This window comes from Neolamprologus multifasciatus, chromosome 13 (genome assembly GCF_963576455.1).
Source record: "Neolamprologus multifasciatus chromosome 13, fNeoMul1.2, whole genome shotgun sequence".
In the NCBI taxonomy this organism is placed as follows: Eukaryota; Metazoa; Chordata; class Actinopteri; order Cichliformes; family Cichlidae; genus Neolamprologus; species Neolamprologus multifasciatus.
In genome coordinates this window covers 1,802,158-2,048,932 of record NC_140451.1, presented here as the reverse complement: position 1 = coordinate 2,048,932, position 246,775 = coordinate 1,802,158, and the positions used below count along the sequence as shown (strand labels likewise).

The following is a 246,775-nucleotide window of genomic DNA, read 5'->3' as shown; positions in this document are numbered from 1 at the left end:
GAGGGTCCTAAAGTGTAAAAGCATCAGTGTTAGTAACACAAAGATCACAGAATGGGATCATCCACACAACACTAACATCTAAATCCACGGCAGGAACTCTTCCAGTGTCCTGAAAAATCTGTGTGCACGATGCTGAGATTAAAATCTGTCTGCTCATCTTAATGCAATATTTACTAAAGTCTGGTAGAAGTTTTACTGATTTCCAGTCACTTAGAAGACGTGTGGATAGGTGGTGGGTTGTAGAGCAGACTGAAAGCTGTAAGTTCATCCTCTGATTAAAAACTCAGACCCACAGATACAGGAAGTATAACCCTGAGAAAGGAAACGGCAACACGGCAGCCATCTTTTTCCTCCCATGATGACCAGTGTCCCAGCAGAAGCTGGGGTTTGTTAGATCCTGTTCGATCCAGAGGAAACAGGCTAAAAGAGTCGATCAGGGGGGATCATGGTTTTATTATGTGCTCGTTATGATTGAAGCTCTGGTTGTGTGTTAGAGACAGAACCTGCAGATTCCTCCACTCTGCCTCCTCCTCTGCAGGAATCAGCCTCTTGGCTGGTTTTATTCACCAACGTGAATAAAATCATCAAACTAATCCAAGTTCATTGTGAAATGCCTGAAAATGGAGGAATAAATCTGTCAGTTACCGTATAAAGTTTGAGTTTGTCAGTGTTTTACACGGAGACGGTCGTCAGATGTTGAATGTTTAGCATGAATGTTCCACATCTGGAGAAACCTTCAAGATTAAAGCCAGTGAAAAGTGAAGAGTTTCTGCAGCAGCCACACTTCCTGCAAATGTGTTCTTTCAAAATAAAGTGAAAAGTCTAAAATTATACTCACGACAGGTTTAAAGGTGAAGGTCGTCACATGGTTTTAGTGGAATGCCTACGTGGGCGCGTCTGAGTGATTTTGATTCAGATTCGTGCAGCGTGGAGCAGTAAACACTTGTTTTTGTTCATCTGGACTCATGAATGATTCCAGTTAGCACATTTCCAGCCAATGAAACATAACTACAGATGAAGACAAACACATTTAAGCTGCCATGAACTCAGCCGTGACCAATGAGGCCGTCCTTGTGTGGTTCTCTGGCGCTGATTCTGACTGTGACCTTCACCTCTGCAGGGTCGCCTCTGCTCGTGGCTGAGCTCGTGTTGTCAGGCTGACAAAATAAAAGCTTGTTAATTTCTGTGGCTGAAGAGGAGTCTGCTCTTCTTCACCAACAGGAAGTGAAACATTTCTCACTGATTCTGAAATCTTCACTTGTCTCACAAATTCACAGTAACACACACACGGTTGTGTTTTCATATCCTTGTGGGGACATCTATTTGACATCATGCTTTCCTCAGCCTTTTACTCTAACCATTAAGACTGAATGCCTAACCCTGACCTGACTGTCCCTGACACTAAAACCACATCCTGAGTCTCAAAAATGTCTTCAAACTTGTGGGGACGGGCATTTTGGTCCCCACAAAGACATGTAAACATGCACACACACACACACACACACACACACACACAGAGGTATTAATGACCTCACAGGTTCATGTTTGGGGCTTTTAGCATCTTTGTGTGTCGGTCAGATTTAATTCAATCTTGTTTTGAGGTTTTGTGCCTTTTTGTTTCCTTCTTTGTGCGTTTATTTTCTCTTTAAGCCTTTCAGGACTCGTGCTGTTGACGATCATTAATGTTACTATTATTATTAATATTATTAATATTATTATTAGAGACTTGCAGAGAGAAGAGGTGGAAACATTTTGATTTTCATAAATTTAACTGACTAAAAACCTACAAACATGTTTGGTGCTGAAGAAAAATGGAAACTATCAGAACATCAGAATAAAAAAGCTCAAACTGAAACTGTGGGGAGGTCTGAGTGAGACACAGCAGAGCCCCACGGTGAGTGTCTGTCCGTGTCTGTGGAACAACAACGTTTGGATCACTTGCAGTCGCAGAGTAGTGCGGCGCCTCGCAGCATCCAGTGCTCGGGCACATCCAGCCCCCCCCCCCCCCCGATTCTTCACCGGGAATTTAAATGCTTGCGAGAATCCCTGGAGTTCAGCCAGCAGCAGGTGGAAACGCTCGCTGCTGAAAATGTCACGCTAAGGGAGTCGGTGAAATCTCTCACAGAAAATGTTAACCAGCTCAATAGAAGAAACAGTTATTGATCAACAAGCTCGTAGCATGCGTGATAATCTGGTATTTTCTGGTATTCCAGAAGCCGCTGGAGAGGACGCGGAGACCACGGTAAAAAGCTTCATCAAAACCCACTGAAGCTGCCGGAGGACACGGTGAAGAACATCGTCTTCGATAAGGTGCATCGCCTCGGCCCCATTCGGGCTATGGCCGGGAGACCACGTCCTATCGTCTCGCCTCACATTTTTTTCTCTCTCTCCCTCTCTTTATTTATGAACACACAGCGACACACACAGAGTACACCCACTTCAAACAAAAGGAACAGGTGAAAAGCCGCGGCAGGGAATTAAAAGGAACGGACTTCAGCGTGAACGACCAGTTCCAAGAGATCCTGGAACGACGCAGGGTCCTCTTCCCAATCCGACGCGGCTTCATCCAGAAAGGCTCCCGCGTTGTCATTGCTGTGGACCGGCTGTACGTGGACGGACAGCTCCACCGCGACCCCAACATCACTCCGTGGCTGTATTAACTTCACACCAGATAAGAATCCGCTACACCCTTTCCCTATCCACTCACACTAACTTGCATTAACATCTGTTTAACTTACTAGTATCAAATCGCATCTTAAGTGTGATTTCATAGCAGAATTAACACCGTCACTCTCCGTCAGTGATTTAATTGGAATGTTTACGTTTTTTTTTCTCTTCTCGTTTTTTCTTCTCTCTTTTCCCCCTCTTGTTTTAATGCTGCTCACTCTTGTCCTTGGTTTCTTTCTTTATTTCTTTCACTGCTTCGATCACTTGCTTCCACACTCATCCACAAACAACATCCTTTATTTCGACACATATGCACAGCACGATCACGCACAGTCATGCGCTCAACGGCAGCACATTTACATCAGTCAGACAGTGCACACAGACCTACAGGATACACACACTTAAGCCAAGCGTACTCATATTAGTAAATATGCAAACACATAGTCAGACTCGGGGAGCATCTCGCCACACATTTTTTCTCTCTCTCTCCCTCTCTTTATTTATGAACAAGTGATGTATTCTCTCCACCTGTGTAAGCGACGCACACAGCGTACACCCCTAGTTATGCACAGACATCTATGTTGTGCACTAAGATTCGTTACATGGAATGTAAATGGAGCTGGCTCCAGCGCAAAGAGGTTAAAAATATTTAACCAACTCAAAAAACTACAGGCAGATGTTGTCCTTTTACAAGAGACCCACAGACCTCTTAGAGGTTCGAATGAACTTAAAACACCTGAGTTTCCTAATGTGTTCTCAGCTTGTTATAATCCTAGACAAAGGGGAGTAGCAATTTTAATCCATAAAAATATTAATTTCACAATACTCGATACAGTTATAGATCTACAGGGCAGATTCTTAATCATTAAACTATCTATACGTGATAAAAAGCTATGTATTGTAAGTGTATCTGGTCCAAATGTTGATGATCATTCTTTCACGGTTTTTTCAGTGCACTCTCTGAACACTTAGATGGCACACTTGTGCTTGGAGGCGACCTCAACCTTGGACTAAATGAAGAAATGGATAGGCTCAATACAGCAGGAACTCAGCGTAATTGGCAGTCCACAAATATAATCAAACAGTATATGAGCGACTTTGGTCTTTGCGATGCATGGCGCTCCCTTCACCCCACCAGTAAGGAATATACCTTTTTTTTTTTTTACATGTCCATCACTCCTACTCTCGTCTGGATTATTTTTTGGTCAGCAGCTCACTGCTGAGTGACGTTTCAGACACTGAGATTCACCCTATAGCTGTCAGCGATCATGCTCCTGTATCTTTAACACTAATACACAAGAATAATACTACGCCAAGTAAAAACTGGAGATTTAATACATCACTGCTTAAAGATGAAGACTTAAGACTTTATTAAATATTTTTAAAAAGAATGGACTTCATATTTAGACTATAACATCAGCATCTGTTCTATGGGAAGCAGGGAAAGCTGTGATGAGAGGTAAAATAATTTCTTTCTCATCACATAAAAAGAAAAAAGAAAACAAAAATATTCAGGAATTAGAAAAAAACATCAAATTACTAGAAGAAGCCTACGTGTCCCACCAAGATCAGGAAACATTGAACAAAATACGCAAAACAAAACTAGAATTAAATGAGATAATTGATATCAATTAGACAGAATTCAGCAATTAAGGGCATAAAATGCAAGAACGTGGAACATAAAATCAGCCTTTATGCGGATGATGTGTTACTCTTTCTCCAAAATTCACAAACCAATATCTCTGGGGTGATTGAATTGATAAACTCTTTTGCAAGAATATCAGATTACTCAATTAACTGGTCAGAATCTACAGTCCTTCCGATTAATTGCTCCTCTCATAATTCTTCTTCTACACCACTGCAGTCGGGAAATATAAAATATTTAGGTATTAATGTTTCTCCCAAGCTTGCAGATCTAACTAAATTAAACCACATCCCACTTTTAAAGAAAGTAGAAGGTGATCTGGCTAGATGGAAATGTCTACCCATGTCACTTATGGGAAGGGTTGCTGCTATAAAAATGATGGTCTTACCAAAAATAAATTATTTATTCTCAATGATCCCAACTAAACCGCCACAAGATTGGTTCAGATCTCTAGATTCATGTATGTTAAAATTCCTTTGGAAAAATAAACCCCCACGTATAAGCTTAAAAACACTACAAAAGACCAAGGATAAAGGAGGATTAGAACTACCTAACTTTCAGCACTACTTCTTAGCCAACAGGCTTCAGTTTATCTCAGGATGGCTAAAACAGACCCTCTTAGATGAACCTTGGCTAGATTTAGAACAAGCACTTTGCAATAATCTAGAGATTTCAGATCTACCATTTATCAGCTCAAACATCCAACGACATGAATGCTTCAAAAGCGTCAGCATCAGCTCTTCTCTGACAGCATGGTGGGAGTTTCTAAAATTGACGGAGTCTTCATTAATCCCATGCAAACGTACACCTATCTGGAACAACCCTGACATATTACAAAACAATAATATGATAAACTTTCCAGATTAGAATGGTAAAGGAATCAAATATGTAGAACATATACTGGAAGGAACAGAATTTATTCCATTTGACAGACTAGTTACACAATATGGGATCAACAAGAAAAGATTTTTAGAATATCAACAAATTAAATCCATGGTAAAAAAGAAATTTAAACCAGGTCAAGCTGAACTACAAACACCACCAAGTGTGGTTCAATTTCTTACTCTTAAAACCCCCAAATTACTTTCAAACTATACAGAATGCTTTCTAAAACAGATGAATCAATATCACTTCCTATTGCAAAATGGGAAGCGGATTTATCAGTTAACTTAGACCAAAACTTCTGGTCTCAGATTTGCTTAAAAACCTTTCATCTAATTAGAAATCCCAGTCTTCAATTAATTCAATACAAAATACTACATAGAGTGCACTATACAGGTCATCGGATGTTCAAGATGGGTTATACGTCTACCAACAACTGCTCACACTGCCAAACCAATTCACCGGACAATTATAGCCACGCGCTTTGGTTCTGTCCACCAGTTCAGAAGTTTTGGTGCGAGATATGTGAAGACTTATCAAAGTGTCTGAAATGTAACATTCCAACTTCCCCTTTAGTGTGTTGGGTAGTGTGTGGGCAGCTTAGATAATGTCACTACAGAAAAGAATATAGCCCATATGGTTTTCACTGCCCTATGCATAGCCAAGAAAACAGTCCTCATGAACTGGAAAAATAATATTAATTCTAACCAATATAGAAATTATCTATTAGATTACATTAGTCTTGATACAGCCTCTGCCACCACATCAGATCAATTGCTCTGGGCTTCTTTGATCAGCTCCATCACCTAGTAAGGGGGGTGGGGGTCATAGTTTGGTCCCGCCTTCACTGTTGTGATTGGTGTGGGGGTAGGGACAGGCTTAGGGCGTCGGGGGGTTCCACAGGAGCATCTTACTTGGAGGGTTCAACCCGGGGTTGTGGTCATGGCCTATTAAGGGCTGTGTTGGCTCTTAGGTGACGGTTTCCTCGTGGCTGCGTGCAGCGGGGCTAGGGGAGGGTCTGTGCTTACGGACGTGGGTTACTGACCTGGTAGCCTGGCTGCCCCTGGGTGGGTCCGGGATGGGCGTGAGGTTCTGGGGGCGCTCCCGCTCTGGGCTGGGGCCCTGGCCGGGCCTCGGGGGCTTGGGTCCTGGTTGGTGTGTTGACGGGGTTGTGGGCGGGTGGGTGTATGGGGGCCCAGCCCTAGCGCAGGGTGCCGCCGGTGCATCGAGCCACCTGTGAGGCTCTTCAACTGGTGGGGGAGGTTGTTACATCTAGCAGGAGCTCTCCTCTCTTCAGGAACTCACTCTGCAGGAGGGGGAGATACAGGAGAGGTGGAGGAAGATCTCAGCCTGGGCGTCTATTGTCTTGTGTAGTCTGGAAGGTGTGTGGATGATGGGGTGGGTGCAGTTTTCTCTGTGGTGGGGTTGGGTGGACTGTCCCGGGCTCTGTGGGGCCGGGCGGTGCTGCTGAACTGGGCCCCGGTCCGGATGGGCCTGGGCCCCCTTTCCCTGGTGGGTCGCGGAATATGGGGCTGCCTACTGGGGTCAGCGGAGGAGCTGGCCCCAGGGAGGGGTCACTTGCCCCTCCCTTCCCTGCCCATCTCCAGCTGCCTCCCTCTTCCCGCTCCACCACAACCACCCACACATGCAGGGCCTTGGAGTAGGGGTGTGTCACCAGGGTGCAGGGGAGGCATCCCCCCCCCCCCCCCCCCGTCCCCTTCTGGCTGCCTCTGCCTCAATTTTATCCCACAACTTAGACATTCACATTACTCACACTCTCATTACACATACATATAGGATTTTGGGGGTGGGCACGCTACACGGAATCCAAATTACCATCAGGGTGTACACCTCACCCCTGGCGTCGTTGCCCACCTCTCAATTTTAAATACACGTAGACAGGAGGGACTATGCGCTTAACTGCTGCTCTCTGGCAGGTAGCTCCATGCCCTCCTGGGTTTTAAATGCACCTTAGAACACACATACATCAACACTACAATGAGCGGGTGGAGGGAGGTTTGGAGTCTTCACACACCCCTGTTCTCTGCGACCTGCTGGAGTGGGGGGGCTGGGAGGAGGAGTTTGCCGTCCGACTGGGGTCTGGAATGTGGGGCCTCCCTGCTGCTGCGGAGTCGGAGCGGTCTGCTTCTCCCCACCGCAGGGAAAAGGGTAACACCACCTGGGTCTGGGTGCAGTTCCCCCCTCCAGGGGCAAGGGTACCAAGACCCGGTTCGTAGAGTACGCTTGGGGAGTGTGATTGTGTGTACAGCGTCTCTTTATGTCTGTCTCCACATTGGTTGAGTGTGAAGTAATTGCCTATGAGAGCATGAGGGTGGGAATGGATGTTTGTATCTGTGTGTGCCTGTATGTCTGTGTCTATATGTCAGGTTGGGTATCAGACGCCACCTCTCTGGGGACATCTCAGGCCTTACAAGGTTCTCCCCCCACCACTTCCCCTGCCGGTGGCGGACTCCCTCAGACATCGGTGCGGTGGTGGTTCTTTGTGTTCGGGGATGGGCGTCCAGGTACACACCGGCTCACTCCTTGGTGGCTGCTTATTGGGGCCTGGAGCCTGGGGCTCGCTCGGGCCACTTCGGGGGTGGGGTGCCCCCGGCATCTCGGCCTGGGACTCGGTCACTCAGGCACAGCTGGCTGCCGGCAAAGCTCACAGGCACGTCACTGCAACCCCCCCTGGCTTCTGCTCCGCAGCTGCTGAGTGACCCCTCATCTGGGACTCTCCTCAGCTCTTTCTGGGAGAGTGGCGCGGCTGCCCCTCTGTTGGTCTTCCTTGGTCTCTTTTGTTCTGGGGGCCTCTGGATGTCTGGAGCCTGGATCTCCTCCATACCTGCTTCATGCCCTTGAGGACGGGGCTGTGGCCCCCCCACACCCTCTAGCAGATCATTACATGAAGGAACCTTTTAAAAAACAAGCGCGTCCATGCTCACAGGTGTACACACGGGTGCTCACACACAAACGACACCCTTTTTGGCTCCTACCTCAAAGCACACTGTGCGCTGTCGATCTTACGTGCTGCACAATAATGTTTAATATTTAGTATTTACTGTTATATTCACATATATCATCGTGATGTTGTTTATTCTATTACTCTCGTTTTCTTCTTCTTGTTTTCTTTTTTCTTTCTCAACAAGTAATCCAGGTGATTGATATATGTATTTTTTTTGTCTGCTTATTCTGTTGGTTTTTGTTTTTTGCCCTTCTCCCCCGTCCCTCTTCTCAGCTGTTTTTCTTTCCCTCTTTCTTTCTCCCCTTTCTCCCCTTCTCCCCAGTCAAGTCTGTCCCGTATTCAGCAAGTGAAAATAAAATAAACAATAAAAGGTGAATCAAATGGACCATCACGGCAAGGCTGGGATGGTCAATTTGGTGCGGAAATAAAAAAAAGGGGGGGACGCTTACTGTCGTCCATGTTGGCTGAGCTGACGGCGAAGATGTGGACCACAGGGAGGGGGTGAAGAGGACCTGAGGGGCCGAGACAAACTTATTATTACTGAGCAAAAACAAAAATACTTTGATTTCATTTAGTTCCTAAATTTTAGTTTAGATTTAGTTTCTAGTTTCTTGTTTCAATTAATAATTCATAATTTTTCATTAGATTAATCTTTTAAAAAATCTTAAAATGTTTTTATGTTAATTTACAAAAAAATACAGAAACAGTAAAACGTTGGACTTTTGAACACTGAAGTTTTTTTAAAGCTTCAGTTTATTATTTTAATTTAAGTAAAAAAAACACTGATTTTAAAAAGAGAAACTTTAGGCGGAGCCTCAGCGAGTCTGTCCCATCCCGCTCCATCCAGAAAGAGGCCATAGATATAGACTCCACCCACATCTTCAGGGGGCGGAGCTGAGACGTCCTCCCTCATCATCTTGGTGACATCGTTGCTACGGGTGACCGTGTCCAAGACCCAGCCCCTGGACAGGTTGGAGCGTGTCGTCTCCTGGCGCATGGCGGTCAGGAAACCCTAAAGAAACAAAAAACATTCGGAAAGAAAACTGAAGAATTCCAAAACTCCAGATTTCTGGAACAATGAACCAACCTGCGGGTTGAAGAAGCCGGTGAGCCAGAACTGGTTGGGCCACCCAGTTCTGATTCACGCACTGAGCTGCTGGTTCCTCTCCAGCAGCTCGCTGAACCAGAAGCCGAGCGTGGCCGACGGCCAGCTGAGCCTCAGCCACAGGTGCGGGATCCGAGAATCGAACATGCTGTCGAGGGCGTCGCGCAGGTCTTCAGACATGATTATGGTCCCTGCAACGGCGGGAACACAAGTCAGATCGAGCCTCAGTGAACGTGTGTGTGTGTGTGTGTGTGACTGGCCATCGATGGCCAGTCTGAGGTCAATGAGCGTGCTCCGTACGCTGCTGATGACACGCTGCATTCGGTCCAACTCCTGTCGGAGGAAGATGTTCATTGGCTGAAGAGGACCCATCTTCTGGAGTTGACCTTTGACCTATAAATCACACAGAGATGGCATGTTTCTCCAGAGCACTCATGAACGTGTTTGTGTTTGATGGTAGTTCATCTAAACAAAAGGCACTTACACACCCCCGTTCTCTACTAGCCATTGGGGCGGGGGGGCTGGGAGGAGATGTTGGCTGTCCGATTGGCCTCCCTGCTGCTGCAGAGCCTGGGACGGTCTGCTTGCCTCCACCCCAGGGGGAAGGGTAACATCTCCTGGGTCTGGGTGCCGTTTCCCCCCTCTGGGGGTGAGGGTACCTGGACCCGGGGTATAGAGTATGTTTGGGGAGTGTGATTGTGTGTACATGTCCATTTATGTCAATCCTTACGTTGGGTGAGTGCTGAGTGTTTGTATATGTGTGCATGAGGGTGGGAATGCATGTCTGTGTCTGTGTGTGCCTGTTTTTCTGTGTCTATATGTCAGGTCAGGTCACCTCTCTGGGAACTCCCAGGCCCTCCAAAGTGTGGAGGCCTATCTCCCCTCACCACACTCCCTGCCAGTGACTGATGCCCTCAGGGGTTGGTGCGTTGGTGGTTCTTGGTGTCAGGTATGTACCAGCTCACTCCCGGTGGCTACTTGGCAGGGCCTGGCGCCCGTTGCTCGGTCAGGCCTCTTCCGGGGCGCGGGGGGCCCTCGGGCCTCCGGCCTCTGGGCCAGTGGCTTGGTTCACTCTGGCACAGCTGGCTGCCGGCGGAGCCGGCGGGCACGCCGGTGCAGCCCCCTCTAGCTTCTGCTCGGTGGCTACTGGGTGACCCCTCGTCTGGGGATCCTCAGCCCTTCCCATGAGGGTGGCATGGATGCCCCTCCGGTGGTCCTCCTTGGGCTCTCGCACTCTTGGCCTCTGGATGTCTGGGGCCTGGATCTCCTCCATGCCTGCTTCATGCCCTGGGGGACGGGGCTATGGCTCTCTACATCCTCTTGCAGACCATTACATGGGGAAACCATTTGAATACAAGCGCGCCGATCCACACAGGTGTGCACACGGGTGTTCACTGTTCGTAGACTTAAATTACACCTTTCTTGGCTTCTACTTCAAAGCACATTGTGCGCTGTCTGTCCTGCGTGCTGCACAACAACATTCAATATTTAGTATTTACTGCTGTTTACACTTAGCTAGATTAATGCGATGGAGTTGTTTAGTATGTTGCTTTGGGTTTTTTTTGCTTGTTTTGTCTTCTTTCTCTCTCACAGGTGATCCAGGAGGGTTTTTTTTCCCCTTTCTCACTGTCCCTCTCCCCTTCTGTTTTTCTTTTCCTTCCTCTTTCTTTCTCCCTTTCCTATCCCTCACTCTTGTCTGTCCCGTCTGTAACAACTGAAAATAAAATAAAATAAAAAATAAAAACAAAGGTTGATCAAATGGACCAATACGGCAATGCCATGATGATCCATTTGGCAAAATAAATCCATTGGGTATCCTTGTTGGTCTTCAGACGACAATTCTGACGGCTAAAGAACCAAATGGGACAGGCAAAAAAAACAAAACAAAAACAAAACCATCCCCCCCCCCCCCCCCCCCACAAAAAAACAAACAAACAAAAAAACCCCAATAAGAACACTCTGGAATGCACACAAAGTCTTTGCAGACTCCTAAGGATCAACCCTCTACCAACATGACATTGATTATAAAACTCTAAGCATATATGAGTAGATATTTCTAAGCATAAATGACAATCAACAATATAACCCTGTCATTTCTGCCCTGTTTGACATTTATGCTAGAAAAGTCCCCAGTTATGAACACCTCATGTCTGACCGTGTCAATGCAAACATTTTTATACTCAGCATGTGTCAATCACCCTAAATTACTGTAAAAGTACACAGTTTGACAAATATATTAGCAGTTATCCTATTCCTCATTGACCTCATTCAATGGTAAACTGCATCCCACAAGTGAACAAATGAATTGTTAACCATCAAAATAAGAAATTAACATTTCAAAATCATCCCAGCTCTGCGGTGATCACACATCTTCTCTGCAGAGTGGTTTGAGTTCGGCAGGGCGTCATGAATGTCTCTTCCAGTTGTTTCCATCACTGTCCGAAGGACCAGAGTCCAAACGTATGTAGAATAGCAATTCAAACATACCAATTGGTTTTGTTGTTTGTTGTTTGTCAATGAGGCTTTCAGCTATCTCCAAAGCTGCAGGCCTCTATCAACCCCCATCATCTCACTTCAGGCCTTTATCCTGTGGGGGACTGTAAGGAAGAGGACTCCCTTACTACATTGATTTATATTATATTATCTGTATAGCACTTTAGAGCACACCTTTCACTTTATTAAAAGCACCTTATCAAGCATTTTATTTAGCATTGCACTGTAAGCATGGATTTGCACAGTAAAACATTTGCACACAAGAAGTTTAAATATTTATTGACTATTTATTGGGAATTTTAAAATCAGTTGGTAGCCTTATTTCAGATCCTGCACAGCTGCTCCTCATCAAGGAATGTGGTGGTTGCCTGTCAGGAGAAAAGAATGGTGATTGAAATTGTGATGAAGGTTTACCAGTAAGGAAAACTAATGCAAATGTGTGTGTGAAATCTAGGGATAAAAGTGGTGCAAATAAGTGTAAGATAATGATTACTCACCTTTCTTGCCTGTGTCCTATTCAAGGTGTTTGGGCAAATGTTTACCCGGGGGTCCAGACACCATTTAAAGGTTCCGGGAGAGACCATTGGTAAAGAGAGTGTGGTGAATCTTTTTGTGCTTGGGTTTCTGGGTTTTTATAATATTGGGTTTGGTGTAACATTAAAGTGTGAAATATTTATTAATATGTAAATGTGAAATGTATTTATGTATTTATTTATTCTTATTGATATATTGTATACTGTGGTGGAAGGTTGGGATTTAATAACTTACCTGAGAGTGGAATAATGGTTAAGTCTGTGACAGCTGAACATATTTAAGGCTGCCAGTTGTCATTAGAGTGTGGATTTTTGTGCTGTGAAGAAGCTCGACAAATTAATTGTTGTAAGGAGAGCTGTATAGAAAATAAATACTTTATTCCACTACACTTGCCTTGGTCCATCTCACTGTGTTTCCAGCCGCTAAGGGCCGCCCTGTTACAGGGATACTTATGACTCCTCTATTGTCCATTCATCTCTGCAAAAAAAAAACCCTTTGGAAAGGGTATTGGATCCAGTTATCTTACTGCTGTTATGATCCCACCTGTTGAGTCACTTCAGCAGTCTCATAGAAGTGGTCATGAAGCAAATGACAACAACAATGACACAGGAATCAAACCTTTATTTGTCACGTGCAAAGTTTGCACCTGCAGTGAAATTAGACCCCCGATGGCATGATATGGCAGCCTCGCTTCAGTCAGTCTGTCCCAGGGCAGCTGTGGCTACAACTGTGGTTTGCCTCCACCAGTGAATGTGAGAGTGAATGAATAGTGGAATTTTAAAGCGCTTTGAGGGTCTCGAAAAGTGCTTTTTAAATGCAATCCATGGCGTACCGGTTTACAGGTGCCAGAAGTTGGTCAACTCCATGCATCACTAATTTGAAGCAGTTCTCAAAAACAGTGGTTATACAATTAATATTAGTTTAGTGATTCACATGCATGCTAAATCTGAACTTTTTTTCAGTTTATTGTGTAAATATTTGAGTTTGTAAAGAAAAATAACCCACTTCCAAACAGTGTTGGGAAGGCTACTTTTAAAATGTATTCCACTACAGAATACATGCCCCAAAATGTATTCTGTAACGTATTCCGTTACGTTACTCAATGACAGTAACGTATTCTGAATACTTTGGATTACTTAATATATTATCATGCTTTTTACAACTACGTGAATGTACTATTGCTGTGATTTATTACTGTTACTGAAGGTCCGCTGCTCCGAACCGTAGTAAAGGGACCTCTGGCTAATACGGTGGGTTCTGTGTCGGCTCGTAGCTGAAAACTAGCTTTACTTTGTTGTCTGGGTCAACTTTGCTAGCAGAGACAGGGAGAGGCGTTGAAAGGCTGCTCCAACAGAACTTATTGTTTCAGAGGAAAACACGAACACGGTGTACAGTCGAGTCTTAATAGCTTACTTACAGCTGGGCTCGTCAGGCTCTCTTCTTGGCTGCAGTGGTTATTATTATATTTACATGCTTCCAGCTCCCGTTTTTGCTCGATGACAGCTCGTACTTTTCCTTTTTCTCCCTCCCTCGCTCACAGACAGATAACGGGTATGGCAGTCCATTCTCCCTGCAGCACGGACTACACTGCCCATGATGCTACATTCTTTAGAGCTATACCTGTAGCATTCTGCCTGTTAGCTTAGCACAACAACAACAGGCGCTCTCTCACCCAGGAAACACACCGAGCGAGAGCATCACCCTGTAACCATGGCAACCTCAACACTGCCGCCTGGAACAACAGAACGTAGCTGACCCGCCACAATATGAAACAGGGAAGTACCGCCGTGTAATCCATTTATTTCAACAAAGTAACTGTATTCTAAATACCACCTTTTTAAACGGTAACTGTAACGGAATACAGTTACTCATATTTTGTATTTTAAATACGTAACGGCGGTACATGTATTCCGTTACTCCCCAACACTGCTTCCAAAGCACTGACCATGCTCTATCCATGAGTGTGCTGTGTTGATGTTTGTATGATCTACAGTGGCCACTATAGGTGCCATGCACTCTTTTGGAACTTGGGAGTTACATCACTCCCAAATTAGCTTATTCCAGAAAAAGTGGGGGGAAACATTGTCACGGCTGTGGCAGCAGACGTGTGGAGTTCGTGAGAGAAGGACACAAACGCAGGCACTGGCTTGGATGTTAGCGAACTTTATTTTCAGAAGGTGAGGATACAGACTGAAGCAGCGATGGCGAAAACAGGAACTGCGAAGAACCTAAACTGGGAAAACCTACAAACAAATCTGAAACGACAACTCACAAAATGACACACAGAGGTTACACAGGGAGATTACACAGACGGACCAGTAGCAAGCAGGAGAAAACACAGGGCTTCTATACACACAGGAGCAATCAGGGAATGAGAAACAGGAGGAAGACACAGCTGGGATAATTATACATAACAACATGAGGGGAAGCAAAACTAGACTCTGCACGTAGGACTGGGACAATTCACAAACACGTGCACTTGACACTGAGAGACAAACTGAAAAAATATGACACATGGAACACAACGAAGACAGAGACTTATACTAGAAACAAGAACAACAAATAACATCAAAAGAACAAAACCATGAACAACCAATAATCTGGAAATAGAACACAAACACAAAAAACTGGGAAACACCAGGATCATGACGAAAACATGTCATATGTGCATACAGCTTGATGTTAATTACATTTATGGCATATAGTTTGATATCACGCATGGTACACAGCTTTATATCATTTATGGCATAAAGCTTGATGTCATATAAGCCTTGTGGTATGATGTCATATATGCATTCAGCTTCATGTCATATTACTACCTGAATTTTGGACTACCTCACCGACCGACCACAGTATGTGAGGACTCAGGGCTGTGTGTCGGACAGGGTCGTCTGCAGTACGGGGGCCCCACAGGGAATGGTTCTGGCTCCGTTCCTCTTCACCATCTACACTGCAGACTTCTCCCACAACTCCACCCAGTGCTTCCTGCAGAAGTTCTCTGATGACTCTGCAATAGTCGGCCTCATCACTGATGGGGACGACAAGGAGTACAGAGGACTGACTCAGGACTTTGTGGACTGGTGCAGCTGAACTACCTCCAGATCAACACCAGTAAAACCAAGGAGCTGGTGGTAGACTTCCACAGGCACAAGCATTCTCCACTGCAACCACTGAACATCCAAGGTATGGACATCGAGGCTGTGGACAGCTACAGGTACCTTGGTGTTCATCTGAACAACAAACTGGACTGGACTCATAATTCAGACGCCCTCTACAGGAAAGGGCAGAGCAGGCTGTACCTGCTGCGGAGACTCAGGTCGTTTGGAGTGGAGGGCCCACTCCTGAAGACCTTCTATGACTCTGTGGTGGCCTCAGCCATCTTTTACGGTGTGGTCTGCTGGGGCGGCAACATCTCTGCTGGGGACAGGAAGAGACTGAACAGGCTGATCTGCAGGGCCAGCTCTGTTCTAGGATGCCCTCTGGACCCAGTGGAGGTGGTGAGTGACAGGAGAATGGCGGCTAAGCTGTCATCCCTGTTGGACAACATCTCCCACCCCATGCAGGAGACTCTGACAGCACTGAGCAGCTCCTTCAGTGGGAGACTGTGGCACCCACGGTGTGGGACGGAGAGATTTCACAGGTCTTTCCTCCCCACTGCTGTCAGACTCCACAACAAAGACTTTAACTGATCAAACACACACATCCACAAATGTGCAATAACACTAATGTGGAATAATCTTTTCTGGCATCGTTGTATTTTTACTCAGTTGTATACAGCATTTGTATTCTATTTTTATCTTATTGTATATTTTATTCTATTTTATTCTGCTGTATATAGTATTTTGTTTTATTCTATTCTGTACAGTTGTGTACTGTATTTATTCTTATTGTATTCTAATTTTTGCTTCATAACTTTTGCACTGTCCACTTCCTGCTCTGACAAAACAAATTTCCCACGTGTGGGACTAATAAAGGTTATCTTATCTTATCTTATATAAGCCTTACAGTATGATGTCATATAGGCATAGAGTATGATGTCATATAGGCATACAGTATGATGTCATATAGGCATACAGTATGATGTCATCCTGTTCCTCTGATGACCTGTTTGCCACTGAAAGGCAGTGTTAGAGGGACACTTGGGCATTTATCGCAGCATATAATGTGTTTTCTGGATACACTGCTGCTTTGTCAGCGCCCAGAGATTGATGGCTGTGATTGTCAGAGCTGCTATGAATTTCAGAAGGATCAGGCCTTAACTTAACAAAAAAGTTATCAGTAGTTCTTTCCACCTTTTTACCCACAGCTACATCCACTTCTGTCGGGCCGAGGCTGCTCACTACGGCTGGTATCATCACTGATTTCTGTAATCCATTCGATTCACGAGGTCCTGATTCCATTCAATTTGATTTTGCCTCAGACAGTCAGAAATATTATAATTCTGATGATTTATCAGCGCTGACACATGTGAGACTTCATCAGAGGTGTGAGCATCACAGCAGAGGCCTTTGTGTCAAAGTAACTGAGGATAAAACAGAAAAACATGAAGGAGATTTTCCTGCCCTGTTTTCTGTAGCAGATACACTTTAAAATATTCTGCAGTAGAACAAAAAGTGAAGAAAACATGAATCAACATCTGACCATTACCTGATGCTGCTGAAGTGAAGCAGAGCAAAGTTACAGAGGTTTGATTAGAGACACAGCAAAAGTTCAGCAATTTGGCATCGTTTTAAAAAGTTTACATTTCTTCAGTATTGAACAGCAGAAATTAGGCTTTCTTGTCCGAGCGGCTGACAGCGCTGTAAACAACGGTAGACTGGTGAGTGATAAGCGAATGAATGATGCAGGAAACAGAGATTTGAGACGGGAAACTGTTCCTGAAGTACAGAGAGAGAGAGAGCTGTGCAGGAAGTGTGATTTTATCTGCTGGTAGCAAAACAGCAAAAGTCAGAGGGCATTAATGACGACATTGATCAAATGTGCAGCGTAGTTTGGATCTTCTGCTGCTGCTTCAGTGAATTTTGGTTAGAGAGATAAAACCTGCAGCTCAGAATCGAGCGCAAAAAAGACGGAAACACAAAGCGCCGACGCATCAGAGTCAGCGAGCTGTCGGCTTTCAGCCCCGACGGCGTGTCCGTGTGAGAAAGCTGATTGTGATGCGTCGGGTCTGTGTTTACGTTTTTGAACAGCTGGTCACACCGGTGCGACCAAAGATCTTTTTTAGTCGCATCATTGAAAAATCTGGTCGCACTCTAGAGCCCTGAATACCATTATATTACAACGTTGTGACTCATTGGGATTTGGCTTTTACACTGATGTTATTTTGACAAACAACACCTAAACATGAGCCAAAGAAAGTAAAGGCAGTCGTACCTCTCTCAGAGCTTCAGCGTAGGAACTCATGTCAGTGAGGATGACCAGCACATGTTTCTCACACTGGTAGGCCAGGTACTCTGCTGTAGTCAGCGCCAGGCGGGGAGTGATGATACGGGAGTGATACGGAGACTTTCAGATCGCAGAGACTTTGTTTTAATGTACTGAACGGCTGGTCGCTGGTGCGATCTAGGATTTTATTAGTCGCACCAGTGAGAAATTTGGCCGCAAATGTGACCAAATTGGTCAGACTCTAGAGCCCAGAGATCAGCTGCTGTCTGAACTGCACACTTACACTTGGGTTTTGTATTTTTTGCCTTTTTCTCTGCTCTTTTTTGAATTATAAATTCAAGAGGATTTGGATTTCTGTCGATTTCCTGCAGGATTACAACTTCCAAGAGTTTCCATTTTATTTTATTTTGTTTTATTTTGAATTATAACTTTGAGAGGATTTGGATTTCAACTGAATCCCTGGAGTGTTGAAGTTGCAGGGATGCAAAACAGAGATAAGGGCCTCTTCAGGCATGGATGTGCCCGTTCTCTCCTCAATCTCTCTCCTCAAAAGATCAACATTAGCTAAGAGTGGGTTAATTAGATGAGTATTAAGTGATTTCATTATGTGATCATAGTATGTGAGCTGGCTTTCCCCCCCTCCTGCTAAATTGCTTTAATAAAATATCCTGCATTCAAAAGGTTTAAATAGTGGATTCATTTTTTAACTCTTTCTAAAACAGCAACAAGGCATAAAGCTGTGGATAAGTTTACACCTATATAAATATCACTTACACATTTAATTTACAGTTACAAGTTACAAAGTCACTTTCATCTACGCAGGACTGTAAGCTGTCGTCTGTGAGGCGTCAGCTGTGTTTGTTTGTAACACAGTTCATGGTGGAGAACAGCTGCTCACATACGTATGTGGATCTGAAGATCGTCAGGACTCCAAATGCATATTTCTTCATGTCTATGTGTCGGGATGGCATTCCATGTTTCAAACAAGGTTCTCAGTATCACCTGAAAATCCAGTCACATTTAACAGGGATGGATCGATGGTCAGGGCAGTGATGGGGAAGGATAATGTGGGTTTTTCCTCTCTGAACTCGTGGAATTATTTCCCAAATAACTGTGGTGATTGCAGACTGCAAATGCTCTGAATTTATTAACTGTCAGTTTGCACTCAAACGCTAACACCTCCTCCAGCATGTGTAACGCTGTGCCTCCTCTCCCCTGAAGACTTGTATTCAGCTTCTTCTGGTTCGCTGTAATGTCCACAAAGTGCAGCTTTTTCAGCCACTCTGGCTGTTCCAGCGCAGAAAAGGCGAGCCCTTTGCTGCTCATGAAAACTTTCACCTCTCCCAGACATTTTCCAATTTCATTGTACTACTGTACTATGTATGACTGTGCAATGACAATAAAGAGTTCTCTTATCTTACATGCAGCAAAGCGTTTCAGCACCTCTCCTCTGGACAGCAGGACTCTGTCATACAGCAGGAGATCAGGGTAAATGCTCTCCACCTCATCCAGTAATGAGGTGGAGAGCATTTAAACTTTTTGCCATTATTTTATTGATGATCTGAATGACAACATTTATGACCTCTGTGCATTCTAGAGGAAAGGTTTGCGCACACAATGCCTCTTGGTGCAGGATGCAGTGAAACGTCAGCAGCTTTCTATCCAGTGACTTCTGCAGCCAGGCCACAAAGCCCCTGTGCAGTCATACTTACCATACTTTTATTTTTATATTTCAATATCACAATAATCTTCTAATTTAGAACTACAAGTTAAAAAAGAACTAACATAAATAAAATACACTTCAGCTAAATCCCAAACCACGTGGAGCCGCACTATAAGTCTAAAGAGCCGCATGTTATCTTGCCACTCGCTGACCTTAACCTCCCTCTCGTGCACAAAGGTTCTTCTGTTTGCCAGGTAGGCTTCCAAGTCTATGTTTTTTTGGCCTTTCAAAGACCATAATGAGTTCGTCTTCCAAGTCATACCAGTCGTTTTAAGCGGGCGTCACATTGCTGCTCGTAGCCTCTGGTCCTGCCCCCACTTTTATTAGCAATGCCACCTCCTTGGGAATCTCGGTCATTTTACCATTAAGAAGCTTGAGAAACAGAACATCAAGGTCAGTGTTCAAACATTAGGCTGTTTGAGGAACACGTTGGGGGAAAACAACAGAAAAAGACAAACATTTCTTACCACTGGTAGGTAGCTGACTAAAAACTGAGCTACATGCTTAATCACCACCTGCATTACAGAGAAAATGTGTTTTAGAAAAAGAGAACAGGAGGAACTAGAAGAATTGTAAAGTGCACACATAAGAAGCCATACTGGGAAATTGTCTTCTCTGCGTTTTCCAAAGAAGACAGTCCCAAAGCCTCCTTCACCCAGCTTATCCTGCTCTTCGTATTTTTCTTCAAAGTCCTCTACAGAGAGACAAAACAAATTGAATTTAACAGGTAAAGGAGACTTTACTCACCTAGATATTTACGCACACCCACAGCACGTGGTGTGGTAAAGGTCGGCCAAGATTTTGACCACATGTCAGAAAGTGGATCAAAATTGGACTAAACTCACTTGAACTCTGACTTTGTCTGCACTTAGAACTATCACAAGACATTAAAACAAAACATCGGGCATTGATGACATCACAGGAATCTAACATTCTAATCTATGCAAACTGTCTCCATGGCTACATAATATCAAATTAAATCATAGCAAAGGAGTAAAAAGCAGGATCAGTCTTAGGGTGTATGTTACATGTTTGCCAGTTTGGATGAGTGAGTGCAATACTTCATCGGCCTGTGTTGTAGCAACCTGTTGAACCTGCTGAGAAACTTTTCTTTGTCCACTCTGCCCCAAACTTCACATGCTCCATAAAAGTCGAGGCCTAGAGACCTCTGCATAGTTATTAGCATTAGGTTATCAGTATCATCTGATATATATGACATTTACAGTACAGTACTCACACATGACATAGGAGGAATAAATATGAACTTTTTGACATAAATTTGATCATATGAAATTGGATATTTTTAAAAATATGAAACTTTTTCCTTCCGTCATACTTCAGAAATATAATATATTAAGATTTGAACATTTTAAAACATTTAAGTTTGCTCGTTGTATTTATAAGATCCTACATGGACGTGCTCCACAATCATTGGTCAGTCATGTTAAAATCCATTATCAGTGGAAAACAAACCTGATCCTCTACTAGAGGCGATTGTGCAATACCTTTTAGACATAACACTCAGCAAACAGTTATTATTAGTTAAAGTCAGTGAGATTTGGAGTGATACATGACACATGACGGAACAAGACACGCAGACTTAGCATGACAAACCGACGAGGAACACGTACACTGTAAATACATACAGAGGGAAAAGAGGACTAGAGATGAGACATGGACATAACTAAGCACAAACAGAACATGATGGCTGGGGGGAAAACACACGTGACAGAAGGAATGGGTCACAAGGGCAAAACATGTAAACGAGAGGAGGAATAACACCTTCTAATTAGTTCTGTCTCCTATTGGTGCTCTTCTACCAGTAATCAGTGCTTGATGGCTTACTAAGCTTAACTTTTTTCACAACATTGATAACAAACACACACAAAACAACAACAACATATATTATCTAAAAAAGCTTGATTGGACCACATTTTGATGTTCATCCTACATGTTTATTGAGATTGTCTGATGTCTGCGACGGTATCTTCTCCCACGTCTGCGGACACCCGAGGCCTTGTGGGCTCTCCTGCGTCTGCGAGCGGGGCGAGAAGCACGTTTGCGTCTATACCTGCGTTGTGGCATCGTCCAAAACGGCGGTACCTGCTCCACGTCACGGGTTCTATTTATGGACTCACCTGGCAACTTTAGTGATGTCACTGCTGATGTTGTCACTGTTGGTGTGACCTCATGACTCATTCATGCCATCTGAACTGTGGTGTAATTATGAGGTCACAGGGGGACGTGAATTTATTCACAAAGTTGAAAGAGAGTTTGGGTCATAACTCAAAGACACAATGATGCAGTCAAATCATTGGAATTAAATATCTGTAAATTACACGATTTAGAGGGGTCTGACATCACATCCAGTCTCTCTGCTGTGATGTCAAATATCAATGCCAAACTCGCTTCTCTGTTGTGATGTCAAATATCAATGCCAGACTCGCTTCTCTGTTGTGATGTCAAATATCAATGCCAGACTCGCTTCTCTGTTGTGATGTCAAATATCAATGTCAGACTCGCTTCTCTGCTGTGATGTCAAATGTCAATGCCAGACTCGCTTCTCTGTTGTGATGTCAAATATCAATGTCAGACTCGCTTCTCTGCTGTGATGTCAAATATCAATGTCAGACTCGCTTCTCTGCTGTGATGTCAAATGTCAATGCCAGTGTAGAATATATTTATACTGGAAGTGCTGGGCATACAAGTCTGGCCTAAGTCTTCGGTCAGAAAGACTGCAGCAGTCCAGGAGTTTAGTTCACCGTCTTTAATGAAGCTTCACAGAAGAACTGGTTACAGCAGGGCTTGCCAGGATAAATCCAACTGTGATGCAGCCAGATATGCACTTATAATTGTAGCAGATGCAGTAAAGGTGACTATAAGCATAGTTGTCTGGAAACAGAAACAGGTAATACTATAATTAGCAGGGTCAAAGATAACTAAGCAACAATCAGAACACATCATCTACTCAAACACAGCAATATTTTACAATGTCCACAAGGGGTCGCTGTAAGACCAGAAGTTGGCTAAATAGCGCATATCTTCCCAGTTGCTAGTACTAAGGCAAGAATGAGGCAAGCTAACAACAGCTAAACTAAACAATAAACAACAGAAAAATCCTTTAACCGCGGGATATAGTCATTGGAGGAGATTCTGGCCACTGGTATTAACTTAGTGCTAATTAATTAAATAGTTAAATAAATCTACTAACGTGATAGCAGTGTACTGAGGCATACCTTTAGCTTGAACATACACAAACAACTATAACTATTATCATACCAGTTAACCTGTCAAAGGTAATAACACTTACAGTCTCATTAACGCACACGGAATCACACAAACTGCGATACAACTGCCATGCTCTGCTGCTTTTCGTCTCTCACTCTCCCTCTGCGTGATGCGCACATGATCACTGATGCGCTCATTTGGGTGCGCTTGATTCTTGCCTCTAGACATCCTGAGGCCGAGTCAGCAGGGAATTTGCACACACACGTACAGCACTGCTATAACAGTGGACGTAAACGAATATGGAAATCTTCCATAACAGGGAGGTTTTGGAGAGTTAGTTATATTAGCCTTGTTGAGACTATCTACCTGCCCAGTGGCTAGCTACAGTGGTACCAGTACACACAGCAGCACTGCCAGTGTTTGTTAGAGTGTTTAAGGTAAGCATTAACTTGCTTTTAATATAGGTGCATGTTGAGGGTCAGTTGGTGAGGTTCAGCTCCTGTGAGTGCCCAATTGGCAAAGATTGGAATGTGTGTGGAAGAGGGTGAAATCATCCAAAGCTGAAGAAATTGCTGCCAAGAGAGTGTCTGAGATGACACCACTAACCCTTGTCATGGTTAGTGGTGCAGGACTCAATCACAGGAGTCGAACTGGTGATTTATTTACAACAAGAACACCAAGTGGAATATGTGTGTATATACACACCGTAGAGAGGAAGGGGACTCCAAGGAATCCAAGGGAAGGTCCAGGCCAGGAAATTGTCCACATTCCTCTTCATGCTGAGAGTGACTCACAAACACACTCAGTCCAGTCCTCAGGAAAACTCACTCAGGCTCATCCTAATGAGATCCACAGGGAAGGGAAACAGGCAAGGGTCCAGGGAGGTGTGTACAGAGAGAGGGGAATGGTCCTTAGAAGAAAGCACTAGGAAACACGAGCTGGGGCTACACTGATGGAGGTTAGTACAGTAATAGTACTGGTAGTAGTACTATTAGCAGAGATGGGCAGTTACTGTAATCCGATTACTTTTTTCAAGTAGCGAGTAAAGTAAGGGATTACTATTGCAAAAACGGTAATTAGATTACCGTTACTTTCCCGTAGGAACGCTGCGTTACTGCGTTACTAAAACCGTGATTTTTGCGAGAATGTCTCATGACAGTGACGTAAGCGAGTGCGACGTTCGTGACAACAGCTGTGTGCAGATCAACAATGGATCATATATCAAGGGGAGAGAGTATGAGCGTGCAGCGTTTAAAGCGTGGAAGTACTGACCTTACTTTGAGTTTGATTCCATAAAAAGTGACAAAAACATTAGTGTCCGTTGTGCGTGGGAAGAAAACTTCTGAGCAAGCACCGAGTAGCTACGACGTAATGGGAAACTCACAGAGAAACTCGCGGATTCTTCCACTGACCGCTGCACACCTGCACCAGGGTAAACTTCCGCCTACCCCACTCCTGCTTTACAGGTGAAAATAGAGCAACAGGACCGCTAGTCTTTGACTTTATTTATTTTCTGCTGTGTTTTACTTGCATCTATTTGAAAGACTGAGTGTAAACACACAAAATATTTTATTTTATGTGCTGGAATGTGCAGAAAATAGGTTTAAATGTTAAACTAATTTCTTCAAGTCAGAGAATGTTGCAGATAATTAAATGTTTGCTTGATGCACAAAGTAAAAAGATTCAAACTAATAAAATAAGTTTTAAAAAGAGACTTTTCCATCTGATTACATTTTGTATGATGGATTATGTAGAAAAAGTAGAATTGGGCTGAAAGATCTATCACTTTATCACCTATTCAGGTTGTAAATTGTGTTTTTAAAAAGTAACTAAGTAACTAAGTAATTAATTACTCTTGAAAATAAGTAATCAGTAAAGTAACGGGATTACTTTTTGGGGGAAGTAATCAGTAATTAGTTACTGATTACTTTTTTCAAGTAACTTGACCAACACTGACTATTAGTACTAATGCTCTGCCGAGGGCTTAAGTAGGGCTGAGTTAGTCACAGGTGATGAGCGTCAGGTGAGTAATGGCACACAGGTGAGGACTGAGGTGGGAACCAGAGCCCAACACAAGGTCAGTTATTATTCAAAAGTCTCTCTTTGTTCTAATTATTCTCTTAACTTTATGTAAAGCATTGTGTTTTATATACACACATGTAGTGTGCATTAAAACATTTTAAAAGTGCTTTAAATAAACGAAGGCTCGATATAGTGTCTGACTTCAAAATTATTACTTATTTAGATTAAAGTGTGAAAGTGTGTTTCGTTTTAGGTTTTTCAGCTGGACTCACAGGACCTGTCACCCAGAAGAGCTCGGGCTGTTAACAACGTGAAATGTTCAACAGGAAATGTTTTTTGCCGAACATTATATCGGAGCGATGAATTCATATCTGCATGAGGAATGCAGTGGTCCAACTGTTTCCAGGTCACATTTGTTGTAATTGTAAAACTGTAAATATATTCAATTTCTTAAAATAAATAATGTTTTGATTTTAACAAGAAAGTGTTTTGGACAAAAACTGTCGACGCATTTCATTGTGGTTTCTACTTGTGTGGCTACACTTGTTCCTGAAAATAAAGAGAAGCGTTTATCTGGTATTCTTTATTTTTAATGAAAATGTTGGAATGGAATGAACTACTGACTGATGAGCCATTGGTAAAAACATTAATTACAGTAAAATTAAGCCTTTTACCAACTACAATCGAGACAATTCTCAACTTTAAACTAAGTTGTGTTTTTCATGATGTAAAATCCTCACTATATACATGAAGCAATCCAGAACACTAAGTTAGAAGTTAAAGCCCCGTCTCTTATTCCCAGTAAATCTTGCTGTCACTCTCTCCATGCTTTCGTGGACTTGTGAACAGAACCTGATGATGCTGAACTAGCTTGTGTTCAACAAGATGGTGCAATGAATCAATTTAATCTTTTTATACCGTTTATATGGTATAAAAAGATTATATATGAATTATAGGATCTGTGCTCTAAAAAAACTTAGAGTTTTAGTTTGAAATTGTAAAAACTGTAAAAGAACATTACCACACATCATCAATACATGGCTCTAAGTGTTGCCACATTATTGACCTGTGTGACAGGCCTCTGTGAAATACAAGAACTTGACAATACATCTGAAAACTGATCAACATACGTTCAAACTGCCAAAGTCTAAGAAAAATGCCAATGATCTTACTGTAAATCACAGCTTTGCAAATCTCTAAATACAAACTTAATCAGTTAGCAGAGCAAGAGGCGCTGGTTTTCAAAATGCAAAACAATGATAAATAATTAATCTCACTCATGTTGCACCTGTTGAAAACTAGGTTGAAGGGGAAAAAAAGAGTTTTGTCAGATTGCAAACAAAGCCTCAAATGAGTCAGGTGAGCTGCAACGATGCAGAGGAAGAGTGAAAGTAAGAGATGGCCTGAGTAACAGAAGACAATTTGTTCAATCTGTCAGTTCAGCTGAACACTTTAGATTAGAGTCACAAATAGTTCAAAATATTTGTGACAACAGCGAGAAACAGACAACAAGGAGACCGTGGTTAGACAACACTCAGGCGAACACTCACAGGTATACACACACACACTCTGGTGGAGAGGCTCAGGGGGGCCATGACAATCTGGTTCTCATGGTACTTGCAGTATGTAAGTAAAATTAGTGTATTTTGATACATAGTATGTACATTTTTCACATTTGTATCAGATCTAAATTTAGTTTTTTGTTTGTTTATAAATGTAGTTTTGTAGCACTTCACCAAAACATGAGGAACTAAACTTATTTCCACACTTTCATTTGAATAATTATGCATTGAAATATGTAACATGGCCTCATGAAACCAAAACATGTTTATTTTGCAGCCAATGAAATGTGTGTTTTTTTAGTGGAAGTAAACAGTTCTGAGAAGAGAGGACGTTTTGAAACTGAGCTGTTTAAACCAAAAATGCTGAGTGAAAAGAAAAAAACATTGCAAGCTCATATAACCTTTTTATTTTTATATGAGGTCAGAAATGCTCTACCTTAAATATCGCTCATGCTGAGCTATAATGCTGAACAGTATAACTACAGAGGTCTAGAGACCCTTCTAGATTCTTACCTTGGCCTCCAGTAACACTGTGAGGAACCTTGGAGTCATGTTTGACCAGGACATGTCCTTCAACGCACATATTAAACAAATATGTAAGACTGCCTTCTTCCATTTGTGCAACATCTCTAAAGTTAGAGATATCCTGTCTCACAGTGACTTGCTGCTGTATAAATAAAATTGACTTGAAAGTTTGTTAAATTTGTTTTATGTATTACAATGATCCTACGAATAGTTTCCCAGTTCGTAGATCTTAGTTTCTGTATTTTATTCTTTTCAGGTTTCAGAGTAACAGCATTAAAGCGTCACCTTTAATTCATTTCATTATTTTGTTGTCCTGCATTTGGGCCCTATTCTGCTTGCCACACAGCACACCCTGACATTAAACGTGTCATTACTTCTCAACACTAAAGTTGTTGTTGTTTTTCACTAGTTTGGCCCACTTCAGATCAAAGCAGGCTGTTTGTGTCCACAGTGTAAAATTAGTTTGACATTTCTTGCTTCTGGAGACTTTGTGTCTTTGTTGAGTTAAAGTAGCCCAACATTTTATTAAAAAAACTTCATTTCATTCATTTTTTTAATTTGCTTGTACTCAAATTTCAAATTAGGAATTAAGATACTGAATTAAGAGTCTTATTGCTTTTCACAGTTTATTTAGTCTGTTGTGCTTTCCCCCCTCTCGCTGCAGCCTCACACAGCTCTGCTGTCCTTATCGAGTATCTGGTCTCGATTGATGTTTGCAGTCTCTCTGGTTTAGATAAGTGTCACATGCCTAGCACAGCTTTGAGCATGTGCCTGTCATCCCGTTTTGGTTATTATTCACTGCATCAGTACATCAGTACTGCATCAGTAGTTTTTATGACTTACGGCCTTTCTGAAGTGTTTTTGTATTTTTCACATACAGAGGCAAACACAGCAGCTTTAATGCTACAAAAATGCTTTTCTCAAGCAATTTAATTGCTAGTGAAATTTGAGAGACTTTGATTTCTTGGTAGATTGTTAGTATTAATCCTCCTAGCATGTCTGATTTTTTAAATAAAAAATGTTCCCATGTCAATTGCTCGCAAAAGCTTTGGTGGAGGGTTTTCCTAGTTTACTAAAAATGTCCTTTTTAGGACCCTTACCTGGGTTGTTATAGTAATGCTGAGACTCTAAACTCAGATACCCAGGAAAGCAATTTACACACACACACGGGGAAGATTTGACCCTGTCCTAAAACAACAGAAGTAATGGCAAAGAAGTCATATCTTGAAAAAGGTAACTTGTTAAATTTCAACATTTCTTTTTTCCAATTATGAAAATGAAGTTTAATGGTTTTATTGATTTTACAAAATATTTGGGTATTTTATTACAGTTTGTGAAACCTAAACAAAGAGCACAGTATCTAACACGTCTACATAATTCAGTTATGAATTAAAATTAATTATTGTGGCTGAGGTTTGTTTGTTTGTTTGTTTTGTTCTTTGTGTGTGTTTGTTCGACTTTGTACAGCACTTTGGTCAAACTGTTGTTTTTAAATGTGCTTATAAATAAATTGATGATCGAAGAAGAGCATTTTGGAAAAGCTAAAAATGAATTTTGGATAAAGTGTTGTATTAGTTATGATAAAGAAGATAAAGTAGTGCAGTCACTGTAAACTGCCTGCATTTTTACAATGAACACACAGGTGGTCTCTCATCCTGCATTCAGCTGCATCCTGCTTAGTCTGCATCGCTTCACGTACTCAGCTCTTCAGGCCTGAAAGCATCTGATTCGTCTGCTCCAGGTTTACTCGCCCAGAGTGTCGTTCCCACAGTCTGGACTCGACTGGAGTTCCTCTGCTGCTGTGTGCAGCCTTCTGTTCTCCGTGTGTCCATAATGTACTCAATAGCGCCATATAAGAACCAGTCCATTTACCATTTAATAGCTGATGTTACCATGTGTGCTAGCCTGGTTAACATTTATGGCAACTGTTTAATACTTCAGTGTTTTTGAAACAGGAGCCTTACTGACCTTTTCAACCTAAAGTTCTGTGTAGTGTTAACTGAAATTGAATGAATGTTAAATACTCAGCAGTTGGTGAGGTGTGAAGTTGTGTGTCAGCTGGAGGAGTCACAGTTGGTCCTGAAAGGGTTGAAAATGAGTTTCTAACCACTGTGGTGATCGTAGTGGTTACCACAGTGAAAAGGTGTGTTTCAGCTAAAACTACAATCCCTTAGCTAACACTGTAGTTTTAGTACCTAACAGTGTGGCAAGCTAAACCTGAAATAAAATAAAATAAAATAAAATAAAATAAAATAAAATAAAATAAAATAAAATAAAATAAAATAAAATAAAATACTAAATGAATTTCCACGTGACATGAAAAAAGTTTCCAGGACGAGTGAAAAATGAATGCAGACTTTATGTCTTCTTCTATATTTGTCTTCTAAAAATGATTTTCATGTAGGACTAATCTGCCAAAAGCAAAAGGTGGTAATGCTGTTCTGGATGTGTGTTGTCCTACAAACAAACCTAACGTGTACTTTTAGTTCTGTTTAAGCACTAAAACAGCATGAAGACTTATGTTGTACTCGAAGAACACTGTTAGGCCTTTGCATGTTTTAAAAAGGACAAAAATTGGCACATATTACCTTCATAATTCTGCAATTCTTTGTCTCAAACCTTATTTCTGCTATTCTAATGTAAGCTAGAGCTTACACCAACATGCAGGTACAAATATTTCAGAGATATCTACAGGTATAGCAGTTAATGAGTGCAGTAGAGTGTGTGTGTGTGCCAGGACGCTGGATTTTAGAACAAAACCAGCCTTTAGAGGTAAAGTCACAGGATTAGAAATGTGTAATGCAAAGCAAGTGATTGTTCACGGTCACAGTAAACACTGCCCCTCTTCTTTCAACTACAACCAAAATTATGAGCACATGATGACTGTGATTACAGGGGGTAGGGCTGAGAGGAAGGTTCACTGAGGGACAAACGCACTGAACAGTCTCACTGTGTGGTGGTTCTTATGAATGCAGAAGAAATACCAATAGTTCTCTTTTACTGACACCATAAGTATGTATGCCGTGCACGGCAGATCACAGAGTTTATTTTGGAAAGCATGTTGTCTTAAACTTTCATCTTCTCGTTCCTCTTTGCCTTCATTCTTGACGTCTCTCTTGTCTCACATGTGTTTGACTTGGTTCCCTTTCTGTTACTCTTATTACAAACACACTCTTCTTTCCCTCTCTCTAGCATCTATTTCTTTCTTAGTGAATTGACTTAGAGCTAATAGCTTCCAGCAGGCTTTTCTCCAACTGTGTCACGCTGCTCTCCGTCATGTGATGGTACTATGTGGGTTTGTTACAGACTGCTCATTGGAGAAACAGCCTGGAATACTTCAGTCTGTGGTTGAGAGCCTGTCTGACCACATCTGCTGTGAAGGAGATGAGCTTCTTTGCAGTGTAGAGAAATCATATTTTTCTTTTTTGGGACCAGCTGACACGTTTCTTAAATGGCTGAGGAGGTTTTAATTCCACCGTCGGGGAAAATCACTTCGGTGAGTACAGACAGATGGGCACTAAACAGGTCAACTGACTGATCCCATCTTGTGCTGGACATTAATTACAGCAGCTAATAGCATTTAATACCGAGAAGAGGCCTCTACTTTATTATTTATAATCTATTTAGTATTATTATTTAAGTAAGGTTGAAAGTTGAAACATTTATTGCGGTAAAAAGAAATCGCTATTACAAGATTTACTCATTTTTGGAAACTGAGTAAACAAAATAATGTTTCCAGTGGGTCGAGCTTAATAACCGAGTGAACAGAAAGCATTCTGAATTTAATCTGTCATGTATGTTTGTAAAAAATCAATGAAAACTCTCAGCTGTAAGAATCTGTTTTTAATTTTATTTGTATATTACACCAAATAAAGCTTTAGAGCAGCGGTGCCCAACCCCCGGGCCTCGGACCGGTACCGGTCCGTGAGTCGTTTGGTACCGGGCCGCGAGAGTTGAGGCTCAGGTGTGAAATGTATAGTTTTCAGGGATTTTATCGGTTTTCAGCGTTATTTTGTTATCGTTTTTATCGTTTACTCGGTTTTCCTGGGTCTTTTCACGTGTGTTATGAATAAATCTTCTTTTTTTCGGTACTGGTTTTATTTTGTTGTATTTATCCGCGACACCTTAAAGGCCGGTCCGTGAAAATATTGTCGGGCATGAACCGGTCCGTGGAGCAAAAAAGGTTGGAGGCCGCTGCTTTAGAGTACCAGTGAGAGGCTCATTTTACATTAAATTCTCCTCTGATGAATCTATTCTTCTCATATTCCTGGTCCATCTTGTGATGTCCAGAGATGTAAATGCTTTCAGTAAAGTATTTCACATGTAGTAACCTAGAAGAGAAAATGTAAATTAGAAAATGTCTTGATGCATTCTCAATCATCCAGGAAAGTAAATGCAGGTTTCTTATCGGGGAAACCTGCAGTCAGCTGAGACTGAAGACGTCACCTGGATGATGACGAAACGTTTCTCCCACAAACGCTACGTCCAGATGAACACAATCAACTTTTGGAGATAAATTAGAAAATGTTCTAAAAGAGACTCAGCGCAAAACTCTGGATGACACTTTCACTTTGATAGAGAGGATAGCAGAAATGTTAACACACTAACACTAAAGTTTGATAAACAACTTGACTTCATGACTGACACAATTTTCTGTCCTCCTGTTCAAATGTATCAAAGAATAATCAATACCTCTGTGACTCGTTGGTGAAGAACAAGCTGAAATAAGCCTCGATGTGCGGCTCGACTCAGGAAAGGTCTTGTGTGCAGCTAATGATGTCGGACACAAACACATCAGGACATGAAAAGTAGCATTTTAATCGAACCAAGAACGCAGACTGTGTGACGATCAGCCATGAGTCAACAATAAACACCAGCCCATCATTGCAACATGTATGATGTTCATTCAAACTTCATGCATGAGTCTCAAAATTTGAGAAGTAAAAATGAATCCTAAAGGCTTTAATACAACAAAGGACTGTACTAATAAACACTTTTTATACAGAAAAGACAGTGTTTTACCCCCTTTCATAAAGGATTGTATAGTGTTTGCTGAAGAAAACAACGCACTGAAGCTCCTTTGCTCAGTATAAATGGAACAGCTCTTATTGTTAGCCCTGCAGATGCTTCCGGGTCACGTCTCTCAGTTAAGAACCGTCCTACACAAAATGCACTAACAGAACGCACCGATGGTTTTAGCTGACCTGTGCGATCCTCTGGTACTTGTAGCTATCCTATCCTATCACTTTCCCTCTTTGCAACCATTCGTCTACATTTATCCAGTCTGAGTGACATGCTGCTGAGGTGGATCATCTATGGGAAGTGGCTGATGGTCACTCGGTTCCTGAATCTCTATCTGCATCCACACCTGGAGATGAGCTGGGTAGGGGGTGGAGCCTTATGCAGGACAGAAGTAGGGAGAGTCCATCACTTCGGTATTTTCTGCTGTTGATGGTTACTTGTGTGATATCATTCAAGCTGGCGTCCAGTGCTCTATGAAGTTTCTGATGAAGGATGTTAGCATCTATTAGCTCTTACTCTGCCAAGTAGTCCAGTATCCATGTCTAGGGCTCTCTCTGGAAGTCAGTCCAGGAGGTACTAAGGTTAGTCTGCCGGCCTCTATCAACCAGGATTCAGTACTTTGGCCCTGTGCTGTTATTTCCAATACCTTTCATATATTTACTCATGTGCCGACTCAGCTTGGTTGTTACGAGGCCTGAGAGGAGATTCCATGTTGTTGGAGGCTATCCCAGCCCTCATAGTCTGGACAGACTGCCAGTGTGTCGCAGGGCTAACATAGAAAGACAACCATTTATGCTCACATTATCACCAATGGGCAATTTAGAGTTTCCCTTCATGTATTTGGACTGTGGGAGGAAGCAGGAGCACCAGGACAGAACGCACTCATATACGAGTAGAACATGCAAACTCACACAGTGAGGCAGCAGTACCCCCATCACACCACCGTGCTGCCCCAATTCAATTCAGCTCAGTTCAACAGAATTTACATAGAGTCAAATCACAACAGCTGTCCCCTCAAGGTGCTATACATGCTGAAGACCCAACAATAACAATCAGACGCCTCCCTATGAGGAAGTACTTGGGACAGTGAGAAGGAACTCCCTTTAAACAGGATAAACACCTCTGGCAGAGGAACCTATCTGCAGTGACAAAGACATGCTGTGAAAGAGCCAAAGATTAATAACTTGTGAATAAATGTATAGTGGTGTAAGCATGCACAGTGAGTTTCACGCTCCTGCAGGTTGCTGGTTGCACTCAGAGAGGAATCCTGCTCACAGCATTCATCGTGTGTGGGTACAGCCTGACTGCTGTCAGGACAAAGGACCTACGCTCAGTCCATGGCTAACAGTCGACTGCTGAAGGAGCCACTCGGGGCCTCCACAGTCTCATGCAGGGTGTGAGGTGTTGTCCACAACGAGCATCAGCTTGGTTAAAATACTCCTGTCACCCACCTACTCCACGGGTGTAGGGGACAGGCCAGGACAGAGCTGAGCCTCTTTACTGGTCTATTAAGCTCCATTTGTTGTTGTCTTATTTTGAAAGAACTATTTACGTGTTACCATAGCGACCAGAGAGCATTAAGGGGCAGAGAGGAGGATGTTACTCTCAATGTTGTTGGCGCATTTCAGGAGGACGCTGCTAATAATGTTACACAATTATACAGTGAATTCGCTTTATTATTATATTTACAAAAATACAGTTTTTGTCTCGGTCGTATCGTTTTATTTTGTTGTATTTATCTGGGACACCTTAAAGGCTGGTCTGTGAAAATATTGTCCTGACATTAAACCGTCCGTGGGCAAAAAAGGTTGGGTCCCCAACCCCCGGGCCTCGGACCGGTACCGGTCCGTGAGTCGTTTGGTACCGGGCCGCGAGAGTTGAGGCTCAGGTGTGAAATGTATAGTTTTCAGGGTTTTTATTGGTTTTCAGCGTTATTTTGTTATCGTTTTTATCGTTTACTCTGTTTTCCTGGGTCTTTTCACGTGTGTTATGAATAAATCTTCTTTTTTTCGGTATCGGTACTAGTTTTATTTTGTTGTATTTATCCGCGACACCTTAAAGGCCGGTCCGTGAAAATATTGTTGGGCATAAACCGGTCCGTGGAGCAAAAAAGGTTGGAGACTGCTGAGCTAAGGGACCCAAACACAGACAAAGGAATGCAAATCAGGATTGTTGACAAAAAGCGAACCATTTATTATGGCTGGTGGTCATAATTAAAACTAACTTTGTCATCGTCCTTACAAATGTGGCTGTATTTAAAGGGAAATAAGAAACATTTGTGTTTTATTGCCAAGAGCTATTGTTACAACAAGATAATTAACTAAACACCAATTCCTTTACGTTTTGTGTTAAGTTTATATACAGTTATACTGTATATAAACTTACAGTATTGTGTATAAGCTACTGTTCATTTCTTAATATTTTGCCAGGAAAATGGGAAAGGTATGGTGGTTGATTGAAGCATGTGTCAGGATACATGGAAATACAATGTACAGGGAAAACAGCTTGAAAGATAATATTTGGAAGGACCACCTTTATTTTTCAACACAGTCTGAACCCTTTTTGTCAGGCAGCACCGTGCAGCAGCAGGCAAGAGCTGGAGCCAGATGCAGGACTCAAAGCTCTTCTTTGTTTCCAGACTATCTTTCTATTTTTTGTTAAGATAACCCTATACTGCTTCAGGAGCGACGGCATCATGTTATAGACATGGTTGTAGACAATCTGTTGTACCTACTTTTGCACCTGATCGCTCCATGAGACCCATCGCACTGATGTTCAGTTCAGTTCTTGTGTAATTTAGCAAGCTAGTGAACAGTCGATGGATCAAATGCATCTCTCTGGTGCTGCATCTGTCGTTTGCAGTATTATGTAAGGCCGTCACTTTCTGTTCATCATGATGTTCATCATCGTTGTTTTAAATGTCCGCCACTTGTGCAATTCCCTATAACCTTTTAAGGTGCACCACACACCGCGCTGATGCACCAAGTTTTCATTCAACTGCTCTTGGTGCAACAGTACAACTGCATGCCTGTCAAACTGACAGTAATACATTATATATATATTTTTACAACATGATTTAGAAACAAAGAGTCTGAAGATACAATTTTAAATGAGTAATGTGGTGAGTTGTCTGTTACATAGAGACATACCAGTTCATTCCCTTGGAAAGGCTCGGTGCCTTATCAGTGCTTGAGCGATTCAAGAGTCAGTGTTAAAGAGTCACACAGTCCTCTAAGAGATAGTCAGGCGCAGTGAGTGCAATGAATCAAAAAGTAGCCAGTGTCCAAAGAAAAGCACTGAAAGACTTCCAGAAATGTAAAAAAAAAAGTAGAGCTAAATATAAAGACGTGTTAAAAACATTACTGTGTGAAAGACTTTCACACAGTAATGTTTTTAATCTGATTGCTTTACACAAACATGGTGACTTTCTTATTTGACAATCACAGATTTGTGAATGTTGGTGAAAAAATGACCGTTTAAAACTTAACTGATTTTTTTATTCACACAGCGTATAAATTTTTGTTTTAACTTTAAGAAGCTACGACCGTCATATTCTGCATGCGTCTCTCTGTCTGCAGCACCTCACGGCCTCTCTGCTGGCAGTGGCATTCCTCACCTCCTTTGGGAGCTCCATGCTTTATGGGTACAATCTGGCTGTGGTAAACTCCCCTGCTGTGGTAAGACACACACACACACACACACACACACACACACACACACACACACACACACACACACACACACACACACACACACATCTGGAAAGTAACTTATTGAAGTGCATTTGTTTATAACACCCGTTATATTCTGCATGGCCAGATATTACATATGAACCTGCATAATCTTCTGGCAAGTGTCAGGAATTTGGTTTCAGTGTGTTTAAGTTTCCATTTGTAGTCCCAATAATATTGATTAATCAGACACTCAAAGTTGCCTCTTTCGGCCAACATAGATATCCAAACATTTCTGGCACAGCTTCCAAGACGGAAAAGGACAAAGATTTTTTTTATTCATTTTTTTATAGCTCCTGTGATTGCTGTGTGTAATTTTAACTTGTTTGCATTTTTCTGAGCACTTTTGAGATTTAACTACGTTTGGGGCCATTTCCCCTTTAAATCTGTGGAGGTTCAGTCCATTGGGTTTAACCAGTCAGCCAGTACAACCCCCTTAATTGCTGATTGGTTAGCTTATTTATGTGTAAATGTGTGATTGGTGCACTTGGAGTTCTTTCTTTATTGAAACACAAAGTATTGTAATTTTGTAAAAATGGTGTTTTCTGTTGAAAACGACAGTTTGTCTGAGGGAGGGGAGCACGTGCCCTCACAGTTACCCCGAGATAAAAATAAGACTCATATTCTGATGTCGGAGTTTTCATGAGTTTTCTCCGACTCAGCGGATCTAAATAAATTGAAGAGGTATGTTCTGACATCTGACTGTTAAGTCATCCTATCAAGTACATGTTTCAGTTACACTCTGTTAAAAATGCAGATGTATTAAGAACAGTTTTAATAACGTACTCTGAACTGCATGATTCTGAAAACAGGATTTTTATTTTATTTTATCAGTGATTATTTTTTATTAAAGGTCAAAACGCATCAGTGGCATTCACTAAGAAAGATTTGCAGACGTGCAGAGATGGGGCTTTGCTGCTTGTCTGTAGAAAGACACCATCATTAATCAGCAACGATCATTTCAATACAATTCAAATTAAACTTGGCAGCTGAACAACAAGCACAAAAATTAGAAAAGCAAAAGTCCCTCATTTTAACATTGTGATAAAGTTTGTTATAAAAACTTCTTCTTTTTATTTTGCCAGTGTTTTGTAAATACTTCATACGTTACAATCACAGCGATAGGAGAGAGAGAAGATTCGGGTCTGGAAGTCGTTGGCTTCTGTGGCTGTTTGGTCTCCTGATGTGTGAAGAAAGAATCTGTTGTCGCTCATTAAGACCAGGTTGAATTTGAAGGTTAATTCTCTCCTACCTGTAAGCACATAGAGTTTTTCTACGTATAACTAGCTAACTAAATCATTGAAGAAAAAGCCTGGACACTTATTTGAGGGATATGTTTGTTGGATTTGGATTTGTGTCTCTTTCACAGTGCAAAGGTTTGGAACCAGAGTATTAAGATAATTCGCAAAGGTGATATACTGAGATTAGCGGCAGATAACTTGAGTAATGTGACTGGGATCATTACCACTATAACTGTTCATTTACTTGGAAAGCGTGAACAGTGAAGATTTCCAATAGTTTCCAGTACAGAGCCTGAGGAGCGATCTCTGTGTGAAATATTTGCATTGCAATAATTGTTGTCACAACATCCAGCAATAAATTAAATGTTTAAATTAATTTTAATTTCAATTTTGTATTGTATATAAGAACATTAGCAGCGCAGTTAAAATGATTTTGTTCAGAAACATGGGCCATAAGAAGATCATTGGTAGCCTTTCATCTGACTGAGACTCTTTAAATAAAGTGATGCCTTTTTAAGTAAAGGTTTAATTACTGCAAGTGTAAAGGCCTGAGGTACAACCCATTAACAGAGAAAGGTTGATCATATTTAAGACTCAAGCATTAATTATTTGAAGACATCTACTCTGATAAAGTCCACTCTCCACTGCTGCGTAATCAATTATTGTAAATGTAAATGTTATCAGGAAATGATCAGACAGGAGAGGGTTTTCAGGAAACACTGTTAAATGTTCAGTTTCTATGCCATATGTTAAAACAAGATCTAGAGTGTGATTAAAGTGGTGGGTGGGTTCTTTTACATTTTGAGAGAAACCAATTGAGTCTAACAACAGATTAAATGCCATGTTGAGGCTGTCATTTTTAGCATCTACATGGATGTTAAAATCACCCACAATAATTATTTTATCTGAGCTCAGAACTAAATTAGATATAAAGTCTGAGAAATCAGAGACTCGGCCTGTGCTTTGAGGAAGCTGACAGTTAGAATGACTCGGGGGTGTTGATTCATTTAAACTAACATAATCATCCTGCTGCAACCAGGTTTCTGGAAGGCAGAGTAAATCAATTTGCAAATAATTGCTAACTAACAGGCACTAACAGGGACTTAGAAGAGAGAGAGCTAATGTTGTGGTTTTTTTAGTGTTTTTTTAGTGTTTAAATTGTTTGGGGGGGGGGGGGTAACAGGAGGCGAGAAGCTGCAGAGAGAAGCTGTTTCCTGGTCTCTGGATAGTCACATTTACAATGTGAAATAAATATAAATATAAATATAAATATAAATATAATAGCAACTGATTGGTTTTGCTAATTCAGCACTGTTCAACTTGATGTAAAGACACAAACTAGATATCCAAAAATGTAGGCATCTGGAAAAAAGAATCTGAGCTAACAGTGGTTAGCTCAGTCAAGAAGATGAAGCTTCAGTCTGTTACCTTGCTTGCTCAAGCTAAAGTTATCTGGGTGTAGTAATGTAAATGTTCACATAAAGGGTAGGTGCTGGCACCTGATAACTGTATATTTCTCACAAAATAAACAAAATAAATAAAATAAAATAAACACAAAATAAACTGCTGCTTTTACTGACTGAAAAATATATCTGATAATAATGATCATCAGGAAACCCAAAGGAGTTCGGTCTGTGAGTGCTCTTGCTAGCCATGAGCAGTGTTGGGTAAGTTACTTTGAATTAGCAACTTAGTTACATTACTAGTTACTTCTATCAAAAGTAACTCAGTTACTTCAAGTTACTCGTTACTTTCAAAGTAACTAGTTACTAGGGAAAGTAACTTTGGTTTTACTCAGAATTCTCTTGCTAAAGTGTTGCTAACTGGATACCCAGCCAGACTGCCAGTCTTCTAGCTTGCTTACTTGCACAAGTGCACTGTGCCACCTAAAGTCAGCATAACGAAAATAAACTCCACCTAAACTTGGTTTATATCTGACCCAGATAGACTGCAGGTCATAACTTCTTACCTGAAGTTCAGTTCACACGTTGACCGGCGGCCGCCTCGTGTCTCTGCTCCTCCTGCCTCCCCTTTCCCTCCTCCACCTGCTGCCTCCCCCACTTGCTAATGTTACTGAATCTGAAGCTCCGCGATGCCACCACACAAAGTAACGAGTAACGAGCCTAAATCTAAATCCCAGTAACGACTAACGCGTTCCTGATTTTGCCATAATAACTAGTTACCGTGCTCGTTACCACAATAATAACGTAGTTACTGTAACGCGTTAGTCCCAGCACTGGTCATGAGAGATCTTTTCGTATCTGTTACAAGTAACAGTTTGAACACATACACATTCGGTTTGAACAATGCTGGTCCATGGCTGGTCTCACACGGGGGTAATGAAAATCTCAAATAAAAATGATCTCTGTTGAGAAACCAGGCATGCTGCTCATGCTTGAGTGACAGCATGTGTCTGTCAGTTTTCAGTTCTCCTGCAGGGGAATCTGAAGTTAGCGCTAACACGTGTTGTCACATGTAAACTGATGATCAGGAGGTTTCGGTCAGACAAGACTTGTGGCTTTAATTCAAAATGTCAGAGTGAAAACTGAAGGTTTGTCCTGCTCTCATGTAACCATGATGTCTAAGCCACATGGTACAAACACAGGGTTGTTTTACTGAATTGTATTTAGGAATCTGATGAATTCACACATATATCGATTCCTCATATTTTGCATGGAAAATGGAAAATTTGTGCATTTATTTATTGAAATGTACAAAAATACACAGAAATGCAGTATCCAAGGCAAAAACTGTTCAGTTCTAATAAGCTTGATTCAATATTTGGTATTACCCCCGTTTGTTTTTAACACAGCCTGAACCCTTTGGGAAGCTTTCTTGTCATTTCTTTTAGACTTCATGAATAGTTCTCAAACATTTGTTGTCAATATGATCCCACAACACCTCAGTATATTGAGGGGACCTTGAAACGTTTTGGGCCACCTTTAGCAAGCTGCTGTAAAATTATCTTTATTTCTGTAACAAAAGCAGATGACTTTGGCACAGGAATGATGGTTGTGGAGAGATAGTGGACTGTGACAGTGAGAGGTTAAACATCCCGGTCAGGACTCCCTCTGGCTGCTCAGCGTAGGCACAAAGTACTTTACCAAGTACTCCGTGCAGCCCAGCAGCTTTCCTGTTCACAGCTTTCAGCACCTGCCTCACCTGGTGTTCCTGGAAGACGAGAGAGCAGTGGCTGGTGGAAGCTGGGCTCTTTGTTTCAAAGTGAAAGAAGAGGTTTTAATTCTTATGCCAACTCTCAGCAGTGGTGGAGAGGCCATTGCCCTCAGCCGGAAAAGGGTAGAGTGCCCACTCCGGGTCAGGGGCAAGTGACTGCCCAACGCAAGGACTTTAAATATCTGTGGGTCTTGTTCACGAGTGAGGGGAGCAGGAGATCAGCAGCTGGAAGGATGCCGACGCTGTATAGGTCATGGATGAATGGATGGCTGGATGCATGTCTTTCTTTTTTGTTTCTATCCTTATTTGATCTTATTTGTATGTCTGTTATCTAAATGCATCCTATTTGTGCTCTTCCTCACACTGTCAGTACATCAAGGACTTCTACAACAAGACCGTGGTGGAACGCAATGGGACAGGACTCAGTGAGGACACCCTGACCCTCATGTACTCTCTGACTGTGTCTGTATTTGCGGTTGGAGGTCTGCTGGGCTCACTCATTGTGGGGATGCTGGTCACACGCTATGGCAGGTAAAACACTCGTCTTCTTTTTTATTTTAACTTAATTACTGAGAAGTATACAACAGTTTCTACTCTACATATGATAAGTAGTGCTGTCAGTGTTAATCTGCGGATCGCCCCGTGCACGGCGTCAACGCATTAGCGTAGTTAGCTAACACATTAGCACCGTCCAGGTATGTGTGGGCTGAAATTTCATATATGCAACATACAATATAATTCCATAAAAAATCCCCCCAAATGATTTCAAAAACACCATAATACCTGGCAGGTGGGTCGCCAGAAAATACCTTAAAATAACAGAAATTTATCATCATGGCAAACATCCTTGGACAAGATACTAACCCCAGGTTGCTCTGCGACGCATGAAAGTCTTTGAATGTGAGGTTGAAAGCACCATAGATGAGATTAAACAGCCCTTTATTTTCATGTACATATACCATGACAATCGTGGCTGCTCCACACCATCTATGCAGGTATAAAATATAAATAGTTAGACAGGAATAAACAAGCAGAAGAAATATATACAAACAAGTGGAAGGCACACAATAGAAAAGGCTGCAAAGTGCTTGGAAGTAGTATATGGACTGAGTAGAGTCAGTGTGGGCGTGGCCTGACCATGGCTCAGATTGGGTGGTCATCGGTGGGGGGATAGTGCTTGTTAAGAGTCCTGGTTTCCCTGGGGAAGAAGCTGTTTGTGAGTCTGGAGGTTTGGGACCTGTTTGGCCTGAGGCACCTTCCAGAGGGCAGCAGGTCAAACAGGGGGGGTGGGGCAGTCCCCTGTAATGGCCCTGGTTTTCCTGAGAAAGGAGGAGCTGGCGATGGCAGAGTGCAGCCAATATTTTTTTGGCCCTTCCTGTTCTTAGTAGTGGCACCTGTGCACCAAACACCCAGGCAGCAGGAGAGCACGCTCTCCACTGAGGTGCAGCAGAAGACCAGCAGCAGCTTCTGGTCCTGGTTATTCTGCCTCAGGACAAGAAGAGTTGGTTCAGTAGTCAATAACAATTAGCTGACAGCCCTGTTAAGTATACGCAGTGTGACTAGTCATAGAGACTTAGTGCTATGCTGGAGTCTTTACTCCAGTCTTTACGCAGTTTTACTGTGTGTTATATTACCAGGCTATTTCTACTGATGCAACATGTAACATGTCTGCAGCAAAAGCCAAGAAATTACAAACTATTTTTAAAGTTATATTCAAAACAATACTAAATAACACTAATTATATTTTTATTATTGCAAACTTGTAATTTCACAGGCATTTATGATTTATTGTTGACAATCATTATATTTATAAATGTATCATAGATTGTGCATTTCTATTTGTATTATTTTTCTTTAATTTGACACCATCTGTAAAATTGTGTCACTTTACACTCAATGCATCACGTTATATGTGTTTACAGCCTAAAACTAGAATTGAACAGGCTTATCTTCTTATCTTTATTTATGTTATTTTACATTAGACGTGTTCAGTGTTGGGGAGTAACGGAATACATGTGAATAGGCTAAGCTAACAGGCAGAATGCTACAGGTATAGCTCTAAAGAATGTAGCATCATAGGCAGTGTAGTCCGTGCTGCAGGGAGAATGGACTGCCATACACGTTATGTGTCTGTGAGCGAGGGAGGGAGAAAAAGGAAAAGTACGAGCTGTCATCGAGCAGAAACGGGAGCTGGAAGCATGTAAATATAATAATAACCACTGCAGCCAAGAAGAGAGCCTGACGAGCCCAGCTGTAAGTAAGCTATTAAGACTCGACTGTACACCGTGTTCGTGTTTTCCTCTGAAACAATAAGTTCTGTTGGAGCAGCCTTTCAACGCCTCTCTCTGTCTCTGCTAACAAAGTTGACCCAGACAACAAAGTAAAGCTAGTTTTCAGCTACGAGCCGACACAGAACCCACCGTATTAGCCAGAGGTCCCTTTACTACGGTTCGGAGCCGCGGACCTTCAGTAACAGTAATAAATCACAGCAATAGTACATTCATGTAGTTGTAAACAGCATGATAATATATTAAGTAATCCAAAGTATTCAGAATACGTTACTCTCATTGAGTAACGTAACGGAATACATTACAGAATACATTTTGGGGCATGTAATCTGTAATCTGTAATGGAATACATTTTAAAAGTAACCTTCCCAACACTGGACGTGTTAATTTACAGACAATGTTTTTGTTTTTTTATTTCATACATTTCATGTAAGATTTATATGAAACATTTTTTACAGTGTAAATAAAAATAATATACTATGTCATATACTGTGAGGAGCCATTAGGAGCAATATCACTACAGTGCTTTCAGACACACACTCATTCACACAATATACCGAAAAATCGAGGTCTCTTCATGCTATTTCTACACAACTGCAGATTCTAAGATTATCGGGTCAGTAACGTTCACCATTTTGTCTGGAAGAACCCAGACTTTCATCCTCAGCTGAGAGAAAATGGGTTTAGATTTTTAGAAACAAATTTATTTATTTTTTTTTAGATACTTCAACTCATCCATGTCACCTAAAAGGTAAACCTGTTTCTCCATCACCTGTTCAGCTCTGATGATTCAGTAAGGACATCTCCTGGTTTCATCTTCATGTTTCCCTCTCACCACATATCCAAACCATCATGACCAGCAGCTTTACAGCTGTGGCTCCAGCGAACATCAGCTGATACTAGAAATTAATATTAAATAAATTCTAACAACAGCTGATCAAGCTTAAACGTGCTGCTGTTGTTGAACGAGACTTCCGCTGGTTTCCTGTTTCTGGCGCAAAGTGGGCGATAAACAAACAAGAGAGAAAAGCCGATCAGCTGATCAGTGATCAGTTTCATGATAACAGGAGAAGGAAGATGATGGCTTGGTCTACTGAATCATGGTTTTTTTTACATCACGTGTATGGCCATGTACATGTGCATCATTTTTCTGGGGAACACCTGGCACCCAGATGCACTATGGGAAGAAGGAAAGCTGTCACGGGCAGTGTGATGCTTTGGGCAATGCACTGCAGTCATTTGGTTAAAGTCCCATGTATGGCCTGCCTGCTAGCATCTTACACCCTGCTGTTATGTGCTGGATTGCCATAGGAGCATCTTTCACAGCCTGGTGTGGTGAACTCTTGTGGTTAGAGTTTGTTACTGTGCTGCCATGATTAGTGCCTCTTTGGTATCTTTCAGTCCACCTTTGTCCAGCCAGGTAGGATTTCTTGATATCAGCCACTTCTTCTTTCTGCTGGTGGTACATGCTGGGGCCTGTCCTTTCATCGTAGCTCCAGTTCGTGCTTCTGTTCTTTCCTGCCTGAGGTATTCACTAAGTAGGTGGTCAGTTGTGGCCGTCTGCCTGATGTACTCATGGATCTTAGTTGTTCCATTCTGGATAGTGGTTCTGACGCTCGCTAGTCTTTGACCAGTAGGGCCTAAGTGTTTCTTTTCCTGCATCTCATTCTTATTCTTCCCATTCAGCTGACTCTTCGGGTTGGGGGATGGGTTTTCTGGAATGCAAAATTAAAACCAATGGAAGATGGACAAGAAAAAGTCAAAGATCAGGTGCAAAAGATACAAGTACGCAGATGTATCGTTGGATAATGGCAAGTCATCCTGAAACAATTATAGTCAGAATACTTTATTAATCCCTAAGGAAATTATGTGAGTTACAGTTGCTCCAAGAAGAAATTCTAAAAATAGAAACAGTAACAGACTAAACTCCAAACAACACATTATGTTACAGATTTTACACATTTAAGAAATAGCACTAATATATACAGATCACTCAATTATAAATATCAAGGATTAACAGAGGGGATTAAAAATAAATAGAAACAAAATTGACGAGAATATTCCAGAGTAGAAAAGAGTGTGTGTAAAAAGGATGTAACTATTGCAGTGTTCACAGTGTGTTAGATGGAGGAGTTGTACAGAGAGATGGCCACAAGCAGGAATGACTTCCTGTGTTGGTCAGTGGTGCATTATGGGTAATCTCAGTCTCTCACTGAACGTGCTCCAGCATGTCATGGAGTGGGTGGGAGGTGTTATCCATGATTGTCCTTATCTTGGACAACATCCGCCTCTCAGACACCACCCTAACAGAGACCAGCTCCATCCCCACAACATGTGGATCAGTTTGTGTAGTCTGTTGGCATCTGTGACCCTCAACCTGCTGCCCCAGCATGCAACAGGACAGAGGATAGCACTGACCACAACAGATACAACAAGAAAACATTAATTAGTAGGGATAGTGGAAACTTCTGTTTACGTTTATTAGCCACTTGGCTGTGATAGTTAACAGTAGCTCAGGTGGCAGAGCGGTCGGTGGTTCGATCCCAGGCTGCTCCAGTCTGCATGCCAAACATACTAACCCCATGTTGCTCTGCGATGCATCCATCGGAGTGTGAATGTGTATGAATGTTAAGCTTAGAAGTGATTGGGTGAATGAATTAGCTGTACAAAGCGCTTTGAGTGCTCGGACAGAGTAGCAAAGCGCTTTATAAGAACCAGTCCATTTACCACACCCTGGGGGTGTTCGCCCAGGGCACCAAACAGGCTAGGCCCGCCCCTTGCGGCCTCTCAATGTTTCCCGTTGCCTGTGTGATTCCCAGGTACTCGTAGCTGTCCTCGGTGTCTGTAGCGTTGCTTTCTGGTGCAGCCCTCTCAGTTCTGACTAACCTCTTTCTTTCATACCATCCAACTGCACATTTCCAAATGATGTTGTTGCTATAGATCCTCGTGGTGTGCCTCATTCATTCCTTGCATACAGCTTAATGTCATCCACATGAAGGTGGCTAATGATTTCTCCTTTCCGTAGTCAGACTCTGTAAGGAGTCTTGTTGATGAGCTGGCTCCGGGGGTTCAGGCTGTTCCTGGGAGCAAATTTTATCATGATAATCTCCAACAAGGCTGCAGCTTTGCTCTCGGCTCCAGAACGTACTGAATCTCATTCTTTGCTTTCCTCCCAGTTTTCCTTAATCAGGTCCAACACCCCCCACGGCCTTCTGCCAAACAGCAACTCAAAATCCCATGGAGGCCTGGGGCACCTCCCGCACTGCGAACAACAGAGGGTCAAACCAGTTGTGTTCATCCTCATTAATGAACTTCCGAATCATGATCGTATTCAGCGGCTCCACCAGCCCATCAGTCTATAGATTTAATGCCCAGTAATTCATGCAGCTCTTTTACTGTGCGGTACATGAACAACGTCTCCTTGGCTCCTCACCGGTACGACTGTCAGGAGGGTGTTGCAGGGCCAGAAACACAGACTACCTGCCCCACCTACATCTGTGAGATTCATACTTAATTCCTAGTTTGCTGTCTTCTCACAGGCAACATATCATCCTCCCTCCACTTTTTCACAAAGATACTTTGACACAAACTTCAAACATCAGATTTCATTAGGACACCCGTTTTAACGTAATCTCTTTCCAATTCAAACACAGAGGAATACTTATATATATACATTCTTTTAATTAAAAACTTTTTTTGCCAACCACAGTTTACTCAGCACAACTTCTCTTCACTGTGTGCCCGTGAGTCATGTTCATTCCTGTCTCCACACAACAAGGTCACAGCCTCTCAGCCGGCCTGTCTCGGAACCATTTCATGGATAATATTTTCTTATTCATTATATTGGTTAAACTTAAACATACATAATAATATATCTGATTATGTTCTGATCGGTATTAAGTGTTAGCAAAATCACATGTGAATTATTATTTCATGTTCAACCATTAATACCAATGCTCTTATTCAAAATCATGTATATGATGGGTTGGTGACACATTTCTCCTTTTTTCCACATTCCTGTCAGTCTACATTTAAATGAAAATAAAATCGTATTTATAAGCTGATCCATTTCTTCACATTCTTCAGATCTATGGTTGATCACAGCGTATGAGCAAAGTGTGTAAGCATTTTGTGGCTATTTGGGACTTAAACAGCTTTGCATGTCTGTCAACCCGATATCAGCGTGAAATAGTCACGCCGGTCCACCGTGTTCATTTCACACTATCCAAACATGAAATGTGTCGGGAGTTTCGTGTGTGGAGGAGAGGAAGAGATGACCCAAATGCAGGACTCGCGGTGAACGCTGGTGTTTATTGCAGACGGAATGAACGAACAGGAAATGACTGGCTGACTGAATGAACTGAGCATATGGAGACAACCCAACAGCAACACTGACACGACGCTGAACCGAGATAAGCTGAGGGTTTAAATACAGCGACTCATGAGGATGATAATGAGAGTACACAGCTGAACATAATGAATCCGGAGATGGAAGATGAGGAAAACAAACAGTGAACATGGACTGAAAATGCAAGTCAACGACCCAGGAACCCTGACAGAGTGGACACACATGCAGGAGCTGCATTTCCAACAGAGAAAGCTACTTAAAACCAAGAAATCAGCACTGAACAAAAATCTGTACAGTCCAGAGTCCTGAATAGCTGAGCAGCTAATATGTATTTACATGAGCACGTGTTAATAATGCCTGTTTACACACATTCCTATATTATTGTCATGTTGGCTTGAAATGTCTCCCTCTGCTATTACTGCAGCTTCTGCATGCATGTGCATTTCATGCTTTTGAGAGGCAAAGTGTGAAACCGACGCAGTGAACCGTCTATTAAAGTCTATTAAACATTCTGCAATGATCCTGGGTTGGTTATGTGTACGACTGTGTATATCAGGGGATGGGGTTTCCATTATTGCCCCTGCTGTTTCTTAACCTCTGCGTCACTCACTTTCTGTGCTTTGTACTTTCAGGAAGGGGACAGTGGTAAACACAACAGTGCTGGTGTTCATTGCTGGTTTACTCATGGGCTTTAGCAGGATATGTGGGTCACCTGAGATGATCATCGTTGGCCGTTTCATCACAGGAATTCACTCAGGTACACACACACACACACACACACTTATATACTTTATTTTCAATTAAATGAATATTTAAAAGTGAATCAGAGTAATATTGTAACAATCTTCTTCGTTGCTCTTATTCTTGCAGGCATCTCTCTCAGTGTGGTACCAATGTACTTGGGTGAGATAGCACCGAAGAGCTTGAGAGGTTTCCTTGGCCTCGTGCCGAGCATCTTTATAGGAACTGGAGTTTTTGTTGCCCAAATCCTCGGTCTGCACGAGCTTCTAGGAAAGGTAGTCAAACAACCTGCGTGTGGACTGTCTGTAGCGTACACTGCTAACAGATACTTTAAATCTAACAGTCAAGATGTGACTGAAGACTTTAGATTTTCAAACGTTCAGAAGGTTTTACAAAATGTGCTCTAAAAACGGTTTAGGAATCAAAGACAATGTTGTACATGGTCCCCCCACATTTAAAGGCTTGTGACTGATTTGTTGCTATTAATGGATTATTGCTGCTCCCCTGGTGTTGGTGAGCATAACTGTTGTGTTACTGTTGCAGGAGGAGCACTGGCCCCTCTTTCTTTCAGTGATTGCTGTACCCACTTTCATCCAGCTGATGTTGTTGCCATGGTTCCCAGAGAGTCCTAGGTACCTGCTGATCGAGAAGCACAACATCCACGCTACCATCAGAGGTCAGTTTTGTTTTAGTTCAACATGATTTAGGTTGGAGGATGAAACAGTGGCACCATTTCTGTAGGAAGGGTTAGACTTAGAGAAATGTTCAGCTGAGACATTGATTTCTTTCCTGTGCTTCAGCAGCTTGTGTGACAGCTTAAAGAAAGCTGTAGAACTGATTGTATTTTATATTCTATTATAGTAATGATCTCCGTCACCTGATTTAAAAATGATGGAGCTGGGACAGGGGTGCTATATTCTGAGAAAATCTGAATATATGAGATTAAAATTATGTATTTAAAACTATTTTTTCCATATGTCAGGAATCGTGTTGTTCATGGGGGTAAGATTATAAATATCAGTTAGTGGCTCAACTATAAAATCTTGAACCAGTTTAAGAAAATAAGGATCAAGTTTATCAAGACCAAAAGCTTTAAAGCTTCGTTACCTCCATGACAGAGAGAGAAGAAAGCCTCCTTTTCATCGGTCAGTTTAATCCTGGATTGAGGTCTCGCAGTTTTAAACAAGTAACATGTGTATTTAAAACTGAGAAAAGAAAACCAGTCTCGATTAAAATCTACAGCCAGGAGATTTTGTTAGTGTGGCCAGGGGGTGTGATGAGGAAAAAGAAACCATTGAGCATGGCACATTTACACACACTGAGATGGTGACTGGGAGCCTAAAGGCTTTACAATCACAAGGACACCACAAAATGCCACCCTGGGAATATCTAGTTCAAACTATGCTAGTAGGCACTCAGGTCTGCTATGCTTTGGACAGAAATGTGGTTCAGGGTGTAAAATAAACAGTTTATTGCCAGCTACATAAAAAACAGACATTTGTTAATTTAATTGCATCTACACTGGTAATTATTCAGAGTTGTAGCTTATTAGTGGGGATGCCAGATGATGATGAAGTCCGAAGAATCATCAACCTTACATGAGCTCTCACTAAGGTGCAGCTTAAACCAGGCGTGCAAAAGTAGCTGCATACCATGCATATTTTTACTAATCGTAAAAGAGGGATTACAGAAACGTAAACATTCTGGGTCACCACAGAGATGCAGTCGGTTGTGCCTGACACAGCCTCCCACCGAGGCCCAAACATCCTGCAACATGTAGTAAAATTTGCATTCAAAGTAAAAATGATAGTGACAGAAGTAATGCTAAGATCAGGACAAGTCAAAAGTATATACCAGTCAAAATGCTCTGCTCGAGTCCCAGATAAAAAAACAATATGCTTCTGCAGCTACGACCTATAAACTCACCTGTTCACTCCCCAGTAAAGTGATTAAATTCATTGCACAAAATAAGAACATACCAGTGATCCATGGAGGAAATGCTTCTGAGAAAATAATCTGCAGCCAATCACAACAGTAGCCTCAATCAACAACCATATTCAGGCTGAAGTAGCAGCGGCATGGATGTGACCTGCAACAGGAAAGTCAGGTGACCGAAGCCCCGGGTACATACGGCAACCGGCGAGAGAGGGATGCTCAGATAGCAGCTGCAATCACATGCTTGTTCTGAGGCTGCTGATTCTGGCTCTATGGATGTTAAAAACTGTTTTCACCCTGCTCGTTCTGAGCCTGGAGTTACTTTCCCTAGAACTGCTAAGTCAACAACTATTCTTTCAAAGAATGCTAGCTGTGGTAGAAAATCTTTGAAGACCGTTTAAAGTCCGTAAAGTCCGTTTTTTCTGCTCCTCTGCCTCTCTGTGTTCCTGTTCCCAAGGCAGCTGCAGTCCAGCCATCCCCTGCACCCATATCAGTTTCCCGGTGAGAGGAGCTAGGGTCCGGTTGGTCCCTGCTCTGGTTCCCAGGCCGGCTGAGGCTCTGCTAGTCCCTGCACCCATACCTGCTCCTTAGGTGGGGATAGCAGCTGCCCAGTCACTGTTCTGGCTCACAGGTTGAGGGCGGCCATGAACCTGAGCTCCAGTGCCTTTCATGGACTAGTCCCACATCCTCTTCATGTAACCTTTTCTGCTGGGGATGTTTGCGCAGTAGCATATCAGAGAAAATGGCAATCCGGCTTCAAAGAAGGCAACAGAACTCAAATATTTACTAATTACAACCCAGGCTTGCAGAAGAGTTTCTCTGAATGTACAATATGTTGAACCTTGAAGCAGACACAGCTTTAGAAGACCACAAAAGGTGCAACTCGTGTAGCTAACAATAGGAAACAAAGGCTATGGTTGGCTGCTCTGATGAGTCTGCTGCAACTTTTGAATGACAAGGTCAGAATTTGGCACAAGCAACATGACAAAAACCTCCCTAATTAAGAGTCCAGTGAGTTGGTTATTTAATTAAGCAGTATTTAGCATGTCAGTGCGCCCCAGGGTGGCTGTGGCTGCATGTAGCTGCCATCACCAGTGTGTGAATGTGTGTGTGAATGGTTGTGTAAAGCGCTTTGGGGTCCTTAGGGACTAGTAAAGCGCTATATAAATACAGGCAATTTACCATTTAGCTTGACCATTATTTTTAATAAAGGGTATTTACTTAGCATACGTTGTGCATGCAGAGGTTGCCTAGCTGGATTTGGGCAACAATTACCATCAGTGCATAATAAGAAGCCTCTCGAAGCATAAGTAACAGAGGATTCAGCATCACCTGATCCAGCCCTAGCTACAGTATCTATTATTTATCAAAAATAAAACCAACCAGTGTTACGTGTCGTAGACTTCTCAACCAAAAATGTCACACAACTGTTAGAACATGTGACTCAGACAACTCTGAAACAGTCATGCAGACATACAGGCAGGTTGAAAGGTGCAGCTGTCATTGTTTTATGAGATTCAGATCACCAATACTCCACGAATAAACAGGAAATGCAACATGCATGTTAATGAGGAAGTCAGAGTCGCAGGGAACAAGATTTTATTTCTAGGTTTAACTGAGGCCAGAGACAGTCCAGTGAGGTGGAAACCCAGAGGAGTTCAACAGCTGTTTGCAATCATTACAGAAACATTGTTATTTATTTATATTTAAATCTCATAAATCCAGGGAGTTTTTCTCAGACCACAGTCCTCCTCCCCAGTTCACTATACATATATATATATATATTGATAAGTATATGTGGTGTGTGTGTATTTTGAAACGATGCACTATAACCACGCTACTCTTTTCTCGTAGCTCTGAAGTGGTACAGAGCTAAATGTAACATCCAGGCTGAGATTGAAGAGATGCAGGAGGAGCAGCGCTCCCTGTCGTCAGTGGAAACACTGTCGGTATGGAAACTGATGCTGGATGACACGGTCCGATGGCAGGTGCTGAGTGTGGTGGTCATCAACATTGGCATGCAGCTGTCTGGCATCGATGCTGTAAGAACAGTAATAGTTACACACACATGTAGATGTTGTAGCAGAAATCAACCTTTTTGCATTTTTACAGCTGCTGAGGTTAAAGTGCGGAGGAGCAAGAGAGTCGTGCACACTGAAGTAAAGCATTTTATGAATGGATCAGCAAGTCTGCAGTTAAATATGAAGATAAAACATGAAATTCATTTACAAATGACTCTTTAATGTCATTTGTGGATTGAGACATTAAATTAATCATGTGAGAATTTAATGAATCATAAATAATATGTGTAATTATAAATAAATATTTTTAAATACATTATTATTCATCCATCATTTAATTCAAACAAAAAAGGGTTTTACACAAAAAACATTAAACACTCGACAAAACTGAATTTAAATCCTTTTTTAAAATGCAGTAAGTGAGCAAGTCAAATGACTCTTTAAGGCTCATGTTAGTTTGTTAGAAGACATCCCAGCAGAACTATCTTACTACCATTGTTATTAAGTTCATGTGCTGTTAGGACCAGCCCCAACATGTGTTTACACTGTTACTCCTGCCTCTCCGTCATTTTCATGTATTATTTATTACTTCTACTGACTTTAACCCTTGCCATTGGGCGGATTCCTGGCAGTGTGTCCACTGAAGTCTGGGACTGCAATGACCCAGATTGAGGAATCTTTGGAATGGGCTGTGGCGCTGAAGCCCGATAGCTCGCACTCACACGCTGACAGCAGAGTCTGCTGGCTGCATGGAGACCTCTGCCCCAGGCTCAGACAGGGATTAGTGGGGCACTCGACTCTGGGAGAAGCAAAAGCCTCCACACAGCTCACACAAAAAATATTTTTTTGAGAGGACTGTTCCAAGAGCACAACTAACAGTCTTTAAGTTGGCAGACTCAGGCACAGGCTCTGTAAACGCCAAGATGTGAATGAGTGAACCTGCACAACACAAAACTCTGAATTTTCAGGCTGGAAAACAGAAAACTCGACATGTCTGTGAAGGTTCTCAGTCATCCAGGTCATCATAGTCTAAGGAGCTTGGAGAGAAAAGCGTCTGGACTTCTTTAAGTTACTTGAAGACGTTTCACCTTCATCCGAGAAGCTTCTTCAGTTCTAAGGTCAAATGGTTGAGAGTCCCAGATATAAACCTAGTGGGAGTTTCCCCCCACAGAGGGACAAAAGGACCCCTGATGATCCTCTAATCGCCTGAGCCAAGGTGTGAAACTGGGTGTGGGTCACAATCAGCCAGAGTTTCAGGTGAGTTCATTGTGAAACCTGGCCCCACCTTATCATGTGAATTCCTGAGGTCAGATGGCCCAGGATGTGAGTGGGCGTTAAGGCGTCTGGGAAGGGATCTCAAAACTGGATTATAGATGGCAGAGAGTTGGTGTCGTAAACCACCGCCTCTGTTCAAAGATGGTCGCTCACAGTGGACATAGATGCTTCTTTCACTCCTCTTTCAAACCATCTGTCCTCTCTGTCCAAAAAACTCAATCTGCAGAGCTGAGTGTCTGTAGGAGATGAAAAGAGAAGTTAACTGTGGCCATGGTGAAACTGGAGACAGTATCTTGCATGATTTACAAAATGTTTCAGAGGGTTTACAGCGAATGGGCAGAAATCAGGAGGAAAGGTGAGTGGTTCAGTGGAAAGTGGGAAAGCAGGTGTGTCCTTGTTTTTAAAGTAGTGGCAGCTGTCAGTTTGACTCAGTTTGACTCTTCAAACCTTACAAGGAATGCATGTTAGTGAGCTTGGAGTTGCTAAGGAACAAGGGAATGAATGAGAACAGAGTACTACGGAGCAAAAAACACAAAAACTGTGAATCACCATGATGGTGACAAGGATCTGGTGGAGAACAGCTGGTTCTTAAACACCAAGAACTAATTAGACATCGCAAAGCAATTGCAGGAGAGAAAGCCCAGGAAAAGCCACTTTGCTGTGAGTGTGTAATTTGTGCTGCTTCGGGGGTTCCCACCACAACAAGCACCAACCAGCTTATAGCCACCGTTCAGTGCAACAGCCTCAGGAATGGAGCTGTCGAACAGGGTCCATTGACACTCAGTGTCCTCATTCTCTGAATCCTGTCACAGCTCTGCGAGAGAGTTGATGATCTCATGGACTCTGCTAGGAGTTCTCAGAACTCCCTCCGTAAATGTTTGGGTGCACCAGGTCTGTCCAGCGTCCTCCACTGGCCACCTAATCCAACTCACCAACAAGTGGTGATCAGCTGACAGCTCAGTCTCTCACTTCACCCGAGCCTCCTGAACATACAGCCATGGCTGATCCTCGACGGCCCGGGGGGGTCTGGTCCCATGTACACTTATGGACCCTTTTCTGTTTGACCATGGTGTACAGTGTGGACAAACTGTGGTTTGCAGAAGAGAACTGTGCAAAGAATCAGGTAAGACTGGTTGGTTCCTCCCAGTCACAACCCCCCAGCTTTCACTGTCATTGCCCACATGAGCGCTGAAGTTTCCCAGTAAGAAGTCCCCAGGTGGAGCACCCTCAACCAGCCATCCCACTCTCCAGGAGACTGGTTCCAGAGCCCAAGCTCTATGTTGAGGTGAGCCCAACTACAGTATATCTAGCCAGTACCTCTCAATCTGTCACCTCTCACACTAGTTCAGGTCCTTCCCCCTCAGGTTCTATGTCCCCATTGCCAACCTCTGAAGCTGGGTTTTGGTCCGCCAGGGTCTCTGCCTTTGTCCGACTCCCAACACACACTGCGCCTGACTCCTACGGTGCCTCCTGCAGGTGATGGACCTACAGGAGTGTGATCCCATGCCCCATCTTTGAGCTGCACTCAGCCAGGCTCCATGGACTAAGGCCTGGCCACTAGGTGCTCACCCTCCCCCAGGCCTGGCTCCATGGCTGTGCCCTGCTCGCGGTAACCCCATCCTGGGCAGTGTGAACTGTTCCCTTAAGGCACTCATAGGTTTCCCATGAGGGTTCTCAAAAGGGTTTTCTGAATCGCTCTTTGTCTGGTCTCTCACCCAAGACCAATTTCCCACGGGATACCTACCAGGGGGCAAAACGCCCACCAGCAACATTCCCCCTGGGATCCCAGGGACACACATACCCCTCTACAACGATAAGGTAAAGATTTACAGAGGGGAGGTATTTTAATTTAGTATTTTAATGTGATTTTAATGAAGGAGTGAAAAAACTGCTGAAAGACTAAAGTTAAAAACAGTCTCTGGATGAATGATCACCAATGCTAAAAAAAAAATGATATCAGAGTGGTAAATGCCTTGTATATCTTGTGTGTGTGTGTGTGTGTGTGTGTGTGTGTGTGTACGTCTTCTAAAAAAAAAGTTTTAAAAAAGAGGTAAATAACTGCACAAATGAGGCAAGTTTATTTGTACAGCACAATTCAACAACAAGGTGATTCAAAGTGCTTTACAGAGACATTAGAAACAAAAACAAATAAAAAGCATGATTTAAAATTGATTAAAACAAACTAACTAACAAACAAAACAGTAGATAAAATCAAAACAGATAAAATCAGTAGTTAAAATGTAAGTTTTGAGTGCAGATTTGGTGTTTTATTCAAATGCAGCTGAGAACAGGTGAGTCTTCAACCTGGATTTAAATAAACTGAGTGTTTCAGCTGATCTGAGGCTTTCTGGGAGTTTGTTCCAGATATAAGGAGCATAAAAGCTGAATGCAGCTTCTCCGTGTCTGGTTCTGACTCTGGGAACTGATAAAAGACCGGATCCAGATGACCTGAGGGATCTGGAAGGTTCATACTGGGTCAGGAGGAGAGTCAATAATTTACATAAAAATTTACATATATAAAAAAAGGTTAATGGTTATATGGTTAATAGTGTTGATTTTTTTGTTGTTGGATTATGTTTATTTTATTTTATTTTTTAAAGAAAGAATTGTTAAAAATTGTCATTATAACCTTAATGGCCTGCTTTGCCTTTTTTCTTTTACAAGCAAATTCCAGTTCTAATAAAAAAGTCATAATCTAGTCTTAAAGGACTTAAATAAAGTAAATACAACTTCAGATGAACAAAAATGTGATATATCACACGATACTTATTTTACAATATTAGCTGAAGAAATTGTGTTATTGCAATTGCAGCTCGATTCTGTTCATTTTCAGCCGTCCTGTTTTAGATTTGGGATTATTGTCCTGTTACTTTGTTTCATTTGGGCCAAGCTTTAGCTGTTGGACAGATGACTTCACCTTTGACTCGACAACACTTTGGTATTCAGACAAACCTATGGATTACTCAGTGACTACAAAGTGCCTGGGTCTTGTGGCTACAAAGCAAAACCTAAATCTATGAGGTGTCTTTGCTGTGTATTGTGCGTTATTGTCACATATCTTCACTTTGGTCTCATCTGTCCAAGCAACATTTTTCCAGAGGTTTTGTGGTTTGTTCAGCAGCTAAAGCTAAAACATACATAATGTTCTTTTTCCTGTTAGTGTTTTTTCTGGTGACACTTTCAAAGCTGAATATTCAGGTTTTTTTATTTTATTTTACATTTATGAACTGAAAACAAGAACTCTGAGATTTAGGAGTTTCTCTGAGCACTGTATGGCAGTTCTGTAGCAGAAGTTATTATTAAGAAATTATTATCATTATTATTATTATTAACCTAATAATATATATAATTTTAATCAAAATGACCAATTTCCTTTCTTTAATAATCCACACAAAAACAATTTGACTGCACGGACGACTTTTGTCATTTGCTTTTCTTCAACAAAATGACTGATATTCTGTAGTGCCTTTACTGTAGGCACTAAAGATGACTTTCTGCCTTAAGTCATGTTTTTTAAGTCACTTAAAAGCATGCTCTGGTTGAGATCAGGTGACCTTTTTACCTGAACAATATCCTGTGTCTTTACTTTCAGGAACTATTGGGTTGCTTCTTCAAAGCAAAGGGACAGTGCCACAAACATTATCCCTGTGCTGTGAAGTGCTGTCCAAACAGATCTGCAACATTTTGCTGAATCTGAGCAGTGTAGCTATCTACACTTCAGAGTTCCCCCTGCTACAACAACAACAATCTTTATTTATAGAGCACATTTAAAAACCAGCGGTATACCAAAGTGCTTAACATAAGAGACAGAGAAGTAACACGAGTATTATGAGGCCTTAGCAAAGTATCAAATATCCTCACAGGTCAATGCCACTAATACACAGGGGTAATATAAAATGCATATCAAAATAAAAACATAATAAAAGCAGGAGCCATAAAAATATGTATAAGAAAAAATAGAATATGTCTAAAAGTCAGGTGCGAGCATTAACAAGCAGGAAAGGCGAGATTAAACAAATAGGTTTTTAACCGTGATTTAAAAGATTGGATGGAATCAGACGCCCGGATCACAATCGGAGGTTATTCCACAACTCCGGTGCAGCCAGGGCAAACGCCCGGTCACCTCTAGACTTCAGCCGAGATCTAGGCTGCACCAAGAGTAACTGAGTAGATGATCTTAATGCTCTGGCAGGAACATACGATTTAAGGAGTTCCTTAAGGCAGCTCGGTGCTGTGTTGCTACTCGCCTCAGCTGTCACACAATCAAAACACACTCACCATGTCCATGCCACCATATTGCCTCCACCATGTTTAAAACATGATGTGGTGTATATCAGGTCATGCGCTGTTCTTTTCTTTCTCCGTTCCCATCATTCTTGTATAATCTTGATTTTATCTGTCTAAAGATTTGTTTTTCAAGAACCGTGCAGGTTATATTTTTTAGTAAAGTATCCTCTTGAGTGTGACCAGTATTTTGCACCTTGTAAACCTTCTGTATTTACATGCATCGTGGTGTTAGTTTGACAATGACATGCCAACCTTCTTAAGAGTGCTCTTGATGTTGTGGAGGGGTTTTACTTAACCAAGGAATGATTACTGTAGTTTTCCATGACACTTATTGCTGCTGAAGTGCATTCATCATCATCATCATTTACATTTTTGGTGATTTGGCCACTTTTAGCATGTTTTCTAAATGAAGAGCTAATAAATAGAACTAAAGAATAAACTCCACATCTCCATCTGTTAATTTTTTGTAAAATAATAAAGACCTAAACTGTTAGGGATTTTACTGAACAAAAATATAATCACAACACTTTTGTTTTTGCTCCCATTTTCCATGAGCTGAACTCAAAGATCTGAAACATTTTCTGCAAACACAAAGGAGCCGTGACTGTCAGATATTGTTCACAAATCTGTCGAAATCTGTGTTAGTGAGAACTTCTCGTTCGCCGAGATCATCCATCCCACCTCACAGGTGTGCTGATTGGACAGCATGAACATTGCACAGGTGTGCCTGAGACTGCCCACAATAAAAGACCACTCTGAAATGTGCAGTTTGATCACAGCACAAAGCTACAGATGTCGCAAAACCAGTCAGTATCTGGTGTGGCCACCATTCTCCTCACACATGCAACACATCCAATGGAGATGTGTTGCACTGTGTGAGGCAAATGGTGTGCATTGGGCATAGAGTTGATCAGGTTGTTGATTGTGGGCTGTCGGATGTTTGTCCACTCCTCTTCAATACTTGTGCAAAGTTGCTGAATATTGGCAGGAACTGGAACACGCTGTCGTACACGCCGAGCCGAGCGTCCCAAACATGTCTGGTGGGCATGCTGGCCATGTAAGAACTGGGATGTTTTCAGCTTCCAAGGAATTGTGTACAGATCCTTGCACTGTGGGGCCGTGCATTATCACACTGTAACATGAGGTGATGGTCATGGATAAATGTGTTCATTGTCCAGAACCCCACCGCCACCATGGGCCACTCAACCCACAACGCTGATGTCAGCAAACTGCTCATCCACACAACGCCACACAAGCTGTCTGCCATCTGCCCTGAACAGTAAAAACATCTGTCGACAGGACACCTCTCCAACGTGGCAGACGCCATCAAATGAGAGCATTCGCAGTGACAAACTGCAGTCAGGTCCAGACCCCGATGAGGACCACGAGCATGCAGATGAGCTTCCCTGAGACGGTTTCTGAGTTTTTGCAGAAATTCTTTGCTTATGCAAACCGATTGTTGCTGCAGCTGTCCGGGTGGATGGTCTCCACCTGTCGACCATCCTGGAGATGAACATGCTGGATATGGAGGTCCTGGGCTGGTGTGGTTACATGTGGTCTGCGATTGTGAGGCCAGTTGATGTACGGCCAAATTCTCTGAAACACCTTTGGAGACGACTTATGGCAGAGAAATGAACATTTATTTCACAGGCAACAGCTCTGGTTGACATTCCTGCAGTCAGCATGACCATGGTACGCTCCCTCAAAGGTTGCAACATCTGTAGCATTGAGCTGTGATCAAACTGCATATTTCAGAGTGGTCTTTTATTGTGGGCAGTCTCAGGCACACCTGTGCAATGTTCATGCTGTCCAATCAGCACACCTGTGAGGTGGGATGGATGATCTCGGCGAACGAGAAGTTCTCACTAACACAGATTTAGACAGATTTGTGAACAATATCTGACAGTCACGGCTCCTTTGTGTTTGTAGAAAATGTTTCAGATCTTTGAGTTCAGCTCATGGAAAATGGGAGCAAAAACAAAAGTGTTGTGATTATATTTTTGTTCAGTGTATGTAGAAATATTCTGTACACTTCATGCAATACTTGTCTTTAACCCACTGTATTAAATATGGAAGTGAGCATTTCAATCACACCTTGACTGTCAGATATTTACCTGCGTTTCTCTTTCACCACAGATCTGGTTCTACACCAACAGCATCTTTGAAAATGCTGGAGTTCCAGCTCCAGAGATCCAGTATACCACAGCAGGAACAGGAATTATAGAGATCATTGCTGGACTCATTGGGGTAAACATACAAATTAGAATTCATGCAATTATGTAGCAGTTGATGTTACCTTTGTATTAGTGTTGTATTGCATTTTATTTCCACAAAAACAGATATTCATCATGTACAGAACTGAAATCAGGAAGTGATTTTGGGGCCAGCTTAGCTTAAAGGAGGGAAGCAGATGCCGAGCTGTTTCCATTGTTGCAAAATATTTTGAGCGCTCGCGTTTATCAGAAAAACACTATATAAGAATCAGTCCATCACAGGTACTAGTTTGCAACAGCACCATCGTCCTCCAGTTGACACACACTGACTCACACTGTCAGTGACAAGGTGGCGCAAAGCTGAACACATGAACAGTAGCTGACAACAACACTGCAAATGCTGCTGCAAGTATTTATCAGACAAATGGTCAAAATCCAGTTGTTGATAGGCCCTTAGGTAATGTGTATGAAACAGAAAATTTGGAAAAACCAATTAACATAACACATCTCTGACCTGTGAAAGGAAGTACCCTGAGAGAACCCAAACAGACACGGGGATGAAGACTCAGAATGGCTCCAAAAAACTGGTGCATGCAATGGTGCTAACCAGTGCTAATGTAGCTGTTGCTGTTCTGTGAGTCTATTGTGCAAGTGGTGTGAGATGCCCATGTAGAAAGGACGGCACTGCAACGCTGGACTTGCCCTTACTCTGGGCTCCCTCTTTATTCTGGCAACTGGTACAAAGAAAACAGCACACAGTCGTCATTAACAGTGTGTAAAGCAACTGCAACCTTCAGTTCACCAGCTTGGGAGTTTTTAACACTTAACAAATGAATAAGATATATTTATACAACACAACATCAACAAAGTCTTTCTTTTAAAAGTTCTAGCTCAAACCAAACCTGTGATCGTATAGTAGCAGTATTATTTATTTATTTTTCTCCTTTTCCCTAAACAACAACAACAATAACATATAAAAACAGCTTTTCTATTATAAAACAATCATCATTGTTCATCTTTTTTTTTTTTTTCCTATACAACAGCATCAATTAAAACTTATACTTAACAGCGCCTACCTGGTACAAAGAAAACAGCACACAGTCTTCATTAACAGTGTGTAAAGCAACTGCAACCTTCAGTTCTGTTAAAAAGAATTAGAACAATTACAGTCTCATAGAGAAACATTAGAGCTGAGTGCAAGTCAAAAAGCACCCGACTAGCTAACGGTATTAGCTTAGCATGCTAACTAAAAATGCTACTCGTGAATAAAGTTACTACCCATGCATCAAAATGCCTGTAACTTTCAGGATACATGCTAGTACTGCTTACAATCAAAATACATGTTGACAATTACCACTATAAGAATGTTTTCATTAATACACATACAAAATTGACAACAGTATCGCTCACAAGCACCTACCACCAGCTTGGGAGTTTTTTTCCTTTGCTGAGGCATGCGCTGTGCAGCAATTTGGAACTTTAACAGTTGCAGTTGCGGTATTTGTCCACCAGGTGGCTCCAACTATTCACAAAGCACATCAATTTTGAGGAAATTCATTAAGCTATTTTCTAACTCTGTTACACTAAGCAAGGAAGCAAGTTTATCAGTACTGCCCATATGTTAATGCGAATACACAGTCATCACATGATTGCATAAAACTAGAAACATCTGAGAAAAGTTTACCAGCAACGTTATTTTTGTGCCACTATTCTGAGCGCACGTAAAAAAATTTGCAGGTGCAAGTGTTGCATTTTGAGGAGAAATTTATTTTGAGTGAAGAAAAGCTGAGTTTGAGTGAATAAACTTCATTGCTGCGTGCAAAACATGTATTTCAGTGTTTGCTATTATCCACAACAGCAGCCCCTCTCGCTCAGTTTTTGCATTTGTGCTCGCTCGCTATGTGTTGCTCTCGCTCTCAACATTTCTGCCCGTGCGCGCTCAACTCTTTCTCTACACCGTTATGTTTGTGCCACAAAACCAGCCAATCACAGACTTGGATGCAAAAAATCTGATTGGCTGTTTTGGTCTCCAATCAGCTCGAAATGACGAAATGCAATATCCCAGAATGCATTTCGTCCAAAACTCAAACGAGGCAGTGGCGGAGGAACACAGAGTGGCGGAGTTTGAAATATTACTCTGTGTGGGTCACAAAATAAACTTTGAAGATATTTTCATGTGAGAATGTTTCTGTGTAAACTTCTAATATCTGCTCGATTCATCAAGACATATTTGCATAAGTGCTCTAACGTTTTCGGAGATGCCTGTTACCCACCAGCTGACCGCACAGCTGGACTGGCCGTTGGCCAATGGAGCAAATTTTTATGTTTGTTTGTTTTTGTAACAGTATAAACAATGAAAGGTGGTGGATTAGCCAGTTGGTCATGATCAACTCCGGGCTGCACCAATTACAACACATCCGTATTGAGGGGAAAAGGAACAGTTTGTCCCGGACTTTAGCTAGAATGAAAAAAAGACACAAAGCTGGAGTTATTCTGCACAGCTGTTTCTTCTTCTCTCATTCTCTCCCCCTCCCTCTCCTGTTGTTACTTTAGTCATGAAACTGATCAAAGATCAGCTGATTGTTATATTCTGGTCTCATTCACGACAGACTCCAGAATATCTATTTCCTACCCAACGGGGTAGTAAGTTTTATTAACAAGTCATGCGACTCAGATTGGTCCTGTGCCATGTACAACAGCAGCATACAGCCTAACAATCCTTACTTGTGTGTGTCAACCATCTTGCAAACAATAATTCACATTATTACATCCCTTCTCTTTTTTTGTTTTTTGGAAAAAACAGAAGTCCTTTTTTGTTTTGATTTGTCCTTCTTCTTACTGAGGAAGAAAACAATATGAAACACTCAAAGAATACAAAAGCATTCCACTACTCAAACATGCACATTTCTGCAAGCTGTAGGGAACATCAATTTTCACAGAATACACAACTCTTCCCCTCAAACAATAAACAATAAATCCTCATTATGTAACTTAGTCCTTGTACCGAAGTGGTGGAACCACTTTGCGGCCTGACCTTGTCCTGACACCCCCTGATACCTCGTCAGTCTTGATCTGCTGCCCACGAGTTTCTGAAGGAGCTGTCACTGAGCTGCTCAGTGCCCCAGTGTCTGTAATTGCATTTTCTTGATCCATCACGCCTGCAAGTCTCAGGTGCCTCCGATTCCTCCTCAGAACACTTCCAGAGTCCAACTGAACCTCATAGGACCTCGGGTCAACAGTCCCAATCACCACTCCCCTACTCCAAGTGGAATGGCGGTCAAAAGGCTGAACTCTGACACTGTCCCCTACCTTCAAAGAGTCCATGTCTCGTGCTGATCGGTCATAGCACAATTTTTGGCGCTTCTGTTTCATCTCCAACTCCCGCAGGGCTGGAATGACTTTTGGCCTTAGCAGGCTCGTCCTGGTTGGCAAAAGCGTCTGTGTCCTCCTGCTGAGCAGCCTTTGCTGTCTTCACTGCTGATTCAGCCTTCCCATTACTCTGAGGGTAACCTGGTGAAGAAGTTTTGTGCTGGAAATCCCACAGTCGACTAAATCTCAGAAACTCACCGGACGTATACTGTGGTCCATTATCTGAAACAACAATGTTCGGGATCCCCTGTCTGGCAAAGTGAGCCTTCAACTTTCTAATCACTGTGGTGGACTTAGTGTCCGGGAGATAGTCAATTTCCCAGAAGTTTGAATAGTAGTCCACTGTGATAAGGTAGTCCTTGTTGTCAAACATAAACAGGTCTGAGCCCACCTTAGCCCATGGTCTAGTCGGGATCTCATGTGGGACCAAGGTCTCTTTCTGCTGTCTGTAGTCAACTGACCTGCAGATGTCACACTTAGTCACATAAGTCTTAACTTGTTCATTCATGCCTGGCCAATACACACACTCTCTGGCTCTCCTTAGACAACCTTCTACACCTAGGTGTGTCGAGTGTAGTCTGGCTATGATCTCCTGTCTCATGGTAGTCGGGACAACAACACGTTCACCTCTAAACACAAGTCCATCCTGACTACTCAGTTCATCCTGGAATGAGAAGAATGGTCTGATGTCACCGTCAGTGTCTCTTTTGTCAGTCGGCCAACCTCTGTGAAATGTATCTATGAGGATCTGTAGTGCTTTGTCCTCTTGTGTAGCAGTCCTTATGCTGTTTAGTCTGTCAGGTGAGATGGGTGCATGAGCGACCATGTTAATGCTCTCTATTTCCTCCTCTATGGAGCCCTGTGGTGAGCACTCTGGTAGATATGCCCTACTCAACGTGTCTGCTAATAACATGTCTTTCCTGGCACATACACCACATCTATGTCATATTTCTGAATGCGCATAAGCATCCTTTGCAACCGTTTGGGTGCGCTCAACAGCGGTTTTCTTACAATGGTCTCTAAGGGTTTGTGATCACTCTGTACCACCACTTTACGACCATATGTGTACTGATGAAACTTCTCCATACTGAAAACTACAGCCAAAAGCTCCTTTTCGATCTGGGCATAACCTTGCTCTGTACGTGTAAGGGCTCTACTCGCAAAGCCACAGGCTTACCCTTCTGCATGAGTGCCGCACCTAACCCTTTGTCAGAAGCGTCACATTGTACTGTCAGCTCTTCCTCCGGGCAGTAGTATTGCAGGACTGGAGCCTCTGCTATAGTCTCTTTCAGTCTCTGGAATGCGTCTTCATGTCGAGTCGTCCAGTTCCACTCACCGTCTTTGTGTGTCAGTTGTCTCAGTATGTCGCAGTGGTCAGACAGATGTGGGCAAAACTTTGCTAAGTAGTTCACCATACCTAATAGTCTCTGTACTGCCTTCACATCTGTAGGGCTGGGCATTTGTTCTATAGCCCTAACCTTCTCTGGGTCTATTTTCAGACCGTTGCATGTCAGCTGATGTCCAATGTACGTAGTCTCCTTCTGTTTAAGTTTAAACTTCTCTGCGTTTAACTTAATGTTTTTCTGCCTGCAACGAGTCAAAAACTGTCTCAGCTTCTCGTCATGGTCACGTACTGCTCCAGCATCTGTGTCCCCCTGACCCGTGATCAGCACATCATCTGCAATGATGTAGATCCCTGCCAGTCCATCCAAAGCTTGTGTGAGCTTCCTCTGGAACACTTCCGGAGCTGGACTTATCCCCATTGGCATCCTCAGCCATCTGTAGCGTCCAAATGGAGTCGAAAATGTTGTCAGGTAGCTCGACTCCTCCTCCAGTTTCACGTGCCAGAACCCACTCTTCACGTCGCAGACAGAGAACACTTTAGCCTTTGACAGATCTGGTAAAATGTCCTCAATGGTGGGCAATGGGAAGTGGCTCCGTTGTAGGGCTTTGTTTAAGGGTTTTGGATCTATGCACACCCTTAAGTCCCCACTCTGCTTTTGGACCACAACCATCCCACTGATCCAGTCTGTGCTGCATTCTACTGGTGTAATGATGCCTCTGCGCTGAAGATCTTGAAGCTCCTTTTTTAACGGCTTTATCATTGCAATAGGGACACGCCGTTTTGGTAACTGCACTGGTTTCACAGTTTCATCCACCTCGAGCCCTAACTCTCCCTCCAAACAGCCATCTCCTGTGAAGACATCGGCATACTCTGCTTTAATCTGATCCATGTTCCACTCATTGGCTGTTGGGTGCTCTGAAGTAACGATGCTGTCCAGTTTCAAGATGTTTTCATAGTGCACTTTTATGAGTTTCATCGCTTCGCTGGCTCTCTTGCCCAGCAGTGGTACTTTACAGTCTTTGTCAACCACTTGAAACTCCAACCGATACAGTTTCTGATTTCTCGGGTTACGTAGCTTAACTTTGCATTTTCCCAACGGCTTTATCTTACTTTTGTTGTACATCATCAACACTGTCTGTGTGTCCTCCAACTGTGTGTTCGGGCTTAGCATGTGGATTGGCATTACATGCTTCCAGTTTGGATTCAGGAGACAGACACTATCTCTACTTTTAAGATTAGGCTTAAAACTTTCCTTTTTGCTAAAGCATATAGTTAGGGCTGGACCAGGTGACCCTGAATCCTCCCTTAGTTATGCTGCAATAGACGTAGGCTGCCGGGGGATTCCCATGATGCATTGAGTTTTTCCTTTCCAGTCACCTTTCTCACTCACTATGTGTTAACAGACCTCTCTGTATTGAATCGTATCTGTTATTAATCTCTGTCTCTCTTCCACAGCATGTCTTTTATCCTGTCTTCCTTCTCTCACCCCAACCGGTCGCAGCAGATGGCCCCGCCCCTCCCTGAGCCTGGTTCTGCCGGAGGTTTCTTCCTGTTAAAAGGGAGTTTTTCCTTCCCACTGTCGCCAAAGTGCTTGCTCATAGGGGGTCATATGATTGTTGGGCTTTTCTCTGTATCTATGAAGCGCCTTGAGGCGACATTTGTTGTGATTTGGCGCTATATAAATAAAATTGAATTGAATTGAATTGAATTACAACTGGCACCACAGTCAATCTGAAAATTTACAATCTCTTTGCCCATCAGCATGCCTGCAAAGAGTTGAGTGCCTCTCACTTTGTCAGTGTTCTTTGTAGTTGAATCATGTGTGTCAGCCTCTGTAACACAGAGAACGTCCTCATACTCATCATTCTCACATGCTGTCACGTTCTGTACATTCGTCCTTCTCTTCTGCTCTGAATGTGCTGTGCATTTAACTGCAAAGTGGTTTTCTCTGCCACACTTTTTACATTTCTTCCTGTATGCTGGACATTTTTCTTTCTTTTTTTCATGTGTTCTGCCACAAAACTTACAGTCCACTGCGTCGCCGATCCGTTTCTGGCGCGCAGTTCCACGCACAGCATGCACCTCCTCCACTGCAGCTCCCGAAATGGTTTTGCTGTTTTCCCACGACAGCTCCGTGGCTCTGCAGTGCTGTATGCACAGCAAATCCAGCATGTCCAAATTAACACTGTCAGATTTGATTTCAACACTATTAAAGTGTCTATATGGGTCCACACCAGAGAGTGTTAATTTAACTCTTTTTGGAGAGTTGGTACGTTAACTCTGATTTAGTGTTAAACACCAAATCTCTCTGGAGTTGATAATTTAACACTTGGTGTTAAGAGTTTATATATTAACTCTCAAAGAGTATTTTAGTTTAACTACATAAGAGTTATCTTCTAATCAATTCTAAAAAGCGGGAATTTTACTGTTCTGAACTTCTAGAAATTTCTTTTGGAAATAAACATTTACTAAAAAGACGCACTGGTTTTTGAAAAACATTTATTCTGAACTGTGCACCACAATTTCAAAACATTTTCTGAAAGATGTAACAGTGTACATGTTCTCACTTTCATTAGAATTTCGTTTATCAAAAGGTCTGACATAGGTGAGCTGGTAAATGCAAATAACAGCATTCTCATCACTTATTTCAATAAATACAAAATATAATATGCATGTCCTTCATTCATCACTTTGTGGAACTTCAACGCACTTCTGCTCTCCCCCATATTCCATCTTCACAAGCATATCCTATGTGGAGATTGAATAAAAATTAGTTGACACTAATTAATGGCACAAATCAATTGCAGCACAGTAAAAAAAAATGTCTCCTTTTTGAGACATTACTTGTGTAAAGTATTTTCCCAAAAGACAAGGACACAGACAACAGGTAATACTGAACTAAATGTAAAACCTCAACCTTTTTCATTTTTACCTAAACCGTGTGCACAAAACTCTGGAGGGATCTAAATGCTAACGTAGAACCCAGTCAGGACGTCTGCTACTGCTGTTTGCTCGTTTTTTATGGGAGATCGTTTTCAGGCTTCAAGTAGCACCATTATACCAACATTTCACATTCTAGACATTGTTTTAAGTGTATTTGACCAAAAAATTTAACCGAAAATTCACATGCAAGCTTTTTTTCAAGGCTGTGGTATTTGCCGAAAACAATACCTTTCAGCTAGCTAAAACAGCGAGCGGTGCTATCAGCGAGCAACATGGCTAATGCCTTTCACACAGCTTTGTCTCAACTCCAAAGAGCCACAGAAGTAAAAGCTAATAATAATAATTGAAACAATCTTTGAAAAAATGACTTACCAAGCATGGCAAACAACTCAAATATGTAGAGCAAAATGTTCTGAAACGGCTTCACTTCAGCTTCGATTGGAGCCGTGCTGGGGGCGGAGTCTGTGAATTTACTCTATTAGTGTCATAGCCCCTGTAGGAGTTCAGAGTTAAGAGGTCAAGAGTTAATGTTTCCATTCTAACACCTCCAGATTTGAAATAGAAACACTCATTTTTAACACTCGATTTTAACTACTATCATTTTACACCTCAGAGTTACATTAAAAGAATGTGACTCTAAAATTAACTCTAAGACTACTAACACCAAAACATTTAACACTTTTGAATTTGCTGTGTGCATGCATCCAGCGTCATGTTTTTCTCACGCAGCAGTCTCTCCCTCAAACTCGGGTTGTTAAGTCCACATACAATCCTGTCGCGAATCAGTGAGTCCCTTATTACTCCAAAATTGCACGTTTTTGTCAGCAGCTTTAACTCCGTCACATAGCTGTCGATCGTCTCACTGGCCCCTTGGTTTCTCATGAAGAACCGATAACGCTCCACAGTTTCATTAACTGTGGGATTGCAATGATTGTCAAACTTCTCAATAATGTCCTTAACCGTCCACCGATCTCTTGCCGTGTCGCCCATTAGCGTGTCTAGCAGCTCCCTGCCGCTCTCACCAACGAGATAACTGAACAGGCTTACTTTTTCTGTTCACCGTCTGAGTCCATGGTCAGCTCCAAATAGAGCATAAACTCCAGGTCTTCCATGTCCGTGATAGGTTACTGGAGTCCAATACCAGCGTCGGCGGCGCTTTAAGGCCCTCCATGTCTTGCGGCGGTGCTAACTCGATTAGCCGCTAGTTGCTCACCGCTCCGACAGGCGTCTCCCGGGGGTCCACTCCGGCCGCGCAGCTTACTCCGCTACCTGCTCCGCTGTCCGCTCCGCTGCCACCATGTTATATTCTGGTCTCATTCACGACAGACTCCAGAATATCTATTTCCTACCCAACGGGGTAGTAAGTTTTATTAACAAGTCATGCGACTCAGATTGGTCCTGTGCCATGTACAACAGCAGCATACAGCCTAACAATCCTTACTTGTGTGTCACTCTAAAAACGTCCGTGCAGCAACACAATCCATTGTGGAACAAACCATCTTGCAAACAATAATTCACATTATTACACTGATCACCTTTTCTGCCACAAGTCCCGTCTTTGTTTGTTTATTGCCCACTTTGCGCCAGAAAGAGGAAACCAGCAGATGTGGCGCTGAACAACAGCAGCACATTTAAGTTTGATCAGCTGTTGTTAGAATTTATTTAATGTTACTTTCTAGTATCAGCTGATGTTTGCTGGAAACAGCCGATCAGATTTTTTTGCATCCAAGTCTGTGATTGGCTGGTTTTGTGGCCCAAACATACGGTGTACAGAAAGTTGAGCGCGCACGGGCAGAAATGTTGAGAGCGCAAGAAACACATTGCGAGCGAGCACAAATGCAGAAACTGAGCGAGAGGGGCTGCTGGTGTGTGTGTGTGTGTGTGTGTGTGTGTGTGTGTGTGTGATAGCAAACACTGAAATACATTTGTTGCACGCAGCAATGAATTTTGTTCACTCAAATTTAGTTTTTCTTCGCTCAAAATAAATTTCTCCTCAAAATGCAACACTTGCACCTGCAAACATTTTTACATGCGCTCAGTGGCACAAAAATAACACCATAGGTTCCTTAACAACTCAAATTATGTTGCATTTAAGTTGGAACAAAAACAGATTGTCACAGTGGTGCAAATGGATGATTGACTCCACAAGTTCTTTCATGCTGCTTCTGACATTTGGTTAACTGAGGAGTGACATCATTGCAAGTCCTGACATTCAGCTTCCAGAAAAAGGAATGAAGCCCTGATCAGCAACAGCATGTTGTTGTTGTCATTTCCCCCCTATGGTACCAAAGTATCCTGTATATTAGCATCAAATGTGAAACTCTAGTATTGTGACACACCTAATGACCAGTGTTTAGCTACAATCTGACTTTATAATATAAGGTGTGTGTAAAGAGATTTAATAAATCTAAAGATGTTTACCATCCAAACTGCTGTTTTAAACATCATCATTAGCATCATCATTGACTCTGTATTTCTAAGGTGAGCTTCTCATTTTCTATGCTAAGTTGGTGTAAACACACCTTGAGTGGAAACACAAACACACACTATTGTCTGTGTCCCACTCAGCAGTGTCTAATAAAACATCTGTCTCTCCTCATTGAGTGTTTTACTATAGAGAAGCTGGGCCGCAGGCCTCTCATGATCGGGGGCTTTACTATGATGGGTATCTGCAGCACTGGGATAACACTGGCCCTCATTTTACAGGTAAGTGTGTGTGTGTGTGTGTGTGTGTGTGTGTGCATGTGTGTGTGCGTGTGTGTGTGTGTGTGAGAGAGAGAGAGAGAATACATATTTGAAGCAGTGTTTAGAGAAAAGATTCATTTTCGCTCAGAGAAGCTACATAAATACTGTCAGACGTCTTCACTGTTCTGCTGTTTGTTCTCGTTGCAGGCTCATCTGTCATTCATGCGCTACGTCAGTGTCTGCTGTGTGGTGGGCATTATTGCTGGCTTCTGTATTGGCCCAGGCAAGTTGCTTTATACTGCAGGTTAAAGGACTGGTTCATTTAAATGACAACTATCAACTATTTACCTGTTCAAAGTATTATTGTGGTGTGGTTATCACATGATGTCAACAGAAGCAAAAAACAAAAGAATAAAAACATAAGAGCCAAAAACAAACTAGTGATGGTACACATGTGCAGATACATCAAAGCGGTGCCTGCAAACATCTAACTGCTGCCCATTTTATATTTGACAGTGATTAAATGGTTTTAACCCTCTCAGGCTCAAGTTTTTTGTTGCTAATGCACAACCAAGTCCTGCAGTGGTAAAGAAACTCATAAAATATGTATGTGGGGTAATCAGATTGTTAGTTTTTAACTATTGCAAATCGGCCACGCCTGCCTCGAGAGGGTTAATATCAAGCAGACAACATTATGTCAGCAGGCATTCATACAGTTACATGTTTTAGACACCTTTGGAATTTTTGGTGTGTTTAATATCCATTTAAACGCGTGTGTTTGGAAACTGGAATCATTTATTAGCCAGGATTTGTGGATGGCTTATATGTGAAATATTGCCGGGCAGAGCCATGAACAACAGCGTGTTTCGAGACCCGTGCATGGTCTCAGATAAACAGATGATCACTGAATACTGCTAAAAGAGTTTTAAGAGTTATATAAACCAGAATGTAATCTAAGCTTTTGTATAGGTGGATGACAATCGTTTCTAGAGTAGTAAACAGGTGAGTGTCGTTAGTCTGCTCTGATTCAGCTGTGTGATGTTCTTCTTTTGTCGGGGTTTCTTTGACTGAGATATTTTGCTTGACTATTTTCCAACCAGATGAATAACCTGAGAGTTGCAGGAGGTTTGGTTGCTCTTTGTAGTGGGTGAACACCACCCTCTGCAGGTCATGCCTTTAAAAACTTGTCTCTGATTTGAGTGAAAATCTTTTGTACTGCAGCTCGAGTTACATTTTCATTTATTCAGACATTTAAAAGTTTAATAAATGGCAATTATTTATAAAAGTGATATGCATTCAACTGTTCCCTAACTGTATATTTGACTCTAGGTTCCAGGACCTTCTGTAAGGGAGACAGATAAAGCAGTTTTCTGACTATAACAGTTAAATATTAATGATATGCATTCTTTGACACGTTTCTCGTGTCCATATGCGGATTTTTAGGCCCAAAGGCTGTATTGGTACGAGAGATGATAAATGAACATGTATTATAAAATCATGAACATAAATAATATAATTTCTTGCACGCGCCCTGTTAATCTGCACATTAGTTTTGTAATAAAAACGATCTGTTATCTCTGTGTTTCCTCTGGATGCTCCAGCTTTATCCAGGTGCATGTTACAAAGGTGCATATGGATGTAAGGTGGACAAAGAGCCTTATCCTGATCAATTGGAGCTATAGGATGAGTCAGATTGTGTTTGTTACTCATAAATTGTCTCAAATGTGAGACTAAATGACTTTTGAACTCTATGAAATCATCCAACAGGAATGTGTGATGATGTTTGGTAAGCTCTGTTTTTTCCTGTTGCAGCTGGAGTGCCGTTTCTGGTCACGGCAGAGTTGTTTAAACAATCTCACCGACCTGCAGCCTACATCATAGGAGGCTCACTCAACTGGTTGTCCAACTTCACTGTGGGATTCGTCTTCCCATTCTTACAGGTAGAAGCTATACACGGCCCTGGATTTCTTTACAAACGTAGTAGGCAGAGAACTGATTGATGTAGTCCTCGAGTACCCACTTATCCAGGATCCAGTTTAGGTCTTTATGCTTTTAATAGATTCCTTAAGAATCTATTAAAAGCATAAAGTCATTAAATCAGGGGGAGCACACAGAGCAGCTGTCAGTGACAGCAGACAGGATGCTGGTGAAGCCACTAGCAGCATGTGGAGGAGACCGGGGTAGCTTTAGGTTTCAAAGTGCTTCGCCTACATCGATCCTGCTAAATGAAGACAGAAGGGTACGAGTGCAGTCATGAGCTGATGTGCTGCTGGCTGAGCTTGACTTCAGAACTAATGCCAACGCTCAGTCTGCATAATGAGAGTAATGCAGTGTTACGCTTTGTTTGATCTCCCTCAAGTCGATATATCACTGTGAATGCCTCAGAAATCCTCCTCAGTTTCTTACTCCCTGTAGTCCAAGGAAGCGTCAGAGTGTAAGAGTAACTACCTGTTCTGACACACATGACATGGGTCCCCTTTGATTTAAAACCAATTGTCCTTTTCTTTCTTTCTTCCATCGACCTGCAACACCCAACCATCAGATGTCAGCCGGAGCTTACTGCTATTTAGTGTTTGCCACCATTTGTGCATCTGTTGCTGTCTATGTCTACCTTGTGATCCCAGAGACCAAAAACAAGACCTTCATGGAAATCAGCCAGATGTTCTCAAAGAAAGAAGCCGTCTTAGAGACCCAGAGTCTGGTCCACGCTGACCAGCTAAAGCTGCGGAAGCTGAATGGCTACGGTGGTCTAGAACATGCTTCAGTGGAGTTTGACAGCTCTTTGTCTGTACCGTAACTCAGACTTCACAGCCAATTCATTCCTTTGGTATTGTAACAAAACAACACCTCACCTGTACCCAGTGTGCTATAGCTGAGTGAAGTTCTTCTGTCAACTGAATATTTATATCCAAGATTTGTAAGAAAATTTACTTCATGGGTGCTAATTAAAAAGTATTAATTGGTGTAATTGCTGAACTCTGGGAGCATCACAGGACTATACATATAGTGAAACAGCCAGACAGGTTGGAAACAATCAACCTGTCTGGTATGCAAACTTAAGACACATGTCATTACATTTGAAAAAGCCATTTCCTCTTTGGCCTGCTGTAATGGACCAGACCTGCCTGTGGAACGGACTGTAACTCCCAACAACAACAGTTTGATAATTGGGTAAGAAAATAGACGAAAGTCTTATACAGAGTTTCAATGGTTGTTACACTTCTACACTAAAATATTAGCTTCAGTTTCAGGTACATTAGGTAAGTGTCCTTGTTCTGTCTCGACCCAGCAAATAAATATGTTTTTATGTCCGTCATGATTTCAACCGTGATTATGTTGGTGAGTACGGTGCTATAGCAGTGATGTACACAACTGCAAGAAATTGTAACCACAACTGTACTTAAAAAATAACAACTGTTTTAATTATGTTGTCTGTGGAAGGGGAAGTGTTTTCATGAAAAACTAAAATACAAATGACCTCTGGGGTCACAAACACAGGTCATTTTCAAATAAAGCCAAGCTAAACTTCCATTCTCTCCTCACTGTAACCAGTGATTCTGGGTTCTACAATAATTGTCCCAGAAGGAGCTCCGACACCAGCTGTTTGTCCCTTTTGTGTGTCGTTTTAAATTTTTGGGTTCAAGCAGCTGATGGTTGTTTAGGTTGTTCGTTTCTTACAACTGACAAGTTGATATTCTGTTCAGTCAGCATTAGCATGTGGAATGGGAAGCAATTAATTAGATCAGATCTTTGTTGGGACAAAGAAAACATGAGAGGATGAGACTGACGCAGCTAAAGGAGAAGTTGCTTTATAGAAATAATAAATATTAAACAAATTGTTATTTCTTTGATCATGAAAAACCTCAGATGCTGTTACTGCTACGGCCCTTTTATGTATATTTTAAAAGATGCTTACTGCAGACAGTTTGGGTGGTAAATTCTGTAAACTGGCCCTTTAGCCAGCATGAGTGAAATGAAATCGGACATGCACAGAATAAACTGTCTTCCTTTCAGTAGGAAACCAATCAGAGCTTGTAGACACAACAGCCTATAGAAAAAGGTTGTGCACAGACACCGTACATGACAGAAATAAATCTGTTTTGAATCTTTTGTAGTCAGTAAGTCACAATCTAAGAAATCCAAATAACAAACTGCATGTTGTTAAATGTCACCATTTGTTGTATATGTATATTACCTGATGTTAAACATGATGTTTTCTCAAGTTTTCCTGATATTTTAGACTGTGTCATTACGCTGTGCTGGTTGAATTGTTTTGCAAAGTCTGCTAAAATATAATTTATACAGAAAGTGAAACAGTTCAAATACATGAAAATGTGTACATAAGTCTAAAAGTTGTGAATTGTCAAAAGATAACTACATAAATGAAGTCCTATACCACTGTGCTTTCTGTGTTTTCATTACCAAGCAGAGTTGACATGTTCCAGCAGCATTGTACAGTAATAAGAAAAATATGCTACTAACATATCTAAACTGTAGGAACAACAAACTGGATTTTTTTATTCACCCTCAAAAACACAAATCTAACTCCCTGCTGACCTCTAGTGGTCAGAAAAGGAGTGTGTCTGCTAGTCCAGTCTAACTGAAAAAAACATTCTTGTAAACAATGTAAACAATGCCAAAATTATGAACATTTACACATTTTAAAAATATATTTAAGCACTGCTGCTTATCTTGGCCAACTACCTTCTGACTGCTGAAATAGTGTGACCCCATCAACAGAACTGTGCACCTGTACCCACACTCGCTCTGTTTGCATGTCGAAAAAAGCATCACCAACAATCCTCGTCTTTTTTATCATGTACATTAAAAGAAAATTTCAATAACACAATCAAATGTGTGTTCAAGCCTTAACAAAATATCTGCTTTTCATTCACATATGGAGAGTTAAATAACCCAAAGATCTAGAATACCTGAAGCTTCAGTGAAGCTGATGAAAATTCATTATCTCAGGTTTTATGTGTGCATACAGCTGGCTCACCGGGCCTTGAGTAGTGAAATGTTGTGTTTGAATTGAGTTTTTAAAAATGCCAAAGTACACATTACAACTAAAACCACTTGCAGGCTCATACAACACAGCATGAGCCTAGTAGCATATAGAACACTGAATTATAATATTTCTGACTGTCTGAGGCAAAATTTCCCAGATTTAAATCGAATTGAATCAGATCGAATAGAATTGAATCAAATGGAATCGAATCATGGATTGAATCGATTCGGGACCTTGTGAATCGGAATCGAATCGATTCTAGAAATCAGTGACGATACCCAGCCCTCGACGCAGCCATGTATTATCACCACAGGGCTGCTGTACTTCGAATAACCAGTAGATGTCAGTACATCCAAATGAGCTGTCAAACAGGTCTTCGTGTGATCTTCCCGATTCAGCATCAGGAATCAGAATCAGATCACATTATTAGTCCCTAAGGAAATTGTGTGGGTTACAGTTCCTACAACACAATACAATATGTTACAGAGTTTACAAATGTAAGAAACAGCACTAATATATACAAATCACTCAATTATAAATATCAAGAATATTGACGAAGCCTATCACAGAGGAGAGAATATGTATGAGTGGCATTTGACCCTAACCTGTGAACTTGTCATTTTACTGTACGGTGTGTGCAACACGGTGCAGGTGAGATGGAGGCGTTGTAAGTTGGAGTTTGGTAAAGCACATTCACAGGGCTTCATCACACCATCACTAGCAAGAACCAATAGGTGGGATCTATAAGCAGGCAGTGTCGTGGTCCCTCAGTCCTACTTAGCTTCTGCTCTAGGTTTTTGTCTTCTGTTTCTGACTTGTCTCTTGGTAACTGGTTCCCAGTAGTGCTGATTCCCTTTCTTTCTCTCATCTATATGTCAGTAATCATTTGAATAAGAAAATATTTTATTTAATTACAGTGTTTAATTGGATAGTCTATATTGGTCTTCACACACCACAGTGAAAATAAATGAGATGGAGATTTAAATGTCTGTGACTCTCCACCATTTGGTTTTAGCCCTAAGGAAGCTTCTCTGCTGTGACATGAACTTCAAGTTCTTTCCAAGTTCCTCGGGCTGATACCAAAACATTAATTTGGCAATTACAAGGCCCCGCCCAAAGATGACTAAATGAGTGGTGTATAAACACTTAGTGAGACACTCAGTGCATTAAGGGAAGCCCCGAGCAGTTAGGCCTATTGCAGCAATGATTCAGGGTCACCTGGTCCTGATACATGCTTTAACTAAAAGGGAGGTTCTTAGACTAATCTTCAAAGTGGAGAGGGCGTCTCTCTCCCAAATCCAAACTGCGAGCTAGTCCCACAGGAGAGTGTCCTGAAAGGTGAAGGCTCTGCCTGCCCGTTTACTTTTAAACATCCTAGGAACAATAATTAAGCCGTTCTCATGGCAGCACTTTGAACTGTATCCAAGGAACGAGAGGAAAATCTCACTCTCTCACTCTTTCTCTCTCACTCTCTCTCTCTGTCACTCTCTCTCTGTCACTCTCTCACTCTCTCTCTCTCTCACTCTCTCACTCTCTCTCTCTCTCTCTCTCTCTCTCTCACTCTCTCACTCTTTCTCTCTCACTCTCTCTCTCTCTCACTCTCGCACTCTCTCTCTCTCACTCTCTCTCTCTCACACACTCTCTCTCTCTCTCTCTCTCTCACACTCTCACTCTCTCACTCTCACTCTCTCTCTCTCACTCTCTCTCACTCTCTCTCTCACTCTCTCTCTCACTCTCTCTCACTCTCTCTCACTCTCTCTCACACACTCTCACTCTCTCTCACTCTCTCTCTCTCACTCTCTCTCACTCTCTCTCACTCTCTCTCTCACTCTCTCTCTCTCACACACACTCTCTCTCTCTCACACTCTCACTCTCTCTCTCTCTCACTCTCTCACTCTCTCTCACTCTCTCTCACTTTCTCTCTCACTCTCTCTCACTCTCTCTCTCACTCTCTCTCACTCTCTCTCTCACTCTCTCTCACTCTCTCTCACTCTCTCTCTCTCACACACTCTCACTCTCTCTCACTCTCTCTCTCTCACTCTCTCTCACTCTCTCTCACTCTCTCTCTCACTCTCTCACTCTCTCTCTCTCACACACACTCTCTCTCTCTCACACTCTCACTCTCTCTCTCTCTCACTCTCTCACTCTCTCTCACTCTCTCTCACTTTCTCTCTCACTCTCTCTCACTCTCTCTCTCACTGTCTCTCACTCTCTCTCTCACTCTCTCTCTCTCTCTCTCTCTCTCACACTCTCTCACTCTCTCTCACTCTCTCTCTCACTCTCTCTCACTCTCTCTCTCACTCTGTCTCACTCTCTCTCTCACTCTCTCACTCTCTCTCTCCTTTGTTTGTATATGGTACAAATATGACATCAGCCTATTTGGTCATGCCCTGTTGCTTTCTCGGTCCGACCCTTCACACATATGATTTAAAGCAGAGTTTAAGTGTTCGAATCCCTTCATTACAGTGCTTACTGTTTCTTCTTATGTTGCTGTACACGATCTATCATTATCATCTTTCATTAACTGTCTCTGTGTGTTAACCATACGACAGACGACCTGTCCAGGGTGGACCCCGCCACTCACCCTATGACAGCCGGGATAGGCTCCCGTGACCCTGGAAAGGATAAGCGAATGGATGGAAGATATTGATATACTTTCCTTCATGTCGTGTCCCCCCCCCCCCCCCCCCCCCAATCCTTCTTACACACAAACCCCAGGTCATCCAGTACAAACCAGCTCCTCCAGAGGCCTGCTGTTAGAGTCATTTCAATATTCTGAATATATTTGCTTATTCATTATCTTGCTTAACCTATATTAGATTATTGTCTGATTAGTTTCAATGTAAAGAATGATTCTGTGTTTCATGCGTGATGATTGGCTAGAGACACGTTTCTTCCACATTCCTACAGCCAGTCTGACACACACACGTTTTAAGGTGAATCACAGCAGCACTCACAAATCCAGATATAAAATCTTTTACAAACTGCTCTTAACCACAAACCACAACATGATGTTGACCTGCTAAGAACTGTAACTATATGTGAGTTAAGAGGGTTTCTGGTTGTGTGGGAAGTTACGTTGTAGATTTGCTGCTATTGGGAGCCTGGAAGTGTTCAAAACGTCTTAGCAAAATGAAACATTCAACATTTACTGGATATAAGGGGCCAAACTCCTGATAAACACCATAATGATCTGCTTAAATTTTCATCCTATTAAAGAATTAATAATTAAAGAAGATCTCTGCTCAAAATCTGTCATTTTTGCAAAATTAACAACAATTTCTAATATAAAACCAGCTCACAGAAACAAACAAAGGGGGTTAAAGAAAAGTTATTATAGTAAATAATGTGACTTTTTACAAGACTTCTACTCAGTTCTTTCATCCTTTCTTATACTTGCTGGATACCTGATTGATTTTAAGCTGCTGTCAACTAAATTTACCATTTCATTATATTTTTCACCGTCAAAGCTCAACAGCAAAGGAAGGTTTGTAACCTTCACATTTAAAATTAAAAGAGTTCAGTTTGAGGCTTGTACGCGTCATCAAGAGAAGAAGAAACAACAAAGCTTACAGGGTAACATGCTGCATTTCAGAAAGAAACATCGACATCAGATGGCTGTTACAAATAAAAAGGCCAGTTTCCTCTGTTGTGTGTCACAGATCTGCAGTGAGAGAAGCAATATCAGAATTGAACCTATTACGGGGATGAAAAGATGCGCTTGTATGCAAATAACAACAAGAAAAAACCTAAACTGAAGATCATAAAAATACAAATAAGAGCACTGTGTAATAGTTTGCAACAGTTTCACTCCACAAACAAGGGCAGGTGTCACGATAAAAGAAGTGCACACTACCAGTTATTCCACATCATTTTGATGACAGTGCAAAGTTACAACACATACATGTTGGTCTGTATGTTATCCGGTCATTAAGTCTGACGTCACTAGCCGTGTCTGGGCCTAAACTCCGCTGCAGGTCCATATATCAAACGATCCCTATGGCATTACTGAGAGTTGAAAAACTGTCTAAAGTCTTTCATCTTTAATAAAATGATCAGCGTTCTGCTCTACCAGGTGTAACAATTGAGTTTAACATCCAGGCATCCATGAAAACGGAATTTATGACATTTAACGGAGTTAGAAATTAGCAGGAAGTTAGCTCGCTAGCTTCTATCTAAATACAATATAGCATGTCCTGACTGCGGGGTTTTGTAAACAAATTAAAACGTACAGCTCTGTTATCACTTCCAACGTAAATGAAGACAGAAAACTAAACAGCAGTGACGTTTGTAGGGTTACTGAAGTTTGGCTAGCTGCTATATAATGATGTGCTACGTGACCGCTAGCGACACAGCTATGTTAGCATAATATAAACAAGCTAACTTTTTTTCCACTTGATAAAAGTTAGCGTGAGTGTTCTCGGTGGTCAGGAACAAATGTAATCGCATGGCAGGATGCTGTAAAAGGACCAACCTTCAGCCAGGAGAACAACTGAGATAATCCATCCACAATACGAGGTTAGTCATTCATATACTGCTGCATGGGCTGGGCTGTAGTTACATCCTAAGGTTTTAAAAACTGAGCTTAAATAAATGATTAGCGGTAATAAAAGCCGAGGGAGGTCAACAGTGATCACTGACTGTTTTAGGAGCTTTTTGAGATTAAATAGAAGAAAATACAAAACATTAAACATGTTAACAACACAAAAGCATATTAAACGCAGACTACTTTAGGCCCGGAAGTAGGATTTGTCACGTCATCACTTAACGACCGGATAGGTGCTGTTCTGCAAACCTGTGCAGTGCATTGGATCTACAGCGAAGGCCAGATTGTGTTACCTTTGTGTTAACTGGTTCAGTTTCCAATGATAATCTGCACTGCCTTTGCCCTGGGGCCACAGACAGGCTGACATGTTAACAAGGCTTCCCAATAAACATCTGAGGGCTGACTCCTTCACTGCTCACATGTTTATTCTCCTGCATCATCAAAGGCAGTCGTATATTGACTGTAGCCTTTCATTCCTCAATGTGTATGTGTTAGGGCCTTGTTCTACCTGTTAGCTTTGATGTCGAGTGTTGTGAGAGTGAAGATGTAAAGTTATTGTCAGGGTCAGTTTAATGATTAACCATTTACTGGTTTCCCGAAAAAACTGATGTGCTTTCAAGCATTTCATTCGTCAGTTGTATAAAACTGCTGATAAATATTTTACATAGAAATATTTGCAGGCCATGAAAATCGGCTTCATAATTTAGTTTAATTAATAAACTATTTCAGAACTAGTCCTCGATAACATAATTGGTCTCGTCAGTCAAAATCAGTCATAGTCATATTTGTTTTTATATTGCAGCTGCAGTGTTCTGAAGAAGGCTTTGTTAATTTCATTATATTTGCTAATCTAAAACGAATATACAAATATTCCCAAACATAAGCTCTCCAAGTGTCCGATGACTCTGTGGTTCAGTAGTGCAGAGTTGTAGGAAAGTCCAAGGTGCAATTCAAGAAATCCTCCATCTGGCAAACAGCATTTCCTGTTAGCGATATCAACATGTGGAATTCCTCACCTATGAAGCTGGACCCTGAACGAAGGAGAGATTTTCTTTAAAAAAAGCTGCTGTAACTTGTTTGATTGCACTCCAATCAGTGTCCTGTGCTTTTGTGTCTGTATATTTGTATTTGTTATATAGAGTGAAACTAAGAAAAGTAGCTTAGAGTATGAATGCTGCCGAATGTGGCATGGTTCATTCAACACGTGTCCCTAAACAAATCAAGCGTGAGAGGTTTACTGTGAAGATGTTGTAGATATAAGTGTATTCAGTCCAACAATGACAACATATTTTATAAAATACATACTCTGTATTTTGACCAACACACATTTTTTCCAAATGCAAATAATTCAGTTCACAATAAGTCGTCCCCATTAAATACAGTATTTTTGTAACAATCATACTGAAGCTGCTTCAGGTGATTACTGAGCCCTTTACAAAGAAAACTCTATATATGAGCCACAACATTAAAGAAAGTGCCAAACTGAGTCATCACCACAAACATAATTACATTATAGATCCACCCTGTGTGTCGTGGTGTAATGACTGGAGACAGTCCTGAACTACACTTCTCTGCCACTAGAGGTCGTTAATGACATAGTGTGTGCTGCTAGGACAAAAGAGCAGCAGGTGGAAATGAAACGTGTGACAACATCTTTACAGTTCAGTCACACTGCTGCTAACTGCGCCAGCATTATTCACGTCGTTATTGTTCTGCAGGGTCACAAAAACATCACCAGAGCCACCTCCATTCACTCTTCTTTCACTAGTAAATGTGGCACAGACGTGCTATTAGTTTGTTCGTTTACAGCATTAAAAACCCAGAGAACAACAAATCATCAATATACCGTTCAATACCTAAAGTGGCTCAGTGTCTGTGACTTGAAGTGCCTCAGCCCTCCTATTGTGCAAGGGGAGTTTGCTTTAAAGTGTATTTGAAGTCATTGTGCCCTTCAGCACTTCATTGTATTCTAAGTTCTCATCTCAACAAGTAGTAGTTCACAACTACCTGTAATGTTGGATCCCCCAACAGCCCTGAAAAAGAAGACCTGAGTGTCAGCCTCTATGAATAACAATGCAGTTTCACAGTTGTGACCCCGTGTAAGGAATCCAGCAGTGGGTCTATTGGGCCCTCTGAGAGCTCTTTATGGTCACTAATACACAAAACACAACAATAGCAGCCTCTCTGGTTTCTCCTATGATGGATGTAAAAGTACTCTTCCCTCCTCGGGTTGATTGGGTGTTAACAGTGGCTGCTTTGCATGTTTAAGGCTAACATCTAAATGTTTGATATCACATTCAAACTCAACAAGCTTCAAAGCAGATATAGTTCCAGATTTGTTTACACTCATGCAGCCTCACAACGTTCAAACGTTACCTGACAGATTAGCCTGTCAACATGCAAGTGTTCGTGACATTTACATAGTGGATGGTCTTCAGAGTCTGTGTGAAGGAAAATTACAACAATTTCCACTGATGGGAGACAATTGCAGGTGGTAGTCTGTTCAGTTGACAGCTAGAAGGTGGTGATGTTCTCAGTAGCTATAACGGTGTTTGACAGCTCTCACAAACAAAAACATGAGCTGGGGGACTGCATTCAATGACACACAACAGTTTGTTGTTTAATTCTGTTTGTCTAGAGAGAAATAGTCAAATATGATGTGGATATACTGAAGAAACTGCACAGCAGAGCACATCAAAGCTTGAATGAGTAAAAATGTTGAAGATCAAAAGGTCCTGAGACAAGTTATCAAAACTTTAAAATGATCAAATCATTTATTAACTTGTGTTTGTGGATGACATGGTCTGTACAACAGCACAACAAAGGCAAAAGCAGTTTGTGTGGGTTTGGCCCAAAGCGCTGCAGTCAGAGGTGTGTCCAACCTTGTTGGGTGCAGCTCGGTCCACGTAAAGGCCAGCACAAACTGACCAGGTCTAACCTATGATTTCAACAACGGCCACATTCTGAACCCGGCCAAGATGATCTGTGAGGTTGACCCAGGTGAACTCTGAAGCCAGGATTCAATCATAACAAACAGAGTTTTTCTGGATGAGGTCCCAATGTATGCTTTGAGAAATGTGTAACATGAAATGAGGAACACAAACACCCGTCAGAAGCTCAGAAACAAATCAAACACACTGCTATGGACATCGGACTTGGCTGTAGCTCGTTTTGTCCAACTCACTTGGATTTAATAACGATGAATTCCTTAATAAAAGCATTAAATACAGTAAAGTAACTGAGAAGGATCCATTCAGGAGACTGGTTAGGAGACTTTTTATGATGATGTATTCACAGTCGTGGGGCGATCGTGGCTCAAGAGTTGGGAGTTTGTCTTGTAATCGGAAGGTTGCCGGTTCGAGCCCCGGCTCAGACAGTCTCGGTCGTTGTGTCCTTGGGCAAAACACTTCACCTACCGCCTACTGGTGTTGGTCAGAAGGGCCGATGGTGCGATATGGCAGCCTCGCTTCTGTCAGCCATAGCTGTAGCCATGGCTGCCATGGCAGCTGTGGCTACAACTGTAGCTCCACCAGTGTGTGAATGGGTGGATGACTGGGTGTGTAAAGTGCTTTGGGGTCCCTAGGGGGGGACAGGCCATTTACCATAAAAAGTCTCAGTCAAGTACTGAGACTTGACTCAGTCAATAAAAATAAAAACACCAAAGTGTTCAACACAACTTCCATTAATTGGATGTTTGTTCATTAGTTGACTTTGAAGTCTTTGAAGCTTATTTCTTCCTCCCTCACACACACACAAACACACACACACACATACACACACACACACACACAGGTATTCAGGCAACACCCTGTCACATGGCAGCATGAATATCCAAAAATAAGGGCCTAAGTCTACAAAGACATTCTCGATCGTTCACTGACAAAAAGATATTCTCTTCCCTTTCTAGTCTATATTCTTTTTTCCTGATCCAGCTTCGTGTGTTCCAACCAGTGTTTTTTACCCTGGAAAAGAGAAGACATCTCATCACAATTTGTCCAAATCACAGCGCAGCCCTTGTGTAATGAGCAGGCCACCACAGCTATGATGATTACAGCACCAGCAGTGGCCAGGAGGCCACAATAATGACTGGTGGGAGCTGGCAGGATTGGTAGGAGGAAGATGAGAGCAGGAGAGAATATGAAAGCTCAATGTGTGGACGGATATAATAAAGGAAATGTGCTGCTTGTCGCTGTATTTTCTATACTTTTGTGATAAAAATCCAGTGACATCATTGGTGATGTCATCAAGGTTAATGCAAGCAGGAAACCAAAGGCCAGACGTGATGGCGTTTCAAAGGGACAGCAGAGGGAAGATAAAGACCTGTATTAATGCAAAATTCTTGTTTTCTGGTGCTGGAACCAATTCTTTGACCATGTTTAATCTGTGGTGTGCTTAGACTGCAATATGACGTCAGTCCAGCTTTCATGTACTTTGTGAAAGCAGTAACTAAGTAGCAGTACTTCTTAATTGTACAGAAGTGAAGAAGAAGAAGAAGGGTCCTGTTCCAGTTTTTGTTTTGCCCATTCTGCAAATTCTGTGCTGATCTGGGTCATCCTCGCTGAGATGCTGCAGTAGCTGGAGTTTGTAAGGGTGCCATTTGTGAGTAGCTAATATCCGCCGAAGGGATATTCAACTAATGCCACTCTCCAGTGAGATGCGGCGAGTGCTACGCTGTGGGCTCTTGCTGAATGAAGCTAGGACGGCCACTGATGTTTCTTCATTACTGACAGTTTTCTTGCGTCCACATTTTGGCAAATCCAACACTGAACCAGTTTCACGAAACTTAGCAAGCAGTTTGCTAACTGTAGCATGGGAGATGGGTGGTCTCGTAGGGCGTCTTGCATTGAAACCTGCTGCAATGACCCGGTTACTGCGTTCACCAGATATCAACACAATTTCGATCCTCTCCTCACGTGTTAACCTCTTCGACATGTCAATGGCTGTGAACAAAGAGAAACTTGTAAATAACTCATGAAAGAATAAAGTTACGTTGAAACCAAGCACACCATTGTTTTTCTTGTGACATTACCAATAAGTTTGATGTGTCACATGACCCTCTTCCTATTGAAAAAACAAAAGTTGTATCCAAGATGGCCGACTTCTAAATGGTCACCATGGTCACCACCCATCTTGAGGAGTTTGCCCCCTCACATATACTAATGTGCCACAAACAGGACTTTAATATCACCAACCATCCCCATGTTATTGCGCTGTATCCATAGAAACGGCCCACCCTGTACAATGAAATTCTTTATTCTAATAATTTAATTTTCCTCAAAATGTTTTTGACTGATTCATAATTGTTGCAAATAAATCGATAAAACTGTTCAAAGTTGAAATACTCAACGGACACAGCTGGAGAGAGAGAGGCTGGCGGGGCTCTGCAGACGATGGCGGGGATCCACAGCCTGGAGACAAACAGCACAGTGCGGCTGCAGAGCAACACAAACACATGACCACACTCACATATGTCTATGCAGCGTTTCCGACTCTACAAAAACTGACATCACCTATTTCAGCTATGTATGCTATGCTGAACCACTCCTTCCTCTGACAGTCACACACACTTTCTGCTCGTTGATTTTCCTTTGCACCGATTCCACTTTGTTGACTCACTGTGGCAATTCAATTCACTTTTATAAGCTATTGAAAAACCTTTTTCTCGCCATCAGAGGTGGATCTGCTGTGTTTCAGATCTTGTCCTGCAGCCCGACCGCACTCCTGCAGCAGAGATAACAAAGGTGCATGAATTTAAATACTTGGGGTCAACCATTTAAAACGACTGACAGTAAATGGTATGAACCAATACTTATACAGCACCTTTGTACTCAGTCGAAGCTCTCACAGCACTTGCTGCTACAGCAGTTTTATCTAACATTCACTCAGACTCCAGTGGACACATCTGGGGCAACTCTGGGGTCATTTTCTTGCCCAAGGATACGGGCATCAATCCACCAACCTTCTGACTGCTATACAACCTGAGCCGCAGCTGCCAGAAAGTTCACACGAGAGAGTGTAGACAAGTTAAAGTAGCTGGAGACAAGTGCCAGGGGTGATTTGTTACAGAAGGGTAGCAGTGAGACTGAAAGTGTGGTTTACAAGATTGTGGTGAGACCTGCTATGATGTATAATTTGGAGATGACGGCATCTCAAAACGGAGGCTGAGCTGTAAGTGTTAAGATTTTCACTGGGAGTGAAACGATGGACAGCAATCAGATATCAGACACGAAGCTGATGTTGAGTGTTTGGAGACAGTTAGAGAGGCAAGGCTGAGGGGGTTGGGACAGAGGAAGGGTGGGGGCTATACTGGACAAACAATATTAAATATGGAGCAGCCAGGCAGGTGGAAAGAGAAAGACCAAGGTGGACGTGGAAAGGGGTTTCTGTGACAGAAGAAGACAGTGGGATACGGTGAGATGGGTACAATCATGAAAATGTTCTGATCCACTGTGGTGACACTAAAGCGAGCAGCTGTAAAAGGACGAAGAATCGTTTAAAAAGACTGAACAGAATTTATTGAAATACAAAGTCTTCAATGGTGGCAGGAAGTGGGACACTGATGGTGGCAGAGGTGGAGTGGATAACTGATGTAAGGCCAGGATTAGGTAGATGGGAAGGGAAGGAGGGAAGGAGGGAAGGAGGCAGCATGCATTGTTCTGTTAGGTTCATCCAAGAAGACTGATCTATCCCTCAAATATAGACCTCTGCTAGATCCTGGTTGTCCCTTAGAAGACCACTGTGTGTGTGTGTGTGTGTGTGTGTGTGTGTGTGTGTGTGTGTGTGTGTGTGTGTGTGTGTGTGTGTGTGTGTGTGTGTGTGTGTGCCGGGGGAGTCAGCACAGACTCTGCTGGGGTTCTTTTTTACATATTCATTCTGCTGCAGTTCAACAAAAGGAATAGTTTGCCTTTCTCTCTGTTACTGTAGTGCAGTGTGTGTGTGTGTGTGTGTGTGTGTGTGTGCGTGTGTGTGTGTGTGTGTGTGTGTGTGTGTGTGTGTGTGTGTGTGTGTGTGAAAGAGAGACACACTGTGTAACAGTAACTGTGCAGTGTAACAGATTTTAGCGCTATGACCTCAATGAAGAGTAAAACTTTCTCCTGTCCTGCAACGATAATGATTCCTTCAAATCCTTGTGAGCATTATTCCAGTGAACAGAGATCAGGATGTTAAACGTTTTTTTGTTAAGTCTATCATGACTTTGGGAACGAACCAAATGAAATATTGCCACATATTGTGAGAGGGTTCAGGTCAATTTAATTCTACTGTTTTTAAATATGTATGCACACAGATGAAGGAAACTCCTTTAAACATGCAGCTTCCTGCACTGTCTCAGTGTCTGAGGGTCTCTAATGGTGGGAAAATAAAACTTTTCCCAGTTTAACCTTTTCACATTTAGATTCATAACGCTGAGAACAAAAAGACACATTGATTATGTCAGGCCCAGAGGGACACTGTCCCATCCCTGACTCATTTGCATCATTCTTCATGTTGGGCAGAGAGAGGCTGACAGCTGTGTAGATAACAGGTTGCTGTAGTCAGGCGATTTGATTGGCAGCTAGGGGGAGGGTTGATTGATAAGGACTGTCCCCTGCTATTCCTGTGACAGCTGCTGTCAGAGGCGACTCATCCCAAATCAAATGTATCAACTAGCACAGCCCACTTCCTACCCCCAACAAACACATGAACACACACACACACCCAGAGAACAGCCAAAACATTGAGCTTACCATCACATAACAAATCCTTTATCTTGGTCTGTCCTACAGTTACAGAAAGATCAGTGAAATCATTCCTTCCTGTTAGTGCTGGATAGACCTAGGAGACATATGCTCTGCATTACACATTTGGTTCATAAATAAATACATTTTAAAAATTAAATATTCGCTTTTTGTTTTAAAGCATGTTTGCAACTTCTCAGCCTCGTTGGGAAGGTCTTTGCCAGAGCTCTGGTGTCAAACCATGGATCAGGCAGGAACAGTGTGGAACGCTGCACCAGTTCTTTGTTTAATATGGGCATCAGGCCCGTTGTTTAATAGTATCAGGTCCACACACAGGCACTGAGAGCTCGGTCCACATTTCATCCACCATTTATTACTTATTTATTACCTTTGTCACCAATTCTTAGTCGTAATCATTTTTAGCCATAGCTGTAAAAAAGGTTTGGTCTTAGCATGTTGTCTTTTTGATGATCTGATTTTTGTCTGCCTCACCGAGGAACATCTTTCAGCTCATACCAAGAGTTTGTAACCAAGCATGAAGCAGTTTAGATGAGAATTAGAACCTCGAGGTCTGAAGTCATGGTTTTCAGTTGGAAAAGGGTGAAGTGTCCACTTGAGATTGGGAGAGATGTTGTACAGGTTTGTCGTGGTGAACAGTTAGTGTAAAAGTAAAGCTGTGGATTTATGTTCCTACCCTCACCTACGATCACAGGCTGTTAATAGTGACCCACAGAATGAGATTACAGATACAAGTGGTGGAAATGAGTTTATGGTGAATGGGCTCGTCCTGAGAGATAAGGTGAGGTGGTTATACTCAGGTGGTCTACTCAACCACATAGAAAGGGCCCAGTTGGCATGGTTTGAGCATCAGGATGCCTCCTGGCCACCTCCTAGGTGAGGTGTGCATATGGAAGGTGTCAAGGGCCAAAGTTTGGATCTAAATCCAGATACAGAGGACAATATTTTCTTAAGAACAAGTTTTTTTTTGTTTTTGTTTTAACTCTGGAGTCTTAATGAACAGAGTTTAGTGAGGAGTAAGTGCCAAAAATGAAAAAAGTCCACTGTAAGAGGGGAACAGGTGGGTTAATCCAGTGAATGTGAACAGGAACGTCGAGGTGAGGATCTTCAGAGGAGTGAGAGAAACTGAAGCTCTTACTCAGAAAGACAGAGAACAGTGATTCAGTGAGTGGGGGGGGGGGGGGGGGGGGGGGTATTCAAGAAATCTGACCTCTTTCCAGAGACTGGAAGTTGTAATGAAGAGGGTGGGAGGTAAGTGTCCAGCAAGGAACGTGGAGACTGAGTCAGCCAGCACTGAAAGACCAGGCAGGGGTCAATGCTACAGTGGTGTTGACCCAGTGAAGACACAGGGAGGAAACCACATCAGTACGAGGAGGAACGAGAGCGCTAACCAATACCATGATTTACCACCATTATTAATATTATTATTATGAGGAGGCAGAGACTGGAAGCTACTTTATTGATCCACAATGGAAACTGATGTATTACAGTAGCATGACACAGAGTGAAGATAGTACAGCCGACAATAAACAACAAATAAACAACATTGTTGTCCCAAAGGGCCCATTGAAGGCCTGATACACACCAGTGATACAAAACAAAGAAAAGTAAAAATGAATTTAGCTTCTATCTGTATTGGCCAGAACACTTCTGCCTCTAGATGTCCGGGTCCTGGATCTCCCCCATGCCTGCTTCATGGGGGCAGGGCTATGGCTCCCCACACCTGCTACACTTACATGCAGAAACCTTGTGAATACACACAGATGTGCACTTTACTTTTCTCTACTTAACAGCACCAATGTTCTCCATGGCTGCTCAGCTTTCCAGCTGACTCCAACACTTTCCTGTCCTGGTGTCACTAAAAAGGGAAATACACTAATTAGGGAGAAAAGGAACAGCTGCCCCGTCAGCTCGCCTTGCCGCTTGAGCCCACTGCTCTGCCACTCCACATCCCCACCACACACTGCCCGACTGAGGCGGGGGAGTATCCAGGCATGAAACCTCCCAGCCCCAGGAACTGCCTCACCTCTTTTTTTTGTCTTGGAACACGTGCACGATGCGATGGTCGCCATTTTGACCATCTGTGGCCACACCTGCCCGCCTCACAAGAGGTATCATAGATACTGTCCCTCCCTCCGTCCAACCGCACACTTCTACAGGTTGGCAGTGCGCCCCGCCTGGACTGCAGCAACCCACTGCTCATCCTCCCCCCAGGTGTCACTATGGACGATCACAGTGTCCAGGTAGGCGGCACCATGTGCAGCGTGTGGACTCAACATCCGGTCCACGAGGTGCTGGAACGTGGCTGGAGTTCCGATCAAGCTGAACAGAAGTGTGACACATTGGTACAAACTGTACGGAGGGGAGAGGGACATCTTTTCCTTGGACTCTGCAGACAAGACATCTGCCAGTAGGCCTCGGTTATATCGGGTGTCATGAAAAACTGCAGGCATGTTTGAATTTGGTACCTCCAGCCCCAACTCATCTCTTTCCTTAATTAGGCTCACCAGAGAAGTGGTTTCAGCTTCTTTTCATGCTTTAAGATGATTGAGGTGACATATTTGAGTATCTCCTGTCCGATCATATTACCCAATAGTCAACATCGTATACTCGCCATGTCACCATGAAGGGCCCTTGCCCATGGAGGCCTGAGGGCATAACCAGCGATCCCAATCGCTTTCATCCTTGTGAATGACCTTGACCCCAAAGACCACATTTCGGCCACAAGAAAAAAGACAACTATCAGACAACGCACTGTGTGCAAGCACATGGTGACAGTGGGAAGGAAAAACTCCCTTTTAACAGGAAGCAACCCATGGCAATTATGGTTCTGTGTCACCATGTACTGTGGCACACTGGGGATGATGGGAAAGGAAGCTGTGGAAGACAGCCAGAGATTAATAAGTAGTCTGTAAACATATGGAGAGTAAAAAGAGGTGAGCAAAGACAAGAGTCATGGGAAGCTCCCAGCATCGCAGGCCTGTTCAGGGTTATTTGATCCAGCCCTTACTGTAATATTATCATAAAAGAAAGTTCGAACCTAATCTTAAAAACTGAGGGGTTGGCTCTCCCCCTAATCAAACTTGGTTCCACAGATGATGGGTGTGGAGCCCAAAGGCTCTGCCTCACGTACTACTTTTAGGAACCACAAGTGAACCAGCAGTCTGAGAGTGAATTGCTCTTTTGGGGTACTATAAGATGTTTAAGATAAGATGGGATGTTATCTCAAGACCTTGTAATTGAGGAATGGAAGGATTTTAAATTTGATTCAGCGCAGAGCCAGTGACGAGAGGCCAGTATGCAACGAATCTGTTTCTAGCCCTGCTCAGCACCACTTTGGCTCAAGTGACGGTTTTTCAGGGAGTTTTTAGGACAAATGATAAAAACGAATTACAATAGTCCAGCCCAGAAATAATAAACACATGAAGTAATTTTTCAGCCACACTCAGAATTTTTCTAAGTTTGCAAGAAAACAATGCAATATATTTGTTTAATATGCATATGGAAGGACATGTCCTCACCAGAGCAGTTTGATTAGTTGGTTTGTTATCTGGTTTCATGGACAGATAAGGCTGGGTATCATTGAAAATGCATGCTATGCCTTCTTCTGGGGAAGCACGTATACTTCACACCACCCTTGTCTGCCAGATACCCAAGTAAAGAAAATCTTTATCCCCCAGCAGAATTTTTGGATGTATGGAGGATTCTGTGCTTAAATAATGAATTGTACAATAAATGATGCATTTGTAAATTCATGTACAAATTCATTTTTTTATTATTCGGTTAGCCATCACCAGTTTGTCCGTCTGTAGCTGGAAGTCCCACAGGATCTTAGCTCAGCCATTCTGTAACCCTCTAGGGGTGTCTCCCATTTTGACCTCAGGACTTCCAGGTTATACTCGGCACAGATGTTCCTGTACACTATGCCGCCCACTTGGTTATGGCGTTCCATGTATGCCTTGCCTGCTAGCATCTTGCACCCTGCTGTTATGTGCTGGATTGTCTCTGGAGCATCTTTACACAGCCTGCACCTGGGGTCTTACCTGGTGTGATAGACCCCAGCCTCTGTGGATCTTGTGCTCAGAGCTTGTTCTTGTGCTGCCATGATTAGTGCCTCTGTGCTGTCTTTCAGTCCAGCTTTGTCCAGCCACTGGTAGGACTTCTGGATATCAGCCACCTCCTCTATCTGTCGGTGGTACATACCGTGCAGCGGCCTGTCCTTCCATGATGGTTCCTCCTCTTTCTTGGGTTTCTGCTGCCTGAGTCCCCAGGCTCCTTCCTTCCGCTTAGCGTACAGCCTCAGGGTGCTGGACTTGGGGTGAAACCTTCCATGCATGGTCAGGAGCTTCCTTGTCTTGATGGCAGTGGCTTCTATCTCCTCCTTTAGCCCAGCAGGGTACCTGATCACGGGCAGGGTGTAGGTGTTGATGGCCCGGATCTTGTTCTTACCGTTCAGCTGACTCCTCAGGACTTGCCTGACCCTCTGCAGGTACTTGGTGGTTGCAGCTTTCCTAGCAGCCTCTTCATGGTTCCCATTCGCCTGCGGGATCCCCAGGTACTTGTAACTGTCCTCTATGTCTGCAATGTTGCCTTCTGGTAGTTCGATCCCCTCAGTTCTGACTACCTTCCCTCTCTTTGTTACCATCCGACTACACTTCTCCAGCCCGAACGACATCCTGATGTCACTGCTGTATATCCTGGTGGTGTGGATCAGTGAATCGATGTCTCCTTCACTATTAGCATACAGCTTGATGTCATCCATGTACAGGAGGTGGCTGACACCTGGTCTGTAAAGTTCAGTATGACTGTGGTACATAACACAAAGGAATAAATACAAAAGAATAAAAACTGGTGAAGAACTTTACTTTTCTTAAATGTAACTTATAAAACAAATAAAAGTACAAGTGTGTACAAGTTACAGACCTCCTAAGTAAATTCTCTCCTATATGAAGTCCAGGTGCTGGTTTTCCTGTGTGGCTGTCTGATGCCACAAAGCTGACTCAGAGCTGTGACACCCTCCATGGCTGTGGTCAACGGATGTGGGCGTGTCCTCATCTCCCAGAGGAGTCCAAACTACCATCAAACAGACCTACGGACTCACAAAAACATCTAAAAATGTTTAAGTGTTTTAAAACAACTAGATTATCAGCAGCGATTTAACTACTTTAAGACCTCTATGAAAATTATTTCAACAAAATCCTTTTTTTATTTAGAATACAAAAATGGTTTTTGGGATTGTGTTTTTATTGAGAATTACATTTTTGTTTTTGTGAAGTATTTATTGATGTAGAATTCATTTTGAAAAATTTACTTAAAAATAGTGTTTTTATTTTAAATTAAATTATTAAATAATACATTTATTAAGTAATGTTTGAATAAATAAATTTGTAAATTAATTTACATATACATTTATTTTACAATTCATTATTTAATCACCAAATTCGAACCATGTGGTCCTCCATTGCTGAAATGGCTGCATGTAGTTGCTGCTGCAAGCTGGTTGGTACCTGTTGAGCTGACAATCCTTGAACTGGGCACACAGGGCATGAAAATGGTCATCAAGCTGAAGAAAAAGCTAAACAATCGCTGTTTGCGTCTGGGAAACCAGAGGTGTGGGAGCTTGGTTTGTATTGCTGGTAGGAAGTTACAATAATTCCCAGTACACTTCCAGCTGGAGCCAATTATAAACGGAAGTTTTCGGTGCTCCTCTCTGCTATTTGCAGATTATGTGGTGATTTTGGCTTCATCAGGCAGTGACCTCCAGCTCACACTGAGTCAGATGCAGCTGAGTGTGAAACAGTGGGAATGAGAATCAGCACTTCCAAGTTTGAGGCCATAGCTCTGAGCAGGGAAAGGGTGGAGCAGCCACTCCAGGTTGGAATGGTCCCAAGTGGAGTAGTTTAAGTCCTCTAGGGGAAGATTGGGATGGGACATTTACAGGATCACTGTAGATTTACTGGTTAATTCCCGCCCTCACCTGTGACCACAAGCTTTGACAAGACAAAACCTCTTTGGAAAAGCTGCAGGTGGTTGAAAAAGTCTTCAGACGACTCACCTGTTACACTTATTTAGCTACACATCCTCCTCATTATGCATATCACTAGTGTGTTGCTGCAGTAGGGTTAACAGAGGGTTAATTTGATTGTTTTCATGTTTTGAATATATTAACAACTTGTGTTTTTCTTACTCAGAAGCCGAAGACCTAAAGTGGAAGTGATTGGGTGCCTTGGTGTTGGGATCTTCCATGTCCTCGTCTTCATCTGGCTTCCTATTTGCACACTGGTAAACCACAGCTCTGAATCAATGAACAGTATATGTGCAGCTGAATTAATGGCTCCTTTAGTTTGATGTCTGTTTTAAATTGATGTCAATAAAGTAAGAGCGCTGTGGTCACTCCCTACTCTTAAGGGATTCATTGAACGATCGAGAAGCTCAAACTCTGTGCATGATATCCTTCTGTCCCACGTTATCAAGGAAGGTTTTGTGGAAATTGGGCCTTGCATCTTATTTTTAATGAATTTATCATTGTTAGTGGGCTGTGTCCAGACTGCTTTTAAACATGCAGTAGTGCACCCTGTGCTTAAAAAAGTAACCTCGATCAGAAAGACCCTGCGAATTATAGGCCAATCTCTAAACTTCCGTTCATATCAAACATTTTAGAGAAAGTCGTCTTTCTCCAAATACAGGCCTACTCAGTAGCAAATAATATCACTGACAACTTTCAGTCACACCATAGCACTGAAACGGCCCTGCTAAGAGTCTACAATGATCTTGCATCACCTCTGGAGGCCAAGGTAATGCCATCCAGTAACACTGTGAGGAACCTTGGAGTCATGTTTGACCAGGACATGTCCTTCAACGCACATATTAAACAAATATGTAAGACTGCGTTCTTCCATTTGTGCAACATCTCTAAAGTTAGAAATATCCTGTCTCAGAGTGACGCTGAAAAACTAGTTCATGCATTTATTACTTCCAGGTGATGCAGGACTCGAGACTTTCACAATTAGAAGTGCTTTTATTTACAGTGCAACCACCAGGTTGGCTCCGGGGATCCAGGTAACCGGTAACAAACATCCAGCCTTCAGCACTCCTCACCCTCACAGAACACACGCTCACCACAGTCCAAGAGGGAAGGGGATAATCCAGGGAGAGGACAAATGTGTTAGCACACAGAAGCACGACAATGAAAGCACAAGATGGTTACTGGAGCCGGGGCTACACTAGAGTGAGTACAATGATGCAGCTCAGCCATCACCTAAAGTAGTGGCAGCAGTGATGAGGTCATGAGTTGCAGGTGGCTGATTGTCAGCAGGTGTGTTGGCCAAAGGCCAGACAGAGAGAACAAAAATAAACAAAGAGAAGACCAAGAGGGAGAGAACCAAACGGACCAAACTCCAGCAGGGAGCCAGGGAGGACCGTGAAACTGTAGGCTAACTGCAGCATAACTAAGGGAGGATTCAGGGTCACCTGGTCCAGCCCTAACTATATGCTTTAGCAAAAAGGAAAGTTTGAAGCCTAATCTTAAAAGTAGAGATAGTGTCTGTCTCCTGAATCCAAACTGGAAGCTGGTTCCACAGAAGAGGGGCCTGAAAACTGAAGGCTCTGCCTCCCATTCTACTTTTAAATACTCTAGGAACAACAAGTAGGCCTGCAGAGCGAGACTGGCGTAATCCATTATTGTACATTTAAATTTAATTAGTAAATAATCAGACAAAAGAGGGTTTTTGGGGAATACTGTTAAATGTTTCTATGCCACTTGTTAATTCTGACAGTTGGTCGGACTCAGGGGTAACCTGCTGTCAGGCAGAGTGAATCCACACGTCGATCAACTGTTAATTCACGTACTAACAAGGACTTACCTAATGTTAATGACTGTTTTGTTTTGTTTTGTTTTGTTTTGTTTTGTTTTGTTTTGTTTTGTTTTGTTTTGTTTTGTTTTGTTTTGTTTTGTTTTGTTTTTTAACTGATCCTGATCGCCAATGTTAGGTGAAGTGAATCCACATAACAGAAAGATACCCTGCATATGTTGAACACAGACGCTGATCTGATCACTGGAAGATGCTGAGGAAAGCACTCATCTGTCAGGGCTGCTTAAATGTTGAAGGAACGAAGAAAAAGTGATACCACAAACAAGCACATGAACTTTGGCAAATAACAGACTAAAGTTAACAACATCTAATAAAGGCAAATGTTTAGTAGTGAAAAGGATAGAGTGGGTGATAGGGGGTCCCTGAAAAGCCTGACACTTCGTCATCTTCTTTTTTTGCTGTCTTCAGGGGTCACCACAGCATCTGCTGCCATCCCAGCATCCCTACCCCAGCATCCTCCTCAGTCAGACCAACTCTTTGCAAGTTCTGCACTACCAGAGTTTTCCTCCTTTCTTCTTGGCCAGCAGCTCCATATATTTGCTATCCCACCTTTGTACATGTTCAACCCATCTTCACCTCGGCTTTCTAATTTTATCTCCAAACTCCTCAACCTCAGCTGTCCCCCCAATATACTCATTTTTTTTATCCCGTCGTCTCCGGTCTCTCCCAATAAAAATCCTTCAAACCACAGCGCTTTCATAAATCCAATGGTGTGTCTGTGATCACAAGTGGAAGAAGAGGAGAGAGAGGAAGAGAAAGGGGGGAAGGGTGTTTGCCCCCTGCAGGGCTGCTGATGGATGCAGGGCCCCCAGGGTTAAGGGGAGGGCAACAGGACCCTGAGCCAGGGCACAGAATAGCAGCTACCTGCCACTCATCTAACACAAATACACATCAGGACACATGCAAAAAGTTTTATTACAGTTTTCAGCCACACTACACACATTACCTCACACACTGACCCACGTAATGTTTCAACTGAGGTTACATGTTTAACTTGTCACCGCACACAGATGTATATCCACATGTGCACATCCACGGAGCAGAGGAGGCTAACGAGAGGGAGGGAACAGAAAAACAAACTATGTGCCAACATGACGCCTGTCAGTAGAGCAGATAATAGATGAAATGTCTCTTTTTAAACTGTCGTTCAGTATAATGTCACTAAGAACACTGGGGGCAACTAGTGTTTTCCTACACCTAATAATTTCTGCTGCAGCGCCCACTGGTGGCTTCAGTCAGTATGACATGCTTCACTGAAACCATCTTCTTTCAGTGGCTGGGGGGCTTTGGTTTAATGAGGTATGAGGGTGTTCTTAACAAAAACTCATCAGAGTAAACCTGGACATTACTTATAATCTAAAAACAAAATGACTCCACCTGATCTAATGAACCCGCACCTCCTCATCCAACCTGTCAGACATCAAAGCGATATAAAGTTGTCACTGGTCATTTTAAGTCTTTAAGGGTTTTCTTAAATATAACTCGGGAGGCTGTGAGGTGTGAATGTCACATACTGCTGTCTGCTTTGCCTTAATGAACCGATGTCTCCCTCTGTCATGAGATTAAGGCTTTAAAAGCCAGATAGTCACTGTGGTCTAGTTACATGTTGCAAGAAAGAGGCTGTTTATTTATCAAATTTAGTTTTCTTTTTTAATTGTTTGTATTTGTGTGTTTTTTGTTTTGTTTTGTTTGTTCAATGTTTGCATCCCAGAACTGAACGATCAACACGAGCGTCTGCGGGTCATCAAATCGCCTTTGTGACAAACAGGTAAAGCCCCCAGAAAAGTGTTTGTCACCCTGATGCCTTGTTGTAATTTACTGTATTTGTTTGGTGGTTTTAATTTTTCATGCAGTCCCTGGGGCAGCCAGGGCTCCTCCTCGCCTCTTTGTTCCTCAACAAAGTCCGGAGCGCTACTCAGGTAAAGAGATGTTTCGCATCAAGGCAAGGGAGGAAAGAGTGGGGCTGGGGGTGTGGGGGGTCGCTTTTGTTCTGTAGAAAAAGGGGGCTTGTTCTCAGTCTGCCATTTTTACCGGGGGTGTGTGAGCGCTGAGCGAGAGGCTTGACACGGGAGCTGCGGGATGAGAGCAGAGAGAGGAGAGTCCTGTGTGTAGTCACAGCCGAGCGGAGCTGCAGCATCGAGCCAGTGCAGCAACAGCGAGTCAGCTCACTCTGCAAACACACCTGAAGGCCGGAGAGGACCCACGAGGATTTATCACGCAGGAGGAATATAGTGACGGGCTGTGCGTAGGAACAAGAAAGAAACTTCATCGCAGAGCTTTTCTTCTCCAAGTGCACTTTGGGCAGCTCTGCGACAGACGCGGGCAGCTACACCTTAATGACAAATTATGACCACTAACTGCCGTTTCAACTGAGCAAGATTTTGTCGGCGAAGGTCACAGATGTAATGAAGAATGTGTCCCTTTGTTAAACCCGTCCGTCAGCGCATCTGACCGTTTTCTGGATTCCTTTGAGATCTTTGGACTTGGTTGCTTATTTTGTAGATTGTGTGCTCTTATTAACGGATCCTAGTAAAAACTGACTGCATCCAACATGCGACCCATCCCATCCAGGTTCAGCTGTGTGTGAGTGCTGTCCTGCTTAACCTCGACTCTTTACGCACTATTAATGTTTTTCCACGCAGCCCCGTATTAAGTCACTGAATGCACGGTATTCTTTCTTTTGCAGGTTTCTGCACTTATTTGCATTGTTCTACTGCGCGCAGGTATGTCATTACTACAATTTGTCTTTAAAATACTGCAAATTATTTTAGTTGCAAAAATAAGAATTAGGTTAAAAACCGTCAGTCCAAGCGAGCGATGCGCGGCAATCATAAAGAGAGGGGGAAAGGTAACATAACATGTTGTAATACGACAGTATCGAATGGCTCCCACGGCGCGCGGCCTGCTGACAGGTTGCTGATGAACATATTGGCCCTGGCACAAGATGCTCGGGCACAGATTGGGGGTTGAACGATCCAACGTTTCCGTTACCTCCACTCATTCCATCACAGCGGAACGCGACGGAGAGAGTGAAAGAAAAACACATTAAGAACGAAGTGAAAGTAGTTTCATGTTATTTCACACCATGATGAATGAGCAGTCGAGCTTTTATTTCAATCATACGACGTCTTTTCTTCTTCTTCTTCTGGGCATTGCGGCGCGCATTCTCCTGTATGCACAACCTGTTATCACACCGTGCGTCTTTTTGGAACCTGTTAATTTCATCTGGCAGCCGCTCTTCTGGAGCTTGTTACAGTTACCCCCCACCACCGCCCAAAAACACAAACAAACAAAAAAGCCAAAGAAAGAAAGAAAGAAGTGAGAAAACAAACAAACTGTTTCAAAGGCTTCAGTCCGTCGACAACCCGAAGCCGCGCGACCGACCTTGTAAATTTTAAATAAATAAGTAAGTAATGCCGTCTAATTTCTGACAGGTAACCAATCAGTCCCCGCCTAATTTCACGCAGCATGTAAGCGAACAGAGCAAAGTGACGGACCGCACGAGCCGCAGGTTGATCCGGATCTACCAGCTTTACAGCCGGACCAGCGGCAAACACGTACAGGTCCTGCCCAACAAGAAGATCAACGCCATGGCCGAGGATGGAGACGTGCACGGTAAGAGAAACCCAGTAACTCCTTCTGTAATAACCGACAACTCTCTAAAAATCGCTTCCACGCTCCACGCAGCGCAGAGACGGCGACGCCTGATTTATCTGTGTTCATTTAGGTCGATTATTAATTAAACATTACCATAATTTGTGCTTATCAAACTATAGTCTTACAAATGTAACCTGGTCCATTCTTTTTTAAGCTTTCGAAGTATTTGACATATTTCACATTTGTTTGTTTGCTTTTGTTTTTCTCGCTGTAGTTCATTCTAACCATATTAACAGTGAAAGGTGGGCCACTGTACTATATGGAAATTAAGAGAGAACATTAACATAGTTGCAAAATCACCTTTTGTATTTAAATGTCTGAAATTATTTTAAAAGAGTAACTTCCTTTAAACATCGTCACATTACGTGTATTATAAATGTGTCTGTTTGTTTCGATCACTAATCCTGGAGCTGTCTGTGTCTGAAGATGCTTAAATTTCCCAAGAAAGGCAAAGATATCAATATTATCTTCTTTTATTAACTCAACACTAAGTATTACTTACTTAGTGTTGAGTTACTTACTTGTAGCCTCTTTGCACTCTATCTGAATTCAGTCTGTACTGTTCAAGGGGAAGAGGCCTAGAAAAATTGTCCAGTTGGCTGCGGATGGTGCTGGAGGTGATCCTCTAGAGATCACGCAGATCTGGAAGAGCTATTAGAAGCCATCCTACTTATGCCTCCTGAACATTTCCTGCATAGTTCTTGCTCCCATGTCAGCCCCCACCTTTAACCCTTCTCTGTCCTGCCTCAGAATCTAACGGGCCTCATCGAGCTTTACTCTCTTTGTTTTATTTCAAGCACAGTCTTCCATGGAGCTAATGTACGTGTGTGTCTGTGTGTGTGTGTGTGTGTGTGTGTGTGTGTGTGTGTGTGTGTGTGTGTGTGTGTCAGGATCACCTGAAGTACATTTTGAATGAAAGAGAAAGTGAGAAAGGGGAAGTCTGTGTGCTTTCTACATTCTCTCTGCTGTAACTGCTGGTCCCCAATAGTTAATCTGTTTAAAACATTGTTTATTTAATGTTATAGACAATCTGCTGTCTTAAGGTGCTCTGAAATAATACCTGTGTGAATGTCAGATGAATGCACTGCAAACACAGGAGATATAAAAATGCTGTGTACTATTTCAACAGGAGAATTTACTAATATTTTTTGTATTTGGGTAAAAAAGTAACACAAACATGAAAATCCTGTATTTCCTGTGTCTTTCAGTACTTTTCAGGATATAGAGATAAATGTGCCGCTCTATGCATGAGGTCAGTGCTGAATTATTTGAAAAGGGAGTCTTAATGAGACTGCCAGGATCGCCTCTTTAGGTTTCAAAGGCTCAGGAGACACGTGGTTTTATCATTTTGCAAAAATTCCAACTTGCATGAATCCCCAGGAATGGTCCCATAGGCTTCACTGTGAACGAGAGTGTGTATGCTTGGAAATACATGCAAGCGTTTTTGTGTGTTTTTGATTCATTTTTTTCTGTTTGCATAGTCTGCAAAGTCATTTATTCAGAATTTAATGTTTAAGCAAAATGTCTAATAAAAGGCACAGAAACCGTCTGTGTTGCAGTTGCTGACTGAACTCTTCTGTCTGATCTCTGCAGCTAAACTCATCGTGGAAACAGATACTTTTGGAAGTCGAGTGCGCATCAGGGGAGCTGAGACTGACCTGTACATCTGCATGAACAAGAGAGGGAAGCTCATTGGCAAGGTGAGGCTCAAAGCTGATTTCAGCCAGCTCATGGTCCAAAGACTCACTAGCTGATTCTCAATGATAATGGATGTAGCAGCACAAACTACTGCTCCATCCACCGCTTTCAGCTGACCTCGAGAGAAATGTGCAGAGATCAGAGAAATCAAATCGATTTCTTTGATGTAAAAGAATCAGACAGAACTTTGACCATATGACTGAAAGCGTCGTGTGTTCAGGGTCCAGATGGCCGAGCATGTCAGAGAATAAGTCATTTGTTTTTCACATTAATGAAAATTATTCCATATTAGTGATGCTTTTCATCAATAACATCAGCAACAGTCATTTTTGATTTACTCGTTTTATTTAATTATGTTTTTCTGTGAATAATCCCATTAAAAGCAAAACGAAGACTAAACCTGGGAACAGCTTCTTCCTCACACTGAATGTCAGAGTGACCATTATCCTGGTCAAAACAAATATCATAAAATTAATGGCGCATTAGAAAAAATAATAATAATAATTGATTAATTCTATCAATCAAGCTAATCTATAACATTATTATTAAGTTCAGTGAATCCCATTTCATTTCACATTCATATATGTGTATATGTATGTATGTGTATGTATGTACAATCCCATCAGTAACCACTGAAGGTAATAAAATAGAGTCGGTTCACACCTGTAAATATCTGGGAGTCTTAATTGATGACTCGCTCACCTTCAAACCACATGTAGAGAATCTTTAAGTTAAAACTGAGATTTTATTTTCTAAATAAGTTGTGTTTCTCTTTTAATACAAAGCAGCGGCTTGTTGCTGCAACATTCTTGCCTGTGCTGGATTATGGAGATATTCTATATATGAATGCTTCTGCTCAATGTCTTTAAATGGCTGATTCTGTGTATCGTGCTTCTCTGAGGTTCATCACTAACCGTAACTCTCAGACTCACCACTGTGAGTTATACTCTCAGGTAGGACCTGCTTTGGTAAGTCGGAGGAACTCTCATCTATACAGTTTTATATCTAAGGCGATACTTGGGTTGCTGCCTTCTTATCTATGTTCCCTGCTTGTAATGAAACATGCTGGTCGGTATTCTCTTCGTCCGCATGGTTACTTGTTGCTTTCTGCTCCATTTGCCTGAACTGAACTTGGTAAAAGAGCTTTTGTCCATTTAGCCCCGTCGGCTTGGAACAAACTGCAGAAGGAAAATGACTGAATTCATTTCATTAAGTGCTTTTAAATCTAAACTACGAATCCTTGAGGCCAAGTCCATAACATGCAACTGTTTCAAGTAGATTGATTGTCATTTTAACTGATTTTTTTATTTTTATTTGAATTTTATTTTATTTGTATTCTTTCACTTATTGTTGCATGTGTGTTGTTGCTGCCTGTGTTTGAGTGATTCCTGTAACTGTGAGACAAATGCTGCTGCCTGTCTTGGCCAGGTTTTTAATCTCAATGGGATCTTCCTGGTTAAATAAAGGTTAATAAAAATAAAAAATAAATATATTATACAGTAAAGATCCCACAATATTAGAGAGACAACCCTAACAACCTCATGAGCAAGCAGGAAGGAAAGTTTCCTGTAACAAAGAGAAACAGGCAGAACGAGGCTGCCTGTGGGGGTGAGGGGAAAGAGACCCGTGGTTTAAAATTAATTACTAATGATGACATACAGTAGTGCTGTCCAAACACATGAAGAGTGAAAAAGAAGCACTGCATCACAGGAAGCCCCCAGCAGCCAAGTCCCATAACAGCATCACCTCATGACTGCAAGCTTCATCAAAAAGAAAACCTTTAAGTGTACTCTTAAAAGTAGGGATGGCGCCTGTCAACCCAGTCCAAACTGGGAGCTGGTTCCACTGGTTAGCTGGTTTAGGGAAAAGTTTAATAATCTGAGTTTTGACCAAACAGTGGTCAACATTATTTAATGCTACAGGACGAGCACCAAACACTTTATCAAGTCTCGTATTAGTGGGAGTAATTATTGAAGTTTACTCAGAAAGCTTAATCACAGAGACGTGTCGATATCAAAATGAGGAGTTCTTTAAAGTTGCTGTACAGAAAGATAAATCTGTGGGACAACTATGAATATGTTTTTAAAAACTGGTTTTAATTCATGGACTCATTGATAACTGAAGTTGACTTTATGTGATCCTGACTAAACTGCTGAAAAGGAGCCTGAAGTTATTCTTCAGTTTTATTTTATCGGTGATGAAGTAAATAAGATGTCCAAGCTTCACAAAAGGCTTTTTTCATAGACAATAAATTATCTAAATATTACATTAAAGTTAAACTATCATTATTGCATTTTTACACGTAATTTGTTGTCAATACACAGTTATAATGACACTGCATTTAACAGCTGAAAATAGTCCAGACTGAATACACTCCCACAGTTTTGACTAAACATACACTGTGTGGCCAGAAGTGTACACACAATTATTATAAATGTTATGGTAAATTTGCTTTTAACAGTTTCTTTGAACTGTTGATTTTCCAAAGTGGAATGAATGTACAGAATACACCTTCAACCATTTTGAAAAACAAGAATTGGGTTTGAACTTATTTGGGATTTTCTTCAATCCACACATGGCCAAAAGTAATCGTATGGACTCAAATATAGACGTACACTCGCTTATGTCTTTTAATTTGACAAGGCCAAGGCCTTTTAAAATCACATTAGTGATCAGGACTGATTACAGCTGGTAGTTTCTCTTTGCAACATAAAAATAACTTGCTTGAGAGCAACGCTTGTAACAATGTGTCCAAGGAGCTCAGTGAAGATTTGCACAAAGTCTCCTGGAGCCATTTCTAAACAGTTGCAGATTCCATGATCATCTGTTCAAGCAATTATATGTAATTAGTGATTTAGATGTGTCATCTTTCTGGAAGTCCTAGGAGAAACCCAAACTTTTGTCCTCAGATGGAAAATAATTTGCCCAGGATATTCAGGAACAACCAGGACTCAAGCCTGCCATATACAGGGGTGGCTGTAGCTCAGGAGGTAGTGCAGGTCACCTACTGATCGGAAGGTTAGTGGTTCGATCCTTGGCTCCTCCAGTCTGCATGTCAAGTATCCTTGGGCAAGATACTAACCCCAAGTTGCTCTCCGATGCATCCATCGGAGTATGAATGTGTTTGAATGCAGTTAGATAGCACTAAGTATAGATAAAAGTGCTTGTGAGAATGGGTGTGACTGGGTGAATGTGGCATGTTGTATAGAGCGCTTTGAGTACTCCGAGAGAGTAGAAAAGCGCTGTATAAGAATCAGTCCATTTACCATTTACATGGGCATGTGGACTATACTTAAAAGTCAGGTTCATACCAGTAAACCAGCCAGATAAGAAAAGTGGTCAAATATCCAACCAGAATTATGTTAGAAGCTTGCTGATGATGATCAAAAGCCTTTTGGTCCTATTCCAGGAAACAGGTTTAGCTAACAACCTGAGATGAGGGGAATTCTGGGTTCTCAGTTCCAGAACGAGAGTTAACTTTGACCCTGAGTCACTTACCAGGTAACAGACTGCAACATAACCTGCTCGCGGGCAGGCTCTCTTCTACAAACCGAGTTTCTCTCTGACTCCTCCCCTCCTGCTGCCCCTGCTGGTGTGAAGTTGAGACTGAAGTGATTTCAAAACTGAACTAAATGTATTAAAGTCAGTTTTTAGTACATTAGAGCACAGATCCGACGGTGGTACATGCCGTGTAGGGGCCTGTCCTTCCATGATGGTTCCTCCTCTAACTCCTCTTTTTTCTGGGGTCTTCGGAGATGTCAGTAACTTCTTTGTCCTGCTTTGGCCAGTTTATTACCCCAGCAGGGTATCTGATGACCAGCAGTAGGTGTTGATTGCCCAGATTGTTTTCTTCCCATTCAGCTGACTCCTCAGGACTTGCCTTACTCGCTGCAGGTTTTTGGTGGTTGTGGCTTTCCTCTTCATGGTTTCCATTTCCCTGTGGGATTCCCAGCTACTTGTAGCTGTCCTCAGTGTATGCTTTCCATTCAGTTCTGATTACCTTCCCTCTCCTTGTTGTTCTCCAATCCAAATGACATTCCGATGTTGTTGCTGTAGATCCTAGTTTGCTCCATACAGCTTGATGTCATTCAGGCAGCTAACGATTGCACCATTCCATAGTCAGTATCCATAATGACCTCACTGAGGCAGAACAGCAGTGGGGACAGGGCACCTCCTTTGTAAATCCTGCACTTGATGGTGACCTGTGCAATTGTCTTGAATTTGGCCTGTAGTGTTGTTCACCACATCCTCGTTGAATTCCTGATGAAGGTTCTTAGGGCCCTGTTGAAGCCATTCCAGGATCCCCGTGTCAGGGATTGAATCAAAGACTTTCTTGTAGTAAATCTCGGTGGTGCAGCGACTGGTCTTCTCTGCTCTGTCTTGAGGAGTCAGCTGAATTGGAAAAACAACATCCAGGCAATCAGCACCAATGCCCTGATGGTCATCAGATACTTTGCTGGAATAATAAGCGGAAGCGATAGCACCCTGTGACATTAAGACAAGAAAGCTCCTCACCATGCATGGAGGGTTTCTCCCCAAGTCCATCACCCTGAGGCTGTACATTAAGTGGAAGGAAGGAGGTCAAGGACTAGTGAGTGTCAAAACCACTAGGATAAAACCACAAAGACCAATGAGTACACCAGGAAGATGGCCACATCCGATCGTGTGCTTAGTGAATATGTCAGGCAGCAAAAACCAGAGAAAGAAGAGAAGCAAGAACAGGAACCATCATAGAAGGACGCATGTACTACTGGCTGATACCGAAACATGCTACTAATGGCTGAAGAAAGCTGGACTGAAAGACAGCACAGAGGCACTAATCAAAACAGCACAAGAACAAACTGTAAGCACAAGATCTACAGACGCTGGACCCTAACTCACCAGGCAAGAGCCCAGGAGCAGGCTGTGCAGATACCCCGAGACAATCCAGCACATAACCACAGGATGAAAGACGCTAGCACACCGGGCATATACGCATAACCAAGTGGCCGGTATAGCAGACAGGAACACCTGGGTTCTGTTTTTCCTGATTCTGAAGGACATGGCTTTCATCTGCTCGTCTTTTGCAGATATTTTTACATGTGCCACTTCTTCTTTTATCCTCCACTTGTCCAGTTTCTTCAACTATTTCTTCACACCATGCTGAGATATGCCAACATTTCACTTAAAAGCTCTTTGGGAATCACCTTGTTGGTGCACAACTATTACTTTATGGTTCTCAAATTGTTATCTTTGGCATTTAGATTCAACAAAAGACATGGAAACAAACCATGTGTTTTTGTGAATGGTTGCTAGTAACAACATGCTTAAAGATACAACTGAAAAACTGGTTCTTTTTGAAGTTGGCCGTTATGTGTAGATACAACGCTGGTTTAGCCTTTTTTATGCTCGTATTATTCATAGGTCAGTGTTAGGTGGCTTAACAGACAGACTGGGGGAGACAGACACTGTCTCTACTTTTAAGATTAGGCTTCAAACTTTCCTTTTTGCTAAAGCATATAGTTAGGGCTGGACCAGGTGACCCTGAATCCTCCCTTAGTTATGCTGCAATAGATGTAGGCTGCCGGGGGATTCCCATGATGCATTGAGTTTTTCCTTTCCAGTCACCTTTCTCACTCACTATGTATTAACAGACCTCTCTGTGTTGAATCATATCTGTTATTAATCTCTGTCTCTCTTCCACAGCATGTCTTTATCCTGTCTTCCTTCTCTCACCCCAACCAATCACAGCAGATGGCCCCGCCCCTCCCTGAGCCTGGTTCTGCTGGAGGTTTCTTCCTGTTAAAAGGGAGTTTTTCCTTCCACTGTCGCCAAAGTGCTGCTCATAGGGGGTCATATGATTGTTGGGTTTTTCTCTGTATCTATGAAGCGCCTTGAGGCGACTTTTGTTGTGATTTGGCGCTATATAAATAAAGTTGAATTGAATTGAATTGAAAAGGACTGAAGAAGACCATAGAATTATTACTAAGGACCACTCTTAAACGTTACAAAAGTCTGGCTCTTTGGTTAGAAATAAAGAAATGCGGCTGGCTCAGGACTCCACAATGCTGCATTTAACGTTGTCATGTGAGATGTGTCTTAGTGGGTGACTGCCTGACCTCTCTCACTGTGATGGCTAATAAACAGAGCTGCCAGCCTTTCTGTAACCCTACCATACACACACACACACACACACACACACACACACACACACGCTCCACCCACCCAGCACCCTACCTTGAACACCATCTGCCCCAAGCTACCGGCCCAGTCACCACCTACCTCACCCGCAGTATATGTGTGTGTGCATGTGTGTGTGTGTGTGTGTGTGTGTGCTTGTGTTGAAGAATATACAGAAAGTGTGTGTTTTCAGTGTGTGTACAGGAGTGTGCCAGGACTATTTTTAACACACTCTGTACAGTAGGCCAGGCCTGCGTGCTAGTGCTGTTTCAGAGAACTACACTGTACACTTGATGATGTTACCAACTGGACATCACGCGCTCATCCACACTTCACCCATCTTTCACATGCCTGCCTTTTATTGTCGTAAAGACCTGATGTAACCTGGAACTTAAACTCAATGGGATTCACTGAACTCTGCAGACCTGATGTGTGTTTAAGCATCTACTGATTGTTATTCTAGCTGACCAGAGCTGTTAGATTTAACCACAAATGCAACAGGAAGTCAAACATGGAATGAAAGTGACACTTAGGGTCTGATTAAGGCTTTATGACAGGAAGGTGTGCGCTGCTGCAACTGACCCACGAGGGTTGCTGGAGGTCTGTTGAAGGGGGAGAATAGTGATCTCCCTCTGTTTGATTTGTAATGACTGTAGCATACGCTGCACATTTGAGGGGAAGGTTTTCATTCTGCAAATCTTTAACATCTTTTGTGAACATCCTCTTTTTTCTGTCGTTTGTGATTCTGCAGAAAAATGGACTAGGCCGTGACTGTATCTTCACCGAAATCGTTCTGGAGAACAACTACACGGCGCTGAAGAACGTCCGTTATGAGGGCTGGTACATGGCTTTCACGCGTCGGGGGCGTCCACGGAAGGGCTCACGGACACGCCAGCACCAACGTGAAGTCCACTTCATGAAGAGGCTGCCAAAGGGGCACCAGCCCACCCATCCGAGCCACCACCGGCCTTTTGACTTCATCCACTACCCTTTCAGTCAAAGGACTAAGCGCACGTGATACTCGTCAGAGAATAAAACGGAAACGTCAGAGAAAAAGGAGAACCTGACTGGATTTCTCTCCCCAAAAACCTCTGGAGACAGTTTTATACTGATAAATATACCTTGATGAGTAGTTTATTTTTTGTAAAGTAAAAAAAGCCACACAAAGACAAAAAACATATATTTTTGTACTCCGGGTTTTTAGTACTGACTTGTGTAAAAAAGTAAAGAAAAAGAAAAGTTTGTTTTTAATCCTCATGACTCATGTTTGACTTTTTGAGGACATCGTTTTAGTAGAGTGCCCTGTGTTGATTATTGTTGTTTTTATCAGTGGAGTCACTTCTTGGACTCTTGCCTGCTGCTCAAGGAGACTTGAAGGACCCTGATTGACCTCACTGCCAGGGAACGCTATATTCAGACACAGACTGTCTCGTAGTGTACAGGAGGCGACAAAGACTATAATCAGAATTATTTGTTGGTAACACTGCAGCGCACACTTTTTGCTGGGCACTGCGTCCTGACTGGGCTCATTATCTCGCTCACACAGTTCAACCAAACAGACATTCACTAGCATTGAATGAACAACATGGCAGCTATACTTGATATTCACAGGCTTGTGTTCTGACTGTTTTGTCTCGATGTGTACAAAATGCATTGAAGTGTAAGTGTAATCCATGGACACATCCCCTAACCCTTTGTCTTCTCGTTGCTCGCTGAATGTCTGTTTTTATACATATATAAATATATTTTTATTTGAGGATGTGTAAAATAATTTTACGGATGATTTATTTATTTAAAACGTGTAATAAATGCACATTAGAATACCGAAGCTCGTGTGTGGTACATGCTTGCTTGGGATCCATTTGTGAAACCCTGGAAAGTCAGACGTGTTGCTGACTGGCCTCATCCCCCTACAGCCACACACTTATCTGTGATGAGTAATGAAGCTGACCGATTGCAGAGTGTGTGCGAGTGGTGTCTTAGAGTTCACTGGTTGATGAGGATAACAAAATGTCAACCAATTTGCCTTCACAGGAAGTAGAACTTTCCTCCACTGTTATTAGAATACAAAATGACAGAAGCTCTGTACACCCCATAGTCGTCCTATCTATGTTTATTACATTTTATTTTCCTTAAGCAAAACACATAGATAAGTGAAATAATAGACCGTCATACCCAAGTAACACACTCTACTGTAGCGAGGGTAACATTGTTGCTCATGTTGGGTAAACATCACAGTTTCCTTTTCTTATTCATTTCCAGACATCTTACAGGAGAACGCCAGAGAAAGACCTTGAGGAGGTTTTTTAGGGACGGGGAAACTTATGACCCTGGTTGAGTTGAAGGAGTAAGCCACGACAGGTCACTTTCAATAACTAGAACCAAAAAGATTCAGTTTCTCTTCACCCATCTTCCCCACCCACCCTGGATATCACTCAGCCTCCCCACATTATACTGTTATGGTTTGACAGAACCGTGGTGAGGTTTTGTTTCTCTCTGTCTTCCGCGTCTTTGTTAATTACTCGTAGGTGAAATGGTTGGGCTGTTTTACACCTCAGCCTTCTAGGGCGGAGCCATCCTTCTACACCTTTCTGCAATAAATCAGGTAGCAAGTATATCAAGGTCATGTAGTGCCACAGTTCTCCGCCAGACTGTCCCTGCAAACACGTTAATGCTTAAGCATCCTTTTAATCTGTTTTGAATAAATAAGTGAGCTTAATTTGTGCATCTCTAGTACGAGTCTTTATCCCTGCAGCAGCATGGCAACCACAAAAACAACTCTTTATTTCAGTTGAAATAGGTATTTTCCAGATTTGCACAGTTTCAATGAAAAAATGTCGTCTCACAACAAAAGTATCCATCAGTACTCGACAAAAAAGTCAATAAATAGAATTAAATAACGTAAGGTTTGAGTAAAGATCAGAGCTGCTACCAGTTGAAGTGAATTTTAGAATCTTGATAACAAGCAGAAGTAATGAAAAATATTCAAAATGGGCCCCACCTGCACTCTTAAACACACACACACACACACACACACACACGCAAAGTAATTGATTTGTTAGATTGTAATATTAAGTCATGTCAGTTTGTGGCTGAACTGCAGATTTTCAGCTTTTATTCAACAGCTTTAACAAAACTATTGCCTTAACTGTGCAGCGATTACTGACGATTTTATTCTAATTATTTTCAGAGGCTCAGTATTTGGCTGAAGAGCTCAATAATGATGTTTTCACGGAGCAAAAGATTAAGAACCACACCATACTGCAAAAGCAAAGCAGAGAGACATACGAAAAAAGATCTTGTAAAGACATATTAAACTTGAGACTTTAGCTAGAAAGTAATTGGAGGTTGTTAATCAGTTTCAGGTGTTTTGATGTTAATGACATTAACAACAGTTGCAGTGGAGGGGCAACAATGACACAACCCCCAAACAGGAAGGCCACTGACAGTTTTTTCCTCCTCATCTTTTCTGACTGTTTGTTTGTTTTTTCCACTGATTTTACTTGGTCAGGTCACCACTAGCAGCATAAAGCCATACTCTACAGAGGTTTCACAGGTAGTCCAACTCCTCCAGGATGGTACATCGATACATGACATGTCACAAAGTTTACTGTTTCCCATGACACCTTTGTCACCATGGGAAATATGGGTGCTGGCGATGCTGCAGCACCCTCTGTTGTAGGAGGCACACATCACAGCACCTCCGGCCAAATGTAACAAAACAGATAAATATGTTGAAACACTTTAAATACTATTCTTGTCATATAAGAAATGTGTGATTTAGAAAGTTGTGTTAAATAAGTAAAGATACTTTTTTTCGTAATTAGCACTGTGTTCAAATGACATCACATAGTCACCAATAAAATAGAAGTGGTGCATTGTTTCCGAGTCACATTTGGAGCATTGGGATGCAGGATGCTGTGGTAGCCATGCTGGTCAGGTCTGCCTTCAGTTTTAACTAAATCCCCAACAGTGTCACCAGCAAAGCCCCCCCACACCATCAAACCTCCTCCTCCATGCTTCACGGTGGGAACCATGCATGTAGAGACCATTGTTAAACTTTTCTGTGTCACACAAAGACCGAGCAGGTGGAACCAAAGATCTCAGACTTGGACTCATCAGACCAAAGCACAGATGTCCACTGGTCTAATGTCCATCCTTGTGTTTCTTGGCCCAAACAAATCTCTTCTGCTTGTTGCTTTTCCTTAGTCCTGGTTTCTCTGCAGCTATTTGACCATAAAGGCCTGATTCACACAGTCTCCTCTGAACATGTAGAGATGTGTCTGCTACTGGAGCTCTGTGTGGCATCTATCTGGGCTCTGACCTGAGGAGCTGTTAACTTGTGATTTCTGAGGCTGCTGACTCGGATGAATGTATCCTCAGCAGCAGAGGGACTCTTGGTCTGCACTTGGGAACATATTCAAAGTTTTGAATGTGTCCCTACTTTTGACTGGTAGTGTATTACCCAGTCCATATTAATATAGATATTTTTTTCCTATTGAGATCTGATGTATTTTCAAAGTGTTCCTTTTTTTTGAGCAATGTCATTACAAATGTCAGTTTGTCCAGTTATTTTTCAGCTTTTGGAAATGGATGTGTCAGTGCCATGAGGCCATGAGGCCAAATAGTGAAACGGACCCAAAAGCAGAACCAACAAGCTCACAAGTAAATGTTCCACAGTCTTTATTCTCACTTACAGAACAGAGGAAATTGTTGAGGAGCCACAAGGTAAACACTAGCGTTCTCTCCAGGTCAAAGGGAAAGAAGAGACAGGTGTTAATCCAAGGGTCCTTGAACTGCACAGAGATATTTAAATGGTGAGTTGAGACTGCAGGAGCTGTGATCTCAGGGAGAGGCTTTCTGGATCCGGGAGAGTTCTTTGGTTTTTTCCGAGAAGTTGGTCACCACAGGAGGGTAAACGGGCAGATAAAGAGAAGGCAACGGATAATCCATCGATTGTCCTGAAAGTAAACCCAGCTCGTAAGAGATTGTCAAAGTGGTGAGGTACTGCTTTTCAGACAGCGAGGTGAACACTGGGAATAGGAGAGATGTTAGCACAATAACTTACAAAGAGTCAGGTTTAAGCCTGATTACCACGCTTGTGTGTCTCCAACGATGCTTAGGCAATCCACCACAATCTGGTGGAGACTGGGTGGTGAAGCTGGTTCTTTGTAGTGAGGTTGATTATGTAGCTGATAAACAGGCCTGAGTTGTAAGCTCAGAAAAAAGTGTTGCCAGGAAGACTGCACTGTCTATTCCATCTGACATGGCAAGAGTTTCTCCTGCCAGTGTACTTCTGACCACACGCCTGATTTGTTTAGCCTGCCAAAAGAGAGGACAAAACTTTCCTCCTTTACCCATACGATCCATACGATACGAGATGATTAATGCCCCTCCTTGAGTACCGCCATCAGGAAGGTTACCAAAAGAAGCACCACTGAAAACAACCAATGCCAAATCCTCACTGTTACCCTCAAGAGTCACTTTCTCTGCCTTAAGTTTACGGATAACTTTGGTCACTTCATGAATGGACTGCACAGTTGCATCTTTGATATTAGATCCCAGGCTACATGTGTCAAACATCACATCAGGCCTCGTTTGTTTGGTAACCCACAAAATCTGTCCTATCTTTGACCTGAGTTGCTCACGTTCTGCTTCACTTAAGGAAGCCTCCCTCTGTACAGCCCGTGCTGCTCGTAACTGAACCGGCTGTAGGTTGTCAATGTAAAGTTGTTGATGCGCCTCTATTACATCATTAACTGTACAAATATCCATACCAACATAAGAAAAGCTGTCATGTTCTTCACGGCCCACAAGGACTTGCAAAGTGACTTGAACCAGCCCAAAGGAAATCATCAGCGTGACATGCAAGCACTCCTGTAACCTCAGATCGTTCATTCTGCCAATAAAACACCTCGGGATCAAACTGTGATATTTTACCACCAGGTTTGAGCATAGTGTCTTTGACCTTATTGTACCAATAAAGTGAAGCATCTGCAAGTCCATAAACACACTTTTTTAATTTCCATAGAACATTGTCCTTGCCAGCTGCAGGTGGGGGGTGAAGATAAATGTCTCTTGACAGCTCCATTCCCTGCAAAAAGGCAGATTTAATGTTGAATTCACTTTCCACTTGTTTTGACATATCACAGCCAGCACCAGTCTGAGGGACTCTGATGCACATGTTGGACAGTCTTTCTGTAGTTCTTGAGTATTAACTTCTTCAAACCCCCACAAGTCGAGCCTTCGGGACAACACCATTAGTAGTTTCTTTGAGTGTACATCTAGTAGACACACATTTTTAGCCCAGGTCTTTCACTTCATCAAATACACCATTACTTTGTACCAGTTTCTGTATTGCTATTTGGCTTTCCCTGCTCTGCCTAATACTCTGGCTGTATGTTGAACACTGTTGTCTTCTTCCTCACTAGTGCTCTGTTCACCATCGGGTGCGTCTGTCTCATCATTTTCAACTGTGTCTTTGTTGTCATCATCAGTAGTTCTCTGTGGTATTTGATTATCTCCACTCTGTGCATCCACCTTACTCAACCTTGACTGGTGCACTCTTACAAGAGTCCCACCACGTCTTACCAATACAACAGCTCCATCCTGCCCAATAACTACACCTGGACCCTTCCACTCTGTACAGTCGACTCGGTTGTAGTAAACTTTATCTCCTGCCTCATATTTGTCATCTGTAGGCCTAAGTTGTAAGCTCTCCTGATCCTTTCTGAACACTCTGCCTCAGTAAATGCTTTCCTGGAAGCATGTAATGCTGATATATGTTCAGCCCTCTAAGGTAGGTGGCTTATCCATCAACACAGAAGGAAGGTTGAGGTTTTGGCCAAACACAAGTTGATGTGGACTATAACCATGTACATTAAGCATACTGTTTTTGGCCATAAGGGCCCAGTCTAGCGCAGTGTGCCAGTCACATCCTTGTTCCTTTTTTACCTTCAGGAGGATTTCTGTAAGTGTCATGTTATGTCTCTCCAGTAGTCCGTTGCTCCAGGGACTATACCCCGCCGTTGTTTTTACCTCAATGTTGAGGTTTTCAGCCATGTCCAGAATCTCTGTGTTGTTGAACTCTCCGCCGTTATCCGTGTAGAGCTGCCTGGGGGAACCATGAAAACTTATCCAGGTGTGAATGAAGGCGTTGACGATCTCTGGAGCTTTCTTTGCCTTTACGATGCTGCCGGCACTAAAGTGTGTGAAGTGGTCGATGATGTGAAGGTACCACACGTCGGGCTCCAGCTCATGTAGATTCATCGCTACTGTCTCATTATACTCAGAAGCCAGGGGTAGACCAACAGCAGGTCTCAGCTTGGTTTTGCAATATCTCTGACAAATGTCACAGTCACGAACTATCTCTTGTAGAATAACTGCACATTGTTTGTCCTCTCCGTGAATCGTTATACAACCGTTGCAAGAGCTTGGTTCGCATTGCCGGCAATAAATCGGACTCGTTCCTGGTGGGTGATGGGCTCTGCCAGGGCTGCCCTTTGTCACCGGAGGGCTTTCACTTCAGTGGCCTCAGAATCTCATCTCTGCTTTTCGCGGATGATGTGGTTCTGTTGGCTTCATCGGGTGAGGGCCTCCAGCTCGCACTGGAGCGGTTCGCAGCCGAGTGTGAAGCAGCGGGAATGAGGATCAGCACCTCCAGACATGAGGCCATGGTTCTCAGCCGGAAAAGGGTGGAGTGCCCACTCCGGGCTGAGGATGAGTTCCTGCCCCAAGTGGAGGAGTTCAAGTATCTCGGGGTCTTGTTCGCGAGTGATGGGAGAAGGGAGCCGGAGATCGACAGACGGATTGGTGCTGCGGCCGCAGTGATGTGGACGCTGCACCGGTCCGTCGTGGTGAAGAGAGAGCTGAGCGTAAAAGCGAAGCTCTCAATTTACCGGTCGATCTACGTCCCTACCCTCACCTATGGCCACGAGCTGTGGGTAGTGACCGAAAGAACGAGATCGCAGATGCAAGCGGCGGAAATGAGCTTCCTCCGAAGGGTGGCTGGCCTCTCCCTTAGAGATAGGGTGAGAAGTTCGGCCATCCGGGAGGGGCTCAGAGTAGAGCCGCTGCTGCTCCACATCGAAAGGAGCCAGCTGAGGTGGTTTGGGCATCTGACAAGGATGCCTCCTGGGCGCCTCCTGGGTGAGGTGTTCCGGGCATGTCCCACCGGGAGGAGGCCCCGGGGCAGACCCAGGACACGCTGGAGAGATTATATCTCTTGGCTGGCCTGGGAACGCCTTGGTGTTCCCCCGGACGAGCTAGAGGAGGTGGCTGGGGAGATGGAGGTCTGGGCCTCTCTGCTTAGGCTGCTGCCTCCGCGACCCGGCCCCGGATAAAGCAGAAGAAGGTGGATGATGTATGTCTGTACTGCCAGAGCTTTGGATGAGCCTCAATAACCTCTCTGCAGATGCATGGCCAAACTGCTTATGAAGCTTCACAAGAACTTTCTGTTTCTCTTTTGTAGACATTTCAGCAGTTACCATGAGAACTTCATTTTCATTACAGCTTTCTGTAGTATTTTCATCTCTAATGTCCACACAATAGTGTCCCGAACTAGTGAGCTCTAGGGGAACAGGCTGCTTGAACAACACTGTCATTCTCCATGTCTCGACCAGTCCCTGCTTTCTTGAGAGACGTTTTGCTCAGTAGTAGTGGAATATCAACAGGAACTACTTCACTTTCAATGTCATATTTTGTTTTTCCAATTGTGGCTGGAAGTGTCACTTTTCTGCTGGAATACAGTACAGTACCATCCCCAAGGCTAAATGGTCTTGAGCTGGGCGTTTCTGATTGCAGCAGCTTGTTTACTTGGCCTTGGCTGAGGTCACTCATGTATCTAGCCACTTCTGACCACAAACCAGAGGTGGGTCGAGTATCCAAAAGTTGTACTCAAGTAAGAGTAGCATTACTTTAAAATATTATTACTCAAGTAAAAGTGAAAAGTAGTTGTCAAAAAAGTTACTCAAGTAAGAGTAAAAAAGTACTTGGCGAAAAGACTACTCAAGTAGTGAGTAACTGTTGGAAATGTCCGATTTATTTTTTAAATAAACTAATATAACAAATAAAATAAAATATAACAAAAATAAATAAATATACAAAAATGTTACCATTTTCAAAAGGAATATATGTAAAAACATCAACAAAATAAGGCACAACAATTCTAATTTCCAGATTTCAGTAAAGCTTTTTTCATGAATACCTACAGTAATTAATATAAATATATAAACTGTACAAACAATTTCCAGTGATAAGCTATGCTGTAAACTTTATATTCATTTTTGCTCCAAAGGCACAGCAGCCTCAGAGAAAACAGAACGAGGCATCTTCAACATATGTTCATACAGGCAGCTCAGTTTACCATGAGTTGTTTGGGTGTGCCCATAATATTTCTGCATATTTAGCAAAAATGTGCCATTTCTTCACTCAGTGAGGTGATGGTTCAGCTTCAGCAGCAGTTTGCTCTCAAAGTTCTTTCTGTGAAGCTGTGACCGTTTAACAGTGAACAGAGTCCTGCATGACTGAGAAGTCCTTCACAAGCTCCAGATGCAGGAAGAGCTGTATTGATTTTGATTGACAGCTTCTTGATGTGAGGAAAGCCATGCAATAGATCCACACCTCCAGTGAATGGACATGAACGGTACCTCTCCAGCTCCCCTGCTTCTGGCTTTCCTGACCCCAGGGATCCATCATCTTCGTCGGTTAGTGTTTGTGCTGCCTCATCCAGCTCTGTGTCTACGTCTGATGTCTGATGAAGGACCTGTGGAAAGATGTAAGGTTTTCAAAAGAATTAGGTCTGGTCATTATAGTGCTGTAAACACTGCCAAGCTGCGGATGTTTGTTTGGAGCTAGCCTCCAAAAGCTGCCCATACACTGTGCGATTTTTGGCCCATTTTGAGACGATTTTTCAGTCGTGCAACTGTTTTGGGGATCGGCCCGAGTTCTGCCTTAATCGTGTGTCGTGCATCGTGTCGTATACATGGGGTAACGAGCAGTTAACACCTCATGACCAGCTCCCAATCATCAATCGTGTGGTCACAAGATAATCAAACCAGTTTGAAACCCTGTCGCCCCTCAACGCAGCCTCTCACACTGCGCACGCACAAACACAGAAATGAAGGTGGAGCAGCACGGCAGTGCAGCGTGTGATCTGGACACAAGAGATGGAGGCACAACTTGTAGGATGAGGCAAGCTCATCCGAGTACGTAAGCGTAGAGCTGCCACCCAGGCAAGAAAAATAGAGCTATATCACGTTACAACGTGAAAAGTTTATTGTTCTAACAATATACTTTTCATGTTCATACAATATAATATTTATATTGTACGAACGTGATAATTATGTATATTGTAATAACGTGATATTATATTGTACCACTCACACACCGCGGGCAACAGTACTCTTGCGATATAACAGAAAATTACAAGTTAACAAGCCCAATTAATGTTTGATTTATGGTTTTTTAATGTCTATTGTGGAGTCTTTAACTTAACTCCCTTGAGGGAACTGTTGCTGTGATTTGGTGCTACATAAATAAAATTGAACTGATTTGAGCCACATGTAACCAAGTGGAGCTGAGGAGATATGAAGTCACATACTGTTAATGGCTGGCAGAGACAACTAGGTGGACTGGACAGTCTGCTGGGTAATTGTAACGAGGATGTCTGTTCAGAGCTGAGGCTGTGATGGGAATGGGGTGTGTCTGTGCAGGAATGTGAGGTTTCCGTCCAGGAGATTCTGCTCCGCCCCCAAATCGACCGAGTTTGCAGGAGAAAAGGATCATGACAACAACAGATGACAGCGCAGAGAGTGAGCCAAGAAACGCTGCTTGTGATGAGCCGCTGACCAGCATCTCCGTCGTTCCTGGCAGGCAGCAGGTTCTTTTGGCCACACCGGTTAGGCTGCAATAAAATGTCCCGCTTTTCCCAAGTAACTATAATCTTTACAGAACATAATCCCCGGAACATCGCTTCTGTGGGGCCCGCTGACAGCTGGAGCAGGCTGTGTCTCCATATCTTCCGGAGTTGCAAGAACGAAGGGCCGGGAATGTGTGGCATCTGAGGATGAAGCAGGAAACTCCATCAACTAACCAATACACACATTCAAAACACTGGTTTGTAATTACAAGCTGAGCACTACTTTGTTTCCAAGAAGACTGTTGGAGGGTAAGCAGGAGGACAGAAGACGAGGAGCAACAACGCGTGATAAAGAGATCGCCCCGAAGGTAAGACTTCGGGGCGGGGAAAAACAGGTTGTGTACTTCAGCTTCCTCCTAAAGATGTACTACATGTTAGGTTATTGGTTACTCTAAATTGTGTACTGATATGTAAGAATGTGTGTCCAGTCCAGTTTCCATTTAATGCCTGAGAATATTATGAGATTGGTGACAGCTGGGAAAAGTAAAGGGCTGCCCTCAGATATCAATAACATCTTGTTTACTTTGTCGCTTCACCTGTTGACAAAAAAAACCTACTTTTTGTCCTGTCACTAGCAAGAAATGAAATAATAATAATAATAATAATAATAATAATAATAATAATAATAATAATAATAATAATAATAATAATAATAATGGATTGCATTTATACAGTGCTTTACAATGCCACTATTATTCACTCTCACATTCACACACTGGTGGAGCAGCTACAGTCGTAGCCACAGCTGCCCTGGGGCAGACTGACAGGAATAAAATAAGATAAAATTAAATATATAGAAATACAAAAGCTGCCGGTTCATTTCTATGAATCAGCTCATTTCTTAAATGGTTAAAAATCCACATGAATTCATTTCATGTTTCAAATCAGATGTTTCCTCTTGTGGCCTGCTGAAAGAGGACATGATCCTCTTTAATATAAAAGTTTGCCTGGGGTTTGCAGGGCTGAGCAGGGGACCCCATTACCAAAGGATAGGTGCAGGTTTGAATGTGACCCCAGGCTCTTTGCTGCTCTTTGTCTTTCCCACTCACTTCATGTTTTTCTGTATCCTGTTCACTAAAACACCTACTTGAGGTGAGAAAAGTCAGGAAAAATATTAACAGAGATTAATAGATCTCCCCGCTAAAAACCCCACATATATATTTTAACCACTTCATCAAAGTTAAGTTTGCAGAAAACAATATATTCAGTGACAATGACCTGCCACGTCTTCAAGTACTTACAAAGTCAAGTTCTTCACTCTCTGCTGGGTTACTTGTGGTTCCCCTGATATTTAAAAGGAGAATGGGAGACAGACACTCTCTACTTTCAACACTGGGCTTAAAACTGACCTTTTTCTACAAAGCATGTAGTTAGAGCTGGACCAGGTGACCCTGAATCCTCCCTTAGTTATGCTGCAGTAGTCTACTATGTTCCTTATTCACTCACCATGTGTTTATGCACCACTCAGCATTTAATCATTAGTTATTATTAACCTCTGGCTCTCTTCCACAGCGTGTCTTTTATCCTCACCTCCACCCGGTCACAGCAGATGGCCCCGCCCCTCTCTGAGCCTGGTTCTGCTGGAGGTTTTGTCCTGTTAAAAGGGAGTTTTTCCTTCCCACTGTCACCAAATAGTTGCCCTATGGGAGTTATCTGATTGTTGTGATTTGTAAAGAAAATTGAAGTGAATTGAAAACTGAATGTGAAGCAGTACTGATGCATAAAAATAGGCTAGTATTGTCAGGTAAGATTTATGGAGACTTCATCACCCATCATGCTTGTTGCAGATGATGTGGTTCTGTTGGCTTCATCGGGTGACGGCCTCCAGCTCACACTGGAGCGGTTCGCAGCCGAGTGTGAAGCGGCAGGAATGAAAATCAGCACCAATCTGAGGCCATGGTCCTCCACCAGAAAAGGGTGGAGTGCCCACTCCGGGTCAGGGAGGAATTCCTGCCCTGGAGTGGAGGAGTTTGAGTATCTTGGGGTCTTGTTGGCGAGTGATGGAGTAGAGCCACTGCTGCTCCACATCGAAAGGAGCCAGTTGAGGTGGTTCGGGCATCTGACTAGGATGCCTCCCGGGCGCCTCCTGCGTGAGGTGTTCCAGGCATGTCGGACCGGGAGGAGTCCCTGGGGCAGACCCAGGACACGCTGGAGAGATTATATCTCTTAGCTGGCCTGGGAACATTTGGTGTTCCCCTAAACAGGCTGAAGGAGGTGGCTGGGGAGAGGGAGGTCTGGTCTTCTCCAGTTAGGCTGCTGCCCCCGCGATCCAGCACCGGATAAGTGGAAGAAAATGGATGGATGGATCATCATCCATGACTCTAAATAAACAAACAGAGCTACTTTCTTAATTTGTGTGAGCACCAGTTTAAGCCCTGCCTCGATCTCCCCTATGTAGGCTGTAAAATAGCAGGGTGATCATGCAATGTCATCCTGTCCTTCGAAGCAGCCTCAAATGCCACAAGCCAGTCCACTCAATAAGATGAGGATTGTCCCAGTGAGGAAACAGCCCTTTTTCTCTGGGCTACAATGTTGCAACTTGCAAGTCTAATTTAAACTGAAAATGCTATTTAGAGATACTGGAAATGTGGTAGGGCAATAAATCCTATCTTTATGCTGTTTAAAACATTTAACTAGTTCTTTTTTGACGCCCTTATTTATTGTGAAGATTCACTAAATGCTGAAGCATTTGGAGAATGCTTCAGCCACAGGAACTGCATGTCTTTAGGAGGAAGCTGGAGTACTTGAGTACTCACCCAGATGTGGAGAAAATGTGCATACCTGACACAGAAAGGCCCTGGCCAGATGCTGGCTACATGCTCTGTGAGGCACAGTGCTAACCACCATGCCCGGGTTTCTGTCTCTCTGTGCTGGCCCTGTGACACTGACCTGTGTGTTCCCGTCCTCCTGCAGTAAATCAGAGTAACATAAATATATTTAAATAGGCGTCTGTCTGAACTGTGAACAAATACAGAATCAGAAAAATGGATTTGAAAAATAAAAAACAGAGACGTTGAAAAAGTTGTCAGAATTGTGTTAGAGACACCCTGGAGACTAAACATGTCAGCCTATTTTAACAAGGATACACTGTCGGTGCCAAAGGCTCCTCTCAGTTTCCTAAGATTTCTCTCTATTTGCTGATTATACTTTTTTACAATATTACAACATCTAATGGTCCAAATTTAAAAAGTAGTTCATTTGAAAAATGCATCTGTGAGATTATTGGTGTTGATTTCCTGTCATTAGGTGACTACAGATAACTCAAGAAGTCTGATTAGTTTCATACTGTAATGTATATGTAATATGCAATGAGCACAAAAGCAATAAGGTGGATTTCCTTCAGAAATGGCATTAAATGGCTAAAAGCACCAGTTAGACCAGTGTGGATAACTGAACCCACTCAGCTGGTCACAGTAACGCTCTAGCTCAGCAGGCTTTACACAGGACCTGTTGACTCTTCCAGTTGGAGCTGTAAACCTGTGTTTGTCTGAGCATTTCTAACACAGATTGTCAGTATAATCTGAACAATTACCAGCTAAATGTGTTTGCCAGCTTTGGCAAAGCTCCTTCGCTCTTTTCCGCCCTTTTGCTATCAAAGATCAAAAGAAAAGAACTCCCCCTCACCCTTCAAACACCCCCACTGCAAACCCCATACATCCTTTCCACTCCACGTATCCCTCCTCCCAACCTCTTCTCTTTTTGAGCCATGATAGTTCAGCTGGAAAGCCAGCCATAAATGATCTTTTGGCAGCTTAGTGTTTGGTTCAGCCTTTAGAGTGCAGAGCTTTGATTTTTATGATGCATATTTTAATTACAAACAGTTCAGCTGATCAAAGAGCAACTTGGAAAATAATGTGAATGAGCACAAACTGATGCTACTGATGCTAAACAGCTAAAGTCAATGAACCTCTGGTAGTCATGTGACCATAACACAACCCTGACAGTTTTAGTGGCTAAACTGTCCCAGAGTCTGCAGCCAGGAGAGATCAAACCAAACCCTCTGTTGCTCTGAGGTTATGTATCATATAGTGTCGGCCTCTAATTTATGGACATGAATTCACCTGCGTGAGAAACTGAACATAGCTTAGTGAAATAAAAAAGTAACTACAAAGTTTCTAAAGCTTTTAATGTAAGTGCAGATAAACAGTGACGATGACTGAAGCTCACACACGTGTCTACTGTTATGATAAAAAAACGAGCTCTCAAAACGCATTTACACGAGCATCATTCACCTCATTCTTAAGGTGTTTTATTTTAAACATTAAACTTTTTACCATATAACACCTGTACAGCAGTGAACGCATCAGTGGGTGATGTGGAGTTTACTTCCTTCCCCACTGATGTGAACCGGAGGACTTGCAGACAGAATAACTGACCTTCTGATGGATGTATAGTTGTATAGTTTGACAACTGTAGCTATATGGAAATGGAATTTTTTTTTGCAAATTGTAAATTTATTGAAATTGTAAATTTGTAAATATTTGTTAGAAGATAAAGATAATTTGTTTGAAATAAATTAACTGTTGGTTTTAGCAAGAAGTTTTCTGGACAAAAGCTGATCCTGTAGGAAAAGTAACACATTTGCTTATTTTTAATTTAGGTTTTTAGCAAGAACAAGTAGGCAGTAATCAGGAAGCTGGGATGAACAATATAACAAGTCATTTATTAAAAACATCAATTAAGGCAAAATTAAACATTTTACCAACTAGAATTAGAACAATTATAAACTTGAAACTATGCAAATAAGTTGGGTTTCTATGATGAAACATTATGTGCGTGTACATAAAACAATCCAGAACACGTAGTTAGAAGTTACAAAAACTCAAAGTAAACTTATTCAGATTGTAGTTGGATTATCAGCTCTGTATTTAGACAATGGCACAATGTGCACATTCACAGATCAAATTCATTCAGTTTAATGGGGAATAGCTGTCTGTAAATAAGCCACACACATACTTTAAGTATCTTGTTAATATTATTCATAATATTAATATTAAATATTTTTTCTTAATATTAATGTGGGATGTGATCCAACTCTGAGCACAGTTTCAGTGCTGGAGCCTGCACCACTATCCTCCAATACACAAACTGAAATCAGCTGACTGTGGAACCAATAAGCAAACAGACTAAAAATGCCAAGAAATGGAACCACTGGGTACCAGTTCTCGATTCCCGTCCCCAGTTAGCTATTCTTAATTTGGTTATTAGTGTGTATCGTTTTCTCCTAGCTCTGTGATTGACATGTGACCAGCCCAGGGCATATCCTGTGTCCTGCTGCAGTCCCCCTTTACATTGGATAAGCAATTTACAAAATCGATACAGTATGGGCACAGCTTTTGGTATAGCATAGAAAACAATGGCGGTTAGTTTTATAGGTATTGTATTTTTCATGAATGTTTTTACAAATTGATATTAATTAATAAGTCCACCATTGTGATTTAAAAAAAAAATCAACCAACAGTTAAAATTGCATTATCAAACCATCGACGTCATTATATGGGACGTCCATGTTGTTCCATATTAACTGCTGAACACAGGAGTGGTTGCTAGGCAGAGTTACTTGTAACACCTGACTGTAATCTGATTACTTTTTTCAAGTAACGAGCAAAGTAAGGGATTACTATTGCAAAAACGGTAATTAGATTACTGTTACTTTCCCGTAGGAACGCTGCGTTACTGCGTTACTAAAACCGTGATTTTTTTGCGAGAATGTCTCATGACAGTGATGTAAGCGAGTGCGACGTTCGTGACAACAGCTGTGTGCAGATCAACAATGGATCATATATCGAGTGCAGAGAGAGTATGAGCGTGCAGTGTTTAAAGCGTGGAAGTACTGACCTTACTTTGAGTTTGATTCCATAAAAAGTGACAAAAACATTAGTGTCCGTTGTGCGTGGGAAGAAAACTTCTTTTTACAGAGAAAAAACCCCTAAACTTCCAAACAAGCACCGAGTAGCTACGACGTAATGGGAAACTCACAGAGAAACTCGCGGATTCTTCCACTGACCGCTGCGGCACACCTGCAGTCAGTAATTAGTTACTGATTACTTTTTTCAAGTAACTTGACCAACACTGTCGGTAGGGGACGTGAGGCACTGGGGAAAACAGAGTTAACTGGGGGAAATATTCCATTGATGCAGACAAAGGTATGAAAGGCAAAAACGTGGCTTACCTGTGAGCTGGAGTGAGTTAATGCTAGGAGGAGGTTGCCAAGAGAGTTTTCCACGGACTGGGGGTGTTCGAGGAGGAAATGTATCCAGCAGGTACATTTACTGAGTCCAACAGAGAACAGAGTGGAGGAGGGCGGGCTGGTAGGTGATTCAGACAAACCCAGGTTAATGCAGAGGAGCTAAAGGAGCAGGGGTCTCAAACTTAAATATTATAAATATTATACCGATTATAAATATTATATATTTATAAATGTATACATATTTCCGAAAATGTAATTTTGTTTGTTTGTTTTTTACTTCAAATATTGTAGAACAACACTCGAATGTAATTTTCCTTTAACTGAAGCCCTTTATTGAACACTCTGTGCACACACGCATGCGCTGCTTTGCTGTTTTTTAACCTCTTTTTTGTCTTTCAACAATAATGTGATGTCATTAGAAATCTGACTTTTGCAGTGGAGGCCAACAGCGTATCGAGCCTGAAACGGGAAAGCAACATATGACGTCATGACGTACAGACACGTTGCGTGTCGTCATCAAGCGGTGGTTCATTGCAAGAATGGCTTCCTGTGTCATGTCTGTCCCTGCTCTGTGAGGTGAACCTTACTGCTGGGCGTAATACACAAACTAAACACACAGAACCGGACATAGAGGCTTCGAGAGCGGCGCCGCGGTGCCCGGGGGCTCGCCATGCTGCTGCCTCAGCTGCCAGAGGATCTTCTCTATTACATCTTCTCTTATCTGGACTACAGATCTCTCAGTCGCCTCTCTCAAGTTTGTAGAAGCTTTTACCGCTTTGTAAACCGGGACGCTGTTTGGAAGAAGATTGCTAAAGAGCTTTTAAACACCGGCATTACTCGGGAGGGGAAGGACATGTAAGCAAACAGTCGCACACTTCTGAGCAAGCTGCTGGGTGTTTTTAGCTTAGCATTAGCCTAACTGTGCGATTGTTGTGCAGCGTTGATTGGCCGGTGCCGCCGCCGCACTGCATACAGAGTGACAGCGGAGCTCACACCTGCGGCCGTAGCATGTTGTTGTGTGTAACCATGAACGCTGTGGTCCCAGTGCATCATTTACATAAACCAGTAAACAGACTTCACTTTAAATAAAAGTGATTTACTTTAAATGACTTTCAGCACTTTTAATTGAATGACAGTGATACACGCGACTAAGTAGCTTTTCATAAAATGCGATGTGGCTGCAGCATCACCTGCTTTGGCTTAAACGTACACGTGTTGCTATGAGTGTCCACATCTGTGACCACTAACATCGAGACAGCTGCCCTGATGCTGCTGCGGTGTTTGAACCAAAGCTTTCACACCTGACCCCAAGTCCTGATCCTAGTATTCAGTTTAAGGTGCAAGCACTGTAAAGTCAGGACCCAGAGTAGGACTCGTGGTGTTGTCCTCATCTTGTCTGTCAGTTATTTTGTTTGTTTTTTCACCCTTATGTTCAGGTTTTAGATCATTCCAGTCAGACCTCTGATTGTCTGGCTTTTCAAAATAAAGCGCACCACTGATAGTACACTGAGCAGTAATATGCATTCTAGTCACCAGATATTTATGCAAATATCGAATTAGCCAATTATATGACAAGATCAAGTATCATAATGGAGAAGAGAGTTAAACGTAAATGTTTGGTGGCACAGAGCTGCTCTACGTTTTTGAAAAGATGCTAGCTTATAGAGAACGATCCACAGAAGTGTGTCAGTGTGGACCCATTGATGCACACTGGGTCCTGGGTTCAGCGGGCACTTCCTGGATGAGTCTGTTGCTTGCTCCCTACACTCGCCTCCTCTGACATCACGTGTCGGTCTATCTACTGCTGCAACGTTGCCCCTCACACTGTCCAGGATCTTAATGATGCCCTGGTCCAGATGTGGGAGAAGATCACTCAGGACACCGTTTGTCGCCTCGTTAGATGCATGCGGGAGCACAGAGCACATTTTGAGTTGCTGCAATGAAATTTGGACCGGCTTCATCGTTTTTTCACTTTGTTTTTGCAGGTCTCTTTGTATTCAGCCCTGTATGATTTTCATTTCTAACTAATGATGCTGCATCCTTTCAGTGCTGACACACTGTCCAGCCCATATGCAGGATGATTTTAGTTCCCACTGAGATCTAACGTGTTCCTTTCATTGTTTTTGAACTTTAGATGCACTTTTTCTCACCTTTATGTGAGCGAGCACAGTTCTTAAAGAGGACAGCCTGCATGAACAACTAAGATGAAAACCACTGTCGTCATAGTGATCTCCACTTGTTCAGGCTAACGTTAACTAAACCTGACTGTTGAATTTTCTTTGCAGTCAAATCTCACCAAAACCGTTTGCACAGAGACAAAGTCCCAGCAGGAAGCTGAAAGAAAAAATCATCTGTGTAAACTGAGGCTGCAGCTCTCTATTTGTAATCTGTCAATGAATCGAAAGACTTTAGTTTTATTCATGAGCAACAACAAATATTCAAAAGACAAAAATCTTTTAAAGTGAGTGCTCACTGGTTTCAGTGCTTTTAAATGTAACTCCACACTAAACTAAACCCTTTGACTGTAAGTCCATATTAAAACTACATTTCTTAAATGTAAAAAGACACATGAATCATCTCCAGTACAGTCAGTCAGTCCTCTAAGCTCAGGCAAGCCTCACTCTGTATTCTTGGCAGGCTCTCTCGTTGATATGAGGCAGATGTTTGTGCTGCTGGGAGCAGAACCTTCATCGTGGTGAAGACATTATTTAATAATAATGATAATTCAGGGTCCACGCTGACACCCAGCTCAGTGGCTCGAGGGTTAATGGCCCACGTGCTTTTTTTGGCTTGTTGTTAATTATGAATGCATTTGAATTAATACAATATTTTATATCACTTTTAATCTGAGAAATGTTACAAAAGAATTGAAATAAATATGGTCTGGTCCCCCCCATGTCCCCTTTAGACTGACCCACGTCTGCTGCAGGCATCATGTCCTGGCGTCAGCCGTCATTAAGCTGGATAATGTAAACATGTCAGCAGTTTGTCTGCGTAGTGTATGAAACATGTGCAGGCTGAGGTCACAGCCTGCTGATCAGCTGCTTTGATGGACTCCTGCTAACGTTGTCCCAGTGAAGGTTTTGTGGTGATTACAGGAACAGCGCTGGTGTTTCACGCTCGCTGAGCTCAGTGTGTCGGTAACGGCTCCACCTCTCTGCTCTTCACGGTGTGTCAGCAGACTGTGGGTCATCATCACTGCTGCTGGAGCGTCATCAGTGGGCTGTCACACTTTGTGTTCATTCGCTGCTCCTACATGAGTTTCTGTTGCAGGTCTGTTTGTAGTCGCACGTGTGGTGAAACGCTGGTGTCGACATCGTTTAACACAGCGGCGCGCTGCAGAGCGTTTATAATCGAATCGCTCGCTGAAGCCGTAGTGAAAGGTGACCATCTCAACAAGCTGTCACAAAGTCTGTATTCAAAGTTATTATATGTAAGTTCAGTAAACAGCTCCTGAGATTATTGATGATTGTAGGGTCTTTATCTTAATATTAAGAGCCTTCGGGTGACTGTTGCTGTGATTTGGTGCTATGTGAATAAAACTGAATTGAAATTGTAACCAAGATGTTTCAGAGGTTCTGAACAAAAGTTTGCACGTCACAGTTGTGCTAAAAAACTAACAAACAGTTTTTCTGTGACAAAACATTTTATTTCATAAAAATGTTGTTGTGTTACCTGAACATGTGTAGATTGATGAAAGGGTCAGATATGCATTGTTTTCATGGATAATGCCACAGCATTCAAAGCCCACACAGATCAAAGTCATCCTGGTCGTTGCTGTTCCTGCAGATATCCTCTCATACGCCTCAAGGACAGAGTGAAGGTTGCTCAAAACTGGTGCAGCGGGATCTGCAGAAGAAGAATTCCTCTGAGATGGAAAACTAAGTGAGTCCTCTGTTGTTCCTTATTTCAGTTCACATCATGCAGACGTGCAGATGTAAAACGAGAGAATGTACAACAAGAGTTTTGGATTAAACTTCGGTTTCACAGAAGAGCTGTTAATCATGTCTCTGCCTGAGAGTCAGTTCACCTCATTATCTGCATATTTTTGAGATGTTCAGGTGTTGAAATCGCTTACGTTTTATTTGTATCTCATTGTCAGACTGTTACCATGGTTACAGCTGGACGGGGACACTCTTTTTCTGTCTCAGGCCGCTGATATAAAGGTGTACCATATCCACAAAGACTCGGGGAGACTCCAGCGTAGTCCATTTGAAGTCTACTCGGGCCACAAGGGTGACGTCTGTCGCTTCGTTCTCACGGAGTCTCTCCTGATCAGCGGAGGAAGGTAGCTGAAGGAAAACTGCTGGTTGTTCTCGAGCTAATCTGCAGGAAACATGAAGTTTGGAGGTGTGCAGAGATTGGCACCTCTGCACACCTCAGCATGGGGCTTACCATTTGGTAGAGTTGCTGTATTTACCAGTCACTTCCACTTTGTTATAACACCAGCAGCTGATACAGCCTTAATGCTCAGCCTCACACAGGGTCTATATGAGCTTTAAACAGTGATCTCAGAAGGGTCCACATTCAAAACGCACTCTGCAACTTTATGGGCAATAATTTAGAGCCAAAAACACAAGTACATCCAGCTCAGATTGAAAGTAGTCGTGACGTGATGATGAGCACAGACAGCTTGAGACCGTGGCACAGTCTAAGCGCTGATTACACTGATGTAAAGACATTTCCTGTGTTCCTGTCAGCATGAGAGAGGTCCAGACTTGATCTGTGGGTTCCAGCCTATCAAACAACTTTATGTGACTACAGATTTGCTTTGGACGGCTAAAGTGTGAAGAAAGTCTAATGCTCTTCTTTATCGGTGTCAGTGACGGGAAGCTCGTCGTCCACAGCAGGAGAAGTGACGTGCCAGTGGAGTTTTCAGGTCATAACCAGGAGGTCAACTGTGTGGATGCTAAAGACGGACTCATCATCAGTGGCTCCAGAGACCGGACAGCCCGGGTCAGAGCGACTCTACACTTCGGCTTTCTTGTGTGATGCACAGTAGCAGAGTGTTTACAGTCCTACTTCTAACACTTTGCTGTGTAAAACGTCATATCAATGATTTGCAAATCACTTTTGAACTGTGAGCCAATCACACACGGTCCCTTCACTATTCAGCCAAATAACGGGGACGGCACAGCAACAGTCGTGGGCTCTGATCCAGTCTGAGGTCTTTCTGTGTACAGTTTGTATGATTCCCTGTGCCTGCAGTGGTTTGCTGGGTTAACTAGTGCAGTGTAGATGTGAGATTGAATGGTTGTTATCTGTATTAGACTGGCAGCATGTCCAGGATGAGCCTCGCGTCTTCACAGCTCCTGAGCTGGATCAGAGGAAGAGAAATGGATGATGGACAGACTGGCAGACGGCCTGAGGCCAGCTGAAAAGCACCGAGTCTGTTTTTATTTTTAGTTGTGATGCTTTCCTGACATTATACAGCTCAGATAAATACCTGCTTCTTTACAGTTTTAGGCCGTTCTTAAACTGCGGAGCTCTTTGCACAACTTCCTGAAACTCAGCTTGTGTATAGATCCTTTACCTGCCCAATCATACACGAGCTGTTTACAGTTAGCTCCATACAGACACAAGTTTGGTCTTTTATCTGTTTACTGAAACATATTTAGTTATATAATGTACGGCAGCTGCAGTAAAGACCTGGCAGAGCAGTAAACAGGAGCAAACCAGCACCTGGTGACTTCACGCTGAGGGATTTATACCGAGTATTAGAGATGAACATTTTCACGTATTTAATTTGTCCAGTTATTTTTGAGCTGCTGAAGTGAAGAATGGTGTTACACATGCTTTAGTTCATCACATTTTTATGTAATCGTTTTGTTCAACCCACTGAATCAAAGCTGAAACTCTGCACTTCAGCTACGTCTGAGTTCTTTATTTAAAGCTCATTGTGATGATGTGAAGGACGCAATGAGGAAAACGTCCAAATATTTAAGGACATAACTGTAGTTTGTACACGTAATAGTGAACCGGCAACACAGTGATACACCTGCATGTAAATCTGCAAAAAAGCTTTGTAATATAGTTGAATTCAGCAGGAAAGCTTTCATATGCTATATTCAAAATGAAACAATCTTTGTTTTAATCTGGACGATTATTACAGCTCATAAAATTGTGACTCTAGTAGAATAATCATTGATAAGCATTAACTTCACCAGATTTATGTCCCATTATAAAGTAACACGGTCCCTGTCAGTGTTGGTCAAGTTACTTGAAAAAAGTAATCAGTAACTAATTACTGATTACTTCCCCAAAAAAGTAATCCCGTTACTTTACTGATTACTTATTTTCGAAAGTTATTAGTTACTTAGTTAGTTACTTTTTAAAAACACGATTTACAACCTGAATAGGTGATAAAGTGATAGATCTTTCAGCCCAATTCTACTTTTTCTGCATAATCATCATACAAAATGTAATCAAATGGAAAAGTCTCTTTTTAAAACTTGTTTTATTAGTTTTAATCTTTTAACTTTATGCATCAAGCAAAAATTTAATTATCTGCAACATTCTCTGACTGGAAGAAATTAGTTTAACATTTAAACCTATTTTCTGCACATTCCAGCACATAAAATAAAATATTTTTTGTGTTTACACTCAGTCTTTCAAATAGATGCAAGTAAAACACAGCAGAAAATAAATAAAGTCAAAGACTAGCGGTCCTGTTGCTCTATTTTCACCTGTAAAGCAGGAGTGGGGTAGGCGGAGGGTTACCCTGGTGCAGGTGTGCCGCGGTCAGTGGAAGAATCCGCGAGTTTCTCTGAGTTTCCCATTACGTCGTAGCTACTCGGTGCTTGTTTGGAAGTTTAGGGGTTTTTTCGCTGTAAAAAGAAGTTTTCTTCCCACGCACAACGGACACTAATGTTTTTGTCACTTTTTATGGAATCAAACTCAAAGTAAGGTCAGTACTTCCACGCTTTAAACGCTGCACGCTCATACTCTCTCTGCACTCGATATATGATCCATTGTTGATCTGCACACAGCTGTTGTCACGAACGCCGCACTCGCTTACGTCACTGTCATGAGACATTCTCGCAAAAAAATCACGTTTTAGTAACGCAGTAACGCAGCATTCCTACGGGAAAGTAACAGTAATCTAATTACCGTTTTTGCAAGTAATCCCTTACTTTACTCGTTACCTGAAAAAGTAATTGGATTACAGTAACGCATTACTGCCCATCTCTGGTCCCTGTTTTCTGTTTGTGTCCCGAACACATGAAGGTAGACAAAAGTTAACCTCCGTCCTGTCCTTGCTGTGTCCCCGCCCCCAATGCTCACATGAAACACATCCTGACCGTTACATCGACGGCTGTCCGCTCCATGTTTATAAGACTGAAGTTAACGAAACATTTACTCATATTTAAACTAAACAAATGCTACATTTCACTGTATATCTAAATCATCATGTGTTCAATTATTGGTATCACAATAATAATGTCATGTAATTTAATTTGTCATTAATCCATAGATGATCTAATAAGGTTTTTTTCTTTAGATTTGGAATTTGACTTCCACCGCTCCCAGAGATACAATTCCCATGTGTGACAGAGTGTGGTCCGTGGCTATTAATCCCACACTGAGGTAAGAGTCACCCACTCACTTGTGTTTTCTCTTATCGTTATTTAAAGCACTTTTTCATAGTAGCTGCTGGACGTGCTGCACACCTCACCAGGACCTGGGGGCTGTTGGCTGTTCAGCCCTTGTTATAGAGTAGCAGCTTTCCTGCATCATTTATGCATAAAAGTGACGTTAATAAGTTGAATGTGTGGACGCAGCATTGGCAACGAACTTTAACTCTTTGTTGTTCAGTCATAACTGGAACACTGACCCACAGTGGTGCTAAAAGAAAGACATGAAAGAAAGAAACTTCCATTATGAACTAATAATAAGTAAACAATGAGGAACCATGAGTCATGCAGGTGTCAGTGCCATGTTATACCTACATGTGGCAGAGGAACATCATCACGGTTCCAGCCGTGTGCCGTGGTTCAGTGCGCAGTAGCACGGTGCTACAGCGAGTAACAGGAATCACGGGGCCTCGAATCACCAGACGCTAAAACAAGGGATGCACCGATACCGATACTGGTATCGGTATACCAGATACCGATACTGGTATCGGTATCGGGACCGATACTGTGTATCGTACTCATACTCATACTCGTGTATGAGTATGAGTGTGTACTCATACTCGTAAAAGTTAACCGATACCATGAACCGATACCAACTTATTTCATTAGTCAGAGGGTGGATTGTCATTTCTGTTGTAGTTTTTTAGATTGGCCACTAGGGGGCCAATTATTATTTTATTAATTATTTATTTTATAATAATTATTTTGTTTGTTTGTTTACAATATGGACACTCTGCAACAATTTAAAAGTTTATTTTATTCTCAAACCTAATTTGTATTTATTTTATTCCAAACAGAAGTGTTTATTTATTATTCTGAAAGCTCGAGACAGTGCCAATAGTTCAGTGATATTTTGTTAAATTACAATGTGGAGACTCTGCAATAATTTAACAGAAGTGCTTATTTTTCACTTGAAATTTTTTTGTGGTCATTTTTATTACGATTTTATTTTTTATCGGCAGGGAATATGATAAAACCTGTCTTCCAATTAATTGCATTTGTGTGTGTGTGGTAGAAGTATCGTTTTCTGTACTCTGTATCGGCAAGTACTCAGATCCAAGTATCGGTATCGTATCGGTTTGAAAAAATTGGTATTGTTGCATCCCTAGCAAAAACCTTTGACTGCAGTTCATCTTCATTTTGTTGTAGGAAATCTGGGAGATACAAAAGGATTCCACGAAAAAAGGTTAAATGTGTTAAATAAAAGCTAATAAATAAATATTAAAAATAAATACCAATAAAAAAGGATAAGTGTGAACAAATATGGAGCAGCAGCTTGTTTCTTTTCTGTTACTTACATTTAATGCAAACTAATTTTTTGTCATGCTACATTTGCATGATCATTTTCAGGTATATTTTATTTAAATCTAGTTTGTAATAAAGCAGCTGGCAGATTTCTGCTGATGTTCAGACGTTGGCTGGTCACAGACTGTGTGCAGAGACTGATTGTGAGTGAAACAGCAGAAGCAGGTTCTTTGTGGCGGCGCTTTAGAAGTGCCTTTGATTTCTCAACCATGTTTGGGCTCAGAAACCTAATAACACAGACTTACACACACTCACAGCTCTGGTGACTACACAGACAGATGCAGACGTTTGTAACAGTATCCGCTTCATCACCTGCTGGTCTGAGAGGCAGGTGATTGTCCATCCACAGACGCTTCATCTGCTGGACGTGGTTTATAAGGCGTGCCACTGTTCTTTGTCCTCAAAGTTTTAAGTTTCCTCAGTTTTTTAAAGACACACTGTAAACCACGTCAGGAAATGCACAGAATTTGGCTGATAACTCTTTATATGTCACGTCTGTGGTCGGTGCAGAAATCCACTTTTGTGCCCCTTAAACTGAATTATCTGTGGCGTTTTTCATAGATTCAGCTAAAGAAACCAAATGTTGTTTTGCTATTAACATCTGTGCACAAATACAGCTTAAAGTTGGTTCTTTAGTTGTAGACACAGCACTGGTTCATATATGGAATAATTCAGTTACAGTTTTAGTTGGCTTACAGAAGAAAAAGATGTCCTCTGACCATTTTCTCTGATGCAAGAACCGAACTGAGAATGTGTGAAAAAGCAGTGAAAGGAAAAGTGAGACAGACCTTCAGAAAACCCCGAGAACTGTTTCTCAAGAACATTTCCCATTTATTTGACTGTAGCTGAGGCCATCGTTAATAAAATGCTGTGTTACAGTAGACTGTGAAAATGATCACTGAAACCATAAACTCATCAGGAAAGTGTCTCCCAGGGTGGGCAGCATGATGGGTGTACTGGTGTAGTCTCCATTATCTCCCAGCACCTATTCATGCAGGTTTTCAAGCTTCCTTCCATAGTAAAGTAAGTAATTGATGAGGTGCTTAAAGTGTACAGAATAATAATGTATCAATAAATGTGGCTTGTAGTCCAAAAAACTGTCTATCTACAGCTGTCAGAGTGAACTGTGGACATCCAACACAGACGCTCTCACAGTCCCGACACCAACGTCGTCATCGGTTTTGAATACATTTATTCTTTTAAAGTAAATGTATGTATGCTGTATGCATTTTGTTGTCGACACCAACCAAAATACTGTTTTTGGTAATTAACATTTGAAAAGTAACACAAAATGATCCGCCTTCCCAGAAAAACACAAAAACTTTTCAGAAGTACTTTTTCCCTCCCAGGCTTCTAGACTTCTGATTGGCCATCTGCATGGCTAGGATTCGGCATGTTCTTAACAGTGTTTGACTGTTTTTGGTGTTTACATGTGGACGGAGACATTTTTTCAAACCGTACCTGCACAGACCAGGTGAACACAGCTGTAACAGGGAGGCAGAGCAGGTCTACCAAAGTATTCTTAGGCAACATGCTGAACGCCAAACTGGTCTCTGTCTTACTGGACTGTGAAAGTGTGTGAACAGAAAGTGTTTGTAGGAACTGGTGAATGAGGCCTGTTGTATACAGTGCTCTGACTGCTTAAATAGAGTAGAATCGTACTTTATAAGAATCAGAACCAATCCATACCAGCTCTGTGCAGGCAGATGGGCCGTCCCTGCACTGGATAGCAAGCGTGCTAACTCTACTGGAACATAAACCTTGATTATCACTGCACTCTACGCTGAAGCCTGCTCACTCACATCAACTGACCTTTAACAGTTTGAAGGGCAGAGTCCAAAGGAAGACGGATCCTAATCTTATTGGTTGCTTTGAAATCAGTGACGCCATATTGTGTGTGATGGAAAGATCCACTTCTCTACGTAAACTAAGTCCCACCAAAGCGTTCTTTGTTTATCATTTGGAAAATGAAGCTTGCCAGATGAACTATCAGCAGTTTGCTGTGTAGCAGTGCAAATACAGCTGTCACTGGATTACTTCATGTCCTGAAGCGGGCGATCTCCACATCCATGCTAAAAATGACAGCCTCAACATGGCATTTAATCTGTTATTAGACTCAATTGGTTTCTCTCAAAATGTAAAAGAACCCACCCACCACTTTAATCACACTCTAGATCTTGAGGGAAATTTAAAACTGCTGGCTAACGGTAAACGTAAATTCAGTAAAATCATAATTCACGTCGGCAGTAATGACACCCGGTTACGCTCGTTCGGAGGTCACTAAAATCAATATTTGCAGCAATTTTTCACACCAGCCTATTAATCAACCAAAGACCCAGACAGACTTTTAATTCCTTTTAAGCCTGATGCTTAACATTGTCCACCCCAGCTGTGTGTTGGGACCAGGAAGCAGAGTTGCAGTCTTACACGCCTCTCTGCAGCTTCTCTCCTCCTGCTACCCCCCCAAAAACCCATCTCCATAGAGACTGTGTCAGCTTCCAAAAAGACAAAAAACAAACTAAAAACCAGCAACAAACAACTTAAACATTTACAAAGAAAGGACAATACAGTATCCACATCTGAACCAAAGAGTAAAACAGTGAAATGTGGATTATTAAATATTAGGTCTCTCTCCTCCAAGTCTCTGTTAGTACATGACTTAATAATTGATCAACAAATTGATTTACTCTGCCTTACAGAAACCTGGTTGCAGCAGGATGATTATGTTAGTTTAAATGAATCAACACCCCCGAGTCATTCTAACTACCAGAAATCTCGAAGCACAGGCCGAGGGGGAGGTGTGGCAGCAATTTTTCGCACCAGCCCATTAATTAATGAAAGACCAAGACAGACTTTTAATTCATTTGAAAGTCTGATGCTTAACATTGTCCACCCCAGCTGTGAAACTCAGAAACCAGTCTTACTTGTTATCATCTATCGTCCACCTGGGCCTTACAGAGTTTCTGTCTGATTTCTCAGACTTTATATCTAATTTAGTTCTGAGCTCAGATAAAATAATTATTGTGGGTGATTTTAACATCGTCAATGCCCTGTACCAACACAGAGCAGAGCAGCTATCTGAACGCTACCCCAACAGAGGTCGATTATCTTGTTAATAATTTTCCTGCTTCGTCAGAAGTACTTGACTGCCTGGTATAACTCTCAAACGTGCACCTTAAAGCAGATGACTCGTAAGCTGGAGAGGAAATGATGTTTCACAAATTTAGAGGATCATCATTTAGCCTGTTCATGTATTTTTATTTATTTATTTTCTACCATCTTTAAATCCAGAAATGGTTATGTAGCCAAATCTCAGTATATGTGCAGTTTCTGAAATGCTCGTCTAGGACCATCAACCACTCTGTGCTCAGAGTCACTTTCCCATTGATACGCACCGATAAACAACTTCTATTGGTGCTCTCACTGCTGTGTGTGTGTATGGGGCGAGGCAATGGCATTTCAGTTAGTTAGTAAGTGAATAGATGACCAAGTATTTCCTGCAGTAACTGGTTTCAACCAAAGTGATGCTGATTGACATGTTTTGTTTTTGTTTACATTTTTGTTAGCCCTGCACATAAAAATAGATATATAAAGAATCCATGTTACCTCTTTGTAATGATCAAAATTCTGATTAATGACTTTAAATTAATTACAGTCAGCAGACCTGCAACAGAGCAGCAGTTCTGACCTGAAATCATAGGTAAACGCTGGTGTTAATGCAGTTCTTTCTGTTTAGGTGCACAGCTGTGATTAATGTGAATACACTGATTTCTACTAATGTTTCATTGAAGTCACTTCACACAGTCAAATGTATTTAAATTAATTTCAGCACAGCATAAGTTAATAAACTGAAAATGTTTCATTTTACAATTTTGGATCAGAATTGATTGTTGTTATAAAACGTTTTTTAAATTTAAAGTAGTTTTAACATTTAACAAGCATTATGACCACTCCTGCATGACACGCTTTCATTCCTGCTCCAGCTCCAGCACAGGCATGGATCCTACAAAACATCTAAAGATTGTCATCAGTATTTGGCACCAAGAACGGGTTATTTTGGTTGTGTAAATTACCCCTAACCCTTCATAGATAGATACTTGTAAAATAATGAATTATTTGGATCATGTGCTCATTGGCCCTGACACTTACACATTTGTGTGCGTGTGCAGTCTCGCTATGTCTATATAAAGAAAAAAAGAGTAACTTTAAAATTCCCACCAAGAAGCAGAGAGCCAGAAATGTCTTTACACTAAATCTTTACGGCCATGTGGTGGGGTTTGGCATGGAGGGTATGCCACACTGATCACTAATGTAGAGAAGAGGGGGTTGGCAGAACCTAATGAAGAAAGCAGCTACCCTGAAGAGAAGTGAGAACAGGCGGGTGGGGGGGTTAGAGTTGTTTTGTGTAGGATTCCTCAAGCACAACTACAAAGATGTTGCAGAGACCAAAAGCGCCTTTGAACGTTTCAAAAAGAGGAACATGATTGTTGGGTAAACCATCTCTTCAACACTTCTCACCACCACCAGGGAAGGAGGACCTTTGACCTCCAGTAAGTACAGGGTTAAGCCACAGCAGCCACCTAGCCATCCTGAACTGGCCCTCTCTAACTACTGCCCACCACTGCCACCCAACCTCAGACACTCCAATTTCACTCCCACTGCTCTGCCTTACTCAACTGCAAGAAAAAGCTCGAAATTCATGTCTTTCTCTTTGGTCTCTTCTGAGCCGTTCCTGTGGTTCAGGAGTCAAGAATTCAATTAGTTAAAAAAAGAGAAGAAAAGATCGAAGCTGCAACAATACAGCGATAAGGGGGCAGAATGTGCGTTCCCACACACTAAATACAGAGCGCTTTTTCTGGGGCCCACAGAGCCAGAGAACCTACACCACAGGAGGCGAGAATAATCACAGCTCGTTCCAAACCCCCTCATTACAGACACGCATGCACACACACACACATGCACGCACCTTGCATTCCTGACGCACACAGATAGTTTCATTCAGACACATATTACAAGCAGACATTCCACCTAAGAGCGACACACCTTGCAGATCCCCCACACTTACCATGAATAAACATACACTCTGAGAAACAAACACACAAGTATTCCCATCAAAAACACACTTGGCACGTGAAAACCTGCTGCACTCGTACAGGTGTTCTCCTGTCTGGAGTTTACAGCAAGCAGTGTTTTAGAGCTACACTTAAACTGGCAACTTTGTAAACAGTTTCCAAGCAATTGATACTTAATAATTACTAGAGCGATGCATAATTGAAATAGGTAGACACAGTTAAATGTTTGGTAGATCTGTAACTACTGCAAACAGTGTGTTGATGGTTATTAAGGATCGTTGTTTTGTCTATAGATTTTTCTTTTGTGGAAGTCCAGTGGTTAGCACTGTTGTCTCAAAGCAAGAAAAACACTATATAAATGGCAGTCCATGTCTGTTTCCATCAGGAGGGGCATATTTTGGGTGAATATGTGCACTATAGTATCAATCAAACTTTCATTTTTATAGCAATGTTCATGCAGATTATCAAACTTTTTGACAGATGACTGACAAGCTGATAATGAGGAAATAAAAATTGAAATGGCCTATAAGAAGAATAAAAGTACATCAAATACAATTAATAAAAATTATAAAATACATTCAGTAATATCCATATCTCAATCATTTTCTTCCCCTTATCTGGGGTTCGGTCGCGGGAGAAGCAGCCTAAGTAAGAACGCCCAGCCACCTCTTCTAGCTTATCTGGTTCTACTCTGAGCACCAGTCGGATTGCTCAACTCCTCACCCTATATCTAAGGGAGAGGCCCGCCACCCTTTGGAGAAAGCTAATTTCTGCCACTTATATCCACAATCTTATAATTTCAGTCACTATCCAGAGCTTGTGACCATAGGTAACAGGAAGGGACTGGTAAAGCAAGAGCATCACTGCAGGTGTGGTCCCAATCCATCTGCTCCCTTCTCCCCTCACTCACATGAACAAGACCCTGAGATACTTAAACTACTCCCCTGGGGGGCAGTAACCCGTCCCTGACCCAGAGTAGGCAGTTCACTCTTTTCTTGGCTTAGGAGCATGACTTGGAGGTGACTTGAAGGTGCTCTTCACATTCCACTGCAACCCTCTCAAATCTGGAGGCCACCATCTAATAAAACCAACAGAAACACATCATCTACAAAAAGCCTTCCGCCACCTGAGTAGAGCTAGAAATTTTGTCCATAAAAACTATGAGCTGCATCGGTGATAAGGGGCACCCCTGAGTCCAGCATTTACCGAAAAGAGTCCGACATATCGGCACCAATGCGGATCACACTCCTGTTATGGTTAGACAGGGATTGAATGGCTGGTAGGAATGGGTCAGATATCTTATACTCCCAAAGCAGTTCCCCACAGGATAGTCTGAGGAACGCAGTTGAATGCTTTCTTCAAAAACAACCACATGTAGACTGGTTGGGTAAACTCCCATGCACCCTCAAATATCATTGTAAGGATAAAGAGCTGGGGCACAAAAACCACAACCACATTGTTGCTCTTGCTTCCAAGGTTCGACTAAAGACAGACAAACTGTCCTCTCCAGTACCCTTGAATAGGCCTTACCAGGGAGGCTTAGGAGTGTAATCCCCCTGTAGTCAAAACACATCCTCTGGGCCTCCCTCTGGGACCGCCACCACAGTGTGCCAGTCTAGAGGTTCCGCCCTAGATCTCCATGTGGTGTTGTAGAGGCGTGTCAACCATTATAGCCCTATAAAATCCAGGACCTTTAGGAACTCGGAGTGAACATCCACCCTAGGGTTCCGGCCACCAAGGAGTTGTTTAATTGCCTCACTGACCTCTCCCCTTGTGATGGGAGAGTCATCCCCCTCGTTCCCAGACTCTGCTCCAGAAGATGTGTCAGTAGGATTAAGGAAGTCCACCCCTACTATCCAACATCTGAGTAGAGTACTACCTCGTGCCCAAGTCGCCTGACAATTTGCCAGAATCACTTTGAGGCATACTGAAAGTCTTTTTCCATGGCCTCACCAAACCCCTCCCACAACTGAGTTTTTGCTTCAGCTACAACCTGAGCTGCCTTCCACTTGGCCTGCTGCTATTCTTCAGCTGTCCCATAGGCTAACCAGGACTTCAGCCTCATGGCTCCTTTCACCTGTCCACTACCTTTCTCGAGGACTACCACCGTATCAGGCACCAACCACACTGTAGCCATAGCTCCTTGCTGCAGCCTCAGAAATGGAGGTGCGGAACATGGTCCATTAGAACTTAATGTCCCCAGTCTCCCTCCAAATGCTGTCAAAGTTCTGCCAGAGATGGGAGTTGAACATCTCATGGATCAGGGCCTCTGTCAGGCATTCCCAGCACACCCTCCCAATACATTTAGATGTGCCAGGTCATCCAGCGGCATCCTCCACCACCTGATCCAACCTACCATGAAGTAGTGATCAGTTGATAGCTGGGCTTCTCTTTTTACCCGATTGTTTAGAACATATGATCACAGATCCAATGATATGTTTTCAAAATCGACCACTGACCTATGACCTAGGGTGTCCTGGTGCCATGTGCACATCTTTATGTTAAAAAGTTGTGTTTGTTATAGACAAACTGTTATTTGCACAGAAGTCCAATAGCAGAACTCAACTCTCTGTCACTTGATGCATTACTCATGTGAATTGAAGTCTCCCAATAGGACAATGGAGTCATCAGATGGAGGACCTTGAAGCACCCCATCCAGTGACTCTCAGAAGGCAGTCATATAGTCAGGACCCATTCCCCGAAGATGCAGGGAAACAACCCTTTGTCCAGTGGCAAAGCCTCCACATGTACAGGTAGCAAACCAAGGGATACAAGAATACCCACCCCTCTTCACTGCCTCTTATTGAGGACAGCTCCAAACTGGACGAAAGTCCAGCCCCTCTTCAGGAGACTGGTTCCAGAGCCCGACCTGTGTATTGAGGTGAGCCCAACTATATCTAGTCGGGATCTGTCAACACTACACACAAGCTCGGGCTCCTTCCACACCAGAGAGGTGAAATTCCATGTCCCAGTAGTCAGCCTCAATAGCCTGGGATTGGACCGACATGGCCCCCATGCTTGACTGCTGCTTGATGCACAATGTACCCGACCTCTACAGCTCCTCCTGCAGGTGGTGGGCCTACAGGAGGGAAGGACAATGTAGCATCTTTGCACCCAGCTAGGTTTCATGGGCCCCAAGGCGCTCTGCGTCAAGCTCCCTCCCCATCCATGGCTCCAGGGTGATAACCTGTAAACTGATCCTGCTCAAGATACACAGGTTAATGGGGGAGGGGGGGGGGTTATCACTCATAGGGGTCAAACTAAATAATATTAAACTAAAAGTATAGAAATGGAGTAAATTAACTAAGGCTAGTTAACATTGGTAACAAAAAAAAGAGCTAAATTAAAACACTGGAGATTTTCCGTGGGCTCCACTTAGGAAAAATATATCTGATATGTAAAACAGTGGTGGAATTTCTAGTCATGTAGTCATTTAGCAAGAGATACACTGAACATCTTCTAACTCTAGCTCTATATGAAAATCTGCGGAAATCAGTTATGCATTTTGTTTTGCTTTTTAGACAAAACAAGATGTTTGAAGATGCTAACTCAACCTATGGCAGTTATTTGTTATATATGCAAAATGATCTTAAGTGTACAATCTCTCATCTTGTTACAGAGTAATTTAAGCAGAGTTCAGTTACGTTTGCAGGCATTTGTTCATGCACAGCTCTGCCACAGCATTTAAACATTGCAACATCTTGATTTGTTTGTTTTTTAGATATTCTGTTGTAGATTTGCTGCTGTGCTTGGGATCACCCAGTTTTGGCCATGATTTAGTTGTTAGACAGGTGGGCTCACATTTGTCTCTAGAATTATTTGGTATACCCAGGAGTAGAGCTGGGCGATATAAGATTTTTTCATATCACGATATGTTTTTTTCATTTCAGGCGATAACGATATATATCACGATATAAGCCAAATAACTATATTTGTAAGATTTAAATGTGCCGTTGCTCACAAGTAAAATGTGAAATAATCAGCAGCTTGTTTTGATTTAAATATTTATTTTCCATAATAAGTTCAACAGGGTAGATGTACTTAAGGAACACGAGACTTTTTCAGATAAATAAAGGCAAATATTGCAAACTATACAAAAGGCAGCCGCTAAAGCGTTTAAGTTTCAAAACAGAACAAACAAAACAGACTAAATTGTCAGTTCCACTTAGAAACAAAATATTAATTCTAAAAATAAATCTCAGTTTGTTTTACAGAAGAACAAAATTGACTAACTTTTGTCAACATCAAATAAACTGAGAACTAAAAGGAAATTCTCGATCTCTCCTTGTTGTATAGCTGAGCTTTTCAAACAGTTTAACAGTTACTTTAGTCTGACAAAAGCCGAATGACGAATTAGCGCTTCCAGTCAGAGACTGAGCATGCACCGCTTTATTGTATTTCCAGACTTGCTTTCGGCACAATTTACAGTGCGCGCTACTCTGTTTTTGTCAGACTTGAAATAGCAGAAATACCTTCACACTACGGGACTTCTGTGGCTCTTCCGTTCAACAATCTCTCCGGCATTGGAACCATCATCTGTTTTCTCTTCGGTAACCTTCGGTCACGCTCTCGGTTGATTTTTCCTCCATTACCCGGGCGGCACGGCGGCTGGCTGCTTCCCAAACAAATACACATGTGCGGCTTGGCACTTGTGCTGCACGTAACAAGTCACGTGACGTGACGCTGCGGCTGTGATTGGTTCGGCTCTGCCCTACTTAATTTGGATTGGCTGTTCTTCTTTTTCTTTAAGAGGACAAGAGAGATGAGGTCTATCGCAATAGTTTAATTTTTCTATCGAGAAAAAGTTATTTCGCAATACATATCGTTATCGTTCTATCACCCAGCTCTACCCAGGAGTTTATGGTTATCTCAATAATTACAAGGTGCCCAGGTCCTGTGGCCTTCGTCAGCCGTCCACCAGCGGTTGACAGTTGGTATGAGGGGTTTGAAGCTAAACATAGTGCTGTGTATTATGGCCAATCCCACTTTGGGATTGTCTGTCCACAGTTTTGTTGTTTGTTATCATTATGTTTTTTTAATTCAACATCATTATTATTATTACCTTTGCAGCTTTGAAAATCTAAGAATCCTAGAGATCAGATACAATAGGCAGGCAGGATACCTGATGGATAACTGCCCAGCCTGACGTTGGGCAAATACAAAGAGACAGGAAGCCATTTGCTCTCACATTGACACCTGGGCAATTTAGATTCACATTTAACCCAACCTTGATGAAGCCGGAGTATCCGGAGAGAAGCCACGCAACCACGGGGAGAACATGCAAACACAGAGTCTGTGTGTCTTGGTGTGAGGCATCAGTGCTAACCACCACACTACCAAGCTGCCCGTTTGTGTTATTATTTTTCTTAGTTTGGCAGCTTTGAAAATCTAAGAATCGTAGAGTTCATTTTTGTTTTTAATCATATTTTCTTACACAACAATCTGCAAGTCAGTTATCCAGAATGTTGAGATATTTTAGCATGTAGAAGTACAGATCTCTGTAATTTCTTTGGTGGTTCAACAAGTCTATGTTAGATATAAGCTTAATAATAATGAGAAATATAATAACCTCAGATCACCGAAATGAAAGACAAAGTGATCTAATATTCCTTGTTATGTTTAAGAAAATCTATCACAATGATCTTTTCTCCTAATCCTATTTGCTGTTGCAAATTTGTTGCCAACGCAGTTTGTATACAGCAGAGTTCTTCCACGCCGATGTCCAGTGTGGAGCATCGCGTTAGGTCCTGGTCTATTCCACCCGGCTGAGCAGCCCCAGCTGAGGAATGTCCTGGTGACCCCACAGACATGAGACACAAACAGAAGCCAAAAGGGCCACAGGGGGTGGTGATGGGACAACAGGGTCCAGGCATGCGCGTGTGTGTGTCCCCATGCATAAGAGTGTCTATTTGTGAGAGGAAAAAGTGCATGCTTGTAGGCAGGCAAATGTTTGTCCATGCATGTCGTTGTGTAAAGGGGTAGGGGGCGAGGGAGAGAACCCTGGGAGTGAAAGAAAGAGAGGGAGTGTGCATAGGGGGTTCGGGGGTCAGCACTTGCACCCTTTGAGCATTGTTTCCCTCCCTGGCAATATAAAAGCATCATAACCCTTTGAGCCCAGACATATTTAGAAACCACATAAAAGCACTTTTTACAAACTAGATACACGTCGGTCACAAAGCCCGGGGTCAAGCGCAACAAATTAACAGCCCTATTTCTGACAGGGGGTGGGGGTGAGAGCTGGAAGCTTGGTGACAGGCTGAAGCTGAAACGCTGGAGCCCAGCTTCCCAGGGTGGTGAAGAGGGCTGCTTTCTTGCATTCATGTGTAATTGGTCTGAGAGGCTGAGTGAATGCTGACTTACTTTTGTTTCTATTATAATCCTCTTTATAGAAGACTTGCCTACCGTAACTCTAACAAAAGTCAAGACGGCTACTATGAAAGGCAAGAATCTTATTTGTCTCTTATTTGTGTCACACATTGAAACCCCCATCGCGATTTTTAGCATCTTAGAGAAGCCTTTATCAAATGCTGATGCATCTCCAGAAAGGTAGGTCATCATGAAAACTTTATGTAATTCACAAAGTTCAAATGCAATGCAGACTTGCCTACCGTAACTCTAACAAAAGTCAAGACGGCTACTATGAAAGGCAAGAATCTTATTTGTCTCTTATTTGTGTCACACATTGAAACCCCCATCGCGATTTTTAGCATCTTAGAGAAGCCTTTATCAAATGCTGATGCATCTCCAGAAAGGTAGGTCATCATGAAAACTTTATGTAATTCACAAAGTTCAAATGCAATTAGTTTTTCATTATGTAAGTATTTTCATACTCTTTCATATTACCACCCACTCTTTCTTTAAAATCTCACATATCCTTCTTTCTTCCACCTTGATGAGATTCCCAGCTCTAGATGCACTGAAGCATCCCCCCTGCATAATACTGCCACACACAGTGTTCTTTGGTTTGTACCCTCCTTCCTTTCTCTCCATATGTAGGCAGCATCTCTGTGGCGCACACGCTCTAGTTTCTACCAAAGGTCCAGTATCCATAATCTTTCTCCATCCTTCTGTCTGTCTTCCACAGAAGAGGAGTTTCTGTTGAACTCTTGTGCTCTAGTGATTGTCCTCATTGAGACTACGGTTTCTGACCAGGTTCAGACCTTCACTCGTGTCCTGCAGTCATTCTCTCACTTGTTGTTTTTCCATAGTCTTTAAAATCTTTTGCTTTCTCTACCTCTGCCAGGCTTGTTCTGTGTTGTTTGGCTGACTTTAGATTTCTAGATGATACACCTCACTCCAGACACTTGGAAATGCTCTAAACAAATTTCTTTCATTTTTGGCGTGGGCTGTGCTCTGGCTCAATTAAAAGCTCCGTTTTTCAGGGCCAATAATATCCTCCCTGGTTCTGTTATTGTGTGCAAATAAAAATAATTTGTTAATTCTAAAGAAAACTAGTATGTGTAGAAAATAAACATCGTAACAATAAATGGTAAAGGCCTGTATTTATATAGTGCTTTACTAGTCCCTACGGACCCCAAAATGCTTTACACATCCAGTCATCCACCCATTCACACACACTCATTCACACACTGGTGATGGCAGCTACATTGTAGCCACAGCCGCCCTGGGGTGCACTGACAGAGGCGAGGCTGCCGGACACTGGCGCCACCGGGACCTCTGACCACCACCAGTAGACAACGGGTAAAGTGTCTTGCCCAAGGACACAACAACCGAGACTGTCCAAGCCGGGGCTCGAACCGGCAACCTTCCGATTACAAGGCGAACTCCCAACTCTTGACCATCCATCACCCCAATAATGCGATGGCTAATCATTTTGTCTTCAACGGTATTTACATACTGGCCTTCCTCTTGACTACACCCGCTCTAGAATTCAGGTCAATCAAGGCTTGCTAATCAACCACAGTCAACACACTGTTTTGGAGGAGTTTAGGCACTGTGGGCAGAAACATTATAAATAATCACAGACTGCAGAAACTTGACACTAAACTTAAAACACTATGAATCCTGTGGACATGTATCGTGGCAGCAGTCTACTCCATGATTGTGATTGCATGTAATGAACTGGATGAAGACTTTTCCCTCTTTTGCCCACATTTGTAAGGAAAATGTTTGTGGGTTGAGCAGCAGATGAGTGTGTGAAAAACACCCATGTCAAATGTTCTGCCAGCCAGTCCACATAGTAGGGATGTCAGGCACAAGCTCCGAAGACAACATCTCAAGAAGATGGTTTAAGCACACCCTATCATCACTGAACTGGATAGATGTGACTCTTATCAGCTGTTTGGGCTGCGTTTTATGGGCTCGGTCTTTGAAAATGTGATAAAAAAATGAAGCTACCTCTTGGTGCCTTCGCAAAATTGGGACAGTAGAAAACTACTATGTGAATTCCATGAATTTAAGGTTTTCCTACATGATATTCAGTTTGTGTTGTTCCTGTTGAAAGCAGCAGAGCACATGCTCTCACAGTTACCTCAAGATTAAAAAAAGGCCGATATTGTGACGTCGGAGTTCACATGAATGCAGCTCGTGCGCTGCACATAGAAAGCAACCTTCTTGCTGTGAGGCAACGGTGCTAACCGCTGTGTCACCGTGCTGCCTCAGAGTATGTCATCAAGTACAAATTACTTCTGCACATTTTTAAGTATAAAGTCAACAGGATGTAACAAAGTTTGCAGGTGTATTAACACCAGTTTTAGTAACATGCATAAATTAAACAGCAAAGGTGACTTACTAAGATTAGCAGCAGAAAACCTGAGCAAGACTGTCATCATTACCGCTATGGCTGCTAATTTATTTGGACAGTGGAAATGTGAGAAGCATCAGTAGTTTGAAGCACTTTGCCAAATGAGACTTGTACAGCAGCGTTTCACTGACCTGATTAATCATCAGAGATCAACAGAGCGCCACATGTTTGTGGCAGAAATACAAACACACACTCGACGGGGTGGCTGTAGCTCAGGCGGTACAGCAGGTCATCTACTGGTCGGAAGGTTGGTGGTTCGATTCCTGGCTTCCCCTAGTCTGCATGCCAAATATCCTTGGGCAACATACTAACCCCAAATTGCTCTCCGATGCATCCATTGGAGTATGAGTGTGTGAATGTTAGCTATAAAGCACTTTTAAAATGTGCTTGTGTGAATGGGTGAATGCACAAGTTGTGTAAAGTGCTTTGAGTGCTCAGATGAGTAGAAAGCTACATAAGAACCAGTCCATATGTTGTTGCACAATCCGAGTGTGTTTACATTTCGATTCTGCATTTTATATAAGAACATTAGCAGTGCAATGAAATACAAGTACTGCTCCCCCTGGTGGTTACATTTTACATTACCACTGGTTTTCCTAAATGCCGTTTAGCGGCGTTACCACTCGTGGTTGCATCATCCACGTCACAGGTGGGGGATATCCTTACGGTCGACCATCGGCCGGAAGTCGGTCACGATTCCATCAGGGATCAATCATGATCTGTCACTGATGACCATTTTAAGTGTCTGTGTCTGGTGCCGCCTGTGTTTTTGTATCAGTGTGTATGAATGTGTGTTTGGAGAGATGCTGATATGACTGGTTCCCACTGAACACACAGTTTGTGCGACACATTCAGATGACACAGCCAGCTGTTGAGGTTGGTCAGGGTGTTGCCAATGAGAGGTGATGCGATGGGGAGCCGCTGACTGAGCAGAAGAGAAGGACGCTGGTCAGAGATGTGTCTGCGTGTTTGTTTGCATGTGTTTAGGTAAAATTAGGCATGATAGAGGCTTTGACCTTAACAGCTATAATATCAGTCCATTGTTCTGACTCCAGATCAGATCTGGTTGGTGATTCAGTTGGCTTAGGAAGCAGAGGAAACAAGAAGGAGTCATTCTTTGTGTAGGTGGTGTCCCCCTCCTCTTCTCTTGCTGTGATACAGCCAAGTCAGGGGTGAGTAATGTGAGTAATGGAGAGTAATAGGGTCCAGATAGCAAGTGTGACTATAACCCTATTGTATCCTGTGTCAGGAAGGTCAGAGGTCGCCCACTGTGCCTACTGGTCCCAGACCCATCTGGGTCATAAATGAGTTTACCCAACACTAATTACTGGGAACCTGCCAAAGGTCTGTGCTATGTGACGGGGCTGACAGCCGCCCGCATTACTGAGCGTGTGTTTTCCTGCAAACATGCACTTTCTCCGTCGCTCCAGTTCAAAGTACATACACGCCAACAGCACGGCTCAGTCGCACCGCTGCTTGGTACGTTTAGCACCGCTGCAAGGCCTTTGTACGTAAGGCCGAGTCCTGTTAGATTCGGCAACACAGCCTCCAGGATGATAAACGTTCAGTCAAGCCAGTGCATGTGATTCCACCACGGTGCCACATTACTGTCCACAAGCACCTTGTTTGTCTGTGGAGCTAAAAGTATACGCTGATTCAACGTGAGCTGTGTCAAGCAGAGGAGAGGGGAAGAAGGTCAGGCATGTGGCCCTTTCAACATAAGAGAGTCTGGTCCTGAGGAGGAACATGTAGGCTGGAGTACAACCGCATCCTCGACATCTCACAGAACCTGGAATTTGTAGGTTTTGTTCTACAAATGTTCGTCAAGATTATGGACTTGACTCTTTATAGAAATACGGCATGAACAAATGCCATGTAAAAAGAAAAATGTAATAAAGAACAAGATGATGGTTATGGTGCTGGTTGGGTTCCAGTCCTACTCTCGTTTCCCCTCAACTCTTTAATGCAGGTGTGGGCGACTCCAGGCCTCGAGGGCGCCTGTCCTGCAGGTTTTAGATCCTTGATCCAACACAGCTGATGAACTAATCGTGTGATTCAGGTGTGCTGACCCAGGGTGAGATCTAAAACCTGCAGGACAGCGGCCCTCGAGGCCTGGAGTTGGACACCCCTGATCTAATACATCAAATATAAAAATGTCTTCTATTAAAAGCTAGTTTAAGATAAAGTTCTCCCCATGCTCCGTGCTACCTCATCACTTACTCAAAATCTTGCGTTGAAGTTTTAGTTGGTTCTACTTTTATATAATTTGATGACACTGAAGTTCAAAGTTAGCAGTGAGTGTGAATTTAAAATATTTCACAGTGAGAGCTTCTTACCACAGATTAAAAATCAGGACATTAATAATGTTGAGAATTTACTCTGAATTATAACAAACGAGGCCATGCAGTGAGTTTCAGAGAGCAGATTCAACTTCTGTCAGCGTTGAACAGAAATCTGAACTCTGATGCTGGAAGGAGACTTTTTATTTCTATGTTGGCTGCAAATTTAAAATGCACAGACTTTGCCACCGTTAGCATGACTCCATGGAGCCCGTTGGAATCTAATCTCGTCATGCACCTTTAAGCTGTGCCTGAGGTTGAAAGCATGACAAGTGTAACTGACAAGTCTGTGGACATGATGCAGTGTGATGTTTCCAAATAACATCTTCACCTGCTGCAGCACAGACTTGAGTCCTCATTATTTGATCCAAACATCTGTCAGTAGCTACCTCTGCATGTAAAAGGCGGGTCCTCCCCCTGTCTGTCAACCCTGTGGGAGGGCACTAAGCTCTGAGTCTCCACATCCCGTTCAGCCCTCCTAGTCAGCTTCTCCCACAGTGCTCCTCCCCTCACCTTCTCCTCTCCCTCACCTCCCCACATGCGTGACATTCACTGTGCATACCGAGGCTGCTAATTCCAACCTGCCTCTTGAGTCGAAGGCTTGAGCGGTCTTTTTGTTTTCTTCTCTTTTCTTCTGCTGGGAAACAACATGTGCTGAATGTAAGACCAGAAGAGAATCTGGTTATTTGTGATAACGAACATTTTCCTACCAGACTCCCCATTTCTCTCCATCCTGGTCAGACAAACCCTGCATGTGCCGTCTACACTTCCTGTATGCATACAGCTGAGCGACGCTGGCAGAGACAAACACATTCTTATTCAAAATGAACCTTTTATGTGATCAGAGAACATTTTTTATAACAGTTGTTAAATCAGGTCAAGAAATCAAGTGCAAAGTGGGCCTTGATGAATCCTCTGAGGTGCTGCTGCTGCTGCTCTGTACAGACAACAGTCTCGAACCTGCGGTCACAGTTTTGTTCCTTTAACAGTGCAAAACTGTCTTTTTCAGAAACACTTTGTATGCTGTGCACTCACACGTGCTCCCACAGAGAAAGGAGGCTATAGGCAGGCTTCTGACTCTGAGACAGCAGAGCTAACACAAACTGTCAAATCACTTTTAATTTCACGCAAAGTAAACACTTGTGTTTAAAAGGCAGTTTTTGTGTATCTTTTGCTACTTTGTAACATGTGATCCAGGCGTTCTGGGCTCTTTATGCACTTTCAGAGCATCTTGAGCCCAGCAGCTGAATCCTGCCGGCTCCTCACTCTTGTCCCTTTGTGATTCATTGATCCACTGTTTCAAACTGTGTCCGTTCATCTGGATGTGCAGATGAAGCCACAGGGAAGCAAATATAAAAAAGAATAATGATTTGAAATAATAAGATCTCAGCATCATTTATAAAACGTCTTTTGTGCTCTTTGGAAACTACGCTGGTTAATCTTTGGAAAACAGGAAACGTTGGAACGACCGCTTCCTTTTACATATGTGTACATACGGATCGTTTTCATCCACTGTAATTGTTTTAATATATTTTTCCATATAGGACGATAAGCCAGCTGATAAAAATTAAATGAATCATTTTGTTTTGTGTCAGCACATGTTTGTTCAGCTGGTTTAAGGACATGTCTCTCTGTGTGCAGCTCCTTCGTCACAGGCACTGCGTGCTGCGAGAACTTCTCCCCTCTGCGCATCTGGGATGTTGAACGGTGAGTCAGGAAGCTCCTCGCTGTAACAGCGTCGTGTTGAGCAACATATTAAAGTATTGTTAGTCATACAACACATGCTTCCATACAACCTGCTTTGCTTTTTGTCATGTAAGTGTTTAAATAATTATCAGCTCAGCTAGAAACGTTTTGATGATGAGCAGAGGCAGCTTTGATCCACGTGACAGGAGTGCAGCACGATGAGCTGTGCACAGTGTTTCTGTACAACACAACATACACAAGTTCAATCTTCTAAATAGTCACATGTTCCTGTCAAAAGTTACTCCTGAAATGAGAACAATAAGCATCTTTTATGTTATTGTAAGATGTGTAATGAGCTGGAAACAAAACTCCTCAACAGTCTGAATTTACCGGATCTCTGCATATTTCGTTTTTTCTTGATTTTCCATCTTACCAACAAATCTGCATCAGCTGGAAAACTCCGTGGAGCAAGTCTTGAGCTTCGTCAGTCCAAAGTGAGGAAGCTTTGACATATCTGACCTTTCCCTGACGAGGCGTCTGTCGTTGAGCAGTGAGAACAGACTGACAGCGCACGACGATGCAGACTGTGTTTGTGCTGTTTGGTTTCTCCTGGACAGGAAACACTCCCCTGATATGAAATGAATTAGATTATTTAAAGAGAGATGACCCTTGAACAGCATTTATATATTTAAATGATATTGAAATGTTACGGCAGCAGCTTCCCAAAATGTTTGGACCTTAGAAAAAACCGATAAATAATTTCAAATATTCAGCCTTTAAATGACAGAAGGAGCTGACATCAGGCCGGACTTTAGGAACTGCAGAGACCAGGTGCAGAGGATGGAGGTCTGAGTAGTGAAGAACAGAGCATCAGCCATGCTGTGCAGACACCTTCAGAGCTTCAGAGTCCACGTGGACGTTCACTCCTCACACCTGACGTCCTTCTGTCGCCTCTGAGAGGGAGAAACACTGACAACAACAGATATTATCAGTGAACATGCAAAGAAGACACGAGTGTCAGAAACGGCATCAGGATCACACTACAGCGAAATACTTTGTTACTGTACTTAAGTAGGATTTTTCAGGTACTCGAGTATTTATTTTTCTGACACCTTTTTACTTTTAAACACCAGGATACACGTTTAATCCGCGCATACATGAGATGTAAGAGGCAAAACCACATCATTTATTATCTATAATTTTATTATATTTTCAGGTTTTCTATAGTTATATAATAATAACTAATCCATGTCGGTGTAAGCCAATAGGAAGGAGCCAAATCGTTTGAAGTTACACTCCAGCAGGAAACCGTCAAATCCGTGGACGCTCCAACACGGCACAAAGAATAGAAATGCAATTTAAAGCATGATTAACTGTTAGTAAAATCACATCTAAATAAACAGTTTAGCCATAAACGACTGGATGTTGAGTCCTTTTATTCCAGTTTTGGATAAAGATTAGCCGAGCGATCTCTGTTCGTCTGACTGAAAACTTCATCCAGGATGATTTTGCATCAAGACAGTTTCTGTGTTATTTATTTATCTCGTGTAAATTTCTTTATTTTACAGCTCAACATGTGTATACAGGCATTTTTAATTCCTCATTTCTGAAGAAATAATGTGCAAATACACTTCACCTGGGATTTTGTGAATCCTTTGAGTGCATCAAACTCTGTACATGTCAGAACAAAAGCCCATCACACCAACCGAACATCAGCTGCTGCAGCCGGTTTAGAGAAGAGCGAACCACAAGCTTCCACAAGGAAACTTCCTTTGGCTTTAACCGTTTTTCTTTCTCACCCTCTTCAAGTCGATTTTGTCTCTTTTCTCATCTCAGAGGGACAAAGAAGTCTTATGATCACCCATATAGAGGTGCATCCCACACAAGGGGCAACCCGACATTTCACACTGTCTTCACTCATGGTTAAACACAGAGAAGGGAAAACACATCAAAGAAAAACCACCATCGCTCCCAACACCCAACGTTACCCTCGGCTCCTTCCCAAAGGAGGCGCTCCTTTTAACAATCAAACGGCCGGGCTGGGATTCCTCACATTCCTGAATCTGAAAGGAGCGCGGTGAAATGACTGAATCGGAGCAGAAGCTCTGTTATACAAATGGCAGACGCACATGTGTATGTGACATTGATGTGTTCCCGACACCCAGCTCCACCGACTCTGCCCGGAGACAGTGGAGCAGCAGCAGAGGTGTGGGTAAACCGGGTGGATGCACGGCTCCCCTCTGTTTGTTTTAGTGGCTAAAACCTCAGCGTGGCTCCTTTTCTCTACCTGTGTGATTGCTTTTGACAGGAGGCCTGTTTCCCAGCACATCCCCAGGATCCAGTTTGGAGCCTCCAACCCCTCCTGTCACAAAAACACACAAATATACACACACTGCTATTCTACAGCCGCCACATACTGAAGGATAATCAGCCTTTCTTAGTGGTTTTTTCAACTTTGTCAATTCATTAGTGAGTCCTTTCACTGCTCGCTTGTGTGTGGCCCACTAAAGCCAACCTGACTCCTACAATAAGGCCAGACAGGCTTAAATCAAGACAGACGCTGTGTGTCACGCAGCCAGAAGTCTCTTCATAACAAATACTAAGCCTGTAGCCCCCCCCACATACCCACCCCACACCCAGCCAGGGCACCAGGCTGCCCATCTCATAAAACAGCTTCCCAAGTGCAGCTCGGATCGCTTAATCTGAAGAAGTGGAATTATTTCTCCAACAAAGTTGCATTTACGTGTGAATCTTTAGGATCCATCTTAACTCAGTTTCATGTCCTGATCAACCAAGTCTGATCAAACTGTTTGAACATATTTAGTGCCGTGAAATTTTCACATAGAAAATCACTTTTGGTGTTTTCACACTGAGTGAAACACGAGTCAATGTTTGAACGTGGATACGTCAAAAAACCTGATATTTTCACTGGTCGGTCAAACCATCAAAATAAACCTGAGTCTGTAATCTGGACGCGCAGAGTGAGTGCACGCTGCGTAAAACGTGAAGAAATAACAAATGTATTCAAGCTGTCTCATAAACTCATATCAGGGAGCACACCAAGATCAAAAAGACAAGTAGTGCCAGTTTCTGAACTGTATATAAATATATTTCACAATAATTCAAAACTAGCCCGAATACTTTACAACTAGAATTTGTTAGTAACAAAATGAACAAAATGCGATTTTCATTCAACTTTAATGCTGATCGAGCAAACGAAAGTATCACAAAAACAAAAATATCACAAAAACAAAAGTATCACAGAAACCAAAGTATCACAGAAACAAAAGTATCACAGAAACAAAAGTATCACAAAAACAAAAATATCACAGAAACAAAAGTATCACAGAAACAAAAGTATCACAAAAACAAAAGTATCACAAAAACAAAAATATCACAAAAACAAAAATATCACAGAAACAAAAGTATCACAGAAACAAAAATATCACAGAAACAAAAATATCACAAAAACAAAAGTATCACAAAAACAAAAATATCACAGAAACAAAAATATCACAAAAACAAAAATATCACAAAAACAAAAGTATCACAAAAACAAAAGTATCACAAAAACAAAAATATCACAAAAACAAAAGTATCACAAAAACAAAAATATCACAAAAACAAAAATATCACAGAAACAAAAGTATCACAAAAACAAAAATATCACAAAAACAAAAATATCACAGAAACAAAAGTATCACAGAAACAAAAATATCACAAAAACAAAAGTATCACAAAAACAAAAATATCACAAAAACAAAAGTATCACAAAAACAAAAATATCACAAAAACAAAAGTATCACAGAAACCAAAGTATCACAGAAACAAAAGTATCACAAAAACAAAAATATCACAAAAACAAAAGTATCACAGAAACAAAAGTATCACAGAAACAAAAGTATCAGTAGAAAGTTTAGTTAACTATGTGCACGTTTTGCCTCTCAGTATATTTTAACAGGAATTATCAGAGTCAAAATAGTAGGTCTAGAAAATAAAATTATTCACTTATTTAACAAAAGGATTTCCTCGGTTATCATCAGCGTATGATCTGGAAACTCCAGAATTTCCTTCCACTCAGGACAGACTTTCAGTTCAACATGAACGCTGAATGAAAATGGCTCTTTCCTGATTTTTGTGGCTAATTTCATGTTAGAAAGTTTTCTACGTGCTTTATTTTACAGCATTGTGAATGTCAGAAATCATCACTATTAGTCTTTTGCAGTTTGCTTGTTTGGGACTTTGCAGGTTTTGTTTCATGTTTAACTTACCGATACTATTGTGGATGTTTCTGTGGCAAATGACAGACTCTGAATACAAAGTTCCAGCTTTTGTCTTTAATATTCTGTTCATGTTAAATTGTTGCCTCCAGCCTATAAGTGGGTTGATCTTGAAAAGTCTTTGATATACGAAGTTACATTTCACAGCAATCATTATAAATGTTGCACAAATCGGAGACGGTTGAGCAGAAGCCGAGGTCGGTGCGATCCATCAGATCCATCAGCATTAAGAGTTTAGCACATCGGTCTTTTCTTTCTCAGGGATGTGTGTGGATGTGTCTCGGTTTCGTTGGTGGGGCCTGTATAACAGTTTAGGTTATTGAGATCTTGGTTCTGCCTCTGTTTTGTGAACACACACCAGTAAAACCAGTGGCCTACCAGTTTGAGATTCCCTGCTGTTTCTCACTGTGCTTCAGTTCATTTCATGGTGCTGTTATTTAAGATCGCGGCACAAATATCAGGTCTTTGATGAAAGTTGTTTTTCTTTTCCTCTCACATTTGGATGCTTTGTGTTTCATTAGCTCATTTTTAGGACTAACATCATGTCAACAGGATTTCAGTAGCTGGGGTTATGAATTGTTGATCTCTTTTTAGTTGGTGGTAGTGCTGTGATGGAGACATCATTATTTAGTTATGAATAGACAGGCTTGTATCCCTTTGGCTTAAATGAGTTTCCTTTTGTGGCATATGCTAAGCTCCTTGGTTTTGGTGGTAAGGGGAAAATGAGGGGTCACTACCTCACAACCACCTCACAGAGACACAAACTCTTAGTCATGAGACCCGAGCAATGAGAAAGCTCTCACCCAATAAGGCACCCTGTAGGGAAAGCCCTGGCCCAATGAAAAGGTTCCCTGAGGTAAGGCTAGGGGATTACCATCCTGAGGCTATGGATAGAGCTCCAGGTTTAGGGAGGGGGACATTAGCTGAGGCGTAGGGCTGCTCGGTTGCTATGGCCGGCAGTCTCCTTTAAATGGTTGCTACGAGGCAGGTATCAAACATGCGAGAGTCGCACACAGTCACGGTCATGGAGGGTATTAAATGGCAACAATGAGACAGTTATTCTCTAATAATCCATCCTGCTGAGTGCAAGTTATTCTTCAGTAATCAAGAGCCGAGGAGCAAGTGGGATGGAGCTGTGATCATAAGAGCGTGGTGCACAGAGGTCGACTGCAGGGACATCTGCTCGCAAATACAAACTTTAGTTTTCAGTCGCTCATTCTGATAATTTAGCTGTCTCGCTACCCCCACGCTCAGAGAGACACTGTAGGGACGAGGTATCAGTCCACACCTCTGAATCTCTGAATCCAGGTGTTTTTAGTCCCACAGGTGTGGAAACTCCTGCTCGTGTAGTCTGCCCTTACAACGATTTGTGGCAGAATGCGTTACACTCACCTTCTGATATTTTATCAGAGCTTTCTGTCTTCAAACGCAGATGCTGTTAACCACAAAACAGAGAACATTAAAGTTACCTCAGGGAACATGAGCTTGCTGTGAAACTCTGTTTGATACCTTGACAGTAAAATCCCAGTCATGTGGCCCCATGCTGTGATGTTAGCACATTTACTCTACATGCAAAAGGCTAGTGGTGCAACGGATCAAAAGTCTCACGGTTTGGATCGGATCAATTATCCAATCAGCAAAAAAGGAAAAAAGACAAAAGTTTAACATTTACTTATTTACTTACGGAAGTATTTTTGCCTGTTAAAAACATTCAACTCAAGACTCAATTATTAAAAAGAAATTATGGTTCAATATAGGGCAGTACAGTCTTTGTATCTACCACTCAATTCAATTCAGTTTTATTTACACAGCGCCAAATCACAACAACAGTCGCCTCAAGGCTCATTATATCGCTCTCCGCTGTGACATAATGAGCTGTCACGGTCACGAAGCTTTCCGTTGCCCTGGAGCTCCACCCATTTGGGTTCAGCCATAACTTTAAACTTTTCCTGCTCATACATGCTTGGAACGATCTTGCCACTAAAGTGGACGCGTAGCGTGGCTCAAGCATCGTAGTTTAAACTAGAGATGGCACGATACCACTTTTTTATGTCCGATACCGATACCGATATCATAAATTTGGATATCTGCCGATACCGATATGAATCCGATATAGTGTGTTTTTTAATCAGTAAAACTGTTTTTTTTAATATCTTGCTGCTTTTTGTATAAGTTCATACTCAAGTTAAAAAACAACAACAACACTAAAGCTATTCTGTTATACCTGTATGTAAAACACTGCACCCAAAATATTTCATAGAGCAGCAACACTGATCAATCTAATAAAGTTAAACCTACCCCATCCTCCCTATTCTGGTATTTTAAAGAGTACTTAGCAGAAATATTAAGCAACCTAACTAATAGGGTTGCAAACTCCCAGGAAAAGAAAATAGGGAACCACCCTCCTCCTCATGATGCTTAATCAATGTAATCAACTTTAATTTGATGCAGGGTGAAAAAAATTCACAGAAATAAATTATTTTTCAAGAATAATTAAATAGATTCAACATCTTTCTTCAACAGAATTGCAGACTGCACAGATGGTACCTTCCCAAAGGAAAAAGTACTACTACTAAAAAGTACTAGGGTATATTAGACTTAACAGTTACTATATACAGTAATGGACTTCTATACATTTTACATCAGATTAAAACTTTGGGTGTAAGATTCAGATAATTATTAAATAATTAAAAGCTAGATATTTTAAATGAGAATAAGAAAGAAAAGTATGTCTTTGTGCCCCCTTTTCCCTGTTCATGCCCTATCGGCCCCCCTGGCTAAACTTTGCTAGATCCGCCCCTACACAGTTACCAGCCGTCAGCTGCATAGAAAAAGATCCTGGTCTAGAAAGTAATAATAAATAAATTCTAACAACAGCTTATCAAGCTTAATAGTGCTGCTGTTGTTCAGCCGCTGGTTTCCTCTTTCTGGTGAGAAGTGGGCCAAAAACAAACAAGAGAGACGGACTCGCGACAGAAAAGCCGATCAGCTGATCATTAAGCAGTTTTACGATTGAAGTAGCAGCAAGAAGAGAGAGAGAGAAAGGCCGTTGCTCTATATATCGGTTGTTAAGCTTAACGTGGGAATGCTTTACAAACATTCAGAGATGAACTTACACACTTGCTTTACTTCTCTCTGAGATAACTTCCTCGGAGATGAAATGTTTGCTAGCAGGCTACAAATACACACAGCCGCTCTATCACGTGACCACACTGCTCCGGCTCGCCATGTCGCCAAGTTTTGTGAGGTGCTTTTTTGATATTTAATGGATCGGATTACATTTTTTATTTCTCTCCGATATCCGATCCAGTAATTTAGGTCAGTATCGGACCGATACCGATACGTAATATCGGATCGGTCCATCTCTAGTTTAAACCCCTTGGTTTGCACACAGAATACCTCCCGTCTGCAGCTAAACTCCCCAACAGCTTCTGTAACAGCTTTAGCTTTAGCTCGGTCGGGCTGGGCAGCAAAGGGCTGCTTAAATACCACAAACTCCTCTGCTCCGCCACTTGGACCGCTAGCGCTGACCATAACTACCGCTTGACAGACCCACCATGCGCACCATACACATACTGTTTTCTTCTTTTTCGAATCTTTGTGCGTGCCGAACCGTGGAGTGGGATCGGTTCGGATTACGGATCAACCGTGATCCGTTGCACCACTACAAAAGACCATTAGTTCAAGAGTAAGAGCCACTAACCCAGCCTCAGGTGGTCACAAGCTGGTCATCTACTTATCTGTAGGTTGGAAGCTTGGCTGTTGGGCAAGATACTGAACCCCTGGTTGATGTACAATACACTAACTGCGGTATGAAAGTGTGGCATAGGAAAAGAGGTGCTTGTATGAATGGGTGAAAGAGGCAAGTTGTATAAAGCGCTTACTCCAGTAGTGCTATATAAGAACCAGTCCATTTACCAGTTAGTCCCAGTGCTGGTCCCATGCCTGGATAAATGGGGAGGGTTACATCAGGAAGGGCTTTCGGCATTAAAGCTGTGCTAAAAACATGATTCACGAATATATAGTGATTGCTCAGGAAATATGGGAGAGCTGAAAGTACCAACATTCTTTCTTCTTAAACTTCCACAAAGTAATCTTTGGGTGTTGCTTCTTTCTCTTGACTTTTAGTCACCCTCCATCCAACCATCTGACACTGCCTAGCAACATTCTCCCCTGACATCACATGTTGGGTTGCAGCATCTGCATAAACCATAAAAAACGTAGACTAAAGATAGTCCATGGCATGTTCCTCTACTCCTTTATTCCTCCCTTCCCGTCACGTCCACTGAAGTCCATTCTCGTCACCTCTCTCTTATCTGGGCACGCTCTCTACCACTTCATCCAACTTCAGAATACCTCTTTCTCTTCTAACATTAACTTTGATCCCCAGCTTCAAACTCAACATCCTCTTCATCTGCACAACACTTTTCATATATTCTATTCCTCTTCCCATCTTCACTATGGTGGAATAGTTTGAATTCCTTCTTATGTCCCTGTGTTTCAAATTTCTACCCTCACATATACTCTCATAATCTTCTTTCTCTCTCACGGCCTCAAAACATGCCTTCTCCTCTTCTTTCAACGCCTCCGTCTTCAGCCAACAGTAGCACCGTTTCCACCGGCGCCATCCTGGCCAACAGCGCCGGTGGCAGTCGTTGTTAACCTGGGCCACGCCCATTCCAGTACGGACGTTTTGTTGATGATCTTCATGTTTAATCTGGGAAACATTTTATGTTGGTTGCCTTTCCCGATGCAGTCCTCTGCACTCATCCATGCTTGGTGCTGGCAGAATACTCTGGCTTGACGCTCTGGTTTGCCTTTATTAAAGCAATGACAGATGTGGAGCGAGACGTAGCTTTTATTCGTAAATACTGAAACTGTGACTAACATGTATTAAATAAAAGTTGTGTATCGCCCTATACTGTATTCATATTATTATAAAGCTCTCCAATAGCCCCTTAGAGCACCACTAGTTAAGCATTAATTGCACATTAGCATAGGAATGACTCGGCAATGTCATACTGGGGAACAAAACACAAAAAAACAACTTTCAGTTTCTTTTTTTCAGTTTTTAAACTCTGTTTAATTTCATATGTGGAATAAAAACTCAATAAATACATTGACCACTCCTTCATCATCTCCTTATGCTTCCTGTCTTCACTAGATCGATATGCTTGTGTGCTCTGGGCTCAGGCTTTCGTCGTGGTGCTGGTGTGCTGGATATCAGGTTTGAGTCTCCGTTCCAGCTCTTCACCTGTGGCTATGATACCTTTATTCGACTGTGGGACCTTCGACTCTGCCCAAGGTATGCCACCATTTTCCTCTTGCCAGGTTTGGTTTTAAAGTCAGTGTTTCTCTGGAGTTTGTTTCCTAAAAAGTTGTGTTGCTGTATAAATGTAAATAAACACTGAATTCATTGAATCATAAATTGGTTGAACTGGTTTGATTCCAGTTAGAGACACAGAGACACAAGTCAAACACGGAGTCCCGCTAGCAAAGCTTCGTCTTTGATGGCGCTTTAACAATGTTAAAAATGCCAGTTCGACTGGGTCGAAGCCAAAACTGCAGTTCTTGTGTAGTAATCCTGCCGTGGTGTGCATCTATCAGAACTGGTCCAAGGAACAAACAGTAGCGAACCAGCAACGGGGTCATTGAGCACCAAGGCATATTGATGCATATGGGGACCAAAGATTGGCCCTTGTCGTCTGATCTAACGGACGAGTTCCTGTAGCTCAAATTGTAGAAAAAGTTCAAGCTGGTTTTGAATGGAACGTGTCAGAATACTTGGTGCAGTACAGTTTGTTGTGTATGGACTGCATAGCTGCAGACTACAGGGTGCACATGCTGACCCCTCTTCACCATCAAAAGCACCAACAATGGGCACGTGAGCATCAAAACTGGAGCAATGGAAGAAGATGGCGTAGTCTGAGCAATCACATCTTCTTTTATGTCACGTGCATGGCCAGGTACATGTGTGTGAGACTTTCCTGGGGATCACCTGGAATCAGGATGCCCTTTGAGAAGAGAGCAACTGTGCTGAGGCAGAGTGATGCTTTGGGCTTCTGTTGGGAAACCTTAGGTCCTGCTTGACTCGTACACGCAAGCAGTCGTGCAGATGATGCACACCGTTTCATTGAAGCAGTTATCTTTTATGGCTTTCATCAGGACATTTCATCTTGCCGTAACGTAAAACTGGTTCAGGATCAGTTTGAAGAGTACAATAAGGTTTGGGTGTTGACTTGGCCTTCAAATTCCCAAGATCTTAATCCCCTCAACGATCTGTGGGATATGCTGGGGAAACTATTTTGATTCATGGAGGCCCCATCTCACAACTTACAGGAATTATTGCTAACATCTTGCAAGATACTTCAGCACTGCTACTGACGTCTAGTGGAGTCCAATCCTCGATGGGTCAATGCTGTTTTGACTGGAAAAGGGGGCTCAACACAATATCAGGCAGGTGGTCATAATGTAAGCCTGATTCATGCATATTGTAGATGATGAAATATTCAAAGTTTTTGCAATTGACAAACAAATTTGACAAACCTCTGCCTATCTTTACTTTTGAGAAAAGCTGGCTCATATAGACGGTCTTTTTTATACCCAGTCATGTTACCAAAACGAAACCTAATTCAGCTGCAAATTGTTCTTCTTGGTGTTTTGTTTTTGTTTTGCTCTGAGTCTGCCAGGGCTCTGAGTCTGCCAGGGCTCTGAGTCTGCCAGGGCTCTGAGTCTGCCAGGGCTCTGAGTCTGCCAGGGCTCTGAGTCTGCATGGACTCTGAGTCTGCATGGGCTCTGAGTCTGCATGGGCTCTGAGTCTGCATGGACTCTGAGTCTGCCAGGGCTCTGAGTCTGCATGGACTCTGAGTCTGCCAGGGCTCTGAGTCTGCATGGACTCTGAGTCTGCATGGACTCTGAGTCTGCATGGACTCTTAGTCTGCATGGGCTCTGAGTCTGCATGGACTCTGAGTCTGCATGGACTCTGAGTCTGCATGGACTCTGAGTCTGCATGGATTCTGAGTCTGCATGGACTCTGAGTCTGCCAGGGCTCTGAGTCTGCCAGGGCTCTGAGTCTGCCAGGGCTCTGAGTCTGCCAGGGCTCTGAGTCTGCATGGACTCTGAGTCTGCCAGGGCTCTGAGTCTGCATGGACTCTGAGTCTGCATGGACTCTGAGTCTGCATGGACTCTGAGTCTGCATGGGCTCTGAGTCTGCATGGACTCTGAGTCTGCCAGGGCTCTGAGTCTGCCAGGGCTCTGAGTCTGCATGGACTCTGAGTCTGCATGGACTCTGAGTCTGCCAGGGCTCTGAGTCTGCATGGACTCTGAGTCTGCATGGACTCTGAGTCTGCATGGGCTCTGAGTCTGCATGGGCTCTGAGTCTGCATGGGCTCTGAGTCTGCATGGACTCTGAGTCTGCATGGACTCTGAGTCTGCCAGGGCTCTGAGTCTGCCAGGGCTCTGAGTCTGCATGGACTCTGAGTCTGCCAGGGCTCTGAGTCTGCCAGGGCTCTGAGTCTGCATGGGCTCTGAGTCTGCATGGGCTCTGAGTCTGCATGGGCTCTGAGTCTGCATGGGCTCTGAGTCTGCATGGACTCTGAGTCTGCCAGGGCTCTGAGTCTGCATGGACTCTGAGTCTGCATGGACTCTGAGTCTGCCAGGGCTCTGAGTCTGCCAGGGCTCTGAGTCTGCATGGACTCTGAGTCTGCATGGGCTCTGAGTCTGCATGGGCTCTGAGTCTGCATGGACTCTGAGTCTGCATGGACTCTGAGTCTGCCAGGGCTCTGAGTCTGCCAGGGCTCTGAGTCTGCATGGACTCTGAGTCTGCATGGGCTCTGAGTCTGCATGGGCTCTGAGTCTGCATGGACTCTGAGTCTGCCAGGGCTCTGAGTCTGCCAGGGCTCTGAGTCTGCCAGGGCTCTGAGTCTGCATGGACTCTGAGTCTGCATGGGCTCTGAGTCTGCATGGGCTCTGAGTCTGCATGGGCTCTGAGTCTGCATGGACTCTGAGTCTGCCAGGGCTCTGAGTCTGCCAGGGCTCTGAGTCTGCATGGACTCTGAGTCTGCATGGACTCTGAGTCTGCCAGGGCTCTGAGTCTGCCAGGGCTCTGAGTCTGCATGGACTCTGAGTCTGCATGGACTCTGAGTCTGCATGGACTCTGAGTCTGCATGGGCTCTGAGTCTGCATGGACTCTGAGTCTGCATGGACTCTGAGTCTGCCAGGGCTCTGAGTCTGCCAGGGCTCTGAGTCTGCATGGACTCTGAGTCTGCATGGACTCTGAGTCTGCATGGACTCTGAGTCTGCCAGGGCTCTGAGTCTGCCAGGGCTCTGAGTCTGCATGGACTCTGAGTCTGCATGGACTCTGAGTCTGCATGGACTCTGAGTCTGCATGGGCTCTGAGTCTGCATGGACTCTGAGTCTGCCAGGGCTCTGAGTCTGCCAGGGCTCTGAGTCTGCATGGACTCTGAGTCTGCATGGACTCTGAGTCTGCCAGGGCTCTGAGTCTGCCAGGGCTCTGAGTCTGCATGGACTCTGAGTCTGCATGGACTCTGAGTCTGCATGGACTCTGAGTCTGCATGGACTCTGAGTCTGCCAGGGCTCTGAGTCTGCCAGGGCTCTGAGTCTGCATGGACTCTGAGTCTGCATGGACTCTGAGTCTGCATGGGCTCTGAGTCTGCATGGACTCTTGAGTCTACCAGGACTCTGAGTCTGCATGGCTCCTTCCACACTCCAAAGACATGAATGATGCTGTAGATGTGAGTGTGATGGTTGTCAGTGTCTACGTGTTAGCCCTGAGATACACTGGCGACCTCTCCAGAATGTCCTCTGCCTGTATGACAGCAGGCGCCACCCCTCCTCCCACAACCTTGAAGAGGATAAGCAGAAGAAAACAGGTTCTTGCAGTATGTGCATTACAAACTGCCATCAAAGTTGGAATGCTTGCATGAAGTTGGCACAATTTCTTTGAAGCAGGGGATGCTCTTACAGAAAACGCCTCACACCGACTCTCTCCGATCAGTGTACAGTCACAGAACAGCGCTTCGTCCAGAGTGTGTCCTCATAAATCACGAGATACAAGCTGCTGGCCTCTCAGCTTCCTCAGCTGCAGTCATTGTCAATGGGAGATGAACATGCCCTCAGAGACAGACCAGAGTTTGCTATGAGATGAAATAAGCGCAGGTTTCAGCGACAATAGACGCCTGCGGCCACAAGATGGCAGTAGTGTAAAAGCTGGATGCACATATTGACATGCGAGGGGCTTTATGACAGCGCTGTCTTAGATGATAAGAGAGAGATAACTTAATTTGGAACATTTTATATCTATTTTTAGATTTTAAAAGGCAAACACGGCTTGCCTTGCTTGTCCTGACGGAACACCAGTATGACCAGTGCAGGCAGCTAACCAGCAATTCTGTATATAACGACATTATTTTGGATCAAAAGGGTTACAAGGAGTTTCAGTCTCTGTTTCTCAGGGATCAGTCAAGTAAGACAAATCTGATCTGATTGGCTGATCTCTCTAGGGACTATGAAAGGAGTTGGGTTTGGAGAATGGCTGGCACAGGAGGGGGTCCCTCTTTAGATATCAATAATTCATATGCACAAACCTGACAAGACTTAAAAGACTTCTGTGACCATGCTGAAGCTGCACTTTGTCGGAGGTTCAGCAGAAAATGCACTGTGATCAATCAAGAAATAAAACAAAATAACAAAACAAATACACATTTCACATGATCCCATGGCGCTTATACGATCCAGTGTGGAATCAGGACCCTCAGTTACAGTGTATACACTCACACGTCTGCATAAAGCATGCTGACCATGTGTGCCAACAAATGAAGGTCTGGTCGTTTTAAGAAAATTTACAATAACTATAATCACTATTATCACTCCTAATGTCAGTCCAAAGCCGGGGTGAACAGGGAGGTTTGGAGTGGCCTACAGACTTGGCCATATTAATATCATGTACCACAGTTCTTATATAGGGCTTTTCTGTTCTCTCTGAGCACTCAAAGCACATGCACAACATGCCTCATTCATAGAAGCATCCTATGCATTGGTGTTTGTATCTAACATTCATATACATTCACACTCTGATGGATGCCTTTGGGAATAACTTCGAGTTATCTTGCCCAAGAACATTTGGCATGCAGACTGGAGCAGCCAAGGATTGAACCACCAACCTTCTGATTAGTAGATGACCTGCTTTACCTCTTCTCCTGTGCTCCAGCCACCCCTACATCATATTGGTTTATGGACCATGACTAGTAAGGGAGGGAGCTGGTTGATTGTGTGTGCACAAGACCAGGTTCAGGAGACCAGGAAGAGCATGTGTGTAGATGAAGAGAGTGTTAGACAGGATCATTAAGTCGTGATGTTGAATGTTTTCAGTGTTGGATGTCAGAGAAGAAAGATAAACTGCAGTGAGCTGGTTCTAGTTGGTTCAAGTGGTAGAGAGTGAGTGGTAGAGGGGAGGGATTGGACGTTAATAGTCATGTAGGTGAAGAGGAGGTATTGGGTAGGAATGGTGTTAAGGAGAGACACAGAAGGACAGATGGTATGGATTTTGCAAACAGGATGAATATTGCTGGGATGAAGACATTTAAAATACAGGAAGTCCCCTCTGAAGGTCTCCTAGAAGATGTGAATGCAGCATTACGGACAATCCTCAGTCACCTCCTCTATGTGGATGACATCAAGCTGTTCGCCAGGAGTGAACGAGACATCGATTCACTGATCCACACCACCAGGATCTACAGCAAGGAATGCCATTGGATTGGAGAAGTGTAGTCGGATGGTAACGAAGAAAGGGAAGGTAGTCAGAACTGAGGGGACCGAGCTACCAGAAGGCAACATTGCAGATATCGAAGACATCTACAAGTACCTGGGAATCCCCGTAGTCGGTATCCGTAGCCAGTCTTGACAAAAATCTCATTGAGGGGGTTCATGCCTATGCTTGATGGTCCCCATAGCCACTTAAGGGCAACCTAGAATAGACACAGTCTCAATAAGTAAAGTTGCCGTGAGGAAATTTGACAAGCAAGACATGTAAAATAAAAAAAGAGCCTGTTTTTTACTCATTTGACAAAAATTCCAATAACCACAAATTTATCTTTATAATTATTCACCTGAAGATTATAAACTTTCAGGATATCTTCCCAGTGTGCGCTGCCTTCTGTCTGTATGGGGTCATAAGTCATGGTGTGTGTCTGTCAAGTGCAGCGTAGAACTGGTTCCATAGCTTGATGTTTGTGACTAGAACTCCACACTTAATTGAGAAATCTTATTTTTTAAAGAGGAATTTCCCCATTTGTGTGCTGAACCTTTGCAGCACTACCTGTATCTCAAAGCTGAAATATATTTTTCAGCCTTCATTTATTCCAGTAAGGTCCATCCACCTTTTCAACATAGTTCAGTGTGATAAGGATGTGTCGTGATTAAAAAAGACAATTTTCTTCCAACCTACAAATTGTAGGTTACAAATATTTAATTGGGTCATGGAGAGGAGCCCAAAGTGCACCAACCTGGAAAAACGGTCAATTATGGTAAGGAGGGTTGTGTTACCTGATGAAGGCGGGAGGCCAGTGACAAAGTCCAAGGCAATGTGAGACCACTGCCTCTTAGAGTAGGCAGAGGTCGAATCAGGCCAGCGGGACGAGTATTTGGCACCTTGTTTTGTGCGCAAACCAAGCAGGCCGTCACATATTCATGTGTGTCTCTCACTAAAGAAGGCCAACAAAACAGATGCTGAAGAAACTGACGTGTGATTCTTACCTGGGTGGCAGGCAAATCTGGCTGTGTGTGCCCAGTGGATGACCTCAGACACCCGTGGGAACTTACAAACGGCCGGTGGGTCCGGTCCCCGAATTAGTTTCATTCTGTTGCGCCTCCCAACTCAGCTTCTCAATCTCCCAAGTGAGGCTATGCATGCAGCGGGTAGGATGGGCTTCTCCTTCTCCCAGGCCTCCTGATGCAGCACAAACTGGTGTGAAAGAGGGTCTGGCTCGGTAGTCCGATAATAGTCATTATTTTCCTGTATAAATCGTTGTTACAATAAAAATGTCAGTTAAATATATCATATAGGAGACGCACACAGTGATATTTGAGAAGTGAAATGAAGTTTATTGGATTTAAAGTGTGCAAGAATTGTTTAAACAAAATCAGGCAGGTGCACAAATTTGGGCACAGTTGTCATTTTATTGATTCCAAAACCTTTAAAACTAATTATTGGACCTCAAATCTGACCTACATACACAGGTGAATCCAATAATCAGAAAGAGTATTTAAGGGGGTCAATTGTAAGTCTCCCTCCTCTTTTAATTTTCTCTGAAGAGTAGCAACATGGGGGTCTCAAAACAACTCTCAGATGACCTGAAGACAAAGATTGTTCAGCATCATGGTTTAGGGGAAGGACACAGAAAGCTACCTCAGAGATTTAAGCCGTCATTTTCCACAGTTAGGAACATATTGAGACAATGGAAGACCACAGGCTCAGTTCAAGTTAAGGCTGGAAGTGGCAGACCAAGAAAAATCTCGGATAGACAGAAGCGACGGTGAGAACAGTCAGAGTCGACCCACAGACCAGCACCAAAGACCTGCAACATCATGTTGCAGCAGATGGAGTCGCTGTGCATCGTTCAACCATTCGGCGCACTTTACACAAGGAGATGCTGTATGCGAGAGTGATGTAGAGGAAGCCTTTGCTCCGCCCACAGCACAAACAGAGCCGCTGAAGCACATTTGGACAAACCAGCTTCATTCTGGAATAAGCTGCTGTGGACGGATGAAACTAACATTGAGTTATTTGGGCATAACAAGGGGCGTTATGCATGGAGGAAACAGAACACAGCAGTCCAAGAAAAACACCTGCTGCCTCCAGTAAACATGGTGGTGGCTCCATCATGCTGTGTGGCCAGTGCAGGGACTGGGAATCCTGTCAGAGTTGAGGGACACATGGATTCCACTCAGTATCAGCAGATTCTGGAGACCAATGTCCAGGAATCAGTGACAGAGCTGAAGCTGCACCGGGGCTGGATCTCTCAACAAGACAACGACCCAAAACACTGCTCAAAATCCACTAAAGCTTTCATGCAGAGGAACAAGGACAACGTTCATCTCAGCCCAGATCTGAATATTATTGAACATCTGTGTGAGTTAGAGAGCTGTTCATGCTCCGAAGCCATCAAACCTGAATGAACTAGAGATGTTTTGTAGAGGAATGGTCCAAAATACCGTCAACCACAATCCAGACTCTCATTGGAACCTACAGGAAGCGTTTAGAGGCTGTAATTTCTGCAGAAGGCGGCTCTACTAAATATTGATTTCATTTCTTTGTGGTGCCCAAATTTGTGCATCTGCCTGATTTTGTTTAAACAATTCTTGCACACTTTCTGTAAATCCAATAAACTTCATTTCACTTCTCAAATATCACTGTGTGCGTGTCTCCTATATGATATATTTAACTGACATGTTTTATTGTAACAACGATTTATACAGGAAACTAATGACTATTAACAAGGCTGCCCAAACTTTTGCATCCCACTGTACTTCTGATTCTTCGGCTTGGGCCACTGCAAGCCAAAGCTGCCCCTTTTCCACTATGAAACCCTGGAAGGACACTGTTTACACCTGTAATTCACATTTTTGGTGGGAAACCTGGTCGAAAACAGCAACAATTTAGCCAAAAAGTCATCACATGTGATTTCAGGGTGCGTTCTCAGTACCACTTGTGCCCACTTCAGCATTCGCCCCGCTTCCATGACAAACTCCGATCCCAACTCCTGGTGAAGAAACACACATTTGTCAACTAGGCAATCCAAACACACGCAAAGTTTCCATAAGCTATTCACCGCTGTACTGACGAGTAAACCCAACGATCCAGCGTCGACTGAAGCTCAGCCACACAATTAAGTAGGGAGGCTGCTGACGATGACAATCAGCTGCAGCTGGCGAAGGATGGTGAGCAGCAGCCGACTTCAGCACAGGAACACTTCCAGGTCAGATGACACTTGAAACCGGACTTTTGGAAACACACACATCATCACACAGAAACAGTGGTGTTGTGATTTAGCGCTATATAAATAAAATTGAATTGAAACACACAAACAGGAAAATAGGAGAAACAAAAACACAACACACGGAAACAACGGCCAGGTCGACCAGTGAGGACTGGCAGACGATGACAAAACTTAATACAGTCCTGATCAAACGTTTAAGACCGCTTGAATTTTGCATGGTTGAATCTTCACAAGTTTCCAAGTCGAGCTTGAACATGTAAAAAAGAAGAAACAGGACCAAACATGCAGTTTATTGAAAACAATGCTTCAGCTGACACAGGCTGTAGTACCTGTAGATAGTATTAGCAGCTGGTAATGGAGCCATGGTGACCAAATAATTTCCTTTGGGGTTAATAAAGATTTCTGATTGTGATTTCCATTGTTTGTGTCTCACTGTCAGAGTCTAGCAGGTCAGCTCCCCACAGAGGTTAGCTCTGTGTGTGTGCACACTTCCTTACACCAATGTCTGTCCTGGTGTCGCTCCATCACTTATTGATGAGGCTGCACTAATGGAGGATTGATGTGATATGAGCATGTAAGAATCACTCTGCTGCTTAACAACCCAAGAACACACCTCTGACACACTCGTGTGTGTTTACATCACTTGTGAGGACATTATCCCGACTTGCATTCTTAATTTCAGGATATTAAATTACAGATTTAATGTTGACAAATTAACCACAACCACAAATTCATGTTTATTATATCCTGGCATTAAATATATGAGCCGTGCTAACAGGTCTGTCTGTGTAACTTGAGAAATACACTTGAACACATGAATTTAATGGAAATGGAAAGAAATAATTAGTTCCACAAGGACTGTGATGTGCCACACATTTTAGACGCCCACCATGTTCGACTGTGTTGTTTAACTTCATCCTAAGTTGTTGATGTTGGCAAAGATGAAGAAGGGAAGACTGACCGGACTCTTTTCACCGTGTCACGTTTGCTTACTGCAACGTTATTGTGGTTAAATGATTGTTTTTGGATAACGAACAGGTTGGGACAAAGCCCAAACAACAGATTTAACATGAGGTTGTTAAGATATGGTCCTAAGTGTTAGTCTGCTGCTTAATCACTGAATTTTATTGGCTGGCTCATCAGAGGGTGCTTTGAAGTTGGCTTGGTAAAGAAATCCAACGGTATATCATTTTTGAAAAATGGTACATATGATCTAAACGCTGTGGGCACTCACACACCTCAGTAAGCTTGTCGAAAGGTTCGACGTGTTTTTGCCATATTTTGGGACAAGCAGAGAATCTGACATGAAGAGTAAACTACAATTCTGCTTTTATAAATCCAGTTTACAAACATGACAGAAGTCATACAAATTATTATATTTACAAATTTAATAATAATAATCTTTCTTTCATATCAGCATGCATTAAGTCTCTCATCCTTTCTTACAGGAAGTGTGCAATGGAGTGGGAGGAGCCTCATGATAGCGCGCTGTACTGCATCCAGACAGATGGAAACCACATGATAGCCAGCGGTTCCTCGTATTACGGTGTCGTACGTCTTTGGGACAAACGGCAGACTGAATGTCTGCAGGTAAGGACAGGAACAGGACAGGAACACAGTGTCTGACACGCCTGAAAGAACTATTCATTTGTTACAGCAACAAAGTTTAAAGAAAAGTGACTTTTTTGTTCAATAAATCTAAATATTTTATAATAAAAAGGTTAAAATTCATGTGGGTGTAGCGCTGTGTGATGCCAGTGGCACAGAAAGTTTTCAGCTGCATGTCCGGTGGTGGAGGAGGTGGTGAGGATCATGTGGAGGACCTCTTTGTCAGACGATTGAGGAATTATCTAACGAATGCATTTCAATACTCAGGCCACAGAAAAACCTCCACAGCAACATGTCCAGGATCTGATGTGATCGATTATAAATGTCGATGCTGTTCTTTACATCTGGAGTTTTGTCTTTTCTGCAGTTTTTCCAGCTGAGCTCGGACCCCGTGAGCAGCCCGGTGTACTGCCTGAGGTTCAACAGCTCCCACCTGTATGCAGCCTTGGCCACTGCTGTGCATTCGCTGGACTTCAGACAGAATGGCGCCCAGATTAGATGATACACACAGACACTGCTTTTAGTTTCATCATCTCCATAAATATAAGATCTATTTTCTAAGTGACTGTTACAAATGTGTAATAAAATAAGATCAAATGAACGAGCACATGACTCGATTCTTTGGACACTGGTGTCAGATCGGTCAGTTAGACAAAGTGCTGTGCTGCAGGTGCAGAGGGTGGTGAGGATTACTCACCATGAACAAGTGACTTCAGTGGTCACTTCCTCCAGGTTTCTGGTTTGCAGCCAATCACAGAGCCAGCGTTCCTAATCGTGTATTCAGCCCGTTGGTGTCACCACGTAACAAAGGATGTAATCAGGAGGTGGAGCAGGTCACCTAGTTTCATGTTTCATTGTCATGTACAGGTAAACAGTGCAGCCACATTCATCCATAATGAAACTCTTTGGCTCCTCAGCTTTACATGAGCATATAGAGAGTGTGCAGTTATATTGAATAATGAAAAGGAGAGAAATAAAGTATTAAATATTAGAGAATTGAAGACGAGTTGGTATTTACAAGTTTGTGCAACGAGCATTTAAGTAGCATTTGTTGAAGTGACAGTGTGCAGAGTCCTGTAACTGTAGTGAGTGTGTAGTGGTGTGTGCAGAATGTCAGCAGGTCAAAGGTCTGATGGCTTGTGGGTAAAAACTGTCCCTGTGTCTGGTAGTGCAGGTCTGGATGCTCCTGAACCGCCTGCCGGACGGCAGGAGTGAGAAAAGTCTGTGTCTGGGATCAGAGAGGATCCGCTGCGTCTTCCTCGTGCAGCGCTGTCTGTAGAGATGCTGCATGGCTGCACGTTCAGTCCTGGTGATGCTGTGCTGATCTCACCGCCCTCTGCAGAGCTTTGCAGTCCAGAGCATCACAGCTGCCGTACCAGGTGGTGATGCAGCCAGTCAGAATACTTTCAATGGTGCTCAGATCCTCGCTGATGTTGATGCCAATCTGAAGCAGCTGACTCTCTCCACCTCTGCTCCTTCGATGGGGGTGTGGCCTCCTCTCTGCAGTCTCCTGTAATCCACACAGAGCTCCTTGGTTTTGCTGACGTTAAGCAGCAGGTTGTTGTCACGGCACCGTGATGTCAGGGCTCTCACCTCTGCCCTGTATGCCGTCTCATCTCCATCAGAAATGCAGCTGATGATGATGGTGTTGGAGCTGTGTGTTGCTGTACAGTCGTGGGTGAACAGGGAGTACAGCAGGGGGCTGAGCACACATCCCTGGGGGGCACCTGTGCCTAGTGTGAGTGTGGATGAGGTGATGTCTGTCAGGACGTTCAGGATCCAGCTGCACAGGGAGGAGCCGATGTTCAGGTCACGGAGTTTCATGGCGAGTCTGGATGGTATGATGGTGTTGAAGGCGGAGCTATAGTTAATGAACAGCATACATGTGTTGTTCAGGTCCAGGTGAGAGAGGGCAGTGTGAAGTGCAGCTGCTATGGCATCGTCTGTAGATCTGTTGGGCCTGTAGAGAAACTGGAGCGCATCAAGTGAAGCACAAACCAATAGGAAGGTTGATGGCTCGATCTCTGGATGCTCCACTCTGACACAAAAGCTCCTTGGGCAAGAGGCTTCGATCAAGTTTCTCTCTCATGCATCCATTGCAATATGAACATGTGTTACACAGAAAGCACTTCATATTGGCATGTTGTAGAAAGCTTTGACTGCTCGGGTAGAGTAGAAACGTGCCATCTATGAACCAGTTCGTTTACCAGGTCTGATGCAGCTTCCCAGGAGACGGGCCACAGCTGACAAATCTGAAAATGTCAACATGTCATTGCACATGTTGAAGGGTCTCAGAGAGTCTGCTCATCCCTTTGGTCCTCACACGGGCACAGTAGCAACATTTTGCATTGACAAAATCTGTTGAAAGAAAGTTCCTGCCATGATCTTAACCCTAAGCAGACACAATAATAAACACATGTGCCCCTCCCTCAGTCACATGTACAGTGCTTGTTGACGTACACACATGTGAGCAGCTGGACTTTGTGTTTATGTCATCAGTCCTGGACTGGCTTCTGACTCACAGGTGGAATTACAAATCCACAGTTGTTCACAAAATAAATGTATTAAATATTATTTAAAACATTGAACAGTTTGCTATATACATTGATTACAAGTAATTTAGAATATTTTTTTAGCAGCTACTTAATCTCTCATTATTTTTTAATAAATGGTTCATGGCATTTAAGGTCCATAGATTAGATTCTATATTAGATTTATAACTATTTCAAAATTTAAGAAAGTTGGTTATTGTTACCTTTAGCCCTCATTTTCACTATAATACATATCAGTGCTCAGATTACGATTCAGTTCAATTCAGTTTTATTTATATTGTCCCAAATCACAACAACAGTCGCCTCAAGGCGCTTCATAGATACAGAGAAAAGCCCAACAATCATATGACCCCCTATGAGCAGCACTTTGGCGACAGTGGGAAGGAAAATCTTCATTTTAACAGGAAGAAACCTCCGGCAGAACCAGGCTCAGGGAGGGGCGGGGCCATCAGCCGCAACCAGTTTGGGGTGAGAGAAGGAAGACAGGATAAAGACATGCTGTGGAAGAGAGACAGACATTAATAATTAAGCATTAAATGCAGAGTGCTATATTAATACATAGTGAGTGAGAAAAGTGACTTAAGAAGAAAAACTCATCATGGGAATCCCCCGGCAGCCTACATCTATTGCAGCATAACTAAGGGAGGATTCAGGGTCACCTGGTCCAGCCCTAACTATATGCTTTAGCAAAAAGGAAAGTTTTAAGCCTAATCTTAAAAGTAGAGATAGTGTCTGTCTCCTGAATCCAAACTGGAAGCTGGTTCCACAGAAGAGGGGCCTGAAAACTGAAGGCTCTCCCTCCCATTTTACTTTTAAATACTCTAGGAACAACAAGTAGGCCTGCAGAGCGGGAGCGAAGTGCTCTGATAGGGTGATATGGTACTACAAGGTCATTAAGATAAGATGGGGCCTGATTATTTAAGACCTTGTATGTGAGGAGCAGGATGTTGAATTCTGGATTTAACAGGAAGCCAAAACAGGAGAAATCTGCTCTCTCTTTCTAGTCCCTGTCAGGACTCTTGCTGCAGCATTTTGGATTAGCTGAAGGCTTTTCAGGGACTTAGGACATCCTGATAATAATGAATTGCAGTCGTCCAGCCTGGAAGTAATAAATGCATGAACTAGTTTTTCAGCGTCACTCTGAGACAGGATATTTCTAACTTTAGAGATGTTGGGCAAATGGAAGAAAGCAGTCTTACATATTTGTTTAATATGTGCGTTGAAGGACATATCCTGGTCAAAAATGACTCCAAGGTTCCTCACAGTGTTACTGGATGGCATTACCAGGGCCTCCAGTAACACTGTGAGGAACCTTGAAGTCATTTTTGAACCCTGTGGAACTCCATAATTAACCTCAGTGTGTGAAGAGGACTCTCCATTTACATCCACAAATTGGAGTCTATTAGATAGATATGATACAAACCACTGCAGCGCAATACCTGTAATACCTACAGCATGTTCTAATCGAGTTAGGTACTTCTGATTAGAGACCTTAGTTTTCACTGGAGCTACAGTATCCAGAGTCGTACGTAGTGAGGAGGTGAAATTATTAACAAGATAATCGACCTCTGTTGGGGTAGCGTTCAGATAGCTGCTCTGCTCTGTGTTGGTACAGGGCATTGATGATGATAACAGTGGGTGGATTATATTCTTAAACTTAGTTACAGCGCTTTCAGAAAGACATCTACTGTGATAAAGTCCACTCTCCACTGCTGCGTAATCAATTATTGTAAATGTAAATGTTATCAAGAAATGATCAGACAGGAGAGGGTTTTCAGGAAACACTGTTAAATGTTCAGTTTCTATGCCATATGTTAAAACAAGATCTAGAGTGTGATTAAAGTGGTGGGTGGGTTCTTTTACATTTTGAGAGAAACCAATTGAGTCTAACAACAGATTAAATGCCATGTTGAGATTATAATTTTTAGCATCCATCTAGAGCTGATCACTAAAATAGATAAAGAGTCTGAAAAATCAGAAACTCGGGGTGAGGCCTGGGTGAATGATAGACAACAACAAATAAAACTTATTTTTAAGTTTTCAAGTTATGTGGATGCTAATGACCAAAAACATGAAACGTGAAGATAATATAAAATAGTAAAACCAAACCAAACTACCTTGTTGGACATGGAAAGCATGCCTGAGCCTGCCAGTAAATTCCTTATCCATTAGCTTGAGGCATGTGCAGACAAATGCTCCACACATACAATCATGTGCAAACACTGTCTCTAGAGACTAAGTCCAAAGAAGAAAACACAGCTCGTCCTTTGCTCCCAACAACATGAAATAGCAGCTTGGATCCAGATGAAGTCACTGAAGGGATTAAAGTCTGTGGCATCACTGTAGGAATGCAGTGTTTGATCTCCTAAGTCCACTTTGTACAATATGAGGATCCATTTGATAAACAGAGATCAATGTTTTAACCACACATCTGGAAATGTCAAAACCTCACATACAGTCCACCAGGTGTTTCAACAGAAGAGTAAAGTTTGAGCTTCATGTCCCCGTGGAGTCTTAACTTCATATGTGTGCATTTAAAGACGTTTGGAAAGTGAGGTCTTACAAGGACTACTTGAGACTGCAGGTCATATTTGGATAAAACAATATATCATAATAATAACAATAATAATAATAATAAATGATGATTACCCCCTCCACACACACACACACACAAATTGCCACCTTATCATCGTGGAGGGGTTTGTGTGTCCCAGTGATTCCAGGGGCTATTTTGTCATAGTCGAAAGGCCATTCAGCCAACCCCTACGAACCTAGGAACTAACCCAAAGGAAAAAAGTCTACTCTGCCCAGAGTAGGGCCCCACCCTGGAGCCAGACCTAGGGAGGGAGCTCGAGGAGCCTTAGCCTGGAGCAGTCAGGAGAGGCCTGCCATAAAGGTCGGGTGTAATGTGTGTCAGGTGATGGTCAGGGGCTGATTAGTCGGATTCAGCTCAACTGAAAAGCTCCAGTCCAGAAGATCTTCAGCTCCCAACTCCTGCAGGGTTTTGACACCATTCTGAAGCAGGCTGGGTCTATTGAATCCTAATGGGCCATGCTCTGCACTTTCATTGCTGAGGCTGCTGCAAGCAGCTGCAGCTGCCCCGAGCTACACATACGGTGTATATCGGGAGTTGGGTGCTGTTGTTCTCAACTGAGGATATAGTCTGGCAGTGGAAGGAATACTCCTTAATCCCACTGACACATGTTCTGTAGAGGAAGCAGAGTCTGGAAACAAAGGGGTGAACTCAGCCATCACTGAGGGCAAGGTCACTCAGGTATTTAAACAACTCCTTGGTGGCCAGGCCCCGCAGGTGGACTAGGCTTGACTTGTGTTCTTAAAGGCTCTGGATTTTGTAGGAGTGGCTTGGTTGCCATGCCTCTGTAACACTGTGCTGCAGAATCACACCCCAGCTCCCCAGCAGTGCTTGTGTAGTGGGTTAGATTTTGTAGGAGATGTTCTGTTCCTGCATGGTAAATGGACTGGTTCTTATATAGCGCTTTTCTACTCTGTCCGAGCACTCAAAGCGCTTTATACAGCTAACTCATTCACCCAATCACACCCATTCACACAAGCACTTCTAAACTTAAGTGCGCAGTATCTAACATTCATACACATACTCCGATGGATGGATCGGAGAGCAACATGGGGTTAGTATCTTGCCCAAGGATATTTGGCATGCAGACTGGAGCAACCTGGGATTGAACCACCGACCTTCCGGTTAGTGGCTGATCCGCTCTGCCACCTGAGCTACAGCCACCCCGTAAACACAGCATGAACATTCACCCCTCCCCTAGCTCTCTCATCAGAGGCTGGTTATAGGGAGCAGCTGTGGCCTACTCCCTGACTCTTGAAGGGTGGTAGGATCCCCGCAGGAGGTCTGCAGTTTGGTTTATAGTAGGGTGAACCCCAGATAACAGTTTTTCTCTCTTTTGTTGCAGGCCTACCCTGCGGCTGTCTTCTTGTTGACTTGTGTTGTTTGGTTATTCTTTGTGTTTTCTGGTGTTTTGTGTTAACTTTTTATTATATTTTAATCATGCCGTGTACCATTTGTGTGCGCGTCTCTGCTACACCTCACTTTGTTGGTGTCCAGCTTGGGTGTGCCTCCTTTTAACTGGAGTTCTATTTTGGTGTTGGGATTTGGTAAGATTTGCCAGTTTTGTTTCTGCAGCTCTGTAGGATTTGCAGTTGTTTAATAAACTTTTTTTTATTAACTTGATTGGCCACACCTCTGCTTTGTTAATAATGAACCTTCATGCCTTTGTAACTGTTAAAACCTTTGCACTGGTTAATGTAATATTTAATGGGGTTAGCTCCACTTCTAGGTGGTGTGGTCAGTACAATTTAGTTACCTTTATCTGTTTTCCTCTTTCACACCGCCACATTTGCACCTGGTGCAAACCAAACAGTAAGGGTTAGGTATAAGTACCTTGGGAAGCAAGTATTAATTTATGGTGATGGGGTAATTTAAAAAATAAAATCACAGAATCAAACTAATTGATTGTTTGACTGTTTTCTAGGGCACCTGTCAGTCATGAGCCCTTAGATTTGTCATCACTTTTGTCCCTATTATGGGGCCTCTGCCTGAACCCACTGCACCACCCCTGCACCTTAGGGTACAGGCCACAACCGCCACCAACTCCACCAACCGACTTAGGCCGTGGAACATCTGGCCTGCCTTGAGTGGGAGAGGAAATCTGGCACGACCATATTCTGTTTTATCTGGGGGCGCACATGCCCACCTCCCAAGTGGTACCCCAGATAGTGTACGGTCCTCCATCCGACTGCAAGGCAAGGCAGGTTTATTTAAGTCGACTCAAAGGGCTTTAGATAAACATAAAATCATTACATTAAAAACAAGGTACATTAACAGGGCTGGGCTGGTAATCTGGCATACTGGTATTTGCCCTGTAGGCCGATCCACTTGAGCCAATGAGTAAATATAATTTAGTTAAATATAGTTTTTGATTGTTGTTATTTTTGGTCACTTATTCGGACTACAGGTTAGCTTGAAGGGCCGCTGTGAACCGACCCTGCAAGCACAGACAGCTGCCCATTGGCTCACTAGTATTACTATCAATTATGTTAACACAACTGGCCCCTCCCCTACCTCCGAACTTAAGGTCAGGGGTTCGACTCCCAATCAAGGCCTCTTTATCAGTAAGGGTCCCAAGGTTACATCCCCCATTCTAACCAAACCTACCTCGGATATGAGCGAGAGAGACATCAGTGAAACCATACCAGCTCACCAGGATTAACAAGGTCCATGTCAGGTATTGAGGAACCAGGACATGCTAATGAGAAGTGGGCTACTGGAATAAGGAGGCATAAGTGGGCAAGGGATGAGAACAGGGAACGCTACTGCGCATGTAACCCCACAGGAAGTGGCTACATGAAGAGAATGTGGGATGTGATACTCAACATCGGCCTGACAGTGAAAAAAGTAGTAGCTCCTTGACCTATACACCCCCCAAGAGAGCACTCAGTGGCTCTTAGTGCAACCAATGTCTCGACGGAAGACTAGGGGGGATCATGCTTTTGCCGCACCTAAACTTTGGAATAGCCTGCCGATTGATGTCCGTGCGTCGGAACCCATTCAATCCTTCAAATCACGTTTAAAAAGCCACGTGTTTAAGCTAGCCTTTGAAACAAATTAGATTTTAACTTGTGCCATGCCACTTATCTGAAACTTTCCTGTAATAATAAATGTATTTTCTTTTTTTTTCTATTGTTGTGACCCTGCAAATTTGGTTCTTGTGTGAAGCACTTTGATGTACCTTGGTCTTTTAAATGTGCTATAGAAATAAAATTGAAACTAAAACTTAGTGTTCCAACATTTGGAAGAACAACTGCTATCACAACTGGAGATTGATGAGGTACAGTACAAATGCTACAACAAGGGGGAGCCAGGACGTTAGGTCAGGGGGAAGACATCATCACAGGGAACTCTAGATTGGGTACCAAGCCCCAAGTACAATTGAAGGAGCATTGAGTGAAGTGACCTGAAAGATGGAATCATGGCAAAGTTGGAAACCTGGACCCTCCGCGGCCAATTAACATGAGTATGTGAAGTACTCTCTGAAGGGTTCCTCGGAGATATGAATGCAGCATTACAGACAATTCCTTCTGCGACCATCGCAGAGGCTAATCAGTTGAGCTACACTACACCAGCAGTGATCAGGAGATGCTTGGCTACAAGATGAACAGCCACAAGGAGCAGTACTCTCCATGGAGAAAGAGACTAGAGGCCAAGATCAAGCCAATAGCAAAAGTCACCATCAAGTGCAGGATCTACCAAGGAAATGCCTGGTCCCCCTACTGTTCTGCACAGGCATGAATCCCCTCAGTGAGATCATTGACAAGACTGGCTACGGTTACCGACTCCGCAGTGGATCATCGGCTACTTCCACTATATGGGTGACATCAAGCTGTATGCCAGGAGTGAACAAGGAATCGATTCACTGATCCACACCAATAGAATCTACAGCATGTCTTTTATCCTGTCTTCCTTCTCTCACCCCAACCGGTCGCAGCAGATGGCCGCCCCTCCCTGAGCCTGGTTCTGCTGGAGGTTTCTTCCTGTTAAAAGGGAGTTTTTCCTTCCCACTGTCGCCAAAGTGCTTGCTCATAGGGGGTCATATGATTGTTGGGTTTTTCTCTGTATCTATGAAGCACCTTGAGGCGACTTTTGTTGTGATTTGGCGCTATATAAATAAAATTGAATTGAATTGAATTGAATTGAATAGAATCTACAGCAACAACATCAGAATCTCATTCAGACTGGGGAAGTGTAGTCAGACGGTAACAAAGAGAGGGAAGGTAATCAGAACTGAGTGCATTTTACTACCAGAAGGCAACATTACAGTCATCGAAGACATCTAGTATCTGGGAATCCCACAGGCAAATGGGACCATGAGCTACAGCCACCAAACACCTGCAGAGAGTAAGGCAAGTCCTGATGAGTTAGCTGAATAGGAAGAACAAGATTTTGGCAATCGACCCCTATACCCTGCGTGATCAAGGCATAGGTGTTGATTTACCCCTTTATCTGATCAGTGATCGGTTACGCTGCTGGGATAATCAGCTGGCCAAAGGAGGAGATAGCAGCCACTGACATCAAGACAAGGAAGGATGGAGGACTTCGAGCCAAATACAGCATCCTGAGATTGTACGCTAAGCAAATGGAAGGAGGCCGAGGGCTAGTAAGTGTCAGAGTGTCGTACAGTCCGCTGTGCAGGACTATACAACAAACAGAAGGATGGATACAACTGACTGACTTAGTGAGTACCTCATGCAGAAGAAACCCGAGAAGGAAGAGGAGGAAAGAGAAGAATCCATCATGTAAGGACAAGCTCTGAGCACCAGATCCATAGCAGAATTATACTACCGTATTTTTTGGTCGATGAACGGTTCAGTTTTCGTACACAAGGCGCATCGGATAATAAAGCGCAATAAGCAAAACAAAACAGTCAGATATGTTGTTGCAGTATATTAATGACTAACCTTGTATTGTGGATGGATTAGCATCCTGCCTCCAGCTTCACTGTGTTTATGTTATGCTGACATAGCTGTATTGCTAGCGATGACGTAGCACATCATTATATACCAGCTAGCCCAACTTCAGTAACCCTACAAACGTCACTGCTGTTTAGTTTTCTGTCTTTATTCATGTTGGAAGTGACAGCAGAGCTGTATGTTTGAATTTGTTTCAGAAATCTCTCAGTCAGAACATGCTATATCATGCTTAGGTGGAAGCTAGCGAGCTAACTTCCTGCTAACTTCCTGCTAACTTCCAACTCCGTTAAATTTAATAAATCCTGTTTTCATGGATGCCTGGATGTTAAACTCAATTGTTACACATGGTAAAGCAGCAACGCTGATCATTTTATTACAGATGAAAGAATTTAGACAGTTTTTAACTCTCAGGGATAATGCTCTGACAATCCATCAAGCGGTGCAACTTTGTAACTCACCAAAGTCGTACTAAAACATTTTTGACAGATTTCTGAGCGCCGTGTACGACATAAAATTGGTTGAGGTCAGTAAGCACAACCAGAATTCATACATAAGGCGCACTGACGATTTTTGAGAAAATTAAAGGATTTTAAGTGCGCCTTATAGTGCGGAAAATACGGTATAAAATTGATTTTTATTACATTTGCTAACTTGCCAAAAAAGACATAGAGGCTGCCTCATAATTTTAAAAAAATCTTCATGTCCTTAAGGAGCCTAAGGTTGGCTGAGCTAAGGTGTTTTCTTCTATAGAAAAATAAATCAGCAGAGATGTGCAATTAGACATTTGTGATGACCCACTCCACGTGGTTTCCCTTCCAGCCTGTTTATATAAATATTTATATTAGAAATATATAATATAATTATATAATATATAAAAGCCCTCAGAGCTCGTCTGTCATGTGCCTCTCCTCCCTGAGATGCCCTTCTTGGATTTTGGCTTGGGTATGCAAACAACATTGCATTTCATTTGTGCAGACATCTACACTGCTGAGTGTACTGACCTACACAGCCCATGGCCTGTTTGAATTCCTCTTTTGCTTTCTTTTTAATTAAAATAAACAGTTTCTTTTTTTTAATTGGCATTTTGTGTGTACATCTCCTGAGCTGATTAAACAAGACAGAAATAGAGATGGACTGTTACAAAAAACAAAAAACGATGTACGAGTTGTGCTTGTGTGTCAGCACACATATGGCAAGGTGTCTGCTGAGAGTCTGTGCCTTAATGGCATATATTAGAACATATGCTGTCCAATAAATAATGTACCAGGGCCGTAAGAGCCATGACCAGGGTGTGTGCAGACATTACATGCAGGAGACGTGACACCCAGGGACTTCTGACAGTTGAATTAATCATACAGGCCAGGAGGAGACTTTTGCTGTGATTTGGTGCTGTATAAATAAGACTGAATTGAACGGGGACAACAACAACAACATATCTTTTCTGGGTCACAAAAAATATCACTATTGTTATTACTAGGACTAGTATTCTGCCTAAAATAAAACTCACCCATAAATGGAGATTAAATGCAAAAAATAAATAACTGGAAAAGGTTCAATTTAATTTGATTTCATGACATGATAACGTTTGACGTTTATTCAGCTGTGTGAAAACCAAGGAGGAACCCACCCGATGGATTAATAAAGCTTTATTTCATCTAATCTAAGCTGATAACTTTGATCTCAGCCAAACCGATTTACTCCTCAACAAATAAAACACCAAAAAAAAAAGCCAAACAATAACATTTTTAAGTTATCCGAGTGACGTATATATCATGTTTAACCTGAGTAGCGAAAGAGCGTGGTGGGTCTGAAAACGATGAAGCGGGAGTCCGCTGCTCTCGCCGGGTCGAGTGACCATTGAAACCCCCGGCTTGCTATCGAGCGGGTGGATAACAGACGTCTCCTAAAACATCGAAGCACTTTTGCAAATATGCGATATCTTGATAAACAGAGCAGATATTTGAAGTTTACACAGCTACTTTCTCGCCTGAAAATATGTAAAAAGTTTATTTTGTGACCCAGAAAGAATAATAAGAGTAATTTTAAAACTTAGTAGTGGCCGCCATTGTTGGAAACTGCAGTGTGACTGGACCGCGCCATGAATTTTGGGATATGATGGGCCACGAGGGACACACTCGACCCATCCTTCAAATTCGGGGAAATGAAGGACGCATTTGTCGGCCGCATTCGAAGGAGTCGACGAATTGGGACAGCCTTCAGCGCGTCACTGTGACGTAATCGGCCTTCAAATGCGGCCTCCGGAGGATGCAGCCGACGTTTTGGGACACAGCTATGGTTGTCATTGCGCACCATAAATCTTCTAGCCCATTAGAAGATTTATTTTCAGCTTTGCTAATTTCCACTGCGAGTACAACCAGCTACAAGTTCCTGTCTTTATAGTTCAGCAAGACGCTCACACTCGTTAAAGGGTCACACCATAAATGGTGACAGGAAGTGACACACACACACACACACTGATGTTGTTCAGATATGCCTGCTTAAGACTGTCACGTGTATTTGTAATTGCATATTCATGTATGACAATAAAAAAGGCAGTAACGAGGGAGTCAGGTGAGGGGATCTACAGAGAGTGCACTCTTGTCTTGTTTTGTCGTGCAGTTGTTGGTCTTTTGTTCCAGCGGGGTTTTGTACTTGAATAAACCCAACAGTGTCAGTTTTCATGTTGATAATGAAAAGAGATGCTGTCAGGACCTTACCAATATCTCTAAGGCTTACTAATGAACTATGCTATTTTATATACAGAGTGAGCTTCTGCAGGTGCTGATGGTGTCAGCACCTCATACACACATTGTTATTTTCCATGGTTTAGATTATATTTTTAACCCCTCAGAGCACAGCTGTTTCCACCAGCCATCTACGTGCTAATCTTGGCTAACTGCGTCTTCACAACAGCTCTGTGGGCTTTTTATCCCACACAGCTGAAGATCTCACATTCCTTTAACCAGACTTACTCTGTAACGATCATACCTACATATATCAGAATCCTTCATTAATCCCTGGGGAAATGATGTGGTCACAGTTGCTCCAAGACAGCAAGGACAGTAACTGACTAAACTAAATAATACAACATATTACAAAGTTACAAAATATAACAAAATCTCTATAATATATACAAATAGCACAGTTATAAATATCCCAGTATATAACACAAATTAAATCTATGGTTGAAATTGAGGCGGCTCTCTTATCAAACTGTAAAACTTTGTTATTTCTCTGTAGCGGATGTGCAGATATTAACTGTGTACAACTACTGCAGTTTGTACTGTGTAGGGACGAATTGTGCAGTGACATATCCACAGGCAGGAGTGATTTCCTGTGTGGTTCAGTGGTGCCTTTGGGTGTCTCACTGAGTGTGCTCCTGTGACTGGCCACCATGTCACGGAGTGGGTGGGAGGTGCTGTCCAGCACAACCACAACATTACCGGCCTTGCAGATTAGTGTATTGAGTCTGTTGGCATCTGCGACCCTCAACCTGCTATGCAACGGCATAGAGGATGGCACTGGCCACAACAGGCTCATAGAAAATCCTGAGCATTATCTGAGAGATATTAAAAGGCCTTAGCTGCCTCACAACATAAAGACGGCTCTGGACCTTTTCTGTGCAGCCGTGTTTTTAACCCAGTCCAGAAGATGCTGCTCGTACCACAGCCTTCTGCACGCTCTCATCAGCCTAACTGATGCATCCTACCACCACAGAGTCATCAGAAAACGTCTGAAGATGGCAGGTGTCTGTGGTGTAGAGGAAAGGGGAGAGGATGGTCCCTTGTGGTGACCTTGTGTTGCTGATCTTCCACAGCACTGGGACCCCCTGCAGACTCATCATCAACAGTTTATGAACGACTCCACACAGCTGGGGGGCACAGGCCTTGAGGACACGGGGACTCACTCCGTCTGCTCCAGCAGCCTCGCCTGAGAGGAGTCTCCTCATTTGTCTCTGAACCTCGTCATGAACGAAAGTGATAGGTGGGGGAGGGGTGTCAGGACTTTCACAGGAGCCCATGGTGCAGTGTGGAGAGAGGGAGTGGCATGGCTGTGGATCACAGGCTGACTCCATGTAAGCATTAACAGTGAGCCTTAACTGCAGCGTTGAATCTGTTGAAGAGCAAATTAAATTTGTTGGCTCTGTCCTCACTGCCCTCTACTCCTCTGCTGTTGGGTGGCCTGAATCCAGTCATTTATGCCACTCCACACCTCACTCATGCTGTTCTGCTCAAGTTTCCACTCCAGCTTTCTCCTGTAGTTGTCCTTAGCCTCTGTGAGCTTGCCCCTCCATAATGCCTGAACCGTAGACTTGTAGTCAAGACCGCCTAAACCGAGACCAAGACAATACCAAGACCAGAGACCAAGTCAAGATAAAAAGACTTTAACTTTTGTGTGCTGTTGAGGACTGACATGACGGTACTGACTGGCCCCAAAGTAGGGATGGGTGCCATAATGGCATCAGTTCTGACATAAACGGTAGTAACCAGACCGAAAAGCAGCGCACATTTCGGTGCCTCATTTCGGTGCTTTATTTCGGTGCTTTTTTTTTCCTGAGCTGTGATACACTTCAGATTCTAGCCAATCATTTTACGTTTCCGAGGATAGTAGGCGGGTCCAGGTACGTACGTTCTTTTAGAGCAGAGCTACAGATTAAAAATGCCCAAGGTGAAGCGGTCAAAGTCTGGCTGTACTTCACAGCAAAAGATGCAAACTCAGCAGCTGCAACAAGTGCTTTAAGCTGATACTGTGATGCTGTCAAAGGAGGTAACACCTCAAATCTGATGAAACACCTGGCGACGCATAGCGTTTTTTTTAAAAGCCGAGAAATGCGCCGTATTTGATAGCTTGCTGCGAGACCTCACACCGAGCACATCTCCTGCGGGTGTGGTGCCTGTTATCGACCCGGAGTTAGCAACATCCCCCAAAAACCCGAAGAGGAGAGTCCTGGCCCCTAGCCCTGCCAGTGTAGCAGGAATGATGAGGATGATGATGCAGCAGCAGCCGTTCTTCTCTGCGTGAGTAGCTTAATGTTGTTCGTGTGTAATTTACGTTGAGTAGGCTAACCACGTTATTACATTAATGCATGTAAGGTGAACTAGCAAACACCATCATAGCTACATGTGGCTGTCTTCTAGTTTGATGGCAGATACTCCCTTCACCCTGGACAAAAAGGCTAAAATGACCAAAGAAAAAGTGGAAAACAGTTAAACATGAGAGGTTTTTGGACAAAGTTTGTTTTTTCCATTGTTTAAGCTGCTTCCAGCCAAGAGTGATACCATATATGCCCCATAGCTGCAGAAAAGGCTAACATTGTTATATTTTTACAAAAAACAGCTGAACATGAGAGGTTTTTGGACAAAGTTTGTGTTCTCCATTCTTTAAGCACCGGTTTGAGCACCGTTTAAGCACCGGCACCGTTTCAAAAGTACCGATTTGGTACTGGTATCGGATAAAACCTAAACGATACCCATCCCTACCCCAAAGTCATCTGACAAAACAGCAAACACCTCCAACAACTGTCTAAAGAATGGGAAATATGAAACTGTTTTCAGTTATACTTTATATATAGATAAAATTGTAACATCAAACTGAAGATTATAAACTTGAAATTGCATCATGTCCCATTGCAGTAGTACTAGCCAACTACACTGTATGATGTCAACTTCCCTGAAATGGATTAGGCCTGTCAACACAAAGTGATTTGTAGATGTTATTTAAAAGTCAATGGTCACATTTATTTAGTCAAACAACACCATTTTAAGTAAAATTCTGCAATCAAACAATATAAAGACATGCGCACACCTCACATGAATCAGATGCAAACTACAATTATTACATACCAATACAACTTGTGCATTAATAAGAATAAGAACAAGTGCTTAAAAGATTCTGACATCTTGATGTCTTCAGTGGCGTTCGATTACAACACACTGCCAATGAAATCAAGCCTGTTGTTCAGTAGGGCAGGAACAATAGAACACAGACATTATGAACAAATATATAATCAACAAACAGCATATTTTCAGAGAGGAGGGAGAGAAAACAGTTCACATTTTAAAACAGTGATTGATTGCACTTCAAGAAAACTAAAGATTGCAACATCTTATAGCCTAGCCATGCACGGTGGGGTCTCATTAAAATGCGTCCTCTACTAAAAACTCTCTCAACTGGGGCAGAAGAGGCAGGGACAGAGAGGACCCTCAAGGCAACACTGTGTAGACTGGGGAAGCCCACTCTCGGGTTGAAAACACTAAATTCTCTGTATCGCTGCACATTTCAGGGATGGCCCCGTGGTCAAGTGTGATCAGAGCCTTAACTGTCTGTAGGTGCTATTCCAGCGGGTGTTGTTTGCTGCTGGGATGGACTTATTGGAGCCAAAGTGTGACTCACACAAGTCTTTGTGGTTACTACTGCTGTGCAGCAGGGTTGTAAACTACCTGGCTTTGGCAATGGCTCTAGCTATTGCCTTTACCTATTTCACCCCATCATTGATTATGAGCTTCAGCGAGTGGGCGAAGCAAGAAAGACGTTCACCCGTTGACCATGCATCAGAATCTTCTGCATCCTCCCACATTGTTTCATCATCGAGGTCATCACTGCTGTCACCTTCAGGGTGCTCTACGTCTGGCATCCTGACTTTAAAGGCCCGCTTCATATTGGATGCATTATCCATCAGAATGTAGCTTATTTTATGGCCAATGCCATACTCCTCAACTATGTTGTCAAATGCTGAGGCGATTCGTTCTTCCCTGTGAAACGCCTCCATCCATCCATCCATCCATCCGTCCATCCATCCATCTTCATCCGCTTTATCTGGGGCCGGGTCGCGGGGGCAGCAGCCCAAGCAAAGATGCCCAGGCCTCCCTCTCCCCAGCCACCTCCTCCAGCTTATCCGGGGGAACACCAAGGTGTTCCCAGGCCAGCCGAGAGATATAATCCATCCAGCGTGTCCTGGGTCTGCCCCGGGGCCTCCTCCCGGTGGGACATGCCCGGAACACTTCACCCAGGAGGCGCCCAGGAGGCATCCTTGTCAGGTGCCCGAACCACCTCAGCTGGCTCCTTTCGATGTGGAGGAGCAGCGGCTCTACTCTGAGCCCCTCCCGGATGGCCGAACTTCTCACCCTAAAGTCTACAGTCAAGCAAAAATGATGGTAAACTGTAAGAGTCCTTCTTCTTGCAGGAAACATGAGCGGTAACTCCCAGAAAAGACCGAAGCCTCCGGTCACACCAGAGGTCTGTTGTTATTGCTACATCTGGCTGGATTTCCAGCGCTTTGATTATGTCACCCTTCACTTTGGTGACAAGGTGGTGTATCAGCTTCTCTGTCAAGGTGGTCCTAGACACAGGAGTGTATTTGCTATCCAGGACATTCAGGAAGTGTCTAAAATGTGGATTCTCAACGATAGACAGGGGAGAGAGCATCCAACTATAAGGTCCTGGAGGGGAAAATAAGTGGATGCTTGGAGCAAACAATGATAATTGAGGCTGTGTGGGATTGACCGCTATCATTGATGTTGCAGATCCTGCTTTGTACCCCAAGTACCTACAAGACAGGGAAATAGGAATCTGTAAGATATGTGTTTCTATTCAACCACAACAAACTGCTGTATCTTACAAGCACAGTAATTTTAAACCTATCAATGAGGGCAGGTCTTTGCATACAAAATAACCTAATCCAATCCAGTGTGACACATTTATAGATCATTAGGCATAGCAATAATGAAAATACTGGAGTGTTCAGGGTTGCAAGACCTTAAATAACAAGAACAAAAAAACGGTTGAATGAAATCTACAAAAAAAGAAAAATGTCTGTGCATTAACTTTGCATATTGCATTAAACCTCCTCATGCCAGTCAGCTATCAGACACAGCTGTATTGACAAGAAATGAACTACTCAAAGTCTGAAGTTACACCAATACAAAATAACTGTGTCTAATAATGACATGCTGCAGTAGCCCCTACACACTGGACGGGTTTAGCAGCACAACATAGTAGAAAACACCTAAACCGTGATAACCACATCAAACATGATCAATTTGTCGAATCAGTCAAAGATCCATAAGTTGGATTTTAGAACTTTAGGACTCAGTTTTGCCATCCGTGCTATCTGGACCAGAGCCATAGACCGCTCTGACCTGTGCTTCACTGTCGAGAACGCCGCTGTTAGCCTAGCAATGTTGTGGGGCACTCTTGAAACACCCGTCCTTCCTTACGAGTCAGCAACCACATAAATATGCCCATTAAAGTCGATAACAAACCACACCATACTAGCCCTTAAAGTGCTCACTGAAATGGTGATATATGATATACTGACTGACATATTTCTGCTCAATGAATTCACCAAAATACCTAAAGTTAGTGAAAACTGTTTAAGTAGCTGATAGCCACTGCTAGCGCTAGCTACCTGTACTTAGCATGTAACGTTAGTTACAATCTTCACAAGTTAAGTCTGCAGAGAGAGTTGCAAAAAAAAACCCTAAACAATTGATACCGTTTGAAGAACACATTATAAATAACAATATTACATAAACATGACCTGGTCATCTGAGGTTGGAAAGGTGGGTAGAAGAGTTTGAAGATGCATAGATGGCTACTGGCTAGCTTACCTTTGAGGGTGTTTGCGCTCCAGGTGCCTGGCGAAGGTTGAGGTAGTCCCGGCTCGGTCAAGGAGACTTTGCAAAATCTGCATTTTGCCGAATGCTTCTCTTTTGCATTTGCCGAAAACTCTTTGTGTTCTATGAACGCAAACTTTATGACAGACGAAGTCGCTCACATTTCTGTAACTTACTGACCTGGCATACTGCTCAATCTAACGGGTGGCATTTAGTTGTGTTTGAAGGGTGCGAAAGGCGAAATAATAATATGCCACAATGTGGAGGGATTTGAGTATGGCTGAGCCACTGTGTGTCGCTGTGTGAGAGCTGAGCAGCAAAAGGAAATTAAGTGAGGAGCCGGCTCTCGCTCAATGGGAGTCGACTATTCTGTTTCACTACAAAGCACTTTGTAAGCACGGCCCTTAGAGTTAAAGCTTTTGCGCATGACACATTATCGAACGTTACACTGTGTGTCATGGATACTGTTGACTCCAAATCTCCTGACCACTATGTTGATATGAGACAGCAAGACCGAGACAGCGAGACCAAGACAAGACCAAGACCAAAGTCCGCCGAGACCAAGACAAGACCAAGACCATGTAAAAGAGGACCGGTCTCGAGACATCCAACTCTAGTGAACCGTTCTCACCTCCTCTCTATTGTCCGGCTGAAGGCCCTCTTCTTGTCGTTGAGGAGGGCTTGGACTAAAAAAATATTGTTTTATCAGTCATAGACAATCTCAAATCAAATCAAATCACTTTTATTGTCACATCACATGTGCAGGTAAACTGGTACAGTACATGTGAGTGAAAGTCTTGTGTGCGAGCTTCACAATCTGGCAACATCAGACTGCGTATGATTATTCAGAAAAAAGTTAAAGGCTTTTAAGGAGAAAGAATAAAATATTAGGATGCTTTGAAATATGAAACAGTGGTCTTGGTGGGTATTTTCATTAGGAACAAAGTGCTAGTCACCCAGAATGTCTCTGTCAGGCACCCCTGAGTTTCTCAGGCCCCTAGGTCACCATTTGATAACCCTGACCTCTGAGAATAAACCTTCAGTCAGAATTTCCACAGTAACAACTGGGAGTGCTGCTCCATCTAGCCTAAACAAACACAGAGTAACCACTGCAGGCACCTGTCACTCATGAAATGCCACCATCCTCTAACCTGTAGTTTACCTCCAGTACTTAAGAAAACCGTGAGTGTAATACGAGGAGATGTGAGGAGTCAGCTGCTGTTTTCACTGGATGAGAGACTAGTCTCCCTCAATTCTGAAGCCAAAAGCCGCACCTAAGTTTCTGTTGTCCCAGGTTATTGACAGCACCTCAGTGTTTCAATCATCAAGGTCTGTGAGCAGCGTTTTATCTCTGACCTGACCACAGAGAGGTCTCTTACTGTGAAGGATCCTGCTAAGGACATACCTGTGCCGATGGGGCCCTCTGGTGTCAATGAGGCGAAAGTCCCATGTTGATCACAGCAGTTAAAAAGTGCAACAAGCGACACTATAGTGTTTTTATTTGCACATTGGTTCTATATTTTTCTTTGTTTTTTCATTATTTCTTTCTTATTCAAATGCACAATCAGAGGCAGAACATGCAAACATAGAAAACCCTTTGCTAACTAACAAGGTTATTATAGGTGACTAAAACAACACTATCAAATAAAACTAAATGTTAGTTAACTAAAATACAAATAAAAACTAACTGAAATGATTTTGTGAACTAAGTAAAATAAAATACAAATAGAGAGGAAATATATTTCGTTTTTGTAGTTTTTGTTTGTCTGTTAAAAAACAAACATGCCTGATCAGGCACTGATGATAATAATAAATAATAATAATAACTCTTCTGACCACTTCCTGCACCACCACCATTTTTTCCGAGTCCATAACAATGAAAGCAGAAGCAACTAATAAAAAAATGTCCCAAGCTGAATGTAGTAAAACCTGTGTCAGCACTCGCCTCCCAGGTGGTCTGTCTGAGAATCACTGCTTAAACTGCTGGCGCATTTCCAGAGGCTCGATGCATACATACACATCTCACACCCTCCTCGCTTTTATCTCTCACCTGTCAGTCATCCCATGGCTCCTGGTGCTTCGGGGGCTACAGACCTGTCAGAACTCCAACGCCCCATCAAAGAAAAATCCTCACTTCCATCCCAACCCCTACATTACCCCATCCTTCTTAGACCTGCCAAACAAAAATAAAGTAACAATGAAGAAAGAGTGGCCAGTGCTCCTGCTTTGCAGAACAGTCAGTGGATATCCAATTGTCACTCACAGTGTTGGGCCTTTAATCCTATTGTTTCTCTGACAGGATTACTCTCTGTGGTCCCTCTCTCCCTGTGGCTGCACACAGGAGAAAGGCCAGATTAAGGAGATTAGTGTCTATCCTCCTGACTTGTCAAACCAGGATGTAAGGAACCATTGACTCTCTTAGAAACCCTGAATGAGCAGAGGCATAGAGTTGCCTAAAGAAGTCATGAAAGGCAGTGAACAAGCCAAAATCCCTGAAAGGACGATGTGATTTGTTTGCTTTTGTTCCCTTCAACTGAACTGAAAGGTTCAAAGAGATGGCCATGGGGAGAACAGCAAGCCAGCAGAGAAGGAAGGACTCAGAGGAGGAAATTCAGAGTTTGACCAATTAGACTATGTCACTCTAAAGAAAATTATGATGGTCAGTTGAAGCAGGGTTATTCTGTTGACAGGGCCTATTATACTGGATCAAGGTCTACACTTAGCACTGGATATTATAGAGAAGACTTTTCCTCCATTCATTCTCAGTCAGAACTAAACTGAGGCCAGTGTGTCCAAGTCTTTATCCAGAGAGAACTGACATTTTCTTTGAAACTTTAATTGAAATCATACCGGACTAAAGGTGACATGTGTATTACACAATCTTTAATGGTCTACGTACATTAAAGCCTTTCTTTTTCTTGCTTATTTACGTGGTGTAGTGGTGGTTGGGGGCGGGACTCGGAACGTTAATAAGTGAAACCTTTCTTTTTTCATTTTCACATTTGGTGAATTTTAATGCCGATGCAAATCTTGGAAATGCTTCAGCTATGTGCCCTTTGATATTTCTATGCTCAAATGAATGGGACCTATACTATGAGAGAAATGATGCACCTCTCCCACTTTACAACACTGGCGACAGAAGTCGCGAACAGCAAGGAAAGTGACAAAACAAAGATCCAATCCCGGTTAGGAAAACAGGGGCAGACCAATGGCATCATGTAGGACCACTCTATGGAACGAATCGCTGAAGTTGGGCTGAGCTTGTTTCGTTTTGGCTAACCCTACTGGGCGACGCTTTGTTGACAAGGCCACTGTTAAGTGGCAGTTCAGTTATTAATAATAATGAAGGTGATGGGGTCACTGAAGCGCAACGCTGGACAGAAAAGGCCACCAACGTCCATCACAGTGACAGAGGTAGTAGCCAACATAAAGTCAACTGACTTTTTTCAACAGCTTTAATGTGTGTGCCCTCTGTGTGCCCGTGTTGTGCCAAAAAGTGATCGTCTACCAGAAAGTCATCGCCGTCCGCAGGAGTGCGTGCAGGTGCTTAAAGCTGTAGCGCCCAGATTACTTGCATAGACAGCTACTTCTGGGATCAAACTGATATAACGTGCAAAAAAACACATTCATGCCTTTGTTATTAGGCAAAGGTATGTATTTATGGAACTTTAACATTTCTTGTAACTGAATTATGACGGTTGTCAGAAATTTGTTTTCAGTGTGTAGCACAGTCACCAATGACTAAAGGCAGCACGATGTTATAATTAATGCCTACAGGTGTAGTGTGTCTGCTCTTGCTGTTTATATTGGTTAAAAGAATAATGTCTGAGAACATGGAGTAAATAAGACAACAGCAATGGAAGTAAACAGAGCAGAAACAACTTTGGGTATAGTGGAGGCTAAACACCAGGAAACCAAAGAACTCTAGATAGATATTCTAGATAGGTATTTCTCCAGCTTCTCGTGATCCTTCTTCCTGATGTTGCTGTCATTCAGTATCACTACATTAATCACTACGGCCGCTACTGTCAACCACCACTATGTCCGGTTGGTTAGCCACCACAATTTTGTCCGTCTGTATCTGGAAGTCCCACAGGATCTTAGCTCGGTCATTCTCCACCACCTTTGGGGGCGTCTCCCATTTTGACCTCGGGACTTCCAGGCCATACTCGGCAGAGATGTTCCTGTACACTATGCCGCCCACTTGGTTATGGTGTTCCATGTATGCCCTGCCTGCTAGCATCTTGCACCCTGCTGTTATGTGCTGGATTGTCTCTGGAGCATCTTTATACAGCCTGCACCTGGGGTCTTGCCTGGTGTGATAGACCCCAGCCTCTATGGATCTTGTACTCAGAGCTTGTTCTTGTGCTGCCATGATTAGTGCCTCTGTGCTGTCTTTCAGTCCAGCTACCAGCCACTGGTAGGATTTCCGTAGTCGGTATCTGTAGCCAGTCTTGTTAATGATCTCACTGAGGGGGTTCAGGCCTATGCAGAACAGCAGCAGGGACAGAGCATCTCCTTGGTAGATCCCACACTTGATGGTGACTTGTGCTATGGACATGAAGTTCACCCTACCAGCCAACCTCAGGACTCCACGCATGCTCACATGAATGCACATACATCTGCACACATCCAGAGAAAAACTCCCCCAAAGAAACGAAATTCCAAGAAATCCAAACACGGAAATGCTTGCACACACATGTGATTATGCGTGCAGGTACACCCTACAAGCCAACGTCAGGACTCCACGCATGCACAAATGAATGCACATACATTGGCACACATCCAGAGAGAAACTCCCCCAAAGAAACCACGTTCACAGAAATCCAAACACGGAAATGTTTGCACACACTTGTGATTATGTGTAGAGGTCCACCCTACCAGTCAGCCTCAGATCTCCATGCATCCACAGGTGAATGCACATACATCTGCACACAACCAGAGAAAAACCTCCTCAAAGAAACAAAATTCCAAGAAATCTAAAAATTGGAAATGTTTGCACACACTTTTGATTATGCGCAGAGGTCCACCCTACCAGCCAACATCAGATCTCCACACATGCACAAATGAATGCACATACATCTGCACACATAGAGAGGAAAAACTCCCCCAAACAAACCAAATTCCAAGAAATCCAATAACGGAAATGTTTGCACACAGTTGTGATTATGTGCAGAGGTCCATCCTAGCAGCCAGCCTCAGATCTCCACGCATACACAAACTAAGGCACATAAGTCTGCACACATCCAGACATTAACAGATACACACACATGGCCACCCTTTATATCGGTGGACCTCCACCAGGCCTCACTGCACTCCTCTTCTCAGAGAAACCCTCAACAGAAGAGTTGAGAAACACAAAACTTGTGAGATCTGAATGTCCTGGTGAGTCTCCACCTGTTACAGGTGGGTGCTGCCTGGACTGTCTCAAGACAGCCAAGACCAGGTGCACCACAGACACTTCAAACCTCATCTCAGGACAAAAACTAAAAGAACAACATAAACAAGGAAAAAAATTGCCTTAGAAACATGCAGGGTTAGAGGAGACGGCAGCCGTGTAGAGGTGAGCCTGTGTGAGTCCTTTTTCTTTTAGTGAACAACAGAAAAACAGAAAAAAGAAAGAAAACTTACCTTAAAAATCTGTAGGGTTGTTTTCTCTGAGACATGTTGGAATCTGTAAACAGTTACTCCGAAAAGGATCCAGATGTTTCAAAATACTTCTCTGGTGAACGTTTCAATTCTGCGAACATAAATGCTGTGATTAATGGACTAAAAGTCATCGCTTCTCACCCCTATTTATGGATTCAAGGATCAAAGGATCAAATTGGTGGTAAGATTCTAAATATATGTGATGTCATAATCCTGTTAGTTTGGAATACACAGAACAATAAGCACAGTTGTACAGACACATACACACACTCCCAAAAACTAGCCAGCCCTCATGAGGAGGTTGCGACGCCCTCCAGGTGCGGGAAAGAAAGCAGGAAAAACCAGGAGTGGGCCGCCTCACCGCTCTTTACATTAATGGACCGCCCCAAAGAAATCCAAACATGGAAATGTTTTCACACACTTGTGATTATGTGCAGAGGTCCATCCTAGCAGCCAACCTCAGATCTCCATGCAGGCACACATTAATGGACATACATCTGCACACATCCAGAGATAAACTCCCCCAAAGAAATCCGAACATGGAAACTTTTGCGCACACTGCACACACATTCAGAGTTCATAATGTACTGGTGAGTCTCCACCTGTTACAGGTGGATGCAACCTGAACCGTCTCAAGACAGACGAGACCAGATCCACCAAAGAAACTGCAGATGTGAGGACATGCGTCTTTTTGAAATATATAAAACAATAAACACGGTCGTGCAGACACATACACTCACACAGGCTGCGAAAGCCAAGCCAGCCCTCGTGATGGGGTGGACCTCCTCCAGGCCTCACTGCCTTCCCCTCCTGAGAGAAACCCTTTATAGAAGAGTTGAGAAAGACACAATTTGTGAGGTCTGAATGTTCTGGTGAGTCTCCACCTGTTGCAGGTGAGTGCAGCCTGGACTGTCTCGAGACAGACCAGATCAGCTGCACCACAGACACTTCATACCTCATCTCAGGAGAAAAACTGAAAGAACAACATAAAAAAGGAGAAAACCGACCTCAGAAACATGGCCAACATCTGTTTGATTAGACTAACAAATAATGGTTGACCATTTTCAGCTGCTCGCCTAACCTTCAGTAGTTGTTGGAGGTCATTGAAACGCTTAGGTTTTATATATCCAGTTTCCTTGGATTGATAATCTGTCTCGTATTGAAATTGTTCTTTGGTCAGTTTTACCTGTTGCAGAATTTCAGGGTCGCTCTTGTTGACTTTAATAGCCACGATCTGTCTGTTTGCTCTGTGAATTGGTTAGAAACAAAACTGAACTTGTTTTGGTTTCTTTTGTAAAATGCTCTGAAAACATCTGGAAAGGGTTTGGGTTGGTGTCAGGTCAACGTCCGTTATGCCATAAAGTATAATGGGTGAGCGCTCGTATTATGGGTTTTAAATCAAAGCAAAGCTACCGCGTCACAAGGGATCAAAGTGATTCTGATGTATGCGCAGGCGCACACACACGTTTGTTTGTGTAATATTGTTCACACTAAATTTGACCGTAGGCAATTTAATATGAGTCAATCAAAGAAAATGTTAGTTTTGGAGAATTTTGAAATTACGAAACTGACAATTACGAGAATTTTTGTTCGTGTATTTTTTTTTCTTTTGCATAACATGTCGAGCTTTTCTGTATATAGCCATGTCGTAGATTTCGGAGCAAACAAGAAATTGATGAAAATGTTCTCTTTTATTTTAACAATCATCAACTGCATATGCAGGTTTCGTACGGGTGCTTGAAATCCTTGAAAAATCTTGGATATATTGTAGTGCTTCTATTTCGGACTTGGTGCTTAAAACGTCTTGAAACTGTATTTCATTCACCACAAATAACTATCTGATTGAATAGTTTTCTTATCAGATAGAGAAATAAAATGGCAAAGTCTAAAAGCAACATTTCTCTGCCTGGGCTGCCTTGTACCTCTGCACGTCAGTCTGTTTCAATGTGTGACCCCCCCTCCCCGAAAAGTCGGGGGTGAGCGCACTAACGTGCCTGGAGGCCGTTTTAATGAGTGTTTGCTGGAAAACGAAAAATACAAGAAGGAGTCTGCAAGAAGGATTTGTACGTTTTCACTGTGGAGGAGTTTGCGTAAGTCCTAGTAAATCATTTTCTCCAGTGTGGACGTTACACATGCTAATTTTTAAAATCGTTTTTATTATTTTGCTAGCTAGCAAACTCGCGGGATAAATGATTGAAATGCACTCAGTGTGATGCAATACGGTGCCGCTATTCTAACAGTTAGTTATTGCAGGGTAATTTCTGGAATATGCTGTGAATTTAACCAAGATTACACAGCAGTAGCAGTAATGCGAGTTACTTCCCCAAAGTGAAAGCTTTAAACGTTAGCCCGATGCTAAACTAGCCAACTCAAGCTTTCTGATTGAAGGCTAAAAGCAGCGTTGTCACCAAGTAAACAGAATATTGATTCTATTTTGGTGTATTGCTGCAGTTTTTTCAAGTATTAACTTGGTGCTTTTGGCAACCTTAGGGGGAAATAATGGTAATATGACTGATCCATATGGACACAAAGAATATCGACTTTTTTGTGCTACCGAAGTTCCGTGGCTTTCATTCAAAATCTGTTTATCGTTAAACAACTTGAAGATTATAATGGCTTCAAACTCACATTGAGGCCTGTGGGGCACTATCAGCCACTGAAACAGTAGACAAATGAATATTTCATACCTTAAGGCTGCCTGTTTATTTAAGGGAGATGAACAATACATTATAATTGTATATAATAATATCACAGATGATAGATTAAATAGGTTTTTGATAGATGCTTGTGCATTGTTAAAGTCTTATATGTTGAATTGATCTGAGTATGTCATCTGTTCAAAGCCTCTCCCAGTCAGTGCTGTTCTCTATGCCTGTCTTACTCTACATGATCTTTTTTAACATCAGCATGCTAAAGGACTTGTTTGGAAGAGACTGCTATTTTATACGCTAAAATATGTTTTTCTTCTGGTTGGTGAAAACACTTTATTATCCTCTAATAGATTTTTTAAATGCTTGGTGATGGTAGTACCCAAAACTAGCTGCATCAGGTACTTCCCTGTGTATTTGGAGAGGATCAGAAGTCCCAGGAATAAAAAAGCAACTAATTATTTATCTGCACAGCCGTACAAGTGGCTGACTGCTAGTTTGTTCCTCTGAGGCCGTGTCCTAGTCAGTGTGTCTCGCTAGATTTCTCTCTCTTCTGTTAATTGAGCCTTTTTGTTTGTTTTGTGCAGTTCTGGTTAATAAGTGAAATTAATAAAAGCCGCAGAAATATTTTCATTGCATTTCTGTTTGTTCTGTACTTGCTAACTGTCAGTTCAGAAGAAAATGTAGCTGCTGTTTGCCAACAAACTCAGTTCCTTTGCCCGATAATTTCCTTCAAAAAAATGCCTACATATATATTTATAAGCTGAGTTATTATATAGCTGAATAATTATATCTTTCAATTCATAACTAATAATGTTTTATTTTAAATTTGTGTCTTTTAGCTTCTTCTGCTTATTATTGTTATCCATCCATTTTCTTCTGCTTATCAAGGACTGGTTTACCCGGGCAGCAGCCTAAGCAGAGAAGCCCACATCTCCCTCTCCCCAGCCACCTCCTCCACTTCTTCTGGGATAACACCAAGACATCCTCAGGCCAGCTGAGAGATATAGCCTCTCCAGAGTGTCCTAGGTCTGCCCTGGGCCTCTTTCTCCTTTTCTCATCAGCCTCTCTTCAACGTGTAGGAATAGCAGCTCTACTCTGAGCCCCTTTTGAGTAACTGAACTCCTCAGCCTGTCTTTAAGGGAGAGGCAACACCCTTAGAGAAAGCTCGTGTTTTTCATCTGTCAGTCCTCTGCTCACCTGTCCCCAAACTCGTAAACAAGAGAAGATTAAAGTCCTCCGCTTGATGCTGCAAGTCATTGTTTTTTATTGTCTTTTTCTTAATATATTCAGATCATTCTAAAAATATCTGTACAACAGTTTGTTTATGCAGTCAGCATTTGTATATATACAGCAGTATTCTCAAACAAGCAACAGTGAACGCACCTGTGTGAGGCAAATTCCACAATCACAGTTCAATCAGTCCCCCCACCCTGACACTTTTTTCCACTTTAAGTGAGGAAATGGAATTAAATCTGACACATCTTTATCTTTTTTGGACATATCAACATATCTTTTTAAGGTTAAGAGAATATGGTCATCAGATTGGAGAAGCTGAACAATCAGAGCTGTGATAATGATATTTAAGGATATTTAAGGTGTGTTGACTGGTTCATAACGTCAGCTCATGTGAGAAAACATCCCATGCTAAAAGTTGCCGCTAGCTGCTGGTTGATGGTGAATTTATTGTGTGTTTCCACCGTCTGTACAGATGAAGAGTAGCAGAGCTGGAGATGAGGCAGGAGGAAGAGTTGACTCAATTCAATTTCAGTTTATTTATATAGCGTTAATCACAACAACAGTCACCTCAAGACACTTTATACTGCAAGGTGGAGGCCCTATTGTAATACAGAGGAAACGAAATGATCAAAACAAGCCCTTTTGAGCGAGCACTTGGTGACTGTGGGAAGGAAAAACACCATTTTAACTGGAAGAAACTTCCAGTAGAAGCAGGTATAGGGAGGGGCAGCCTCTGAGGACTGGTTGGGGTTGAGGGGAGGGAGAAAGGACAAAGGACACGCTGTGGAAGAGAGCCACTCTATGAGCTGTTCATTCAGTTTGTGGTTTAGCTCGACTCCATGACGTTTCTGAACTAATGCTTTGCTCAATTAATGTTGCAATGAATTATGGGTGGATTTTACTGATATTCTATCTTTATGTTGTCACCAAACACATCTACAGATTTAGGATTAGCTACAGGCTCCTCTACCCCTGCTAGCCCTTCTGTCCTGCCCAGGATGGCGCCCCTGGTGCCCCCTCATAAGGTCCAGCAGTCCTACTGTCCATCCAACAGCTCCTTCTCCCCTCTTACAGCCCCTATGGGAGCTCCATCTGTGGTGGCTACAGGCCTTACAGCTACAGCTACGGTGGCGGCTACAGCCTGGGAGGATACAGACACACACCTCACCTTGAGGACGTCCCCCCAGCAGGTTTGTGCAGCAGGCTGAAGAGATGGAACAGCAAGCACTCACATATTCATATGAGTACATTTAGTTGTTTTGAGAGGTGTACTCAACACAGGACAGTGGCTGCAGGTGCTGATTGTTTTGAGTTCAAAGTAATTAAGGCTGCTGTTGCAAAGTTTGATAATAGAATCTGAAGCTGGTAATGTTCAGGGCTGCAGTACACGTGTAAAGATGAGTCTGCTTGTATGACATCATATGTGCCTTTGTGTAACTCAGTGGCAAATAAATTGGGTACCATAGCTCCATATGCCATTAGTTACTTTACAAGTGTAAGGAAAAGCAGAAGGACTTGTTTTTGGTTAAGACCAGTTAAAATGATGAATGTCTTTCATTCAGTTTCCTTGCTTGGTTTAGACACTAACTGGGCGAGCGAGGAGGACGACCACGTGGTGGCCAGAGGAGAATATGACTTTACAGCTGCTTCTCAGGAGGAGCTTTCTATGCAAGCTGGAGAGATGCTCAACCTCGCTCCTAAAGGTGATGAGCTTTTTACTGGCTGCAGGACATTTGATTCTGAGTGCTTTGACCCAAAACCTTCTATTTTTGTTTTCCTTATCTTAGAAATAACAGATGAGGGCTCTTCTTTTGTGTGAGCGTGCCCCATGTTTACAACTATCTCCCTCGTGTTTAGAGCTACAGCCCCGTGTGCGTGGCTGGCTCCTGGCCAGCGTGGACGGTGAGACCACCGGCTCGTCCCAGCAAACTACGTTAAGATCCTCAGCAAGAGAAGAGACCGCCGGGCCACAGATGTGGAGAGGCTCGCTCAGGCCCAGCAGGCGAACACGCAGGCACCCCAAACAACCTCAGCTGCACAAATCTGTGTCTCTCCTGCAGCCCATAAACGTACAGCATCTACCCGCATCATGTACAGTACATGAAGGACCCGTCTCGTCAGATTCATTAGGCTCAGCTGTGTCCCCCTCCTGTGTTTCCTCGTTTCCCTCTGTGTGTATTTATAGTAGTGATGGCCAAACAAAGCTTTCTGAAGCTTGTGTTGAAAAACGATTCATTACTGGAAGCTTTTTAACACAGTCCTCTGTGGTGACATCTGCTGGTCAAAAATATGAAGAGCAGCTTGAATCTACAGAAAAACTGAACTGCTTCATTATGATTGCCCACTCTGCAGAGTGGAATTCACAATTCACAATTGGACGTCACTGATCACGTGACTGTGGCCAAACGAATCGAGCATCGACAGAGTGCTTCTGAAGCGGTGTGTTGGTGTTTTCGACACACGCGCCGGAGCGTCAGCTTCAAGCGGGCCATCACTAATTTATAGCATTCGTGCTCTTGTGTGCGTTACTGGTCCGTCTGTGTTCCTCCATGCTGTTTTTCCTGCTTGTCATCGTGTTTTAACTCCATTCCCTCGTGTCCAGGTTTCTTATCTGGTTCTCAGCTTTCCCAGTTTCCTAGTTTTGTTTCTCGCCTCCCTCGCCTTTGTTTGTATGTCACTCTCCATAAATAAAGCTCACTCACATCAGCAGTGCCTTCATCTTGGGTCCTCCATTCATATCTCAACACGCAAACCCTGACATTTATTGTGTAGTTACATACTGCTAGGAAGTGCTGACAAAATATGAAATTATGATGCTGTTTATGTAGAGGCACAGTACCAACACAGAACAGCGGGGACACAGAACCAAAACCTAAGAACTAACATCACACATCAAGAAATCAAAGATTAATAAAACAAAACAGAAAACACTGAGCCAGCGACCCAGGACCGTGACATTCAGTTTCTCAAGGAGGAATCAAAGCAAACATTTGTTTCTTTTTATGAATAAGAGATTTCCTTTATGGGTTACGTGATGGTGTAAGTTCCAGCACAGCTCATTTAGTGTGCAGAAGTGCTCCGAGGCCCCTATGAAACACATGATTGAAAGAATCTAATAAATTAGAGGGTGCAGTAGCTGTAGTATGACTTTTTGTTCTCCTGCTGCATGACGACTTTACTTTTTTCTTTCTTTTGGTGGGAGGAAGTCGACATCTCAGTCCATTGTGACGTGCAGATCTTTGACTGGCTTATGAACTCCGTCAGGAGGAACTCAGCAGGAGAGGGAAACAAGGACCAACAAACCCGGCTTGGTAAAAAGGAACAAGAACAGAAAAAATCAACATCATTACACATCCCTGAGCTGTCATTTACACCACCTGTGGCGCTTGATTTATTGGTCACTAAACGTGGTGTGTGTTTGGTGCGTCACTGGCTGCGTGTTCTCTGTTATTTGTTGGTCGTGGAGTTTGGGCGTTGATATTTGACATCACAGCAGAGAAGCGAGTCTGGCATTGATATTTGACATCACAACAGAGAAGCGAGTCTGGCATTGATATTTGACATCACAACAGAGAGACTGGATGTGATGTCAGAACCCTCTAAATCGTGTAATTTACAGATATTTAATTCCAATGATTTGACTGCATCATTGTGTCTTTGAGTTATGACCCAAACTCTCTTTCAACTTTGTGAATAAATTCACGTCCCCCTGTGACCTCATAATTACACCACAGTTCAGATGGCATGAATGAGTCATGAGGTCACACCAACAGTGACAACATCAAACATGTAACATCAAACATGTAACATACACCCTAAGACTGATCCTGCTTTTTACTCCTTTGCTATGATTTAATTTGATATTATGTAGCCATGGAGACAGTTTGCATAGATTAGAATGTTAGATTCCTGTGATGTCATCAATGCCCGATGTTTTGTTTTAATGTCTTGTGATAGTTCTAAGTGCAGACAAAGTCAGAGTTCAAGTGAGTTTAGTCCAATTTTGATCCAGTTTCTGACATGTGGTCAAAATCTTGGCCGACCTTTACCACACCACGTGCTGTGGGTGTGCGTAAATATCTAGGTGAGTAAAGTCTCCTTTACCTGTTAAATTCAATTTGTTTTGTCTCTCTGTAGAGGACTTTGAAGAAAAATTCGAGGAGCAGGATAAGCTGGGTGAAGGAGGCTTTGGGACTGTCTTCTTTGGAAAACGCAGAGAAGACAATTTCCCAGTATGGCTTCTTATGTGTGCACTTTACAATTCTTCTAGTTCCTCCTGTTCTCTTTTTCTAAAACACATTTTCTCTGTAATGCAGGTGGTGATTAAGCATGTTGCTCAGTTTTTAGTCAGCTACCTACCAGTGGTAAGAAATGTTTGTCTTTTTCTGTTGTTTTCCCCCAACGTGTACCTCAAACAGCCTAAATTCATCGATTTTGGTATTGGAGTCCCTTTTAGACCAGAAGCAGTCACACGAAGAAATGGTAGGTCGTCAGCCTCACTGTTTAAATGTCCTTGCCTGCCCACAGGCTTAGAGTCCACATGAATTCCTTACCATGAATAATTACTCTCTGGATTTTAGGGACCAAATCAGCAACTTATGTTAGTTCTTTTTTAACTTGTAGTTCTAAATTAGAAGATTATTGTGATATTGAAATATAAAAATAAAAGTATGGTAAGTATGACTGCACAGGGGCTTTGTGGCCTGGCTGCAGAAGTCACTGGATAGAAAGCTGCTGACGTTTCACTGCATCCTGCACCAAGAGGCATTGTGTGCGCAAACCTTTCCTCTAGAATGCACAGAGGTCATAAATGTTGTCATTCAGATCATCAATAAAATAATGGCAAAAGGTTTAAATGCTCTCCACCTCATTACTGGATGAGGTGGAGAGCATTTACCCTGATCTCCTGCTGTATGACAGAGTCCTGCTGTCCAGAGGAGAGGTGCTGAAACGCTTTGCTGCATGTAAGATAAGATAACTCTTTATTGTCATTGCACAGTCATACATAGTACAGTAGTACAATGAAATTGGAAAATGTCTGGGAGAGGTGAAAGTTTTCATGAGCAGCAAAGGGCTCGCCTTTTCTGCGCTGGAACAGCCAGAGTGGCTGAAAAAGCTGCACTTTGTGGACATTACAGCGAACCAGAAGAAGCTGAATACAAGTCTTCAGGGGAGAGGAGGCACAGCGTTACACATGCTGGAGGAGGTGTTAGCGTTTGAGTGCAAACTGACAGTTAATAAATTCAGAGCATTTGCAGTCTGCAATCACCACAGTTATTTGGGAAATAATTCCACGAGTTCAGAGAGGAAAAACCCACATTATCCTTCCCCATCACTGCCCTGACCATCGATCCATCCCTGTTAAATGTGACTGGATTTTCAGGTGATACTGAGAACCTTGTTTGAAACATGGAATGCCATCCCGACACATAAACATGAAGAAATATGCATTTGGAGTCCTGACGATCTTCAGATCCACATACGTATGTGAGCAGCTGTTCTCCACCATGAACTGTGTTACAAACAAACACAGCTGACGCCTCACAGACGACAGCTTACAGTCCTGCGTAGATGAAAGTGACTTTGTAACTTGTAACTGTAAATTAAATGTGTAAGTGATATTTATATAGGTGTAAACTTATCCACAGCTTTATGCCTTGTTGCTGTTTTAGAAAGAGTTAAAAAATGAATGTCCACTATTTAAACCTTTTGAATGCAGGATATTTTATTAAAGCAATTTAGCAGGAGGGGGAAAAGCCAGCTCACATACTATGATCACATAATGAAATCACTTAATACTCATCTAATTAACCCACTCTTAGCTAATGTTGATCTTTTGAGGAGAGAGATTGAGGAGAGAACGGGCACATCCATGCCTGAAGAGGCCCTTATCTCTGTTTTGCATCCCTGCAACTTCAACACTCCAGGGATTCAGTTGAAATCCAAATCCTCTCAAAGTTATGATTCAAAATAAAACAAAACAAAATAAAATGTAAACTCTCAGAAGTTGTAATCCTGCAGGAAATCAACAGAAATCCAAATCCTCTTGAATTTATAATTCACAAAAGAGCAGAGAAAAAGCCAAAAAATACAAAACCCAAGTGTAAGTGTGCAGTTCAGACAGCAGCTGATCTCTGGGCTCTAGAGTCTGACCAATTTGGTCACATTTGCGGCCAAATTTCTCACTGGTGCGACTAATAAAATCCTAGATCGCACCAGCGACCAGCCGTTCAGTACATTAAAACAAAGTCTCTGCGATCTGAAAGTCTCCGTATCACTCCCGTATCATCACTCCCCGCCTGGCGCTGACTACAGCAGAGTACCTGGCCTACCAGTGTGAGAAACATGTGCTGGTCATCCTCACTGACATGAGTTCCTACGCTGAAGCTCTGAGAGAGGTACGACTGCCTTTACTTTCTTTGGCTCATGTTTAGGTGTTGTTTGTCAAAATAACATCAGTGTAAAAGCCAAATCCCAATGAGTCACAACGTTGTAATATAATGGTATTCAGGGCTCTAGAGTGCGACCATATTTTTCAATGATGCGACTAAAAAAGATCTTTGGTCGCACCGGTGTGACCAGCTGTTCAAAAACGTAAACACAGACCCGACGCATCACAATCAGCTTTCTCACACGGACACGCCGTCGGGGCTGAAAGCCGACAGCTCGCTGACTCTGATGCGTCGGCGCGTCGGCGCTTTGTGTTTCCGTCTTTTTTGCGCTCGATTCTGAGCTGCAGGTTTTATCTCTCTAACCAAAATTCACTGAAGCAGCAGCAGAAGATCCAAACTACGCTCCACATTTGATCAATGTCGTCATTAATGCCCTCTGACTTTTGCTGTTTTGCTACCAGCAGATAAAATCACTCTTCCTGCACAGCTCTCTCTCTCTCTGTACTTCAAGAACAGTTTCCCGTCTCAAATCTCTGTTTCCTGCATCATTCATTCACTTATCACCCACCAGTCTACCGTTGTTTACAGCGCTGTCGGCCGCTCGGACAAGAAAGCCTAATTTCTGCTGTTCAATACTGAAGAAATGTAAACTTTTTAAAACGATGCAATAAAGTGTATCTGCTACAGAAAACAGGGCAGGAAAATCTCCTTCATGTTTTTCTGTTTTATCCTCAGTTACTTTGACACAAAGGCCTCTGCTGTGATGCTCACACCTCTGATGAAGTCTCACATGTGTCAGTGCTGATAAATCATCAGAATTATAATATTTCTGACTGTCTGAGGCAAAATCAAATTGAATGGAATCAGGACCTCGTGAATCGAATGGATTACAGAAATCAGTGATGATACCAGCTGTAGTGAGCAGCCTCGGCCCGACAGAAGTGGATGTAGCTGTGGGTAAAAAGGTGGAAAGAACTACTGATAACTTTTTTGTTAAGTTAAGGCCTGATCCTTCTGAAATTCATAGCCAGCTCTGACACGCAGCCATCAATCTCTGGGTGCTGAAAAAGCAGCAGTGTGTCCAGAAAACACATCATATGCTGCGATAAATGCCCAAGTGTCCCTCTAACACTGCCTTTCAGTGGTAGCAGGTCAGAGGAACAGGATGACATCATACTGTAAGGCTTATATGACATCATACTGTATGCCTATATGACATCATACTGTATTCCTATATGACATCATACTGTATGCCTATATGACATCATACTGTATGCCTATATGACATCATACTGTAAGGCTTATATGACATCATACTGTATGCCTATATGACATTATACTGTATTCCTATATGACATCATACTGTATGCCTATATGACATCTGTCACGGCCCAGCGGCACGAGGTAAATGTTGTGGTGGCAGAGCAATGCCTCCAAGTTTTGGCACTGCAAAACTTAAGAGACGCATCACATTGCAGCCCTTGTCTGAACATTTAGTGTGGGCTAAGCTGCCTGCTCCTGATGCCTCGGTGGTGGGAAGTGCTGTCATTATTGAACCCACTCAATCTCGATCCAGATCTGCACAGATCCTAGTGGGGCGAGTTTTCACTTCCTTGTTTGGGGATGGCTGGGTCCCTGTTAAAGTGGTGAATCCCTCCGACAAGCCCCTCACTCTCAGGAGAAATGCTAAGGTTGCTGATGTGTCCCCCTGTCTTTCTGTGCAGGACTTACCTGAACCTGTTCAAATTCAATCCAGTGCACAATACACACAGAACTCGTCGCCCGCACCGAGATCAGAAGCGGAGATGTCACAGCGCTTGTGTGATTTGGGCCTGCAGGACCTGGACCTCACGTCCTGTGAAGTTTCCCCAGAATGGAGAGATAGGCTGCTGCGACTCATTGAGCAGTATGAGTCCATCTTTTCAAGGCACAAAATGGACTGTGGTGAGGCTGCTGACTTTGTCCACAGAATCCGCCTGGTGGATGACAAGCCCTTCAGACTGCCATACAGACGGGTCCCACCATGCCATTACGAGAAGCTTTGCACTGCCCTAGATGAGATGGAGGAGTCAGGGATAATCCGTAAGTCCCAGAGTGAATTCTCATCCCCCCTTGTCTTAGTTGTTAAGCCAAATGGTGACCTGCGCATATGCAATGACTTTAGATGGTTAAATGCAAGAACAGTTAAAGATGCACACCCATTGCCTCATCAGTCAGACACCCTCGCAGCACTTGGGGGAATGTTTTTTTTTTTCTACAATGGATCTCACATCGGGGTTTTACAATGTCAGACTCCACGAGGACGACAAAAAATACACGGCATTCTCCTCCCCATTTGGCCTTCATGAATATAACAGGATGCCTCAAGGCCTGACAAATAGTCCTGCTACTTTTATGCGAATGATGATGTCCATTTTTGTTTTGTTTTTCCAGTTTGTTGTGTTATCTGGATGACCTTATGGTCTATGCCCCATCCGAACAGGTGGCTCTTGAACGTCTGCAGATGGTTTTCTCACGACTTTCTGCCAACAATCTGAAGCTCTCACCTAAGAAATGCCACTTTCTTCAGCGGTCTGTGAAGTTCCTGGGACACATCATATGTGGTGAGGGTGTGAAAACAGACCCAAGTAAAGTGCAGGCTATAGACAATGTGCAGGAAGCAGACCTGATGGGAGTCTGACGGGGTGACACCATGTGCAAGGAAAATCAGATCCTTCCTGGGGATGGTTCTCTACTACCACCATTTTATCGAGCGGTGCTCTGCAAAAGCTAAACCACTGTTTGATCTTGTGGCTGAACCAGCTGCGCTACGCAAGAGAGGTAGAGGCCATAAGCCTAAATTTAAAAGGGGCCACGTGAAGCTGTCTCCAGTTGACTGGACTGATGAGTGCAGGGAAGCATTCAAGGCCCTAAAACATGATCATGTGCATAGTGTCACATTAGCCCATCCAGATTTTACTGTGCCCTTTCTCCTTGCAGTTGATGCTTCCTTTGACGGCCTTGGAGCCGTCCTCTCACAGTTGCTCCCTGATGGTAGGATCACCAGACCAGTGGCATTCGCCAGTAAGACCCTGTCACACTCTCAGCTAAACTATCCAGCACATCGTTTGGAGTTTCTTGCTCTGAAGTGGGCAGTCTGTGACAAGTTTAGCCATTGGCTGAAAGGGAGCCACTTCACAGTGTGGACGGACAATAACCCGCTGACATACATCTTAACCAAGCCTAGGTTAGATGCATGTGAGCAACGATGGGTTTCAAAGCTTGCAGCATACAGTTTTGAACTGAAGTATGTCCCTGGCACCAAAAATGTTGTCGCGGATGCATTGAGTAGAGAGCCATTTGTCCAGTCGTGCATAGGCCACAGGCTAGTCACTGAACCTTATGCTGCCCTATTGAACCAAATGCATGGTCTGGTGGATGGGACTGTGCAAGATATGTTTCGGTGTGCTGCAAACTGCCAGTTGGTCGTGGATCAGTCTGAGGAGGAAGCTACCACTATCCTAGCTAACCCTCAGGGTTGTCTCTCGTCACAGGATGTTTCTGCTGTGTTGGCTGCACATGACACTGCTGGTATCAGCCATGTGAGAGGTGTGGGATCTGATATCCCTCAGGTCCCAACTATTGCCCGTCCTGCCTGTACACCGAGAAGTGAACTCGCTAACCTGCAGGAACAAGATGAGGTTTTGGGCAGAGTTTCCTTTTATGTCCGGCGTCACAAGAGGCCCACCAGGCATGAACGTGCTGGCGAGTCCCGTGGTGTAATGAAATTACTCAGACATTGGTCCAGACTCTTGATTAAAGATGGTATGTTGTATAAGGTGAAGAAAGACAGGAACATGAACGTGACGATTTACCAGTTTGTTGTCCCAGACACTGAAGTTCTCCGAGGCATCCATGATACGGCAGGTCATCAGGGCCAAGTCCGCACCCTGTCTCTTGCAAGGCAGAATGGAGGGATGGAGGGTGACATCATCAATCATGTGAAAAGCTGTTTTCGTTGTGTGGTTGGGAAAACCCAGGAGCCAAATGACCGTGCCACACTGGAGAGCATTTGTACCACTGAACCAATGGAGTTAGTTTGCATTGACTTCTGGACTGCTGAACAGACTGACAAGAAGTGCGTTGATGTTTTGGTTGTCACAGACCATTTTTCCAAATTAGCGCATGCATTCCCTTGTAAGAATCAGTCTGCCAAGCAGGCTGCTCGCCGCTTGTGGAATGACTTTTTCTGTGTGTACGGCTTTCCCAGACGTATACACTCTGATCAAGGAGCCAACTTTGAGAGTCAACTCATTAAGGAGCTCCTGGACATGGCTGGCATCCAGAAATCACACACCACTCCTTACCACCCAATGGGGAATGGTATTGTCGAGCGATACAACAGGACCTTGGGGAACATGATACGGGCTTTGCCCCCTCAATCCAAAGCCAGGTGGCCGCAAATGCTTCAGATGTTGACGTTCTGCTACAATTGCACTGAACATGAAACAACAGGTTTCGCACGTTTTTTTCTCATATTTGGGAGAATTCCTCGTCTGCCTGTTGATGTTGTTTTCCAGCATGTTCTCCCTGATGGTGCTGTTGTTGACCACGGTGAATCTGTCGCCCATTTGAAGCGTGACCTTTCTGAGGCTGCCCGCATTGCCAGGCAGAACAGCCGTATTGCCCAGGCTCGCCAGGCGAAGAATTATGACCGCAAGGCTAAAGGTGCGCCCCTCTCAGTCGGCGACAGAGTCTTGCTCGCTAATCGTGGTGAGAGAGGAAAGAGAAAGATCGCTGACAAATGGGAATCCACAGTTTTTGAGGTGGCATCTGTGAAACCTGACATCAATGTGTACCACATCAGAGACCCTGTGACACTCAGGGAAAAAGTTGTTCACCGAAACCTACTACTTCCTGTGAGTTTTATTCCTGCAGGAAACGAGTGCATACCAGTGTCAACCTGCCCCTCGGTTGCAGATAGTGGACAAGGTGAACCAGAACTTCCAGGTGATGTGCAGGATGGTGAGATGAAGACGGTTCGCTGGCTCATGCAGATGGACCAAGCAAGTGACAGGGACTCTGCGGTTGGTCAACCTGGTTGTTCTCTTGGTGCGGATTTGAGCGTCCCAACCTCTGAGGCAGAATCGACTGTGGCTCCGCCTGCTGTGTGTGACCCGTTGGTTTCCCGGTTGCCCTCCCCTGCTCCCTCTATTGAATCTGTTGTGTCCCGGAGTGCCTCCTCTCAGCTTCTGGCGGGAGATGCTCAACATGTCATTTCCCCTGATCTTGTGACTGACACACACCTGAGTACAGAGGCCCATGTAGTGCGTACACAGCCACCACCTCTTTGTACCAGATCGGGTAGACCTGTGAAACCTCCAACACGTCTCATTTGTGAGATCAATGAACAACAGGTTGATGATTCAGTGTCGACAGTTGACTCCTTTTTTTCATTTGTGCGAAATATGTTTTCAGGATAGATTACTAGCCGTTTTGCAAATGTGCTGTTACTCAGAACGTTTTGGGTACTACCTGCTTGGAGCAATGTTCACATCATGGGAGGTGTATACGGCATCTTTCATATCTGGGTTGGCAGGGGAATTGGCCACTCTCTTGCTCGCCTTATTCCATATGGAAAGTTTTTTTAACTGACTTGAACTATATTGTGCTCCCATGGTCACACTGTTATGTTTTATGCATTGGAAGTTTCTGTTTTTCTGCTGTCACGCCCCAATTTAGCAGGATTTAAGGGGGGTGTGTGTAACATAGTTAAATAGAGTTGAAGTTAAATCCCGCTAAATGGGACATTGGCGCCACCTACTGTTGAAAAAGTCACCCTGCAATATTCACAAAGGGCAAGGGATTCTGGGTAATCCTCAGAATAATGGAGGATTCCTGCGAGGTAAGGAATGCGCAAATGTCGTGGGGAGGAAAAATCATATCACAGGCTGTTAAAGTAATACAGTCTGACCCGATTATTTTTGTTGTTTATACATCATTTGTCGCGGGTCATTTCTCCAGTCTTTATGTTGAACTGAGTGCACGTTTATGTGAGATTTCTTTATTGGGAAGAGAGGAAACAAAATGGGAGCATAGTTAGCTAACTCTGTTGTTGCTTTCCCGTTTAGATTTTGTGCTGATTGCCCACAACATTAAAAAGAGAGCATTCTAACCATTGCCTTTTTGTTGTGAATGCAGGTATGTGACTGTGCCACACTGTTTAGAGAATTCACATTGTTTCATGTACAGCTTTAAAATATATTTCTATATTCCTTTCATTTGCGAAATTTAACATGCAATGTTAATGGTGTTGAAGTTTTTCTATTTTGGTTGTATAAATTTACCACTATACGATCACACTGCAAGTGGAAATGTAATCCTCAGAATAATGGAGGATTCCTGCGAGATTTTGTGCTGATTGCCCACGACATTAAAAAGAGAGAATTCTAACCATTGCCTTTTTGTTGTGAATGCAGACCAGAGAAGACACTACACAGAGGTCACACATGTATGCCTATATGACATCATACTGTATGCCTATATGACATCATACTGTAGCCTGGGAAACGGTTAGCCACACAGGACACAATTACTGGGTTCTTAATGTGCAGTTGTATTGTCAAACCCGACTGAATAAACAAAAAAAATGTCCTTTGACCTTTACTTTTGTCAAACAGCGGCCATATGGACTTGTACTGAACATCGACAGCACGAGAGGTAACGTGGCAAAGTAACAGAATAACCGACTAAACAAAGATGTGCCAATACAATACGAGGAATAAAGGAAATGAAATACAAAACACAAAAATACGGCAGTGACCTCTGTCTATGCAGAACAAAATACAAAGAGCTAAATCACACAAGGCTCCTTTAAAAACTGTGGAAGTGTTACATACATTTTTATAAACACTTACATTCCACAGAAATCTCAGCTCACTCGGATACTGGAGCACACAGACGATCTCGCAACTCATCCCTTGCATGGAGAAAATGGCCGCTCCACGCTGCACATACAGGTCCTTTGCATCATACATTTCAGAAATACATCATCTTGTTAAAATACTGACGTTTTGCCACTGCACTACAATTATACCAATATGTTTCAATGAGTTATGTGCATATTTAACAATTCCTTACCAACAATTTAACTCCTTCACAACATTCCCGTTCCACATCCACAACAAGAAGAAAAGTCCCGAGATGCAGTTCTTGTTAAGTCGTTTTTTGGAAAACTGCAGTTAACCCTTAAGCACTGCCCCCCCCCCCCCCCCCCCCAGTGACCACAATATGCAACTACACAAACCTATAAAATTAACAGCTTCAAGTGCACGCAACATGCAGATAGCCAGAGAAATAGCACAAGCAATAACATTAAATTACCCAATAACATTCTTGTCTTACCATACATGGAAACAAAGAAACAACAGTTTAAGACCCCTTTTTGAACCTTAAATGGACATTTGGTTAACTGAAATGGAAATTATTATTATTAATTTACCACTCGGCTACAATACTGTATGCCTATATGACATCATACTGTATGCCTATATGACATCATACTTTATGCCTATATGACATCAATATGAATGCATATGTGATATCAAGCTGTCTCGTTCCTGGACTTCAAGGTGGGACAGCTGTGGCAGTGGGGAGGTGGAAGCTGGGCTGGGAAAAATACTGTGAAGAGACCAGGGCATTGGTTTCAGCTGAAGGGGACAGGTGGACAGATCATACAGTATTGTAGCCTATATGACTGAACTGCTACAATAGTATTGTAGCAGTTCTTAAGGGTTAACTGCAGTTTTCCAAAAAAAGACTTAACAAGAACTGCATTTTGGGACTTTTCGGGAATGTTGTGAAGGAGTTAAATTGTTGGTAAGGAATTGTTAAACATGCACATAACTCATTGAAACATATTGGTATAATTGTAGTGCAGTGGCAAAACATCAGTATTTTAACAAGATGATGTATTTCTGAAATGTATGATGCAAAGGACCTGTATGTGCAGCGTGGAGCGCCATTTTCTCCATGCAAGGGATAAGTTGCGAGATCGTCTGTGTGCTCCAGTATCTGAGTGAGCTGAGATTTCTGTGGAATGTAAGTGTTTATAAAAATGTATGTAACACTTCCACAGTTTTTAAAGGAGCCTTGTGTGATTTAGCTCTTTGTATTTTGTTCTGCCCACAGAGGTCACTGCCGTATTTTTGTGTTTTGTATTTCATTTCCTTTATTCCTCGTATTGTATTGGCGAATCTTTGTTTAGTCGGTTATTCTGTTACTTTGCCACGTTACCTCTCGTGCTGTCGATGTTCAGTACAAGTCCATATGGCCGCTGTTTGACAAAAGTAAAGGTCAAAGGACATTTTTTTTGTTTATTCAGTCGGCATTGACAATAAAACTGCACATTAAGAACCCAGTAATTGTGTCCTGTGTGGCTAACCGTTTCCCAGGCTACAGTATGATGTCCTATAGGCATACAGTATGATGTCATATAGGCATACAGTATGATGTCATATAGGCATACATGTATGACATGTCATCAACCAGCTCCGCTGCAGCTCTTCTTCTTGCCGCATAACGCAGTGCAGGACAACTATAGCGCTATCACTGCCCTCTGTTGGATGGAATTAGTACTGCATACATTAAACATTAAATCACTGGCTTGAACAGCCGTGGATAACCTTGAGAGGGTTACACATACAAACAAAGAGTACCTTGCCTGTGTGTTGTGTAAGTATGTGTGTGTGTGTGTGTGTGTGGGGGGGGGGGGGGGTCAGAGTGTGACCCCATAAAGACTTCGCTAAACCTGCTGGTCTGTTAGTCCACCAGTTCATCTAAACAAAAGCCACTTAGACTAAAACAGATATAGATACGTTCATCCTACCACAAAACAATAAGAGCAGGTACGACCTCTCCCATGCTCCCAGGATGTGGGTGTGAATGCCAGAACACTCTGGGATGCACACAAAGTCTCTGCAGACTCCTAAGGATCAACCCTCTACCAACATGATCAACTCTTGATCTCAGCAACAAAGTATTACATTCAAGACATCAGCTTTTTCACTGATACCCTTGTTATATATGTATTCAATAAGCATAAGATTGGTCATGAACATTAAAGAGACTTAAGCACTTACTTGGATTCTGAGTACATTACGTGCTAATTATTGTTGTACTCATTAGGTCTAATATAGTAATGATGGATTAGAGCTATACATAAGAAATTCATAAATATTTGAAGCTACATGTCCTGTGCTTCATATCAATGGTGGTTCTTTTCCTAAGTGCACCCAATCAAAGTGAACTTGCATATGAGTTAACAGCAATTAGACACTTTGAAGCAAACTTCAAATAGAGGACCAAATAGAAGAAAATTCTATGTGGCTTTACTGTATATGTTTCACTTAAAGAATATATCAAGTAGAGACCCCTCAAATGGAAACAGTTGAGGTTTTTTTCCTTAGTGCTCATATTTGGGGAATTCTTTATTTTGAATAGTTCAGGGAATCGTTAATTTATGTGTTAATAAGATGCCTCTGATTAAAACCGCACGAAACCTTCAACAGCTACTGGAGACAAAAGAGGAAACCAAAATACAATGGGCCGCTACAACAGTCGTTAGCCAACCATTGGTTTCATGACTGATTGTCATTGACTTAAATGTGGGTGGGACTGCAAGAGGAGTCTTGAGTTCATATAAAAGGAGACTCATGTTCAAGCATCTCTCATGGATTTGGAAAAACAGAAAACACAGGATATTCCAAAAGAGCTTCGGGACTCACTGGTAAGGAAGAGCATTCATTAAAAGTCTGTATTATTGGTCCAACTCATGCAAGAACTTGACTCTTAAATTCAGTAAGTGCATCTGCTTGGACCAGTTGTACACAACAACTGCTACAAATTCTACCTGACCCTTAAAGTTATGTCTATCTCTATGTTAGAGGCAAATTACGATGGATAAGGATGGCTACTCCTCTACTTTTTGTATTATAGGATGAGTAAAAAGCTTGGCCAACCCAACTTCTTTTTAGTTTTGAGTGTTCCAAATCATTTAAATGACTTTCTGAAACTAAGGCAATTTGTGTTTTTTCCTTCTTCAAAAATGAAAGAGTTTTTTGTCATTTAACAACATTATTCAGCCCTTAAAGAAATTATTTTAAGATCAGTCATATCAGCTCAGCTTTCTTTTTTTTTTTTTGTTATAACATATTCAATCAATTGCTGTCGGTGTACTTCAATTTAACTCAAATTGTCCAAAAGAGCAAGAGCATCTTCAGATTTATGGAAGGAGTAATTTTTCCCTCCGTGGGAAAAGTTTAGTGTAGCAGGATAGCGCATATAAAAGCGCATATTTTTCTGGACAAGTTTTTGGCACACTCCGTTAAACGCACGTCGCATCCCTTTTACTCCTGTTGCCAAATCTTGTCGAATATGAATGATCTGTCCATCATAAGTCAGGGGGCCATTATCTTTAGCTGCAGTGAGGATCATAATCCTTAATAATCAATGCACGAGGGTGATTAGGTCTCGATAATCCAATGGACCGATGGGCTCTGTCGATTTTGATTTTCCCCTGTTTAGTTTGAATACTCAGCAAAGTCGGTAGCCAGCCTTCGAGGAATTTCACCGGTTCACGACCTTCAGTGCCTTCCTTTAAGTTCAGAATTACAATGTTGTCTCTTCGGCTCCGGCCCTCCAAGTCTAGACATTTTTCCGTAAGAATATTCACTTTAGTCTCCATATCAGCCAGTCTAGTTTCCATACCTGACAGGGAGTCTTCTGCAGTTGAAATGCGATTCTCCGTGTCAGAGATCCGTTGAGAATTTAATTCCAGTTGTGCTGATATATTTTTTAGTGATAATGAGAGCTCATCGAATTTATTCTCCATCATAGTAGATATTTTGTCCACGACTGTCTTTGATATTTCCGCAGCGAGCGCGTCGGCGTCCACAGGTGTACTTGGCGTGGTAGCTGTGGTCGTCGACATACCCTCTTTCGCTTGTGACTCTTCAGGAGATTTGTTGGATGCAGATTTTGCAGCTCTTGTAGGGGGCATTTTAACAGACTCTTGTTTAAAGTTTTTATCCCTCAAGGTTGTGCAGAACGTATCGATAATAAAGCAAGATATGCTCAGTGGCGGCGGGAGCTCAGTGTTAACCATTCCTCGCCGTCAGTCCCCTGACCGTGGTCGGGAGACGCGAGGGGAGATGCTTCCTCCAGGGCCAAAGTTTGTCCTCCTTCGGGGTTAACTCCCTTCACTTTTGTGGAGTAGTGAGGCAGACAGAAATCAGCCGGGACACCGGAGAGTACTGAAGAGATGAGGCTTTAATAACAGTACTGCACACTTTGAAAACACACTGCATAGGCTGTAGCCCGTTAGAACGCTGCTCCCGGTCGCCCTCTCTACCCAGGACACACTCTCTCTCTCTTTTTTTCCTCTTCCGCTCCCCGCGTTTCCTTCACGCGCATGCTCACACACACATCACATACACTCCTTACTGCACCCAGCCACACACAAGACGGCAATTCCCGCAACATCAGGAAAGACCTCCGCTCAGTCTGACACCATCACGTGACCAGCAGTAAGAAAACTTACCTTAAAAATCTGTAGGGTTGTTTTCTCTGAGACATGTTGGAATCTGTAAACAGTTACTCCGAAAAGGATCCAGATGTTTCAAAAATACTTCTCTGGTGAACGTTTCAATTCTGCGAACATAAATGCTGTGATTAATGGACTAAAAGTCATCGCTTCTCACCCCTATTTATGGATTCAAGGATCAAAGGATCAAATTGGTGGTAAGATTCTAAATATATGTGATGTCATAATCTTGTTAGTTTGGAATACACAAAACAATAAGCACAGTTGTACAGACACATACACACACTCCCAAAAACTAGCCAGCCCTCATGAGGAGGTTGCGACGCCCTCCAGGTGCGGGAAAGAAAGCAGGAAAAACCGGGAGTGGGCCGCCTCACCGCTCTTTACATTAATGGACCGCCCCAAAGAAATCCAAACACAGAAATGCTTTCACACACTTGTGATTATGCGCAGAGGTCCATCCTAGCAGCCAACCTCAGATCTCCATGAAGGCACATATGAATGCACATACATTTACACACATTCAGAGAAAAACTCCCCCAAAGAAATCTGAACATGAAACTTTTGCGCACACTGCAAACACATTCAGAGTTCATAATGTACTGGTGAGTCTCCACCTGTTACAGGTGGATGCAACCTGGACCGTCTCAAGACAGACGAGACCAGATCCACCAAAGAAACTGCAGATGTGAGGACATGCGTCTTTTTGAAATATATAAAACAATAAACACGGTCGTGCAGACACATACACTCACACAGGCTGCGAAAGCCTAGCCAGCCCTCGTGATAGGATGGACCTCCTCCAGGCCTCACTGCCTTCCCCTCCTGAGAGAAACCCTTTATAGAAGAGTTAAGAAAGACACAATTTGTGAGGTCTGAATGTTCTGGTGAGTCTCCACCTGTTGCAGGTGAGTGCAGCCTGGACTGTCTCGAGACAGACCAGATCAGCTGCACCACAGACACTTCATACCTCATCTCAGGAGAAAAACTGAAAGAACAACATAAAAAAGGAGAAAACGACCTCAGAAACATGGCCAACATCTGTTTGATTAGACTAACAAATAATGGTTGACCATTTTCAGCTGCTCGCCTAACCTTCAGTAGTTGTTTGAGGTCATTGAAACGCTTAGGTTTTATATATCCAGTTTCCTTGGATTGATAATCTGTCTCGTATTGAAATTGTTCTTTGGTCAGTTTTACCTGTTGCAGAATTTCAGGGTCGCTCTTGTTGACTTTAATAGCCACGATCTGTCTGTTTGCTCTGTGAATTGGTTAGAAACAAAACTGAACTTGTTTTGGTTTCTTTTGTAAAATGCTCTGAAAACATCTGGAAAGGGTTTGGGTTGGTGTCAGGTCAACGTCCGTTATGCCATAAAGTATAATGGGTGAGCGCTCGTATTATGGGTTTTGGGATCAAAGCAAAGCTACCACGTCATGAAGGATCGAAGTAAAGCTACCGCGTCACAAGGGATCAAAGTGATTCTGATGTATGCGCAGGCGCACACACACATGTTTGTTTGTGTAATATTGTTCACACTAAATTTGACCGTAGGCAATTTAATATGAGTCAATCAAAGAAAATGTTAGTTTTGGAGAATTTTGAAATTACGAAACTGACAATTACGAGAATTTTTGTTCGTGTATTTTTTTCTTTTGCATAACATGTCGAGCTTTTCTGTATATAGCCATGTCGTAGATTTCGGAGCAAACAAGAAATTGATGAAAATGTTCTCTTTTATTTTAACAATCATCAACTGCATATGCAGGTTTCGTACGGGTGCTTGAAATCCTTGAAAAATCTTGGATATATTGTAGTGCTTCTATTTCGGATTTGGTGCTTAAAACGTCTTGAAACTGTATTTCATTCACCACAAATAACTATCTGATTGAATAGTTTTCTTATCAGATAGAGAAATAAAATGGCAAAGTCTAAATGCAACATTTCTCTGCCTGGGCTGCCTTGTACCTCTGCACGTCAGTCTGTTTCAATGTGTGACCCCCCCTCCCCGAACAGTCGGGGGTGAGCGCACTAACGTGCTGGAGGCCGTTTTAATGAGTGTTTGCTGGAAAACGAAAAATACAAGAAGGAGTCTGCAAGAAGGATTTGTACGTTTTCACTGTGGAGGAGTTTGCGTAAGTCCTAGTAAATCATTTTCTCCAGTGTGGACGTTACACATGCTAATTTTTAAAATCGTTTTTATTATTTTGCTAGCTAGCAAACTCGCGGGATAAATGATTGAAATGCACTCAGTGTGATGCAATACGGTGCCGCTATTCTAACGGTGTGTTCACACCGAACGCGATGGACGCGAATAGAGCGTCAGGTTTACATGTAAAGTCAATGGAAAAGCGCGATGACGCGCGATTGCGGGTCCCGCGAAAATTTGGAAGCAGATTTGCGTTGCGAAAACGCCAAAACTCGTGAAACGCGCGTCAGTGTAGCGCGTCTGGCGCGTTTGACTCGCGAATAAAACCACGCGCGTGAGTTTTTGTGTTGCATTTTGTGCATACGCGCGTTTCGCGTCTACCGCTCGAGTTGGAAAAATCTGAACTCCAGCGTCAAATCGCGCCGCGACAACCAATCAGGAGCCTGGTGACGTGGCTCTGACCTAGGTCAAAGGGGCAGATCCAGCCAAAGCCCTTCATTCTTCATTCAGTATGGAGGAAAAGCTAATCAGTGCCGTGGCTAATCACCCGGAGCTATACGATGCTAGCTACTACTTTTACCGAGACAGGAATAAAAAGGACCTAGCTTGGAGACACATAAGTGAGGAGATCGGGCAACCTGGTAAGTTCATTCCTTCTTCTTTTTAATTTTCAGACTGACCCGATGAACCCGCGCAAAAGCTAGCAAGCCCGCCTACTGTCCCGCTATTTTCCCACTGATGTACAAATACCTTTCCGCTAACAAGATAATGCGTTTATTCAGAGGACATCTGCAGGAGAAAGTGGAAGAGCCTCAGGGACACTTATAATGAGGAGAAGAAGACAGAGAAGGAGAAGAGGAGTGGGTCTGCAGCAGGATCGGGGAGAAGATGGAAGTTCTTCGCGGTCATGGGGTTTCTGGACCCCTTCCTCACCCCGCGGGAGACAAGCGGCAATATGGTGCGGACCGTGGAGAACTTCTCCCCCGAGGACCAGGGACAGCCCGAAGAGGCAGCAGGGGAGTGTCAGTCAGAAGGTATGTTTACATTGAGTTAATGTAGGCAGTTAATTTATGCGTGTTGTCATACAGGAACATATTTTGTTTATTAATAAACAGTATACAGTAGTCCCGCTGTTCATCCGTCACTGCCTCGCCTTTTCGCTGATTTTTTTTATTGCACCGTACAGCTTTCAACTATGCGCATTGCATTCTGCAGCCCAAATGACAAATCTCCTCCATGTCGTGTCTCCTGCGCTTGCCAAACTTATCATGTTTGGTTTTGATAACCATCACGTCCAATAGAAAAAAACAGCACAAAAACACTCATAACTATGACCCTCATTCGGAAATAGACACCTGCACCGGGAGCAAAAAAGGCGCACAAAAGTGGCGCCGCAGACGGAGAAAAAGCGCGGCATAATACTTTTACGTTTTAAAATCGACAAAGGTTTGCACTTTGAGAATCAACTTGTGAGAACTGTGACTACTGTTCATGTGCTGCAATAAATGAGAGACCACTGTATATAATAATAAGTATATAAGTATATAATAATATAATATTCTCTATGACTATTGTCTTCAACCTGTTAACATCTAATATTGTCTTCATAGAGTCAAGTAATCATGCAGCAGAGTCCTCAGCTGTCTCTTCTCCTGGCTCTCCAGTCCCTGGTCCCTCCACTCCTGCTGCTGCACCCACAGGTATGAACATCAAGCACTGACAGCTTTTTACTTGCTTGAATTCCCTTGTGATCACCTTTACTAAATATCTACAACCAATCAGTTTATATCCTGTTTTTCTTTTTCAATTTTGAAAATGAAAATCTAGTAGCAGCTTTCTCATTACTTTGTGTTGTTTTGTGCTGTGTTTTACAGGCCCACAGAGGAGGACAGCTCGAAGGCGGGCGAGGGACGGGTCCCAGGACGGTCCATCGGCGGTGGAGCTGGCCATCCTGGAGTCCCTAAAGAGGCCACGCCCGTCTCCAACTGAACATTTCCTCCTCGGCCTTGTTCCTGCTCTGGAGAGCATGCCGCCTCAGACACGAGAATTCGTGAAATTTCAAATTTATAAATTAGTTTTTGAAAACAGCACAGCTGTGTTAAATTTGGAAACATTGGACCCCAATGATCAGTAGTTTTCTGATGAGGCAGCAACTCTCCAGGGCAGAAACAATGTTCTTATTTTTCTCCTCCTTCTCCCTGAGGCTCTTCCACTCCAAGCTGGGTCCTTTTTATTCCTGTCTCTCTGTAAATAGTTACATTTCATATATTTATGATAAATGTTTTTGTTAATGAATTTATATTTTTTCAAATAAACATTTATAATGACAAAATGTCTCTGTTCTACTACACAGCAAATATTGGCACCCGACTTGACACAAGTAGAATTTATTTCATATTATACTAATGACAAAACATACTAATACAGTGGGATGCAAAAGTTTGGGCAACATTGTGAAAAGTAATTATTTTCTTGTACAAATCACTGGTTGTCACAATAAAAATAGTCAGTTAAATATCATATAGGAGACACACACAGTGATATTTGAGAAGTGAAATGCAGTTTACAGAAAGTGTGCAATAACTGTTTAAATCAAGCAGGTGCATAAATTGGCAACACAAAAAAAGAGAAATGAAGCCTGGAAGTAAATATTTAGTGTATATCAATGTGTGTGTCTCCTATATGATATATGTAAGTGACATTTTTCATTGTAACAGCGATTCATACAGGAAAATAATGACTATTAATAAGGTTTCCCAAACTTGTGCACCACACTGTATATAGGAACATAGTGAAGACAAGTTACTTAAGAGAGTAAAAATAGGTTAGTTTATTTTGGAGTAGAGCTCCATTTATTAAGAAAAAATTAAAAGGACAGGAACACTCTTTAGAGGTTTGTGGGTGGCTCTTAAAAGAGCCGTTGTGGGGAAGTCACTCGGACTTCAAACAGGTTACTCCTTTGGTTGCCAAGACACAGCTCCCTCCGCCGAGAAGTGAGCCATGAATTTCTCCCTCACCAGGACAGCCTCTCTGGAGGAGTTGTTTGCTGCCATACGACCCAGGCCTTGCAACGGCTCCACCACAGCAGGTGCCCCTCTCTCGTCCACACAGCGCAGAAAATTGTGGAGAACACAAGTTGCCTTCACACACTTCTCCGCTCCGTCTAAATAAAAAGGAGTGAGTATCACTACAAAGGTTAACTCAGTGGTCCTAATGCTACAGTTTGATATCAGCAAACACCGAGCGCATACATTGATATGACACCACAGCCATGCTATCATTCAAACACTGATAACAGCATAAATCGAATTAAATCGGGACTTGATGAGACCTTCTGAGTATCACTAGAAATATTATAAACAGTCGTCTCCGTACCACAGTTTGCTTTCAGTAAAAACCGAGCATTCACTGTTAGCATAGCACATCCACGTTAGCAGTGTATAAATGGATAGTTTAGCATATATTAGCACAGGTATCAATACAGGACTACCATATTAAATACTTTTACTAACCTCAGGCAGATGGACAGGCGCTCTGCAGGTGGGATTGAGCGCCTGTAGTTGGTGTCTAGGCGGGCGATTCTGGGACCGACGCGGGAAAGCAGGTCCTCAAACTGGCCGAGTGAAAGACGGTGATATCGCTGAAATCGGCCGTCATCCAGGCGCAGCTCCTGGAGCAAATGGTGAAACTCACCAAACTGCTCACGCCTCTGGAGGACCTGATGGACCCAGGTACGGCGAGGGCGTCTTTTACGCCGCTGCTCTGCTCTCCACAGTACATAGAGAAGGGAGACTCTCTCTTCAAGCGCTAACTCGACAGCTGCCATCTTGCAAAGATACCGGTCTGGCACAACTTCCTCCCACATCCCTCCCACATTTCCGGTTCACGCGCGTCAAAATATCATATTTTGAAGCGCGTTGGATTTTTCTTGGACACGCGTTGAGACGCGAATGTGCACGCCTCAAATTAGGGGCGTTTGGGGCGTTTTTGTTCGCGTCCATCGCGTTCGGTGTGAACACACCGTAACAGTTAGTTATTGCAGGGTAATTTCTGGAATATGCTGTGAATTTAACCAAGATTACACAGCAGTAGCAGTAATGCGAGTTACTTCCCCAAAGTGAAAGCTTTAAACGTTAGCCCGATGCTAAACTAGCCAACTCAAGCTTTCTGATTGAAGGCTAAAAGCAGCGTTGTCACCAAGTAAACAGAATATTGATTCTATTTTGGTGTATTTTGTATTTATGCAGTTTTTTCAAGTATTAACTTGGTGCTTTTGGCAACTGTAGGTTTGCTTATAATAATCAGTCCGCTGTAATTGTATGCCAGGCGTTTTATTAGCAGCCAACATGAACGTCCGTACACTCGTAACAGGAAGTACACATAACCCCTAGAGAGAACCACAGCGACACCTGCTGGAACTCTCCGTAACAGCAGCAACAGGAGGCAGTATGGACAAACATAACATTGCTGTTGTCTACATCCCCCTTTTCAGTTTTTTTTTTTTCTTATTAGTTTGGCACTTTTCAGGCAAACCCAAATCAAACAACACCACTGTAATGGAAGAACTTATCAGGTTATGGATTACACAACGAAATGAAGGTTCAAATATCAAATGAAATTCACAGTAATCATTGTCATAACTGTGACAAGTATGCAATAACATAACACGAGATAAAACACATTTCAAAACAGAAGATACAGCACCGGTGTGCTTTTAATCCATGTATTTACTATTCGGTTTAGACACTCTACCAGATCTGGTTCGGTACAAGTTGTCATCAGAGCGTACTTGGCATTGTGTAGGTGTTATCACCTGTTCTGACTGTTTTGTGCCATGTTGTGGTGGGTCGAGTTGAACTTGAATTGTTTCATGTTTGTTGGTTTGTGTTTTATTAGGTTCAGTTTCATCCGCTCGTCGAGATGTGTCCAGTTCATCTTGTGTTGTAGCGAGCTTGTCGGGTTGAGGCTCGCTCACAGGCAGAAGATGTTGTCTGTTGCGCCTGTATTCTTTTCCACCCGACTCAACGACATAAGAGCGAGGTTCAGCACATACCTTACTTACAACTCCAATCTTGTCATGTCCTCTCTGTGTTTGTAATCTTACCACCTCGTTTGGTGTTAATGGACTGAGCAGCTTGCTGGACTTGTCGTAGTGCTGTTTTTGAGTTTTGCGCTTTTTTGTGAGTTGACTTTTGATAGTGGTTGTCACTTTTGCTGTTGGTATTAGCAGTTTTTTGCACACAGGAAGGGTTGACCGCGTTCGTCTTGATAGCAGCCTCTGTGCTGGTGAGCCAAGAATGTTGTCTCGTGGCGTGTTGCGTAGATGTAACAGGTTCAAATAGAAATCAGTTCCATCTCTTTTTGATGTTTCAAGGAGTCTTTTAGCACTCCGGACAGCTCTTTCACTGAGTCCATTTGACTGAGGGAACTCAGGGCTGCTTGTGACATGTATGAACTCCCAGTGTGTGGCAAACTCACGAAAGGTCTGGCTGGTAAACTGGGTGCCATTGTCTGAGTACAGTTTCTGTGGTATCCCATGTACTGCGAAGTGGTGTTTGAGTTTGTTAATGACTGAGGCAGATGTTAGGTTTTCAAGTTTATCTATTTCAAACCATCCAGAATACGAATCCACGAGCACGAGGTAGTGGCGGTTGTCCCATTCGAATATGTCTGTGGCTGTGATGGACCAGGGAAGATCAGGAATTTGATGTAGTTTCAGGGGTTGTTTTTGTTGGTGAGGCTTTAGACTGTTGCAAATGCTGCATGATTTGACTTTGTTCTCAATGTCAGAGTTTATTGTCAGCCAGAATACGCTGTCCCTTGCTCTCCTTTTAGTAGACTCCATGCCTGGATGTCCCTTGTGTAGTTCCTGCAGATAGGTTTCATGTAGTGATGCTGGAACGATGGCTCTGTTGCCTTTCATAATGACATTGTTGTCGATGATTAGTTCATCGTGGTAGCTGAAGAATGGTTTTATTTCTATAGGCACACTACTTGCTTGTTTTGGCCACCCCTGCTGGATGTAGCGAGCAAGTGTCTGTAGGGTAGCGTCCTTCGAGGTGTGTTCGGTGAGCTCTTGTAGGCGTTTTGGTGAGATGAGCTGAAGTGACATTACCTCGAAGTCGCACCCCTCTTCCTTTAGAGGTTGCTCATCCAGCATTGGTGTGCGAGAGAGTCTGTCTGCGATGTAAAGGTGTTTGCCTTTCTTGTACACCAGAGTCAAGTTGAACTTTTGTAAACGTAGCATCATGCGCTGTAGCCGTGCCGGGACTGTGTGGAAAGGTTTGTTTTGGATTGTGACCAAAGGCTGGTGGTCTGTTTCAATCACCACTGGCTTTCCGTAGATGTAGTCGTAAAACCTGTAACATGCGAACACTACAGCTAGTAACTCCTTCTCTATCTGAGCGTACCTTCTCTCCGTTGGAGTTAAAGTTCTTGATGCATATGCCACAGGTTTGTTGTCCTGAAGGCATGCAGCCCCTAGACCATGCTGGGAAGCGTCACATGTAAGAGTCACTGGCTTGTGCATGTCATAGTATTGAAGTACTGGTGGGCCAGTGAGGCATGTTTTAAGTTTGTTGAAAGCATCCTGCTGATGTTGAGTCCAGCTCCACACCACATCCTTGTGAAGCAACTGACGAAGTGGTGCTGACAGTTCACTTAAGTTTGGGATGAACTTGCCCAGGTAGTTGATCACTCCCAGGAAACGTTGGAGAGACGTCTTGTCCTCTGGTGGTGGCATTTCATTGATCGCGGAGATTTTAGTTGGATCTGCTTTTAGTCCTTCGTCAGTGAATATGTGTCCCACGTAGCTCACTTCTTTAAGTCTGAACTTGCACTTTTTTGGGTTCAGTTTGAGTTTTACTTGTCTGGCCCGCTCCAGAACCTTTTTTAAATTTTTGTCATGCTCCTCTATTCCTTTGCCTCCCACTATGATGTCGTCCACAATCACTGCGCATGGATATCCCATGAATATTTGTTCCATGGCTCTCTGGAAGACTTCAGAAGCGGTGTTGATGCCAAAGGGCATCCTCAGGAATTTGAATCTGCCGAAAGGTGTTGCAAATGTAGTGAGAAGAGATGAGGCAGGATCTAGTTTGATTTACTTATATAGCGTTAATCACAACAACAGTCACCTCAAGACACTTTATACTGCAAGGTGGAGGCCCTATTGTAATACAGAGGAAACGAAATGATCAAAACAAGCCCTTTTGAGCGAGCACTTGGTGACTGTGGGAAGGAAAAACACCATTTTAACTGGAAGAAACTTCCAGTAGAAGCAGGTATAGGGAGGGGCAGCCTCTGAGGACTGGTTGGGGTTGAGGGGAGGGAGAAAGGACAAAGGACACGCTGTGGAAGAGAGCCACTCTATGAGCTGTTCATTCAGTTTGTGGTTTAGCTCGACTCCATGACGTTTCTGAACTAATGCTTTGCTCAATTAATGTTGCAATGAATTATGGGTGGATTTTACTGATATTCTATCTTTATGTTGTCACCAAACAGATCTACAGATTTAGGATTAGCTACAGGCTCCTCTACCCCTGCTAGCCCTTCTGTCCTGCCCAGGATGGCGCCCCTGGTGCCCCCTCATAAGGTCCAGCAGTCCTACTGTCCATCCAACAGCTCCTTCTCCCCTCTTACAGCCCCTATGGGAGCTCCATCTGTGGTGGCTACAGGCCTTACAGCTACAGCTACGGTGGCGGCTACAGCCTGGGAGGATACAGACACACACCTCACCTTGAGGACGTCCCCCCAGCAGGTTTGTGCAGCAGGCTGAAGAGATGGAACAGCAAGCACTCACATATTCATATGAGTACATTTAGTTGTTTTGAGAGGTGTACTCAACACAGGACAGTGGCTGCAGGTGCTGATTGTTTTGAGTTCAAAGTAATTAAGGCTGCTGTTGCAAAGTTTGATAATAGAATCTGAAGCTGGTAATGTTCAGGGCTGCAGTACACGTGTAAAGATGAGTCTGCTTGTATGACATCATATGTGCCTTTGTGTAACTCAGTGGCAAATAAATTGGGTACCATAGCTCCATATGCCATTAGTTACTTTACAAGTGTAAGGAAAAGCAGAAGGACTTGTTTTTGGTTAAGACCAGTTAAAATGATGAATGTCTTTCATTCAGTTTCCTTGCTTGGTTTAGACACTAACTGGGCGAGCGAGGAGGACGACCACGTGGTGGCCAGAGGAGAATATGACTTTTTAGCTGCTTCTCAGGAGGAGCTTTCTATGCAAGCTGGAGAGATGCTCAACCTCGCTCCTAAAGGTGATGAGCTTTTTACTGGCTGCAGGACATTTGATTCTGAGTGCTTTGACCCAAAACCTTCTATTTTTGTTTTCCTTATCTTAGAAATAACAGATGAGGGCTCTTCTTTTGTGTGAGCGTGCCCCATGTTTACAACTATCTCCCTCGTGTTTAGAGCTACAGCCCCGTGTGCGTGGCTGGCTCCTGGCCAGCGTGGACGGTGAGACCACCGGCTCGTCCCAGCAAACTACGTTAAGATCCTCAGCAAGAGAAGAGACCGCCGGGCCACAGATGTGGAGAGGCTCGCTCAGGCCCAGCAGGCGAACACGCAGGCACCCCAAACAACCTCAGCTGCACAAATCTGTGTCTCTCCTGCAGCCCATAAACGTACAGCATCTACCCGCATCATGTACAGTACATGAAGGACCCGTCTCGTCAGATTCATTAGGCTCAGCTGTGTCCCCCTCCTGTGTTTCCTCGTTTCCCTCTGTGTGTATTTATAGTAGTGATGGCCAAACAAAGCTTTCTGAAGCTTGTGTTGAAAAACGATTCATTACTGGAAGCTTTTTAACACAGTCCTCTGTGGTGACATCTGCTGGTCAAAAATATGAAGAGCAGCTTGAATCTACAGAAAAACTGAACTGCTTCATTATGATTGCCCACTCTGCAGAGTGGAATTCACAATTGGACGTCACTGATCACGTGACTGTGGCCAAACGAATCGAGCATCGACAGAGTGCTTCTGAAGCGGTGTGTTGGTGTTTTCGACACACGCGCCGGAGCGTCAGCTTCAAGCGGGCCATCACTAATTTATAGCATTCGTGCTCTTGTGTGCGTTACTGGTCCGTCTGTGTTCCTCCAGGCTGTTTTTCCTGCTTGTCATCGTGTTTTAACTCCATTCCCTCGTGTCCAGGTTTCTTATCTGGTTCTCAGCTTTCCCAGTTTAGGTTTTGCTAGTTTTGTTTCTCGCCTCCCTCGCCTTTGTTTGTATGTCACTCTCCATAAATAAAGCTCACTCACATCAGCAGTGCCTTCATCTTGGGTCCTCCATTCATATCTCAACACGCAAACCCTGACATTTATTGTGTAGTTACATACTGCTAGGAAGTGCTGACAAAATATGAAATTATGATGCTGTTTATGTAGAGGCACAGTACCAACACAGAACAGCGGGGACACAGAACCAAAACCTAAGAACTAACATCACACATCAAGAAATCAAAGATTAATAAAACAAAACAGAAAACACTGAGCCAGCGACCCAGGACCGTGACATTCAGTTTCTCAAGGAGGAATCAAAGCAAACATTTGTTTCTTTTTATGAATAAGAGATTTCCTTTATGGGTTACGTGATGGTGTAAGTTCCAGCACAGCTCATTTAGTGTGCAGAAGTGCTCCGAGGCCCCTATGAAACACATGATTGAAAGAATCTAATAAATTAGAGGGTGCAGTAGCTGTAGTATGACTTTTTGTTCTCCTGCTGCATGACGACTTTACTTTTTTCTTTCTTTTGGTGGGAGGAAGTCGACATCTCAGTCCATTGTGATGTGCAGATCTTTGACTGGCTTATGAACTCCGTCAGGAGGAACTCAGCAGGAGAGGGAAACAAGGACCAACAAACCCGGCTTGGTAAAAAGGAACAAGAACAGAAAAAATCAACATCATTACACATCCCTGAGCTGTCATTTACACCACCTGTGGCGCTTGATTTATTGGTCACTAAACGTGGTGTGTGATTGGTGCGTCACTGGCTGCGTGTTCTGTGTTATTTATCGGTCGTGGGGTTTGGGCGTTGATATTTGACATCACAGCAGAGAAGCGAGTCTGGCATTGATATTTGACATCACAACAGAGAAGCGAGTCTGGCATTGATATTTGACATCACAGCAGAGAAGCGAGTCTGGCATTGACATTTGACATCACAACAGAGAAGCGAGTCTGGCATTGACATTTGACATCACAATAGAGAAGCGAGTTTGGCATTGATATTTGACATCACAACAGAGAAGCGAGTTTGGCATTGATATTTGACATCACAACAGAGAAGCGAGTTTCGCATTGATATTTGACATCACAATAGAGAAGCGAGTTTGGCATTGATATTTGACATCACAGCAGAGAAGCGACTTTGGCATTGATATTTGACATCACAGCAGAGAAGCGAGTCTGGCATTGACATTTGACATCACAATAGAGAAGCGAGTTTGGCATTGACATTTGACATCACAACAGAGAAGCGAGTCTGGCATTGATATTTGACATCACAACAGAGAAGCGAGTCTGGCATTGATATTTGACATCACAACAGAGAGACTGGATGTGATGTCAGAACCCTCTAAATCGTGTAATTTACAGATATTTAATTCCAATGATTTGACTGCATCATTGTGTCTTTGAGTTATGACCCAAACTCTCTTTCAACTTTGTGAATAAATTCACGTCCCCCTGTGACCTCATAATTACACCACAGTTCAGATGGGATGAATGAGTCATGAGGTCACACCAACAGTAACAACATCAGCAGTGACCTCACTAAAGTTGCCAGGTGAGTCCATAAATAGAACCCGTGACGTGGAGCAGGTACCGCCGTTTTGGACGATGCCACAACGCAGGTATAGACGAAAACGTGCTTCTCGCCCCGTTCGCAGACGCAGGAGAGCCCACAAGGCCTCGGGTGTCCGCAGACGTGGGAGAAGATACCGTCGCAGACATTAGACAATCTCAATAAACATGTAGGATGAACATCAAACTGTGGTCCAATCAAGTTTTTTTTAGATAATATATGTTGTTGTTGTTTTGTGTGTGTTTGTTATCAATGTTGTGAAAAACGTTAAGCTTAGTAAGCCATCAAGCACTGATTACTCGTAGAAGAGCACCAATAGGAGACAGAACTAATTAGAAGGTGTTATTATTCAGTCTGTACATCGAATAGAAGGCACTAACCACAAGGTGATCTTCAATGCATCTCTGTGTGAATGTGAACGGGGCGAGAAGACCCCCACTGACTGCATGTCTTTAGACTGTGGGAGGAAGCTGGAGAGAACATGCAGACTCCACACAAAGACCCCGGCCTGATGGGGTTAGGGTCCTGAGTTTGATACCCCAAACTGAACGCAGGACAGAGGAAGGGATGGGTGATGTTCATGTGTGCCCAGGTGTATGATGTGGCTCTTTGCAGTGACACAGTAAAAAATGTGGCTGTTTGTCTGTGACTGGTTGGCTGCCCCAGCCCTGGCCCTTCATGTATTTCAGTAATGTCTTTTTCTCCCGTCTCCTCCTCTCGTTTACATGTTTTGCCCTTGTGACCCATTCCTTCTGTCACGTGTGTTTTCCCCCCAGCCATCATGTTCTGTTTGTGCTTAGTTATGTCCATGTCTCATCTCTAGTCCTCTTTTCCCTCTGTATGTATTTACAGTGTACGTGTTCCTCGTCGGTTCGTCATGCTAAGTCTGCGTGTCTTATTCCGTCATGTGTCATGTATCACTCCAAATCTCACTGACTTTAACTAATAATAACTGTTTGCTGAGTGTTATGTCTAAAAGGTATTGCACAATCGCCTCTAGTAGAGGATCAGGTTTGTTTTCCACTGATAATGGATTTTAACATGACTGACCAATGATTGTGGAGCACGTCCATGTAGGATCTTATAAATACAACGAGCAAACTTAAATGTTTTAAAATGTTCAAAACTTAATATATTATATTTCTGAAGTATGACGGAAGGAAAAAGTTTCATATTTTTAAAAATATCCAATTTCATATGATCAAATTTATGTCAAAAAGTTCATATTTATTCCTCCTATGTCATGTGTGAGTACTGTATTGTAAATGTCATATATATCAGATGATACTGATAACCTAATGCTAATAACTATGCAGAGGTCTCTAGGCCTCGACTTTTATGGAGCATGTGAAGTTTGGGGCAGAGTGGACAAAGAAAAGTTTCTCAGCAGGTTCAACAGGTTGCTACAACACAGGCCGATGAAGTATTGCACTCACTCATCCAAACTGGCAAACATGTAACATACACCCTAAGACTGATCCTGCTTTTTACTCCTTTGCTATGATTTAATTTGATATTATGTAGCCATGGAGACAGTTTGCATAGATTAGAATGTTAGATTCCTGTGATGTCATCAATGCCCGATGTTTTGTTTTAATGTCTTGTGATAGTTCTAAGTGCAGACAAAGTCAGAGTTCAAGTGAGTTTAGTCCAATTTTGATCCAGTTTCTGACATGTGGTCAAAATCTTGGCCGACCTTTACCACACCACGTGCTGTGGGTGTGCGTAAATATCTAGGTGAGTAAAGTCTCCTTTACCTGTTAAATTCAATTTGTTTTGTCTCTCTGTAGAGGACTTTGAAGAAAAATTCGAAGAGCAGGATAAGCTGGGTGAAGGAGGCTTTGGGACTGTCTTCTTTGGAAAACGCAGAGAAGACAATTTCCCAGTATGGCTTCTTATGTGTGCACTTTACAATTCTTCTAACCCACTACAGTGGGTGGCTGTAGGTCAGGTGGCAGAGCAGGACAAAGAAAAGTTTCTGAAAAAGTTTGAATCACAGCAGATAAGCGAGTCTGGCATTGATATGTAAAGTGTAGAAGTAAATTTAAATACATTTTAAGTTTTGATATTTACATGTTTACACGTTTGAATGTTTAGACATGCATGTTCAAACCAGTAATAAGTATGTGTTATATCTACCTGGTTGTTTTCCTGTTTAGATCTGAGTATAAGATTTCCTGGTTTCTGAGAGGCCAGTGAAGTATTCATGAGGGCGGCACAAGTAAAGAGGCTGCTAAAAAGTTATCCGTCTCCATCTTGCTGTTTCTAATTATTCAGAGAGATTCCAGACCATCTAGTGAACCCTCACGTTACATCTGGTGGCAGCGGTGGGATTTATTTTCTTGATGGCTCTGTGTATTTGGTGAGTTCTACTCCCAAGCTGCGGATAGGATCTTTTTTTTTTTCCCGCTCGGATTTATCCCTCTCTGTGAACAACTGATGAACTGAAAATAATAACAGTAATAGTTTTTGGAGATAGTAAGGATTGTTGCAGCTTTTCTCTCTGTTTTTGTGATTTTTGTGATTTTTTTGAGCTGGATATTTGTTGGGAACATGTCAGCTGACGAGAGTGAATCTGTGCACGAGCTGCGCTCTTCTCCTGTGCCACATTCGAGGTCAGTGGATGCAATACGGACTGTTGCTGCTCCCGCCCACCATACCGTCTCCAGTGCCCTGACAATAGATCTTCCACCTGTTTTTAAAGGAGATGGGACTGAATCTTTTACTAGTTGGTCTCGTCGCTTTGAAGTGGCAGTGCAAGCTATGACTCCACCTGAGGTAGATTTGGCAACTGTGATGTCCTCTGTTCTGCCTACTCGTCTAGCAGATGCTGCATTTTTGTACTGGGACAGTTTGCCTTCATCAACCCAGAAAGACTATGATCTAGTGAAGGATAAGCTGAAAGAGGTTTTCGGTCCAAAATATTCTCTGCCATTCTTCCAGACACATGTGAACGCTCGCCCCCGGAAACCAGGTGAAAGTTTAGATGTATACAGCGCAGATATTACCCGTCTTGTGCTTGAAGCTTTCCCTAACTATGACTACAATGCCTTGGAAGGTGAAAAATTTCGCCGTTTTGTTGCTGGGTTAGACCCCACCTTGCAATCTAAGATTCATGAGATGGGTGCAGAGGATCTCAACGGAGCCCTGCGCATTGCCAGCCATTGTGAGAGAGCACGGGCAGCATTGCAACTTACAGCTGCAGGATCCTCTCATATTCCGTCTTCGGAACAGGTTGCTATGATACGTCCTCAGCCTACTGATGCTAAACTTCTTCAAGCAGTTGAGGAGCTCACGCTTACTGTAACCAGCCTGAAACATGAAGTACAGCAGTTACGGGAGAAACAGAGTTACCTTGCCCAGCGTTTGGACTCCAGTCGTGATAGATCCTCCTCTTCCAATGTTCAGTACAGCACCCGCAGTGCATCCCCGTCGCCTTATCATGCCAGACAACATCCCAGAGACTATTGCTCACCTGAGAGGCGTTATCATCGTGATCCAGAGTCTCACCGTGAACGTCCTTCTTCCCCTGTTCCCCAGAGGTTCAATGAGTGGGACAAATGTGAGAAACATGATCAACGCACATACCATTCCCAGCAGCCCTCCCAGTATTCCAGGTACAATTACCCTGACAATAACAGATACCGACGCAGTCCCAGTCCTGCTCCACGTAGAGTTAGAGATGCCGGGTCCTACAGTAGGACCAGTGTTCGTTTCCAGTCCCCGGAAAGGCCTGCACATTTAACCTCCGGCCCACAGGGAAACTTTCATTAGCTGCTGTTGAGGGGCAAACATCAGCTACAGTATCAGAGCCCCAAAACCACATCCCCCAGTTCCCCTCAGAATCTGATGGATCAGTCTCCTCTAACGTTTTGGCTATTGTCGAGGGCATTGAAGTGTGTGCTCTAATTGACTCTGGTTCCTTTGTCTCCCTTGTGAGTGAAGATTTTCGAAACTCTCATCCAGCTTTAAAAAAACGGCCTATGGTAGCATCCTCTGTGCCAGCTCGTTCGGTCAATGGAGAACGTCTGGAAATCTTAGGCAAGTTAACTGTTGGTATTAGGCTTGGGACTCAGGTATGGCAGCAGGAATTTGAAGTCCTCAGGGGTGCTTACCAGCCAGTCATTCTAGGTTGGGATTTTCTGCAGAGGCACCATGCTCTTCTCGACCTCAAAAACAAAGTACTGCAACTGTGGGACATGAAAATTCCCCTGTTGCCCAAAGGACATGAGGTGGCTGCCTGCTGTAATGTTTCTGTGTTAGCGCCAACCAAAATCCCAGCTATGAGCGAAACTCTGATCACAGCCTGTGTGTCAGCAGCCACACCGGCTTCTCCTGTTCCAACAGACTACTATGGTGTCTTGATCCCTAATCCAACATGTGACATCGTTGTGGCTCACACTCTCAGTGAAGTTCAGAATGGTACTACAGTGGTTCGAATGCTTAATCCCTCCAGCGATGAAATCGAACTGTACCCTGGACAGCATCTTGGTGAGTTTCATTCAGGCTCATCTGTTGATATCATCCCTCTGGAGCAGACATGTTGTGCTACTTCACCTGTGTATGATTCGACTCTGCAGGTAGAAATTGATGAAACAAACTTGTCACACTCCCAGGTTCAGTCCCTGAAATCACTTCTCCAGAAGTATTCAGGAATCTTCAGTAAGCACTCAGAGGACAGAGGTCACACAGGCATAATTAAGCATCATATTCACACAGGTGATGCAACACCGATTAAACAAAGAGCCTATAGAGTGACACCCGAACAGAGAGCTGAAATACAGACTCAAGTTGACAACCTTTTAAAGGCAGGTGTCATCGAAGAAAGCTACAGCCCATGGGCCGCCCCAGTTGTTTTGGTGCGAAAGAAAAATGGTACGTGGCGTTTCTGTCTCGACTATAGGAAACTCAATGCAGTGACAATCAAAGACTCTTATCCTCTTCCAAGGGTTGATGATGCACTGGATGCTCTGTCAGGTTCTGCCTGGTTCTCCACAATGGACCTTCAACATGGCTATTGGCAGGTTGAACTGGAAGAGAAGGATCGTGAGAAAACTGCTTTCACAACTGGCAGTGGACTTTACCACTTCACTGTTATGCCCATGGGACTCACAAACGCTCCAGCCACATGTCAGCGGTTAATGGAGATGGTACTTCGTGGCCTTCCCTGGAAAACCTGCTTAGTGTATTTGGATGATGTCCTCATTTACAGCCGCTCTTTCGCAGAACATCTCCAGCACCTGGAAGAAATCTTCGGCAGATTCCAGGCAAGTGGTTTGAAGCTAAACCCCTCAAAATGCTGTTTTGCCAAAGATCAGGTACAATTTCTGGGCCACATTGTATCAAAAAATGGCATTCAGCCTGACCCCAGAAATGTGAACAGTGTGCAAGCCTGGCCTATTCCACGAACAGCGACAGAAGTGAGGTCATTCCTTGGACTTTGTTCATATTATCGCAAGTTCATTCAAAACTTTGCGCACCAGAGTGTCCCCCTACATGCTCTCACTGAAAAGCATGCAACTTTTCAATGGACTTCTCAGTGCCAGGATGCATTCATGTATCTGAAACATGCCCTCTCAAACCCTCCAGTGGTTTCATTCCCTGACTTCACATTGCCATTTTCTCTGTATACTGATGCTTCAAGCACAGCGATTGGCAGTGTACTAGCTCAAAAACAGGGACAGCAAGAGAAAGTCATTGCCTATGCTAGCCATGCGCTTACAAAGGCAGAAAGAAAGTGGTCGACTTATGATCGAGAACTCTGGGCCATTGTTTGGGCAGTTAGACATTTTCGTCACTATCTCTACAAGCAGCCATTTGTTATTGTCACGGATCACAAGCCCCTCCTGGGTCTTCGGAAAATACCCATTGACAGTGATAGAACTGGTCGCCGTGCTCGCTGGGCTCTTGAACTCGATCCTCTTGAATGGACTGTGATTCATAAAGATGGCCACCGCCACCTCAATGCGGACGCACTCTCACGTCGCCCTGTCACTGGTGACACCGTAGAGCAGGACACAGTCTGCACTGCTTCTGCTACCTTGAGACCTGAAGAGAGGTGCGTAGGTCCTGCAGGCCCGCCCAACCATAGTCCCTGCAGTACTGACCAAAAACACATTCCATGCAATGACTTTTCTGATCCACGACTGCAGTGTGCAGCGCTATCTGTTTCATCCACATTTGTGCTTGAGCTGCCTGAAGATGATCTCAAAAGCAAACAACAAAAAGATCCTGTACTGTCAGAAGTCACTGGCTGGAAAGCTAAGGGTCGGAAACCACCCTACTGGCGTATGAAAAAATGCCCACCTCAGGAAAAAGTGCTATGGCATGAGTACTCTAGACTTACCTTCCACAATGGCTTACTCTGTCGTAAAGCTTTCAACCCGTCCCAAAAGTCAGTGTTGCATCAGTTGGTTGTTCCTGAATCTTTAAAAGACACTCTTCTACAGCTGCTGCATGGCAACCCAGTGTCCAGTCATCTATCAGCAGATAAGGTCCTGAAACGTGCTCAGCAGCTATATTACTGGCCATTCATGTCACGTGACATCAGAATATGGTGCACACAATGCACTCCATGTGATGCCAGACGGAATCCCACACCTCATCACAGAGCTCCAATGAAAACAATTGTTGCTACGGAGCCATTTCAAAAGGTGGCAGCTGACATACTTGAACTCCCCATTACGAGTCGTGGCAACAGATATGTGCTCGTTGTTCAAGACTATTTCTCGAAATATGTCAATCTCTATGCTATCCCAGACCAACGTGCCACAACCGTTGCAAAATGCCTGTTTGACAACTTCATCTGTCAGCACGGCGTCCCTGAAATGCTACACACAGACCAAGGACGTCAATTTGAATCTGACCTGGTGAAACATCTGTGTCAGCTGCTAGGCATCCAGAAGACACGGACCAGCCCATATCACCCTCAATGCGACGGTATGGTTGAGAGGTTCAACCGAACACTTATTGACCAGTTAGCTAAGTTACTCCTTCAGCAGCCTGGCGAATGGGATGACTGCCTCAATCAAGTTGCTTTGGCTTACAACACCAGTCCTCACTCTACCACGGGGTTTACGCCATTTTTTCTCACACATGGACATGAGGCACGGATGCCTGCTAATATGCTGTTGCCTACCAACATGCCAGCATCATCTACCTCTGCTTCTCCTGCTGACTACGTCACCCAGTTGACTCAGAGACTTCAGTCTGCCTTCAGCACTGCTGCATGGAACAGAGATTGTGCCCACACCCAGCAGAAACAACTGTATGATAGGGGCATCAAACACACTCCTTATGGTCCGGGTGACTTGGTGTGGTTAAATGACCCCACTACAGCAAAGCAGAAACTTGCTCCACATTGGAAGGGCCCCTTTGAGATATTGGAGTGCCTTGGAACAGATGGAGAAAACCCTGGTGTCACGTACAGGATTCGCTACCTCCTGGACCAATCAGATAAGACTCAAATTGTTCACTACAATCGTCTCAGGCCTTACAAAGCACCTGTCCCTAAAGGTGGAACCAACTCGCCTGCTGGTGACATACCTGCACAGCCCCAGATTCCACAATTGACTGCATTATCAGGTGCTTTGCCCTTCACAGCTTCAAAATCTGCAGCTAAAGGGAGCTGGAATGTTCAGGGCCGCAGACCTGCAACCTCATCAGACCCTCAGGTTTGTCAGCCACCACTTCTAAACCAGTCACGACCCCATTCCCACTCTCCTTTGTCCCCTCCTCCTCGGTCTGAGACTGTAACAACTCCCCCCTTTGGCCATGTGGTGATACACCCATCAGACATTGTCCCTTCAACTCCTCATCGAGTATCTGGTGTTTCACGGCGATGTGGGAGACGTCAAGTTGTGCCTCCCAGATACCTCAAGGACTATGTTTTGAACTGAACTTGTTTTTGGTTTTGCTGTTGTTTTATCGTTGTCCCCTTTGCTCGCAGTATGTTGTTTCGTTTTTTTTCCTTTTCTGTAGGGGAACGGGAACATTTCTTATGTGGGGGGGAGGAAAATGTAAAGTGTAGAAGTAAATTTAAATCCGTTTTAAGTTTTGATATTTACATGTTTACACGTTTGAATGTTTAGACATGCATGTTCAAACCAGTAATAAGTATGTGTTATATCTACCTGGTTGTTTTCCTGTTTAGATCTGAGTATAAGATTTCCTGGTTTCTGAGAGGCCAGTGAAGTATTCATGAGGGCGGCACACAGGAAGTGTGGGTTGTTGTTGCCGTGTGCTGAGAGTAAAGAGGCTGCTAAAAAGTTATCCATCTCCATCCTTCTGTTTCTAATTATTCAGAGAGATTCCAGACCATCTAGTGAACCCTCACGTTACAGATATTTGACATCCCAAAAGAGATAAATCTGGCATTGACATTTGACATCACAGCAGAGAAGCGAGTTTCGCATTGATATTTGACATCACAACAGAGAAGCGAGTTTCGCATTGATATTTGACATCACAACAGAGAAGCGAGTTTGGCATTGATATTTGACATCACAACAGAGAAGCGAGTTTCGCATTGATATTTGACATCACAACAGAGAAGCGAGTCTGGCATTGATATTTGACATCACAACAGAGAAGCGAGTTTGGCATTGATATTTGACATCACAACAGAGAAGCGAGTCTGGCATTGATATTTGACATCACAACAGAGAGAAGCGAGTCTGGCATTGATATTTGACATCACAACAGAGAAGCGAGTCTGTCATTGATTTTTGACATCACAACAGAGAAGCGAGTCTGGCATTGATATTTTACATCACAACAGAGAGACTGGATGTGATGTCAGACCCCTCTAAATCGTGTAATTTACAGATATTTAATTCCAATGATTTGACTGCATCATTGTGTCTTTGAGTTATGACCCAAACTCTCTTTCAACTTTGTGAATAAATTCACGTCCCCCTGTGACCTCATAATTACACCACAGTTCAGATGGCATGAATGAGTCATGAGGTCACACCAACAGTGACAACATCAGCAGTGACCTCACTAAAGTTGCCAGGTGAGTCCATAAATAGAACCCGTGACGTGGAGCAGGTACCGCCGTTTTGGACGATGCCACAACGCAGGTATAGACGCAATCGTGCCTCTCGCCCCGTTCGCAGACGCAGGAGAGCCCACAAGGCCTCGGGTGTCCGCAGACGTGGGAGAAGATACCGTCGCAGACATTAGACAATCTCAATAAACATGTAGGATGAACATCAAAATGTGGTCCAATCAAGTTTTTTTTAGATAATATATGTTGTTGTTGTTTTGTGTGTGTTTGTTATCAATGTTGTGAAAAAAGTTAAGCTTAGTAAGCCATCAAGCACTGATTACTCGTAGAAGAGCACCAATAGGAGACAGAACTAATTAGAAGGTGTTATTATTCAGTCTGTACATCGAATTGACTATGTGCACGTTAGCATATGCTACTTCCGGTGCGGAAACTCCTGTGGGGAGCTTTGTTTCCGGTGTCCTATTCACGCCCTGTTTACGGTCCAAAACAAGTTAAGCAAATGAATGAATCAAGCGGCGATTTACATTTCTATACATGTCTCGGGCATTTACCCAATATATCTGTAAATGATGTTCATCGACTTGTTAATATTTTTACCCGCGCCTCAGGGCAAAAGAGAAAAGTGATTCAAATGTTATATTTCTCAGCTGTCCTTCATTTATCGCGGGTGTTATGTTCTAAAAATAACCAGCGATATGTGAAATCAAGTAGCCAATTTTATTTTTTGATGGTGCAAAACGTTTCGTTGACATCGTGGACATACAGTACTGCACTTCAGAGTTACACTGCTAGCCATCGATGCAGCGATTCTGTACTGTACAGGAGAGACGTCACGTCACGGAGGAGATCGTCTGCAGCGATCAGGACGCAGGACACAATGTGATATAAAAAAATAAGCATGCAAACTTGCACTAAAAAAGCTGCGAAACAGCCAGGTGAAAGGTGAACCGCGTTATAGTGAGGGACCGCTGTAATTTTGAAGGTAAGTCACAACATACCCTTGTAAATACTAATGTATAGAAACCCTTACCAGCAATCATTCATTTTTTGTGTGGCTCTTTTTCACGGTTTGTTAACATGCTGTGTAGGTGTGTACTTGACTAGCTGATATCGACATAACGGGAAACATCTGGTTTGACTATTGTTCACCTGTAGTTTGAATGCTGAACATTTACCTGTTTAAATCATAAGACCAGTCACTATACAGAGATGTGCTTCTGAATGTGGACGATGTGTCTTCTGCTGCAGTTCTGCTTGTGTTGAGTGATGTAAACAACTGATCGATCTAAACTCTTTAAACGTCAAAGTTGATCATTAGATTTTTTATAACACAACAGTGGTGAGTGTTCCCACCTTCTCCTCTTTGTAACTTAACGTGATCTTTCCGTTTTCGAGTTTTGGACATGATTTTGGAGTATATCTTAGCAGTAGCGATTGACCACAAAGTAAAGCTACCGGAAATGCACAATCCCACATCCGGTCTCAAACCAGGAAGTTAGCATTTTCTCGTGCACAGGGTCAGTTGAAGGCACTAACCACAAGGTGATCTTCAATGCATCTCTGTGTGAATGTGAACGGGGCGAGAAGACCCCCACTGACTGCATGTCTTTAGACTGTGGGAGGAAGCTGGAGAGAACATGCAGACTCCACACAAAGACCCCGGCCTGATGGGGTTAGGGTCCTGAGTTTGATACCCCAAACTGAACGCAGGACAGAGGAAGGGATGGGTGATGTTCATGTGTGCCCAGGTGTATGATGTGGCTCTTTGCAGTGACACAGTAAAAAATGTGTCTGTTTGTCTGTGACTGGTTGGCTGCCCCAGCCCTGGCCCTTCATGTATTTCAGTAATGTCTTTTTCTCCCGTCTCCTCCTCTCGTTTACATGTTTTGCCCTTGTGACCCATTCCTTCTGTCACGTGTGTTTTCCCCCCAGCCATCATGTTCTGTTTGTGCTTAGTTATGTCCATGTCTCATCTCTAGTCCTCTTTTCCCTCTGTATGTATTTACAGTGTACGTGTTCCTCGTCGGTTCGTCATGCTAAGTCTGCGTGTCTTATTCCGTCATGTGTCATGTATCACTCCAAATCTCACTGACTTTAACTAATAATAACTGTTTGCTGAGTGTTATGTCTAAAAGGTATTGCACAATCGCCTCTAGTAGAGGATCAGGTTTGTTTTCCACTGATAATGGATTTTAACATGACTGACCAATGATTGTGGAGCACGTCCATGTAGGATCTTATAAATACAACGAGCAAACTTAAATGTTTTAAAATGTTCAAAACTTAATATATTATATTTCTGAAGTATGACGGAAGGAAAAAGTTTCATATTTTTAAAAATATCCAATTTCATATGATCAAATTTATGTCAAAAAGTTCATATTTATTCCTCCTATGTCATGTGTGAGTACTGTACTGTAAATGTCATATATATCAGATGATACTGATAACCTAATGCTAATAACTATGCAGAGGTCTCTAGGCCTCGACTTTTATGGAGCATGTGAAGTTTGGGGCAGAGTGGACAAAGAAAAGTTTCTCAGCAGGTTCAACAGGTTGCTACAACACAGGCCGATGAAGTATTGCACTCACTCATCCAAACTGGCAAACATGTAACATACACCCTAAGACTGATCCTGCTTTTTACTCCTTTGCTATGATTTAATTTGATATTATGTAGCCTTGGAGACAGTTTGCATAGATTAGAATGTTAGATTCCTGTGATGTCATCAATGCCCGATGTTTTGTTTTAATGTCTTGTGATAGTTCTAAGTGCAGACAAAGTCAGAGTTCAAGTGAGTTTAGTCCAATTTTGATCCAGTTTCTGACATGTGGTCAAAATCTTGGCCGACCTTTACCACACCACGTGCTGTGGGTGAGCGTAAATATCTAGGTGAGTAAAGTCTCCTTTACCTGTTAAATTCAATTTGTTTTGTCTCTCTGTAGAGGACTTTGAAGAAAAATTCGAAGAGCAGGATAAGCTGGGTGAAGGAGGCTTTGGGACTGTCTTCTTTGGAAAACGCAGAGAAGACAATTTCCCAGTATGGCTTCTTATGTGTGCACTTTACAATTCTTCTAACCCACTACAGTGGGTGGCTGTAGGTCAGGTGGCAGAGCAGGACAAAGAAAAGTTTCTGAAAAAGTTTGAATCACAGCAGAGAAGCGAATCTGACATTGATATTTGACATCACAACAGAGAAGCGAGTCTGGCATTGATATCTGACATCACAACAGAGAAGTGAGTCTGGCATTGATATTTGACATCACAGCAGAGAAGCGAGTCTGGCATTGATATTTGACATCACAGCAGAGAAGCGAGTCTGGCATTGATATTTGACATCACAACAGAGAAGCGAGTCTGGCATTGATATTTGACATCACAGCAGAGAAGCGAGTCTGGCATTGATATTTGACATCACAGCAGATAAGCGAGTCTGGCATTGATATTTGACATCACAATAGAGAAGCGAGTCTGGCATTGATATTTGACATCACAGAACAGAAGCGAGTCTGGCATTGACATTTGACATCACAGCAGAGAAGCGAATTTGGCATTGATATTTGACATCACAACAGCGAAGTGAGTCTGGCATTGATATTTGACATCACAACAGAGAGATGAATCTTACATTGATATTTGACATCACAACAGAGAAGCGAGTCTGGCATTGATATTTGACATCACAACATAGAAGCGAGTCTGGCATTGATATTTGACATCACAACAGAGAAGCGAATCTGGCATTGATATTTGACATCACAACAGAGAAGTGAGTCTGGCATTGATATTTGGCATCACAACAGAGAAGTGAGTCTGGCATTGATATTTGACATCACAACAGAGAAGTGAGTCTGGCATTGATATTTGGCATCACAACAGAGAAGTGAGTCTGGCATTGATATTTGGCATCACAACAGAGAAGTGAGTCTGGCATTGATATTTGGCATCACAACAGAGAAGTGAGTCTGTCATTGATATTTGGCATCACAACAGAGAAGTGAGTCTGGCATTGATATTTGACATCACAACAGAGAAGCGAATCTGGCATTGATATTTGACATCACAACAGAGAAGTGAGTCTGGCATTGATATTTGGCATCACAACAGAGAAGTGAGTCTGGCATTGATATTTGACATCACAACAGAGAAGCGAGTCTGGCATTGATATTTGACATCACAGCAGATAAGCGAGTCTGGCATTGATATTTGACATCACAGAACAGAAGCGAGTCTGGCATTGACATTTGACATCACAGCAGAGAAGCGAATTTGGCATTGATATTTGACATCACAACAGAGAAGCGAGTCTGGCATTGATATGTGACATCACAACTGTCAGGGTTCCTGGGTCGGTGACCCAGTGTTTTCAGTTTTGCCACATCAATGTTTTCACTTCCTGTTTTTCCCCGTGTCAGCTTGTCTCTCGTGTCATTAGTCAGATTATGTTCAGCTCTGTACTCACCTGTTTCCAATCATTGTCGTCATTCAACCTGCGTATTTAAGTTCCTCGGTTTCACCAGTTCTTTGTTGTGTCATTGATGTTATGTTGTCCTTTCCGCCTTCATTCAGTCAGCCAGCCATTCAGTCTTTCAGTCAGTCCTTCAGTCCTTCAGTCTTTCAGTCATTCAGTCAGTCGTCAAGCCAGCCAGCCATTTCCTTCCTCGGTTCTGTTTGTTCACTCAATCCATAATAAAACACGAACCTTCACCTACCTACCTGTGAGTCCAGCGTTTGGGTCCTCCTTCTTATCCACTCAGCAACCCCTGACAGAATGACACGACCCCGCGTTGTGGACCCAGCGGACTCAGACCTTTTTGAGCGGCAGGAGGCAGCGCTCTCCTTGTGGGCGGAAAAGCTCAAGGAGAAACAGTGGCTCTTCGCGGAGAGAGAGCACGTCTTCGAGGGGACTCGCCTGGCTCTGGGCGGGCCTCGGAGACGCCGCGTTCCCCCACCTGCTGCCTCACCTGTACCGGAGCACTTGCCGCGGAGAGTGGTTGTTTCACGCCGCGCTTCGGCCGCTCCCTCTCTTGCCGCTCCGCTCCTCGCTCATACACCCGCCACCTCATTTGCCGGACCTCCAACCTCGCCATGGCACAGCGGCTACGCCTCCCACCTCGGCTCAACTGAGGCTACCACGCCAGAGGCTCAGTTGTTTACCCCGCCCGCTTCCTCTTCCCGGAGAAAGCGGCGCATACGCCGTCATGAATTGGACTATTTTCAGCAACTCCCGGTGGTGAGTTCCAGTGACTGTTTTTCGCACTCGTCATCTGACTCCTCAGTTAAAACAAATAACAGATTCACCTCCGATTCATGGGGAGTTTCCCTCCTAGATGATGTAGACTGGGAAGATTTTTTCTGCTCTGCTCCCCCAAAGACTGTAAATAGTGGTGGCAGAAAGACCAGACCAATCCCTGATAAACCTGCCAGTAGCACACACCCAGTCACTATTTCCACACCCATCACTCAGCCTTTTCCTACCAGCACGGCGGCCAAGATTCGGCCTTTCTCTTCAGCCGTTTCACCTCCTCAGATGACTAGGGCCCAGTCTACACCCACACCAGTGCCAGCTCCCAGGAGGAGGGCAGCTGCGACCCATTCTACCTCCACACCCGCTTCTGTTTCTCGGGTCGGGGTGACTGGTGTCCAGCCACCTCCCATGCCTGTCCCAGCGCCCAGGCTGAGGGCAGCTAGAACCCAGCCTGACTTCCCTAGAGGCCTGGAAGAGCTAACCGGTCCACCTGCTACTTCACCACTTTGTCCACCTCCTGACCCAGCCTTTCACGCCCTCGCACTGTCCCTAGTTAGATTAGCTGACCTGTCCCCTGCTCAGGCACCAGCTTTACTAGCCCAGGCTGTAGCTCTATCTCCTTCGCTAGCTCAGTCTGTAGCTCAGCCATTAACCACACCAACCTCAGCTCCGTCGTCAGCCTCGCCTACCAATGTTCATCCCTTAGCATCTCCACTTCAGTCAGTTCCCTCACCTGCTGTTCAGCCTCCTCTCCAGTCAGTTCCCTCACCTGCTGTTCAGCCTTCACTCCAGTCCCCTGTAGTTCAGTCTCCTCCTGTCCTCCAGTCCCCTGTAGTTCAGTCTCCTCCTGTCCTCCAGTCTCCTGTCCTCCAGTCTCCAGTCCAGTCAGTCCAGTCGCCCGTCCAGTCAGTCCAGTCGCCCCCTGTCCAGTCAGTCCAGTCGCCTCCTGCCTCCCGGTCGCCCGTCCTCCAGTCTGTCCAGTCTGTTGTCCAGTCTTCTGTAGTCCAGTCAGTTCAGTCACTCATCCACCACCCTGTTCAGTTCCCGGACCTGCAGCCACAGCACCCAGAGCCAGCTGTGAGCCCTCCTGCTCTCCAGCCAGGGGCTTCCGCCCCCGCTGGCCCGGCCGCTCTCCAGCCAGGGGCTTCCGCGCCCGCTGGCCCTGCCTGTCTCCAGCCAGGGGCTTCCGCGCCCGCTGGCCCTAAAGCTGTGGCTCCGTCACCCCCGGCTCCCGTGCGGTCGCCTGGGCCAGCCTCAGACTCAGCTTCTGCTTCGCCTGGGCCAGACTCAGCCTCAGCTTCCACTTATCCTGGGCCAGCCTCAGCCTCAGCGTCAGCCTCTGCTTCGCCTGGTCCTGCGGCTGCCGCGCCGTCGCCCCAGCCACATTCTGGACGTCATCGCCGGCGTGGCCGCCCACCGGACCTGCTCAGTGGCCGCCAAAGTCTTCCTCGCGGCCGCCCACCGGACCAGCTCAGCGGCCGCCGCCGTCTTCCTCGCGGCCGCCCTCCGGACCTGCTCGGTGGCCGCCACCGTCTTCCTCGCGGCCGCCCACCAGAACTGTCTCTGTGTGGACTCCGTCCCTCCGTCCTGGGCCCCCTCCGCCTGCCCTGTTCTGGTCTTTTTCTCTTTTGGCCGTCGGGTGCCAGCCTTTGAAGGGGGGGGGGGGGGGTGCTATCAGGGTTCCTGGGTCGGTGACCCAGTGTTTTCAGTTTTGCCACATCAATGTTTTCACTTCCTGTTTTTCCCCGTGTCAGCTTGTCTCTCGTGTCATTAGTCAGATTATGTTCAGCTCTGTACTCACCTGTTTCCAATCATTGTCGTCATTCAACCTGCGTATTTAAGTTCCTCGGTTTCACCAGTTCTTTGTCGTGTCATTGATGTTATGTTGTCGTTTCCGCCTTCGTTCAGTCAGCCAGCCATTCAGTCCTTCAGTCTTTCAGTCAGTCCTTCAGTCATTCAGTCATTCGTCCAGCCAGCCAGCCATTTCCTTCCTCGGTTCTGTTTGTTCACTCCATCGATAATAAAACACGAACCTTCACCTACCTACCTGTGAGTCCAGCGTTTGGGTCCTCCTTCTCATCCACGACACAACCCCTGACAACAACAGAGAGATGAATCTGGCATTGACATTTGACATCACAACAGAGAAGCGAGTCTGGCATTGATATTTGACATCACAACAGAGAAGCGAGCTTGGCAATGATATTTGACATCACAACAGAGAAGCGAATTTGGCATTGACATTTGACATCACAGCAGAGAAGCGAATTTGGCATTGATATTTAACATCACAACAGAGAAGCGAGTCTGGCATTGATATTTGACATCACAACAGAGAGATGAATCTGGCATTGATATTTGACATCACAACAGAGAAGCGAGTCTGGCTTTGACATTTGACATCACAGCAGAGAAGCGAGCTTGGCATTGATATTTGACATCACAACAGAGAAGCGAGTCTGGCATTGATATTTGACATCACAACAGAGAAGCGAGTCTGGCATTGATATTTGACATCACAACAGAGAAGCGAGCTTGGCAATGATATTTGAGATCACAACAGCGAAGTGAGTTTGGCATTGACATTTGACATCACAGCAGAGAAGCGAATTTGGCATTGATATTTGACATCACAACAGAGAAGCGAGTCTGGCATCGGTGTATTGAATCGGTGTGTAACTTTGCCAAAACAATGTCGGACTCTGTAGTTTTCTCTGGTCCCCTCCCCAATCAGACCAGGAGTGACATGTTTAGCCGCATGTTCTCCTTAAATTGCTGGCTGTCTGAGTGGTGTCCCAGAAACGATGTGGGCTTCATAGATAATTGGCAAACCTTCTGGAGGAAACCTGGTCTTGTTAGGAGAGATGGCATCCATCCCACTTTGGATGGAGCAGCTCTCATTTCTAGAAATATCGACAAATTTATTAAACCCCTCAAAAACATGACTATCCAGAGTTGGGACCAGGAAGCAGAGTTGCAGTCTTACACGCCTCTCTGCAGCTTCTCTCCTCCTGCTACCCCCCCAAAAAACCCATCTCCATAGAGACTGTGTCTGCTTCCAAAAAGACAAAAAACAAACAACTTAAACAATCACAAAGAAAGAACAATACAGTATCCACATCTGAACCAAAGAGTAAAACAGTGAAATGTGGATTATTAAATATTAGGTCTCTCTCCTCCAAGTCTCTGTTAGTACATGACTTAATAATTGATCAACAAATTGATTTACTCTGCCTTACAGAAACCTGGTTGCAGCAGGATGATTATGTTAGTTTAAATGAATCAACACCCCCGAGTCATTCTAACTACCAGAAATCTCGAAGCACAGGTCGAGGGGGTGGTGTGGCAGCAATTTTTCACACCAGTCTATTAATTAATGAAAGACCAAGACAGACTTTTAATTCATTTGAAAGCCTGATGCTTAGCATTGTCCACCCCAGCTGTGAAACTCAGAAACCAGTCTTACTTGTTATCATCTATCGTCCACCTGGGCCTTACACAGAGTTTCTGTCTGATTTCTCAGACTT

The 246,775-nt window shown here is 43.1% G+C and overlaps 5 protein-coding genes and 4 long non-coding RNA genes across 13 annotated transcripts; 7 read left to right on the top strand and 2 right to left on the bottom strand.

Annotated features, from left to right (window-relative positions):
• Nucleotides 1-19,486: 19,486 nt before the first annotated feature.
• Nucleotides 19,487-146,200, bottom strand: LOC146504771 (uncharacterized). Its single transcript, XR_014877769.1, has 3 exons — nt 146,101-146,200; nt 19,867-21,521; nt 19,487-19,771 (listed from the first exon to the last, which is right to left on the bottom strand). It is a non-coding gene; the product is annotated as an uncharacterized LOC146504771 (long non-coding RNA).
• Nucleotides 30,012-73,870, top strand: slc2a15a (solute carrier family 2 member 15a). 2 transcript variants are annotated; one of them, XR_014877768.1, is made up of 13 exons: nt 30,012-30,232; nt 35,337-35,435; nt 40,275-40,435; nt 47,173-47,297; nt 47,411-47,556; nt 47,825-47,957; nt 51,071-51,258; nt 58,936-59,046; nt 69,274-69,375; nt 69,562-69,637; nt 71,167-71,294; nt 71,897-73,019; nt 73,059-73,870. XR_014877768.1 is itself a non-coding variant. In XM_085183675.1 (12 exons), exons 1-12 carry the CDS (start codon nt 30,188-30,190, stop codon nt 72,149-72,151), a joined length of 1,569 nt encoding a protein of 522 aa, XP_085039801.1. In that variant the 5' UTR covers nt 30,012-30,187; the 3' UTR covers nt 72,152-73,870. The 2 variants fall into 2 exon arrangements, 1 of the variants encoding a protein (XP_085039801.1); XM_085183675.1 differs by having other exon boundaries at nt 71,897-73,870.
• On the top strand, nt 30,239-33,860 carry LOC146504775 (uncharacterized). Its single transcript, XR_014877771.1, has 2 exons — nt 30,239-30,688; nt 33,641-33,860. It is a non-coding gene; the product is annotated as an uncharacterized LOC146504775 (long non-coding RNA).
• Nucleotides 59,629-60,598, bottom strand: LOC146504774 (uncharacterized). Its single transcript, XR_014877770.1, has 3 exons — nt 60,399-60,598; nt 60,089-60,153; nt 59,629-59,746 (listed from the first exon to the last, which is right to left on the bottom strand). It is a non-coding gene; the product is annotated as an uncharacterized LOC146504774 (long non-coding RNA).
• On the top strand, nt 95,577-109,123 carry fgf8a (fibroblast growth factor 8a). Its single transcript, XM_085183678.1, has 5 exons — nt 95,577-97,095; nt 97,199-97,235; nt 97,947-98,127; nt 99,763-99,869; nt 106,778-109,123. Exons 1-5 carry the CDS (start codon nt 97,064-97,066, stop codon nt 107,042-107,044), a joined length of 624 nt encoding a protein of 207 aa, XP_085039804.1. The 5' UTR covers nt 95,577-97,063; the 3' UTR covers nt 107,045-109,123.
• fbxw4 (F-box and WD repeat domain containing 4) lies at nt 123,635-170,438 on the top strand. 2 transcript variants are annotated; one of them, XM_085183676.1, is made up of 9 exons: nt 123,635-123,989; nt 126,924-127,019; nt 127,237-127,422; nt 127,958-128,090; nt 130,636-130,721; nt 149,890-149,955; nt 159,379-159,519; nt 169,678-169,819; nt 170,205-170,438. In XM_085183676.1, exons 1-9 carry the CDS (start codon nt 123,805-123,807, stop codon nt 170,337-170,339), a joined length of 1,170 nt encoding a protein of 389 aa, XP_085039802.1. In that variant the 5' UTR covers nt 123,635-123,804; the 3' UTR covers nt 170,340-170,438. The 2 variants fall into 2 exon arrangements, with proteins under 2 accessions (XP_085039802.1, XP_085039803.1); XM_085183677.1 differs by lacking the exon at nt 149,890-149,955.
• Nucleotides 170,439-195,943: 25,505 nt separating this feature from the next.
• Nucleotides 195,944-202,065, top strand: LOC146504769 (uncharacterized). Of its 3 annotated transcripts, XR_014877627.1 has the most exons (4): nt 195,950-196,255; nt 197,705-199,242; nt 199,633-199,755; nt 199,910-202,065. It is a non-coding gene; the product is annotated as an uncharacterized LOC146504769 (long non-coding RNA). The 3 variants fall into 3 exon arrangements; XR_014877626.1 differs by having other exon boundaries at nt 195,944-199,242; nt 199,840-202,065; XR_014877624.1 differs by having other exon boundaries at nt 195,948-199,242.
• Nucleotides 202,066-218,014: 15,949 nt separating this feature from the next.
• On the top strand, nt 218,015-220,425 carry LOC146504768 (uncharacterized). The gene is made up of 3 exons (XM_085182981.1): nt 218,015-219,206; nt 219,783-219,872; nt 220,047-220,425. The coding sequence occupies exons 1-3, from the start codon at nt 219,080-219,082 to the stop codon at nt 220,304-220,306; spliced, it is 477 nt and encodes a 158-aa protein (XP_085039107.1). The 5' UTR covers nt 218,015-219,079; the 3' UTR covers nt 220,307-220,425.
• Nucleotides 220,426-225,628: 5,203 nt separating this feature from the next.
• On the top strand, nt 225,629-229,173 carry LOC146504767 (uncharacterized). Its single transcript, XM_085183602.1, has 4 exons — nt 225,629-225,632; nt 225,767-225,931; nt 226,322-226,444; nt 226,599-229,173. Exons 1-4 carry the CDS (start codon nt 225,629-225,631, stop codon nt 227,237-227,239), a joined length of 933 nt encoding a protein of 310 aa, XP_085039728.1. The 3' UTR covers nt 227,240-229,173.
• Nucleotides 229,174-246,775: the final 17,602 nt, after the last annotated feature.

Excerpts from the sequence above, each read along its gene's own strand:
- fbxw4 (XM_085183676.1), top strand. The coding sequence starts at position 123,805 with ATGCTGCTGCCTCAGCTGCCAGAGGATCTTCTCTATTACATCTTCTCT. Across the intron at positions 123,990-126,923 it reads ACTCGGGAGGGGAAGGACAT|ATATCCTCTCATACGCCTCA; the intron begins GTAAGCAAACAG and ends CTGTTCCTGCAG. Across the intron at positions 128,091-130,635 it reads CCAGAGACCGGACAGCCCGG|ATTTGGAATTTGACTTCCAC; the intron begins GTCAGAGCGACT and ends TTTTTTCTTTAG.
- LOC146504767 (XM_085183602.1), top strand. Across the intron at positions 225,932-226,321 it reads TGAGGACGTCCCCCCAGCAG|ACACTAACTGGGCGAGCGAG; the intron begins GTTTGTGCAGCA and ends TGCTTGGTTTAG. Across the intron at positions 226,445-226,598 it reads GCTCAACCTCGCTCCTAAAG|AGCTACAGCCCCGTGTGCGT; the intron begins GTGATGAGCTTT and ends CCTCGTGTTTAG.
- LOC146504768 (XM_085182981.1), top strand. The coding sequence starts at position 219,080 with ATGGGGTTTCTGGACCCCTTCCTCACCCCGCGGGAGACAAGCGGCAAT. Across the intron at positions 219,207-219,782 it reads AGGGGAGTGTCAGTCAGAAG|AGTCAAGTAATCATGCAGCA; the intron begins GTATGTTTACAT and ends TTGTCTTCATAG. Across the intron at positions 219,873-220,046 it reads TCCTGCTGCTGCACCCACAG|GCCCACAGAGGAGGACAGCT; the intron begins GTATGAACATCA and ends TGTGTTTTACAG.
- fgf8a (XM_085183678.1), top strand. The coding sequence starts at position 97,064 with ATGCGACCCATCCCATCCAGGTTCAGCTGTGT. Across the intron at positions 97,236-97,946 it reads CATTGTTCTACTGCGCGCAG|GTAACCAATCAGTCCCCGCC; the intron begins GTATGTCATTAC and ends AATTTCTGACAG. Across the intron at positions 98,128-99,762 it reads CGAGGATGGAGACGTGCACG|CTAAACTCATCGTGGAAACA; the intron begins GTAAGAGAAACC and ends TGATCTCTGCAG.
- slc2a15a (XM_085183675.1), top strand. The coding sequence starts at position 30,188 with ATGGCTGAGGAGGTTTTAATTCCACCGTCGGGGAAAATCACTTCG. Across the intron at positions 35,436-40,274 it reads TGGTAAACTCCCCTGCTGTG|TACATCAAGGACTTCTACAA; the intron begins GTAAGACACACA and ends TCACACTGTCAG. Across the intron at positions 47,298-47,410 it reads CATCACAGGAATTCACTCAG|GCATCTCTCTCAGTGTGGTA; the intron begins GTACACACACAC and ends TTATTCTTGCAG.